General features: G+C 39.6%; 3 protein-coding genes across 8 annotated transcripts; 2 read left to right on the forward strand and 1 right to left on the reverse strand.

The window, feature by feature from the left end:
- Positions 1–30,395: 30,395 nt before the first annotated feature.
- Positions 30,396–32,318, forward strand: LOC118793324 (doublesex- and mab-3-related transcription factor A1-like). The gene is made up of 2 exons (XM_036551456.1): positions 30,396–31,011; positions 31,377–32,318. Exons 1-2 carry the CDS (start codon positions 30,507–30,509, stop codon positions 32,204–32,206), a joined length of 1,335 nt encoding a protein of 444 aa, XP_036407349.1. The 5' UTR covers positions 30,396–30,506; the 3' UTR covers positions 32,207–32,318.
- Positions 32,319–35,202: 2,884 nt separating this feature from the next.
- LOC118793673 (glucosidase 2 subunit beta-like) lies at positions 35,203–146,692 on the forward strand. 2 transcript variants are annotated; one of them, XM_036551903.1, is made up of 15 exons: positions 35,203–35,361; positions 37,926–38,042; positions 39,813–39,908; positions 41,225–41,282; positions 44,187–44,304; positions 46,491–46,608; positions 56,601–56,667; positions 61,216–61,294; positions 77,577–77,663; positions 88,277–88,346; positions 112,996–113,065; positions 115,598–115,687; positions 128,586–128,657; positions 144,121–144,220; positions 146,282–146,692. In XM_036551903.1, exons 1-15 carry the CDS (start codon positions 35,271–35,273, stop codon positions 146,417–146,419), a joined length of 1,371 nt encoding a protein of 456 aa, XP_036407796.1. In that variant the 5' UTR covers positions 35,203–35,270; the 3' UTR covers positions 146,420–146,692. The 2 variants fall into 2 exon arrangements, with proteins under 2 accessions (XP_036407796.1, XP_036407797.1); XM_036551904.1 differs by lacking the exon at positions 128,586–128,657.
- Positions 146,693–169,430: 22,738 nt separating this feature from the next.
- Positions 169,431–212,272, reverse strand: LOC118793080 (ELAV-like protein 2). Of its 5 annotated transcripts, none has more exons than XM_036551060.1 (8): positions 212,063–212,272; positions 186,521–186,611; positions 184,178–184,418; positions 177,518–177,621; positions 174,063–174,216; positions 172,854–173,079; positions 171,795–171,833; positions 169,431–169,868 (listed from the first exon to the last, which is right to left on the reverse strand). In XM_036551060.1, the coding sequence occupies exons 2-8, from the start codon at positions 186,590–186,592 to the stop codon at positions 169,541–169,543; spliced, it is 1,164 nt and encodes a 387-aa protein (XP_036406953.1). In that variant the 5' UTR covers positions 186,593–186,611; positions 212,063–212,272; the 3' UTR covers positions 169,431–169,540. The 5 variants fall into 5 exon arrangements, with proteins under 5 accessions (XP_036406953.1, XP_036406952.1, XP_036406951.1 ...); XM_036551059.1 differs by having other exon boundaries at positions 169,431–169,871; XM_036551058.1 differs by having other exon boundaries at positions 184,178–184,421.
- Between the last annotated feature and the right edge of the window lie 76,086 nt (positions 212,273–288,358).

The following is a 288,358-nucleotide window of genomic DNA, read 5'->3' on the forward strand; positions in this document are numbered from 1 at the left end:
CTCATGGGTTGTTCACGTTCAAAACGACATGTGGCCTCGCTAGATCCAGCTATTTTCCCTACACTCCATTACTAGTTAATTGAAGAAAGCTGCAAAGAAGAGCGTAGAGCTGTGCACATGGGGTACCTGTTCTCCATGATACCTGTATACTCTCCAGTACCTGTAACAGCACCCACATGCTTGTGCCTAACCCTCACTTAATCTGCAACATTGTTCATTACACCATCAACCTAATTCCTTCTCTGTTGCGTCGGAAGAAAAACAAAGCAAAACAAAAATATAATTTAAATTTCGCGTTTTTCCTCAAGATTTATTTACCATGTGCGTACAGCTGAATGTTGCAATTATTTAAACATGCGTCAATTCATTTAAAAATGTAGTTATTTTGGGTGTGTTTGGTAAGTGCTTAGAAATCCAAGTGCAAGGCGATGATTTCAAAGTCATTACCATTAACACCCTTATGAGAGTGTAAGCACTTCTTGAAATATACGTAATGGGCATGTGGTAAAATTTGCTGGGCAGGTGCGTCAAGCAATACAATTTCATTCACACTGCTGGTTTAATTTTGTCTGCATTCGGTAGTTGGAAAATAAACACTGCAGCTGACAGACCTGAAAAAGGAACTCATTTGTAATGTCTTCAGCGGCTTGAGCCGCCCCCAAGTACTCCAAATAGTCCTCCGAGTAATTGAAAGTCAATATTGTTGCAACTTCGCAGTGAAGAAATATTTAAATTTCAAATGAGCTCTCGATACCATTAGCAGTTTAAATGTAGGCATTCAGCGGGGCAGACACGCAAGTCTGTGCGCAAGAGCGAAGGCAGGCGGGTGACAGCTGCTGACAAATAGATGTAATTCCGCGTTGAATGTGCAACAGTGTTGTACCGAGGGGAAACAGGATAATTGATCAAAATTAGGAAAAAGTGACCCAGAGGAACGGTGACCGAAACGGCATAATGCGAGCAGTGTTGAGACTCTTACTCATTGCCGTTGCTGACATACGTAGTTGTTATCTTAGCTTGTTTTTGCACCAGAAGGGAAAGAACAATGTAGTTTGGATCTGCTAGAACCCATTAAAAAGACATTGCTCGTGGAGAGTGAGAGAAGGCAATGAGTCAGTCAGTCTAAGTGCCAGCCAGGAATGTCTAATGGATTGTGAAAGCTGTTAGTTTCTGTGTCAGGAGAGAAATATTTACATCAGTCTGTAGAAACAAATGATGGTTACAAAAGGTAAGAAGATACACACATAGATTGTACATTGATATTTTTAATTCACATACAATGCTGTGTGAGAAAGAAACATTGAAATATGAAATTATCCAAGATGTCAGGAATATCGTAGGCATCGATTATCCTAAACTATGGTGTGGGTGATGTTTTCTGTGCTCTCTTCCATGGCCGTACATGTGACCTTGGAGACATAAGCCTGATCCACATGGTGCCTGGGTGAAGTGGAGAAAAGATTCAGGTGAATTCACATACTTAACACAATGCCTTGTACCTTCTCTCAGAAATTATTTCTCAGATTTTATTTTTTGATTGTTTCCTTGTGAAGCAGGTTAACTTAATCTTTCTCCAAAAATTTTAAAATGCATACCTTCATTACACCAACAGTGAAGAACATAACGGTGCCATATTGAGTCTAGTAGTTGGTAGTTTGGGATTGTGTTTGGCCGCCTCTCCCCTCTCACGTGTCTTTAGTGCCATACCCTTCATTATTTACCCTGCAGAGCCGTCGATGCGTTAACATACTGAGAAGGATTACACGCCTGGCTTGCCGTACATCCTACAGGCCCACTTGTGCTGGCCCTGCCACCCACGGTATGCCTGTCAGCTATGGGCTACCTGCATGGCCCGTGTGTGGGGCGGAAATGAACCGGCACCAGGCGCCACGCAGCGCTCCCCTGCACCGGAGAGTTAAATCGCTTTCAGCACACTGCAGTTTCAAACCACACTTAGCAGTGTCATGTGTTAAGAGTTGAGGCAATGTGCAGAACAGTGATACTTCAGTTTTAATAGTGTTAAAGTGGCATATCATGGAGGGTTCCTACTATTACTTCAGTTCTGACATGACATGAAATATATTGTTTTGCCTGTGCAAGTTTCTGTCTTTCCAAAGAATGAATTCTTTATCTGGATGAGATGAAGTAGCAGTGAAGACTGTAAATGACTTTCTATTAGAACACTGGCATTATAAGAAATGTGTATTTTGTCCTAAAAAATGTAATTTGGTTTTCACAGGCACATCAAAGAGGCCTCATAAAAATGTTTGAACATACCTGGAAACATTTGCATACACACACACACGCACGCACGCACACACACGCACGCACGCACGCACGCAAGCACACACACACACACACACACACACACTTACATATAAGTTAACCTTGCAACAGTTGTTATTCATCCTCAGATGACTTTTACCATGTCTTCAGCTTCAGCCAACATTTGGGTCAAATCAAAAGAGTAAATTTTATTTCCATTTCAGAACACAAATAATGGCTTTCCAAGCACTCCTGACATGTTGCTGTAAACCCGTGCAAAAGTGAGCAGCAGTTTAGTGTCTGTCCATCTATGCCAAATGAAGCATGTCTCCTTTTACAGTGACACTCAGACGGGTATTTCACATCAGGCACCATCCTACCAATTTCACAGCAGTATTTCAAATATAGAAACATTTTATTTGAAATACTGTGTCATGTGTGACATGTACAAACAACTTGCACTTTATACAGAAGCTATATTGTAAACATCTGTTCTTGTGGCATGTAATTTTAGCCCGTTTGGAAAGCTTTGCATTCCACATCTGTGAATATGGAAGAAATCTCTGGTCTGGCGAGGGTATAGGTTAATGTCATCTTAATTGTAACTGGCAAACTGGGAGGGCTAAGAAGGCAACTTTGATTCAGGGTTTGGGAAAAGCGAACAGACATTAGTTGTGGAGCTGAGAGGAGGGTGACAAACTCCTTCTGCGTGCAGACGACAAATTGGAACGGCGGCTTCCATATTTCCTCACACGTATTATTTATAGACCCATAAATGTTGGATGTATATTGTTGTGTTTGTGCATGTCAAAAGCATTTAACCTTCATAAGAAAAATGTATTGCAAACTGCATGCACATGTTGCAAGCAACAATGAAAGCAGACATTTGCTTTCAATTATTTGTAAAATACATAGTAGATGCTATGACTGGTGGTATTAGTAACCCGCCTCACTATTGCCTTGTCTCCACTGGCCTTGCTAGGCTACACTATACCAGACCCTATATACAGGTATAATGTATGGGCAAAGCTGCTTATGTCAGAAAAACACATTGCTACAGCTTCTGCTCTGTCTCGCAGTTCCACGACATCACTGGATTATTAGCAAACTGTGCATTTCAAGAAGTCAGTCATTCTTTCTGTCTAAAATCTCCACAACCTTTTATTTCTACTTATGAGGGTTTCTGGTCATTTGTGTTAACAAGAATGTACTAATGTGAGAGATCACCGTCCCCCACCTGAATGTTAAATTGATCACGTAATCAGAATTACAATGATGCTGGTAGGAGTCTGGATAGTTATGTATTTCCATACTCTACATTCCAGAATTCAGTAGATATTAGTTTGCATTAAAACAAATGCATGATTTGGTTATAGCAAATACTTATATTTTGCCTTACAGGCTGACATAAGGATTGCACCCAGCCACAGGTCGAGGTTGTCGAACCCCATTTGGACAACAATAACAGGGCAAAGACAGAGGAGATGAGGCTGAGGAGGGATGCCATGAACAGCTGATGCAGAAAGGTAAGTGGGATTTTAATAGTCGTGGACAGGACCAGTTAGTCTAGCTTTGATTAATTGCTGAGAGATTGTCTGAAATTTCTCCTCCCGAATCTTTGTTTGGAACTTCAGTTAGTGACAAATGTTAGGTGACGTTTTTTGGCAGGTTTCATGCTTTTACAAGCTGCTCATCTTCTGCTTTTGCAATTTAATAGTTGCTGCTGCTATAGATTCAACTAAACATGCTAATACCTGCATTTTGCCCTGCATTTTCCTTGATACCTTCCTAACTACCTAGCTACCCACTGATAGTTAGCTATTATGTGAATGTGATACGTCCCTGTACCATAGGTAAGCATAATCAATAGCTAATATTTGTGTGTGTGTGTGTTATTGATGTCTATTAATGGCATATATTAGACACATTTGGGTTCAGCTCAAGTCATGGCATGCATTTTCCAAAACATTCAGAAGAGTGGAAACTTCATGTCTCCACAACCAATAGACCTACAGAGCTAGAAAATGATCTCTTCTTTGGCATACACTTTATGTGCAAAGAGGGAAAAGTGTTTATGTCAGTCGGTGTTTCTCTGATGGACCTTCACACTGCCAATGGGCTTTGACTTGTTACAGTTACTTACAGTGAGCGAGGAGAAGGTGTAATAAATGCCGGCATGATGACATAGTGACTGAAGGCCTTGTTGCAGCCAGCCGTACTCGATGTGTCAGATTACCCCTCTGTAGGGATGGCATTGCACGCCTGGCTTGCAGCAGTAAGCAGGGCACAGGGGGAAATGGGGAACAGACCTTGCTCTCACTGTCGCTGCCTCTAACTGCTGCCTGACAGTGTTCTGAGTTTACATTGGAGTCAATAAGCGGCTTACATCATTTCCTGCCCAATTCTGTCCAAGGCTCCCGGATTCTGTTGGAGGCATAAAACTTGATCTGAATGGATCGTGTCATGCTGTGAGTCCCTTAACTGTACTTGTGTATAGATTCCCCAAGGCAATTGTGTATTTCTTTTAATATTCCTAATTGGAACATTGAGCAAAATGCTGTTATATTTTGCAACCATTTGCTTTAATCTTAAGTAGAGCATTACCGGATAATTTTCCATGTTTTTTAATAAATTGTCCATTTCTAAAAAGTTTCACAAAGTACATTTTTGTTCACTATGGTCATTAATTTCAAATGTTTGCAGCGGTAATGTCTTGAGAGTGAGTACCAAAGTGCAATGAATAGTTTGTGCCATGAATGAAAAACAGAAACATTTTGGGCTCTTGTTTGTTCTAATGTATTATAGGTTTGATAATGCTGTTACCAAAGTGGAATATGTTCCTCAATGGATTTTAAATGTCCAAAACTAGAATTCTAACCTCTAGTTAAACTGTATACCCCTTTTCTTAGACATAAATGCTGATTCACTAGGACAAGAAATTCTAAAATGACTGAAATTTTAAGGGTATTTTTAGGGTACTTTAATTTTTTGGGTATATATTAGTGAAAAGGTGCAGCATAATATACCTGGGAAGCAGGTTTGCTAGGATCTTTGGCCCGCAGCCCAGTCCTTCAGGGAGGTGAGCACACTACCCTCCCACAGGTAGGATGAGGGTCAAAGCCAGGTAGAAGATCCTTGAACATTACCTGGGACAGAGACCTTAAGATGGAAGGAGTTAAGCAAAAGGTGAAGAGAGGAGAGAAAGTGGGATATGCAGGCAGCTGGTGCAGTGAGAAGGAAAAGTAAGTAGATAGTGTTTGCTGTTGCTGTTTGCTGGTTTAGGTTGGTTTGGGGAGAGTAGGCATGGATACAGGAATTTCCTGTAGTTGTTAAACTTTCATAAAATGTATTACAGTGTCTAATGTTCTGTTGTTACCCTGGAAAAGTGAAAGATTATTAATAAAAGAATGACAACTAAAACAGCAAAATCATTTTTATTGTCCAAACTGATTTACATAGAAAAACTTTGCAAACAGTTCTGTCAGAGAGTACATTTCTGTAATGAGTCCCTATCTAAGACAGAGATGTGTTATGTCTACTACATCCTCAGATATTCCACCCTCATCAGGTTAGCAGCAGATTTTTGCTGTTAATTACCTTTTTTAATGTCTGGGCAATTAATGAAGAGTTGGATAATTATGATGTGACTGTGGACAGTGTCGACCCCAAGGCCTTAAGCAGTTAATTGGCATTAATTATCGCTAATTAGGCCAGGTCTTTGAATAAATGTTCACTGAGGACTCCCTGGGGTGACTGCTATTCCATCATGTAAATAATATTCACAGTGACAAGTTTCAGCCTTTTCATGGCCTCTACAACTAATCTGAACATTTCCCCTTTCCACCACAAATAACAGGTTTGCACCAGAAAAAGGGCTGAGCTCTTAATTGCAGAGTTTGTACACTTTTTTCACACTCACAGGCTCTGTGGCTTTGTTTCTTTGGCCAGTGAAAGACAAAGGGGCCTCTCTCCACTGCTGGATTCCCAGGTATTGGATGTGCCAGATTAAGTAAACAGTTCTCATGACCTCCAGGCTCTTCAATTAGATGAGCCCCTTTAGCATACACAATGGGTCACTTAAAAAGACAAGGGACTGTTATTTTTTTTTTTTATTAACAAGCCCCCTTTACACTTTTTTCTTGTGTGTTTGCAACTTTTCAATCACATTATTTATTTATTTTACACATTTTACATATCCAAATTGATGATGGTACACAAGACCCCTCTAAACTTGTCGGAGATTACAATTCAACAAACAGATTTTTGGATAAAGTAGGTGTGAGTTCAGAGTATGTATGAGTATTTAGCAGCACGTTGCACCCAAAGTGTTAGGAGAAGTGTGACTGACAGGTCTAAAGTTGTCACCTAACATGAAGCCCGAGGCCTGGCCCAGCCTCAGGCTGGACAACATGTGCCCTTACTTCTGCTGGGTCTTTGTGGGTGCTGTTGCGAATGATACTGAGCTCAGTATTTGTTCATTATGAGTCTTCTATTTGTTTACCACATTGACTGCATTTTTTGTCAGCATTGAAAGCTGCTGAAATCTTGGTTGGCAGACAGTGGCGTTTCAGTGTAATGTTTTTTGCTGTTGTTTTCAAGCTGCTGCAACATTTCAGCAACATTCACAGAATATTGTTTAGTGACGGGATTCATAAATATGTATCGTTGTTCCAAAGGGGACACAAGATAGCAGTCTAAAGTAACTACATGTGTCTATTGACTTATATTTATTGCCAAAATGGCACATTCATCTATTGTTTGTCTGTGGACAATAGCTTCTGAGACTTGGTGCCATTTGAATATTGAATACATTACCTCTTGATCCTTCAGTAGAAAGGGAATGATTTGCATGGTCAGAACAGATTGCTACAGTTAAGTGTTTTTGTTTGTTTGTAATGTATTACAGACCCTTGATTTTCCTAATTAGTCACAACTGGTACTTCTCCCTCTGGCGTTGATGATACTTAATTAATGACTGCAGGCAAGATGGTGTGCCAGACCAGAAGGACCCTTTCACTTTTCCCAGGATAATTGAAGTTGTCTTCCATTATAAACAGGCAATTATTTTTCACAGTATTTGTGAGTGTTGTTTCTTTGAATGAGTATTTCACAGTCAGCAGGTAACATGAAATATTCATGCACAAGTTCCTGTTTATTGCAGTGTTCATTAAGATTTAGATTGCATTACTACTTCATATATCATATGATCTTTCGACTATGGTATGTTTCAGTTCCAGAGTCTATTACAGCATAGGTCCTGATAAAAATACATAGGATGCTGGAATAATACATTTTTAAAGGCATTAAGTGTGATGTAACATACAGTTCTTTAAAGAACTTAGAAGAGAAAGTACTTCCTGGATCCTCCGAAAATCCTCTGAAGACACCATTTTGTAGTAAACCACAACCGAGACAACTGGTAAAATGAGTAGATTACAGATTAGCTTTGGAACATGGAAAAACTGACCTTTAATAAATATAAACATATGTAAAATTAAAAAAAAATATGAATCGATAATTTTCAAGCTGCCTCCTTACTGAACACCTAGAGATAGTGATATTGCTACTCTGAAAAACTTGTATATGTAAGCCAGCCGATTAGATTGGATCTGAATTTCTCAGCCGCGCTCACCATACCAAACTATGCATGCGGCAGGGAGAAGATTGTGCGGAAGATGCGATGAACATTGTGAAAACTTGTTTTATCTGTGATGACTTGAAACCTACAGACAAAAAAAACGAAGATGATGTGATTAGAAAGATGGATGTGGCACGTACTGAGGCATCTGCCAGCAACTTGGGGTGAAACTGCTCCCAGAGCAGGGAGGGGAGGGGGAATTACAACACCGTCCCAGTGTCCAATCTCGTCTCATCTAATACAGACGGGCAAAGCTGAGCAGGGGACATCAAAGTGCTTCAAGGACAAGAGTTTTTTTCTGCCTGTCTGGGAGAATTTAAAATTAACACTAATGTCAAAATGAGAGATCCTTTTTTGTCTTAGTTCATAGTACAGACACATTGTGAATTACGTTTTCATTTATTTGCAGTCCATGATACTGATGTATTTTAATATAGATTTTTTTAAGCTATATAAGAATGAGGTTTATGTATGCACTTAACACCAAACAGCCAACAGATTTTCCCTTTTTTAGCCTTTCCTGTAGTGATAAAGTACACATTAAGTTTCCCTGTGCATTAAAAGTGAGATTAAAATCATGGAAGAGCTCTGTCAACACCTGCATGTTCTAGCTCTGGAATGCTCTGTAAATAAACAGAGCCACGTCTAACATCCACTGAGATTCCCTATTCATAACCAACTCTCCAGCTTCCAATTATCACCACAGCTGTTTTACTTAAACCATTAATGGACATGATGCGTTCGCTCGATAACAATGCCAGACCGATGGCTCTCTATTAGGTGAGACCGATGGCATTGCCGCGCTACAGGTGGCCCAGTGCCCAGCGTATGGCTTTATTTGTGCGCATAGCCATGCCGGAGCATAGGAGTGAACAGTCTGATGCGTTTCTGTCAATTTGTCAACTCCCCCCCCTGTTGTGCAATGAGTTGGGGAGCCCATATGCTCCCTGTTGAGGGATGAGGGCTGCAGGGATTTTGTGCTGAAGGCGCTGATGTTTATCGCGGGCCTCTCCGGAGTAAAGATCTCCGATAGCACTCTACCTTCAGCACCTGCTTCCACAAAACCAAATAATAATGCAGGCAATAAGGAGAGAAGCTTCGTCGAGGGAGAGGCGGGGCTTGAGCACCTGACTGCCATAGAGTTTGGAGTGGTCAAAGGTCACGATGGGGCATTTTGCAGAACAGAGGACGTAACCCAGCAAACAAGCAATGAAATTTCCTCAGCTCTGTAAGAAAAGTACATTTTAGTTTGTATTGAACTGCTTCTCATTAAATTGAGCAAATTAGGGATTTTTAAGGATTAATATAATAACTAATATATGAATTGTGAAGTCAAACTCTCAGTTGTGTACTTTAATGTGGTATTACACTGAGGCAAAATGGCTCATGTACATCGTTCAGCGCACATAACAAAAACAAAACAAAAAAAAAGCCTTGCCTGTAAAGCAAAGCTGAAGTAAATGTACCTCACCGAAAGGCCAAACTGAGATGATTGATTTGTTAACACATTCTGAGTTTCCTTTTGTTTTTTGCCTTTTAACCTCAGGCAAAATGTCATTAAGAGATTATAATATAATACAGTGTTTTATCCTGATAACTTCAGACACTGGCAGTCTCACAGAGCTGTGTTTGTTCTCCTACTCACTGCCTGCCTGCCCAGACAAGCCTGGGAGCCATCAATGTCACAACTGTTAGAGGACTTATTTAGCAAAACATAGACACAAACAAATTGATTCTATACCCTTGGGGGAATTTGAAACTCTCTACCTTACATTGACATGCTTTGGATGCTACAGACTATCTTACATCATAAAGAATATATGTTTAATAACAGAAGGATGTTCTGTTCTCAAACAAGGGATTCAAAGCCAGGGTACAGGAAAGGTTTATGCATAAAGAATTATTTTACTCAATTTTGGATATTAATTATGAGGACAAACAATGTACAGTACCTCTCTACTTGTTTCAATAATACATTCATAATCTTCACTGTTTAATTAAGAAAATCCACCGTTGATTTAAACATGGCTGCACAGAATAATCATAACTGTGGTTATTGTGTTATGGGCGTGATGGAATGAGAGCAGAATCTCGGGGCGCTGAATGTTTCTTGCACGCCCACCGTAGGCATCCCGCAGGGGAGAGGTGCCTGTTTTGTGACCGTTTAATCCAGGGGCTTTGAGGGCCCTTGTGCTCAGCATGAGATTATTGCAATGCATCACTTCTCCTCGGACCTTCCAGATTTCAAAGTTTATTCACACTGAGGGAAACATTTAGGATTATGCCGCAGGTTTTCAGAGTCAATCGTGTAGAAAATGGATCATTCAGCGTGTGCACAAATGATACTGGCCCCATAGTGACCCTGCCAAAGCGCACAGTGAGGTGGAAGAAACGTGGGCACACAGTGAGTTCAATCGAGAGGGGAATTAAACTCCACAAATACTAACATTGGACATTTATTTCTCACATTTCCAGGTCAGCCCTCACAATGGCTTTAGTGTTGTCAAGAGGGATCGCTCCTTTCTGAAATCGGCGTAATGCAAAGTGGCAGTTAGCAATTAGCCCCTCATTGTTCCCGGCGCACAGACGTGCAATTTCAGCACTTAGCAGTGTGGGAAAGGCCGTGCTCAAAAAGGAGGGACAAGGGTTTACTGTACATTGCATTGATTTCCTTCCTTCACTCAAAGTGCACAGCTGGTGAATAGACTACAAATAAAAGTCCTCAAGACCTCAAGAGAAAAATTCGCCTCAGCCATATATCTTTTACCTCCAAGAATTCATACGACAATCATCTTTCTGCTTACATACCTCACGATAGTTTATTAAATAAAAACATTTTTGCATGTCCTGATCAGATTATCAAGGCTAAAACAGCATGCAGATCCCATCATTTGAGAGTGACATCATGGGCAAAGTATGTTCCAATATGATATCCTAAGGTTATGCATGGTTTAGGAGTGCTGTCCTTAAGCAAACAGTGTTCTGATAACAAAGGTGACGAGAGAGGTCAGACTCAGAGCAGCTTACACCCTTTACAGGATGACCTTTCATGACGACTGCTGAACAAAGATGTTGAGCTCATACCTGTTAGCACATGGATATTAGCAAATGAAACATTTAGTACATTTAGTTCTACCGCTTTCAATATTACAACACTCCAAGAATGTTAGAAGGTTCTGTTGCTTCTTAAAGGTGCAGCTAGTATTGTCTGAAAGACAATTCCCCAAGAGTTTCACTTATACTTTCTTTTCATAATTGCCTCCCTGCACACATTTTACTCACTAGTCACAATACACACTAAGAGCATTAGTTATAGTAGGAATGTGTCCCATATACTGTGTATGAAGTGCTTTGTAAAATTTTTATCTGAGCTCTGGTGGAAAAAAAAATTTGCCCTTTAATTGACAGGATTTTGCACAGTGTTATTATTTGCAGTGTTCACAAATTATTAATAATTCAAATGATGCCTTTAGCCTGAAATCTCTCTGAAATTTTCTCCAAAGATAGACTTGCATTGTAAATAATTAAGGCTCAGCTTTGTATTATTGAGACTGAGTCACATTATTTATTGCAATCAGAGTAATCCACCGAGACCTTGGCCAGATATGCAGCACATTGATATTTTATTGCCAGATAAACTAGTGGGGATTAGCCTAACAACCCTGTCATATTTTGAAAAGACAAAATAGGTCACCTCATTTTTTCTTAAATTTAATTTTTTTAAGCAAGTAAGGCACTGAATGCAAAGTCATACCTGACACCTGTAGTGAAGTCTTACAAGTATCCCCTGACCCCATCTTGACATCTCAGAGGGGCATTACCATCAGAATAACCTCTCATTTGAAAGAAATGGTTTCACAGTTGTTTCGGAAATAGACATTTCAAGAACCATTGCGATATTTCACAGCTCATTACACTAAGCCAGTTCCAATTGGTCATACCTGTTCCATTCAAGTATCAGGTTCCAGAAAACCATGAAATCCTTGAGGGATCAGGTATAGCACCTCCACTGTTGTCAGTTTCTGTCAGTCACAGCCAGAATGCTGGCCGATGAGAATCAGTACACCTGAAAACAAAGGCCTAGTCATGCATTTTTGACAAAATTTTATAACTCTTTTAAAGCATGATACACATAACCTATTATTATGCTGAAAACACCATTGAATGTGAACATAGCATTAAAGCTGTGAACTTTCTCAATTCATGCTTGTGTGTTCAGAACAACAGCAACAATTTCCTCAATGGGCAGTGAATAAAAACAGAACCAGTCAAACTTGTAAGTCTGGCCCTATTTTCTTCCATTTGAATTGTGTCATTAAGCAGCCCAAAACTTTCACTGTCACCATCTAAAACAGTGGGAATTAAACAGCCTCTTGATTTTATACATAAAACCACATTTTCATAATAATTATTTTTCTTCAAATTATATCACTGTCAATTTGGTTTCGATTTAAATTATATTTAAGATTAGATTAGAAACTCATAGATGCTGTGGACTGTTTCTCCTATCCACCCTGAGAACGGTCACTCTCAGCTCTAAAATATCTTATCACTACCATTTGAGATTTAGTCCATGAGTTAAGATAACTCTAATGTGCAGAGGTATATTTTCACCAGTGTATTTCTGATGATTCTCTCTGCTGATACCCAATTAGGGAAAACCAGCTCATACACTACGGCAGAAAGCAACAGAAAGTGAGGTGTGCCCAGCAGTGTTAATGAGGATGAATGAGTTAATGCTCTTTCACATGCACAAATCTTCTTTCCCACTGCAGTTGTTATTGCAGCTTAGCGGACATGGATTTCCTCCACTATTAAACACCACAGACTTAGTGTAATCCAACTAACAGGATCAGATAAAGCACAACTGGAGAGGCACTGAGGGACAAGAGTCATGAGTGTGGATTAGCCCCCCACATGCTGTGGAGCAGGATCTTTTGGACTGCTGACTAACCGCCATTGTTTATGCATATTCATGAACTTTCAAAACACTTGAAAAGGGTCAATGATTACTATTAAATGGGAACACTTAGCTGCAAAAAAGTTATTTTAAAAATTATTTTTTACTTTTATTATTGCAAGATTTACTTAAAAGTGTATTAGATTAGTTTCCTTTTTTGCTTTGAGGTAATGCCCCTTGGATCTCATTTTTACTCATTGTATATTTATATAACAAAAATTGAAATATGCCTTTTTTGCAAACAATGAAAGAATAATGTGTGTTTTTTTTCTCCCATGGGTCATTTTATTCAGGAATTGAAGTTAAATAATTATTAATGTTAATCTAACTAATAAAGAAATACTCCTAGTTAATCCACTATGATGTTAATGATAAAAATGCCATTATATTGTATGGAAAAGTTTAACTTCACTCTGGCAATACACTGCTATGTCTACTTCCTTTCAAACAGAGATTAAGCCAAAAATGAGGCCTGACATGCATTTTTACTACCTTGTTCAGGGGTAACACAGAATATATATGCAGATAATATACAAACTCAAAATTCTGAATAATGGTTCTACCAAGCTGCATGGCTTATTCTTTCCACGTATCTTGCTTTGTTTGTCATGGTATTCCAGGTCTCTGATCAAATAAGCATTCTTTCTGTCACCGCAGATCAGTCAGCTCCTCCCCTCCCACTTCTTTGGAACTTGGGTTTTTTCTTTGGTGTTGGTGTTCTGTTGCTATTGTGATTTCTTTACCAATGCATTGGCTTTGGTTGTTTTTCATAGGCTGTGACCAGGCTTGTGAAGCCTTAAAAAAAAACGTAACATGAAACTGTCAAAAGCTCTTGATATTGCCAGATAGATTGCCCATAGATGGCTTGCGAGATGTTACTACACTGTAACTGTACTGTAGCATGTTTTTCATAAAAATGGAGTAAGAACTCAATACTATACAGTAAACAAAACTCACTGCAACACAGCACTGCCTGTGACGATGTTAATTAGATTAAGCAAATAGGCATGTTCCCTTCGTCTTAAACTCGATGTAATACAATGACTATTGCTGGGAATATGTGTGTTGATCTGGAGTCCTGCTACAGCATTTTATGCGGTTAAATGGACATTCTCCAAAGGCAGTTTCTGAGAAAAAGTGTGCTTCGAATCCAAAGGTACCTATGCTAACACTCAGTGTTCATTAAATCAACAAAAACTTGATCTGTTTGTCTTCTGTATTAGCTGAGGAGAAAATGCTAGAGGTCTTATTAAAGTAAAAGTCTCATGGATAGATGTCAGCTTCTTCTCAGAACTTCCAAAATGCTAAAGAAACGTTTTCAGCTAAGATAGAAGCAAAGGCATCTGCTGTCTTCACCTGAAAGCTGTGTATTTGCTTTGCTTGTTGAAGCCAGTCAGCACATTCATGATTTACTGAGTCACGAGTGAGAACCTGTGGAGAATAAGACAACAAAACTCATGTAGCCCTTGATCATTGATAAGTCTATATCCAGATGGAGGCTGGGAGTAGCTCTCTGCTGCTGCCCACATGGCAGGGGGAATTCTAACGTTTTCTACACTGTGTGTGTGAGATCTTGATTTTGCACAAGGTATGCTGATTGTTGTGACTGCATCTCTGTGGCACAAATGAGCTGTAAAACCAATCTGGGGGAGTCCAATAGGAATACCATGAAGAGAAGAAACAATGGTCCACTCTACCTGCTGGTAGTAGGGGACATTTCGTGCTGTCTGTCAACATTTTGGAAAATCCTGAGCGTTGAACTTTAGTATTTTATCCACATTCATTGTAAATCCTGTTACATTACGGCTCACGTTACAGGCTCTCTTTTCTCATTGCCACAACTGTCATTCACATTTCATCTGAGGAAACTGAAAAACTTTTGTAGTAGTTTGTATATAGTCTACTTTTTAATGTTTTTTTAATTATTGATAATATTTTAATTTTAACAATTGCAAGCTCACACACAGGAGGATATTAATAGAAATAGGCCCAGGTAGTTTATGTAGTCTGTTGTCTGATATAAGAAGATAGCATGTCTGCATTTGAGCTCTGAGTGCAAGTACTGTGCACCTGATTGCAGGTACCCTTGAAAAACAAGTGTTTCTTTTTCACTTTTACACAAACCACTGTAATGGTCTTCGAGTCATGCTGTGTAATTGTCTGTTGGATTTGTCTATGCGTTTAGCAGCGGATTATCCGAAATATTAGGTTCCCCGCTCTGTTACACTTTTATCTAGTAAAATCAATGCTTGTACTCTCTTCTGAGAACACATTTCCAGACCTGCTTTGTGAATGCGTCTTTCTCTTGCTGATGTTGAAAAGGAAGGTGTTTGAGGTTTTGAGAGAGCTCTTTTCATCTGGGTGCAGGCTTTCTCCTGATTTCCTGGATGCCTGTGCATCCTGCTGTTTGTGAGTGTTAGCGAGCTGTGTGAAAGCAAGCCTCTGTTACTCCTGTTTCACTGATGGGCTCAGGCTCCCCACTGACTCTAGGAAGAAGCGGTGTTTTCATTCTTGAAGGAAGCTGGCGGACGTTGCAGTCAGGACAGACAAACAGAAGAGGCAAAAATACCACAAGCTCTCCTTTAGGATCACTCCTTTCCACCTCCACTCTGTATGAGTCCATTGACAAAGGAATCATTACACAACACTCTCAGAAAGACTCTTTATCGTAATATAAAAATCACCCCATGTTTTTGGGATCTGAGATAACACATTGATTTGACTGTGAGAGATAAAAGCATCACTGGCCTTTTACAGTCCAGAAGAGAACCAATTAAAAGGCAAATGTTATATAAATTCATGAATATATACCACTGAAATGTATTTGCTTCAGACAAGAAACTTTCATTTGGCTGCATTTCCTTTTTCAGTTCTTTTCTTTTTATATGCTATTATTTCTGCAGTATGTTTCAGAAATATCATCTCAATATTATTTCTGTTATGTTGTGTCTTAATCGTTATTTTATCATCCTAGTTATCTTGAGCTATTTCATTTGTACAGATTTTAGCAGATATTCTGTTCTTGAGGTTTGGGGTTTTGCACAGGTTTCATCTGCTCAGGTGCAATAGAGACATTTTAAACTAATAAGCCATGCTTCAGCTGCGTGAGACCCGTTCATTAAAACAAACAGGAGCCGTTTAATGAGGTTAATCACTTGTGAAACACTTGAAGACTATCAAAGAGGAGAGTTAACAATAAACCCAGGGCAACAACACAATGAATGAGAGATTTGCAGCTCCGCAATCTGTTGCCTCACAAGTGAGACCAGCAAAACACAAGGAGGAAATGGGGACATCAGAGCTGCTGTAATCTGTCCTTTGTAGACATTGTCCTGCACTCCACTCTTTCTCACCAGCAGGCTTTCCTGCCATGTCATTAAATCGTGGCCTAGAATTAGTTGCATTATCACCAGAGGACCCACGCTCTGACCCCCGGTTCACCAAATGGCAGAGAACCAGAATCAATTGTGCCAACTCCTCAGTGGAAAAAAAGTCAGACAAGACACGTTTTGCTATTTGTAGACAGACTTCGCTGGGGATGGTGCTGGAGGTTATCCAGAGAAAGATATAGCTGAGGATCAAGCTGGTGGTTATCCAAAGCTCATTTTTGGCTCATTTCCTTCATTTTGGGACTCTTTGGTCTGATAAATTATTAAAATGATTGTTTGTTGTTTGTTGTATTGCTTGCTAAAGGAAAATAAATTCTAGTAACAGTGTGTAAAAATTTCCAGTGTGCTGTGAAATCCTCAAAATACTCTAAAAAAGCCATGTTGACCACACCACATGGATCACGTTGTGACCACAAAATGCCCATTGCATTTAAGCAGATTGAATACCACCCTGAAAATGATGCTTGTCATATAGATCCGTAGGAAGCTTTTTAATCATGATTTATTCACTTATAGGTAATAAAAGACCTCTATCTTGTGTGAATGTGAGTGTAATTTATGTTTAAAAGTGTTTGCATTGTTTTTCTTTCCCATGCACACCATTGATTCTTCATGTACTGTACATCTTTGCTATTATCAAGGGCCTTTTTGGGATTGTGGTGTAATTTTTTGAAAATGCACCAGTTAAAAGAATGCTGTCTGAAACGCAAAGATAACTCAGATTCATTTGGTTTGAAATGTACTGTAGATAAAGGTTGTTTTACAGCTAAATTATTCCAGGTATGCTTTCAGAACAGGTTTGATGCCACATGAGCAAACACTACTTTCTAATCTCTTCCCAATCATCTGACACCACTTATCATCTAGCAAAGAACATCTTGTTCCTAATGGTTACATTTAGTGTGAGGCCTGCTGCCAGGCCTGTGAACAGAATGACACAAGGATGTGTCAAGACTCTAAAATAAACATGTAGCTTGTTCAGTGTTAAGGAGTCAAGGGGTTTTATGCTGAAGCCTAATTGAAAGGAAACGTTAGAGAGAATGAAATGCTCTTGAGTTTAATCCCACCCTCAGGGTGAGATGAAGAGTTATTCATGTTCTTGCCCCTGCAGCTGCCTCAAGTCTCACCTTGCACCTATTCTTTTCCACTCAGTCACTCTCTGCTGCACAACTCAAGGGTGCATCGTTTATCTTAGGTTCATTAGAACGTCTTTATTGCGTTTAATTAATTTGCGAATTGTTAGCGGCTGTTGCTCCTAAAACCTGTCAGCCTCAGGATGGATGCAAACCTGCTCTGGTGTATTGTATATTTTGATCTCTCAAAATCTAGTGCAAAGCCTGCTAGCAACACAGGCATTGTAATTACTAATATCAGTATTCATATAATATACTACAATATCAACACCTACAGAGCCATGATGATTGCTAGTCAATGAAATTCCAGAGCAATGGAAAATCAAGGCTAAATACAGGAGACTCAGGTATTCACAGATTTGCTATGGATGGCTTTCAGTAGCCAGGTAGCACTCAACGTCAATGCCCCATGGTTACATAAGCATGCACAATCACACAGCAGTAATAATATAGCTACTGAATATTTTATGGTTGTGTTGTGTCTGGAGCAAACATACCTAATTCCCTTTTTGTTGGTCATTTCAAAAGCTTAGTTTGTTGGTGATGTGTTGTTTTTTTGTTGGTAATGAGTACCTTTTACTCATCACCAGGTGGTCTAGCTTCATTAATAGATTGCTGTGTACTGTCTGAGAGAATGTGACTCAGAGTTCCATGATGCCTCAGTGAAGCTGTGGTGTATGGAGTGTGTTGCATATTCAAGACACCAGTGTCATGTTTCTTCTCCCTCATAATATGACCAGTTACAAAAATTTCTAATTTCAGCTATCATAGTCAAAAGCTGATTTTATTATTATTATAGATATTTATTTTGACGGTTTGTTCATTCTATCCATTCTTTATGACTTACAGCCTTGTTGAAATGCATGAGTGTTCCACTGATTTCATTACTGGATCATGACATTAGTGGGTGATTTCCTTTTGTGAACACATCATGAATTACACATCTGTTAAGACAGTCCTATGCAGTCTCTCGCACTGGATACATTACTTCTTATCACAACATAATTACTTTTGCAATGGCACAGTAAGAAGTCAGTGTTTAATCTATTAACTTTATGGTGTGGTCATGCACTGTTGTATAGGTGTACTTTACAGAAACGATGTGTACTTTGCAGAAAACATTGTCATCCACTCTGAAAGAATACCTCACAGTGATGCAGGTGTGAATGTTATAGGCTGTTGAAAGTGCTCGTTACTCTGCATTAAATGGGTTGAATGAAAGATGGCAATGAGTTGGCTGCTCTCTCACTTTCAGCAAGTCAGATGTGTTTTACTTGTAATTCTTGTGCTTAAGATTGTTAGCAGACATGTTAGAAGGTGTACATGGGTCTGTACAGAGAGAAAATTGTATTTAAAAATGACATCAGCCTTGAGTCCGAAACTTCATTAAATTACTTGTTTCAAGGAAAAGAGACACTGAGTACGGTTCAAAGTCTTTTAGAAAAATAAAGGTGACTGGATTACTCCTTTGAAGGCCACAGTCTTAAATTTCCCATAATCCCCCTGTAAAATCAAGGAAGTTGCAGTATTTAACACCCACATCACCATTCTGTTTTGACCAGTGGGTCAACAAGTTTTGTTGCACAGTTACATAAACCAAAACTTTATAATGGGGACTTTTATCTGTTCTTGAAGAAGAGAATGTTTTGCCCCCAAACAGACATTAAATGCTCCCTCATGCCAGAGCGCTTTTATGACTGTGTTTTCTTGACACCTGTGGTCTGCTATCTGTTTGTGTTTTCCTTTATCAGGGAATGATCATCATAAGACCAGCATTATATACTCTATAGTTCTGAATAGACTACAGCCTCCATTGTTATCTTCCCCTCTGTCTCACTTTGCCTTTCCAGGCTTGCTCGTACGGTCTTGGACATAAACCAGCTTTGAACAGTCACCAGGTGTCGACCCTGTCTGGTAGTTGTCTCTCTGATATAGCTCCACTGTGCTCCTGTATACAGAATGGCCCATCAAACATTATTTTTCAAACCCCCAGATTGTTTACCTTTGCTGACATGGGCAAATAATCTGTGTTCAGTGTTTGTTGTGTTTAGGTCTAGAAGATTTCCAGAGAATGTGATGCTTTGAGTGTGCAGCAGCTCACAGAACAGATATTGTATTCCTGTGACACTGAGACATTTGATCATGTGCCAAAAAGGTCTGTATTTTTAGAATTTTATGAATATGTTTTGTAAGAAAGCACATCTTCATATTCATTCATGGTGAATTCAAATGTGCTGATTATTTTTCTCTAAAAAACCCACTGCCCCAACAATATTAAGCCAGGCTTAATTTCATATACATAAATGAAATTTCATCTTGATACATCACCATATAATGAGGGGCACATATAACTTGGAGAAATTGATAGAAAGTCTACTTTCTTCTTTGCTCTTCTATCTTTTTGATGTGAGCCTCTGGCTTAGGTAAGCCCCAGCCTGGCCCAGAACACTTTTCTCATTGTTTCATTCCTTTTTCATCTTTCTTTTTGAAATGTGTCTCAGCTTTTTATAATTTATTTTTATACAGGAAAATTATCTTAAAAGAAAAAGAAATGGATTGTTATCATAAAACTGATTTTAACTGCCTCTCTCTTGCTGGGCATCTGGACATAATCAAACAAGGAATCAAAAGAGGAAGAAAACAGAAATAATGATGTCTGTGTTTATTAACGATATTTGAAAAAAGATGATGGAAAATACAGTGTACAGTGCTCCAACTTACTTTGGGTGTGAAGCTTGGTACCACCTGTTGCACTGTCCCTGGTAGACCACACACAGTTCTTGTTGCAGAGGGCTCCATAGGCATATTTGTTTAAAAAATAAATAAAACATATATGATACACCTCTCCTTAGTATCTGCCTATAATACATTTCATTCAGGTTGGCTCTAGACATTATAATTTTACAGAACAATGAAAATGAATACAACAGAGTAGAAATCCACCCTCACTCAACCTCTCAAGCTTGCTAGACCTCACTTTTCTGTGCTCACGTGACAATAATGTACATATGTTCATAAGCATTGTACTTTTCTTGGTAATCGGTAGTGGTGATCAGTATGGATCAAAGCAAGTGAAAGTAAAACCTGTTTGATGAGAATTATGGCTTTTAGATAAATCAGTCTGTAAAACAGATTGATCTTGCTTTTGAGATTTTATCCAAAATTATATAACTACAATATAACCACAATGTGTTTTACTGAGGGAATGGAATGATTGAAGCTTGTGATGTGTGTCCAGTTTCTTCTTATTTTCAGACCAGAAACTCACAGTATTGCTCATCTAAAGCTCATGCATAACTCAGAACCTGTGGCAAAACTGCAGCTCAGTAGCTGAGCAAATTCACTTTCCAGCCAGACAAAAATGTGAAATAGCAGGAACAAACTCACTTTGACTGTGATAGCTATTAACAACCCATCTGAGATGCTTAGTAACTTTCATGTGTTCTTCTGACGAAAGTGGATTCATACAGAATGCTATTAACAGTGAATGTATTACTGTGAATTCAGGTGTATATACTGTACACACTGATGTGACAGAGATATGCTCAAATGTAAGCACCACAAAAATGAACATGCATTATACATTTATACACAGAATATGGAAGGAATGTTTACATTACAGCAAGTAAAGCGTGACTTGTATGGTGGCATTGAAACTTGTTTAACTGACAGCCACCACAGCCTTCAGACATTAGGGCTCCTTCTCTTAACCACAAGTTTTCCTAGCCTGGTTCAACCTGACAGCAGAAATGTTAAACAATGAAATGGTAGTCAATACAATTAGGGGGAAATGAAGAGATTATTGTTTCCTCTTGTTCATACTGTAACAGTTCTGTCATGGTTCAGTAGCTGACCTTGTGAGAAAATTTTCTCTGCTGATGTTACACACAAGACATTTATATGCATTTCCTGGTACATGTTCTGAGTGAGAGACAAAACTGCATTCCCCAGAGAGTGTTGATATCCACTTGCTGCTCAAACTACAAAGCAACGCCTCACTTCACATGTTTATATGTGCCTTGCGTTGAACAATCTTTCAGCGTGCCTCTTGAAATATTTGTGAAAGATACTTCAAGCACTACAACTAATTGTGTTTATAAAAGTATTGTAAGGAACCACAACAGCTTAGACAGCACGATTCAATGGATTCATTCATATTTCTATGTGTTTTTAGTGTGAAAATGAAATTTCAGAGGTATTAAGATGATGTGAGGAAACACTACATTGTCTACTGCTAACACTCTCGCCCATGGTTTCCCCCCTCGGTTTCATTCTTTTGGATCTTGCCTGTTGGAGATGTCTGAGAATATCACACAAAGGAAGAAAATCTGCAGGGCACTCACTCTTTTTGAGGCAGCAAAGCTTTAATAAGCCTGTCACTCAATGGGGTGGCCAACACTCTCAAAACTGACAGCAGGGAATATTTTAGGCAATTTACTCAAAGGATGAGAATTAGGGTTTATGTACCTTTGAAGAATGAAGCAGACCTGATACAATGGCCCTGAAACACGACCCTGTTTGTGGACAGATTGAAGCGAGGTCGTGTAGCTGTGTGCTTAGCTATGTTTCCAGTGACAACACATATAACCGAGCCTGGTACACCTGACTGCACTACAAATATGCAAAAACATAGATGGAGGTATTTGCAGTTTGAACAGGGTTCAACTTTCAGACATGAATACGTTGGCAGTCTTGTATACACAGCAAAGTTGCTGAATAAATACTGTTAATTGTATCATTTTAGAAGGCTTTATAACATGATGTTTAGTCTTTGAAGTCAAGTAGGATGTAAAAATACATTCATAATGACTCATGAAAGCACAAAATGCCTGTGCAAAGAAAACTTTCAATACAACACATGTATGACCTTTTCTTCAGTTTTGCAAGTGTGTTTGATGTTATCTCTTCTATTTCTGTCTGACTGTAACGTTACATCACATTATCTTAAATACCAATAGTTAACAATTTTGTAGGTGTATTGTCTCTGACTGAAAGAGTAAAGCTTTTTCCCATAACAGTGATGTAAAGATGAACTATAATGATGTCTCTCCCATTCCTTTAAGCCCATCTGATAGTGCTTTTTTTTTCCTTCACCCCCTCCGATTGGTAGTTCTGCCCTTAACGGTCTCCTACGCTTCTTACATGGCTGTTGCAATCTAGAAATGTTTCAGACCGTCTCAGTGTGATTTCCTAACAACAATGAGCTGGATTATCGTCCATCTCCTGAGCGGGCAGTCCGGTGAGCGTGTCGGGAATGGCTCCTCTCAGGACGGGCGGCGGAGAGCTGGGGGACTGGGTGCGTGTTGGGTTGGGGGGTGCAGTGTGTGTATGGATGAGATCAGGGTGTGAGGCCCCTTAAATGTCAGCACACCTCCCTCAACACAGCACACATCTGTGAGAGATAGCGGCCCAGAGTACACAGATAACCGTGCTGATCACAATCTCAACACCACGGCAACTCACAAGAGTTCAGTCGCTGAAAAAAAAAAAAAAAAACATTTGGCAGTAGTTTGACTATTGCCACATTCAAATTCACCATATTTTTGTTTTTAAAATGATTAACTGCCAAAGTAAAGTATACAGCGACTTTATTAAATATATCAGGATTTTCCACTGAAAAACCCACAAAACGGCATGCACAAATGCAGTGATCCTTATTGAACACAGACCCAAATGACAAATCAATCTTAGAAGAATGAAGAGGCGGTCTTTCACTTGGAGCTGAGCAAACAAGAGTGGCGCCTCTCCATTTGTGCTCATAAGAGTGGTGATGAAAGATCGCATTTCTGAGAAACAGAGAGGAGAGCTAAGCTTACAAAATGTTGCCTTATAATGGACACAGTCAGGAAACTTTTACTAATTAAATGGTATGTGTGGAAAGTTTACCCTCCATCCATGTATCAGTGTCTGCTCGAGCCTGATGTTAATGGATGTCTTGAGAGATCATTTGGCATGTGGGAAGAAAGGCTGGGTTAGAATTCTTTTGTGCCCTTACTGCAATCCCTGCTCATTTTGTTTCTTCCATGCAAAGCAAGAAGACAGTGGAAACGTATAACCGCAGCTCTGATCTTCTATCAACGAGTTTAATTTACACGTTTTGTTCTTGCTCATTTTGTATTTGTGAAAGAGGAGGGACCATAGACTGCTTTTTCATTTTGGAGAGCAAATGTGTTCTCTCGTTCTTCACTCCAGGGCTGGCACAACGAAACCATGTTTATCAGTAAATCCAATGGAGGAAAAAATTATCCATTTTCAATAGACATCTGCATACTGACTGAACATAATCACTATTTTACAGTGATGTTACAGTTATATTTTTCTTCAGTACTATATTTTCTGTTTACAACATCCTCTAAAAGGCACCTTTACTGATTTGATAAGGCCCTCACCTGACTGAGAATTATTTATTCATAGAGCACTTGAAAGACATAACAACAATGAGATATTGTGGCCAAGTTTCCAAAAAGATTTGTTTCAGCTTGTTGCTTATCTAACCTATGACTAACTTGGGGTTCTGGCAAGGCAATGAGCTATATGTTCATTATCTCAAAAATAACATTAAATGGGGGAAATTTAACTTTTTGCATTGTAGACATGAACAATGAACTTTGTACTCCATTAAAAGATATAAAGTTATAAAAGTTATAAAAACACTGGAGTTTTTTGTCATACTAAAATTTCTGATAAATTTCTGATCGTTTAAAATATCTCTGTTCATATAAATCATCTGATCTTCACAGGATGCTATGTTGAAAATGTTATAACCATTTCAGAGTCATAGCCCAAGAGGACTTCCTGAACTTCTTTGAAAGGGCAGGGCATAGAAACTTATAATAAAGGGGCCAGCAGTTGGATCAATGTTTTCTTTTCAACTGTATATGACCTGTTAGTGAATGCAATTTAGGGTACATTACATTTCTGAGTATTGAGATTAAGGGCCATAATCATCCATGTGTTAATTCTCTGTATCATTAATACCATTCATTTACCATGATGTCATTGTCAAGTATGTGTTTGACAACAGCTTTTGTTATGCTGACATTGGAGATGACCACCAACTAATGGTGGTAAGTGGTGCAGTGTCTCCCTTCTGTCTATAAAATGTTCTTTTATCTGCTTTCCTTGAAAGGAGAAAAACAACTTAAATGGAAACACTCTGCATGTGCTGTAGTATTGTCATGATTCAATTGCTCATGTGGTCCTCTGCACTGTCCACCAGTTTGGGCAACTAGGTCAAGCAACCATTTGTATCAGGAAAGAGCAAGTCCATTTGGCTTCTGTGATGATGACTGAGGTCTAACAGCTTTTCAGTTTCAGATTCCTCTCACAATGGCATTCCAGTGCATACTCACTTGCCGGTGGCAGTCAGTGTTGAAGCTTTGTTTCTGTAACTCTGAGTCCCGGCAGGTGACCCTGTGGCGGCCCATTGTGGAGCTGGAGCCTCGCTTCCACCTGCAGCAGGGGAAAGGCTGTCCGACTTCATTAGCTCAGTTTCCTAAAGTGCCTGTTGACACTCAGAAGAGGCATGACTGAAAGTACACACAGTCAGAAGCACACACACACACGTACGCACACACACATATACGCACAACTTTATTGGTGGTCCCATCCACCAGCCACCCAGAGACATCCATCAGGGTCCCTCACTCATCCCACTAATGCCTGAACGACGGCAAACAATGGGAGGCAAAGGAAAACAGGGCGAAGTCAAGCTTGTGGCAATGGGGGTGGGGGGTATTTGAGAAACACATGATCTTTACAGGGGTGCCCTAGGTCTGTGGCATGACAAGCATGAGAGCTCCCAAAATGTCGTGGTTATCTGAAAGTCAATGGGAACTGTGATGTTTAACAGAAAAGGTGGGGACTTTAATTGATGGCCTCCTATTTTACGCTGACCTATTTGTCCAAGGTGTGAGCAAGAAGCTTCTTTGTTGACTGATACACTTGCAAGCTAAGCTTTCTTACCTGCAGGAAAAGAGGAAATGGAGTGCCTTTTCAAAGTCTTTTGCTTAATCACGTGATGGTTGAAAGCAATAATTTATAATAGAATGCAGAGGGAAAGGTGTCAAATAACTCCGCTATTAACAGATAAAAGATAAATACACCATTTAAATCATAGCACTGAGACAAAAGTGGATAGGGGTACCAACCCTATACTCTAGTTGCGCTCCATACCAGTCAAAGTCTGAAGAAACACAACTATATTAATGGCAGTAAAAATCATGGTCATTTGTAGAAAATTACTTCTTCATTGACACTAAATAGCAACGAGCTAACTAAAACCAGGAGAATATGAGTTGCCTTGATGTGAATAAATACAAATTACAGAAAACCATATTCTGAAATACACTCCCCCCCCCTTCTCCACTTTAGATGTGAACTGTGATGAGGCCCTCTCTCTCACGGAGTTTCTCACCCAGGGGCAAGAGATAACCCACCCATGTGTCTGATAAAGCAGAATCCTGATTACAATCCAGCCTCAATGCCAGGATGAAACACGTTATCTAGCATGCACAGATCTGTAGAGAGACAAAGAGCCATTCAACACACAGCTGTAACTACTGTGCAGAACACTTTAGAAGGATGCACAACTTTTTGTACTAATATTCCTTTCCTAGCTGAAACCATTTGCATCAATTAATACAAATACTCCTTCCTGAAGTGGATGGGTATGACTTTGATTGAAACCTTTTGAAAAAGTGATTTGTTGGTTAACAGGCTAGACATTTGTTACAATCTGTTTTCAGCCCTTTGTTTTTCTTGTGATAAATTGTGGTATGGAAAACAATTTGTATCTTTATGATGTGTAATAGTAACATCATAATTTATATAATGATGTGGCTATTATATATATTTATTGGTTTAAATAATCATATTTAATTGGTTTAAATAAGGACTAATTTAAGTATGCTGCTCTTTACCTGGTGTAAGACATGTATATCTTTGCTTGGTTTTCCAGTCTACAAGTACAAGATACCAATCTTAAAAAATTGGTAAACAATTCTGAGAAAACAAATGGCTTGCCATACTGGTGCTTTGCCTCCCATCCATGAAAGGATTCACCTCTTGCAATCAGACAAAAGGATTGAGATAGGAACGAAACGTGCCTAGATAAGAGCAGCCTGTGCAGATGAAAACATGAATTCTCCTTCACAATGGATGAAATGATAAACCCTCCTTCCCCACACCTACACCTTTTTTTGGGTTTCCATCTTTGTTGAGCCCCAACTCTGCAAAGGAGTGGCACCCATTGCCTGCTCTGCCCATGACCAGTGTTGCCAGACCACTTCTGTTGTCTCAGTTTGTAACATTGCATGCGTTTGCTTTAATTTAATCAAGAACGGGTTCTCAAAGTTTAGGGCATTTACGTTACTGTCGTTTAGCAGACACTTCTATCCAGAGCGACTTACAAAGTACTACACATAACCCTGAAGTAACACTTTCACATACATAAATACACATGAGGGGAACGAAAGATCGCTCTTGGGTAGGGACACCAGAGACACGAGGACAGTACTCAGAGGATGAGGCTAATCGGAGAATTTGGAGGGAGTGATGGAGGGGGCACCCAAGCGAGACAGAAATGCTGATTAAGAGATGGGGTGAGCGTACATGCTGGCTTCAGTGGAGATACCACGCACCGGTGCTCAGTTCTGGTGGCTTAGGTCCAGCAGAGGGCAGGTTGTGACTAACAGCACATGCTGCGAGATAACCTTCTGTCCTAATCTTGACCAACATATCTCTACATTTAACCTCCCACATATCACTCATTCAATAATATGATATGTATGGGAACATAACTGTTAGTGTTTTACTTGTAACCATGGTGCAGTATAGAAAGAACAATTAAGATGAAGGAAGGCAGTGTCAATTGGAGAAGTCAAAAAGTAAATTTGGAAACTGATAGAGAACTAAATCAATCTGAAATAGGTTTACACAAGTCTGAGATATAGAATGAAAGAGATTTGTAAAAATAAAATAATTTGTAAAAATGAAAAATAAAATATTTTTCATAAATGTGAATATTAACCTGTTAGATTATGGTCAAATAAATATAAGCAAGTGGTATTGGCAAATAACATGGTTTATGTTTTTAATTCACGCTTTTGAGTAAAGGGCCCTTTCAGCGGAGAGAAAGTGCATTCCCTCTGGCCTTGTTACCTGCATAAGAACTCCTCCAATCATTAGGAACAAGCAGGAAAACATTCAAGGATCAGAAGGTAAAGAGTCATTATGCCTGTTTAAGGCTCATCAATTATTCAGTAGATTAATCTTTGTAGATTCCACAGAGAGCTTCTGCAACGAAGGAGTGTGTGTCTGTATTTCTTTCTGAGCAAATGTCGTGAGGCTGGCAAAATGAATGCATGCTATCAGGACAACATCATGTTCCAATTCTTGGTGCTGTGTCAGTAAAAACTGTAAATACATTTTGCCATCGTCAGGCCCCGCATCATATTTACAGTCCCCATGTGTAAATCAAAACCAGTAAATGCATTCCCAAACATTATGCTGCCTAGCTATCTAGCAAACCAAAGCTACCATAGAGCTGCGATAATTTGATATTCTCTATGTGTTTATGTATAATCCTATGTATGATTACTAGAGTAAGGGTTGTAATTATAGTTACAATTAGAGATGTTTTATACCTCTGAGATGTGTAATGATGAAGTTATTAATTATTTACAATACTGGCAATTACTGTGTGCCTCTCTCCTGAGACAGGATAGAGATTTGGGTATCGTGTGTACAGTCTATTTAACAACATCTAAATTCTCCTTATTCTTCTTCATTTTTAACAAAAATAATTAATTTTATGTAATGTATTATGAAAACACTCATACATACATTCTGTGAATCATGTAATGTATGTAACTGCTGATAACCAGTTTTTTTTTATTTTATGTTAATGGAAAAATGTGTTTGTCAGTTTGATGCACATAGATTTCATCAAATGGATAACTATGATGAAGTTTTATGTTTTTATCAATGGTCTGAAACGTCTTGTAGGACCCTGCATGGATGCATTTATTCTTTTCCATTTACCTTAGATATCAACATTAATGAAGCTGACAGCAGGATTATATCTGTATTTAAAAATGATGTGAAATTTCTGAGCTTCACTATTAGTGGTAATGTAAGACAAGTGTTAAACCCCTTTTTCTTTTGCAATGAATTCAGATGTCTTTGTTTAAAGGGATAGAGCCTGATAACCTGCACATATGTCACTTGTCTGTCTGGTTTGTGTGTGGTTGTGGTTGTTTTGTCTCTCAATGTTTGCATGAATTAACGGCAAAGCAATCTGCTGTATGCAACCTGATCTGCTTTGACCTGAATGACACTTGTGACAGAACTGTCATTATACATAAAGTGATACCATTTTGTGTGTTTGTTGACAGATGGACCATGTGTGGCCATTGTCCTCTTAATTGGAAAAGAACAACAGACCTGGGCAGTCATCCTTCCCTTTGTGAATGTGTTGTGGTTTTGGTGTGAACTGGATTGTCTGTGCAGGATAAGATTCTTGTTCACATGTATTTGGTGGGGTGGGGCTTGTAATTACTTTTTTTATATAAAGATAATTACTTTTTATAAAGACATGATAATGATAGCTGTCATCATGAGCTTGACAGAAGTTGAGATATCATTCAGGTCATTGAGTCCCTTTTCGTAAAACATTTCTGCAATGTTCTGCTACCTACAGGTAAATCATCCTTAGTTCTATCACCCTCAATCTGACGCCAATGTCATGAGCTTCTACAGTTATGATCAGAACATTACTGGTCTTTGACACAGTACATTATTCATGAGATGAAAATGGCTCACCAGTAATGAACATTACAAGTTCATGAACAGGACTAAGGTAGATCATTGCTCTGCCACTTAGGCTAGGAATTAAAAACTGGTGAAAATGTAAGTTTTCCTAAATGAAATGTTACAGTTTGAAGGCATCTCAGAGGGGAGGATATTGTGTCAAATAACTGATATGGCAAGTGTAACTGTTAAACAGTTTTTTTCCATATCTTGCCCATGTCACTTAATCAGGTGCTGATCTGCGTGTGGTTTAGAAATGAATTTCATGTGGCTGCTCTCAGAATGGAAGCAAAAGAAACCAGTTTATCAAGCAGTCCTAGCTGTGTCACTTCAAATTTAGAGGAACAAGAGGTGCAATAATACCTGTGCACAAGTATGCTTAGACCAATCAGATTGTAATGTTGTTAAACGTCTAATATATAGACAGAGAGACAGAAAGAAAGGATTGATATGCAAAATACAATCAATATTCTAATTTCACTTTGAAACTTTGCAGCCATAATAACTAAATTTATACATAAAGTGTACACGTTTTAATTTCTATATATATCTGTTTAAAAGTTTTATAACAACGTGGCCACGATTGTCTAACTCTTAACATTTGTGCGCTTGCTTTGGCTGTTTACAAATCTCAGTATAACCAAAGAGGTGTTTTCACGGGTCAGACTTACTGGGGGAGTATTAGATGTGCCCCCTAGTGGTCTCAGATAATCCTTGAGGAATGCCTCTTACGCTGAAGCTTTATTTCCAAAAGTTTATATATTAAACTAAATGACTTTATGTTCTACAAACCTAATGCGTAATACCAATATATTTTTACGGAAATGGCCTACAGTAAGTCAGCAGTGCTATAATTAGGCAATTTGTAAGTTTAAACTGACTTTTTAAAATATAGTTGACTAAAGGTGATACTTAATAAGTTACATAGCTGCACGGCAACGCTTTCCACCATGCATGTATTAGATCAACGCGTGTAGGGCAAATGTGTTTCCAGCATGTTATGAGCTTTTTCTGTTCTTTTATTCAGTTTCCAAACATTTTAAAGTGGAGGAGAAAGAACAGTTAGGAAAGCACTATTCATTTGGGGAGCGAACGGAAGGGGGTGTGTCCAATGTGTTCATACTCAACTGGGACAATAACAAAGAAATTGTGCATACCACCTTTGGGAAGGGAACTTAAAAGCCGAGAGAGAGAGAGCAGGTAACCTTAGTCCGTCTTAGCCAGAGAAGACCGACTAAGCTCACATCATTGCCGCCTGAACGTGCAAACTGCTCTTGTGGACAACTGTGTATCCGTACCCAGCGGACGAAATGGATAGCAGCAGCAGACCACTCGGTTTACCCGGGCATACCCCCTCACCTCTCCCGGTCGGTGGGTTGCAGGTAGCCTCTTCTCTGTTGCGACCCCCACCTCTGTTTCTCCGAGCAGCAGCCGCTGCCGCCTGCTGCCCTCCCCTGGAAAGAGGGTATCCCCGGACCCCGAAGTGTGCCAGATGCCGAAACCATGGCGTCGTGTCCGCTTTGAAAGGGCACAAGCGTTTCTGTCGCTGGCGGGACTGCGTGTGCGCAAAGTGCACTCTAATTGCCGAAAGGCAGAGGGTCATGGCTGCACAGGTAGCTCTACGGAGGCAACAGGCACAAGAGGAGAGCGAGGCCCGAGAACTGCAATTTATGTATCCTGGGACTGGATCGAGTGAGACAGGACTAACCATGGGAGCCCCTGTGGTTGGTACAGGACCAGGAGGGTCAGGGCTGGTTAATACCAGACCAAGAACACCGAGTTATGATGTATTCGGCATGGACGAACAGAAAGAGGGTAATTCGATTTTGTAACATAAAATGAGGTCGAAAAGTTTTAGCAGAGTTTTTGTATTGACGTTGGAACTTTACTGCAACTATCAATCGATAATTTAATTAGCGCAATATTTAGGTCAGTGGTTGGCACATTAGCCTCCAATGTAAAAAATGATTAGCCAGCTTCGAAGCGTTACAGATATAGATATACTTACGTGTGATATTCAACAATTTGGACAGGCAATGCATCATTTTGTTGATTCTGTTTAAATGATCATTCTTTATTTTTCTAATTTAATACAATCGCACATTGGGGTGTTGTGTTACTTATAGAACCTTCACAGTTGGATGGAATTAACAATTTGTTAACCCTCTGATCTTTTGTAGGCGACAAGATACCCAAATACAACCTGTTCAACGGATTTATGGGGCGTCCTATATTTGCACCCCACTCACTGCCCATGTCCTCTCCTTTGGAGAAGAGCGACTCCACGTCACCTCTAGAGAAAACCCGCACGGTTTTGGATAAAGAAAGTGGCATTCGTTCACCTGGCTCTGATCAGCTGTCCGATCAACTGGAAAGTCCAAGATCACTGTCTTCATCGGACTTAGAATCCGGCAGCGAATCGGAGCGGCAAAAGGACTATCCATCCCCTGAGCTGAACCCACCTGCTGCCTCATCCAGACATCGCGACCCCACTGATGTCATGACAAAAATCTTCCCTCACCATAAGCGGGACACTCTGGAGTCGGTGTTGAAGAATTGCAAGGGCGATATTGTTAAAGCAATCGAACTGGTCCTCACCTCCAAAGAGAACAAATGCAACTCGGAGAGCACCAGTACCGCGATATCCGAGCATTCAAGTCTACAGAGATCTACAGGTTTTGGACTTCCCGGAGGTTCGCTTGGTACACTCAGCGCCAAGTCAGCGTTTTCTCCACTGCAGACGACCACAACTTCAATAGGAGGCGACAGCATTTACGGGTTGAGTCCCCGGTTCGGAATCAGCCCTCTGCGCCTGGCTTACTCGACTTCTGGAGGGGGGATAACTAGTTTTATGTCACCTTATGTGACGTCTGGGTTAGTGCCGGCCTTTCCACTTCGCCCGCCGATGGACTATTCATTACCGGGAATGATGCGAGATTTCTCTTACCTCCAGAATAAGGATTCCTTGTGTAATACAGGCATTTATTCTCGTCTAAATCACGATAAATAATAACAATTCAAACGGTTTCCCCTGCGTTCAACAGTTTGAAACACTTAAATATTTTAGAAATAACATGTGCCTTACCCTGACAGTTTTTCACCAACATATTAATTGTTGGAAACAGCCCACTTCTCGCGAATGAATCGTTCACTTTTGGGTATGTTAATGAAGCAATTTTTTTTCTGGTCCATGTTACATACAGTGTCCTTATTCTAGTTTCAAAATATTTTTATTATGTATATTTTGTAAAACAAATAAAATACACATTTCATAAATAAAAAACAAACAATGAAAAACTATGTCATCATTTCTATAAATTTTGATCAACAAGACTTTAATGGTGTGTTCCTCAGTTCTAAAATGAATTGTGCTTTCTTGCTTGTTGAGGTGCATTTTCCTGGTGGATTGTGTTGCGGGTGTTCAGTTCATTGCTATTCATTTATTTGATTAACTGTTTTTAAACGGATTATCAAAATTCGTGTTAATTTATCAGAAGGTGCGGTGCTTTAAAGGCCCTCGTTTCTAGAGTAGGCCTATTTCATACACTTCTATAAACATAATTGAAGCGAAAGAAGTGGACATCTACTAGGTTTATAACATTTTCCCCACGTCCACGTCTCTTTGATATATAAAACTAAATTATGTTTACATTTCAGTGCGTAAAAGACAAATTTGTTATTAAAACAGGCCTAAATGCACCAGTGGTCCAGTGCTCTACATGTACCATTGCGCAATCGGTTGTGGAAAGGCAAAGAGTAGCTTCTTGTCATTTATGCCAAATCACAGGTAAAAGACTACAGTGCGGAGGTATTCGGAGTCCCAGAAAACGTTCTTGGAAATGCCGATAATGATACTTCAAGATCAAATTAAGTTGGCGTTTTTTGATAAATACAGGTATATGGTTGGAAATTATAAGGTGAAAGAAACATGTCCCGTCATATTTTAGCATAAACATTAAAATACAATGGCACTGTCGTTTTAGTAACAAGTTTACTTGTGGAAGCGATATTTCGCATCCCACAGGTAATCAAACGTCTACAGTGAATATTCTGAGCAGCATTGACCATGTTTGGCACACCGAATAAAAGTATTTTTATTTTTATTTTATTATTATTAATGATAATTTAAATATTACTAAAAGTATTAGGTAAAATATTCAAAATTGCTTAATTTAAATTCAGTCCATATTAAGCTTGAATACAAAGCATGTGGACTTGATTAAAATAACCACCAAAAATAATATTCAGCGAGAACTTTAAACATGTATTGTGACAAATTACAAGACTGTTGAATGACCAATGCATGGTAAAAATAATATTCAACACTGACTGATAGCCCTGAAGACATGTGCTCTGCAAAACTAATGCATTCTTCTGTTTGAGCAGGGAAATTTCAAAGCATTTTAACAGTTCGTGTAACATTTTTTGAGTCCATAGAAAGAAAATTATTTTGAAAAGCCCCATTATGAAATCAGAGCACTTCTTTGATGAATGGAAACGTATCAACCTCCTGATATGTCTTCACAGTTTAGTTAAGATATTTAACAGTTAGGTCTGAACTGGATGTTCATATATATATATATATAGGCCTACATACAGTATATACAAGTCTTTATTCAAAGTCACTTTTTAAGTTTTGCTTTCCTTCACATTCATTTCCAGCTGAAATAGCCTGAAGGGACCTGAGGTGATTTTAACACAGGAGTGAATAGAAACACAGGAATGACTTCATGTTTGCCAAGCTGTCCGCTGTTTCCATCAGAATCTTAAACGTGCAGAATAATCAAACCATTCTGTAGGGGTATAATCATAATAACTCCATATTTCAGCCTCTTTCAATGCGGTTCACATTTACACAGTGAAATGCCACTAATGGTTACACACAGATGAAGAAAATCAAATAATATGACCTAATGTTAAATGTTTCAGCATCACGATCAATCAAATAATTATAAAAATGAAGCTGAATTGTGTTATACTCTTGAGTGTCCTAGACTTAGATAATACGGGACAATAGAAATACTGCTCTTTTGCATTTATATTAAAAACAATTTTATACCGTACATGCATCATCATGCAATGTGTTTTGATTACAAAAAGATAGAGGAATGGAGGAATAAAGCACATTTTGAAAAAATGCACATTGTTACTGTATTTGAGTACATGACCTTGATCATGATAGTAATGCATGTGACAAACACAGCTGAGTTAGCTTAGCACCTCCTTTTTCTTTACTGCACCCCACAAGCACAAGGTCTGCCAGACTCTTTGGTGCAGTAAATCCAGGCTCACCACTTCTCCATGTTCTTGTCATTGGTCACTTCGCAGCAGGCTGGTATCTGAACAGTAACTACTTCTCTTTTTCAGGTTTGCCTGTCAAATTCCAAAGCCCACACTCAAAGTCACTCAATTATGATTACATTACATAAACTACAGAACTTGAAAACTGACATGCATGTAGATATAAAATTCAAAATTCACAATTTAGGACACACACACATATATATATATATGTCCTTCATGAAATAAATTTCTCACATTACTTACCAAAAGCAATAAATAAATAAATAAATAAATAAATAGAACATTTGGCAGGACTAATTACCTTTTTACAGTGAAACTATATAAATATAGTACAGCGAAAATAAGTAAACTTATAAAGAAGATAATGGGTATGAGATGAAGCGAAAGCTAATTAGGCAGGCCTATACATTGATTTGTTAAAAAAAAAAAAAAAATTGAATACTGGTTACTGTGCCAGTAGAAATGGGTTTATTTTAAAAATCGATTAAAGGCTATGTAGTTATAGGTCAAATACAAATTTGACAACCGTAGAAATAATTTTTAAAATAGCATTGAATGAGCTATGTTGGAGTAGTGGAAGGAACTATTGTGTCATATTCCTTTAAAGAACCAGAATGCGTCATTATGACCCACGAATCAGAAGCTGTGTAGATGACACGTGGTAATATTTCAGGAAGTATTGAAAGTTCAGACTAAAGAATGGGAGAGAACTGGAATATGTCATGAGCGGGAACAGTATAGCTGCCTTATTAGCTATTTGAAAGCTTCCAATGAAAATGCATTATCACATTGTTATTGTTGTAATAATCTGGGCCACAGCGTTTGTTGACTCAAGGAAAATAAGAGGAATTTCTCTGGCATGTAAGTGCAGTGCAATATCTCGCTAGGTAATTAACGTTAGCTACCTGTAGGGCTAGCTGTCTTAAATAACGTTAGTTGTTTAAGTTAGACATCGATGACATCCAAGTACCTGGCCAACATTTTGAGTGACGGATGTAAGGTATCTAGATAGCTAACCAGCTCTGCTAGATCTGCTGGTGCACGGAGAAAGGAATAGTAACCTAGGTAGACGTCGTTAGGTAACTCTGGCTAGCTAAGCAAACTATTTGATCCTTTGCCAGCTAGCCAGTTAACAGTAGCTAAGAAGGTGTTGCAACAGCCGTCAAAATGCTGGCTAGTAGGCTAACCGGCTCAGGTAAATGTTCCAGTTTCACAAAACCTGACAGCAGCTGTGAATACTAGCCAGCTAGACTAGTTCCTAGCTGAATAGTTTGTAACTATCTGTAAGAACGGATAGGAGATATCGGTTTCAGTTAGTCTGCCAGTGTAACGTTAATACACCGCAATGGAGTTCTGGCCTGATGTCCACGTTTAACTTTAACCCCTGCTGCGCTCGTTGCACACTGTTCAGTTGATTTTCGGACAGCAGTTTGTGGGAAAAACACAAATGGATTGGTGACATTGAGAAGCTGTCAACAGTGAAGATGACACTGTGATCATGACTTCAGAAACCGTGTACCGGTGTGTAATTCAAACTGCCGGTAGTTTAATGACGTTTTGATCTAGCTGTAATGTTTCGACACTTGGGCACCAAGATTACTTGCCATAACTTTTTGTTTGTTTCATATTGAATTTAGAATTTTATTGCAATCGGACAGTAGTCAATGCCCATAACAAACCTTATCCACTTTATTATATGTACTGTGTAAATCGCTCTCGTTAAGAGCGTCTGCTCAATGACAATAATGCAATGTAGTGTAACATTTCATTTGACAGGCACTCCGATTCAGGACAACTTAGAAAAAAATCCATTTGGTAGGCTAGAACGACTTGTGAAATACAGTGCCACGGTTGAAAACATTTCCAAAAGGCATCAAATGTTGTCATACCACTATCAACAGTTTCCAGCTAGATATTGCTACAAGCTGATGTCACTGAGTTGTTTACTGCTGAGCTTTTTCCTTCAGTTATTAATCTGCCATCAGTTTCTCCACTAAGTTTTTTGTACAGTAGTAGGAGGGGGAGAGATCAGAGTTCAGGGAACCAAAATGTAGTCTGAATAGGTGGGTTTGGAAAATGTATAGTGACCCAGCTGTTCTGACAGTTGTGGCTACCACTTAGGTCCAAGGTGGAGAAGGGAAGATGGGTGACCCTTCCAGGAAGGGTTGGCAAGGCGACTGGAGGTAGTGAAGTGGAGTGGTCTGGCAGGAGTGTAGGTTTGGATTATGGATGATAAGTATGGGGGTGCTTCTGTTATTACAGCTCGGTAGGCTAGTTTTGTATTTTTTCTGAGACATAACTGGTAGGCAGTATAGAGACATGAGGAGGGCTTGAAATGATAGTATTTTGTTTGGTTGTGCATCAGTTGAGTTTGTGGATTTTTAATCAGCTGGAGGCCCTCGTGGTGTTTGCAGGGAGGTTGAGGGTACAACACTGTAGTTGTTCGAGGTTGGAAGATGTGAGGGCCGGAACCAAGAGTTGTGAGTTGGTGGTGAGAAATCCATTCATATTCCAGATGTTATTGAGCAAACATCATTGTTAGTGTTATTATGTTGTCTGTGGAGGACAGTTTATTAGTCAGTACCATTTTCACACTCTTAGCAGGCAGGGATGCTGACACAGACATATTGTGTATAGCTTGCATGCAGCTCAGTTTTGCTTAGAGGGACTGAGCTTGAGGTGTTGATTATCTCATTTTATGTCTTTGCCTTGATGTGTGGGAATTTGAATACCTAATTTTAATAGCCAATTCTTGTGCAATTTTTTAAAACTCCTGAAATATAAAATATTTTGTGGAAAAAAAAAATCTTTCAGTGGTTTTAAGATCACAGTCACAGTGGTGCAGCACAGAAATCGGCCATTCCACTATCTTAGATTACAATAGGCTGGGAGGGCATTGTGAAGAACAAAGGAGACAGAAAAAGAATGAGAACAGGCAAGGCACCTACGACTGAGGCAGCACATTGTAACCTATGGTGCTAATTATTACAAGAACACTCGAAAAATAATTAAAGGGAGTCAAAACATCGTTTCATGTCTGAATTTAATTAAGGACATTGATTGTGCCTTGCTATTGTTCCCTGCACAGAGCCAGCTATTCACATTAACTTGAGTAATTTTTAACAAAGCGTTGTGCGAAATTACTGCACATTCAAATACATTTTGTTCCGTTTTGAAGAATCTAGATAAGGATCTTTCTCAATTTTATAAGAGAAAAAATGTTTGAAACATAAATTTGCATTTCATGCATCGATTTCCACTGTAAGTTTGCTTATAAGACTCACATTGCCCCGGATGGATGTGGTTGTGTCAGAGGAGTGCATTCATGACAGCTCTTTCCCCATTCTGTGCCTCTGTCAGAGGCAGTACACCCCTATTGGTTTAGGTATTCATTCTTCAATTTGTATCTTTTTTCATTTTTGTAGACAGAAGATTTTATAAAGAGAAGAAGTCATTCCTCTGCATTGATGGTTCAGAAATAATTCCTTTTGACCGGGTGAATGATGACTACTGTGATTGTCTGGATGGCTCTGATGAACCAGGTAATAAATAAACTTTTGTCACCTCTGTATATCTGTGTGATATAATTGAATTTTGATCCTACATATCTTACAAATATTTGCTGTTTTGACCAGAATGGAAAATGTGAAAATATGAAAATAATTTGAAAATATGAGTCAGAGTTCATTGAGTTTGGAATCTCAGTCCTGGGGCTACAAAAAAGCAGTTTCAATTTGGACATGGATCACCTGGGTGGTATAGTAAAAACACAGGGATGTGCCTTCCAAGAAACCCACCAGTTATGTATTTTTGAGTACAGATAAAGATGAGGAGCCCAGCTGAACTAACCACCCGATCACAATATCATTGCTGAGCGTTGCGTGTAGAGGAAACATTGACACTTTGGGCCAGAAGGCCTGTGATTGCATAGTCTGAATTTAAGTACAGAGATATGAGAATGTTTCAAGCAACATCCCTGCTGCGTCTCACTGTTTGGAGGGGCCCCAGTGGAGAATGAATTACATTCTGAATCTGTCCAAACTGAATACAAAATAGCTATATTTAGTTAAATTAAGCTGATTGTTTTAATACAAATGACTTCACTACAGAAAACAATAAAGGTGATGACCTCTAATTGTGTGCGTTTATATTGAACCAAAGAGGTCTGAATTAGCATAATTATTGATTAAAACAGTGTGTGCATGCAAACTATTTTATCAGGCACATAAGAACTTCATACACTTCAAGTATAGACATAATTTGACATCTGTGGACTGCTGAAAATGCATTGTATTTGGGTAAGCATTTTGATGCTAGTTATTCTGCCAGCTTCATTTTGTAGGTTTAAATGCACCATCACAAATGCACAGCAGTTTGAAGGCCTGCGTAATTTGAAAGATCTACAGGGGCATTACAGTGATGGGTAAAAAGCAATTACTCAATGGTGGTTTGCATGGCTGGACATTGACAAGTGACCAGGTGCCCAGAGCGAGCGTATATTCCTCTCTGAAAACGTAGAAATTCCACATGCCTTCAATGACTTTCAAAATGGGGTCCTCTCACTTAGAAAATGTTTATTATATGGACTATGTATATAGTAGATAGATACAACGATCTTTGTGTATTTGAGTGAGTATTTTTTTTTTTTTTTTTGTGAGGTGTTGTTGAAAGGACCTGGTTTTCTCTTTGCACCCCTATTTCCAGCTGGCTGAAACACACCCTGTAACCTCTCATTATCCGTGGCACATCTGTGGCACACTATGGGATATTTTACCCATAAATCTGAGGCATGATGTTTGTACGTTGTTTACAAAAATACAGCATGTATTGACCCTTAGAACAATGCTGCCACCTTGGGTTGCGTTGTGAAAACTGCATAGTTGATGTATTTGTAACGTAACACAGACAGAATACAGACAACAAAGCACATTTAGTAATATGTTTATGAATGACCATATCTAAAGGATATACATTATTAATATTGTTTTTTATATGGTGCATATTAATGTGATGGTCAAGATTAACATAAAATCTAGGAAAGCTGAGCCCCAAAGTTATTCATTCTAATACAAACAAAAGTTCAAACTACATCTAATTTGTGTTTGGCAGCTGACTTAAAGTATGTCGATAAATGAATAAATTATTGCTTTTAACTACTATCATAGTGCTACTCACAGACTGAATGGATCCAGTATTTATTGTCTATGCCTGTTTTATTTTGCTCTGTTAAGCGTAAAGGAGGCAGTAAGCTTGACCATGCCACCCATAGTCATGACAGGCTCCTCAGAGGTTTTATTGTCTTGTTTCCACAGGCACTGCTGCTTGTTCCAATGGGCGATTCTACTGCACTAACCTTGGATTCCGTCCTCACTACATCCCGTCCTCTCGCGTCAATGACGGAATCTGCGGTAAGGAGAATCCTCGCTGTTCTCTGTGTTCCCTGTGCATTGACAAGGCAGCGGGGAAATATACCTTCTGCTCTTTCAAATGCTGATTCCATTCAAGTCCAGAACAAAATGTAGTACTTAATATGTGTAATACTCACAGATTCCATTTTTAATCAATAAATGAACTCGGCTGAAAGACATTGAAAGACATCGAGTTCATTGGTGCTAAATTAAATGAGAAAAGCAGGAATTTAACAAAATATCTCATTTAAGAAAATATGTCATTTGAATCTCATCAGAGTGAGAGATTAGGGTCCGTTTTTTTTTACATGGCTTACAGGTACTGACAGAAGTTCTTTCAGGGAGAGAAAACAGTACTTTGTCAAGGTGAAAATAGAAAGGGTGCAAAAACAGGGTTTTCTGTGGCCATTACTGGAAAAAGAACGTTTAGAACTGATATGTTTACAGCACGTCAGAATCACCAAAAACAATGTGGACAGAGTCTCACTGGCTGCCTATTGTGTCAGAACACATTTCGTAATCCATCAAACATTGACAATAGATAACTAGTTGCACACACTCTGGATCATTTTAACGGAAACAGATGGAGAAAAAAGGTGTACTTCACAGCAAGCAAAGAGTCCTCTCTCGAAAAGTACGGCCTTTATTTCAGAAAACCGCGTGAAGCCCAGTGCCATGTATCCGGTAATGAGATCGTTTTTTTTTTTCCCCCTCTCCTTTTAAGAGGCGGCAGCTTTCAAACGGAATGCTTCCTGCTATTGACATCTTTCCCCATCATCAGCCGGTGAGGCAGACGGGCATCGTTTGATAACACCCCGCTGCAGATGCACGCCGGTTTCCGCGGCAGCCAGCGGGGGATGCTTTCTGACAGCTCTGTGCTGTTTCACCACCTTCCCCCGTCTGCCTGTCTCTAAATGGAGCCACTTAGAGCGACGGCAGGTTTCTCTTAGCACATCAGAGAAAGCCTGGGCGCTTTCACGGCTCCCAGCGCCATGCCCCGGCCACCGCGCGCCGCTGTCCCCGTGTCATTAAAGAGCCGCCGAATGATGCGCGCCTCGCTGCGAGGTCCCAAAACGATCCGCTTCGAGCGAGGAGGACCCACGCGCCCCCCCTTCACACGACGCCTGTCCGTGCGTCGTGAGGCTCTCCGCCTTTATTAGCGCACGGTCGGCTTTTGTGCTTCGGCCCCCCGGCTTGCCTTTGTTTTGCCGGTTTGTGATGGTGCGTCTGCGGTCTCGCAGATGCAGATTGCGCAGGGGGGGCCTGCGCTGTCCGCATGGGTGTGTGAGCTGCTCTTTTTTTTCCCCCTGTTGCAGATTGCTGTGACGCCTCTGACGAGTACAACAGCCGCATGCGGTGCCACAACACATGCAGGTCAGTGGTAATGACATGTTTCCTCTGAGAGGAGAGATGAGCTCTCAGCAAGGGCGTGAATTACCTTGTGGTTGATCTTTCTGGAAGCCGGCCGGCGACCGGCTGAAACAAATTGTACATAATTGTAATTACAGATAACATGTATGTTGATCTCTTAACCCTTATTAGAGAGCGAAAGCTTCTGTAAAGTGGAACAAAGCCCATTTTCAACCTGGCTTGAATAGATAGAGTAGGCTATTAAAAAAGCCATCACTACTGTTGTGATGTCTTAGGTAGGTTCATACCTTGAGAAACTGCAAACTATTCACTGGCTTTTTTTTTTTCCTGTGTCGCCATTTTCTTGTGGGGAACAAGACTGAAATCTGCCTTCTTGTTAGGCATGAGATACCTGGACCTGAAACACAACTGTAAAAAAAAAACAAAACAAAAAAACAGTTCTTATTCTGCAAAAGACATGGTTGAAATGCTCACACACTGAACCTGTTTTCTCAAGGTTATCACTGAAAAAAAGAACTAAATTGTTAATGAAACCATTCATGTAATCTGTTAGCAACTATCTAAATATGAGAGAGGGCAGCTCAGGTCCAAATGCCAGGCCCATGAGGAAACATCTGGTCACTTGAGTCATCCAGACATCATCAGTGTCTTCTGCAGAGCACTTATGATTGGCTGAAGGCAGTGCCCGCCCATCCATATTCGGTGCTCCCTTACGATTCTGTCTGTTGAGCAATTAGAGACATATCTCAAGGTAGGAGCCTTTATATGACATGAAACGGTGTCAATGGCTTGTCTTATATCCTATTCAGTCATTTTAAATCTGGTTGAAAATGGGTCTTGTTCCATTCAAGAGAGAATAGATATTTATGTTTCAGGCAACATGGGGTAATACATTTGGTCTTTATCAAGACACACTTGATGTCTTTGAAATTTGTCATATGTTTCTGTATGGAATTTTTTAGTTACTGTTCTATTAAATCTATGTGTAATTCCATATGTACCACTAGGGGTCAGTTTTTCATCATCACAGAGAAAAAATGTTTGGTGTGGGTTAACGGCTTCTCTAGCTCTCAGCTGTTTTATATAAATATATACCTGTCGCTCCATTACCCACTGCATTTGGAACATTTTTTTGTTTACTGAAAAAAATGCAGTTATGTGAAATTGCTTAAAAATGGACCATTAATTCTTATGGAGGTGTGGTATAAATGCACACAATGTCTTCTGTATGATGAAAATGTAAGTCCCTTTAAAAAAGCTTTTTGTTCGATTCAACACAGCACATTGCTGCATTTTTCACCTTAATAAATATCTTGCATTAATGTATGCTCAGAAATAACATGCTCCCAGCTGTGATGGATCTTGCTATTCATGTCTACATTCTTGAATGAGATAATGATTGTTTATTCTAGTATGCGATGCAGGGGTTTATTCTATTTGGTCTAAATCTTGTGCATCAAAAGGTGTTTGGAATGGTTTCCAGTTTGAAAAGAAAATGAACCCACATAGTAGCACAGTAATTGAGTATATAGGTAGTATATTTGTCATCATTTCAATTAAATTATCTTTAGTGAATGGATCATGAACAAAAGGAATGTACAAGTCCAAAGCAAGTCTCCCATAGCTTTGGCATTGATCATTTAAACAGGTGGAAGGTATATTTAGACACATCATTATAAAACACTGCTGTTGTTTGGCCATGATCATGTTATCCATATCTTATGCTACTGTGTTGTTGAGGTGCTTTCATTGAAAGTTGATACAGCATTTAACTTGTGATTTAGGTGAGTTTAAAATTCAGGTGGTCTGTTTTGTTTTCTTTAAAGAAGCCCATTACCATTTTCAAGCCATGCAGGACGGTGTGGGTTAGTCATGCCTTTGTGCCCATTGAGGACATTCAGTGACATATGGCTCAAAAGATGTCGCTCCAGAAATGTCCTTGGGATTTAAGGTGTGTTTTGGTCAGTAACAGTGAAAGTTCTTTTCTTCAGAAGAAGATTATAGCACCTGAATCACAAACTCGGTAGCCTCATCTGAACCTTACAGAGCAAATGTATCAGCCTGGGGCACAAGACAATGTCATAAGCATGGAAGAAAAGGTAAGACAACATGCCAGTGTTGTTTCACGGCCCGGGATTTGGGTTCAGATGAGGCGATGAAGCGTCAGATTTGGTCAAACAGGTAGTAGTGTTTTGAGAGTATTACAGTATTATCATCAATCCTTATCAATCCTTATTACTACCATTACTACTACTGCTTGTACAACTACCCCAATACTAACTGCGTTCTTCTACTTCTTTTTCTTTTTAATATTATTGATAACATTTCCATGATATAAGTGTATTTTAGCAGTAGATACAAAAAAGTATTTCATATCCTGTTAAACTCATGTTCCATTTTGTTTGTGTGTGTTTTTTTTTTTCATTTTTAAATGCTGTTAAATGTGTCAGTTTTAATATTTTTTTCCACAACAGTGCTCTTTTTTTTCTTTCTCCGTCAGCTGCGAGCAGCTGATTATTAATGATAACGCGAAAGCCTTTTCTCACCACAGGGGATTTTCATCTCTGGCGGGCTTTAAAGTCGTGGTAACCTTTTGTGGGGCTCTGTTCTTTAATTTGATAGCGCGCCGATGTACGCCCCGTGCCTTTCGCTTCAAAAACAATGCACCTGATTACTATCGTGCGCCTTCCTGAAGGCTGCGTTTCCCCCCTCGCTCGGCGGAGAAGAAAGCCGATCGCGCTCCGAATCCACTTCCCCTTTCTCTTAATTCATTTCTTTCTTTCTTTCTTTTTTTTTTTTCCCGGGCTGGCTCGGAGTCAGCCTCCGACTGAAAGGCAGCCTCCTGCAAAGAGAAAGATTGCCTGCAATTTCACGAGCGGAGCAGTAATGACAGATTGTATCTTTCAGAGATCTGGGTCAGAGGGAGCGAGCCGAGGTGGAGGATCAGATAAGGGCCGTGAACGAGGGCCTCCACTTGAAGCAGCAGCTAATCAAGGAAGGAATTAACATTTGGCAGGAGAAACAGGTAGACGCTGTCGTCAACGACTCTCCCTCTCGAAGCTCGCTCTCCCTAATGAACGGTTCTTTGAAAACTAGTTAGTGTCTCATTTGTGCCTTTCCACGTTTCCCTCTCTCTAATTCCTCCTCCACTTATCGTCCGCTTTGATTTTTTGACGCTATTTGAGAACTATTTCAGGAACACGAGAGCGGCGCTGGAGGGTACAGGTTCAGACTGGATTGCGTATGACCTTGACACTGTAACAGGGAGCCATGCGCTAAAGCTGTGGCCCCAGAAGCCTCTATACTCCGGCCAGCGGTTAATCCGCTGATCACCCCGCCAGTGTCACCACTATAACCATTCACACCCTCAGCAGATCTGTGCTGATTTATGATTCATCAACGATGTTGATACGGCACAAAACTGCGATAGCACTGATGGCTGCACACGTGTATACGTGCATGACACATATTCACGAATGCCGATAATGCTAATATACAGATGGTCCTGTGGCGTTAAAGTGAGCGTGATATGACAAGTGTGCGCCGGATCGTGGCGTAAAACCCCAAGGAGACCGAGTTAGACAAGAGGGTGAAAGCGCCGACGCGCGAGAAAGCACGTCACCTGATTTCCAGCTGGTATTCCACCGAAGTTCAGTGGCACTTGAGGCTTGTGTTGATATTTTTAGTTTATGCCTTTTGTTTCTGTGGAGGATGACTGGCAGATTGGGGCTGAGATTAAATCCAAACTTTGACCCCATCCCCATTTGCAGAGTGTAAGCATGGTCCTTCCTTAAATTGTCACAGGGCCTTTGGTTCTGTTCCATGGGGAAGGCTTAATCCTCAACATTGACTCTGAAATATCATATAGACTCGGTCCAAGTTTATATTTATTCCAGGCCTTTGTGATGAGACACAGCAGTGTGATGGGTAATTTAATGTTACAGTATGTCTTGAAGCTGTGCTAGAGGGTTGAGGTCTGATGGCGTTAAAAAAAGAAAAATAATGACTCCACCACACACACACACACACACACACACACACACACACACTTTCACATATTAGCCTGTGCTGCTAACACAAAATGGGCTCAATTAATCATTTCGGCTGCTAAATGCTCAATGGATAAACTCAGAATATATCAAGTGTCCTAGAAAGGTAGTCATGCTTAGCAGAACAGAGTTCACAGAATCAATCATTGCACTGGGGAAAGTGTTTGAACGGAAATAAATACAATGCACATACTCAAAAACGCATGCATGCGCACACACACACACACACACGCACGCACGCACACACACACGCAGACTTATTACTTTTGTCATTAGTGGTTGTAAGCTATTACAGAGAGAATTATTAGGCTCTGCTTCTTTATCAGTTTCCTGCTGGGACAACACAGCTTGACACACATAATTAGAATTGTGTTTGGCCGCTCTGCCCTGCAGTTATTTTACCTTTTTTCTCATATTTTCATAACTGTTGCTCTTCTTACAAGGGGTCTCACTATCAGGAGTAACTTTAAGGAAGGCCCAAGCCTTCAGTGGTCACCAAGTAACCACCAGCTGCTGTTTAAGATATTGTTGTGGGAGGACAGTATTTACTGCTCTGTCCTATTCATTGCTCTGTATGAAAGCTGTAGGAAATGTTTAATAATGTACTTTAATGTTATTTCGTATTTTCATATTGTTGCGATCACATGTCTTTGTTTTGCATAAAATATATATAGTTATGGCTAGTAGATGTTTAGTAGATCTGCAAGGATACAACAGCAGTTCCCCCTTTATAAATTTGAACCTGAAACCTTGTTACTACAAGGCTAGTTTGCTAGACATTTCTAGCCATTGTCATCCACTCTACCATAACTACAGTTCTTCATCCCCAGAATGGGTGGAACTGTCATGTGCTACCAATGATGAACTGATTTGAACCGATCAAGCCTTTTGATTGGTTCATACAAGTGAGTGTTTGACAGCACATGGTTCTGACCACATTATAACTTTAATAGAAATAAATGTTAATTATTTTTTACCATTTACAAATAATACAAATTTTAATTAGCATCAAACAAGAACTACCAAAATATTTTTATTTAAGATTTTGGTTAGTATAATAGTATCAGGGGTTTCATGTACTTTATAGCGGAAATGATTTTATTTTGAATTCACTGTGCGATAGATGCTCCTGGTCACAGCAACCCATTGTGTTGTTTCACAGAGTCAGCTCAGAGATCTGAGGAGAGTCGCTGAGGAGCTTCAGACCAAACTGGAGACCCACAGGAAGAGGAAGCTGGAAGCAGAGAGCAGGATGGGATTGCTGAAGTCAGCAGGCGATGGTGAGCCCTTTTTCCCCTTCAGTTGACTCCTCTGCGGTGAGGAAAGCATTTAGAGCCCAAGTCCATCAGCCACTGCAAAGCAGGCGGACAGCGCGGAAGATGGCCCTGTGACAGATACTATTGCTGGCATCACAATGTAATGCCATGATGGTAACACGTGAGAGGGCATGGGTGAGTCTTGGAGGACGTTCTGTGCAAATCGTGTGAATCCTTTAATCCGTGTCTTCATATCAGAGAAAGTGCCCTTCATGTTTAATAATTCTTTTTTAAATGTCAGTGCATCATTCTAAAGATCTTCAGAAGAAGCACAAAATGACCTGTGGTCAGTAACATTTGAAATAACAAAGGAATCATGTATCTGATTTTGGGCTTAATTGCATAAATCATGAAGACAGTTTGTCACTAAACCCAGCTGGAGAAAAACACTGCCTGACACTTGCTCCTTTTGTACAGTGTTTTCCTCGGTAATCTGGTGTATCATTCTAAGGGGTGATGAAAAGCAGGTTTGAAACATTGCAATCCTTTGCTGTATATAAAAAGCAGCCCCGTGCCTTAGACTCCATTGCAGTGGATGTGATGGATTTAAAGAGTCTTGTCCGCCGCAGTCTGTGTCTTGTAGAGGAATGGTAGGAATGGAGGCATACCTGGCCTTGAGGAAGGTCTTGTGTAAAGCGGGGTGCACACACTCTGATTGATGCCTACACTCTGGCGCTCCAGCCAACACCGAAAATCCATTTTCATGCTGTGGATAATAGCACTAAAAAATGCGGCCCATTTCATTTCCATAATTAATTTCGGTGAAACCGCCTCAAAGCGGAGAGGGGAAGTATACGTGAGAAACCCTAAAATTTAGGTGTCATTAGGCAAATGCTCCGCTCGGTAAATTCGCCACTCAGTCTCAATTAACAAATAATCGGATAGCCTTCCCGAGTAGAACCCTCAATTTGTTGAACTGTTAAAATAACATTGCACACCATGAAACAAGTTAACAAGTGCCCTTCTCATCACCTTAATGCACATAGATTGATTTGCTGTCCACACCGAAGTTGCCCTCTGGAAAACTTTTGATTATAAAAGGTCACTTGACTTTCTCCCCGCCGCAGAGCGGCCATTCATCATTATTCCCTGTGCGAGATGACCTTTCCTAGGCTCTTTTAATGACATATTAACGACATGTGAGTAGGAGGATTGGACCTTCTCCAGGGCGAAAGCGTTTCCATTAAACACATCTTTAGGGCATATTACATACATTGATTTTCATTTGAGTATTGGAAATTGTCACCGAGATAAGACACTAGGTGTTTCGCTATATCCACAATTCATACAGTGATTTGATCTATAATGAGAATTGTTGTATATAGGTTTGATGTTATTTATGGATGGTTATCTTGATTAGCTCCATAGAAATCAAAGCACAGTTAATTGCCATTTTGCCGAGTGAGCGGAGACACAGTAAACCAGTGCAAACGCATTACATTGTGAATTGATTAGTACAAGGCTCAAATCATATAAGTCTTATTAATCTGCAAACTGAATAAATCACAGCTATTTTATGTATTCTGCATGTGGCTTTATTGCCATTGTTTAGTGTTTAAAGTTGATAAGGGACTGTATGCATTTTAATTTGATTTTCATAATTGAAATGCACTCAACGAATGTCTTGGGGATATACAGTAAATTTTCTTTCCATTACTTTTACCTTGATTGAATATCAGATGTGATCAAGCTAATGCTTTCCCCGGCTCCATTTACTTCGCCTCCTTTCTTTCTCTGCGGGCATGCATTTGTCTAATGCAGTACGACCCACACTTTTTTTGGACAACTTATCCTTTCTGTTTTTCCTGCCTCAACAATTCCAGAGTGGATATGCGCTTGAGCATGACGATCATCTCAAACAGGCCATGTGCATGTTTGAGTAGTGTGGAGAAGGAGGCACCTCCCTTGCATGAAGCCGGACATGCAACTAGGCATCTCCGTGCATCTGGTCTTCCGTGCGCCTAGGGCGTCTAGGGCAAAGCTGCATTGTTAGCGTCACGGCAGTAGCTGTAGGCTGTGCACGGACAACGAGTCCCCACACCCGCTCGTGAAGGACAGAGCTCCGCTCGCGTCGATCCACACAGGTGTTAACTCCCACGCTGGGCTCAAGTCTGTGGGTCTTCCGGTCATCTTGGCACCGCTGATTCCCCACAAATTAACACCGGTTCAGAAACGAGAGCGGTGGGACAGTGAAAGGCAGGCATTCCAGAGGACAGAAGAGGGATCAATTTGATCAACCTGAAATGTCAGCAGGAACAGAGGCATCAGCACACTTCCAGGCATCATCTTGAGAATGTACCATGACAACCATCTGGTTTTATATTAGTCATTATTGAACTGACAGCAGTGAATGCCAAGACCTGCTGAAGTAGACATTAAAAAAAGGAAAAAAAAACAACCTACAGGGAATATGTGAGCTTTAAAACATGCTGTGATGAAACAGAATGGAGTCCTTTCTCATTATTGCAGTAGTTGATCAAGTCAGTCCCTTGAGTTGTCTGTGCTGTTACTGAAGATTTTAAAATGGCTGTTCTCTCCAAGGAAGTTAAATGACAACACCAAATCAGAAAAATATTCCTCCAGGTGCTGGTAATAAAAAGAGAACAGTTACTGAACACTGAGAGGGTAATGTACATATTGACTCTCATAGCTGAAGCGATTGCTATGTTTCCATTCAAATGTAATTTGTAGCTTCTGGTTCAACATTAGAAGCAAAACACATGGCACTCTGAATGGTGGAAATGAGCTAGAGTTGATTTGAAGGTCCTACAGTCATTTTGTAATGTATCTATTTCATACAGCTCATATAATCATACATAACAGAGTCAAGTCAACATTTTTTCATGTGTTTATGGGTGAAGGAAATTGAATTTCCTAAAATATTATAATGAACATTTCTGATAATAAGACATGTGTTGTGATGAAGGTAAGCTGAAGAAAACAGTAGGGATGATGTCCATATGTGGCAAATCAAGTTTAAATGTCATATTCAGTAGGCTAAATATTGGTGGGACTGCGATACATAAGTTCATAAATAGTAAGCTGGAATTCAACCTTGCGGTAAATGAGCCCTGAAATTTAAGTATTAGACATTAACCCTGATGTTTGTGTCAAGTTACTCTGTATCATGATTAACTCTCATGCATACCACCGTGAGTACATTTGTTATGAATTCATTGCGGAAGCACTGCTGTTTAAAGTGAATGCCAACTGGTTTATAAATGTAATGCTCTCATAAATGTGTACAATTCTTTCTGGTTTTCAAATGCCAACTAGTTAGGTATCCATAACAAGGAATTTGACATGTATTAAATGCTTGAAGCTTAACTGCCTAGCTGTATGTGAAATACTAATACTATCCAGCAAAGCAGTAAAATCCTTAGTTACAGCTATACTTAAGCTTTAGTACTTAATTAACTGTCTTCAACTAGATAATCTTTGTGGGTACATTGAGAACTATTCAGTCCCATGTAATCTGCTGTTTTAGGGTACAGTTGCTATAACTCTACCTGCTAGTTGTTATTTTTTATGAGCTGTATGTACATGCTAAAATACATTTAACAACTTCAAGCAATCAAACCAAATATGATTTGTACAATATGAGTATGAGGAAATCTTTGTTGTCATATCATCTCTTCTCAAGGTATGATTGATGAAATGAGAATTTATGATTTGTTTGTCCAACAAAATTTTTTGGCCTTCTCTGGGACCTGGTAGAGCAGACCTAATAAATATAATACTGTGCAAATGTGTCTGGTAACCTGATGGATGATCCTAAGGCACGCAAGGACTATGAAGGTTAATATAAGATACTTTTCAGCTGTATAATTCATCAGCTCTAACAGATTATTGTCATTGGTGAAGCTCTATCTTCTCCTCTGCTGGATTGTTAGAAGTTAGATATAGGCAATATTATGCAGTGTTTTGACAGACACATTAAGAAGCTGCCACATTTTTCTCCCTGAATTCATTAGCCTTCTGAGATGCTTTGTGAGACATATAAACAAAGAGAATTTCCAAGGCGAAGTGAAGATGCTCTTATTATTATAAAGTAGCATATAATTGTGTAATTGACGCAGGATTATGTGGTCTGTTTAGAGACCTTCTCTGTGCTTCTGTGCGGGGTCATGGCGAGGATTTTCCACAGTAATGATGTTTTGTCTGATGTTCTAATTCACATGCTAACCATTTTCCTACCTTTACCCATGCACATATTGCCTCATCTCCTCCTTTCAATGACCCATGTATCGAAATGGGTTTTCATGCCGTGGTTTGTCTTACGACTCATGTACGTTGCTTGGGTTCAAACAGAGTTCAGAGGGTTCCTCAAGTTCAGTGTTGGAATAATTGAGTAGCTGCCCTGATTTTAGCACAGATACAGCACCCATTAGTGCAAGAAAGCAGTTTAATCCCATTTTGTACTGTATTTTTTTAAATGTCATGTTTTTTCCTTGTTTTTCCTTTTTTATGGAAATAAGAATTAAACATTTAAATGTATAGAATTTATCTGAGAGAAAAAATGCCACTAATGCATACAGAGATATTGAAATAATTGAAGAAGAAAATGAAGATGATGAAAAGCTGATCAATATACTTAACAAAAATGATCCTTTGTGTTTAAAATAGCTCTACAGCCTATTTATTGAGGGTGCTGGTAGCATAAGGCCCAAATGGCAGCTAAATTTTCTAGAAGCCCAACAGCGGCTAATTTGGGAAAAAAAAAATATTGTGTCATTGAACTGTAGTATATTGCAATTTGAGGCAAAATCCCAGTTATTTGAAAGGGATTGATAGAACATTGTATCACCTTGGAGATAATGTCAGAATAGCCCACTAAAAAGATTTCAGATGGGAACAGGACCAAAATATATTGAACTGGTTAGCAAGGTCATGGTGTAACACAGTGTTACTGTTCAATTTACAGTTTATTTTGTCCTCTGTGTTTCAGAACAGGGTTTCCTTCATGTTACTCCCTTGTTAGTACATGTGGAGGAGGAATGAAAACAATGCATTTCATTTTACATCAGCAAGACTCTCTCTCCCTGAGATACTGCTCCCTCTGAGAAACATATATATATATATATATATATATATATATATATATATATATATATATATATATGTATATATATATATATATATATGTATATATATATATGTGTGTGTGTGTGTGTGTGTGTGTGTGTGTATGTGTACAGTTTACTGAGCTTGATTTGATGTTGGAGACTGATACAAGAGGCTGATAGGAGCCCAGGGATGGGGAAACGTTGTGTACAAAATCACATGGCTTCTTTGACCTTTGATATGTCTTTAATTGCATTTGTGCCATGACTGTGCTGCATAGAGACAGTTCCATGGTGAAAGCAAGGCGGGAACAGGTTGTTTCCTAACGGTAGGCACATTGCTGAGCATGACTGTAATTCAGAGTGCCATATGAACTGCATCCAAATGTTGAGTGTGGTCTTCATTACAGTATAATGATATTTGTATCTGTGAGTTGGCAGAGCGTTTGCATATCAAGGCAGCGGGGAAGATGAGACACAAGAGGCCTATATGCTATTCTACAAAGGCAGCGGTTAGCTCATCTGTTTTCGTCATGAATAGAATGGGACAACTATTTAGTGGCCCAGTTATAAAATTGCAAGTTGGGTAGAATCATACCCTCTTGAGGTTTTGGTCTCAGAAGGGAAGACCTCATATAGCTTTGGGATGGTTTGTTTCAGATGAATCCGGCAATTACACTGTCCAATTTGCAGAAGAAAGACTTGGGAATAAAAGCCAGGATAGGTTGCAAAAGATGAGATAATTTGCAGAGTAAACTTATTTTTATTGAATCAATATAGCCTGCAAGCAATGGCCTAAGTAGGGACTGATGTTTAAATTCATCATCTATGTGTGTAGTGTGGGGACAAAATTAAACTTGGAAAGATAATTATGTGTATTTGTTATGCAAACAGTAATATAAGGCAGAGTGCTTACACAATTTTAAGATACTGTATGTACTGGGAAGTTATGAGTGGTTGTGTTTATTGGATAGTGTTCATTATTATGTAAATTAACTTTACAGCCATTTTCACAGTTTTCTGTGGACTATAAATAGCAGTAGGGAAAGACTTAACAGCCAGAGAAGTGAAGAAACAAGTCAGCAAATATTGTTACTCTTATCTTCATCAAAATATGCTCCTCAGCCGCTGGAAACAATAAGGGAAGCTAGCTGGGCTCCATGACACTTGCTAACAATTTAGTAGAATTTAGGTAGCAGAGCACTTTGCTAGCACACACTGATGTGTGGTGTGACAGGTAACCATGGCTGAAGAAACCTCACCCTATCCGAGCTGAACAAAGCCCGTGAAATCCTGTTTCCGCGACCTCCTGGTCATAGTTTAGTAACGACAGCCCAGCCTCAATGGAGATGGCTTTGACTGTAGATTTCATCCTGCTGTCAGAGCGATTGTCTTTACCAGCTGAGCCACTCGGGAGCCCCTGGCCGATTGAGAATGAGTCAGATGCCATCTGCAAAACAAGTCATTTTTTTTTTAAAACAATGCAGATTGGCTGAACGTTTAGTCAGGTTGCAAAATACGCATCATTAATACAAACACGCGTTTGTTACGATTCTTTCCTTCGTAAGCACAATGGGATAATCCGTCCTCTGAGTAAGCCTTTAAGTTCTCCCAAAGGAAAGAGGCAGGGGCATCGGGGTGAGCATTAGTATTTTTAAAGCAAGGAAGTGCACTGAAGTGCTGTCTGAGAGCATGAGAGCAGGAAATTTTTAGGTGAGTGGGATTTAGATTCACAGTAGAATGATAATTCCTCGAGGAGGTGGTATAATTATGTTAGAGCAGTAAGAGGTATATGTATAAGAGTGGATACGTTGGAAGGAGCCTATTGTCAACTAAGCAGTAATCAGTCTGAGAACAAAAGTGATGAATAAGGGATAAAAAGGAACAACATTTGTCTCTATTAATACAGAAATGCCAGGATCAGAGTCTGTCTGTTTATTGAGGGAAGTCTGAATAATTTAGGCAGATTCTGATGCCATTGGAAATAAAGAAGAGGAATCTGCCAGGGTCAGTTTCAGATTCAGGGAATCAAATCTCCTATGGAACTGAGTATAATAGAGATGACAAAAATGTGTAGCATGATCTTTCTGTCATCCCATTTGAAAATATATACATTTGAAAATTGTACAACCCACTAAGAATAATGTGGAATCATGTAGTAGGTTAGAAACAATGACACATTAAAGGTATTAAATTAAAGATTAAAGGTAAATCATGTAAGTATTGCTGCAATTTCAGTTACTTTGATATAAACCCAAAAGTGGTAGAACTGGCACAACCAGGCTTTGTGTATTCTGAAGTGATCTGATACTCTAAAATGAGCCTCGGTGAAAAAAGTGTTGCAGATGAGAGAGGACTCTGCTACGCGTGATGAGGTGGCGAAATCCCCTCACATTACAACTAGGAAGTATTACAGGGCACCTGCTTGTGTAAGCTGGGTCATACGTAATTATAATAATAGATTATAATACAGAAGATACTGAAAATACAGTTGTATCTTGTCATTTAGCCTATTACAGTAAATTTCAGTTGCAGGTAGTTTACAAGTTATGAAAAGAAAAGGTTAACCCACCACCCCCACCTCCAATAAAAATAAATACTGTAAATAGAAATAAAAGATAGATAATAGAAGGAAACCCATACCACTTTCAAAGTGTAAATCCTCAGTGGGATCACACAGTGAAGGCTGACCTCCGTTAAGTAGCATTACTCTGAATTGCAGAGGGTCCCTGGCTGATACTTTTTATGTTTAAGTAGCTGGCTTTTGACATTTCCAAATGTTACGGGTTGGTTGGTGAGCGAAGCAGGGAAGTCAGTCACTTTTTTTCCTTTAGGACAAAGGGTGTCTCATCCCAGCCTGACAGAGAGTGAAGATGGTGAACTTTGATTTGAATGTGGACGTTTGCTTCGTCTGGCCTGATTGACTGTGCTCTGTGCTCTCTGTTAATCTGGAGGTGATGCTGCAGTAATTATGCAATGCAATCAGTGGGATGAGGGCCCTCAATCTCCCCTTCCAAACCTTGCAGATGAATGCTTGTCCTCTCTGTCCCTCCAAATCATCGTATTTAGATTGCAATGACACAGTGTCCTCTGAGATGGCTAACCATAGTTTCCAGCTCCAGTCCAGCTCCAGAGAAATTCAGAATGCACAATATAAGTTTTGCGTCAGTGATTGCAAAAGTTCTTACTTTCGCGTGCCCTTTTGTGCTTGTTCGTGAGCGTGTGCGTGTGCGCGTGTGTGCATGTGTGCATGTTTGCGTGTGCGTGTGCGTGTGCGTGTGCGTGTGCGCGTGTGTGTGTGCGTGTGCATGTGTGCATGTGTGCGTGCGTGCATGTGTGCGTGTGTGTGTGCCAGCAGTATGTTACCTTAAACTACTAACAACTAATAAAAGTAATGTAATTGGTCTTTGCTTTGTTATTACAGATTATATTAGACCTCCAACGTTTGTTGTAAAGAAAGTTTTTATCCCTTTGATTTGTGATTGAAGAGACCCACTTCACCTTTCATTGTCCCTGCTTGTTGCAGAAGGCAGCCATTTGGCCTGTCTTTTTCCCACAAAGCAGCAGCTCCTGGATGCGCTTGGCGCTGGTAGCGCCTCATCCTTCCTCCTCTTTGTGCTCCATCTTGACGGGCGCCTGGTGAAAGCCTTCCAGCGGCACTAATTTCAGTGTGTAGATGAGAGATGGAGTCTCAGGGGGGAGCGTAGCGGGCTTTGTGTCCGCTCTCTGCGTGGCCGGCGGATACGCCCTCTTCTCGCTCTGTGTGATGGCAGTGCAGATACTCAGGCTGAAACGTGGCAAATTGTATCACCCAGCAGCTCACGCCGCAGAGAGCCTTCTGCTTAAAGACATGCAGAAGGGAGAGCTTTCACATTATGACCATCGATAGGGAAGGGAGAGTACTGCAAAATGTCACAACAGGAGGCAAAAGCGAAAGCACTTTTCTGTTAGATATGACAGGGGTGTGCGCCTTGGTTAAATGTGCAGTCAGCTTTTGGAACGAGGGGCGAATCTCAAGATAAGCCATCCCAGAAATTGCCATAATTAGCTAACTCGTGTACAGAAAGGTAATTAGTGCAGATGTGTGATTAGCATCATGTAAAATGCATTTTTTTTCTTTTTCAAGGCAATCATTTTGTCCTCCAGAATCCTAGGGTGCTCGCTGATAAAAGGTGTTAAATGATCTGCGCATTAACTACGTAAATGCGGTGCCTTTCATTTTCTTTCAAAAAGATATCATGAAGGTAAAAATGTATGGCAAAATGCGAGGAGAAAATTAATTTGTGAATGTTCTGAAGGTAGCGTGTCTTTTTGGAGCTAAGAACACGGCATTTTCATGATCTTTGAATGCAGTACTGCATGATGAATACTAAAAGTAGCAGCTTCTATCATTTGCATAAAGTGCTCTGGTTATATTTTGGATTTTGCTATGTTTAACATTGAACAAAATGTTCTGTCTTAATCTGTGCTATCCCATCAGTCTGTGAACCTTATCTTTTTAGCCCCAAAACCAGGCATTTGTTTTCATGGCCGATACTGTTGTTTTTCACATCATTATAAGCAATAATTGTGTTGCTGAATCAGATGCTGTTGTGATAGATCAACATGTTTCTTCCAGCAACTCTCATTTGTATGCGATATATTGAAGTTCAATAGGTAAGCACCCTTTTTCCTGAAAACTAATCTGCATAGTCTGCTTTTTTGGCAAGGGCTTAAAAGGTTTTCCAAGAATGGTTTGATAATGGCTTTACATTTCTAAAACTCAGGGTGGTCGATTGAGCATGGCATATCAGAGTACGGTCCGTAAAGCAGATTTTTGATCTAATGTATGCCATTTTAAAAGCAGAAGTTGTGTCAGTTTGTGAAATTCTCCCATTTACTTTCTCTTCACAGTCCCCAGACACCCGAAAGAGTCTCCAGCTGACATTTTCCGGGAGCTGGACTGCAATAAGGATGACAGGTAAATGGAGCCACGCATTCAGCTTCAATTCAGAGGCAACTCTTACCATTTCTGTTTATGCTTTTTAAAACTCTGAGCAAACTGAACGGCTAGATGTGAATTTGATAATGATAACAAAATGCTCCTTGTGAGAAGGCAGCCTGTGCAGCTCCTTATGTGGCATCTTTTGTAACTGTTCATTTGATGAGCGTTTGAGAGTTCAGGAGCAAAAAATAATGATGTGATACTGTTGTTGATAGAATGCCTTATGAAGATTACTGGTTGCAATTGAGGAACCATCTTCGCCATGAAGTTCTGATTGGTTGGAGAATTGGATTTTAAGTGCATAGTAAAGCCAAACAGTTTTAATTCTGATATCATAGTGTTGTTGATATTTTTGAGGAATTTTAATTCATTGTATCCCACATCATTTTGAGTATTACGAAAAGCAGTGGGAGGTGTCTGCACAAATCAAACTGCATGAAATCAAACCATAATGACCAGTCATACCCTTTCTGTTTTTTTTCCCCTCACATGGTTTTGCTTTCCTGGCAATGAGGAATTGCTTTCATGTGAACTATTACAGGAATCGATGTCAAGTTTTCATTCGCAATGTTGAGTTTACAAAAGTGTACCGAGAACATGCAACGCCTACAAACCAACTATTCTGCCTCTGAAGGCTGTTACCTCCATTTGTTGTCATATGCACTAATGGGTGTAATACAAGCTCGAGATAACTGTAAAGTCTCTGGAAAAACAATCATTACAAAACTAGTAATTAAATTAAGCTTAGCGAAAGATTGGGTGCATACGGCTAACTCCTACAAGACTGAACGGTAAATTCTTCGTCTGATCAAACACTATTTTTTACATCATTGGAGAACACCTTAAACCAGCTAAGACCTAAACCTTGGCTGAGCAGGATAATGGTTACTTTTGAACTATTAAAATTTTTATAATTGATATTTATATCAATCAATAAATAGCTGTGTTGGCATCATCTATTGACTGAAAAATCTTCTTGTGTTCTCATTAACCACCAGAAACATTACTTTTTTTAGCAGTCTTTAACCTCTGTGCAGTTTATTCGGAATAACACAATTCTGCTTCTAAATAGTTATTTAAATTTTCTGAATGCTTGCAAAATAGCCCCTGCATTGGATCACCAATGAGGCTTTTCCTCCTGAAAGAAATCAATAATCTTCAAGCTAACCTGGCACATTCCGGGAGTGGACTGTAAAGCTAATGTGCTATAAAACATATGGGCATATTGAGAGGAAGTGCTTGTGCAGCATTTATTGCGGTGCAGCGTTAATGCATTTCAGAGCCTCAATCGACAGTATTATTCAGCCCGCACCAGCAGAGCTTGTCTCCCTTGTCTCCCAAGCTAAATAAATGTATTACTCAGATAAAATGTGTCTTTGCTAGAGCTGCTTATTTAGGTGCGTGTTTGTCTCAATCATCAGAACTCGGAAGTGTGTTGAAAAGTCTTTGTTTTACGTTTATTCGAATCAGTGTTATTCTGTGAATGAGAATATGCCCATTCTTTGCCCATTGCAAGGCATTAATGTTAATAGCATTGTAGCACAACAGAGGGTGGGGATGGTTGTGTTATGTGGAGTAGGGCAGCCAAAGAGAAGACCACTCAGTGTTAAAGCAAAAAAATCACATCATGGGTACAAAATAAGACAAAACACTCCAATAGTAAATAATTGTCTAACCGACTTTAAATGAAACTTCACCACTGCGGAAACTACTCACCCCAAATCCTACTCTTCAGCCTGGCTGCTCACCATCTTCTCAAGTTTTCTCTTGTTCACAACAAAACACCGCCCTCTGTTCTTCCCCCCTCTGAGTGCAGGCAGAGAGCTCCTTTTATACCTGGGCTGATTACACAGTTGGCTGTAGGTGGAAGCCATTTCCTTCACTCAGAGCAGGTAATTGACACAAGTGGCCAGTAGATGACAGCATTTCAGCCACACCCCACTAAGTCTGCCTGCCTGCCCACTACAGTATGTTTCATGGGAACATTTCACTGGTTGACTAAGGAAGTAAACGCTATTCTTCAGGTTTTTAGTTGTAACTGCTGCTAACACTCATTCTTCATTCCCCGTTAATGCAAATGTAGTGCTGCTGGAACATGTCATTGGTTTAAATGCGAGTGGGATATATATTAATATCTCAATATATCTAAATATGTTCGCTAATACTGACTTGAGACTCAACCAATGTACTGCTCTCCCATGAGGAAGTGTTATATTAGTATGCATTTTATTGTCCTTGGTGATAACCCAGGGAATGCAGGTTTTATGTAATTTCATTTGCTTAATGTAATTTGCTAATTACACACAACTTAGCATCATGTAATTCAGAAGTAATTGCGCTGCACATTTTATATGTATTTTATTTATGCTTTTTTTCAGATTTGCATCATTAGTGTCACAATCTGTTCACGTTTTCATTTGAATTTGTTAACTCAAATTTGTTTTTGAAGCAAAAGGAGCATAAATATTGTGTTGATTGCCATAGCAATTATGTTCATCTTGATAATGAGTGTTTTTTTTCCTCCCCCAATAAACACACTACATTATTATTTTTTTTTACAGCAAAGGAAAGTGAATGAGGGCCATTTTGTATTGTAGAGTGCCAAATATGTCAATGCTGCCAGGGCTAACAGAGGCACGTTCAAAGGCTGCTGAATGCTGCGATTAGTGACCGCAGAGGTCAGGAACATGTCCTGTGGCATTTGTGGTTTTATGGCTACAGCTGACTTTCAGAGAGCTAAAGGACCGCTTTCCTGTTCTGAATAGGCCGCCTGGCCTGCGTAGCTCCTCATTTGCACTCAATTTAAATGTTTATCCCATTCTAATGCTGTTCTTAGCAGATAAGACTGAATAAGAAGGAAGTTGATTTCCTCAAAGTTTACAGAAGTGCAAAAGGGTAATAGGATAACAAATATAAAGGCACACGCTTATAAGTTTAAATATTCATTTAAATGAGTTGGTTTTTCATAAAAATGTAGAATTGTTCTTCTGCTTAAAGATTTATGTTTGAATATTACATAATGCATTTATACTCAAATGTATTCTTAGGTCTTGCTCAGCATGTGTGCTGCTCATTGCCTTCTTATCGCTTGCATCTGCAATTTCAGTCTCATTGTGTGCAGCTGCCAGAATGGGGAAACATTGTGAATATAGTAACGTATGTGGTTTTATAGCCTGTACAGTATAGCTCATATTCCATTGTTGCCAGCGGGTGTTACGTTATCTTGCTTTGTCCCTCTATGCAATCAGACACCAGTTGGTTCTCCAGTACCAAGGCATTATGTAACACAGATTGACAGAAAGAGGAGGCACTTGTTAATACAAAATCACCACATGCTCTGTGAGAAGTGAACAGTGAATCAACGCGGGTTGCTAGCTGCACAGAGGGCCGTTAAATGATTAGCGGGTCTGTTCCTGGTGGACCAGGCTGAATTGTGCATCGTTCTGTTAAAGGTAATGACTGGTCTGGTCTTCCCTGTTTGTGACCTGCCCCGCTGTTCATCAGCAGATGACTGAGATCACTGTAGTGCGCACCCTTCTATCGCCAGCAGTGAGGAATGCCATGTTTCCCTCTGGCGGTCACATTCACATTGATCTTCTGTAGTGGAACGCCAGGCCTCCGTGCCCGGGTTGTTTACACTTTTTTCCTGTTCCGTTTTGAATTGCGGTCAGCATTGATCTGCCAGACCTGCAATTCCTTCATCCAGACTAACCACCTCGTCTGCTGACCTGACCGTGCGGAAACCTGAGCGGTAGCTTGAAGCATGACCCCGCTTTGGCTGCATCTTGCATGTTAGCGCACCTAAAAAAGGAAGTTCAGGCTGTAAAGTGGAGAGGAAGGCACTCTTTAAATCAAACCCTTATCCCTTACCCAACTCCATCCTCTCTTGCCACAAGTCTTGGCTCAGAAGGGTTGATCAAAGGTTCAGTTCTCAGAAGAGCAGAGTAATCAGGACCCCACTCCACTGTTATCAAAGAGTCTATTCAAGGCCTGAGATAGCCATGCTGTAGTGACACTGCACCTCCTTCTCCAAGCAGTGCAGTGTAGTGTAGTGGAGTGAGACTTGCTCAAACTGTCACATCTTTTCACTAATTCGTCTGTCCTATCTATCTGTTCTCTTGCCAGATCACAGAATAAGGAAGTGAGCTTCAATGGGAACCATCTTAGTTTTTACTGCAGTGGCCTAACTGGGGTCCCTTCACTACTGATTTCAGTGCATTTTACAGGCTTTAAAGTGTAGTCTTAGTCTGGTGTTATTTAATATATTTAATATTTTATTTATGGAAGAATGGAATGAAAGAATGGAAATCCTCACCCTCCTACTAATTTCAGACTACATTTAGAGTAATACAATTCCTGATTGTCAGATACATGCTCTTTGTCCCCCTGGCCTAAGAAAGTGCTATTCTTAAATGGGTTTTGGACAGTTCAGACAGTCGTACAACAGAAACAGAAACAGTCGTAAAAAAAATCAAGTTATTTGTCTCCAGATCATTTTCATTTGTTCGTGTCTGTTTTTTGCAGCATAACAGTGGATGAAGTCCAGGCCAAAATTGTACACCTACAGGGTGTCGAGCAAGGCTTAACTGAAGAGGAGGCTGTGGTGAGTACGTCTGTGTTCTTAAATAAGGCTGTGCGGCCTAAATCAAAGGATGCATTTTCAGGAGAAAATGCCCACAGATGGAAAGAAAGATCTCTTCACTAAACACTTGGAGATTGATTACTATGATGGTTCCTGTCCTAAGCTTGGGTGGTATCCCTTTACATTAATTAAGACAGATATGTTTTGCCATGTGCACTCTAGAACAGTGCTTTTCCCTCAAGTGGTGTAGGCTTTGAATGTTGATTTTGTTCTACTTTTAACTGTGACTTTAAACATTAGCTATATGTTGAACAGTTGTCAATGTATTTGTGCAAACAAAGTTACCTATTGTAGCTGAGTTATGTATTTTCTTTGAAACTATGAATACTCATAGATATGCTGGACAACTGTAAAGGTGAAGACAGAGAAGACTCATGATGCAATAATAGTTGTTATTTGGTTGCCAACAGTGTATGTTTTAGACATGGGAATATGAAGTGCCTTCACCATACAAATTGCATGTAAGGCAATTGTCTGCCACAAGAAACAGATGTGAATTATAAATGACTCAGAGTTCAAGAAAATAATACAAATACATGTCAAGTTTATACCCTTGCATTGTGATGCAATGTAGAGAAACCTGATTAAAATTCTTGTGAAGTATGTGCAAGGTTGGGAAGAATTTCTTCTTCACTGACAATATCTTTAATGTATAGCAGGCTAATGCCCTTGTGCACCCACTAAGTGTCCTTGTCCAGTCAGAGTTAACCTGCTAGCTCTCATTAGTGCTACCCTGTGCTGACTGTACACATATGCCTCATAAAAAATCTGGAATTCGCTACACAAATGGGGCCATTAATACATAAGAGCAATAACAATGCTGAAAACAATAAGCGCATCTCTGGGATTGTAATTATTAGCACATTTGTTGATGCGCTAATACATGTGTTTGATGTGTTCAACTCCGTGGACAGGGTGAAAGATGCTATTGTGAGAGCACCCAAAGTACATCCAGAAAGCTGAATTCCCATTGGCTATTAGTTGACCTTACATTTACAACTGTAATGTGGGGCTGGAAGACCTTTTTTACAGGAGATGTTTTGAGCACTGAAACAGATGAATTTGAAGAGATGCTGTTGAGTTATTCCTTGAAGATAACCCTTAATTGCAGTGTTCAAAGACTTTCATTATTTCTAGAAGGATGTTGGAAATTGAGGTTGTAGTGTTTGATTTCATATGCTTCCTGCTCTATGTCATTTTTGCACCTTTTTATTAGTTTTCCTTCACAAGAAGCTTTAGGCGCTACAGAGAATTTAGTTTCCACTTCAGCAGGCTGGATAATACAAGGACAGAGACTACCTCAATAAAGCAATTTGATGATCAAGGGAAACATTACTTTTTTTGCTAGCAAAGTCCAGCTGACGGCAAAAATATTTAGGGGATTCTTGCTTTTGCGACTCCTCCAAATCCTTTCTCCCCCCATTCTCTTGCAAATAATGGCAGATTATACGTCATTTACTGAGAGTGCATTAATGAGGTGTTTTTATCATAGTTCATAAAATCTGTCATGGATGAGTGTAAATGAATACATGTTTGTTTTGTTTAGGAAGCAATTAAAATAATGTACATCTGTTGTTTGATGTTATTACAGTTAAAAATGAATTAATTGTTAATATTAGAAAGAAAGCAGCACACTAAACTGAGAAGTATGTTCTGTCACCTTTTTCTTGTTTTGTTGCTACTTATTTGTGATGCAGTGTTGGACGCTAAGTGATCCTGAAAGTCTGAATATCTTTCCAGCCGGCCATTTGACAGAAGTTTTTTTTTTTTTTTTTTTTTTTTTCCCTTTCCCTTGAGACATGTTAAACTCTTGGTTCATTGTGAAAAATCAGAATGCATAATTTTACACTAAATTTTATTTTAATTTGCATACAGCACTGGTCCCAGCCGTACAGTAGGTGGACGGCCTGTCTAGGGCTTCTCAGTCTGCAGCGCGATGTGTGTTTGTATGCTGCCTACAACTCCTCAGTCAGAGATCAAACTTGTGTGCGGCAGATATGCTGAGTCCTGAATGCGGCTGATGTTGAAATCAGTCACACATGGCTGAGCTCATGTCAGATCGGTCTGAAGCAGAGATGAGCGCAACAATCAGGAGCGGCCCAGTGGGAAAGTCTGAGAGCGAAAGACAGTTTTACACCCCTCCCCCGTTCAGGGTACGGCTCTCCCAGGGGAAAAAATGTTCCCTAAAACCTCGCTCCGCTCTGCAAAGAGAAAAGCAAAACAGAAGAACAAAGAAACTGATGGCAACAGGCACCATGGAGGATTGGAGTGTGCAAAAGAGGAAAGAAAACAGCAGCCCCCCCCCCCCCCCCCCCCATACACCCACCCACCCAGCGCTCCTTCCTCCTGTCCCATAGCTGGGTGAAGTGTTGGAGCTGGGGACCCTGAAGCGGAGCTTTGTGATGGCCTGTTTCTCACCCAAGTGTGAAGAGCGCGATGCATGACAAACCCCGCTGTCTTGAAAGCGCAGGAGCACGGCCCCCCCCCCCCCCCCCCGCCTGTATCTCAGCCCAGACACCTCGACGCGTGGCCGCGGCCCCTCCGCCAACCAAGGCTCCGAGCCCCCGGTGTGCGGAACCGCCCCTCTCCGCATCTCCACGTCAGCCCATACTGAGCCGTTGCCTCCCATTTGGTATTCCTGACAACAGCAGGAAAAAAAAAAAACCTCTCCGCTGAGTTCTTCACACCATCTGTTTAATTCTAGTGACATTTATCGCAGTGTTATTCACTTCCACTGAGGAATATGTATATACAAATATCTTATTAGAAGAGTGTTTTTTTTTCCTCTCTTTTTTTTCCTTTTAGAGTTTGGACTGCTTTGTCTGACTGCTCAACTCTTCACATGCTGAATGGCATGTTTGGGATCTGGTTATCCTTGGCTTAAACCATGTATTCATGTTGTGCTCGTTAAGCACGTTTAAGTGACTGAGATCAGGGTTGTTGATCTGGCAGAAGTGCCAACAGCAGACTGCTCTTTTTAGAAGTTGGAAATGGACATGAAAAAGGCTGGACGCTACCATTCCATTATGCCAGATGACGCAGCCTTTCACAAGTAGCCAAATGAGTCCTCCTCTTTACTTCAATAACCACCAGTGGCTTGAACCCATTTCTGATGGCTGCACATTTTGCAGTATGGTTCATAGGATAGAATACCAATGTTTTTTTTTTTTCTCTTTGGTTCAGAGGCACTTCCGCTCTTAAACAGAGGGTGGCAGCAGGTACCTATCAGAAATATATTTATTTTTTTTAGACACACTCACAGCTCATTTGATCAGCATGTCATAATTGTGACCATGTTTACACTGAACTACTTCGGTGGACATACTGATCATTTAAAAACAAAAGGGTTTCACATTGTATTTATCACTAATGTGGATGTACCCACACATACACGCACGCACACACACACACACACGCACAGCAATTTTGTTTGGTTTGAGATGTTGTGCTGCAATGTTAGGAATGAGTATTGAGTGACTGGCTAGCTGAAAGCAGAGGCTGTCACACCCTCTCCTTTCATGACAAGCCCAGCGTTTTTCATGTCTGGGCAGAGCGCCTAAAAGGAAAAAAGTTATAAACTGTGAAATAAGTGGCTGTATAGACAGCATTGAAAATGTGGACCCTACATTGTGTGTCACAACCTGATTTTTTTTCCCCTCACTCAAAGCAGCATTTTAGGTAAATGGTCTGCAATTGAAAATGATCTGAACAGTGGTTGAAGAGGGTTATGCCCTACCAGAGCAAAAGAAAATGAAGGTTAGGGTAGATATGTCAGAAACCTGGAATTACTCCTTTTTCCTTTCTTCTTTTTCACCCCTCTTTCCTTCTGCCATCCCTGTTTCATAACAAGAAGGAGTAAAATCCTGTGAAGTTGCTGTGGTGTGGCGTAACAGGTCTGATGGTGGTCTGGGGGTCAGAGGTCAAAGGTAGATGAATGAGGTCAAAGGGCTGTCCTCTCATTTTCATCTTTGCCTCTAGCAGCTCCTTTAAGGATGCACTAGGGGTCCTGCCAGGTAATTGTACAGGGGAAAAAAATACTCCAAAGTTCCCACAATGCATCACATGCTTCAGCACTCTTAAAAATAAATAAATAAATAAATGCATAATCACTGAGATCCCAGAGCCCATCATCGGCAGGCTCCCTCCTCCTTCTGTTGCGTCCCAGCCATCATTTGGTGGTTATTTGTAAACAAGCGAGGCCTAATGTCTGCTCTTTATAATGTAAAGATGTAATCACTGTCAAAATGCCACAGCAATACCACACAGAGTGAGGACAGGCATCGACGGAGCCACTAATCAGAATTTAGAGTAGCGTCTGATTGAATATGCATGATGGCCCTGCTATCGCCTTCACCGCGGCATACAAAGGGATTCGTCTTAGCTCCCGTGTGTGTGTGCATGCGTGTGCCTGTGTGTGTGTGTTTCAGCGAAAACACTGCACGGAAAATGGCTGACTCTGGAGCGCTTTCTTAACCAGCGAGTTCAGTAATCCCTCGTATATCCCACTGTGCGGACCGAAGGACGGGCAGATAAGCAAAAACTCATAGGACTGAGTCACGCACTGCTTAGCAAAGGTGGTAGCGCTAGGAAATGCACAGGCGTGTATTTATTCATCATTTCGTATTCATTCTCTGCAATGCTTAATCCAACACTTAAATTCCTTCAAACAATCACACTCAGTACACTTTTACATTTTGGATTTAATCCTTGTTGAAAGCACTGTTTCTGTAAATCAGTATCATATATTGAGCTAGTAGCTGTATAGGCTAATAATTATACGACAAACATCGTAATAATTCAGGAGAAGGTGAATTCTGCAGTATACACTATACTGTATGAAATACTATTTCAACGGGCGCCACAACCAGAATCAGCCAATATAGAGCCTGTGCCGCTGTTATTATGAGGTTAGTAAAGTCGAATTAACCAAAACTGCGCCATACTCATTTTCATATTCAGAACCAGTTCCATACACTCCTCTGATCATTGAGTAGTGAGCTAGCTATACAGTTTTAAACTGCTCAAATGCTCTAATTATAATTGCTTAAAGACCAAAATATCTACCTAATAATCTTCTACCAATGTGTTGTCATTAACTGGCATTAGCCCCCATGTCAGGAAGTGAGAATTCACACCTTACTGCACACAAGTGATGTCACAATCCTTAAATATTACAGCAGTGCTATATAATGGTGCAGCTGCTCTCGGTCTTGCTACCCAGAGGTTTGATTCCTAGGTGGGGAACTGTATGCTTGAGCAGGGTGCTTACTGTACCCCAAAAATGATATAGTAAATGTCTACATGTATAAATAGATAGCATATAGGCAATGTACTTTCTTCTGTTTAAGACTCTCTGCAAAGCAACTAAATGTTAATGTTACATTTTAATATTCAGTTTACTCAAGAGAATGGGAAACTATTGCTATGTGTATTCTCAAACCATACTATACACTCAAGTAAGAAGTATATTTGTATTTTGAAAGTGGTCAGTTAAAATTCATTTGAAGTATTATGTTGATTCCAGTTGTTTTTCTGTGGTATCATACTGGGCAATCTTCCACATTTATTTCCATACTTTTTTATTTGTTGACTAGGTCATAAATTTCAGTGATTAACATCATATGCAAGTCATTAATATAATAACATTGCTAATTTAATTTTAATAACTGACAATTTTTTGAACCTTGAAAATCAATTATTTTAAATCTTAATAAATTAATGACTTGTAATTATGTATAAAAGCAGATTTTCCAGCAGCAACATTTTTGGACCAAGAAATATGTCTCTGATGCAAGTTAGATGTAATCGTATCTGCACCAGTGATGCCATACAATAAACAGGCAAGTATTTTTATCCCTGCTAGTAGGGTTGTCATTTGATCAGGCTTATAGAAGTGTGATGGATAAACCCTCACCTATTTCCCAAATAAACTATGCTGATGTGATAGCAGAAACATATTTTATGTGTGTGCTAATGTGTGTGGTGTATGTTTGGGCAGATGCCTTGAGGACGCTCTTTTTTTGTTTTATATTTTCAGTATTGACAATAAACCACTCTGATTTCACTGTGGATAAACCTCTGCATGTGGAAGAGTGTGTGCATGTGTGTGTGTGTGTGCGTGCGTGCGTGCGTGTGTGTGTGCGTGATGACAGGCCAGCCATTGGCTAAAGAGCTTTACCTGTTTAAGTATTTTGGATCAAAGCCAGGTGTTTGGTTGCTGAGAGCAGTTGTTGGCTTTCAGTTTCTTAAAGCTGTATCCTGCTTGGTTTGTGGTTTTTTTTTTTGTACAAATTTAACCTTCTGTTTTGTGTGGTACATCAGTAAGAGATGTAACTTAAGGAATGCAACAGTACTATGACCCCCCCCCCCCCCCCCCCCCAAACCTTTCTATTATGTAAGTGCTCTGTCTTTTGTCCTTACTCTGGACCCTATTTAGGCACAAAAGAGTCCAGGCAACAATCAATTGCCAATTGTTTTTGTCTGGTTTTGTCTGTAAGAGATCTGGCACATGAAGTGGTGAAGTCGGGGTATGTTTTGGAGCACATGTTCATTGGTACCAACAAGCGTGGCAGGGTTTGAATGGTGGTAAAAATCCTCTGGGTAAAAGGTCCTTTTCATGCAAACACAGAGTCTGGACATCTTCATGATGCAACATTTACGTGATAAAGACAGCACCTCACAGAGGAGAATGTGAGGGAGTGTAGCACCAGCAAGCAAACCAAAGCAACTATGCAGGGATTTGATTACTAAAGTTTATTCTAAGGGCTTGTGGGTTTTAAGCAGGTCTGTACCAAAATTATCTACAGGACTCCTGCCATAGTCTGTAAGTCTGTAACCTTGGAAGCAGATTGCTCCCACGTTATAGATATGTTGCATTGTGCTGTCAGGCTAGCAGCTTACAGGCAATGCTATGTGAAGCCAAATTCTGCTTTTTAAAGTGTGTTTTTATTGTGAGTCTTCATCTCTGCCAGGAGGCGGATTGGAGATTATGTCATTGTTTCTTTGTGTGTCTTTTTGTGATGAACAGGATAACTATAACTAAGAAAAAGTTAAACTCAAACTCGGATTAATATTGATTGAAATGATTGCCTAAGGGACAAGGAAGAAATGATTCGGTTTTAGGGTTGATGGGGCAGCTATTAAGGGTGGTGGAGGTATGCACTCCACTCTGGAGTGCCACTCAAGTTCAAAGCTGTTTTTGCTATGAAGGTAATTAAAATGTTCTTTGTAGATATCGCCGAAGTACTGCTAAGTGACTTCTTTCACCACACAATTGCTCTTTTCCAGCGTGCTGCGCTGCATTTACATTGTGAGCATTTTACATTTTCCAATCACTGTTTTCTGTTGATAATTTTAGACACAGTACCGGTGAGTCATTGGCAAAAGGAAAAGAAATGTGCATGAAAACCAATCTTCAGTTCAGTTGGAGTTTTTCCAAAACTATATGACAAATATAACAATGGATTTTTTTTTTTTTGGTGGTGTTGACTTATTTATTTCCCATTTTCTTTAGCATGTGACTGTACAGTTTTGAGTCTCTTGGGGGAGAACATGACATTAAACATTAATTTTCAGCTTTTGGACGGTAAATCTGTCTCATTTAATTAACACCAGGCATGTGAGAACAGCATCTCCCTCACTCACAGATGAGTCAAGAGAGCTTCATCTCCTGAATCACAGTGGGCTCCTAGAGGTCTGTAAGTGTCACATCTTTTAATTGTATCTTTTTTCAAACAATAATGTCGTTGTAGGCATTGTAATACAATATGCAAAGGTTTATGCATCCTTGAAAATGTAGTTGTCTTGTTTTATCAGTTAGGTAAAATGTTATCAGATCGTTCAGTTAAGATACACAACATTGTACGTAAGAATAGGTGCATATCTCACCTTAAATATTTGATCATTAGTTACTGTATTAACTGTTTGCTATAGCACTCAACATGATGATATTCTAAACAGACAACTATGTTTAATGAAGACTTGTTCTACTGACCTGCCAGGTGGTGAATGCATGCTGTTTGAAGTACAAAAGCAAATCAGTCAGTAGCAGTAAGGGTAGTCATAACATAGGTCAGTTAAGAGGGTATTACTTTTTCACACTAGCTGCAAAGTGTTTTTTATTTTCATTGTCTCTGTCTTAACTCATTTAATCTAGTATGGGGAGAGTGTGTAAAATGTGTTCACTTAAAACTAATTTTGATTAATCTTAGACATTAAAAGAGGCTTTGTACGTGTATACAGATGAATTAACTTAGAGGGAAATTTTACTTTCGCATTCAACAGATTTTAATGCTACATTTGCTCAAAATTCAAAATACATTCAGGATTTTTTCTACCAGAAAATGTGATTCATTATTTATGTCTCTGCACTATTGTTAAACCGATATTGGTTTTTCACAGGCATTGCAAACAGTGAAACATTAGTGGAGAATACTACAGATGCAACTTCCGGAATATCCTACGCCTATGCCACAGGCCAGAGCTGATGCATTTTCCTGTATGTGTTGCTGATAGCCACTGGAGCACTGGGTATGCAGATAGGGGAGAGAGAGAGATGAAAAAGAGTTGGAGCTATTCACAGTATCAGTAGCCTGACATACAGTACATGACTACCCTACCACTTCGTCCAATTGTGTATTTGAAACAAGCAGCTAGCAAGTGAACTGTCTGCAGAGTTATAGAATTACCACTGTGTTGGTGTTGTGAGTATTGGTTTATTTTGCCAGAGCAATAATATAAATTTTACAATGTTAAACAATAAAACATTTATATAAGGGGGCATTTATATAAGGGAAACATTTCATTCTTCATAGTATTTGAATGTCTTTTTTCTGTAAACCTGAAATTTTCATCAGATGTCTGGTTTCAGTTTCAGGTCCAAAGAGAAACTGTGAGTAGACTGTAATAATAATATTACCTGAGACGATGTGACTGAACATTTGAAAAATGTGAGCCTTCACTATACTGTATTCTTTGAGATATCACAGAAACATTTTACACGAAGACACAAAAAGCCAAAACATGTTAAGAAATAGGAAGTTGCATTATAACAAGATATCTTTTCTCACTAAAGTAATTCTACACGCTCAAAAAAACATTCGGATTTTTGTGTTAACGTCAGTGAAAAACACTCATGCTATTTCAAAATTATGATTAACTGCAACTATTTTTTTTTCCAACCTCTTTTTAAATCATAAGATTAATGGTGATCCAACTTTTGATACGGCGCAACTTTTCTATCCATCACTCTGACTTGCCTTTTATCCGTCTGACATTTACTGGATGAGGTGTGGCATGGTGAGGCATGAGGGAGTGAGGGAGAAAAGAAGGCCACAGATGGCGTGATCCCCAATTCAGCGCTCTCTCTTTGTCCCAGTGCACATCCAAACTGTGGAGTCATGGTGTGTGGCTATACACTCTTCCCATGCAGTAGCCTTCACAGGAGAGCTCGGTAAAGGGATGCATTCTGCTTGTCTGTATTCCGTAACAAAGCCTTTGCTTTCAAGACTTCAGCTGTGACCTTTACCTCACATTATTAGTCTTATATATCTTATAGCATTTCCATTTTTTCCATTAGCTTGTAAAGAATAGCATAGTGGTATTTCGATTGTGACCTTTCCATCGTGGTGTTTCTTAGTAAAGCAGAAAAAAACAACAACAAAGAATTCAGTGCGCAGCCTAAGATTGATTAATGACCATCCATGTGGACAGCATAGGTTGATTGGTGAGACTGGATCAGCTGTCATCAGACAGTTGTCTCTGAAACAGTGCAATTGTTTTAAAATGCAACAAAGTGTCCTATTTATAGCAACATCACCCTCTGAAGACTGAGCGAGAAACAATGTCCCCCTAAGTAGGTTGGAAAAAGGCCTTTCGTGAGTGTTTCTTAACAGTGATCCGAGATCTCATCTCTGTTATTTGTCATATCTGTTCAGGGCTACAGCACAAGCTCAGAGAGAAAGATCTGGAAATACAGATTCTGGAGGAGTGATATAAAGACTGAAACGGCACACCACACAACCTCCCATCCTACCAGCGCAGCCTAATGCACTGTTCGGAGTGGCAGGATGGGGAACAGTTCGCCCGTGGGGGTGGGGGGGGACTCCCTCCATGACAACCAGACTCCGTCAACTGCTGTTCGGGAGAGGGTGACGGAGATGAGTGACAGTATGGCAGCCTGGATGGAGATGTATGGTAGACGCTGGAGTGATCTCACCAAGGGGAAAGAGTGTCAGTTTACTGTGCCAACTGCTGTAGATCATTACGCAGGAAGTCCAAAGCCATAGATAATTTTTCTTAGGGATTGCATAAGCCTCTCTCTTTTCCTTAAGGACAACGAATGACATACAGTAAAGAGCATGAGTCTGATTTCAGAACCAGGACTATGCAGCGTGCTGTGGTAAGATTGATTAAAATTAAACCGTTGCTTGTCGCTATTTTAACATTTATGTGTGTATGTATTTTTTATTTTCTCCATGTTATTTTGGCTTTCATGATCAGAGTCATTTATAAAATAGTATATGTTTTACTCATGCATTTTCCCCCACCTTCTGCTTTTAAGGCCTTGCAATTTATCATTTCCTGGGCTTTGTGCAGTTTCACTCAGGGAACAGAATCAGCGGCACATTCGCACACAGTCTCCCTCGCAACCGGGTGACATTTATTAATTAAATATGGTATACTGCCTCAGGACGCCGTTTCCTTCCCACTGTCTCCAGACACTAATAATTACATTGGCATTTAGCTTGACGATAAACCATCCCTATGGCCTCAATAAAATATCTTCTGAGCTCTGAAACCGAGTAAATCCATACCAGTGCGCATTACATTGATCCTATGGAGTCGTCCCGCATTTATACATTAAGAAAGGTGATAGTTTATTCAATTTATTATGTTTGTGTCATTTTGTTTCTGTCGGGTTCGCTTTGGAAAAGAACATTCCGAAACCCTCCAGAAGAAAAAAAAAAAAAAACGATTCAACAAAACCAGTTATCACTCTCAGATGAAACAGTACAGTGCTTTTTGTTTAGATTTGTCTTTATGTCCTGTCCACCGGCTGTGGTGAAAAAACATGAAAACAACAGGGTCTGTGTGACACCCTCACCACGCTGTAATAAAGAGCCGCATCCCGTTCCACAGTAATAACCTGCTGATGAGCTTAGGTCTCCTTACAGTCTGGGGATGGGTGTTACTTTCGATAATATCATGGGATTCTCCCTCTCTCAGGCTTTGCTTTCCGCCTATGAAAATAAAAAAGATCGTTTCCCTGACCGCGTCCCGGTGGAGATCTCCTTTTTCTGTTTACCCTTGCAATGACACATGACAAAATGTTTACCAGAAGCAATCATTCTTTTTCGCTCCTTTAATGAGAATCATTCTGTACGTTGCTCTAATGTTACATGCAAAACGCATCCCCCTGTCCAGATGGTTATTAATCACACCATAAAACATACAAACATCCACCGAAAAGGCCTGTACTTCACCTTGCAACAGTTGTGTACGCAGCTGCTTGTGAGCACACCATCAACTGTGGCAGCACCCACACACTCATGTTTGCTTGGGTGACTACATGCTCTTTGCTACACTTGGAGCACGAGTTTGAATATTGAAATCTGTGTGCAATGTGGCAGTTGTTGGCAATCTGAATTGTGAGGTAAATGAAAAGGATCCTAAGGGCTTCAAACAGAGATCTAAAAACAGAGGAGGCATGTGATTCCTTCCGAATCAGGTGTAATCAGTCTTATAATGAGAGGTATTTAAGATTATGAGGCCTTTCACTGTGTGCTCCTAGTGGAAGTTTCTTAGAGGAAATGTGGATTTCTCATAATTATGTGGACTCTGCCTGTATGACATGACACTCGATGCAAGTGTCAGAAATAAATTATAATGGCTACTGTAAAACCATTACACAGTGGATTAAAAAATTCATTGTGATGTGTTTGGGAGCACATTAGCGTATTACTTCCTAAAGGTAAATTACAGTGCACTGTAATTTAAGGATTGAATCACTGTCAACTTCATGAGGCATTGTTACCTTTCTATCTAGCTTTGATTCAGTAAGTGCACTTTTGTCAGCCAATAGTAAAGAACTTTCTTATAGACCAGAATTCATTGTTAATGTATCAATGTGTATTTTCCTGTATAAAACACACACACATATAAGTGCTCACAGTATTTTTATAAAAAGGGAAAGCTGCATGGTTTGGATTGAAAGTACATCATTTGGAAGCACTGTTTATTTAAAGGTTAAGCCGACTATAACAACTTTTCTTTTAACAGTATCTTTGCCTTGCATCTGATGTGATTTGCAGTAAGCACTTCAGTTTCTGAATTATCCTCACAATTCGTTCTTTGGCAGAGATTATACTGCCATGTATGAATGTATAGTAGTTTTCCTTACAGCCTCTGACAGGACTCCCCAACAGGTTAATGACGTCTAAGACTGCCTCCCACTGGGTATCCTTCTGCCACCAGCCCATTAATTCCACCTGGCACCATGTGAACAGAGGCACTTTGAATCCCGACTGTACATTTAGAGTCATAACTGTGTTGACAGCCATTACAAGTCAAGAGCATGTTTCCTTTACTAAGTAATATTGATGAGAGTAGTAATGTTATTATTTTGGATTGCCTTATTACATTTTTTATTGAAGTTTTTCGCAGTCAAGTATAGTCTTCCTAGGGTTGACAAGACTGGATTTTTATAAAGTTGTTTTAGAGGAACCCAACTCTCCACTGCTGGAGAATAGTGATCCAGTTCATACTGCTTATACTGCAATACCAACGGGAAGTATAGTTTAGTCATAAAAGAGAATGGTTTACACTTACATTATACATAGCATCTTTGTATAATAGACATAAAATCTCTTTATATATATTAGTAACATTTTACATTAATTTCAGCCACCAGATTCAAATGTTGTTAAAAATGTTTATATGTGTAATTCATAGTGCTTAATTGAAGAGACATCACCATGTTAGTGAATTTTACATTTCCTGAAATTATGAATGTGTCCTTGCACTTCAATATATGTTTAATACTGGCAGTGTCCCTTAAAATATGTTCATATGTAGTTTGGAGTTTTAGTTAAAGAGTCAGTCAATAAATAAATCAAACAAGCTTTCCTTTATATGGTACAGTACATTTTTACAACTGAATTGTCAAAAAGTCCTGAACACTGTGCATTTATGCAGGGAATTGTAAAAACTGGAAAATGACTTCCTGATCCTGGGAGAGACCCCTGGAAAACAGTGTAATATTAACAATCAATTTGAATGGCATCAGGTCATTGCATCATTTCAACATTAAAGACTGGTGTGTGGCTGGAAGAATGACATGGTGGGGTCAGGCAGGCTGTGAGGAGGACCTTCCATCCAACAGTAGCCGGGGAAGGATCGTCATGAGGGTCACAATGTGACGATGATCCAGGCATCTTGTCCATTGTGAGGGGAAACGCTACTCATCAGGGGCTGGGCAGGAGCAGTGCTTGGATGGCAGGAGGGGGGAGAGAAGAAGGGAGAGGGAAAGAGGCTGGGAGGGAAGGAGAGGGGATTGGTAGCATGGGATGGCCAGGCAATTTGGGTGCAGTGTGCAATGGGGTAATGCAACACTTTGCAGCCTCGGCAGAGATACACTATGGCAGCTCACAAAAAGAGATGAGGGAAAGGTAAGGACTCATGGCCATGGCTGGGCCACTAGAGGCAACAACGGGGACAGTTCTAGCCCCTTCTCCTCAGCACCTAGAGTGATTATGTGGTGAGGTGGAGGAGGGTAGCTGTTTTGACAGTTTGGTACTACCTTTGAGCTCTGACATACGTAGCATGTACGTATGTTTTGATGCTGACCTTAAAATTTTTGGCCCAGTGTCCATGATTTATACGTAATTTATGTATTATATGCAGCACACTGAACCCTGTGCAGTATGGCCAAAATCCAGAGAGTAAATGGGAAGTCAAGGGCGAATAATGTCTATTCATCTGTTTCTCATTTATCTAATGCATGAGAAAATGTATCATGCAGCACAGCAGAATGCACTATAAGCTGAATTTGATTGCTTTGATATTTTACTGCTCTCCATGGTGGAAAGACGTAGATGGAACTGGAGTAATTCCTTCTTCCCAGTATAACACAAAGCTTTTTTTTAACATTTTGTACATGGTAGTAAATGCTTTGATGTGTATGCTTACAGGCTAAAATAGTGTGCCAGATTTGCAGCTGTTATAAATGTTTTATTTTGTAACAAATTTTCTCAAGTTTTCCTAAAAAGTCTGTTGTTTTGTTTGCTGCTCCTGGGGTGGGCTATCTGTGTCAGCTGGCATGGCGTGGTTGTTACAAACTGAGTGCTGCTTCCATAGCAATGGCCAATTAAAAATTCATATGAAGCTGAACAAAACATCAGTGCAGAAATCAGGTCTATGACTCCAGCAATGAAACAAACCTAATAAGCTCAGAGGAAGGTGGTGTAATGCAGTATTAATATTTTTTTCAATTACTGTCTTACTTTGCTTTCTGTTTTTTTTCCTCAGTGCTTTTTGTTTTAATGTTTAAATTTGTAAGTTAAATCGAAAGCATAGGGAACAGTTTAGTGTGGCTCATGTCTGTTATTGATTTCCAAGATGCATTGTATGTGCTAGGGATTAATTAGCATAACATGTAACCTGTGGTTGAATGCTCAAGGATTGGATAGGTTTCAGATATGGTGCGCAACGGTTTTTGTTGAATAAGATAAAGAAGATGCAGACAGAAACCTTGCGAAGCTCATAAAATTAGTGGTTACCTCATTCTTTATTGAATTTAATATTCCCAATGATCAGACAGCACACAGACACATTTATCTCAAGCTTGCAATAGTTGACTTTATTTTGAAGTGCAGTGTTCCCAAGTTTCAAGTTTATAAGGTTTTCGGAACGTTGGGTCTGCATGAATCTCGCATATTTCTTTTGAATTTGCATTTTGTGTTTCTCTATGTAAAAAGCAGCAATTTAAAACCATGAATATAGGTGTAAATGTGTTCTTGGCCCTTTATCAAGTTAAATTAGAGATAGAAAAGTAGGCTTGGTAATAGCATGTCACACCTGAGTCTCTGCTCTAGAGAATTCATTAACAGTTCCAGTCACAGACACCTCTACGAAAGTGCTTGATTAAAACCTGATTTTAAATATGGTGCTTTTAAATATTCAGTAAGTCAGCTGTTCGTATTGACCACTGGTAAAATGATTTATGAGGTCTTATTTGATTAATAAAATGACCTTATAGTGTAATTATTATCCCAGCTGAAAAGAATTGTACATACAGTGTAACCCACTTAATATTGCAGAACAAATATGTGATTTCAATGAGTTTCTATGCTTCTTACATATTTTGTAAGAAGCACAGAAACCCAAACTTACAAAAACTTTGTATTTTGTATATAGTAAGCAATGTAATATTTATTAGGTCCGTCTGAATTAATGAAATGTGTTAAATTGGACATGGTTTTGTTTTTGAGGATTTCATTACATTTCCTAAAGTGGTATCTGCAATGTGAGTGTGTATACTATCCTGTATATGAAGCCTGTGTATTATATTATCCTATCCTAACATTGCCATGTTCATACTGAATGTGCCACAGAAGGGTTTGCAGATTTTGTATTTGTGTAAATGACTCTGCTTACAATGATACTAAAAATCTGTGTAGACAGTATTATTCTGGCAAAGAGAGAGGACGTCCGTGCTGCAACTTAATTTTCCACAACACTCAAAGGTCACCTCACCTCTTTGCTCGGGATTATCTGGAGAGGCAACCCTACAGTGTGTTTGAGAGGCTCGCTGCCACAGTGCATTCTAATGCACAAGCGCACATTCTCCCTTCTACTGAAAAGCACAAGTCAGTGTAATATTCTGTGGTGGACATTGCTTCCTTGATATCTTGTTCTGTATATTGTTATGTCAGTAGGCATTACCTGGCCTGGAATGGTGTTTAAGATTGTACAGCGCCTTGGCCCTTTTGACTTTTTAGTTGATTGCTTTCTCTGACTCATTACTGCATGGGGTAAAAAAAAAAAAAAAAGACTTATTTGTATCCCCAGAAATAAGCATACTGTTATGTGATAGTGTTTTTTTTGGGACCAGATGTAGGATGGATGATTTGCTGTGTGGATTCATGGTTTGCTGCGGAATAATTTGGCCTAAGCAGTGCGCCACAGGTTAGCTTGTGCCACTTTTGTGCTGGTACCGGCCCTCATCAGTCTCTCCTCCCCACAGGCCCTGCTTGGAGGCTCCCACCGGGCTGACCTCTCCCTCTTCCAGGAGACGCTGTGGAAGAGCCTGAAGACTGATGGTGGGGTGAAGGTGAGCTCATCCATTTAGCTGCCCCCATACACCATAGCCCGGCTGCGCAAATCCCTGTCGTTCTCCCTTACGAATCCCAGCCGCGTCACCCCCCTGAGTTTTCCCGGAGGGTGCGTGCCATTGCCACGAAGCAGTGTGCCGAATGCGTCCATCGCTCACCTTGCCGGTCCGTCTGACTCGCTCTAGTCCGTTGTGGTTTTCCGAAAGGCCAGCCTGGCATCTCGGCACCAAGACAACTGGAAGAATCCCAGCAGCCACGGTGCCGCGCACATGCTTAATTGTGTGCTTGTATGGCTGCTGACAGACCTCTCTGTGTGTTAGATAATGAACACAACCCGCTTTACAGAGACAGAGGGCTGAGGAGAAGGCAGGGTAATGAGGAGGACACTGAATAAAGCACATCTCCTGGCATGAGAACGCAGAGCCGCTGATAATATCCTCTCATTTCCTCTCTGTTAGATAAAGCACAGCATGATAAAGAGTCGCCAGTCATTCTCTGTGTGCCTGCAGTTTATTGCTGAGTCTTTGAGAGCATAGAAAAAGGTGTTGCTGCTGAGCTCTGATGATATATTTGCGATTTCAGAGACAAATTAACAGGGTTACCATTGTTTTCATGGTGGAATGTCTTGAAATGTTTTATGCTGAGATATCCAGCATCACTGACTTAAAATATTTAAAAAGTTTTATCTAACATTGGATATTTTAGCATATTTTTGGACTTTGTTGATTGATTAGATCTCCTTTTGTATCATTGGCATGGTATGGAGCATGAGGCTATTCAGCATGGTTTTGTAAATAATCATAAAGGATTATATAAAAAATTGAAAGTTGTAAAGGAGGAGTGGCTGAATTCTTTTACGTTACATCATTGTCACTTAGCAGATGCTGCTATCCAGAGCAACTTACATAGCTTACATGTTACATTTTTACTTTATATCCATTTATACAGCTGGATATTTACTCAGGTGATTCTGAGTTATGTACCTTGCCCAAGGGTACAACAGCAGCACCCCAGCAGGGAATGAAACCTGCAAACTTTTGATTTCAAGCACTGTGCCTTACCACTATGCTATACTGCCACTTGTCTCATTTAAGTGTGCCTCAGTGCCTGTGATATTCTTAGCTGAATTGACTTGTCATCTGTGTGTGAAGCCTTTCGCCATCACAAATAATTGTGTGTGTGTGTGGGGGGGGGGGGGAAGGCTAGCTATTGGTTAATGAGCCTCATCGTATAATTAGCCTGGATTAAATACAAGTGGCTGGCTGCTGAGAGCTCTTGATTGACCTGAACAGTTGGTTATGTTTTGCTGTGGCTTTGCTAATGCTGGTTCATGTTTTGATTATGTTTAAAATAAATTATTTCTTTTTTTATAAACTTTTCTTCCCCTGTTTTAATGTGTGGTGCATAAAATGAGATCACCTTAACCACTGAGCTACTCAGGATCCCCTTCATCACAAATTTAACTGACTTTTAAATGTAGCCTGTAATATGTTGTATATTGAATGAGTGGTGAATGTGTTGGTTTAAATGCATATTTAGACGATTGTCTTCATTAACTTTCCATTATCAATCCTGCCAGTAATGGATTTGTATCAATAGGCATCATTTTCCATCCAGGTAATTATCTGTGCACTTGGTTATGTTATGCTCTGGGTTTTTTTTTTATTTTTAAAGTAAATTTTGATTTTGTAAATTTTACTCCTTCTGCACAATCTGCGTTGGATCGACCAACACCGCACCAGTGCAATTATGTATCTGTCCATGCTCGTACTTAAGCCTGCGATATTTGTCTTTTGATACAATTTAATTTAGTCGTCATTCCTTCCTTTAATCTTGTCTCTGTGTGTCATACCTACATGTTAGTCAGTACTTCTGTGTTTCCAAGCCATGTATGATGAGTCCCTTAACGCCGGGTTATATTTAGCCTGTAACATTTATTTATCACATTGTTCATGTCTTCACTGCCGTCTTTCTATCACCGGGCTCAGCTTGGAGACACACAGAGCCATGAATCAAATCTTGATAAGGAAAGAGATTATAATAGTAATGACAGGGATGACCTTTTCACTGAGATTCAAAGGCACTGTGTGGGCCAGTCTCTAATTGTGTTTCCTGCTACTGTCTGCGGCTGATAATGGCTCCTCCCCACTGTACAGTGGCTTATACAACACATTCTTTATGCACTTTTATTCCAGAAGTAAACACAAGTAATGACTCATGGGGCACGCCTGACCCCATTAAAGTGAAATTATTAGCCGTTTTTTTTTTTTTTTTCCTTCCTCTGCTGTAACTGTAAGCTGGCGTGGCTAAGATAATCATAACATGAAAGTGCGGTGCAGGACACAGGGTATGGGCCCGCTGAAGACTCCCTGGTTACGTAACTGAAAGGTGCACTTTGTGACCCTAAATTATCTCTGTTGTGCTTCAGGCCACTAGAGGATCCATGCGTATGTTAAACTGTCCTGCATTTAGTTGTCCATTATATTTAGCTGGTTTAATTGTGCATAAATACATTCACACACGGTTTGCTTTTTGTAGCATCCAAAAAGTCTGGAATAACACTTTAATTAGGCTGCATTCTGTGAAATTGCAATAATTTCCTTCGATTTGTTTCATCTGATGTTTTTTTCCTGGTTGTGGAACTCCTCACTGTATGAGTGGGTCAAAATTCATTATACTGTTCTGTTTGTGATTTGATAGCAGTAGATGAATGGTCATTTCGCTCTCCAGTAATGGGATTCTCTAAACAAGACAATCTACTCCTCAATTACAGCACAATACCTGCTGATAGGAAGCAACCCATGGATAATCTGTCTTATTACTTTAGGTACCCAAGGTACTTTATGGTAGCTAGCTGTCAAGATAGTTGTGAACTGCTCCTCTATTTAAGAAAGCGCCTGTGTTTAAACATAATTGATATTCTGCTGTGTGCAATTCTGCATAAATAGATGGTACTCCAAGTAACCTGTGCTTCTTTCCCTCATTTAGCAATACAAGCTGGGGAGGTCCACAGTTTTTTTCCTGTGTGTGCAATAAGTTTCAGTGTAATTTTGATACCATAGTGGAGTTTCTGTGCCTTTTCAGTTAAGTTCTGGACTAAGGAAGTGTGAGGACATACAGAAATGATGTAGAGGACACTAAAGTTAAAGGTTTAGAGGGACACTCTGGGTACCACCTCATTCCCCATCATTTTCACATGGTCCTTTAGATTGCTGATGTTCCATTACAATACTCCAAGAAAATAGTGTGGGTTATAAATGGAACCTCTTTGTAAAAGCTCTCTACATTTGTATTAATGGAATACTCCTCCTGCTCTATTCTAAAAAGCCTTTGGGAAAAAAAAAAAATTGATGTCAAGAACATTTGGATAACCCCCCCCGACCCGCTTAAGTTTTTAAAGGAAACTGTGCCTCAGACAACTTTGGTAAATAATGCATGCGGTACATTACCTCGGTTTCACTCAGGCGGCTCAGAGAGCCGGCACGCGATGCCTGCTGACAGACGGATCCAGACGGATACGGATACTGTGCGTCTGTCCACCCACACCTGCCTCCGCCGCCAGCTCAAAGGCTCCCGCACCGAGCCTTTGAAACCGCCGCAGCTGGCGAGAGGCTTCCTCCTCTACATCTGTGTGGGTTACTGCCGTGGAGAGATACACACTGCTTACACGGGCGCGTGTGCCACCAGGTTTTTGTAGCAAGGTAATGTACAGGCAAGCAACTACTCACAAGCTATTGCACAGCATGGGCCTTTATTTGATGTTCTGGCTCAATCCCCAAATTATTACTTAATGTTAGTCAACATTGAAGCAGGAGTACAGTAAGTGGGCTGTTATTGGTATCAGTTGAGGGCCTGCTTTCTAATGGTAGGATCTGACGTCACGTCGTCATCTGTAGCAGATGTTACCTGTTTTGATACCTCGGTTTTGCTCATATGTTTCTGAATAGCAATAACAAGGCGGTCATCTGTTGGCGTGTTTGAGTCACCGCCTCAGCTGCTGCTCAAGGTGTTTCCTCTCCAGACTGAAGAGGCAAGTGAGGAACACGGAGGGGGGGGAGGGGGGGGAGGGGGGTTGGGGACGGGCAGTGTGGAATACTTGCGGCTCCAGCTGTCCCAGGACGAATTTGAGCATGTTGTACATGAAATATGGAGGAGCACTCCATCCTCATTTCAGACACGGCACTGAGCACCAGACTGTGCTGAAAGATGGAAAATCCTCAGCAAAATTTACCTTGCGGCTGAGGGCGGAAGAATAATCCTCATGGATTTGTTTGTCATTCTAGACAAGAAATAAGTCCAGGTTAAATGATACCTATGTACGGTATTGATGCACTGAATGGAGTTAAAACCAAAATAGTATTCCTGTTGTATCGCACACCTGCAAAAAAAGTAGTTAAGAGCAGCAAGAACTATGAAACACCTCAGTGCTTTATTTTACACATTCTTAATTTCTGCAGCGGTTGCACAACTTGCCAAAACACGCTCTTGTTACACAGAGGGGAGCAGAATTAATTCAAATTCAAGATAATGAGAATGAGTAATCTGCAAATAGAAAGATTCATCATACCCCTCCTTGTCTGCAGCAACAGAATGAAAAGAGAGGGCCATTGTTCGACGTGGCAATCTTCCCCCGAGACATTGCGCACTATCTTCAGTTAAGCAGAATCTGAAGTCGCTCGGTGAGCGTTCCCTTCATCCAAATGAACAGCCTGAAGGCTTAACTTGCCCACTCCTCCACTGACACTTTCATGAACATGAAAGGTTCGAGTTGTCCTTCCTAAATAAAGCAAGGAACATTCAAGAACCGGGCGTTAAGTAAAAATACCCTTCAAAAATAACACTGCTGTCATCGCAGGGCTTTGGAGATCTCAGAGGAGTGTTGCTAACATAGGCTTTGACTTGCAACAGATACACTATCAGCACTACAGGGGTCAGTGGGTTGAATTAAACAGATTTTAATATTTTTAAAACTTTCTCATCCGTTTTACACAGTTGTCTTTGTGAAACCTCATTCTGCCTTTTGGTAAAATATATGGGGCATATGTTTTTCTGGATTCAATGCATTATTTTTAAATAGTACCGGTGTAAGGGTGCAGATATTGCGATGTCAAACATTTAAAAGGGAGAAAATATAAGACTATTTTCCCTTCTGCCATTTCCCTACAACCTATTAGATTTGCACATCAGTGTGTGTACTTTCAGCTGCGTATTTCCTGGAGAACATCGGCGAGTTTGAATGATGTCTTTGAGATTATTGGAAGATACACTTGATTTCCTCCCTGACATTCAATTTCATGGAGGAATAGGAAATGTTGGCTTGTGACTCTACTTTTGGAGTTGTTTATGCACAGTGTATTCACCAGCATCTCTTTACTGGAGGCCTGTCTTCTTGATGGCTTGTTTGCTTGACTTGTGATTCCACCATCCCTGCCTGTCTTCTGAGTATGAGAATTATATCAGCGTGGGGCTGTTTTTGTTATTGCGCCGCTGTGACAATCTGTTTGATGTTGAAGTGGCAGTCCTTATCTGGTGTGTTTTCAGTTTTAACCACGTACTGTCTACTGTCACACACTGAAATGCTGCGGGTGTGACAGTTGTCGTATCTGTTTTCTTTTTTTTTTGGTTACTGTTTTGTTTTACAGGTGATGTTTTGTTTTTTCGCCATTAACCATTGATTCATGTTCATGGTTTTCTTTTTGTTGACAATATTTGATAAATTTAATAAGCTGAGGAATTTAATACACTGTGGGAAACAGAGAGCGGCCTTTTAGTTTTCTCACTTATTTATTTTCGTTTTGTCAGCGTGTAAAAGACGTGTAGGTGCTAGAATGTGCAACACCAGGTCCAGTAACCCCACAGATTTAATCAGTTTTTGAATCATTAAACAAGCGACACACTGTATTAGTATATTTCTCATTTCATCTGAGGGAAGGGTCTTTTTTTTTTGTTTTTTTTTTTGGTAGATTTTGTGCCTGATGATGTGGATCAATGTTTGCCTTATCTTATTTCCTGCGCAATAACTCTCCTCCTGTGTGACCCGGTGATTTGTAATTTTCTCTCGGTAATTGCACATGATACATCCTCCTAATGAGGGCCGCAGCGGAGCCAATAAACGTCACGGCAGCCTCCGCCTCTCTGCTCGAGGTGGAAAATGAGCTTTAGATTTACAGCGTGCCGCGTTCAAGCAGCAGATGGTGCCAATGCTGTGTGTGCTCTGCTCAGCTATTCCGCAGGAGTCAGGGTTGCATTTCTTTTTTCCATTACGTTCCATAACTACAATATCAACAAAACAACATGTATACAATGTTATTGTACTATATATTATGTTTTATAGGACATCGGTGAACTAGAACTAGCGCCGCCAGTTTTTGTTAATGCTGAACGCCGAGCTAGTACCACATGCAGGTTTTGGTGGTGGGAACATATGGTGTGGATGTACTGAATTTAAGCACCATTCCACCATTCCGTCACCTCAGGATATACATATCTCTTAAGAGAAGTCACCGCTCAGCCACCGTGGATAACTGATTGTTTGAAATGATTTTGTTTGCAGTACATGACAGTAGCCTTAGCAGGAATACATGATCATACTACTATGAGAAACAGTACTGTGTAGCAATTTTGTGGAGTACTGTGAAATTGTAGTGGTTTGTGAGTGAGTGGCTTGTGTACTAGTAAACACATGTTCCTGAAACAATGCTCCCAGGTGGTTTCCTGGATCATGCTCAAGAGACCTGGCAGCCATCTTGTTGGTTGACCTGCTTTAGAGAGCATTTTAATTCAGAAAACCTTTGAAATACATAAATAGGATAAATGTCATTACTTATAACACAGAATAATTGTTATAAATACATTACATCTAATTACCATTATTGTATGTCAGCATAATTATATGGTAGTTATTTTGTTACCTCTTCTATTTTTCAAAATGTTCCTATGCTGCACTGCAATGTGTCAGGTCTTCACCTAATACACATGCATATTATGGAGTTGTAGGATACATCATAACGACTGAAAAACAAAAAAAAACAACTCAAATCAGAGATTGAAATGTTGCTTTTATTTCATGTATGTGTTAGCTGCATGCAGACTAAGCCGGTTAGTAAGGCGTTGTCTTTTTCTGGCTAACAGGGTAATCAGTTTAGGTTTTAGAGGTTCCCCCTCACGCATATTAAAACACGATCATAAAAATAGCTGAGGTAGAAGAGTGGTGTCCTCCAGCGTCCCACCAGGGTGCAGTGTAGAGTGATGATGGCAGTGCAGGGCTGCAGACTGTTCTCCATGTGCTGCGGGTACAGATCCAACAGTACTGTAGATTCCTGGGGCAAATGGACACGGATCACTCCAAACTTAGCAGCACACAGTTTGAAAAAGTCAAAATGTCATATTGCGAACACTTTAAGTTGCTACGGATCGAATCACGCGGCTGAGAACATTATCATTGAGATGGTACAATGCAAATGCCGTAATGGCAGTTCCAGGGACCGTAATAGCAGGTTCAAAGTCGCTGTATGTTATACTACGGTATTTACGGCTCCTATGATGCATGGCACTTTGCTTTCTTTAGTGCTGAACATTCATTATTGCAATCCCACCATGCACTGCTTCACAGATTCTATATTTAACTCATTTTCAGTAAAGGCGCTCAAGCTTCTTTTTTGCTCGCCATCGTTTCAGGGGGGAGACTGAAACTTTTACTTCGCGAAACAAGATTGCGAGGAGTTTGGATACGTGTCATTAGAAATAATCAAAAGATCCACTTGTTAAAGAGTGACTCACTGTGGCTCACAGCTCTAGAAAGTGGAGACTGTTTAGTATCTGAAGCCGTCTCTCAGGGTGAGTTTGTCCTTTGTTTGAAGAGTGAAAAAGAGTTTCTGTCAGCTGCAGAGCCCGAGGATGGAGATCCGTGGGATTTCTCTCGCACCGTTACCATCACTCTTCTGTCATCAAGCACCTGTTAGAAAACACACACGCCCATACGTCTCAATCAGTAAATGCTGTTGACAGAACCCAAGAACAGTCAGGATTTGCACCCCGGATTATTTATTTATTTTCTTTATGTATAAATAGGTTACAAAAAAGAGAAAAGCCTTTCACATTACGTTTGGCATTTAGCAGGCACTCTTATCCAAAGAAACTTACATAGATTACAGTGTTTTATAGATTTCATGTTACCCATACAGCTGGGTATTTACTGAGGCAGTTCTGGATTAAGCTTCTTGCCCAAGGGTACAACAGCCATGCCCCTGCAGGGAATTGAACTGGTAACTTTTTGGTTATGAGTCCAGCTCCTTACCCCTGTACTACACTGCCCCTGCAGCCCCTTTTATTACCAATATGAACAATCAAACAATTGTGAAGAAAACATTTGAGCACATATCTTGCATTTTGACAAGACCTTCTTTGGAACTGCGCTAGAAAGCACGTTATCCCACCATAGCTTTCAGAATGAGAGGTAAGTTCACTGCATCTAGGCCAGTCTCTCCAGCATAGGGTATTCTTGAGATTTTACTCGAAACAACAGGAAGCATTACTTGTAATTGGAACAAATACAGGTCCATCAAATGAAGGAAAAACAACATGAAAAAGCATAACTTGTTGTTTGCACTGTGCGGACTGCAGCCAGTGTGTTTAAATTGCATCCGTCTCTCAAATGTGAATGTGTAGCCTTAAAGTCCCAAAGAGCTTTTTGCCTTTTATTTTTATTAGGCCCCTATTTATAAGTCCCTCTAGTAACAGCTCTGGGTGGAAACAAAATGAAGTCTGTTTGATGATCATTATGAACTTGAAAATATCTGCTTGTCAATTAATTAATGCTTCTGAGTTTATGTTCACTTCTCATTTAGCATGCCTGCCTCTCAGTGGACAAATACCCTAGTGAACCACTGTGTATCTAAGTAGTAAAACATGCTGGCAGTGTGGGAAGAGGCCTTTCAAACGCAATGACTTTCCACTTCGGCTCTTGTAAATACTGATATGCAGAAGCCTGGGCATATCTGGTGGCTTAAAAGTTGCGGGGTGTTTTGTAACTTGTCTTGAAGCTTGACAGATGTATGGTAAAGGATGAAGAAAGAGGCTTACTTAACTCAGGGATATTTTGAATATTAATACGGACATGAGCTACATACTTAACTGTACCTTTCGATATTGGTGGAATATGAAGAAGCCCAATGGGGAAGAGCTGAGATGCCACATTCCCAGAATTCTCCAGTTCTGGATTGAAGTAAAAGAGTGTGAGTGCCACAGTTATCTCTATAGCGTCGGCTTATTTATGCGTGTCTACCTTGACACGTTAGACGAGAACGGAGTGGATCCATCTTTAGTGCTTTTGGTATGATTAAAGGCAATTTAGCACATTCCATCATAGTACATGTTATGAAGTGTGATATTATTAGGTTCACGACCCCCTCATGGCTGTCTTCTGTTGCTGCTTGTTTGAATCCAGTTTTTGACAGCATAAAATTATGCAATGAGACCTCTGGCTGTCAGGGAGCTGCTTAACAGGTGTTTAGTCTATTCTGAAGAAATGAGTCATGTTCCATTTGGCAACAAATTGCACTCTAAGTGGAAAGATTGGAGGCTGGCCTCAGGGTTGGAGAATTTAATATTGTGTTCTGTAAATAAAATTATCAAAAAGGCCAATTCTCTTTTGTTTTTTCCTTCTGTCTAAAGACAGCTATACAGTAGGCTATAACTATTTTGGGAAGATAACTGAAGACGTTAGATGATTTTTACCAGTTTACCATTATCAGCCTGTCATAGCCCATGCAAACTGCTGGACATCGGGGCGTGGGCAAGTGACAAGTGAGATTGGGAATTATTCAGAGAAAGTCATTTTTGTTTGGCTGTTTAGTTAATGCAGGGTGCCTCTGCCATTACAGAGGATTGTGTTTAATCCTTTCAGCACAAATTCAAGGTCCAGCACAAAATGTCATAATTGGGCCTGAATCAGTCTACACATTTTTAACAAGTTAGAATTAATGCAACTCTTAATAGGTGGAGCCTCTATGTACTGTCAATCATTGGCTCATATGAGCCAATCAAAGCATTTTAATATTCATAACAAAACACTAAGATTGGTTCATATTAATGAGTTGTTAATAGCTCCACCAATTTCAATCAGGGGGTATGAAATCTCAGTCTCCCATCTCTACACATTGCCAGGCTCATAAAATGAGATTCATAAATTTTTATTGTGCTACCCAGTATCTTCTGAGTTTGTAAAAGAACTATTTCTTGTCCTAAATCGGGAGAGTGAAGAGGCCTGGTCCACACCTGAGTTGTGAACAGGATAATAAATGCTCTTGGTTCTGTGTTTCCAGTCCTTTAATACCACCACCCTCCTCCAACACAAGGCTTAGCTTTATTTATTGTTTTTTTCATATTAAGTAGTGTCCACAGACCAGGCTCTGGGGAATCTGTATTGAAAGATATTTCAGTGTACTGTACCAAAATGTCTTTAGAGGTCAACACAAAGTCTTGAACAGTGTAATCCAGTGAACTCTCAGTGTCACATCAGACATATTGCATTGTGCAATGATGCAAGAGACACCCGAGGTCTTTCCAGTGCACTCGTTGTTGACCTTGTTTTTGTTCCATTATGCGGCTCTAGATCAAAGACTCTCCGCGGTCAGAGGTCAGCCCTTTGGATGAAGACCCCAACATCAAGGCCGCGGTGAACGGTAAGTCATTACAATCTAACCACCCACCCTCCACCGTAACCTTCCTTCCTTGCTGATGGCAAGGAAACATTATCATAGTGCATATAAAATGCATCAGCAACAGTGCGTTTCAGAAGAAAATTGTTTCTGTGTGTCAAATCTTTAAAACTTGTGTAATGTTGTTTGACTTGTTTGTGCACAGGTATATTTGCAGAGATTGTTGGATTTAAAGGTGGACATGAATGTTCAGTCCCTTGATACAGTGTCTTTCCATCCTGGAATTGTTCATTCTCATTCTGTCTTATTAAGAAGAGTTGGCAGCACTTTTGCTGTATTAGGGGCTGTCTTGCCTCATGAAATTCAGTGTTATGTTGTGGAACTACCCACAAACAGTCCTTCAGATTTTTCATTTTACCTTTATTAAGTAAACAGTCAATCAAAGAGTAGCTTTGCCTGTGATTTCTTGCAGAATGGGTTTATCAGCAATTCAGTCTGCATGCATTAGTAATAATTTTACCCTTTCACGTTAGTCAAACATTTGAGGCATCGCAAGAGATTTTGCAGGTGTCATGTGGATTGCCATGGTCTGCTCTTGATATGGACAGATGATTCAAATATGGTGGGTTTTCATTCTAGCCCTCTTTGTGCTCAGATCTTGGATTTTGCACATCAACGATTTTGCTGTCAGTGGAGAAGTCACTGGATGTATATTTTGTCAGGGTCTTCTCAGGTATTGAAAGAAGGAGTAAAGCTTTGATACTCTTCGCAGTCCCTTTCACTAGATTTTTCCCTTCTCGCAGTGTGTATGAACTAGTTGGAATATCCTCACTGTCCTTGATAACAATATCATGTTTTGCATTACGTTGAAAATTCCTTTCTGTATTTTAAGCTTTCTTTGTAAGGTTCTAAAGTCAGTAATTTAGCAATGTTGTTACCTTCCTCAGAATAGAATAATGCGCATCTATTTGTGTTCAGACAGAATGGTTTACTCTTTTTACTTATGAATTGTGAAATTGTGATGGATTAGATGTGATAGGTGTAATGGCTCACAGGAACATCTCTTCGACTTGAGTGACAGCGAAAAATTTCATGAAAACACTGTTTTTCAGCATACATACTGTAGCTGTTACTTATAATATGAACTTATTCAAATGGAGTGAATGTGCAATTAAAAGCACCTTAATTAATAATTGTAAAATGTCCTTTTTAATAGCATTGTGCCAACTGACATGTGACACCAGTGTTCTCTGTAGCATTTCGAGGCTTCAGCAGTAAGATGTCAGTGAATTATTTTCAAACTACTGCTGAAAGCTTTACTTTGAATGTGGATTCTATGATTATTTTCGACTCCCAACAGACTCCCAATTTTATTTTTATTTTATCAGATACAAAAGGAAAATAAGTAGCTGAAAATAAGCACGGACTCTAGGTTCGGTTTTTCATAAGGTGAAGAGTCTTGCTCTGCATATTTTATTTTATTTTATTTAACATACAATTCCCTGGCAATGCACTTTGTTAAAATCCTGACGCGTAGATTGATAGCGTAAAAATGTGCGGATTTGCTGTCAAATATGCACTTGATTTACAACAGTCTTGACAAACGGGCTGAATTAATAAGAAGCGTGCAATTTGTAGCAGAGTTTAGTGCCTGTCTGTAGTTCCTCATCTCACTGGGGTGCGCCTGCACTGTAACACCAGCAACAGATAACAGATGGTTCTCCTGCATTATAAGTGTTGTATTTCCCTATGGAAACTGGATATGTCAAAAATAAGCATGTGCAACATTACTCATGCGGAATATTCATACAGTACACTACTTTCCACTGGTTCCCTTTCCACAGCCAAAATATCACCAGCTGAATCCTCCAAAGGACGCAGAAAAGGCAGGATCTCTTCAGCCTAATTGATAAGGAAAGGGCTGCATGAGGCTCTAATGGCTTTTTTTTTTTTTTTGCACCCGCTTTATTTAGTATGCACGGCGCAAAATTAAAAGGAGTGGTCCTGCAGTGGATCTTCACCTCTGGCCCCCCGAAGCCCGACTCCGCACTCGAGCGCGCGAGGCAGTGGCGGCCCGACCCTCGCCGCCCGGGCCCTCGTTCTTGTCCTTGGCAGGCGTGAGCGTGCATCATTATCAGCCCCCGAATTAACCATGCACACAGTCGGCAGCCCCGGGGCCCCGGAGGGGCGTCAGGTTTTAGAAAACATGAATTCCGAATACCATCCCTCACTCGGCTGGTCCCTCATGATCAGGGTTAATGCATGGCAGAGCGGGTGAACGATAAGAATTGAGCATCAGCGGCGCTTATCTCGCAAATGCAATATAATTTATTCGGAGAAATGCAAATCCGAACGCGAAGCCGTGTTTACCGAGGGACCTGATGATTCAGAGTGTGGAGAGAGAGAGAGAGAGAAAAAAAACGGAACAATTGAACAAAAATAAATCTAGAGACATGCACATAGGGGCTTCTCTAATCTTACACAGTAATTTGATTGTTTTAGGCCTTTTTCATGCCCAGGAGAGGTGCTGATGTTGAAGGGAATTTCTTTGGGCTTAGGATCAGATTAAACAAGAATACCACCTTCTCGGTCGTTGTTTTTTTTTTTTTTTCTGCTTTGAGGTCACTTCGAGGAGGCAGGAGCCTTTGCCGTAAAATGGGACTTCGCTTCATATGATGGGGCTACTGTGCAGATGAAACTCATCGGTCCATTTTGTAAACCAGCAGCAGCTCTGAGCTCTGTCGTCTTAACCTTAAGGAGAGAAAGGAAATGTTATGCTTGAGTGTAGACTCGTAGTGTCATGGAGAGGTGAATGAGATAAGAGGCACGTGGCCTTGGAAATGGCGGAGCGCAGTGGCTGCAGCCAAGGCCTCTTCTGTCGCATGCAGCTGGTATAAGAGGAGGTGGAGGTCGAGGGTCAGGGACTGTGCAGATCAGGGAGCTACCCGGAGCGAGACTAGGCATAGACAAGCAGGCAGAAGCCAGAAAGTGCGTGGTCAGGGCACCGTTTTCTTTCCGAGACTGTCTGCAGTCCACTGAACTGCAGCAAACAGCTCCTTTCTCGAGGGTGGTAAGCGTTCTTAGGTCTTAGACCCCCCAGAGGCATTCTTTGACAGAGGCCCACTTGATCTGCTGGTCTTATTTTTATCTTGGTTTTTTATTTTTATGTTCCTCGCCTCAATACGACATCCTGTGAGTGCAAAATCAAACACTGGAACAATTTTCTGGTGCAAGTGGCTCATCTGTTTAAGGCATTTGTTCCACATAGGTTTAGTCCAACAGGACAGACCTGGGTTCGATTCTGAGGTGTGTCATTTTCCAACAATGACTCCATAATGAGTCCATAGCATAAAAACACAATTAGCCTCATTCTGCTGGGGTACAGTGGGTTTCATCAGGCACTTTGGTACTCTCAGGTGACTCATGAGGCACCTGGGAGCAGTTGAGATGAGTGGAAATGTTCCCATCCTCCAATCGGTGTTAACTCCGTTGTGGTGCACCTTGGGACATGTAGTGTGCAAAATTAGCCTTGCAAATGCAAGACTGGCTGCATGCAAACATAGTAGAGGATTGTATTTGTCTCGCTTCAATGCTCCCGCATGAGTGTAGAGGGTATTGCTGAGAGGCAAGCGTAGTATAGGGCAGTTGGTGATTCCAATATGGGTGAGATAGGGGAAAACAGCATAGAGAAGCTAAGAAGAAGAAGAAGGAATAACCTCAACAAAGGCAATTTAGCAAACCATCACGTAACTGTTCAGACCTATATTTTCTTAGGAAATCATGGAATCAGCAAGTACATTAGGCGTTAGTTCACAAGGGAAAAATACATACATAGGTAGTGTTCATTTCAAGATCACATGTGTGTACTGGTGGCTGCAGGGGCTCCAGATAATCCAGACGCTGTAGACAAAATATCACTGCTGCTAATTCTGGGAAAATGCTTTTTCTTTCTGAGCTGTTTAAATCAACAGTGGCCCCCCAAGGCATCTTGGGTATGGATTGGTCTGTCACTGCCGCCGTGGTGGTAGCTGATCAGAGTCCACTAATGCATCCCATAAACATCGAAGTGAAAGAACCCAGGTCTAAACTTGTGAATGTAATGGGTGTTTCTCCGCACTAGAACAGTGACTGTCAGTCACCCGACGAAGAGGAGGAGGAAGAGGGGGGAAAGGGGATGTCAATAGAGCGCACTTAAGTGCGAGTCCCCCGGCACAGCTCTGCCCCCCCCTGGTGTTTTTTCCCCCAGGTGGTTAATTGGCTGACGGCTCCCACAGCGAGGGAGAGAAATGTGCTGACGCTCCTCACACGCCAATTAGCCACCCAAAGGATAGCACCTTAGCTGCTTAATTAGAGCATTAGCCAGGGCAGGGCAGCTCCGGTGCCCTCTATGCACACACAATCAGCTTTTCACTTATCTGTTGTTTTTTTTTTTCCATTTTCACATTCCCCCAATCTTTCTGTAGTACACGTAAGTTTGTGTCTATTTATAAGAAGGTGACATAATTGTTATATAAGAGAGGAAAGTTGCTGCGACCCAATTTCTGGGATTTAGCAGGTCTGGCTGGGTCTGTGGAGAGAGGCTGTTAAGAAGCTCTAGCTCAGGATCAACAGCAGATCTGGTGGCTTCACGAGCAGAGTGAAATTAGGAATTTACTGACATGGCACCCACGGAAAATACATTGGTGATGGTGATGCATTGTTCAGTTTACATTGGGGATGTCCTGGACAGCAGGGATCCTCATATACTACTACTACTCACAAAGAGCAAAATCTCCTTCAGCCTTGTTTTGTCATGTAGTTAGCATTGGGCTGAACTGTTTTTTCCTGCACAACTTTCTTTAGTGAATCTAATAAAGTTCAGTTTGTTGTTTTTAATTCTGGTGAGTTTAATAGCTGGGGAGCGCCTGTGTAAGTTAGCAATTATCCCAACTGCAAGAGACTCCAACTCTAGACAATATAAGACAAAGCTCTGAAATCAATACCACTGAAAGCTGGGCACTGCATAAAGGAAATATATATGGCCTGCTGAAAATCAGAGAAAAGGTGGGGAGTACAAAGCTTTTTATGACTGAAGTTAGCTGAGAGAAAAAGGCCGTTGTAATTCTGCTCTTGTTTGGTGGCACATTGATGGCCACTATAAAGGCTGCTTTACCTTCAGATGAGAGAGAGCCAGATTGCACAGGTCAGGAAGATCTCATAACTTCTCCGCACACTGCAGTGTATTGATTGCCCAGACTCACAAAGTTAACAAGACTTACTTTGTAAGAACGTTGCTTTCACTTTGTAATACAAGTTTGTTTATTTAGTGTATGTGACAGTTATCTTTTTGTTCTCATAGAAAATCCTTAATCCCCTCTGTTTCTGTGGCATTATTGTTTAGATCAAATAAGTGATTGATGTATCTGTTTATTTTTCCATGCCATGTAGAGCTGCACTTTTGGTAAGGAGAACCATTTGCTAATATAGCCCTCTTGGGTGTGATAAGTTATTCCATTTTCATGAACCTTTTCCCTGTATGCTGACCCTCTGCCATACAAAAGCAATGTTTGTGGAGGCAGGATCTGTATAGTCATTTCAATTTTCAAAAACTAAAAGGTAAAAAGTGGTTTGAGCTTCCAGAACTTTCATAAATACAACTTAGCTTTAAATGATCGTATTTTCCTTTTAGTTTGAGGGAAAAAAATATATATTAGCAGGTTTTATGGTTTGATATGACTTTTTTCTGCTCAGGGGATATCTAATTAAAATAAAATGAAAGTCAAAATATTGGTGCCCATTCATAGACATAAATATTTTGTAAGTCGTGCATTTCACTGATGGGTGCTACCACTATCAGTAATGCTGCAGATGAATGCAATAACCCACAATTCCCATAATTGCTATAGCTGACTTTATTAGGACTGTATGACACGGAACTGACTACTCCTGATGCCATGGTCACTGTGATATGACCAGTCAATGTAATTGGGCAATTGGCAGTGGATGCTGGAAGGGACCTTCTGGTGATGATTAAAACCCTGTACACATAGTTAGCATCCCTTAGCCAGCAGGCTACTTACACTAAGGGCTTTCAGATTCTTATAAAATGGCACTAATACTTCTGGTGAGCACACGCGGTCAGTTTTTTTTTTTTTCACATTGCAAATAAGTGGAGTTGCTGAACTTTAACATGAACCTTGGCATTCAGTGTAATCTTAGTCTGCTATGCTAAGTGTATGATATTTTAGAATGAGCTGTACTTAGCAAAAGGTGTGGAAGACTGGTTGATTGCTAGCTAAATGTAATGTTGCTAGTAACTTGCCTGGCTTACTCGCTGCAAGAAAAGCTAAGCTAATTTGGTTGGCATGAAAATAGTCAGAAATATGCATAGTAAAAACACTGCGAAACATTCATTGGCTGCCTAACCACACCACAGTCCCTGTGCCAAGCTTGAGAGTCAGAGTAAGATGCTTCATTTGCAGATCTATGCAGGCAGACAGCAAGCACCCGACCGGCCAGCGGGTTTTTTGTAACGTCGTTGCAAGTAGCCCACTTAAGAGGTGAAGGGCACATTAGAAAACTATGATGTGTTTGTTTGGGGTTGTGGTGAAGCTGAGTTTCCCTCTTTCATCAAATACTCATACACGCACAGGCTGACATGCTCACTTGCCCTACACATGACTCTTAGGACAAATTGCGTAAGCAGGATGCACGGTTACCTGTGCAACAGTAATAATAGTAATAAAAATGAGTTCAAAATTATCTCTTGTTCTTTTGAAGTGCAGTGGTAAAATGCTTATGAATGACTGATCTGTTTAAGGACTGGGTTTTCTTACCTGTTCCAAGGACCAGATTTAAGGTGATTTGCAGTAAAAGGTGCAAATGTTGTTTTCATCTTTATGTAGATATGTTGAGATTAATGTCCGTGCGGAGCTTTACTTTTTCTTTATATGCAGTATGTTCTCTTTTTTCTAGTGTAAAGCATTCATGCATTATGTACGGTTATCCAATGCATTACATAATTGATAGTGGAGGAGGGTGACTGTAATGTGCATGTGTTATTCATCCTGTTCTTTAAGGTAGCAGAGTTTCAGTGGCCGAGACCAGGGTCGATGTTAGCTGGAACCTGTATATAACCTTTATATAAGTATACTTTTGGCCAATTTGGGGAAGCACTGAGCGGAGCTAGTTTTTATGTCTAATGTAATACTCAAACACAAGTCTCAGTTAGTGTGCTTCCTTCAGCTGCCTCTTACATCAGCTACCTTCTAACTCACATTCTTCTGCACCCCCAGCTGCTACCCTATGAGCAAGCACCTTCTAATGACTATCACTGCAGCTACTACAATCACTACATGCAAGACATCACATTAGTCTTGGCCTGAATTGATGCCAGTGTAAGAGTGAACGGGTATGCCTTGCAGCGACAGATTATTCTGCCCAGAAGGGGCCTACAGATTGCCCTAAGAACCCCTTGTTTTGTTTCCTTTGCAAATATACATAATAAATTGCATCACTTGCATGCTCTGCTTTTTGTCCTGGCTACCTGGTATGCCCAATGACCTCTAAGACCGATCTTACCTTGGCAAGGGTGAACTAAAAATGTGGAAAATTGAAAAATTTATACCATATTTTCAGATTTCAGAAAATTGAGATGGCAAGCATTTCATGTGCCCATTCTGGGTATTGTAAATGTGTTTATAATGAATGGGACTTCTCCACCATTTTGAGCGTTGTCTAAGATGTGATGCTTGTCGCTGATGTTTTTGAACGAAGGCTGCTTGGTATTTAATGCGCAGCGCGGTTTAGGAAGTGGGAATTTCGTGTATTCCGGGACGGTTTTGCATGTGAGAACCTGGATTTCTCCAAATGCGTGGAATTTTTTGGGCCGAGAAACGATCTACGCAGCGTTTCTCAGAAGATTTGCTTTTAATGGCTCCGTGTTTTCGGTGTCATCCCACTGAGGTTGCTCGCTACCTGTTTTGTTTGCTCAAACATTTAAACAGGTAGGTGTGCGTTTTGTGGCTCGTGTTTTCACTCGCTGCGCGAGGCTGGCTTACCTTCCACCCTTTCCCCTCCGAGGCCAGATGCTTCACGGGAGCGGCGTCGTGTTTGTTATGACAAAGATTTAATTGGCCGTAAAACCCGTGGCATTCTGTGGTTTATTGAGGGTTTAGAGGGCTGTAATTCACTCCAGTACATTTCATCCCCTGCATGCAATATAAATGAATTGATACGGCGCTTCTGGGAAATTCACAGCGAATGTAAATATCACAGTAAAAGGGGCATCTTCTCTGTCTTGTGGTCAAATAACGTTGCTCTGTAACGCTTGTGCGTTGCTCCGATCTGCTGATGTAAATACTGTAATACAGTGACACAGTATTGCTAATTATACCGTTGTGCTTCAGTGTGGTTCTGTGATAGGTCTGGCAGTATTGTGAATCCATAGGATTTTTTTCCCTTTCTTGATGCTGCCGTATTTCTGTTTAGCTGCTCTTCTCATGATATCTGTCATATCAACAATTCACTGTTAATCTGTCAAGGTTGCGTGCACTGCCGTGATGTTAATGTTTTCCACCCTCGTCTTGTCTTGGGGTCAAACACACATGCAGGCACTCACCAGGTTGATTGGCTTGAAGGCAGAAGTTAATTTCAGACACAATAGTCAGATGCCTTTGTGGTGACCTGTAAAGCCAGTTCAATTTACTTCTTTCAGCGAGACCAGAACAATGAATAGTTGTAATTTAGAAGCAATTGTTCGGTAGCTGCATAGTGAATAGATGTGATTTTTTAAGTATGCCTGCATTTGGCTGTTTCTATTTTTTTTTTTGTTTGTTTGTTTGTTTCATCAGCCTACTGACGTCTTGCTTAATTGAGTTTTATAATGAAAAATATGTAAATCTTTTCATACAATTAGGTCCAGGAAAATAATAGCAATATAGTGTTTCCTTCTTGTTTCCTAAATAGTTCTCATTGAATTCTTCCATTCGTACTGCAGTGCAGTGTTCTTGTCTTGTGGTCTTTACAGCCCATATAACCTCAAAGTATGGTACTGTAGCAAAACTGAATTGCCATATAGGCCAACTAACACTAACACATTAACATTCTAACAGGTGGCCTTCTTTAATCGATACAGAGCTAGTCAGATGTTATAAGAATATTCAGTACTGATCCTGCACTGGGACACTGTGAAACTTCATGGAAGAAATGGCATTGCATTGCACTGGCAGTCTGACTTTTTGTTCTTTTCCCCACCATATCATTTTCTGCTGACAGCAGAAAAGGTTCTGCATCACACCAGCGATTATACTAGGATGAATTTACATAGTGATATGCTGTTTAATTGATTTAAATGTGTTTTGAGTTCATTTAACCATTTTAAAAATACATAGCTGGGATCCAGTTTTTTGTATCCCGATATTTTCATTTTGTCATTTAAATAGAATAAATTTAAACTTTCTTCAGCCAACCACAGCATTACTGTCAGGTGAAAGGGTTGAGATGAAACATACAGACTCTTGTTGATTATCTAACTTCTAGTAGAAGTACTGTAGTTATAGATACACACATACTACACTTTGTAGTTATAGTTATAGCGATTTCTGAAAATCCATGGCCATGTTGTGGTTGTGCTACTGTCATTAATTATGCAGCCATACAGTCCTGTAGGGTAATCGTTATTTTGTTATATTTTTAATGGAAAGGTGGTGAGGTCATGTATTATGTAATGCACACAGTGGTTATTGTTGCAAGTCCTGGATGCATTTTCCCGGAAACAAAGTCCTGCTGTCAAACTTGCTGTAAAAGAATGATGGGTTGTTAATAAAGCCTGTTTTTGCACAATAATAGCAGTGCCTTTCCAAGCTCAGATGGGTTTTTAAGACAGAATACCTCATGTGGCACAGCGGAATGTGCCAAAGCCTGCTTTTGCACTGTAATTAAATAGCATGATACAGGATAACAGGAAACAGGATGCATTTAGTTTATTTCCTGTAGAAGCCTGTCATTGCACTGACAAGGCTTGTCATATAAATAGATGTGGGCTTTTGATTCGTGGATCTATGCAGTCCCCTTCGCTGAAAGCATTTGAAACAGTATGGCTCTTTTTAATTCTATTTAAACAGATAAATGGTGCTTCCTTGGAGTTTTTTTTTTTTTAACATTTCTGTAGTTGGACAGGCTGAATGCATAGAGGCAGAGATGTTCTGAAGCATGGTCTGTCCAAGACCATGACGTCGTGCGTCAGACCCATCCACAGTCATCTGATCATGCCGCTTTAGCATGTATTAAAATGGTCAGAGCCATGCATCCGCTCCATCCAATTTGTGCTCACACACAGGAGAAAGAGGCGACTGAATGGCAGTGCCCACTATAAGCTCTGCATTCACAACCAGCTCCAGTGGAGCCCTGCAGCATTCAGCTGCAGCAGTGACATGTGTGGGCTGATCTGAAAGCCAATAAGCATTATGTGTATTAAATGCAGCAATACATTCATAGTACCAGTCATTCACAGTATCGTAAATAAGCGGCTGAGTCAAGTGTGCACGTGTGTGTGTGTGTGTCCATCAGTATTTTGACAATATTTACATGTTATAACATATATAACATGTTATATGTTATAAAATTTGTTTCATATAATGTGTCTGTGTGTGTATGTGTCTATAGTCCATGTCTATGGTCATTATCTTCCATATGTATGCCCTTACGCTCTTATTTTGTGTCCATAATTGCAAAAGTAATGATGCTTAATGTGAATGTGCTAATGTTTAAAGATCTTTGAGTCTACCTCTTTAATTACATAATTGATTGATGGTTGGAAATAGCGTGGAACCTCCGAGAAAGGCAGCAGATTAAATTAGCTTGTGCTGTGTTGAATTTTGGAACTGGGCAGCACTGGATTCCAAATTGTGAAAGAGGTGAGATAAAGGTGCAAAACAAAGCAACCGTCTCCAGTCTCATTCAAAGGCAGGTTCTCAGCTAAAAAGGAACAGATTCACGGCTCCACTAACAACACGGGTAACACACATTGAAGTCTCCAAGTTTTAATTTAATTTCATACCGACATAAGCTTGCCGAAAACTATCTCTAGCGGTTGGACATTCTCCCGAAGAAACAGCAATACAAATCCCCGATGAAATTAAAAGCAGTAATTGGCAAAGACGTTACTCATTAGATGTGTTTATGTAAGCTTACCAGAATAAATTGCTTGCTTTTGGAGAAGGATACTGACATTCGGTGAATCAGGGCCAAACGGCACAGTTACTGGTGTAGTGGAGTGGAGCAGTTCACCCCTGGTGCACAGGTGTTTTACTGGTCAGATGGTTTTTATATTATGGCGAACTCCTTGCATAATCCATGGTTCTTTTCTGATAGCAGTCTTGTGGACCCACAATTTCATTGGGTGCTTGTTGGCAATTAATACTTTGAATTTATTGAAACTAAGATGTTCTTACCTTTATTTTGTAGGGCAGTTAGGGTGTTAGTAGAGGCACTGTGCACCAACTCAGTGGTCTTTACAGGGCTGGTTTGTGGCTGTCCAACCAGATGCTGGTTTATGTGTAGATAAATATTTGTGAATAATAATTATTATTTTTATAACAATTTTATGCATTTTATTTATTTGAATCCCCCACGGAGTGCACTCTGTGTGTAAGCAGATGGACAATCTACCACGAAGAGCAAATTTAAAACTCTGGTAACAAGTAGTGTATCAGGAGCCAGGTAGCAGGGCCATGATCACAGCACGGTGGAGGTCTTCCCAATGCTATCATCACCATATGCTTTACTGGTAAATGTCAATGTGTGTTGTTCCACATTCATCTGAAGAAAGCCACAGTTTTGTAGGCCTGTACTCATTAATTAGGGCTGCTCCACATCAGTTTTGCTAAGGCGCAACCATAAGTCTAAACAATGGTGTGCCTTTTCGAGAAAACAAGTCATTATATAAGCAGTGCCGATGCATAGTAATACAATACATGTTTATATTTCCACAGTTTGAGATTATAAAAGTTGCACCTGTTTTTACTGTGTAAAACAGGTGTATAAGTCTGTTTTGTAGGTCTCCTCTGGGGACTGCTAAAAAGAGCACTGCAGCTAGCGTGGCAGTAAGTTTTCTCTACACTTTTCCTGAATTTGTGGAGAGAGAGAGTTGCAGTGCAGGTGCAATTTATACACTGCTATACTTATTTTCCGGTGAATTGGGCCACAGGAAGACAGTGGGTGGAAATGAACAAGGCTATGTTTAAAACAAGACCTAGGGCGATTTTCAGTCTTCTTAATGCACATCACAATTGTCTCGTGGAATTGTTTGGTGCAAAATTACAATTTTTGACTCCTAAAATAATGGTACATTGTTCAAAAATTCTAGCAGCACAGTAATTTTTATGTCTAACATGGATCTCTCATCGCTTGCATGTAAGTTGGAGTGACTAGGAGCTGGTTCACATTTTGGGGTGTGGTGGGAAGTAAACCACAGTGCAATGCTCTTTTTGTCAAACAGTAGTTGTTCAAATCTGCCAATTTCTATCAATTAAAAAAAAATGAAGTATTACTTCTTCAGAAAAATGTCAGTACTCGCTTGGCCAGTCATCTTATCTTGATCGTACTTTTGCCAAATGCATTCATATCCAGCATGCTTGAATAGAATGACGAGTTCGATTTGATACTCAGCAAGTGCTATAAATACAAGAACATGAACATTAATACATCTTAAACCCTCATCTGCTGTAGAGGAATGTTTTGCCAGCTATTATGCTGACATGCGTGAGTGAGGACTTTGCAGGATTCCTGGGTCGCGTGACCAGATAGTCAGCCAGGATGGATACGGGTTCAGCGCTGTGTTGTAGGACATTTTGCAACATTACAACAGAATTATCCATTTCATGAATGCGGAAATTAAGTGTGTCTGTGGTTACTAATATAACTGCGGCCTCCAAGAGCGCACAGGGAAGTGTGCACTCTGTAAAGTGCCTCCGGGGCATGACAGTAGTGGGGGGGGGTGGGCGGGGGGGGCTTGAGCAGAGCCCAAAGTGGGATTGGTGTTGTGGTCTGAAACATGCCTAATGCACACCCTCCCAGGAGCCTCTGCTTCTGCACGCTCAGGCAGCCCCATGCTTTAGCGCTGCATATTCATTTTTCCCCCTCAATGTGGGAATTCAATTTGTTCTGTATGTTTCATTTCTTTTCAGATTTAGATTTATTTCATGTTCGCTGCTTTTAATTAACTCTCTGGCATTGCTACTGGAGAGGAGATAAAACTTGCCGTGCTCATCCAGCAATGAGTTACACCAGCAATCATTTACCACTTAGATGGTGGTGCAGGAGCTATCAGTTTCCATGGCAACCAGCGCCTTGGTGATTGATTCCTTGCCAGTGTGGCATCACCGCGGGGAATAAAGCTTGTGAGTTTTGTATGCTTGCTACATCTTTCTAATTAAAATGGGATTACAGAGTCATCGCGGTATATGTTCAAACAAATGCAGTCCTAAAAATCAATTTCTGTTAATGTCAACACTATTAAATGCATCACATAATAAATAAATATATACATTCAGATATACATGAAAGCACAGACACATACAGTGTATCCATTGACAATGTATATATACATTTTCATTTTTACATTTATTCAGAGGTTGTAATAGTTGTAGTTTAAATATGCATTTCAGACTCTCCTCTAGAACATGGCTTGAATAAAACTATGAAAAGTGGTGCTATGGAATCGCAATTTCAAGTGATTTCATGTAACTAGTTGTCTCCTTGCCTGTGCCTTTTTGTGGATTTATATAAAGTAATAGATGCATTCCACAATTGGAATGGCAGTATATAATAGTGTAACTGCAACAGAAGATGCACTGATGCCTGTTTCCAGTTTTGAGATTGCGGACACAAGTACTGTAGGTATCGCCATTGTTACCATTTCTGCTTGACTGTGTTTATACATAACGCGGGCCTAAGGCCTAAAACAGTATGAGCCAGTAACCGAAATTAGCGGTAACGTCTTTATTTACCTATAAAGAAAGCTGAAGACACGTGAGTGCAGTGTAAGGACCTGGTTTATGCACACATCTGAAAGAGTGGAAAAAACCATTATTAATATTCTGAGTCCTCCTGTCTTTGATTTTGCCCTCCCTCCTTTGTCCTTTCTCAGGAACGGTTAGGGTGTCCAGTGATAGATGTCATGTTTACCGCACACGGAAGTCTTTTTTTTAACTAAACCTTTATCATTCTCCTGTGTGAAACTCTGATGCATTTTCCTCTCTCTTTTGACAATGAGGGATCTGTGCGGCACTGCCAAAGTCATTGAATCCTATGACAGCGGGCCTCCGAGCTGCCCTAGAATTCCAAGGAGAGAAACCGCTTTGCACAAGGTTTTCAGATTTCAATCACAGCGCCGCATTTAGCAAGGTGTAACATTATGCCTGGGGCCAATTTTAAATCAGAGCTCTTAGACTGTTGTGTGGGATGTGTCTTTACAGCAAAGGTAATAATAGAGAGTCCTGGGGACTTGATAATTTAACGCTCAACACCAGAATGAGACTAGAATCTCAGCACTGCTAGAAATATGCATGTTTGATACTGAATGCCAAAAGCTTATTATTCCTTGGTATGTCGAGTGATTGAAATATATATATTAAATTCCACTTTTAAGACCTCTGAAATGGAACACTCCTCAATTTCATCCCATAGAAATATGAAAGTATTCATCCCAGAGTCATGCGGCCTGGATCTGTGTGCAGTAATAAGTCGCCTATGAAGGGGAGATCTTTGTGCAGTAACTGACTGCACTGAGAAATGAAGTGGAAAACCACCATAGCCTTACGAAGCCAAGTGGTCAGATCAGCTATAAATCATAAGACTTTTGCAGTTTCCTTCTAATAACGTTTTGAGCATTGTTGTGCTATAAACTAGTCAAATGAATAATGTGAAATGTTGAGCCAAAACCTGAGCCAAACCAAATCCACATATAAATCACATACGGTCCAACTTGATCTAATGATCTGATGTCGGTTTATTTTGACCGTGAAATCGTCTGCGGTCTGTTGACTTCAGACGGGCACATTTGCACTTTGTGGTTGGAAGAGAGAAGGAATGACACATTTTCATTTGGTTCCAATCCTGCAAAGAAAAATACTAAAAATAAAGAATAAAGAAAGGGGTATGTTTATGTTTACCCCACCACGAATGGGTAGACACTATTCTAAGTGATTCTCATGAGGTTGGGGTCAAATATGCCATTTCTGAAAATAGATACTGTATTCATGATATGCAGTTAAACAGCTGGACCACAAGGAAAAGGTCATATCGCTTTGATCCTCAAGACAAATTTTTGTGCTGTGGAATCCTGGCAGCTGTCAAAACCCATTTAAAAGATAAGAGATGATTGTAGGAATACAGTCTAGTATGAATCAACCTCCATTGACTAATTTTAAACTGACTCTTTATTTGTTTCAATTTAATGTCTTTCCTCAGCGTGATATTGTGATTTACTGGTGACATTGTCACAAAATTCGATGTGGTCAGTCATTGTAAAATCCTCAATAAATCCAGCTAGTTGGATGTCGGATATTAATCTTACAGGGATCTTGCAAGGCTTCAAATATGACTGCTAGAGGCTTTGGTTAGAAGCAAGTTAAACTGGCACGGAGAGGCAACACTGCACTGATTTGTCTCTGTTAAAATCACACATATGTCTGTAGAAATGCCACCATGCACACTTCCTTTCAGAAGAGCTATAAACCATCTGGGAATGTGTCTGTGTTAGGCAAAGTGAAATGTTTTTTTTTTTAGACCCATAGCACATAGGGAAGAAAAGATCATGTTCTTTGTTTCAACGCTAGTTTTTGAGAAAAGGCAGTTTGTGTTGGACTGCCTTGCAGGGGTTTTTAGGGTGGTTATGCTTAGAATGTCACATCTAATGGAGAATTTGATTCCGCAATGTCTTTATTTGTTCCACATTTTTCATTTTGACAAAACACTACGCTGAGATTGATCTAGCACACATGACGGTCCCTGTGTATACTCATACACCAAGACAATTCCACTGTCACCCCCACACACACACAAAACCATACAACCACTTGTGTGTGGTTGCACGTGTTCCACCTTCATATGCAAACATTCAAGCACACTCAAGCACACCCCCACATGCAACCACACACAGACACACACACACAAATCAACAGTAATTTGTTTTCCCCTCTCTCACCTTTCCACTCCCATGTCTCATCTCCCTTGTTTCAAGTTAATGGGAGATGTCAGGTATCACAGCCGCATTTACACAGACCCAAAAAGGAAATGTTGAAAGGCAACATTTTTTTTTTTTCTTTTCAGAAAAGGGAAAAGGAGATCCTCTCATGCCTGTGTAAACACACCCCACCCTGCAGAGCAAAGCTATAATTTACCATTTTCAGTGGGACTGTACTTGGGTGGGCAAGGCAATAGGTTAGTCAATATCAAAAGATAGCTCAATCCCAACGAGTAAATTATTTGTCAAAAATCATGATTGAATGTATCCCTATAGTTCTGTCTCCCTATAGAGAGGAGTGTGTGTGTGTGTTTGGATGTGTGCAAGTGCATGTATCCATGTGTGTGTACTTGTATGTGTGTGTGTTTGGGTGTGCGTGCATCCATGCATGTGTGTGCGTGTGTGTGTGTGTGTGTGTGTGTGTGTGTGTGTGTGTGTGTGTGTGCGTGCATGTGTGCCTCTGTCTGTGTGTGTGTGTGCGCGCGTGGTGTTTGATTGGAGGCACATGGTCAGCAGAAAGATGGAGAGGGGGTGAGTGGAGCATGCGTGTACCTGCAGAGAGTGTAATCTGAACCTGCTCTGTGGAGGATTCAAAGGTGCCAATCCTGAGGTAGGAGCGGGTGGGTGGAAAGTACAAAGCTCTAAGTCCATTAGATAGCTTTTTTTGTTCTGCCTCTGAAGAAGCAATATGATATGAAAGAACCTCCAGGCTCCCCGTAATGTGTTTCTGTTGATTGCGCTCCTATATATAGCAGAAGATGAAAGACTTACCTGTGTGGTAACCTGTGCATTTACAGTTTTCTGTTCCCATACACTGACAAACCTCCTTTCTGGTAACAATATTCCCCAAATCATGAGGCAATTACATCCTCCATATTGAAAAACGATATTCCACCAGACTATGACAGTTCTTTTCATTCTTATGTGTGGACATAAAACTTGCACTTTAAAGACTATCCAGCTAACATTTGCCAGTTTGGCCGTCAATACAGACGTGCCTGAAAATGTGAAATATATTGAGACTGTTCTAAGTAGGCTATCTTTATCCATAACCTCAAGCATGAAGTCACAAATGCTCTCCGGGCCACTGCAGTCAAATTGTTTTGGGCACCTGTCATCTACAATGATAATTAGTAGGCAGATGTCTAAATAATTGCCATCAGGCGGAGGTAGACATATCAGTGGTTCTGCTTTAACTGCGTTGGTTCTTTAGCCTCTGGAGTGGTATTGTTCAGCAGCTTTATAGCCTATAGATTGCACTTGCAGCTCTGCCCCATGTCTTGCACACACAAACAGCATCTGCCTGCTTTTTTGGTTTTAGAATAATTAGCTAATGCACAGGGTGGTTTTGGTCTGTTTTTCAGTGGTTGCGCATGTTTATTGTGATTTATATTCGGAACGAAGTAAGAAAAGTGTTCTTTAGGGGATTGTGGATACTTTGAAGCAGTCAAGCAGATGTGGCGTCCTTGAAATGCACGATAAACAAACTGCAAAGCCCGCGTTCCGGTGTTGTTTTTTGTCGAGTGCATCTTGCTTTAAAGTGTTTGTGAAATTAACTTGTTTCCCATGTTAATTTGCTTCCCAAATTGTAATTTAACTTCTGGCGGGCTTTAAAGTGAAATAGGAACACTTCCGCTGTGAGTATCCCAATATGGTGTCCTGCAGTACGCAGTTGCCTTGTTTCAGGAGAGCTTTGGTCGTGTGAATCCCCCCCCCCAACTTTCGAAAGAAACAGATGTGGTGGAACGACAGGGGTTGGATAAGGGCTTCTCCGGGAGGCACTTTTTTCCTGAGGGTGGACAGAGGGTTACTGTGCTGCCTACCATCACTTCACGAACAGGTAAACCACCAAGCCTTCGTTCTTATATGGGCCCATGAGTGGCCTTGTGGCTCAGACACCAGATGGAGGCGGTCAGGCCATTCCAGAGCAAGCGCGGTGACTCCAGGGCGCGATCCGATTCGCCGTCTTCCCCGTGCACTGACAGGACACTGGAGGCAACCGGGGATGGAAGGTTAGCCTGCTCTGCGTATTCTCCTCTCGATTTCTGTGGGAGTTTTGAAATCAAGGCTCCCTGCAGACACAGCTCCCTTGTCTGAGTCACGGTGAGCCGCTTCTGCGGCAGCGGCTCGGGAGAGAGCTCTGCTAGCATAATGCGCAGCCTTGTCTAATCCCACTGTGCTTCAAAGACACAAATAAAGTCATGGTTTAGGTGCCGAGGATAGAGAGAGCACTTCAGTCGGGAACAGGGGGCAAAGTAGTGCCGGTTTATAAAGTGCAGATGACTCACATAACCTGCCATTTTCCAACAGGATGCATTTTTTAGAGATCTCCCAAGAGACAGCTGCAATAACAGGATCACAGAGTTCATAGCCAAGGAGTCCCACAGACACTGAAGGCACAGGCCACAACACCACTTTAGAGGGGCGAGGGAGTTCATTCGGTTTCTCTGCTTCTGCTCGTCTTTGCGCGGTCGCTCCATTTAGCCGCAGATCCAAACACATTCAGAGAATCACGTGCGAAGTGAAAATAATGACTCTTTGAACATGTCATCACTTGAAGTTTTCCTTTGGTCGAGACAAATGAATCATTTCTCACAGTACAAGTAGTACCATTTGTATTGAACATGATTATGATGGTCTGTCACTGGCAGTCGGTGCAGCATTAGTTAATATATAAGGGAGGCCGTGTCTTTATTGCTATGTGAGTGGAAAATATTCTCCATTAGTCAGCCCTCTCGTTACTCATATCTCTGTAAGACCTCTCATTATTCCAAGGCCTTCTCATTTGTTGGTGTCTGCATTGTGCATTGATTTAACTGGGAGTGAAGCGGCATTCGGTCTGTGTGTGTAATTGGATGTCTGGGTGTGTTGGGCAGCTTTCATGCGTTCCCCTCTGAAACGCTGGGTAACAGGTGTTCCTTTCACAGGCCTCCGTCCGTAACCGGGGCCTTATCTCGAGAGGCACGCTGCCAGAGGGCCCGGAGCTCTCCGTGGGGCGCTGAGGAGGACGGGAGCCGGGCGGCTTTCGGCGGGGCGGCGCGGCGGTGTGGGACATGCTCCTCTTTTACATTCCATTAGCAGATGCTCTTATCCAGAGTGACTTACATTTATTACTTTTTTTTTCCAAACAATGTTACGCATTTATACAGCTGGATATTTACTGGATATTTAGTACCTTGCCCAAGGGTACAGAAGCTGCTCACCAGGAATCGAGCCTACATCCTTTTGGTTACAAGTCCTGCTCCTTAACCACTACGCTACATTGCAGCCCCACGTTGGTCTTCCCACTGCCAGCTAATTTAATCAGGAGTCGGTGTTCCCGAAAGAGGAGGAGCCGCCCTGGCGCTGAAACGGCAGTTCAATGCAGCGGGCAGACGAGGGTCGCTGTTTTTGCTCACAAGAGCACCTTGAAATGCTCTTGCAAAGCAGTACATTTAATTAGGACAAAGAAAACAAACAAATCTGAAGATTGCTCATGAAAAAAAAAAAAGTTGTGGTAAAAAAAAAACACAACAACAAAAAAACTGTTTACGGTATATTGTTCTTTTTTAATGATGTGTGTGGAGGGACTTGTTAGTTGTTTGCTTGCTTGTTTATTTGAAAATGTAGAAATGTGTAAAGCACGAACAGTTATTTCACTTGCCTTCCCTGTAAACCCAATGCAAATATCAAAATATGCCCTGGAGTGTGCCAAGAGCAAAGGCCTCCCTTATCCACAAGCTGCTTTTTTGCATAGTGTTTCAGGAGGGTATATACAACTTAACATGGTAAACCTGCGTGGGTAATAAAAAAAAAAAAAAAGTGAAGCAAATCTCTCACCTTGCTCTTTCAGGATGAAATCCTCAGCTGTGAGATGTTAATTAAGGGTTCTGTTCTGTGGTCTTCAAATTAGCTCGAAAATGTTAAGCACAAAGCACTTTATTACTGGCAGGGTGGCGGAATGAGCCTGCCGTGGCTGTCAGCTCTTTCCGTGCTCTCTGACCCTGCTGAAAGCACTGTGTCCTTGAGACATAATTGAGCCTCACCTGAAGCAGTGGTTCAACCGGGTCTGCCAGAGTCGGCTGGTGCCGCGCCAGAGTCAGCACTTTTGCGGCGTCTTACGCCTCTTAATCCGTGGAAGACGGACGGCCCGCTGGTGTGAGCAGGTAGCCATGGGCGGAATTTATTTGATGTATATTATTTATTTCATTATTTTTCCTGTATTGTAAAGTGCCCCTGCAAACTAAACCGGTGTTGTTTTTTTTTTTTTTTGCAGATCTGAATAGCAGACATCAGATGATGTGTGGATTCGGTGCTGCCAGTGTTTTTTCCTTTTATAGTATTATGTGATATAGATTTTTTTCGCTGCTTCTCCTCTCGGACCCTGAAGCTACTGGTATTTGGCACCAACTAACAGAAAGCTCCATTCATCAGAGATGATTGTACATTTACACAGGCGCACAGTGTAAGACCCACAAGCCCCGGCATTACAGCCTTTACTATGTCTATGTGCTCAGTACTTGTCCATTGATTTTTCTCTCCACCACCTAAAGATGGATTGATATCTGTCAGCTTGGTGGATTATTCTCTTGACTGAATTATAGTCTGCTGCTCATGTAAGTGTGTTTGAACTTATTTTGTGTAATACGGTATTTATCGTACTGAATCCTGGCTTTAGTCTTTTCTTCGTACTGCTAAAGGAAAATCGGCTCACAAAAAGGAGAAAATGAATATAATAATGGTTCTGTTTAATGCTGAAGAAGCCATGGACACATCTGGGTTTTGTCTGTTTGAGGTATAGTTTGTTTTGACAATTAATGGATTCTTATTTTAAATGTGCTGCAGCCTCTCGATTAAGGGCACCAATTAATAACCTCTCATGAAAGCAGAAGAGCTTAGTTGTGCTAAACTGCTGCTGCTCCCTGGAAAACTCCCTCTCCTTTTGTTGATTTGATCGAGATTCAGGTGTTCCTAAGGTTCACGAGGCAATCTACCCTCGTTGCTTTTCTGGTGTCCCAGGAGGGCCCAGCAGTGTTTGATTGACAGGCATATCTCCACCCATTATTGATCCGGTTGGTATTACATACATAAACGTTTTCACGTCGCTCCAAAGGGCAGAGTTAGTGGGGCGAGGGAGGATGTTTGAGATGGCTCTCCACAGCCTGCACACCAACTGCGCCAGCCTCTTTGTTGTAGATTGATGGCCAGTAGGTCCGGAATGTTCCCGGATGCGTTAATGGTCCCCCTTCACAGACACTGCCTGTGCTCTTTTACACCGGGTGAGAGAGAGAGAAGGAGCACATAAATCAGGCAAAGACTGGATTTCAATCCATCTTGATGAAGTCAATTATTTGCTAAAATAGCAAAAAATATCACTGGGTTCTGGGTACACACACGATATCAGCATTCTGATGCTTTTCTTAATGTACAAACATTGATTGAGTTTAGCGTGGCGGTGCCTGCATCACACTGACTCTGTGTTTATGGTAGTTTGCCGCATGCAGTGGTATCCTGGGGGACACGTTGTTGTCATTAGCTAAATACTATTGTTGTTGTTGTTGTTGTTGTTATTGATGTCTGTAAATGAAGGCAGGCCGCAAACCAGCACCGTAGCCCTTTTTTCTTCATGCACCAAACATCTTGCCATAAACATCTCATTATCATATCACTCACCCTATACTTTGCCTCCCTCCACTGTGAGGCAGAACAAGCCGTACCGGAGAGAGAGCGCGCACACAGTGTCAGCTCAGATTAAACACCGTACAGTAAAGAACTAGAACGTCTCTAAATAAAGAACTTCAGAACAATTGTGCCTTGCCATCAGCGTCAATAACACCTACGGGATCCAGGTGGTAGGCAGTCAAAGGTGCCTGCTGCTCAAGCAAGTGTGGGATATTGAGGGTTTTAAACGCTTTCCTCTTGTTTTATATTAAACCCCGTGATGTGCTCTTGCTTGCTTTTTTTTTCCCTTGAAAATTGCCCTGGTGCATAAGTGAGGCAATCGATTGCGGATCTTTGTGGAGAAGCTGAATGCTTTTTTCTTTCTCATGCTTGATTGCTACATATGAGTTAACAGAGAAAAATGAAAAAAACTTTTTCCATGGCCATTATGTTATGCGTATTAGAAATTGACTTGTAACAGACATGATCTATTGTCAATCTCTCATCTCTTTGGCAATATGCAGTTCTATTATATTGCTTAAAATGATTGATATTTCACAAACCATGCCATGCAAGCAGATGTTTCTCATTAAATATGAATATAAATACGGCGGAACATGATTGTTGAAAGTGAGGCAGACGTGCAATAAATGCAGTATTATTCACGAAGAAATTAGTGGCACATCGTGAAGGTGACATGCTGTGTATGTGTATGTTTACACCAACAGTTTATGATACGTTGTGGGGTTATTCAGTGTATATTCCTTCTGAAAAAAGAATGTACCCTAATGAGGTTTCAGACTCCTGTTATCAGCTGAAGTCGTGCAGAATCTGCAGCAGAGCAGGGCCGATGCACTCGCACTTTCCCCAGAACGGCCAGCCTGCCTGCTTCACTTGACTTCTCAAGGCTCTCTCTCTCTCTCGGCGAAGATAGGGGCCGGGACTCAGCGGAAGGTCAAAGGTCAGCCAGGCGCGAAGCCGCCCACTCGGTGTCCGCCTCTGCCTGGCGGGGAGGGAGAGGCGCGGCCTCGTAAATGACTGTTACTGTGAGAAAATGGCAGCCGCGGGCACCGCACGTCTTCCCCGCGCGTCTGCGAGAGGCTGTCTCTTTACGGCGGGTGGGCAACCAGCTGAGACCACATGCGAGGAACATGCTAATTGGTATGCAGCTGGGCCCGCGCACTCCCACACAGTCACGCTGGCAAACCCCGTCCCCGGCAAGTGTTTCTTCAACAGAACCTGCCATCGGTCCCCTCTGCAGAAACACTGTAATCCTCGAGATTGGAAGCGAAGACAATTAATTTGGAGTTCACTAAGCTTCTTCTCTGTGATTCCATTTCTTTGGTCTTTCTTTATTGTCTCATACAGTGTGTATACGGGGAGATGGGGACTACAGGTTTATCCCAGCCAATCCTACTCAGCTCAGGCATTTTCTGCGGGAAGCAGCGATCACCGTATTTGGGTTCTAAGATCATTACACCGGTTTTCTTAAAGAGAAGTTAGGTCTTTTTTAGGATAGAAATAACCACGGTGACCCTGAAATGTGGTTTATTATAAACGTTAACCTCATTTAAACATAAAAAATGTATATACAATCTCATATGGCCCCACAATAACGTTGTAATATACAAAACTTGGAATATTTTTGTCTTCTTCTTCTTCATTTCCCTTTGGTAATACATCATCAGTAATGATCTGGGCCCCCAATTTACACTTATCACCATTGATCTGTCCCCGTATTTAGCCGATTGCCACATCTGCTCATTTTCTGCCCTTGGCAGAAAACGTATGATAGCCATCTTGATTGTTCATGTAAACTAGCTAACTAGCAAACTACCCTAACTACGATCCTAACCAGCAATAGCAATGTAGCAAGTATAGCAAGTAACTACTGACCTATCACTGACTTTGCTACTTACCTAGATAATAAGCCTGAATATTCAGTTTGCTTTAAAATGGATTGCACTTGCTTACTAGCTAGCTACCTAGCTTATTCAATTTCAGCCAGTTATCGCTCCATAGTGACCGACTTGCTGGTTTTGTATGGTTTTTGTATTGATGAGATACAAACCCAGATACATACCCGGTCTTTCATGTGCTTAAGCTGGCCAGCATGAAAGGAGTTTTTGGTTGTTATTAAAACACACTTTGAAACAGATGTTTGTTGTTTTCCAAGAATACTACTACTTGTTTCACTAAATTCCACAATCAATTCGAAGGAGGAAATGAAGTGGGCAAAATCAGTCCATCAAAGAATGTGTGTAAATGGCATTTATGAACATTTGTGCAGAACTCCAGCCCCAGTGATGTGGCAGCAAGGTCAAACTTCAAAGTAAGATATTCAAAGGCAGCATTCTTAGGCTTTGAAAGGCATTGCTTAACACAGAGAATGATTGAGGGATCAGTGGAGTCTTTGCTTTCAGAGGTTGTAAAGATGCAACTTCACTAACTAGTTTTAAAACAACTTGTCTGGGAAAAAGCAGACTGCCATTCCCAACACGCTCTCCCTCCATCCTCTCCCTCTTGTTCTGTCTGTTTGCACAACAGTTTCCAGTTCTCTCTCACTGGAGAATTGAGAAACAAGTGTCTAATTAAGCCTTTAGGGGTCTGCTAATGCCACAAACACCTGGAACACAGAGTCCAGTTTTTACGTAAGAGAGAGAGAGAGAGTGTGTGTGTGTGTGTGTCTGTGTGTGTGTGTGTTGTTCGTGCGTGTGTGTCTGTATATTCACTGATTTCCAAATTTCCACACTTTTTGCGTACTGTAGCTTTGCAGGTGCTTGACCTACGTGTGTTCTGTTTTTCCAGCTGCAGAAAATGCTGGTGCTGATTTGAAGAAAGTAGAAGACGCATATGAAACTGTGAAAATGGAAATCAGGTGAGAGATTCCAAGTGCTTTCCGTGCATATTTCATGAAGTCAGACTTGAGTTTACTCACATTCTAAACCACCACCAAGAGGATCAAGTGTTGTTCTTTGTTTTTCAGCCCAGTAACTGGTACAATAGCATGCCACTGCAAGAATTGAAGCGTGACATATAACAAGACCTTAAAATAGCCCTTACCATCATGCAGGTATTGTGACAAGTTGCACACTAATGAGTTTGCACTGAGGTACCTAGGGTGAATTTTAATGAATAATAACAAATGCTACCACTTGCCTACTGTGCAGTGGAGGGTAGGCCAATTCTGATTCACACCTCAAAGTGTATTTTTATTATATTCCTGAATATCATTGCTACAAACAGTGAAATAAACTGAAGGTCTACTACTCGTATTAGTGTCTAGATCTGTGCAACACCATTATAAATAGTACTGTAGGTAAATTAATAATAAAAGTCATGATTTGTGTAAATAATATTTATACTCAAACACATTATTTATGGAAAGTTGTCAAAGAAGGTTGTCAATGAAAAATGAAAGTTTTTTTTAATTTATATTTTTACTTTATTGCCATCTCATGATGTCCTTTCATACTGAAATAATACAAATATTTAGTAAAAAGGCAAATGGTTCTTGCATAACATTGAAGAAAATATTAGTAGCTTACATTTACAGTTCTGCCAATAATGCAAATAATATTTCTGATATTGGTGGATACCCATGAACTTGTATACCTTACTGGCAAACTGTTTTCTCATCACACTCAGTACCTATCCTGTTCTGTGCCTGTACACTATATTTAGCATCGTGAAACAATATCTCCGCAATTATTTACAGTTGCAGGAAGTGAATGCCCTTCTGTTAGATTTGTTTCTGGAGTGATTGGTGCCCCAGCCTCTAGGCTAACAAAGTGCTCATTACGGAGTGAAGAGAGGAGAAGGCGGAGGGAGAGGTGGCGATCGCGGAAAGGTCACCGACTTTTGTAAAGGAATCCTGTGTGAAATAAAATGACTGGCCCGAATCCTGCCGTTCCAGCCCCTCGTTTGGCACCCTCCCCTGGATGCTTCTGTTGAAATGACTCATGTGTCATTGTCATATCATCCCCTGCCGGTGGGCTGGACTCCGCACTCGGGCCCCCCTTCCCCGTCATCTCCGTTCATCTGAGCACTCTCATTAGCCAGCGTGGGCACGAGTGCTTTTTTACATTTTGCCACCAAACAGGGCTATCCGTACATTCCTTTTTAAAAGTGGTTTCGTAAAGGCTGTGAAAAGTGTGAGGGCCCCAGCGAGGTTCACGTGAACCAATCGCTTGTTGTCCGTCTCAGGGACCCTTGAGGGTCCCCAGTCCCTCATCCACGACAACTGCCCACGCGTGAGATGGTCACCGATCACCTGCTCCAACCCATTCTCCCCCAGCCCTAAGACCGCGGCCAAGTCAACCGGGAGCCGTTCGCCTGACTCCCGTCTTCCCGAGCCTTCCTCTCATTAAGTTCATTAGCATTTCTGCATCATAAATATGTTAATGGCCAGCTTCACAAAGGAGATTTATTTCAGTTCTCTTATTTCTGATTAATGGGAACGGAGCTCTGGCTGGGCTAGATAATTGGTGACATGGCATACCAATAAGGTGTTGCCCGGTGCCTCATCACAGCATGGCAGCATCAGAGGAGGCAGAGCTCTTCAAGTCCTCGTAGTTTCCAACAAATATTAGTCACAGTTTTAATCAACCGCACAATGGAGTTCATAAGTTCTTACGTACCTTTGGTTTCTGTTTGAAATATAAAATGCAGTGATTGGCGAATTGTGCTTAAAGGCATGGTTTAGGCTTAAGGTGGCATGTCAGCAAAAATATAGAAGTTCAGAGACAGATTTTACCTGCCCAGGGTTTGTAAACACTGATAACATGCCTATATATAAAATGTGTAGTTTGGCGCACTATTTGAATATTATATACATAAATAAAATGTTGAAGAGTTTGTTGTGTTGTTTCACTGTGCTTTGTTTCTGTTTGAGTAGGTTGTGGTTATGCCATTTAAAATAGATGGAATCCAAAGGCACCTTTGGCCATGCTTAGTCTTGGTAGAATCTGCAGTGATAGAAGGAGCAAACTGATATCTTCCCAAATAGCTTTACTTAAAAGCCAGTGTGCGCCGGGGCCACTGGCTCTTTTTCCCAGAGCCCGTATTACCTGATTAGTAACTCCAGTGATACCTCTCGTCTTCTTACAGACTTGCCTCATGCTTATGTTTGTGTTTTAGACAACATGGATGTGTGATACAGGCACCTGAGCAGTAAATTACAATTATTTTAGTATTCCTGCCTTTATCATGTGTTGATTTTCCACATTAAAAAAAAAAAAAAAAAAAACGCAAGAATTATTTGTTAACCTCAAGCTGAATTTCATCATAGTGGGAACATAAACTGTCGAAATTTAAAGGAGATGGAGGGTAAAGGACTGACGGGTGAAGAGGTAACAGACTCTGAGCGATATCTTTCACCATCCTTCTGACACAGTCTTTTGCCTTTCAGGGACCTTGAAGAGATGCTGTCCGCGGATTACGGTGCCGATAAAGAATTCATGTACTTGCAGAGCCGGTGTTTGGAGCTGACAGCGTACGAGTGAGTGCGGCAGGGCTTTTTTGTTTTCCTCTCCGCGCTCCTCTTTCAATCAATACACGCGTTGTAAGCAGAGCAGCGGTCGGGCGAGCGGAGGTCAGGGCGCCTGGCGGTGTCAGAAACCCGTCACCGCGGAGCCTCCCCGCCTGTCAGTCCAGAGCTCAATTAGCGGGTCCCCGCGATTGTTAGGCAGAGGAGGCAGTCAGAGCCTGCCGAGAGAGAGCCTCACGTCAAGCCTAGAGCCACAACACTGTCTGGAGAAGAATTAGATAAGCCATGTCAAATAAAGAAATAAATGAGAGGTTGCCAATTTAATTTCATCAGAGGTTTTCGAAAATAGAGCTGATGAAAACTTCTGCCGTTGCTGTCCGTGCTCGAATGCGAAGAATGCGAAGATGAGATGGGCCGGTGTCTCCCAGTGTCGGGCCCCGGGGCCACGCTGTGTTTGCTGGTTTCTGTTCCAGCTGCTTCTAATTAATTAGTTTTGATTGAGATGTTGATTGAAAAAAACTGATCTGGGTTTGACAGCACTTGACACTTATCCATCGTAAGTCCTTGAAGAGAAAAATGCATTGTCAGAGGTGCACTTGTGCTGACAGAAAGAAATAATTAAAGGTGTTTGTTCAACTAACTTCTGTTCATAGCTGGCCTGTAGTCAGTTTGGTCAGCTGTCTCTATTTTAGCTTAACTGGTTGCTCAGTCAGTCAGTTTTCAGATCAAAAACAGTCAATGGACTATGTTATCTTAATTATTTTAAATTCTAATTGATATTACTCATTAGCTTAAAGGGCAAGAATGGCTAGAAATAAGTCATTCTTATAGTCTTTCACAAACACAATATCCACACAATTCATTTTTTTTCTCAGAGTACAAACAATCCATACCTGTGAGGTGATCAGTATTCAGTGTACAGTTCAAGCTGCCTAATTAGGAGCTTTGTTGGAATGAAAACCAGCATATACAGCATGCCCCCCCAGAAGCAAGGCTGGAAACTGAGATAGGCTGTTTTACTGCCCCTCCTCCTCCCCAGCATGCACTTCTTTCCCCAGGTAGTTTCTGTGGTCTTCAGGAAACTGCACACCAGTCGGTGTCATTCCCTGTCTTTACCTTCCTCTTCCTTCTCAGCGCACAGTTCTTTCCCCGGGTAGTTGCTATGGTCTGTGGGAAGCTGTACACCAGCAGGAGACCTCTCTGCCTCTGGTTATTTTAAATTTTGAAAAACAGGTTCCCTGTGATGATTTAAAATCAGTATCTCTTGTCTCAGCACACAAACACAGTTTCTATCATTTATTACATATCAGTCAAGTAAGTATCAAGGGTTACCACTCCTTAGTCCACCTTGTTGAACCTGAATGCGTGTTGTGACCAGGAAATCTACATTCACATTTACAGTTAGTCATTGTGCAGGTTGTCTTATCCAGAGTGAATTACAAAAATACATACAAAAAGGTTATTCTAAGAGCAGAGATGATACTAAATCAATAGTGTTACAATCCAATAGTAGTAGTCATAATATACTGAATTCTGTGCCATAACTGGTGCAAGAGGAAGTTTGAGGGTATAGCAAATGTATTTGTGGATATGGTATGAATGTTCAGACTTTGTGGTTGGCTGCATGAATATGCAGTTTGAAGAGAAATCTGAAATCCTTTGCACATGTCTTCCTGTCCTTTCTCTTGATGAGGTATGTTTCTGTATGTTTATGTGTGCATGTTCATTTTTTTCATACACTTGAGACAGTGTGAGTTTCACTTGGTGTTCCGCAGAGCTCCTGTCCCCTTGTCACTTTGTGTGAGCTGGGAGGCTGATCTCAGGTCACAATAACCGTGAAAAGCCAAATCTTACCTGGGTCTCTGCCTCCAATCTCAGTGCTCCCTGCAATAAGCCAATGGCTGGCCTAGATTCACAATCGCAGACCGTCTCTATACAACCTTCCTAAGAAGTGCCTGAGGCCACTGAGCCACTGACCCACAGTGCTGTGTAAAACTGCGGTGGGGCGCTGAGAAGTACACATCTAAGGAATGCCCAGCCTCTTCTGTTTGTCATGCCTTACAGTAAAAATAGGACCTGCTGCACAGAATACAGAAGGCAGGGGGCTGAAGCCGCAGAAGGGGAGTCATTCTCAAATAATAGGAAAGAATCCTTCTGTACCACTGACTTCTTAATCATCTGTAGAAATCTTATATAACATCCTCTTCCCCTGTGTGATTTCTTTTTTTGATTAAATTGCTCTCTCTTTGTGCAAGGCAGCCAATGAAGGAGAGATCAGCCTAAAGCTGAAAGAGAGTGCTGTGGGAGTTCTCTGCAGCCTATCTTTAATATTACTAATAGTGATATTAAACATTATTTAAATTGATGGATTTCATCTGCTCCTCTTATGTGAATAGAAGATCAGGAGGCTGAGTGCCTGTGCTAGGAGCAGATTCTGACAGAGCGATGTGCAAAGGGGGATTTCAGTGTGTGCGGGTGTATCAGGCAGCTATGATGAAGCATAGCGGATTTGCACATGTGTCAGCCTCTCAGGTTGCTCTTCATCAGCTCAGCCATCACACTGTGGAGGTAATACTCCCTGGGTAACACTATGGACCTCGTTACTTCATTAGCTATGTCCAAACAAATGGGTAATCAACACTATCTTGGAGCGGGGTGTCTGTTTCCACGTCTGACCTCAGTGTACTGTGTATGTGTTGAAGTGCAAACATTGTGAGTGCAGAGCCCTGTTGTTACTAGTGTTATATACCTTTGTGCACCTATTGCAGGGGTTATGCAGATTTCACTGCTTCAGTTCTTATTCGGTATAATGATTGTAATGACTGTCATCCGGAGCCAAGGTGTGGAAAGCACTGTAGAGTGGGCGCGTGTGGAGTAGAACATTGTCAAAGGAAACGTGGGCACTCTGAGTGCTCGGGAAATACTTCTTTGTACTGTCCGTCATACCTCCTGAATAGGACTTCCAAAACTGTGCATTTTGAATCCAATGTCACATTTTCTGTCAGGTAGATTACAGGAATGGAAAACTTGCATTCATAATCCCTTTTTTTTTTTACAATTGTTCATATTAGTTTCTTGCTCAAGGAGATGACATTTAGTACTCCAAACCATGGCTTGTTTGAATTTGTGTTAATAAGAACTGGACAGCATAAATTGAATAGGCTGTGGAAACTGGATTTCTGTGGTTTTTTTTTTTTTTCGTCTTGCTAATATCCAGTAACGTTATCTTTTTTAGTTTAGTACATAGATTGTAATCACTGGTTGGATGAATTAAGTGATTGTATTGTAGATCGAGTTTAGTGAGTAGTGATTGTAATGTTACTTAGGTTGAGACCAGACCTCCATTTGGTTAGGGTGAGGCCTTTGAATGTAATGTTGCATAGGTTGAGTAGTGATTTTAATGTCAGATAGATTGAGTGCACTTACAGTTTCGGTAGGTTGAATGGCATGATTTTAATGCTGCATAGGTTGATTATTGAGGTAATACTGCAAAGGGGCAGTTATTGGAATGTTTGGGTAAATTGACTACAAAGATTTGAATATTGGATAGGTTGAGTGTAGTGAATGTTATGTTGATAAGGTTAAGTGCAGCCATGGTAATTGTGGGTAGGTTGAGTGTAGTGAATCTAATGCTGTCTGAATATACTGATGGGTGAGTTTATGGCAGACCTCCATTTTGATTCAGCTTAGGGACAGTGACTGTAATGGTGGTTAGGCTGAGAACAGATCTCAGTTTTGAAGAAGGAAGAAATTATCATGACTGCACCAGTTTGCTTTATTCACTGCAGGAACTCACACACCTTGTGAGCTAACAGCATCCTTAGGCAAAGTAGTTAGATATCTCATCTCAAATGCAGGAGGTTTGTTTTTCAGTCAAATAGCAGGTTTGCACTAATTTCACAGAATGACTATTTTCTGGTTGTGGGGTGAAAATCAAACTCTAGTTGAAATTTAAAGAGAAGTATTCTCTTTCTTGACTCACTAGACTATTATTTTGACTAATCTTCCCACTATTTTTGCCTGCCATTTCTTACCATTTTGGCTGCAGTGAGAACTTTTGATTATCATAATTTTATGACGAATGAAAGTCCAATTAAAACTTCTGATTTTAGGTGAGCAACTAATTGAAACCTAGCTTATTAGGGGTCAGAGTCAAATTAGAATATGCATATAAAGACATGATTAGACACCTTGCAGATATAATTCCATCTGGCAAAGAGAGGGCATTACGTCTGAAATGGCAGAGGAGTTTAGAAGCAAGGCACCCTTTATAAGACACTGTAATGTAAGCCACCTCTGATGTACTGCAGTGAAATACTGTGATTTCAAAAGCAGCATTGCCAATTTTGATTTGTGCCATCACTTCAAACAATCATTTCAGGTAGTTTTCCATCTGCCAGTCAGGGGCTGATGGGAAGAACAGTGCTGTTCATAAAATAATTTGTTGTACTTTACTTGAATAGCATATAGTTGTATGATTAAAAGAGAATTGCCCTGCTTTGATGAGATTCACTGTTTTAAAAATCCTTACTTAGAAGTCTGCAGAATAAAATGTGACAAAACTGGCTGCACTGGTTGGATCTTTGAATTAATTTGATGTTATTTAGCATCACTGAGCAATTAAAGAAGTGTGAACACTGTGACACTGTTAAAAACAATTCCCCTAGCAATGCATTGAGAAAACAGGAGAATACTGTATAATGTACAAATTTCAAGAACATCAGTGAGAAAGAACCCAACAGATAATTCAAAATACTACTCATTTAATGTTTCCTTGCCAATTCCCCCAACACCCCTCCAAAAAGACTTTGATAAACAGGCAACATTCTGTGAAGTCAAATTTTAGCTTAACTCATGTTGTGTCATGGGCATCTGTTTCTATGAATGATGTATGTCGTCTAATGTAGCCTTTATGAAGGTTCTGACACTTTGCTGACAGTGGGAGCGAGTCGGTTCAGCTGATGTGTTGGGCACTCACCTCTGTATTATGTTCGGATGAAATCGGCAGGGAGCAATCTTGAATACGAGACGTCGTCTTGAGGAAAAGTTCTTAAAATCCAACTTTTATCAGGCTGAGCCATTTCTGAAAGATCAGCTGAAGCCAGTTTGAGCTGAGCTGTGTCAGCAAAGACACATTGGTCTTGATACTGAAAGAAGGAGAATGACTCACCAAGGGGGAGAGTTGTCATTTACAGAGGTGGGGTGAAGGCTGTAAAGGATTTATGATTTAGTTCGCTTGTGGAACAGATTCAGGAGAACAAACAAAATGTATTATCCCTGAAAAGGAGTATTTTACTGGCTTTCTTTCATGGACCTGATGACTTCCAGACCTCATGTATTAAGGGCACACTGATAACTGTGAGGCTGGGAGCATATCATATAGTTAATTTGTTTTCAGTTTCATAGTGTCAGTAATGTGGGATACATATGCAGGCTCATGCCTCTCCAGCCTTATTCTCTGTCACACTTGGTAGCTTTTCAAATTATGATAGATGTGGCAGGGACAATGTAGTAAAATTAATGCATGAAATTCAGCATTAGTCTTAATGAGTTACTCATGCAATTAATTAACTGCAAAGGTCGCATTCGGTTGATTGTCAAAATAATATTGCGTTACCTGCCTGTGAACTGCACTGTTCCCAGCTCATGCCTCTGGTGTTTGTATGTGTTATTTGGTGAGTTGCCATCATTTTAAAAAGATACATTGCCAAAAACAGCTGTGTGGTTTTTTTTAAGTTTGATGATTCTTTCATGGTAAAAAAAGAAGTAAATTGGTTCCTTCTGCTCCGTGTGTTCAATCACAGAGCATTTTCACAGCACTGCCGTGAGTTGAGATTGATTGCCATTGTGTCTCTACAGACCTAGCACAGAAGAGACAGGTCCATACAGGACAGCACTTAAATTCAGAATTAATACATTTTTTTAAATTGTGAATATAGTTCACTATGTTTGCTTATCTTTTTGAATGTATTATCCCTTTTACAATTGCATAGCTTTGTCTTCCGAGTGGGTCGCAGTTATGGCGCTTGTCCCAAGCATTGGCTGAGCCCTGTGGCTTGCTTTTGAACCTGGGCGTGTCATTGCCAACAATGACTGGGAGCCCACAGCAGAATTGGGTAGCAGTGGGTAGGTCAGCCAGGGACCCCTCATTGTACTGCTCTCAACACCTTGTGATTCATCCAGGCTCCTATCGGTTGCTCAGGTAATGTCAGGGAGATGAGGCTGCCCCATGTCCTATCTCTGCCTCCTGTTGCAGTGTGGAAACTGTAGTGTGGAAAACAGTCGTGGTAGGCATGCATGTGTATTGGAGGATTACACTGGCCTCACCCTGGATCCTTAACGAGTGCAGAAAAATGAGCAATTGTACAATAGGCAACTACAAGAAACAGATGTAAACACTGTGTATATGTGCTGATTAACAGAGAATCCATTTTTGTCAACTAAATAAAAAAAACAACTAAAGAAAACCCCTATGTCATTTATTTATGCTTCAATGTATATTTTTGCATTTTTTTCCTATTTTTCACTCGATTGCATGGAGTAATTGCCCTTTTTCAGTTGAATCTCATTTCATTGTAATTTCACATGGAATTGCTACACTTCAATATTGCGGGAAATCTAACCACGAATATACTTGTTTCTCATGCTGACTGACTGTCTTCTGCAGAACCAAAGAAGGTTCTGCAGAAGGCATTTGGTAAGCATGAGTGTGTCAGTGTTAAGGAGCATTTTCAGATTTTCAAGGGTGTAAAAAAGGCTCATTAACTTCTCTTCTGCTACAAATTTCCATGGCTGCCTTCCTTTTTCATCACATGTGAACCTTTTGTGGAGCCCATTCCTTAGGTTTCACTCTGTCTGTGTAAGACTCCATTGATTCTATTGAATGCTTCACTATATTCAGAGAGCGGTAATATATCCTGCATGATTTTATGAGGAAATCTAGAGTGTAACTTTTCCCCAAGGACATTTCCAAAGATTTACTGTAGTTTATAATTAATGTATAATGTATATAATTTAAATGTGTAATAGGTTATGAGTATTACAAGTAATTTGCCCTTAGTAGCACTGCATCAATATGTTAGCAAGCATGGATAAACATATAGGTTAGGTACCACAAATTTTATCTTTCTAGTCATATGTATTGCATCCCCCACCTTCTCTTTTCCACCCCTTTGAAACAATGAAAATAGTTGGAGATGGAATAACAGCAGGAAAATGGATTCTAGAGAGCACCGCTTTAAATGATCTGTCTGAAGCTATTTGCTTCTCTGCATTTTTATGATCGCTCAAAAAGCAAATTGGCAAAAAGTTTTTTTTTTTTTGTTTTCCTTTTTTATATGCAAATTGATATGTGTACATGCAGTAGTAGTGGTAGCTGACTGCTCTCTCATCGGGTTAATAGTAGGATATCTTCTGTAATTTGTGGGGTAAATGCCAGGAGTCTTCTCTGTCAATCTTTATGTTGTTAAGGGCGATAATGCAGTCAGAATTACAGAGTTCTCCCCCTCCCCCTAATTTTCAAATTAGACGTAGGATTTCAAGGCAGCAGTATGATATGCCATCATAAAAATGGGACTTGGACCATCAGACTAGAATTGAAATTCAATTTCATCATATCTAACATTTATGTTCTGTCATGTGGAAAATAAACATACACTGCGAGACTGAGAGTTGCCCTACTTTGAGTATGTTTCAGCTGAGATATCTTGAAAAGTATACCATTAGAGGCACTGGGTCTTGCTGGAGGAAGGCAGAAAGGCTGATTTGATAAAATGAATGATAATGAATAATAATTCCTATCTCAAATACAAATAAATAAAACACTGCACTGTTTCCAGTGGGATATTGGGCCATTCTTTGATATGGAAAGCCTTCAGCTCATTGAAAGATGAAGGAGGTGGAGATATGGAAGGTTTAATGGTTTTTAGATCTGGTGAATGGAGTGGCCACGGAAGTTGTCTCGACTTCATTCTGGTGTTCTTGAAACCATTTGTGAATCCATAGTACCGTGCATTGCCAGCGTCGTCTTGGAATAAGGAAACATCTTGAGGAACCAGTGTTTGCTCTATAGGGTGCACCTGGCCTCCAAAATGGCTTAATAATATTTGGAGTAATAGTAATATTTGGACCCAGTGCCTCCCACAGTATGGCTTCCCATATCATAACAGATCCACCACCATGTTTACCACCAGGCTGAGAACAAGCATGTGGCTACCTGTGGTTTTCTTCGAATATAAACCCATCCAGATGTGAGAAAGAGTAAAAGACGACTCATCGTATCATATTACTCTCTTCCAGTGCTCAGAAGTCCACATTTTGTGGTCATTACACCGAGTTATGCATTGTTGTGCACTGACTTGGTTGAAAACCGTTTCCGAATGGCAGTCCTACAATAAATACCAGCTTTGTTAGGCTGACAAAGTACAGTTTTTGTTGACACGTGGTCATAGAGGTGTAGATTCACGTCTGTGGTATTTTTTGAGGCCCGTGTTTTGTGATTTTTATCAAATATCCTGTTAAGTGTCCGTCCTTGTCATTGAGCTTTGATTTGCTTCCACTATTCCTCGTTGCTGTAGCAGTTTGTCCTATTGCCATCGTCCTATTGTTTGGCATATGCTATCATGATTTTTGACACTATTCTCCTTGATGCACTAAATAATTTTATTATTTCTGTGACTGAGGCACTGGCAATTTGGGCACCTACCATTTAACTTCTTTCAAAATCTGTTAGATCTCTCATGTTGTTTTAGATGAGTGAATGACTGGATGACTGGAAGACTGACTAAATGTATTACACATTTGTGATCCACTGAAGTTACCCTGAGTTTCAGTCTCAGGGTCACTGTTACACAGCAGATATCAGATCATAAAAAAACATGCTTTAATTTGTTCACAACTTACTTCTGTCACTAATGTGTTCCTTTAAAAAGTACACTACACTGAAAAAGCTCTCAAAATATCATGTCAGGCCAATTGTTCTACATTTGAAAGTATTATGCACTAATCCTGTTTGAGGATTGAGGCTGAGTATTTAATTACAGTAATTAATGGCAAAAAATACATTCAGTCAAAGCCATTAAAATTTGCATCTCAGTATTTTACTAGTCACAGAAGGTTAGCATTATGTTAATAAGCCTCGTTAATATGGTTCAAAACAATTGGAACACATTCCCACTCTGTTCTGTAATGAAAAACTGTGACTGATGATTATCAGAGAAGAACAATTACCGTCAGTATGTTGATATACATCTTTTTTTTATTTTAATAGTAATTGACTCATGAATGCTTTCAGCAAGGGGCCCATTTCATTCTTTTACAAAGGCAGGGTTGGCCTCATTATCTAGGAGAAGCCATACTCCACTGTAATTCACAGTTGTGGGTCATTTTTTTAGAGAAATCCCTGATTATATTTTATAAATAAAGTTTATGTTTATTGTTTTCCTGCTACTTAAATTGGTCAATATTTAAATTGCCCCCTACAGAGATGGTGTGCCTTTTACTGTATATCGGCAGTAAAATTCTACCCAGTCATGAAATTTTGTAGAGGGATATAGGAAGTTGTATCGGAAAACACCATGCCAAATGTCAAAAAGGATCCATGGTGTGTTGAATCTTGCGTTTGAAAACAGCATCTGTTTATAGACTCTTTAGTCTATGAGACTCCTACACACAAACACACACACACACACACACACACACACACAGCTGTTAGAAATACACAGTGGAATACCTGTAAACCTATTAGGCACGGTTGAATTTGCTGTGGAGTTTGCAGTGTCACCTTTGTGAAACTGCTCCACACAATCAGACAGCACACCATTGAGGAAAGTTCTCCTTGGATGGAACTTTTGAAACTGTCTGATCCCTGTTGTTGCAGCTACCAAAATAAATAGTGGCCTGTGTCACTAACTTTAAATTAGTTGCTAATCCATTTAACGTGGTTGTTTCCATGTTTGTGGTTAGTGACACAAATTAGTTTTCCTAATATAAGCTTGCCCCTTGCTCTTCCTCCTTCTATACAGTCATCTATGTATATGTGCATTAAATACAAACACGTGTGTACAGCAAGTGTGAATCGGGTCAGGTAAGAAAAGATCTGATGTTTTATTATGTAGCTGTAGTCTTTTATTTATAATGTAAACTCACACAGTCTGATATACACAGTGATTCACAATTGATTTCTGCACCACACAAACCGGTGTTGTCTCACCGAGAAAGTTTAAATCAACAGATTCGCTAATGTCAAAGTCATTTTTGGCAGGTTGAGAAAAGCAGACACAAGTGTGTGTTTCTGCTAAAGGATTCTGCAGTTCGTTGTCATGTTCAATCTGCACGGTTCTCTCACACTGCTCTAATTGTTGTCAGAGCTGCAATCAGAGTGTCTGCGTGGTGTTCTTCACTTTGGTTCCTCCTCCCATGCCTCATGGCCTGCTTTGCTGTTTGCCACTAGCAGTTGTGTTCACAGACCTTAGATGAATCACCACCGCCATGTCACCAGCATATCTTCCTGACTCCCTCCCACAATTTTATTTTTTTTTTTTTCATTTTTCGACTTTATGCAACCAGTTTTGGAATCATCAACTGCGCATTAGGCTCACCTCACCACAACAACCTCTACATTTGCACAGGAGTGCTGAAATAAGACAAATGCAATCCTCTGATACACTCAAATGCAGCCAGCCAGCTCTTTTTCACACTAAATCTCACAGTGTACTACAGTGAAGTAAATGCCGATTGGAGGAGGAGACCCTGGGAACCTATACACCCCTATCACTGGTGGAATGATAAAGTCGAGTTCACCACTGTGGGCTCCCAGTCAATGTCGTTGTCACTGTCGGCTGATGGCACAGCAGGGATTGACCTCAGGCTGTAACGTTCAGCCTGCACTCGAAAAGAGCGCCTCGCTGGCTGATCCGCCTGAGCATCCCCACTAAGAAGGGATGGAGAAAATGAAACCATCAGAGATGCAAGGTCATTCGACTGTTTGACAGCTTTATGCGCGGGTGCATTGTCTGTAATTCCATTAGGGCACGTCGTTTATGTTTCTTGGTGTCCCCTGTTAGGGACAAGCTCTCAAGGTCAATGTTATATCGCTCCGTATGGACTTACCATTTTTGTAATTCATCGATGTACATGCTGCCATAAGTGGGTATCAGTGGTCGTTTGCATTGAAACAGCATAGGGAAATCCCCAATTGATTTGATTACTCTCTCATGGCGATGTCTTCCCTGAGCACATTAGGTGCCATCTGTTCCTTTGTTCATACAAGGGTGTTTGTTGTTCTTGAAATACCCTCTGAAAACATTTTGAATACAATTGGCTCTCTGGAATTAGTAAAGAGAATGCGGATCCATATTTACAGTGTAGGATTAGGACTTCTGTTCCGTGTTCCTCCTCTGGATTCCAAGAATTGCAGACTGGGCGTAGGGTGCACATTGGCTGGAGCTTTCAGGTTGAATTTACCTCTCAGATGAAGTGCGAAGCCAACAATGCACATTGGCTTTACTCACATAGAAACCCTTTTCTGGGCACTTCACTATTGATGTACTCTCTCTGAAAACTTGTGATCAGAAACATAGTTTCACTTCCATTGTGTTTTGGTTATTTGTGCGTTCTCTGTAAAGAATCCATCATATTTATCAGCAGTTCACTTCAGACTGTTCTAAGTAATTACAAAACTAGTGGGTGGTCCGTATGGGGATTCACACAACTAAAATGTGAGGAAAAAAGGCTTGCCGTGTGAGGAAATATATGGTGAACATTAAAGGATAAATGTCTAAAACAGCACACACAGCGAGACGTGAAACACTTAATGTAGTCCACAAACAGCCTCCAGAGCAGAGAACTCGCGGCCAGTCACTTCCCCTTCTCTCTGATGTTCATCATTTTCTTTCTTTCATCTTGCTTTTCTCTCCTTCTGCTTTTGATGTTTTTCCCCCCACATCTGCCAGTTTCACTCCATCAGCTCCCCCTTCCTCGATCTCTCTCTCCTTTTTCCTCTCGCGCCCTCTCTCACACACTTTTTTTTTTTTTTTAAAGACGCAAGTTCACGTGTCCACTTCCTTTGGGTTATATTAATCAGTGTTTTGGTTCGGTTATCAAAATCCCACTGTCTCTCCCGCCCATGTCCTGCGCTAGTCTCTTTGATCAGTTGTATCTCCACTCCCCTCTGTCTCCTTCTGCGTCACTGCTAGCTCTAATCACTGACTCCCAACATCTGACGACCCTGTACAGATAAACTGTGGGTGGCATTGCTGGTTTGTTGTCAACCTTTCACCGGTAGACAGCTGAAGCAAGATGGAGGCTTAGGCCGTGTTCAATAATTCAGGTTGTGTAATGGCTACTTGTCATTCCAGATACTCTGGTGGGTTTGTGTTTGTGTTAGGCAGCTGCTGAGAGAATTGCCCAGCACGCAGTGCTCCATCCATAAGTATCCTGGTGTTTTTCATCTTCTTAGAGCCTCTTTCCTTTTCCTTTTTTTTTTCTTTTTTTATCCAGGGCTGTACTTTGTGTTGAAAGGAATTAAAGGAACTGACTGTTTCAATATAACAGTCTCCTCTCCAAAGGAATCAGTGTATACTGTACATGGCACTGCATATTTCTATATTCATGTTAGGGTGTGGACATTATTTGTAAATGCGTATAGTTTTAATGTCATTTAGTATGCCTTTTCATTATGAAAGAAATTATTGAAACATTGCATGTAACAAAAGGAACTAATTAAATGGAATTGAATAGAAAATATTTTCCATACATAGTACATTTTAAAATTTGCAGGTGTAGTACTGGTGAGCCATTTACAGTGCTTGAAATCCAGTCACATGCATTATTATGTCATTCTGTGATATCATAGTTATTGTTATTGTTATTCATTTTTAAATACTTACTTTCCACCTGTTCAACTTTACAGGTATACATACACACTGTGTCCTTTTAATCAAGTAACACAGAAGAGTACAACAGGAACAGAGGTCTTGTTAGGGTAAGTCGCTGTCATTTTTTTTCATATCAGTCATGATGCGGTATTTGATTTATGTAATCGATGTACATTCTGGATGGACAGATTTTGTCAAATTCAATCTTGCTACAAAGCATCTGCCGTACAGTGGGTAAATGACAAATTCCATGGTGTCAGTGAGTCAGTGAGCCAGACAAACATTGGAACGTTCCCATCATTTGATGAACATATACTGGACATAAATAAACATCAAAGTTACAAGAGCGCCCATTTTCTAAGCAAGGACTAAATGCATTCCTTCAGGCAAGAGCTATTCTATTCCAAAGAAGTAAGATGGTGGTTTAGATCAGCCTTTCTTGTACTAATGCAAATATATTCTTAGTACTAAGGGTCTGTGTCTGTTCTATGTCCCCTTATGGAAACATATCGGTCATATATTATAGTTTCAAAGTTTTTTACGTCAAATACTGCTGTCAGTGTTTTAGAAGGGTTTGTAATCGTTGTGTTACCAAACTGAGGTCTATGCTAGGACCAGTGTCAGCATTTCAGTTATTCATGATAAATCATTCCCTCTACCCTTTAATCAATTGTGAACATATTGAGTTCTGTGTTTGTATAATAACCTTGCTGTGTGTTCCAAGGGAGTTTCTACAGATTTATTGAGAATTAAATGTTGATTGAATTGTATTCATATGCCATGTACCTTATTTCCATTATATTATTTATGGAGCCTTTTTTATGAATAGGCCTATTCAATTTTGACTGAATAGTGAATGAAGGTTTTCATTATTTTGATTGGTAAAAATCATTGTTCATTCAAGACAATTCACAGATTTTTGACCATCTTCATAATGAGATGCATTATTTTTGAAGCAAGCGGTACAATAATCAGTTCACTTAACTTGCTTTTCTGTCAAACAAAATAAAGCAATACTGCATTGTAATAACGCAAGCTGTCACAGTTAAAGCTGTAGAAAAACAAGCACAGCTTTAACTGTCCCCATTACTTCAGCTGCAGTGAAAGATCTTCATTTATCACAATATCATGGAATTGCTGAATTTAACATACTGATGCTGTATGTTACTGCAGGCCTGTGTATTATTTTATTTAAACGGCCTGAAAACACACAATAAACACATTTAATTAAAATAACTGAAAGTGGCACAAACACATTACAAATAATATAGGACATTTGGGCACATACCTTAGTCATACAAATGGAAATGTAATTTTCAATTTATGTCTGACTAACCTTGACCCTGACCAGAAATGAAGCCATATTGGAATGGCAGCGGCTGATGAAAAATCAGCTTCCTCAACATGGACGGTTCACTTTAATAGCCATTTTACAAAATCCTGTATCACTGTATGTATGTTCCTCTGTCAGGTTGTGTAAAGGCCAGCAATGCATATACAATACAATGCAATACATATGGAAATTATTGCCATGCTGTCAGGCTATTTATTCATTGTTGCTTCCCTAACAACTAGATTTAGTAGGTAGCTAGGTGTGGTATGATACCTGTTCTTTATTCATTCTTGTTCATTTAGGTAGGTTTCCAGATAAGCTGGAACTAGTCACACTTTCTTGCAAACGTGAGCCACTTATCTTCAGCTGGCTTGATGATTGTACAGCTTGTAGCCATAATTTTGACTCGGAGACGCGATCGGAAAGAATTCTGAGGTGCTGAATTGCAGACTACCGGTGGTTTTACCTCTTGGTGTTTCCTTCCACGCATGAATTCAGTTGCATCCGCTGCTGTAATGCGGTAAGGCATGCGCCGCTGCTTCATCCATCACTCCACGCATGCGCCCGGGCCTTATGCTGCGAGCGCAGCTAATGCTGAAGCTCGCCGCTGCGGGTAAAGGCGGAGGGACAACAGTCCTTCACATCTCTCCACCTGGGAGGGCTCTGCCCGAGTGGAAAAAAAACGCATCCATCAATATGGAAAGCAGCGTGATGAACACTATTGACCAGTGCAGGGGTGAGGTACATTTCCAGTCGTATTTCAGCCTGAACAAGCCACATCAGCATCCACACACCCCTCACACCTAAGGTTGCTTAGCCTTAAAAAGCTGCTGTGCCGTGACTTTCGCTTGTGTTTCCGTGTTTCCTGTATGGGTGGATGAAGCTGTAGAAAGGTGAAACCCAAAGCCCCTTAAATGGGGCGTAAGAGATGCGTAAGAGCGTCGTAAATGCAAATGTAACACTGATCTGAAAGTATAACTCCAGAACTATTTGTGTTCTTTAAAAGCTGAGGTATGTTGTTTTTCTCATCCTCACTTCTGGCAGACGTTTTAATTCTTCTTCACAGTCCCTGAGATCCGAGTTCCTAAATTACAGGATTATTCCCCTGCTGTCATTTCAGAAAATCCTATCTCCCTCTGCAGTCAGTCAACAGACAGTTTGTAATGTATAGTTAAATAAGTAATATTTCATTGGCACTGCATTTCTTTAAAAATATTGTTTTATTGTTTATTGTCCCCAGTAACTCTGCCCTCCTATCGGCCATCAATCATGTCAGTGCTTCTCAGTGTTGAAACAGAGGTTTAGAACTCTGCCAAAGAGAAGAAAAGACCCACACCAAACAGGCTGAATTTCTGGAGCCTGTTTTAACAATGTTTCAAAACAAAGGTTCGATAGTTTCCCTCAGCGTTAATATTATTTCCATCCTTGTGGAAAAGCCATTAATATTAATAGTTTTTGCTCAAACCTACCCAGGTTTCATACAACTGTCTTTTTCGTTGCCTCAGAGAAAAGAGGATAGGAAAAGAAAGTTCATTGAGCCCTGAGTTGTATTTGTCAGGAAGAAAATACCATTAGCCAATTAGTATTTTTAAGGGAATGAATGTGGGTAGTTAAGTGTTGCAGGTCAGTTTATTACGGATAATGCACTTATTTTAATTTGAAAGGAACTAATTAGAATTTGAAATATAAGAGCATCACTTTGCTACATGTTCCCCTTGGCTGTCACCTCCTACACTACCCACACACATACAGAGCAGGGAAACATTTCGCATCCTTTATATAGATAGGCGAGGGACAAACAGAAAAAAAAAAACTCTGGGCAATAGATGCCCCATCTCTAACCCTGATTTTGGCACGTGTCACAAACCACAGAAGGGAATAAAAAGCCCGGACCTCTTCTGCGTCTGCCGCCCGCTTTCGAGCAGGAGACATCGGTTTCAGCTGTGCGGCTGCTACCGCATCGCAGAATGAAGTCCCGTCACCTGTAAAGGCATGTACATGCCTCTGTTTTCAGCCGATATCTAACAGTCTGTCTGCCGTGAGATGGCTTCTGTTCTGAGGCCGTTGCACTGAGCCGGAGTGCCTCTCATGTGGAGGTGTACTGCTGACAGCAGCGCCCGCTGGCACAGTGAGGGTTTTAAATGGAGAGGGCCCTGTCGAGGAGCAGTGCATTCTCATTGACTGCTCTTACATGCAACAGTAACAGTAAGGCAAAAGACTTCAGCCTGGCCCTTTGAAAAGCCAACACAGCTAAGAGGCTATTTAATATTTAATCTGCCTCAAGCTGGTTAATGGAAACTAAATGGTCACTTTGGATCCTATGGAATATAACTCACAAAAAGTAATATAATTTGTGAGCAGACAAGCGGTGGAACATTTTGTGGTGTAGCCCACACATTTTACACAGTGCACAGGGAAAGCATGAATCATAGCCCAGCAGTGGGAATAAGTTCATTTTTTATCCAGACAGACCATCATTCACCCAGCGCGCCAGCCTCTTTCAGGGTATTGGTGGGCACTGATATTAATCTGTGTGTGAGACGTGTTCCTCTCCCCTGTGTGGGTGCAAAGAACAGAGATCTTTGATTTAAACGCTAGCATTTATCATACACATGCTTCAGTGTTGTGTACAAAAAATCATTAGTATGTATTTAAAGAGTAAAAAAAAAATTAAGTTTTTTTGTTTTGCTTTAGTCAAGCTTTGCTATTATGTCAATGTGTACCCCTATTTCCATCCATCTTAAGCTTCATAAAAAAAAAAAAGACAAGTAAAAACTCCTCAGAAAAGCATTATGCAAACCATCTGAAGCCTTAAGATCACTTGCTCAATTTTAAGTCAAAATTATTGTTTAATCAACAAAAGCTGTGGAATAGGCTTAAGGAGCATGCTGAAGGTCCTAGCAAATGCACACATCTGTAATACATATATACATTGAAAACCAGAAAATGAGATTGATGACCATCTCACTAGCGTTATTTATCTTAATACGCTACTTGTCCCATGACAGGTAGCTAGTTATGTCATTCTAAAACATAAACGTATGTAGATAACACTGTTGTGTCTGATGGAGACCTCCTGATCTTTCGAATTTGTTGCTCATTTGCAGACATACAACATATTTCAAAACAAGCTGTCAATGTTAAAGCTCCTAGCTAGCATTATTTAGTGAACTATTTTCCCATGTTAGCTCACTTTTTATGTTATATAGCTAAAATGTAAATGGACAGGGATAATGCTATTGTTTCTGATGGAGAAGGTTGATAACACTATTGCTTCTGATGAAGAAGGTAGCTGGCATGGGCTGTTTACTAGCTAACTAGAGAGGAGACATTAGCTACAGGTGCAGACACTGTTACCCTGGTCTTTAGAGTTTGTTCTTTACTTGGTAACTCACAACATATTTGGCTCTTAGCTGTCTTTACACTGCTGCTTATCTTTTCATGGAGATGTTTGTCTTCATTTTTTTCACTTTTAAACATGAGCAAAGTCTATATATAACAGTCTGCAAGTCTTTACCAAAGATGATCGACCAGTGCTGACCGACTATACCATGGGGGCACATTGACCAGCAATCTGGTGTGTATGTGTCCAGCTTAAGTAAGTTTATAACAACATGAAGTATGATCATAAGGACATGGCAAACCCTCCAAAATGCCATCAACTTGGATGGCCAAAAATGGCTTTTTCCCATATGGTGCTTAAAGTTTGTCTACTTTTCTCCCAGTGTTAGCTCTAAATACACTCTGCAAGTGGATGGAAATAAGTGATGTGGGGAATGCCTGCGCATTGTTTGAGCCATTACATACACAGTGTGTATACACCATTAAAATCATATAAAAAAAAAATATATATATATATATATGTAAAGTGTATCTCCTAGGAAGTACACCTGTTGTAGTACTGGTTTCTTATTTCAGCACAGCACCTTTGCAACTCATTTTTAGTTATGGGTACATTCAAAATGAAAACCACATTGGGATTGTATTGGGCTTGTATTTTCTGTAGAAATGCATCTTGGATAGTGTGCAAGCAGTGCTGTATTTCCATTCCTCTATTTCTAGTCCCACATATTTTTTTTTTTTTTTTGCATTGCTCAGCAAGGCCATATCGAGGGATGAAATGTAATAGAAGCGGTGACAATAATGTAAACAGTAATAATGATAACAAAGTAGGTGAAGGGCGTACGCGGCGAGTGACTCGCCTTCACGTGACAGAGAGAGTCCATCTTAATAACGCGGAGGTGCGACGGGGCTCGTGGCTCGGGTCGGACGTAAGTAAATGCACCTTGTTTAGGAATGAAATCAACACGCGGCCCACCGAGAGGTGTCCCTCGCAGCGGCGGCAGCCTTCTCCGGAGACCGCGGCAAAAACCACGGAGTCAACGAAACTATCTGTCCTCCTGATAAAGTGAGCTTCACAAAAAGCCCCAGCTAAGCAGTCACAAAGGAATTTTTTTTTTTTTTTTTTTTTTTTTTTTTACTTCCAGCGCAAAAGACTGTGATTGCATGAGCGAGCCCCCTTTAATAATGGGCTTATTTGGCTGCTTGTAAATGAAAATCCTCGCTGTGCAGAAACACACTGTTCCCCGTGTCTCAGCTTTGCCGGTTATATAATTTCGTTGCAGGCGGCTGGAATGAATGTGGCTCTCGGTGGAGCCGAGATTGCGGCGGTGTCGCTCTTGGTGAAAGCCAGTGCTGTACGGGTGGGTCTTTGAGTTTGCCTTTGTAATTGAAGTCCCCGTAAGCGTTTACAAGCAGTTAACTGGTTTTCAGTCATCCCTCCACAGTTCTTCCATCTTTTAGCCGCTCACAATAGTGACGCTTGAGCTCAAAGTATTCCCTGAGAATGCTGCTCTGCAATAATAACCTTTTGCCTTCAGCTATCTACAGTTTAAATATTAATGCATGTTATAACTGTCTTTGCTTATATAAGGTTACAATGCCCAAAAAGCATTGGCATGGCATGGTAACAGTAAGACACAATGTAACTGAGCTTACAGCTGTCTTCAAATGTAGGGTTCCTAGTCAGACAGAGATGCTGTTATTTACATGCACCTTTAGATTAGTAAAGGTCAATGTGTCACGGTGTCACCTGGTCACCAGGACTCTTGGGAAATCAGCTGACCACCAGCGCTGCCTAGTCCATGTCAGAGGTCAGGCTGCTGTATCCCCCTGTCTACAGCACTGTAGCACCAGCCATAGAAGGCTGGCCTAATCGCGTTCTTTAGATGCAGTGACATTGCTTTATGTGAATCAGAGACTACACCAAAGGCACACAAATGACCCATTCTGAGTGTGTCGCTAGGTGACCATGTGCGCGTTGCCAGTTTACAGATGACAGACAAGAATGAGTCTGCCAATCCTTTAACCTTGGGGGAAAAAAACAAAAAAAAACCTGCTGTCCTTGCCTCGCAATGTCCTACACCTCGGCCCCGGCGCTGAGAGAACCCGCGTCAGGAACAAAAATAAAAAAAAGGCAAATGCGAGAGGAAGCTTTTATTACAGGGACAGTGTTTTCATAGGCTTTGACAGAAGAAGCCATTGTTGAGATATGGCTTTCCTCACCTCCAGTCAGCTCTGACCGCTGTGCATGGTGTGCGGTGGGAGATACTGTACTGCGTCGGGCTGATTATAATATGCCGGCTCCCTGCGTGCTTCCTCAGAATAGCGCTGGAATTTGCCATTTGTACTCACGGATTTGCTCTTGTAGTCTTACAGAAGAGACTGTAAAGGCCTGTGTGGTGTCAACGCAAAGGAGAAATATGAATAAGGAGAAATACTCGCTTGGCAATGAAACTTTGTTTCAGGTCTCTGCAGGGTAGATATGTACAACATCTAATAAAATCTCCCAGGTGGCCTAGATGTGTAAAAAAATATCTGCAATGGACTAGATAAGCATCCCGTCTCTAAATGCACTGGGCTCCAGAAATCAGATTCTTCATTTTCTGCTGCTTAAGAAATCAGCAATGCACACAGAAACAGTGATATATTGCCAACCACCCATCACCTTCAAAAAATTAAAAAGGACATTTATATGAGGGAAGATGCGTCCAGTAACTGCTGTTGTTAATAGGTAAGGAAAATAATAAAGGCCGTTATTATGAAAGCAAAAGGCTGTTGCCATTCATGATTGCTTTTATTTTCCTCTGTAAGTTTGCACCACTTAGTATTCAAAGCCACAGGTTTCCCTTGAACTGCTTTATTGAATAATATATTTCAAAGTGGTAAAGTTATGTAGCCTAGCAACATCTCCAATGTGGTGAGCCACGGTGGGAGAGCTGCAATGAGTTCTGTAGCTTGGAACAAGTGACTGGGGTTGCTGTGTGTGCGGTGCACCCCGTGTGTGAGGATCATGCTGTGTGTGGAGCGAGCTGTGTGTGGAGCACCCACTATGTGTGGAGCGTGTTGTGTGTGGAACATACCCTCTGTGTGTGGAGTACACGCCCTGTGTGTGGGGTGTGGTCACTGTGCGAGGAGCTCACTGTGTGAGGAGCACATTGTGTTTGGAGCGTGCTCACTGTCTGAGGAGCACACTGTGTGAGGAGTGTGCTGTGTGTGGAGTGTGAACACCAGGGACCCAGTGCCTGAGTAGGTGAATAAATTCCTACACTGTTGAGTCCCAGTATTCAGAATGCCTGACAATCCATGCAGTCCTATTCACTTCCTTTAAGATAATTACCAGCTGATAGTGCATATTTGAGAAATATGGGGCTGCAGTTGCTATGAAATATTAATTGCCTGAAGCTATTATGGCCCTGTGAGTATGTGAACTTTGCTGATCCCATGATGAAAATTCATGAAAATAGGCATGAAACCTTATTGGTGCCCACAGTTATATGGAAATGTGCTTATTTGATCAATAATAGTTTATTCCACTCAAGACCCACAAAAAACCTGTGTGCCATTTTTAAATATTAATAGGATGAAAGTTCTGACAATAATTTGCTTTTCTTTTCCTTAAAGATTAATTACTGTTAATTTGCATAGTTACTCTTCAGCAATTGTGCGTGCACAGCCAGAGAGTAAATAGGCACTTATCACAGTGGTGCTGTGTATTGTGTATTGAGCATTGTGCTGGCACTCTATCACCACTGACCATCAACAAACAGTCTATTCATTCAAGTTATATGTTTACCATTCTTTAAACAGCAGGCTGTAGGGGCTTAAACATTTGTCTGCCTACTCAGAATGCTATAAAATGATGTGTGCTGGCCACAAAGAGCTCTGTCCTTTTGTTACAGTGAACAGGGTGATATCTAGGTTTAAACCGTCTTAAGAGAACATGAGTGTTTCCTTTTTGCATTTATGTAATTTGTGTGAATATGTACATCAGCATAGGAAAGCAGCACAGAATGGAATGCACATATAGTGGAGGGTGATGTCAGGATGCCAGTGTGAGATTAAATATTTCAAACTGTGGTGCATGAGTCTTCTTTACTACTTTTGAAAGGAGAATATTGGTTTCATTCCAAAGTGTAAAAGCAAGGCTACGTGACTGATGTGATAGTTGTGTGATTTTAAAAAGTTTAAGTAATGTGCAATTCTTATAATTGAGATAACTTTAAAAGGTGAAAACTGCACTAAATGTAATTAAGGGACTGTTATTGGCTTTCAAGGAAACATCCAGTTATAATGATTTGTGACAGTAGCTTAATATTAAAAGGTTTAGTGAAGTATTTCACCACCATTTTTCTATATATTTTCTGCTCTCATGCATTATCCAGCAATACCTGATTTTAGATTTCGTAGGAAACCTACTGCAAAAGGCTAAGAGCTAGAGGAATAAAGCCAGTAAATTTGATGTTGTACGTGACTGGCATATACAGCTTACTTGATGTTATCTAGTAAACCCTCTAGTAAGCTCATCCAGTAAACTGTCATTATATGAAGAAATATTTTTATCAATGTTGTGCATAACTGCCAGTGTCGTTATTTGCAGTGCTTTGAAGATAAATACAGTACCCTCCATATTTATTCATACCCCTGACTAAATGGTGTATGAAAAAAAAGATTATAAAAATACAATATCAAATATGGTCTAAAGTATTCATCCAAAACTATGAGTAACAGAGCACAAAATAAATATTCTGAGCTGATCATTTCAATCACCACACCTCATTCAAATGAAACATCCATATTTTGAACTCAAGAATCACCCACAGCAATTCTGCCTGGAGGAACAGACAGAGATCCCCTCAGAGGTGCCAGAACAGCATAAAACTCTGCAGGAAGCAGCTTGTAAGTGCCGCGCACGACAGAGAATGATTTACAGGGGTGTGCATAAGAGTTTTAGGAATAAAATCAAATGGGAATAATATTGCTTCGCTCTGTGCAATGACATTAACTAACAAAAAATGAAGCAAAAAAAAAAAAAAAAACTCGTTTGCACATTTGTTCTTTTATAGCATTTTTTGTTCCGTTTTAGTCAGGGATATGAATAAATATGTGGGGCACTGTATGATTTACATCACCAACCCCCACAATGGAGTCTATTTTTGTTCCATCTCTGGTTTTATTTCTTGTATCGACACATAAATATCAACTTTGCATTTTGGTTAAAGGTATTTTCTGTTTGATAGAGATTATTAGAATTGAATGATTAGTTGAGTGAAATATCCATAGAGTATCTATACAGTGTATGTAGTACACAGGATCAGTAAATAAGGCGCTTAGTAGCTTGACCAAGGAGGCTCCACAATTGTGTTGTTGGGCACTAATTAGGCCTAGTGCAACCTAAAATACTATGCAGCGGAGGTAAATATCACATAACCAGTGTAAATGCCTTGCAGAGAAAGCTTTGAGCAATGTTCTCATATTGTTAGCAATTTTGTTGTGTCCTTCCAATGACACCGACGCTAACCTACAACATACTGTATCTGACAGTTGCGTCCCACATCTATCGACCCATCTGCGCAAGAGGGTATACGCACTGTCTGGATATTTTTACACTAGAAGTGGTTAAACACTAAAATAGACTGCTGACTTGAATTGACCTTCAAAGTAACAGCACAGCATACAAAGAATATTTCTGCCAATGTATACTGAAGCCCGACAAGACAATGACTGTTGTGTGGGTGCAGTTCCAAGTGGCTCTTTTGTGCGGCGCTTCACGTTTTACTTGTTTACATTTAAAGTTTCTTAGATGGCATTTCCATAATGCATGAACATTGTTTTAATGTGTTTATATCAAAGCCAATCAGATTCATTATTGCTTTCCAATGTTTTTGAAAGGGTTTTATTTTTTCATTGAGCGGTAATGATTTAACCCACAGAGAGGCAACGCTGCACTGAAACAAGTGCATAATTATATATAAAGTGTCATACTTAATGGGCTCATTTTCAACTAGCCAAGGGCATTTTCTGAAGTACCATTAGAGAGGGCCTCTTACCTGAGAACACCGTGCTCAGTTAATGTTAAACACTGAAAAGTGCATTGCCCAGGTAGCGGAAGTAAGTGGGAGTTACAAATGGAATAATTCTGGTTTGGATGCAGTAAATGTACATTTTCAGATTGTGTTTTATGTTATATTACATACTGTGTAATTTTTAGAGCCCTCATGTGTGCCTGTCAAGGTACAGGATAATTGAGCTTGTATGTCTGAGCTGTCAAAGTGAATAGGGAATAGGAGATAGTAAAACCCCACCCCCTTCTCCAAAGAGTAACCATAGAAACATCTCGTCTCCGGAGCACCAAGTCTTGGTGAATCTGTAGACGAAATGGCACGCAAGTCGAGGAATATATCCTTTCTGACTCTAAGCTCCGGTGTGATACTACAGCAATACTATGCCCATAGTGCACTATTTAATGGAAACTATTGGACTTTACATTTGGACTTAACATTTCAGTCATTCAGTCTTTGCTTGTTCAAATATGTTGAAAAAGTCAACAATTTCCATGGGTTGTACTTTTTTTTCACATGACTGTGCATTCACACATACACAGATAGCAACCATTTGCAGTGGAATGAGCAGTAACCCAATGAAATATTAATTATGTTGCCATGCGTGGGAATCGGGGGCCAGTAATGATGTTGCACAGCTCACCTGAGAGTGCAGGCCTTTAATTGGTAACCTAACGGGAGTCATCCAAGCAGCTGGAGCTTGAACAAGCTGTTGAGTTGAACCTGATCTCACTGCATCAAATCAAGGTTAACCATGTGGGCCTTTCTGAACCTCAAAACCTGTGTCGTTGAACCTTTTGTTTGTACACTTATGCAAGATTGTAGGCTTTACTGCAATCATGCTCTCAAAGCACACCATATAACAACCCCACCAAGAGCAGGGAACAACAGTGTGTTGTCTCTGTGTCTAATGAATTATTTCTTCTCATAATTGTTCAGTGGACTTACATGAGCTTAAGTTATCTACTGTGCATATAATTTATAGTATATTTTCTGTTGCCATATCACAAATAGTTATTGTACTGTGCAAACTGAAGGAGAGCTTAATTTGACTAAATGAGTCCCTCTTTTTCATACAGCTTAAAAACTGTCGTATGCTGTCATCGAGTAGCAAATAATTCTGAGTGGAACACCATTTTTAAGTGCAGTAAACTGTTAGTAAAATGACTTATGCATAATTAAATGTTGCATATTTAAAAGAAGAGAAGTGATGTTAGCACTGTGTGGTACACTGCTTTTGCCATCTTTGGTGTGATACATCACAAAAATGTAGTATGGATATTACAGCAAGCAGATATGCCCCTGACCTTTATAAATTATTCATTATACAGTCTATGCCATTTTAACATTATGTATAGAATGTGAAAGCAGATGGCAACAAAGAATGGCTTTTATTGTGTATTGAAATCCCATTTAGTAAACATTTTTAGAAAGAAGATATTAGGTATTAACTTGAATATATGAGTAAAATGAGAGATAGTGTATAAAATATACCATATATATTTACATTATATTTTATATATAATTATATTTTTACATGTGTGTGCTTTAATTATTGAATTTTGAATAGAATGTGTAAAATTGCAAGAACATAATTGTTAGATTATTTTTCTTGTGGTTTTAAGTTTGCAGGTAAAGTCTTCAGTTTTTACAGTGTGTCTTTGCATTTTAATTCACCTTTTAACTACAGTGTGTTTCTAATCCAAGTAGAGTTGTCTGAATGATAATTGCTTTTGACAGCTTGATATGTGGCTATATCTGGGGCTAACTCATTCTCAGTGCTATATGGGATTAGCGTGGATTTTCTGGGTTTATCGCCAGAAGCACACGGATTAGCAGCGTGATGAAGTAAAACTGAATTACTGGCTACCACATATTTTAAAAATAAGAAGTGCTTATATCAGCTCAAGCCATTATCATCATAACATAATGCTAATCAGCTTTTTAGAAAGCTAATTATTCTTAATATGGATTAGATTTAAACATTAATTAAACAATGTGGATATTCGGAGCTCAGTTCTTGAAAATATTAGCAAAATCATTTCTTCTGACTACACAATGTGCCTCTTGAGCAAGATAATTGAAAGTTAGTGAAAACTATGGAAAACCTCTCTCTCTTTCTAATCGATCATAGATCTACACATTAAAGATTCAGCTCATGCAAGCGATGTAGACACTTGGACTGATAAAACAAATAAGGTTTCTCATGCTAGATAAATGTAATGAGGTCGTGAATTGAAACGCTCTTTAGGAGTTGGTAAGGTTTTAAGAGGACAGGAAGAACTGGGTCTCAGCTTGGCTTGATTTTTTGCACACTAACACATTTATTTTAGTGGCCACTTAAAGTGCAAAAGTACGTCTCGTTGTAAGTATGAAGAATAAGAAAAATAATGAAATAATAATTACAGGTTTACAGATACATATTAAGCATGACAAATGTAGATTTTTTGTGGACTTTTAAGATAATTTCTCCTGCTTCTCTGTCATACTTGATGAAATGAAAGCATAATATTACATAATCTATTATTATTATTATTATTATTATTATTAATACTAGTATTAGTAGTATTGGTGTTATTATTACTCAGACACTGTGTTCTCAAGGATAGGAGGCTCTGTTCTACTAATAGATAGAATGCCAAATAATGCAAGCCTTTGCTGTACGATATGCTGCTGACCTCAGAACTCCTAGATGAGAGTCACTGTTCTGCACCATAAACAAACATGGAAGCTATGCCCAACATACCATAATGTTTGGTTTAAAAAAATACCCTTTGAAATGCAAGCACATCCATTTAGGCATTTAGGTGACATAGGTAATGGATTCCCCCTAGCTGTGCATTGCAGGGTTTGCCTCTTAATTCTGTATCTGCAGTTCTTGTTGTAGTTTATGGAACTATAAGCAACACATGTAGAGGTTGTGGCATCTGGCTGATGGGCACAGTATAGACAGTATAAGAATGTGTCAGTGTGTACTCCCAGAGTGTTCTAGAACTTGCAACCTTTTTGTCCTTGTGGAAGAAGAACAATTTCAAAATCCAGGAAAACAATTTTTGTTCTCCATCAAATGAAAATCTATTTACACACTGCTGTAATTAAATTTTGCCATTATCCATTTGATTTTTTTTTTTTTTCAGCAGAATGGGATGTTTTGGAAATTAGCTGCATGCAATTGCCTTTTTGAAATGCCAGTCTTAACAATAAGTGATCTGCATGCAAATGTTTTCACCTTCCTTTCCATTAAACTTGCATTAGAATGTGACAACATGCTGTGAATGAGAGAATCAGCAGAGATCACTCAGCCATGTACAGCAGCACGTTTTTTAAACACCCCTGCATGCTTCTGGCAATGAGTGAGAGCTGAGTGGCTCTACATAACAGCACATCTCAGAGGCGTGATTTGTGGTGTCCCAGCACTCTAAAAAAATATTTGCTACATATACTTTGGAAAATCATGAAATGGACCAGTGGTTTTACATTTTAATATTTATCCAAGGAACAAAGTGATTTACAGTTAACAGAACACTTCTGTTACTAACAGACACAAATGCATTCTTGACTGCTTTACTCTAAATGTTTTTGTTCATTTTTTTTACTGCCCAAATAAGAGTTCAAATATGAGTTCCCCTTTGCAATTTGTCTGCTAATATATCACTTGGATATACATAATACTGAATCATGAATGTGAAAGGCAGTCATAAATCAAACAGGGAACACAGAGTAACACAGTCTCTACACAAGTGTTACGTATTTACAGGGAAAAGTGAACGACTAATGAAACGATGAACACAATCTGTCGATACAGTTTTAGCGTGTGGCTCTAAGTTCAGATCTCTGGAGCTCAGTGGCCGTCTCGGTGCTAGCGGTGGCCTAATTGAGAGTAGCTGCTGGCGCCTCATGGGGCACAGGCAGCACAGAGGTGAGAATGCCAGTCTGACAGGGGAGAGGCGAGCTGGTAGCAGGAGCCATCTCTCTCACTTCCTCTGCCGTGCGTTAAGCCTTGACAGCAATCCATTTGAAGGTTCCCGGCACTAACAGAGTGCTAAAAGCTAATCAAACAGAGTGGAAAAAAAGATGAGCAGCTCTTTCTTCCACTTGTATAAGCAATTCACCTCCCAATGACCCGCTCAACCCGACTTAAATAAGCAACGTGCGGCACGGGTCTCTTAAAGATGACCTGTTCGCCGTCTATAAGACAGGACCTTTCTGCGGAGGGGCTATTGCATTGAATGGTGGAATATCACATTTTAGAAGTGGCTTTTTCACACGAGATGACGTAACGAAGTGATGAATGACATTGAATCAGCTGTACTCTTTTAGGCTTAAATGTGCATGTTGTAGGTCACATTTTTTTGTATTGTGATTCTTAGCTTAGTCTGTATCTCATGTATTTAGATCACATGTAAATTAACTTACCAACATTCAGGTTCAGACCCTCATTTATGAGAAGATGTGAAAGTGATAATTAAAGTAGTTGTGCATCAGCTTGACTGGCTTACATTAACTAATGTCCATAATATAAGTTTTGAACAAGCATTTTTAAAGAATCTGCAGTGTTTCTGTTCGGTTTTAAGATTTAATTAGTTTTTTTTTGTTTGAGGTACTATATCAGTATAGTCATACTCATGCCATGCCTCTGCATTTGCCAGAATTAGTCCTCCATGACTTTCTGTGTGCTTTCTAAGTTAACTGGAATTGTCCTGCAACTGTATACTGATACTATCCAAGAAAAAAAATGTTTCACTTCTGTCTCTAAGAAGTTTTTCTTTTTTTTCCCCAACAAAACATCAGTTGCTGAGGAAGGAACCACTGAGCTAGTTTTTGCTTGTCTTTCAGAAAGTGGCAGTCATGGGCAGGTCCAACAGACAACCACTACAGCAAAATGAAGTTTGACAGAGGAGAACCCTGTTGGCAGGGCCCAACCAGGTCAACTATGGTGAGCAAAATTACCCATCAGCCAGTGTCCGCTTGGACAGATGGATAATTCATAGGGGACCAGTATTTTTGCAGTAGTTTTGAAATCGAGTACAGTAATGTAAGGGGTTGAGATACATCAGTGGTGACTGAATTATGCACGTGTAACACATAGCCGTCAAATGCAGGAGGGAAGTGTACCTCCTCTCCCTTTTCTCACTCCTCATTGAGTTTATGGTAATGTCTGCCTCTGCTTCATTCAGTCAGTCGGGGATTCACACTTCTCTTCTCACAAGGTTCTGTTTAAGTCATGAGGTTCATTTTTGTGTGGAATTTGTTCAATTAAATAATGTAACACATTTAATCATCTCATTTTTAGCAACCCCTTCAAATGGATTACAGTAAACGCAATCTAAAAATCTACATACTCTTCCATCTCGACGCTTTGAAAAAACCTAAATTGAATTCCTTTGATTCTTTTCTCTTTTTTTTCCAGTAAAGTACTGACGGCATAAATGAAGTCTGTATGGAAGTCATCCCTCATTATATTTGAAATAGCTAACCCAGCTCTCTCTTTTAATGGGGAAAGGGACTCCTCTTCTCTTTAATGAGAAAGTGGTAATGAAAGGAGACTAAAATATCAGCAGCATTGTTTCAGAGCCGGATATTAATCTGATTTTGAAGGAAGAACCACAAAGTCATACCAATACAGGCATCCTGGAACATCCTGTGAATTTGATTTCCATGCTGCTAAAAATATATTTGACTATTGTTAAGTCCATGGATATAGTAATGATGATAATGTGCATTTACTGTACATTAGTCTCCCAAAACAGTCCCATGCAAATGATTTCATTTTATTTTTTTCTGTTGAATGCTGGCGGGTTAAAACATTAAAATTTGTCTTTTGTTACTTGTCAGAAGTAACAGATTTTAAAAGACAAGACTACTGCATTTTGTAGCAACAGACTCAAAATTGATGGCATGTTCAGTAGTTTGGCTGTTGTCTGGCAAAACTCAGATAATAACACTCAATAATTAGTAGTCTGTGAAAAGGAGTTACCAGCAGGTGCCGTACAACAGACTGACCACCAGTGGGGTTAAATTGGATAAAATTCACAGGGGTTCTCAAAAGACTACAGATACCTTACAGTGTAGCCCGTGAATGTGTTGTTTATGATATTTCTCAGCTCCAAAAAGAATGCTTCCCTTGTCTTTTTTGACACTGTAAATCCGTGCAGTAAAATTTGTAGTTGGCATGAAGTTATCACAGTAATACCACAGCAAATCTCATGGACTCTAAAGTTCTCACCAGGTAGCTTTGTTCCTAGGATGAACTGTCAGCAGAGGAGAGCCTGATGAGAGGGTTACTATGGAAACTGCAGGAGAAGTAAAAGTGAACTTTTTTTTTTTTTTAAGCAGGGGGCATCAAAAAGTCACCCATTAAAGCACTATGGCAGTAATCATATCCTATACTCCCCTTGAACAAACCATCAGCCAAATGGTTATGACAGGATGTGAATGGTGTCCCTGTGTCAGCATATCAAACAGAAATGGTCATATAAAACTGTGACAGAATGATTATCATTTTTTAAAAAATCACATTTAATAGTATTGCAATTGCGCTGGAAACATTAGAAACAAAGATTTTGACTGTTGTTTAAGGAAAAACGCTATGTGACGTTATATTTTGAGACCATGACGATAGAGTTGATCAATGGATGACAAATATTTACAAAATTTTAGCAATTAATCTTTAGATAGTGGAATTTTCTTTCTTTGTTTTTTGGGTTAATCTACTGCTTCACTTAGTAAAATAAGGGGGAAAAATTTCAGCCTTATTAGCACCAAACAAGCATTTTAACATCTTTTTTAAATAACCACAAAGTGTCAAAGAATGTGTTCATTCAGAGTGTCTAACAATGTAAGATTCTGCGGTGAGTGCCGAAAATGGGAATCATATTCATAAGTTCTTTCCCAAAGGGTTTTAAAAGGACAGTCTGAGAAGCAGGGCATCACAAGTGACCTACACTGACCAAGTTTTTTTTTTTTTTTTTTCCCTGGCCATCTTCCATTTTTCTAGGTCACATTGATGTGCGGGACAGAGACAGCTCTGAGATCAGTTAAAGAACCAAGTAAATGCCAGTATATTATGGAGCTTCAGACTCCCGTCGCTTGTCAACAACTACAAAGGAAGTGGAGAGTGCACAGTGAACTGTGACTGTAGGCAAGCTTCATCCACTATCGCCGGTGACAGTTACAGCTTGGGACACGTCAGCCCAGCCTCACAAGCATTTTGAATTCGTCAAGCAATAACCTTCCAACCACCCACCCCCATTATTATGTCATCCTAATTGTCTGTCCAATTTCCAGAATTCTGTTACTGTTATTTTTTTTTCTATGGTATTCAATTCAAGACATAAAGGATTAGCAGCTGTCTCACATTACGTATTGGCCTTTTATTGTGTAGTATTTCATAAGAAGATATAAACTGGACACTTTCCCTTGGACGGCTTAGTTATATTTAGTTTATTTCTCCTGTTGTGCTAGGGAATAAACCTATTGCATAAAATATAGCAATATTTGATACAGTGAGACAGCTTATTTTGACAGTGTAGTGTTGTTTGGAATACAGTGTGTCAGGTGGAGGTGCTATACTTTAACCTCTGCTGAAAGCCAGTACCCTTACACTTTTCAGAATGTTGAGATATGAGTTTTCTGCTTTCTATTGCTGTAGAAGAATGGGAAGGTATTGCTAATGCTATTTTAAGAAGCACCAAAGAAAATGCCATATGACTAACCTGTAATCCCACCCTCCAAACGATAACCAAACCCCAGAAAATGCACAGACACATGCGCCAGGTCTTTTGATTGCATACTACTTCTAACAGGGCATCTAATGTGCTGTGAAATATTTTATGAACTTTTTTTATATAGGGTGTTAGCTGAATCATTTCACCTCTTCTGTGTATCTCCTGGAGACCAAAGTGTTGAATTATTTTTTTTTTCTGTCAAAGAGACACAATTTGATATTTTTAATATGCTGAAATAGGTTTCTGTATGTAATGGAAATATATTCAGAGATATAACACCGGTGACATTCAGTGCAAGGATTTGATGTATCCAGTTTTCGAATGTGATAGTATTGTCATATGGCCAAATTGGTGTCTGTTCATTGATTGCGATTTAACCCCTTTTCATGTTTCCCTGGCAAGTTAAAAATTCTGGCTTGGTGTGAGACTTTTGTGAGATGGGGGTCATAGTATTTCTGTCCTAGTCTGAGTGGAGATACATGGCTGTGGTCAAACAGTATTCAACTAAAATTCAATATGCACTACTATTTGTGTATTAATACAGACCACTGAGTATAAATGTGTAAATTGTTACGGATCAAGTCAAAGGAATAAGAATAAAGATTAATTTTTGAATCAGTCTTTCAACTTTTAAAATACGAAAAAGCAGTGTTTTGCCCGTGAACAATTTTTGTATTGCAGATCCAAACATCCTCTACAACATACTATACAGCAGCCTATGGGACTCTGGGTTGCTGGTGCTGTTGCTCCATTCTTCAGCTGGAGAGGTTTTGTTAGTGAAGCTCATTAGAATTCTTCACCGCTCTGAAAGGCCTATAAGTGAAGCAGGGTACCCTGAAATTTCTGTTATACATTTTCACTTGGATAAGCAGCACATAGGATCACAATCCGCACAGAGCCTTTTACACTGTTACTGAGAGATCCACAGTGTGGTATCCAGTGGAGAGAGCGCAGCGAGGGAGCAGGGATTTCATAAGGTCACTCGTCCAGGTCAAAGGGACTTGAGAATGAGTCACTATGAAGTCAAAGCTGCTGACCTGAAGATCTGCCCAACTGAGTGCATTCTAGCACACTTGTTTTCTTGGAAGGAAAAAGAGATGTGTGTGTCATGTGTGGAGGGAGGCACGTAAAAATATGTAAAATATGTCTTTGCTATACACAGTAAATTACAGTATTACAGGGTATTTTTGGGCTTTCACATATAAGTCCATATTGAAGGAGCTCCCTTTAATTATGTTGTTTGATATAGGCATATTGAAAGGTATATTACTGTAAGCTGTTTTCCTGAAATGAATTTAATGCTTTCACTGTCTGTCTGTGTAGGATACCCAGCTCATGAAAGGGATGAAATCCCCTGACATTCCAAATCGGGTTCTTCTTTTTTTTAGGTTATTATTAGGTTAACATGAGATGTGTTTGAAATGTTTTTTTTTTTTTCCAGTGGTTGCAGTACATGCCTCTCGGTCTAATCTTCAGCAAGGAGCAGCTAGAAGGTTCTAGTGAAAAGGAACACACTCCCAGTCAGCACATTTGCACATGAAGGGCCTGGGTGGAAGTCTGGGAATGTTCTTCCACCAGAGCTACAGTCTTGCGTAGGCGACAGCGTGTTTGTGTGTTGATTCTAAATTGCTGAAAGGGCCCAAAGGCTTTACATTAAATTCCATACTCAGCATGGATGAAACTGTTTCATGGTGCATTCTTTTAAAATAAAGACAGCGGGCCTCCCACTTACTTCACTGCGCTCCTATATTAACTATGATTTAGTCCTTTTGAAAAGACCAGTATTGCCTGTAGGGTCCACAGAAAAAGGGGGGTTTATTTCTACATACATTTCGCAAGCCGTTCAAATAACCCTAAACGCTGGATGCAGAATTTTGAAAAACGAATTCTGGTTATTTAGGTAGCGCTGATGTCCGACATGAAAAAAAGCCAGTTATTGCATCTCCTGTTGGGAGGGTAAGATAAAGTTCCAGATTATGAAATGTCTGAATGGGCTGCACGCATATTACCTTGAAGCTCATCCCAAACAGAAAAAAAAAAAAAAACAATTTTCTATGCTGTGTATTTGGAGAAATATTCTGAAACACCACACTGTAGTGCAGATGCGCTTAAAATGTATAACCTACTGTCTGAGCTCCTCGGTGTGTGATTGCTTATTGATTTTTAATTGGCTTTGGATAATGCAGCCCCAAGCAAAGCAACACGGTAATAAAAACAGCATCTGGCTGCTGTGGATGGAATATTTTCCTTACGAAAGGGAGGGGTAGTATTGCAGCCCATGATCAGACATTGGGTGCAGGCTGTGAGTATTGTGACGGCGCTGTTTGTGCGTGCGCTTTGTGCTGGGAAACGGCCGATCCTCACAGAAGAGGAGCAGTGACTCAGTGACAGCGTGTGGGCACGGAGGCCGCGTACGTGAGACATCTCCTGCGTGCCACTGCCCCTCCTCTCACGTCGCTCGATTTTGTGCCGTCAGCGCAGCCTGCGCGGTTCACACTCCCCTGCTTCTGAAGGAGCAGCTGTCTGTTGGAGAGGGGCAGCGATGAGATTGCATCTAGAGGAGGGGTCCTTTACCGATGCTTCTTTTCTCCCTCTTTCAGCCTCCTCGTTGTATCCATGTCTGTGACCCTTCTCCACCCCTGTGTAACGTTGCAAAAAAAAGACGACTCCATCTCGGACCTGTCTGGCTATTAACTTGCGATACCATAACGACACCTTCACCCCCCCCCCCCCCCCCAACGCCATATGATCCTGTGAATGCAAAGACGACGGGATATCACGCGTTCCTTACATCTACCGTCAAGAGGTTTACCTTGAAACTGAAAGCATTTAAAACGTGAAGAAATATGCTTGAACCTCAAACACTGCTCAGTTGCCAGTCAATCTACATCAGGTATACAAGCAGGAACTGCACAAACGAGACCAAATTTAAAGTTTGTACCAGGTGAGGCTTTGTGTTAAGAATCAGTAAGATGACCAAAATTACTTTTGAGCCCAAAGCAATAAAAAATGGAGAAATTTATGGAGCAAGTGTGTTGTCATAAAATGTGCAAACCGCATCTGTACATGCTATGTATAAGTAAAAGGACTGTTCCCAGATCTCATGATATCAGGTAGCAGAAACTATGAGCGCTGAAACTATGAGCACTCAGCTATGAGCATGAAAAATATGTTTTATTTCCAAAAAAAAAAGGGAACTGAATGTTGTAGGCACAAAAAATCCCTGACCCAGTGCAAGTGCATGATGCTAGCATGTGATGCATAGATGCTGTTTGCCTGTGTTCCTCAGATACTGTGATGATCTTGTATTCTCTGGCAGAATGTGGTGCTTGAAAGTGAATTTGTTATAGGGGACCTTTAAATGCGATAAACAACTTGCAGTAAAAAAAGCAACGCACTTAACTGAAAACCAGTAAGCATTTTCCAGATATTGTTTTGTCTCTGAATATTGATATACACACTATAAATCTGACAACAGCCAACATATTTTGCCACTGCCATCTGTTCCCTAATATAAGCAGATTGTTTCACATTGTAGTTTGCACACACTTGGCTTCCTCTACGGGATTTGTTTCCTTGCTCAATGTAATGCTTTGTGAACTGGAGCAACACCGCCTTTCTCTTTGATTTTAGTATTTGGCTCCTTTTTCCACAAATACATTACCTGTTACATATCACGAGTCGTGCCATGATCAAATGCCTGTCAGAGTTGACATAAATGTATTTTTCTGAATGGTCTCTTTAAAAGCCCATTCTCACAACATAGAATGTGAGGGTTGCAGCCAGTCCAAACCATTCCAAATTCTCATACCACAGGCTCAGTGTTAAACCTCAAATCAATTAGCATCTGAAGTGATTTAAATCTGGTCAAGACCAGACCTCCCGAATAAGTGGTTCAGAGTATGCTAAAGTGGATCTGACAAAAACATCATATGTTTGAACACTAATAAAGGTTCTGCCTCCTAATTCAATATAGCTTTATTATAGATAATATTCATATAATTAAGTGTATTTCAGATGCAACAGATGTCAGAACAAGGTATTCAAAGGACTTGACAACAGTTTAAAATGAATGAAACAGCTACACAGTGACTTCTGAAAAGCTGCTGAGCTAACAAGAAGCTAGCTAACTTGGCTGAATGCAGAGAAATGGTGAGGAGCATAAGTCATTTATGTTAGCTAGCTAAACTTGCTGCGTGGGTCTGTTAACGACCATTGTTGCTAGTAGAAGCTAGCTTGCTAGCTTCTGTAGCTGTTTAACTAGGAGCTGCCTTTTTGTGTCCAACTAGCTCTGGTTCTAAATGTACTGTCACAAAAAGGGTCTAGCTGGCTAGCAGAATTTATCTTTAATAGCAGCTAAATAGTTAAATTTAGCTGTATTTTGCTTGTTTTTATTTTAGGCTACCGTATTAAGCCAATAATTGGTAATTTTGTTAGTCCTTTTTTGTTTTGTCTCTTTCAGTTCAGAGCTTTTAATTTATTTATTGACAGTTACAGGCAGGCTTCACTGGAGTCAGCTGGCAACTATTTCAAGTGGCTGTTGTGTGAAGAGATTATTTGTGTGAAACAGTAATGTTTATTTTAATAGCAGGCTAACAAAATTCAATGAGCCTATACAGTACAACCAGGGCATATTTCACTGTTAATGGGTATATTTTATGAAAGCAAGAAATAACATTTTATAAAGTGTTCTAGAGCAGAGGCCATATTGTAAAGCACAGATGATACACCCCTCATGTATGATTTTGAAAGTTGTTACTTTTTCATCCATAGTCTTAATGGATTTTCCATGTGTCACATAATGTGGACCTTGGGCCCCACAGAGACGTGAAGATCACTTTTGTGATCAGCATAGTATATGGCTGAAACCGATTAAAATTCTGTCAGCAACGAACATCAATTCTGGGCGTCCTTGCGGTATGACAGGAGAGTGGCCTTGCGGATGACAGTTTCAGCATTTCTGGGGTCCATGCTGCATTGACTCAGTGTAAATAACACTGGTGTTGCAGCTGGTACAGGATGATGCCTTGGTTCAAACGTTTCTCATGCCCTTTCAGAGTGGCCCCACCACTGTAAATTGTTGATTTTTTTTTCTCCAGGAGCCATTAAGATGATAGATGAGGAGAGATGCAGAGAGGATGGTTAATCTTTCAACTGAGGAAGAGAGAGAGAGAGAGGGAGAGACGGAGAGAGGGAGAGAGATGGAATATGTGAAACCGACCGCTCTGTCAGAGACATTCCAGAGGGCTATATCAAGCCTCACTGCACCGCAGGGTCTTCACTAATGAGCTCAGACTTAGTAAGTAATTATTGGTTATCAACCTGATAATAGACATTGCTTAATTTTACATTGTGGTTTCCACATAGTTATACAATTATGGTTGATTTATTTCTTTGTTACAACACTTCAGTAGCGTATTCCATGGTTCTATAACTTTTTTGCATGTAATTACATGCATATAACAGGTATTTTTTAGATACAGTGTTATAGTAGGCATGGGATTTGTTTCCTTGCTAAGTGTTATGCTTTGTGAGCTGAAAAAACACAGCCTTTCTCTTTGATTTTAGTATTTGGCTCCTTTTTCCACAAATCTGTTACCTGTTACATAGCTCATAAGTTTCTCCATGATCAAATGCCTGTCGGAGTTGACATAATTGTATTATTTTGGATGGTCTCTTTAATAGGCCATTCTCACAACAGAGAATTTAAGAATGTATTGTTCACAGCAGCTAAATAATTAATATTAGCTCGGTTTATCAGTTAAATTGTGTGTGTGTGTATGTGTATACACACACACACACACATACACAGACATTCACACATAGTATTTCTATTTGATAACATTCTATGAGTCAACTTGGAAAAGGGTGTCTGACAAAGAAACAAACAAAAAACAAGCTAGTAATTATCACTGTGTGGAAATATATCCACGGAAAGCATTAATTGTTAGGTAATTCCCACTAACGGATATACAGTAGCCATTACTGAAGTATCACCATTCAGGTGGTACATTAATTATATGGTCTTATAATAATAATACATTAATAGATGCAGCATATAATTACAACAGCATCAACAATGAGCTTTACACTATGAACAAATAAGGCATTTCTTCAGAGTAGTTAGACTTTAGACTAGCCAATGAGATTAATGACCATTTAATCCTTGCAAAATGGAGATGGCTTTGACTTCACTGATGCACGTATGGTACATTTAAGGTCCTGGGGCAGCACTGCAAAGACATCTCTCCAAGATAGCTTTGTCTTAGGGGAGGAAAAATGGCTGGCGGCAGAAGACCCTTAAGTTCTGGTGTGTGTTGGAACTGAAGGTGGGAGGAAATAACATCTTCCAAATGTTGAGCTATCAAGGGGGATATACAGTGTGCATCCAAGTGAGATAAAGGAACATGTGTGTGGTGGGGGGGTTTGGGCGAGAATGGGCATGACCAAACTGGTCACATCAAGTGGAGCTGCTGTGGGAGGGAACGCTTGAGTTAAAGCAAGCGATTTTCTTCCATAAGAAAGATGAAAATGCCTCGCAATGTGTCTGGCACAGTGAGAAATTGCACTGCTGGACAAAAGCGTATCGCTAACGGTGGAGCAAAAAGAATTCTGAGGTTGACACGTCCACCTTCAATGATGTTAGGACAGTGCAATGATCCAGATGATATCAGATCATCCCCACAGGACAGCATGTGGCCTTGATTATGCCTGTGTACGGACCATGAGACCTGCCTCACTACCCGACTGCTTGCGGCAAAGCTCTCTTGTTTCTAAAGCACGCTGTTCAGTACTGTAGTCGGAGAAGGAGGAGTCTGAAATCAGTAATGGCTAGTGTCTTATTGTAGTTAGGTAACTGACAGTTCAAATGAGAAGGACTGAGAATGTTTCGATATGTCTGCGCTGTGCAGCCATCATCATAAAAGGCCCTGAAGCATATGTTTATATCACTGCGTGATGTGACTGTCAGAATACAAGACTAGGCCGTTCTAGGAAAATCTGTCTTCAAATGACACCGAAATAGTTTGTGACAAAGGAGACATAAGGCTCCTAGCCTCACAGAGCAGACAATGAAAGCAGTCTGAAGCGCTCTGAATAAACCGAACTGTCCAAAAGAGTTTTTCCCATGTCCTGACACACAATGTGGAGAAAATGTAGCACACAAATCTACACATTTGATGGAAGGGTGTAGTTTCATTTCAGAAATCTCTTTTCGCTCACATTGCAAACAAAGATCAAATAAAAACTTTGGATCTATGATCTCCCTGTTTTAGTCAAATGTTTAAATAATCATCTCCTGCTTTTTACAGCTAATAGCTCGTTCTCCATCTGTGCTTACATGCTTGCTCAAAAGTTGCATTGATCTAGCTTAAAATGATAGTATTAACAATGAGTTTGGCAGGGTTTGCTAAGAAAATCAACTACAGCAGCAAACCATGATAAATAAGTAGATTCCTTTAAATTAACCAATAATTGAATCAACCAGTTAATTTAATGAAGCCTATAGCCCCTAACACCAGCACTGGTTTGTGCAAATACCTTGCAACAGTGATCAAGGGAGATTTGTAGTCAGCCAAAAAACAGCTATATTTTATATACAATGAGGTGCAGCATAACATTTCTAGTTGTAAATTCTAGTTACCCTATCAGAAAATGATGGCATTTAATAAGGCAGGCAAAATCTGCTGTCTTTAATAAATACACATGTGTTTTGTTTTGTTTTTATATTAACTTTATTTGAAGGCCAGCTGAGGTATTCCTCTGAAATATTTTTTCAGGTAAGCTAATTGGACCTTGAAATAGATTTTCAGTTTTCCTAGAAGAAGTAATTTGAACATTTAACTCAGGGAAAGTGTACAAACCTAAATGTGAAAAATGAACACCAATTACATCTTTACACCTTTTCCGGATTTTTTTCAGAGAAAGGAAATAAAGTAGCCCTTTAAGGTCTTTATTATGTCATAAATAACGTATAATTTCAATCCAAATGCACTGTTTAATATGGTGCCAGTAAAATACTTTAAATACTTTTAATATTTCTGCATTGAGTGCAGTTGCAGACTTGTATATGTCAATACCTGAAGTGCTTTGAAACATTTAGCATGTATAAAAGTGTATGAATAGAGTCCATGGTTTTGAGAGTAACACATGACTCATACAGAAAAATGTTAAAAAGAGAATATATTCTATCCGTATATTTGCTCATGGAGAGACAAAAAGGCTTGCATTATTTTTACAGGAAATTATGTCTCTGCATCTCTATAATTACAGGGCCAATGGAAGCTGACTGATAGGATTCAAACCTCGCTTTTAAAGAGTCTTATCTTACTTCCACAACCGCACAGACTCCTACATGCATTTTAATATGGTAATTATAGAATGAATTCTAAACACTATCCCAGGAACACTTGTTACTCCATTTAATGGAAACTGCTATCTGTCCTCAATATCAGCAGAATTCATACAGTAATTACATACTTTTTCTGCGGATGTCTTCTTTATGCCAGTGTTAAATGTGTTTATACAGTACATTTTCCCCTATAATCATTTCTTTACTGAATGAATCCCAAACGTATTATTAATGTGTGCATGTATGGCTATTTATTACCTCTATTCATTTGACAGATTTGTTCTAGATTACCTCAATCTGAATAATGTTTTACATTTGCCATGATTTCAGGATGCCAACCAGTCACTATTTATCACTAAAGAACACTAAAATGACAACTGGTCATTTTACAAACTGAACACTCTTCCTGTGCAAACTTTAAAATTCAGCTCACTGTTTTTCCGATTTATATAACTGCAATACATTTGTATCAAAATAAAGTGTCTTTTTTCTTCCCAGAAAAGCTAAGTCGACAGAATTTTGTTTTCTTTTTTTCTCAGAAGAATGTGCAAACCTCAGTTGTAATGTGTTGTTTGACATCCCCATCTCCAGAGCTATCTTTCACCCGCTAAAATAAACGGATACATAGGAAACTCAGGCCTCCCCATAGACTCCACAGTCTCCAGGCAAGTTTTCTGTAGTTTGATAGAGTTCAATAGACAGAGCTTTCCACAGAGGCAGAGGGAAAAAAAACAACCTTCCACCACTGTTGAAAATGGTGCAACTCAGTTTAATAAAATATAGATAATGAAATTAAACAGTTGCCATGACAAACCTTTGGCATTTGGGGTTCACTTGAATTTCATGTTAACTTGTCATAATCTCAATCTGAAAGGGACAGGCTGGCAGCAATGTGGCCCAATACACAAGAGATAGCAACAAACTGAACACAAAATGACCTGCACTAGGCATCTGTCTTGTAGCAAATGGTCTTCATCCCCAGTGCATCTTCCAGGTGTGAATACATCAGTCACAGCAGCTCAGAGGAGGCAAGAGAAGCCAAGCATCCTGTAAAAAGTTTTTTTTTATTCTTTTAATGTTCTACCTCTCTTGTTATTTAATTCAAATGCATAAAGTAACATTTCATTTACTTAGTGCTGTTGATTTTACTTCAAATTGGCCAAATAATGCCAAATATCAAATCACACATAAAAATACCATATTAATATCCACTCTTTTGCCGGTCCAAGTTGGCCCATAAAAGCCAGGCCAGCCATTAAAATCCTATTGGAATGTATACACTTTGTCAGGTTTGCTGATTACCACTTTAGGATAGCCTAAGAAATGGAACGTCAGCTTGTGGTTTCCTGTCACTTATCAGTCATACTGTGCTCCATTTTGTGCCTTCAATACATTAAAATCTCGTTCTCTCGCTGTCACTCCGCCCACAGACACACACACACAATAGGATGTGTGCAGATAAGTCTCCATAACATAAAAAGTTGTGTATTGCTCCATAGCTCCATACCGCCTCAGGATTCTCCAGTACAGTGGAATATGAGGATTGTTTCATGGTGCAGCCTTGATCTTTGAAAGACAGAGTAATAATAAAACCAAAAATGACAAAAACAACTCTTGTGATCATCTTGCCATGATCATATTGACATGTCTAGCTCTACCTTTGCAATTGTGAGGAATTTGATTGTTAATGTCAGATTAGAAAAAAAAGTGGCCTATTGGCCACCTTCGTCAAATAGCTATTATGAAGTTAAATTGTGATGGGACTGTAACATTGTCAGGACATTGGTCTGAGTACTGTAATATGTCACTAAACTAATGATGCTGGTTTGTATGGATTTGTTATAAAACTGTAAAACTCAGTGATACCAACTGATATTCATATGAGACTAAGGCATGTGCCACATTTATCTGATGTAAGTTCAATTGTCATGATTTAATTGGAAGTTATCTTTTTCATGCAGATGTTTTGCACTGGCAGACTTTGGTGCTTTGCTGGAATCAACTTGCAGTAACACGGCCTAGAAGGCACAGTTTGTGGCTGCTGCCCTTGCAGCATATTAATATATGCAGAATGTGTTTTTCTTCAAGGCCAGCCACAAATTAATCTTTATGTCAAATCAGTGGTTTCAATTTGAATTCTAGACAGGATAATATCAAAAAATCAATACAGTGATGGACCCAGGCCTGAATAAACTCAATAAACACACATTTTCAGCATTTTCTTTCATTTCTACTATCTTGCATTTTCAGCCTCTCTTACAATTACACTTGTTTCATTTGCTTTTGTTTTACAGACAATTCGACATATCGGCAACAATTTCACGTCACAGAAGATGCCCTTTTTAAGGATACAATCCGAATTGAATTTCTGAAAACAGCTTCTAGGCATTCTCTTCGAGAGACAGTCTCGTATGTTACCCTGCCACCATTTTAGCTCCCTTTTGCCGAGTGACTCGAACGCTGATGGATTCCAGCTTTCTTTTTTTTTTAACCTCAGGATCTCCTGTTAGCCTGTCTCCCAGCTGGCTGACGTATTTCACACTTTTGGTTTTCAGCGTAGCCCCGAGGCTTAGGATGTTGTATTAATTAGCTCGCTTCAGTGCACTTTCATCAAGCTCCCGGTGTATGGCTGCCCTCCAAGTTTCCCCAAAGTGAAAGTACACTGAGACAAGCAGCCTCTCGCTCTGTAAACAGCCCAGGATTTACGGCGCTGCAGTCGGAATGCACCCAGGACACAGAGAGCAAAACCTGGATGGCAGGCTACACTCTCCGCTAATGAGCGTTCCGTTTAAAAGGTTTGTACACAGAGCATTTAATTTGTAAAATGCATCTCACTACAGAGAAGGTGTTCCCACTACAGCATTCTCTTCCCTTGACTAATCACTGATTCAATGTTATTCTGGTGCACCGCACACTACCCGTTCTTTAATACATACAGAGAGAGAGAGAGGTGGCAGTAACTCCGCATACGTCAGTGTCACTTGAGTCATAAATCATTTCCTTACCTTTTTTTATAACAGTTTATGTGATTAAAAATTCCAACGTCAAGCACTTTGTCAATATTTACGTGGGTGATATGTTACCGCACAGCTTCCAGCAGGAAAAGGAGGAGAAAAAAAAAACCTTGATGAAAAAATAGAGGCAGCATGTTCTTGTTGGATGTCAAAAGAATTTCAGGGAGGTGGCTGAAAAAAATATTTTTAGAAGTAGGTAAATACAGTGAGTCTCCCGAGGCCAGTCTGGAGTTAAACTTTGATTAGCCCCAATAAACCATAGAGAGGTTAGCGATTTTAATAAAGTGTATTGTCAGCAAACGCAGACTAATTAATATGAGGGAAACAAATGGCTTTTTTGGGCTCCCATGAGAGCCACTAGCCGGTGGGGGCAATCAGTTCTGATTGTTCAATAAAGTCTTGACAGCAGCCGCTAAATATGCCAGACTTTCCTAACCTTCAAAACAGCCGCAGACACCTGCCGGGGTGAAGCTGAAGGAAAGCAAAAGTTTACGCTGTTTTGTTTTCCGTGGGAGCGTGGTCTGTCTCAAGTGACAGAGACGTCACAGTTCTGAAGGCCCCGGGGTCGTTTTAAAAGAAACAGTTCAGCTCCATTCCATTACAAGCTGGCATTATTTGATGCATCACTAAACCTCCATCCAAGCAATTTCACCATGAGGTCAGGCAGTAAAAAGTATTTTAAGAATATTGGTAGCGTGCAGCGGACATGCCTTAAATATATGGCAAATTTGTGAGCCTACAAAATATGCACCAAGCCTATTTACTGTTTACATAGCCTGGCTGTAAATTATCAGCACAGTTATGTATGAATTTGCACAATTCTTTATTTTTTTTCCTACCAGCTGTGTTACAACCCTTGTAATGCACACAGTGTTCCATGGGTATAGTTACCCTGGTTCAGATATTACTGTTTTTATTTCTGATCAAGCTTCATTTTACAAAACCATAATCATTGATCAGTTAGTATACTAAATAGTAGATTAGTAGATTGCTTTTTTGGCTGTAAAACACAACAAGTCTGTAAACAACCAGGGAACCTTCAGTCGCAGTTTTAAGAGCTATTTGATATTAGCACACTAGCAAATATTCAGCCCTTTGGTAATAAGGACAATATTAGTGGCCCTATGCATATATTGAGTTTATTTCCTGACCATTTTTTAAGTGCAATCAAAGCCATCCTTGTTTCAAAATGTAAAATAAATAAGACCGGAAGCTGTGCTTGTGTTGTTCGGCTGCTCCTAAATAAAGCCTTATTAAAGATGAAAGGAGACACAGCTACCACAGCCACCAGCAGCGGCAAGCCTGCTGAGCTGCAGTACCAGTGCCTCCACACTCCACTACACGCTCCCTCTCAAAGGTACATATCAATAGAAACAGTGGGAGGGCCAGGCCCGGCTCCTGCAATCTATAAAGACCGACCTGTCTGCGCTTGGAAATGCATGAATCTGCCTTGCCTTGGGCCTCAATTATGTTTACAGGGAAGCCTGAGTGTCTGTGGACTGTAGAATGTAATCAGAATTGGAGTGGGGGAAAGGGGAGGAGGGGGGTGGGTGGGCGCAACTGACTGGTCACACTACCCTGGGCGTGCTGGTCTGCCTCTCGCAGAGAAAAGGCTATGAAACGGTGAATGATGTGAAACGCGTTGTTTGGCTCTATGGCCACGCCATAATTAGGTTAAGCCTGCACACGAGGCGTCTCAACATATGCGGCTGGCAAAACCGCAGTGAAACGATGTGCTATTCACAGATTTATGGGGCCTGGTGCCAATTGTTGTGCGATGTTTGAGGAGACGTGTTTGCTTTCTCTACATGCGTTTCAGCTGCCTTCTTTACCTGTGAGTGATATTTACTGTGTGTTTGTTGACTTGGAGCGTAATTAAATGTATGAAAATTTAATTAGTAGAATACAAAATCCAGCACATATTTTTTTTTACAAACCTGTCTTGCATTGCCAGATGCTATAGGCCTCCTTGGCATTCAATAATAGTGCAATCATGGAAGGAAAAAAAAAAAAAAACATTCCTTGCTGTAGATATGTCCCAATCACACAGAAACAGTTCCGTTCCTTCATATTGATCCCTTCCCTGTTGATGACATGCAGTTAAGGTGACATTAACCCTGATGCAGTCAGTCCGGGACACTTTATTCCCAGCGGGAGAGTCAGTCAGATGGTGACTGCAGACCACGCAGCACCATGCTGGAGCACCTGAGGGCAGAGCCAGCTGGACCGATATCAGACATTAATCACAATTATTTATTCTTCCTCCCAATCTAGACCCTCAGAGCACTGCAAAAACAATAGACAAAACATTCATGCTGAAAATTTTTAAATATTACAGAAATGCTTTGTACTCTACTCCTCAAAACAGAATTTTACTACCTCCATTGTTTCATTCCATTGGGCCTTTCAAAGCTGTGAGCTCAGTATGGTGGTCATCTCTGTGCGTGGGTCATAGGTAGAGGTCAAAGAGATAATGCTTGACTTGTGATATTCAGGTCACTTTCTCCTGCAGCTTGTGAAAGCTGTAATTGGCACTGAACTGCAGTGTGATGTTGTGGTGCTCCTTCGCCAGTTCCTTTTTTTTCCCCCCTCCGTAATCCCTGTAATCACCCAGGCTCCGACCAAGGAAAGTTTTAAAGACAAGTGAATGGAAGCTGCCCGCTGTGCCACCTCCGCCCCCTTGTCAAAGCCTGTTAGAAGAGACCAGGGCCTGACTGAGCTGCAGATCTGCCTATCTGTGATGTTTCAGAGCACTAACGGTGCCGGCTCAGATGGCAAGGGAACGCTGTCGATAACGATTGCCGCGCAAACCTCCTTGTCCTGAGAGGGGGGTGTGGGGGAGGCAGGGGGAGGCAGGGGGAGGAGGGGGGAGGGGGGGGGGGGGGGAGGCCGGCTTCCAGAGCCGTGTTTCAGCTCGCTTGAAACTCATCCTTTTTGATTTGCGAGACTACCAGCGGAGGCATGGATTTTTACAAATGATCCTGGAGCGCGAGGGAAGCCAGTGTTGATTTCTGTCCTTCTGCCGCTGTTTTGATGGTGCCATTATTCTGCAGGCTTGTTTGTGTGGGGATTTATGTTGCTGTGCGAAATGTAAAATGACACACTCCAAAACGGGCCGCCTCATCAGTGCGATATGGATTAGTTAAGGCTGTTATTCTAATCTGTTCTTTCTTACGCACATAATGAAGCAGAAGAAAAGCAACTGGATGCTGCGGCATCACATGGGGGGGGTGGGGGGGGGCGGACACTGCACACTGCAAGCATTGCACTTGGCTGGTAAATGGAGCACTGAACTGTCCATAGAGAGTCGTGCAGGAGATTGAGGCCAAATCAGACAGAGGCCAGAGAGTTGGTCAGACCCTCTGATGAAGACAATAAAGATGCCTTTTCATGATGCATCTTTGCTGTTTTCCTGTCTCGCAATAGATGTGAGAAATTCACCATAACCATAGCATGTACCCACAAAGCACTTATACTTTAATTGTATCATGTGAAATGTCTAAACCTCAATGTCAGTAATTATTTTAAAAAAAGGACATTTCAGAAGGTACTTGTTAAAATTTTACTGAAAAGTGGGCACTCGTGGATTTATCAGTGAAGTATCTGTGACACTTTGGCATAAAAAGCACCACTCCTGCACTACTTAACATCCATTGACTGAAGCCCTTTTCATTTAATATTTTCAAGAGTATTCTACTGGTGGCTGGAATATAGAGCTGTGTTAAATTCTATTTTCATTTTACTTACGATCTATGGTTCATACATGGCCAGAACTGAATTAAGTATCTATCCATCTATCTATCTATCTTTCAATAAAGCAGAGAAAAAAAACAGATGATTTCATAAAGCATAAAAAGGCCTAAAGCCATTCTGGCATTCTCTGAATGTTGAAAAATAAACGAGAAAATCACATTACTGCAGTCTTTTCTATGTAGCACTATGTATCAGTTACCCAGAAAATATACATAGTTAATCATTAATTGTTACTTAACTTTGTAATAATCTTGTATGCATATATTCCATACATTTTCTGTAGCACAGGCTAGGCTTAAAAGTCTAATTACACTCAGCCAAAACTCTCCTCCGAGACTCGTACTCTTGTTATAAGAGTAATGCGTGGCATCAGATCATCCATTTGCCTTGAAGAAAAAGATCATTCCATTTGGGAGATGGAAGAAGACCGAGTAGGTGTTGCTCTCTTTGCATGGTTATGTTCTGCAGTATAACTGCGAGCTGCAAACAGTAGAACACCGTTTAACAAAGGGGTTTTATGGAGGAAAAAAAAATCTCAGCAGGGGACTGCTTTCTGCAGCACATGCTGTGGCTTTTGTATGTTAAATTCACTCCTGTTCCTTGACATGTGCGGTGTGTTCTGCCAAGGTCTCAAGTGAAAGGCAACGGGAGCAAATCATTGCGTTTAATTTACTTGACATAGTTCATAAAATATTGAACAAATAGGATGTTACCTAGCAGACATGAGGGAAATTAAGTGTAGTGAGAGTGCAGCTCTGTCAGTTCAGATATGAATGCACTTTCTACATGACTAATGATGCCATTCTCAAGGATGTTGACACGCAAGGCATCGTTTTCCAAAAAGGCCCTCTACATGTCTTACAATAACTAAGTGACAGCTGTGAGATCAGACAGGGAAAAGGAATCTGCAAGCAGTTTGATAGCTGTATTTGCCCCCCCCTTTGCTTGATTATGTATATACCAGAAATATACTGTATTTGTACATAAAAAGATGTATAGATTAAAATGTCTGAAGTGTGGGTTAGGCGCGATGAGCTAATGCCAGGTTACTGATGGTAGATGTCATGCACTCTCATTTAAAGCCTTATTTTCAATCCACACTGCACTACATAGTCATGGACTGAACATGGGTGGAATATCAAAGCTAATGTATGTGCCATCTTAATTTTCTTCTCTTTGTAGAAATTTAAAACATGAAATAAAAAGTATTAATTGTTCTTACTGCATTAATACTAACTAGCATGTTTTTCTAAGTCTGACTAGCCAGTTATTTTAAAATTAGTGAGGTTAGCTAGTCAGACAGATGTTAGAAAAAGCAGCTTTCGGCACAGGTAGGTGGCTAGCTAGTTAACCAATGAAATTGTTACTTCCGAGTCTGACTTCAATGTGTCAAGACTGACATTGTTTGGATACCTATAGCAAAATGGCTATGAAGTGCCCTGAGCCATATAGCTAGCCAGCTGTTTTGAAAATAAGCATCATTTACCAAACAAAATGTTTTATTGTTGTTGTTTTTAACCTCTAAACATTTTTTTGCACCAACAGATACAGTGAAGAACCACTCTTATCAACAACTCTGGATGGCAAATGACACATTATATCATAAAAATTATCACTAGATAAACAGACGTGCCTAGAAGTGGCACCCATTTCTGGTAAGGAAATGCTCATTTATTAACTACAGAGTTTTAAAAATAATATTCTGCCCACCCTACCCACTTGCCTCCAGTGTGTGTGAAAGTCTTAATGCAATTTAGTCACATCTCAGATAAGAATGCATTGCAGGTGAAACATTTAGCATTTCCTGATTATGCTTCTACATACTGTTAAGAAAGAGCATTGGAACAGCATAACAAAGCTGAAGAATTAAACACCAGTGACAGAGGTTGAACTTTCCTGTTTTGTTAACTTTTAAAAACACATTAAGACCACACAAACCTTTAAACATTATTTTTCATTTTCTACTGCATTATTTTTAATGATCTTAAATAGAAAATTTTATGACACGGACAGTATGCAGTATTGTATATGTAGTATTACATGTTCAATAAAAAAATACCATTGGGTTGAAACATGCTGTGCTGTTGAATGATGCTTCCCAGAGCATTGAATTGAACATACAGCTAAAATCGCGACTCATTCTTTCAGAAACTGTCAATGTTCATCAATACATCCTTTGAGTGTGACCTCCTCTGATTTAGAGAGAGAGATCCCTGACAGGGAGACGGGCACGGCACTCAAAATGAACGCAACGGAAAATTCAGTGCTCCATAAATTAAACTGACAGATAAATGCATGCAAATGTGTTTACGGACATCTGCTGATCTCAGCACTTCCTGTTTAAATTTAAAGACATGTTTTATTTATTGCCCTGCCATCACCGGCTCAGTGATTTGGAGGGGGGGGGGGGGGGGGGGACAGCAGTGAAAACATCTGTCTTTCTGTAGCACTTCTCCATGTTAAAGCTGTCTGACTGGGACCAGTAACACTCTGAATTCCAATTTGAATACAGTGGTGTAAATAAAACATTCACACAGGGGTTAGGATGAGATCAAGATCTCCAATAATTTCAAATTACCACAAAGATTTCCCTGTTAGCCAACTGGATCTACTGGATCTACTTCAGAGGGCATCGTTTCTAATTCCATGTTAAACATTTAAGGATAATTTGTGCATAGCATTATTATTGTGATGGTATTTATTAAATTGTGGCCTTTTTTATTGTAAGATTAAAAAAAGAAAAAAAAATCCTAGCAGAGAATACAGTTGTTTGTTATCCTCACACAGCAATATCCTCTGCACAAGGTTTGAGTTTCAGCATAGCTTATCTGCATGACGCACAGCTGTCCTGAGACCCGCTCTTATTGCACTCAGCTAAATGCTGCTGCCATCTCTTGCGGAAACAAGTAAAGCTGTCAGCATTTGCATTGGCAGCAGCGTACCAGTGAATCAAATGCAAAACAGCAAAAAAAACATTCATTGTTTTCACATCAGCTCACTTGCCCATCCACCACCAACACTAACACATCACCTTTATTGTGTTCACTGACTTGTCACGGTATAAAGTGTAAATTGTATGAAGGGGGCTGTGTGAAAAAGGTAGCGTTCCTTATTTGCCACACAGGCTAAGATAATGAAAAATGCAAACATAGTACAAAAAAAAAAAAGGAGGCTACAGGCTTGTGCTGAAGCCATGTGTTGTGTTATGTAAGGCCTGTGACAATGATGGATGTTCCTTGGCAGAAACAAGAGGTGCAGGGCTACCTACCTGAAAGAACCCTCTGCTGGCCAAACAGAGCATTCTCAGGGTCTAACTTTTTCCCCCTCGCCAAATCATCCTTCACACCAGTCGGTCACTCACGGTGTACAGCAGAGTGCCATTCACAAGTTGTACGTGTGTGACTCAGCTGTGACACACAACGCACAATAAAACAGTCACATGCTATGCCTCAGTACACATTGGTACAATCTCTATGACCTGCATGTGTAAAATACTTTGTGATGTGCTGCGTTTGCAGTCTGTCACCGATAGGCGCTGTTAGCATGCACTGCCTACTTCTCATGTTTAGTAGTTTTTAGACGTATTGTGATAAAAGGCTGTCACTCAGCAAGTATATTTTTATAGTATGAAGTGTTGGTCACACAGTGAATGTCCTGGGTTGGGATATTAATGGTTTCTTTCTGCAGCATCATTTGAAAAGCTGCATGGAGCTGCAAAATACTAAAAGGTATTTTTACCAGCGGACAGACAGTCCATCTCACCTTACATTTCTGAACTGATTTAATGTTAACACTTCACTGTTTAGAGGAAAAACATTCCTTCTGCAAGTGAACTTGAGCTCACTTGCTGAAAGAACTTTTTTCCCTTTTTCAGTGGACAGTAAAAATAGCAAAATTGTGTGCTGAGTAATACCGAACAAATGAAAAGCACTTATTTCAGCAGTAGTTCTGTTGCCTACATCATTAACTGTCTACATGGCTGAAAAGCAATTCTCTTCCCTTTATCCATAACCATTCAAACAATTTCTGCAGTTAATTAAATTTAGATCAACATACTTTAGCTAGTAAACTACAGTAGCCTGCAGTATAAGCAGTTATTCAAAGTCAAAATATAGTGAACCAAATGTCCTTATTTTGGCATAGAGGTATCAGAAAAACAAGCAAACAATTGCTGCAAAATGCATTTCATGTTTTAGCAAATATAGTGAGTTGCTCCCACCTGGTATCCGTGTATTGCTACATGCTATTGCTAATGTCTTATCAGCAGATACAAGATGGCAGATATGGCTTTACAACTTTAATATCAAATCAGAATTACTGGCAAAATTTGCCATTGTTCATATCAATGTTGGAGTTCAAAATGTAATAAGCAGAGTTCTGAAAATAAAGAGACCTACGGGGTATGGAAATGGCTCTCAAAATATTAAGCTATGTAAAAGATTGTGATGAGTGGGGCAATAAGCAGGATCAGCGGTATATGACCATGAACAAGCAGGATATATGTTCCACCAAATGGTTGTATTTACACGCAACTCTAATATCTATATTTATGTCAGTCAAGTTAGAAGGCTGATTAGCTGCTTTTGATGCCATGCATTACACATTTCAATGTGAAAAAGTGTGTGCGTGCGTGCGTGTGTGTGTTTGTGTGTAAAAACCTACCATACTGTTTATGTTAGGATAAACCTTAACTGCAGTTTTCATGCAGTGATGAAGTTCCTGCATCATATACCACGGAAAGATAATTGTGTCCTTAGCAAAATGCATGAAGCTGCCCACTTAAGAATAACGTAAGTTATTGAAAGGCAATAACACTGACACAATTGAAAGCCCTGTTTAACTGGCCTGGCTTTCAAAATCTGGAAGAGGACATCTTATTTCAGGCAGAATATAATGTTAGACTGTTATGGAAGAGGAAATACATTGCCTGAACAGTCAAATGCAATTCTGTAACAGTTTCGAGTTGTTTTCTCAGAACTGAAGTGGTCATATCAAAAGATGGGGCGAAAAAAAAGCTGCATTTCCCTTCAACTTGTTTATTGATGTACTGAACATGAAAAAATACAAAGTATCCAAACACAAAGAAAAGAACATGTACATCCTTTTAAATACTCAAAAGATATATTCTATCCCAACAGCTGTGAACTGAGTCATACTGTACAACTTCAAATAAATATTCAACCTTACATTTACAATTCTGAGATACAGAGTGGAGTGGAGCCTCATTTTTATGCCATGCCATCAATGCTTTCAGGACTGTCCAGGTTTGAACTCTTGTCCCTCCCTTCATCCCCCCCGTCTTTTTTTTTTTTTGCAAACTCTCTCACAGAATTTGCGTCTGAGACTGTGTACCATTGCTTTAAGCAACATGTTGATGGAGAGCATTGAGGCAAGCCTGGAAAATGTGCTTCCCCACAGCAGCACATGTATCACAGCTTGTCTAAATACTGAAATTGTAACTTCTACAAGTTTAAAGTAAAAATAAAGAAAAGAGCAGTTGCAAAGATAAATATATAATGCATAGCACACTGCTTGTTATTAGGGGAAGCATGAGTATTAATTTGTTTATACAAAGCAGGACGTAAGTACAGTAATCAGTGCATCTAGGCAACCCAGCCTTCATTTGTTCAATAATAAGATAAGCAAGATGTTATTCAGGAATTATTTCAAACCCATTTTGATTTACGGTCATGAAACTGCTTCATTATTTCCCCATTGTGAATAAAGCAATACACACCTTTTACATTTTTAAGACAGGTTATATGCATTACGTTTCGTATGAAAAATGTAAGCAAATTGTTCAGAACTGTGGTTTATATCCATTCTTTACCACATAAGTATATATTTGTATAATATTTATATAAAACAAAACAAAACCAAAAAGTCTATAGTTTCTTCAATAGCAGAAGCAAGACTATCTACAGACCAAACAATCAACAAATCCAATACACTGTAATGCCAGTCCATGGGACAACAAATCAAGTATTAACTTAATGTAAACAACTTTCAGAATAAAACAAAAGAAAATAAGGCATTATATATAGATATCTCCAAAATGATATTATACATACTCTTAAAAAAATCACTTTGCAATTAAATCCAAAAAGCCAAAATAAAAGCATATACTCAACATAAAAAAACAAGGACTTATTTACATAGCTCTAAGCTCAAGAGTAATCCTTCCAATACATCATTCACCCTACATTGTTTTCTTAATCTTTTTTTCAGCTGCTGCTTTGGTAAGCTTGTTCTCTTTTCTTTTATACAAAGCAGGTAAGACCCTTTTTTATTTGTTTAATATAAGGACAAAACAAGGTAATATAGCAAGTACATCACAAAACACCATGAGCTCCATCTGAAGGGAATCCATAAGGAAGAACTGATTTATTTCCCCCCTTTTACCTTTGTTTTTTTCCGCTTTATAATTTGCATGCATGTTTGCAGAATTAACCTTTGTATATACTTGTATTTCAAAAATCATAGCTGAATGTGAGCTGCTTGCCACATAATAACCAGGGTGATTGGACAACCCATTGATGATTATACAAATGAAACCAACACTGCCATTGATTCTATCTTAAGGTAATACAAAGATCTCAAAAGGTATCTTCTACATCATAAATCTCTCCAGAAATTTCAACCACTGCAAACTTCCTGGTAAAGTTCAAAAGCTCACAAGGTGTCATATGAAGATATTTTCCAAAGTATCCAAGTCAAAATATTTGTTCCAGGTCCTGTAAAAAGTTTCTCCAAATTTTTTTCTTTTATAAAAATAGATGCTTTTTTAAACCCACATCAAAGAGGTTCTTAGCTCTTTGGCAAGGTACTGCTTTAAGAAAAGTTATTTTTTTCCCCAGTAATTGTACAATAAGCAACATTATGCAGCCAACCAAGAACCCAACTCATAATACAACAAACACGAAAAATAGTTATACAAAAATAACCAAAATGTAAACAAGTTTCAATACAAAATAAATACTGTGGTAATCACTTAAGCAAATGCACCCAAGGCAAATCAAGACACTGAGATAAATACAAAGTAAATCACCACACAAAGCCGTACAAGACTTACTCTTTTCAAAGCAGATAAGCAACCAAACGACAACATAAGAAAACCTTATCTGTAACATTTTAAAAGGTCCTCCTCTAAAGATGGCGTTAGAATGCAACATTGCAGGTTAAAAGAAAACAAACAAACCAAAAACCCTGCAGTATTTTCCTCTATTTAAACATAAAATATATTAAGAAGTTTTTTCAAAGACTAGCAATAAGAAAAAAAAAGTCACATTGTTGGACGCTAAATATTAATTCTTGTTTCCCTTCATAACACTGATTTACAAAGACTGCTTTACTAATGTATAAAGTTTACGTGTTTTTTTAGTAGAATTCTGTATAAACAATCTGAAGAGACATTAGGCTTTGTGCGTTTTGTTGGTTTTGAATGAGACTTGCAAAACTCTGTCCCCAAGGCGATATCCATTCAGGCTAGCGATAGCCACGGCTGCCTCGTCATAGTTTGTCATGGTGACAAATCCGAACCCTTTGCACTTGTTTGTGTTGAAGTCGCGGATGACCTTGACGTTGGTGACGGCGCCGAACGGGCCGAACATCTGCCACAGGATGCTCTCGTCGGCGTCCGGGGCCAGGTTGTACACGAAGATGCACCAGCCGGTCCCCGCGTGCCCGGGGATGTTGATGCCGGCCAAACTGGTGACGCCGTCAATGGCCATAGGAGAAAACCTGCTAAAATACACAACAGCCTGGGTTTAGGGAAATTCCTGACAATCCATGCACACAAATACACGTTAGATACACACACATTTACATACACCATTTTACTCACAATTGCGCAATGTGAAATATAACTTCTAAGGTAACCTGATTTGGGAGAAAATATGGATATGGATATCATGGAAAAACTGATGGTTGGTAGGAAATGGGTTAATTTGTATATTTTTTAACAACAACAAAGCAAGAGGGACTAATTTCTCCACTCTAGTGCAGCCAGCTTACACACAGAATGCAACACAATATATGGATGTTAAGGAAAAACATGTAGTTCATTTTCAGATCTCAGCTACACTGTCCAGCAGTTAGTAACTACAAAGTCCAAATCAGTAAGCTAAGGATGTAAATGGCATTCTCTTGCATTATTTTTCTGCAAGCCCAAACTAGATAAAAATACTCCTTTAAATATTAGCAATAAGCCATTCGATTCTAATTCTGTGCAGTTGGTCCCCTTAATTTCTGCTTCGTGCAACACTTCATTGCACAGCTGAAAGTAATAACAATGAGCCTCAGGGGGGAGATCACACACTGTCATCACATTTTGCATGCAAGGACTGTACACGCAGGTGTAGTGTTGCTCAGGTTTATTTTCCATTTGGCTTTCTTATTTAACACATACATTGACAGAGATAAGCTGGAATAGCAGAACAAATTGACAAAGGTCAAGATTTCTGAATAATTCATCTGCATTCACATTATATATGGATAAACGGTAATAACCGAGCACTACACAGAAACCTGCATGCGGAAAGGTGCACAAATAAGAATATTTTTGCTCCACTATAAATTTTTCTGCAAATATTATTTGCAAGTGTCAAATGATATTACTATTTTGCATTTACCTACATAAATATGTGCCACTGGTGCCATTTAATGGTGGCATTTACTGTACTGGCTAACACAGCAGAGAAATGGGTTCTAAATATTGTGGCTAGATATTTTTACTTCAATAGCAAACATTAACACTCAAGACAAAAACAGACCACAAACACTGTAACAATATTTAAAGCAGATACGATACCAATATGTATTTTTAATCATAATTAAGGACAGTGTGATGGGATGTCATTTTGTGCTGTTGATCACCAACTCAAGAAATAATTAAAATATGAGTTCCAGTCAAGAGACTATTTATGGAACGGTCATCGGCGCAATGCAGAAATAAAATATCACAAAAGCATCACTGTGTACATGGAAACAAATTTACAACCAAATATAGCATGTTGTCAAAACACAGATGCTGCCTAAGCTATTTTATTACTGTGACTGTACAGACATCACTGTATGTGGTCACATATAGTACTTGCTATAGTATGCAGTATTTAAAATTACAGTGCATTTGCTTAGTTACATTAATGAAATGGACATTATTGCAATTCTACATGTCGTAAGTGTTGCCACTGCAAATTTCCTGGATATGCCTGATATTATTTTTCATAAAGTCATGTATGCTGAAAGTATACATCATTCATCATGTATTAGCTTCACCAGCACTACATTTCTTTGGAAATACACCTCATCTAGGGAGAAAATCTCTGTGCCTCCATGGCTTGGACTGTAGGTAACAATTTGACCTACAACTTGACCTACTGGGTGCCTATGTTCCACGAGTGTGCACAGTTAGTAACGTATATGTTGCGTGTGCACTACAGCATGCGCCCGGTCATGGCACTTTCCTTAAGCAGCATGGATCAAGGTCTTTGACAATGGAGGCACTCCAGTGTACAGTGCTCCCTCAGATGAACCCCCCATCCCACCTCTACCCCCTAAATTCCATGAAATGGATTTGGAATTCATGCCGAAACTGCTTCACACAGACAAAAAATGCACTGCTGAGTCTCACAAATCCTCACATTTGCAATATAAATGAATAATTACCTCTTTACTCCATAAGCCATGTTTAGGAGATTATCCAACCTAAAAATGACATGAAAATGGATTCAATTCAGTAGCTGCTGAAGACACATTAACGTCACACATTTAGATGCAATCTGAAAAGCCTAATGTTGCACTCAAAATTAAGTTTAAAAACTACTGGACTTTCAGAAGGAATTCCTCACATTTCTCACTTAACCGGCTTTAAGATTACACGATTTTATTACATTTCACCAGCAGCAAATATTAAAAGCTGCCAAGAAAATAAAACCCTTTCAATTAATGTAATGAAATGCATGGAATTTGCTTTGATCAAATTCTGCAAAAATAGCCATGAGAAATTTAAACCTAGTTTAATAATTCAATACTTTGTATATTGGACCCAGTTCATAATACACAAGGGACACAAACACTTCTTAGCAGTTTTTAAAAGCCAAAATCACATTGATCTAAGTTTTGTATACCACAATGCATTGTAATATATGCACCCCACCCCTTTCTCCCAAGTTCCATAAGTTTCATGATTATGATTTTCTAGGAAAGAATTCTGGTACAAGCCTGAGGAGGCCCAAGGCACAGCTAAAAGGCTATGCACATCAAGGGATGCTTCAACAGCATGTGAGCGACCTGATCTACCAATCACTGGCCAAACGCTCTGCTCCCCGAACCCATGACTAGCTGTTATCCTTAAACTTTCAAGAATCATTTCATTTTCTGCAGGAAAATAAACGTGAGAAACCCAAAACACCCCAACCCAAAACACTGCAAGTTGACAGTCTTAACAAAACATAATTAGAAAGAAATTATTCCACCAGTACCATAGGTGTTATTTTTCACACTAGGCCCTGACTCAGATTTAAAATTCCATTAATTCTATTCTACCGTTTTGTGCTACAGGAGGAACACAACAAAAGTTCCGTGAACCACACTTAGTCTTGTCTCTTCCTTAGCGTACGGAGGAAGGCTTATAACATAATGGACAGAAACCAATAGTGCGTGTATTGTTTTTTTTTTTTTTTTCCCTCAAACCAAGACCAAGTATTTTTGGTGTGCCCCTTTTACCTGAAACGCTGTGCCTGCTGTGCGAGGGGTCCTGGGTACCTTCGATTGGGAGACTGGTATAGCTGTGACAGCAGGGCCTGGCTCGTCTTCTGACTGGGGTTGTTGGCAAACTTCACTGTGATAGGCTCTGTTGCTCCTGGAGGCTTCTGGCCATTAAGACCCTTGATGGCTTCTTCTGCTTCAATTCTTCGGTCAAATCGGATGAACCCGACTCCCCTAGAGACGCCTGGGAGAGAAATTTTCTATTAATCTCGGCCCTTCGCAAAGCTTATCTTGTTAACGCACAATGGCAGTATTCATGAATTCCTGTCCAACAGCCGGTCACATCACTTTCGCTCACACAATCGCATGTGTTGTATACAGTTGGGGCTCAATAAAAAGCTAACGCTTGCTCAGGGAAGACTACATGCACATTCACTATGCCCTACAGGGCATCTTTTCAAAGAATGGATACAACTGGTGCCCTTCAAAGCAGACCTCAGTCAGTGCATCTGCACTATTCAGTGAAGTCAGGGGAAGCTTCCCGTTTTCAAAAAAGAACCACAAGCAAGAGGTTGTTTCCACAGAGCCGGTCTTCAAGGACTCAACCAGATGGGTTCACAGATGCTACACACCGCAACCCTGAGAAAACCTTAAATTCAGAGGGAGTCCAACTTTGAGTCAGCACCCTGTGAGGAAACGCTCTCCAGGCATGAATGTCTTCTGTAAAAAACCTGAAAAATTGCCTTAGTAGCAATTACCAGTCAGAGCCTTGTCCATAATCCTTCCCTGGGAGAATGTTGTACATTTCTGCACCAGTTTTGGGAAAGGGAAAAGGTGGGGGGTGGACTGTAAGAGAGATTCTGTTTATTAGTATTTTATAAGGAGCTGAGGGATTCCATTTCCACATGGCAGCTTGGAAATGGAGATTATAAAAGCTGTAAATGTAGTGTATTACGTGCCGTGAAACAGGCATTAAACCTGCACCTTCAGGGCGGGGATGTGGGGGGAGAGGGTGTATTACCGAGTCTGCCCCTTTTCCACTCGGCAATCTATTCGTCTGTGCATATGTATGAGCAGCTCCAGTGGAAAATTGCATTTTCAGACCCACGTATCGGCCACCTCTGATACATCCCACAGACGCGCCCGCCACATTTCTGAGACTAAATATTTTGCCTGGCAGCCAACTTTTGCAGACCACAAGAGCAGGCGCTGGTCCCACCTACTCACCGGTCACCTGGTCCACCAGAATGCGAGAGGTAATGATGCGTCCATACTGAGAAAAGAGCTGCTCCAGTTCTTTCTGAGTCATGGTTTTTGGCAGTCCACTGACGTACAAATTTGCATCTCTAATGGAAGCGGAGCTCGGACGAGCATAGGAAACCTGGAGAAAGAGCAATTAAAGCAAGAAAGGTTAACTTCCATGCCTGCACTGGGCATAGATAAATGTCATTTGTTACCCTGCTGGGAAAGAGCAAAGAAATGTTTTGCATTAGAAAGACCACACTAAAAGACATTAAAAACAAGTCTCAGATTTCAAAGGTCCTATTTGTTATCTCCGATGAGTACATTCAAATTAAAAGCTGCGAATCCCATGACAGTCTCCCTTGCGCCTGCCCTCAAAAAAGCAAGCTAATTTGGACATGAGGATGTACTAATAATTACAATTAAATACTGCTGCCAAAATGATGCCGCAGTATATTCATGAGCTGCTTGAGTTCTCTGTTGACTTCAAGAATGGCACTGAAACATAAGCCCAAGATGAAAAAAAAGCTGGATAGAGAAGAGGGAAAAGTGACACTCAGCATGTGCAGTGATGAAAATAGCTAACTATTTAGGTTACTAGCTCACAGGCTCTTTTCCCCCCGTAACCTTTCCATGCTTGATTGGAGTATAATATCAATTTTTTAATCTGCAGGGAAACTCGGCAGGTTGGATATCCAAAAAGCTGTCATCACGGTTATTTCATCCGGCGAGTATTTACGGTACACATTCACACCTAAGAGCTGGGAGGACGGGGTCCGTGTAAAGGCTATGACACCAAACAGCTCAGATCCACAAGGTTGCTTAAAGAATGGTTATATATGCATGTATAAAATATAATAATGTAGCCATGTTCATTAAGATTAATCCAACCAATGCTTTTTAAGCATTTTCTTCACTGAGAAGTTAATTGTAATAGAAGTAAGTTTTTTTCCCATATACAGATTTGAAACCTGTCAACCAACCCATGAAAGTTTAAAATTCCCAGCAGTCAGACAGGTGGTTAACCAGGAGATAGTCGCTGGATTTATCACGAAAATTTGTACAAGTTGTTAGTGCAATTAAAGTTAGCTCAAGAAATGATTACTGGCATTTTTACATGTTTTTAAAGACATCATAATGATTCTGATCTGACTTTCAAAACACTGCCCTTTTCCCCTGCAGGCTTGTCTTTCTACATCAAATGGATTTAGTATTTGATGGACCAGCATTACAAAATCAACTTCAGCTGCACCTCACATTACACATCCTCTAAACCACCAAGTACAAAAGTAATGTAAAATGTAGTTCAAATAATAAAAGGATTGACTGAAGAAGACTGACGAACTTCAAAGCTAATGACTGCTGACCGCCAAATAATCCCATAAGACTGAGAAATCTAAGCGCTCTGTGACAACTCCATTGTAAAAGTTGTTGTACTAAATACCATTCACTTGACTGAACAGGAATGTCTTAATTTCATAACATTTCTTGATCAGTAAGGTAGCACGCGGGAACAAAAGATGCTCAGACAGCTTCCCCTCCCGCTGAATAGCAATGGTGGGGCTGCAGTTGCACAAGCAGCCTGACAATCCATTTGAATTCTGATTTCAATGGAATTACACCGGCAACTGCATCAGAAGGCAAGCAGTGGCTGGCTTCAGTGCAGTTCACATATGCAGCATACGGCAGCACGCTGCTTCCAAGCCCTTCCCATAAGTTCGCTCCCTGTTGATACACTCATGCATCTCCATTTGTCAAGAGAGACACATGAAGTAACAAGTGTACAAAATCCCAGGGGATCTCCATCCATCACAGAGAGTCCCCAAAATACTCCCCACCCCACACAGTAAATTAAAGCCACGAGTGGAACCTATACCGAGCTGAAGCTGAATAAAAAGACTTCTGTAAGCAGGGGGGCAGCCTGTGAGAGAAACGGCAGGGTAGGGGGAATGTTGCTGCTCAGTTTCAGGAGCTCAGGAGGCCAGGATACTGATCCTCCTCTTCCTGCTGTCACGAGGCTCCAGGTCTCCGACAGAGCCTTATATTATCGGGAAGATGCAGTGCAGAGGCATTTAATTACGGTGTCAGCACTGCTAAATGGTTCTCCGCCATGGCCTTCTCAAGAATCTCACCCGATGGATAGTATCAATAAAATTCACTTGCTTTAATTAAATCTCCAAATAGGTTCCCTTTTGGTGCTCCCAGATCAATAGACGCCAACCCCCCCCCAACCCACCCCCTCCCCCTCACATCTCAGTTCTACAGGGAAGACAGCCAAGGTGAAAGATTTTTTTCCCCATCTCACCTTCACACTTCATTTGATGCTAATACTTGCAAAGTGTATTCCAGCAGCTCGCAGAGGTTATTTACGCTTCTGACAGTGCAGCTAGGGAATATCTCGCTAGTGTGATGTAAAATTGCCCCTTTGTTCTAGTTTTTTTTTCTAAGCTTTGCATGAAAAGCCCCGTTTTTGCATTTAGTACATGAAAGCCAAGCCTCCTATCCCCAATACCAATTTAAAAGGGACAACTTTGGAAAACAACCACAATAAGCTTAAAATCAATTAAGAATTTCTGAGTAAAACAAGTTGCATAAATCAAGCTATTTCTGCATTGCATTTATGAAGTGAGAGATTAAAAAGCCAACGTTTTTCTTTTACCTAGAAAATCACAATCAAAACATAACGAAACTGTCAGAATCTAACATACGTTGTGTGACCGAGATTTAAAATAGGCTGGGTGTTTTTATCTTCAGCAAACACAGCATATTGACATATTGACACAGCAAGATGACATGGCAGAAGACAGCCATGCACTCTGCCTCTACTCCAGCAGCATGCTTGACGTGAGTTCGGAAAAAGCGCACCCCAGACCACAGCACCTCCAAACGATACTGATTGGGTCAGAGGATTAAAGCATCTTTTCTGAGTAGAGTAAAATGAGTACAAACCACCACAGTGTAGGCCTACCAGGTGTAGGACACTACAGCCCCCCTTCACAACACAGAGTTCAGTCTGCAATAAATGGAAGATACGGAAAACCCTCATGCAAGATAAACGCAAGTGCAATCTGAATGCTATGAAGACAGCACCTGTTAGAAGACGGACTGCTGCACAGCATATGCTGGGATGTAAAGTAAGAACAAGAACATTTACCAACAAATATACAAATGTAAAACACATACATGTTTAAGACTTGTTGCAAATATCATCTGATTATGTGGAAAAAAAACAACATGCTCTGTACAGCTGGTGTTGTGGTAAGAGAACAGTAAAAAATCTGCGACAAAAGGTACTTAACATAGTTAAATACAAATTACAGCAGGAGCTGGCGTGGATTGGAGAAAGCCCATTCTTCTTAAAGAGGAGTGAGGGGTATATATTTTCTGGCTAGTTCGCGGGAGTCGTAGGCAACATAGCATACCTATCATTAAGTGCTTACCTTAATGGTTTTGGTCTGAAGTCTCAGGCCATTTAATGTATTGATGGCTTTTTCTGCATCTTTCGGATCCACGTAGTTCACAAATCCATACCCTAGGCTCTGGCCTGCAAACACAACAATTTAGAGTACCAGTTTAAATTTTATTCGGTGTCATTATCTGCCCCAAACCTTCAAAAGCCCACATACTGGGGGCCATAGCTTGCAGAAATAAAACAAAAATGTACACAAAAATCCACAGCTAAAAAAGCACCACTATTCCCAAGCATTGTGAGACCAGTCATTGGGCCAGTATTCAATGCCTCCAGAAGAAAAGGTGCTATGATCATGTGCATGCACAAAAGAAATATGAATAAAACAGCTAGTCTCTCAACAGACCAGTTTAACTGACAAAACGTGAAGTTGTTTTATGCTAAAGCATTTCATTGGCAGATTGCTGCCTGCCTTGTCCTCATGTCTGTTATGTTGCCGGAAAAACTGCAGGACCAGTCCTGAAAAGGGCTGAGGTTCATTCCCGCTACGTTACAGTAACTGGACTCATCTTCGAATAATCAATAACGTGGAGACTCAACAAATCAGCCATTACTCCAACACACATCCTACAACCAAAAAACTAAAGCAGACAGAACATGATGTGCCACAAAAGTACCCATTAATGAATTCCCATTGAACTATCCAACCAATGACTTCCTCCAAAACTCACCATTTCATTTCTGCCTGTTCAGAAAAGCAAACATTACCAAATCATCATTTTGATCTCAAAAACGTGGTGTGTTGTATGCTCTCCAGTTATATGATGGGCTTAAACACTGCTGCACACATGAACAGAACTCCTACTGAAACTGACAAACCAAAATGCACCAACAAAAGCCATGCAGTACGTGTGTGTTCAATGACAAGCCCAACATTTGCACGACTAGTTAAATGACAGAAAAATGACAGAAGTTCATTCTTCCTTTGAAGGGAGGGAATTCAATAACTGCTCTTTTGACACGGGTAGCCCCCATTTGGGCCCTACTCGTACGTACAGAGATGTACAGATACCTGCAATATCGACCAAGAATGAACCACACAATTTGAGTTATTGCTAAAATAATTACACACAGCACTGCAACGTTGCTGCCAGCTATTGGAAGGTACTATGCTTTATTCCCTTTTTGACAGTATTTACACAAACAATGCTTCACAATTGTAGGGTGAGAAGAGGGTTGTTTTGCTGGAAATGGCAGCGACATCTTTCCCAGCCTCTCATTATTGTGACTGAAGCTGGCAAGACGGCATGCAGACGTTTTTCCTTTACTGCTCACTTTGCAATAACAAATATTGTTGATTTGAAGTTGATAGGAAGGATTATTTGTGACTGTGCAGCAGATGGCATAAATTAATTTGACTGACAGTTCCAATTTACAGGAGGAGGATTCATTTACGGTTGTGCCCAGGGGTAAGACGCTTTGGTATACTTTTAATCACGCTCTGCAACACTAATTTTACAGAGGAAAAAAAAAAACCTGCAGGTGATATAGCATTCACACTGTGTCTTAATTCCCAACTTGGATCAGTCTTGAAGCTGTGCTTTATTTGGGGGAAAAAAAAAAACTCTTTCCAGACATACTTTTTTAAAGAGATTAGTGGTTGGTCTGGATGCATTTTTTGGCCGAAGGGCATCTGAGTTAATAAGTCAGCTACTAAAAATTGAGTTCTGATTTGTTGTACTTTAATTATAAACAGTATTTAAATTGTTCTTTGTCTGTTGTACTGCACCGGTATCTACAAACGTGCTCTGAATAGCAGCATACAAGTAGCTAACATCTTTGATATTGGTTTTCCCTTCTTCCATTACACAACCATCACCCACTCCTTTGTCTCCTAAATGAAATCTGGCAAATGAGCAGGGAGCCAATTCAATTTCCTACTCCCACTTCCTCCCATCTCAGAACAGTGGCCTGACTGCTGCTGGTCCATTGCACAGTTCATGTTGAAGTAAATTTGCTTCATTTAGTACAACAGAGGATTACCATTTTGTTTGGCAAACCAATTTACTTTACAAAAAAAAGTTTCAGCAATTGTAGCCATTATAAATTAGTTAATGCCATTTCCCCATTGTGTAAATATCTACACCCCACACACACACACACACACACATAAAATAAATGGACAATATGCTTTCATGGCATTTGATGCAAGTAAGTGCTACCAGATCTAACAGAGAAATTGACCTGGAGGTCAACAGCACTTTACGTGTCATATCATGTCTACATTTCAAGTTCTAGCAATGTAACTATAGGCATTTACTCACTCTTCAGGTTGGTATGTAGCTACAAGAGAGATGGATACAGCAGTTTGCTAGTCACATCAATTGTCAATCTTAAAATGAATGCGATTCACTGCTTTCACAGACTGAGCTAAATGATTCTTGTCCATTTCCTTCAAACTGTCAAGGAAAATACTCTGTCTCTGTTGGAGTGGGCTAGTTTAAGATCTTCATCATCAGTGTCCAACTGGACGTTTAAGCCTCCAAATATCATTAGCAAGCTGATTTGAGGGCCTGGGGACGGGGGTGACGTTGTGCCAATGCAAGCACTGTAGGATTAAGACCATTTCAAACCCCACAATGCACCATGTGGCCATGAATCTGCACATACACAGAAGTAAACAGAATGCAGCTGAGAACATGGCACCCTTTGAAGGCCCGGCACGAGCAAGTGACAACGTGCAAACGCTCTCGCAGTAATATTCACGATACTGTGCTATGCATTTCTTTCAGAGTATCTCTCTTGCAACCAGAGCGTGGACAGAACAAGGCTTTCTCCCTAGGACTATCAAAGCCTGGTACAAACGCAGTCAAGGGCAATGACTGCTTCCACAGAGAAAAACAGAGTGGGGCGTCACACTAACAATGTGGCGTGGCTTTAAAACTCACCACCTCCACCATTACTGGCTCTTTCAGGGTTAATACCATGACTCACTGCTTACATAGGTTCCTTAGCTGGTATGAAAAGCAGTTCATAAACTTAAATTCACCTTGCATCTCAATGACTATTACTGCCAGGAGAAAAAAAAAAAAAACAGCCTTTGAAAAGAGATTGTGAGATGACACTCCTATTTAAACCTGGAGGGCAACTAGCTTTCTCAGTGGGGGGGGGTGCCATTTATAGAAAGTACCACTGAAGCAGCAATTAGTCTTCCTATGGATGCCTCTCTCTTCTGTTTGGATATGGCTCCCTAAACATCTGCCCATGCAATAATTGGTTCCCAAGTTAGTGCAGGCAGAGGGAGACGTGTAATCAGAGGTGCTTGCTGCGAAAGTGCCTACACAAAGCGCTGAGTCCACGGTGCTGGAAGTGGAGCGTCAGGGAGCTGGGAGAGAGGAAGCCTGGTGTAAGCAATAATGGAGCGGGCAAAACCAGTGGGGGGGGGAGAGAAAAAAAAAACGCGTCTCTGAGGATTTCTGCTGTTCCATCAACACTGTGCCTCTGACGTCGGCTGAATACACTGAGGTAGGCTAGTTTACACACAAAAAAAAACACTGCCTGCAGGGCACAGGAGAGGCTGCAGCGTCCGTAATGGCTTCGACTGGAATGACAGAAACAAAAGATTCGGGAAGGGGAGATGAATCACAGGCAAGATCTGGGTGTGTACCGAAAGGCTCGGTGTTCGAAGTTAATTGTGCCGGCGTCTCCACCTGCCCTTTAATTCAACAGCATGGCCCCTCAAGTCTTATTTACCTTCCTGTCATTACAATTGCTACCGTGCACAAATTCATTCTCAAGAACATTCAATGTCAAGTTACTTTTAACAAGGAATATTCACATCTCAAAGAAACTTGAGTAAAACTCAGTCATCATTAGAGATTTACTTAAGAGGGCTTTAGCAAAACAGCAGGAAAAAAAAATAAATTAAACAAGCAGAGGGAAAAGGGGGAAATACTGTATCAAGAAGTGTCCTTTCTGGAATGTTCATGAAAAAATGCACAGCTCTTCCACTCACATTCACACCCACATAGCTATTCCATCTTCCCATCCTAATTCAATGACTGACAAATGTGAATTACGTTGCTGAAGTGGTTTGTCACAGCTACATTAAATATGATAAATGACTCTACTGCTCAGATTGTGCAAGGCCAAAACTGGATACACTGCAGGAAAGCCTTTCAGTTTCAGGAAAATTTGATACCCGGCTTCCCCCTCCCAAACCCCCAATATTATAAAATGCTATTACAGAGAGGGTTCAAGCCGATACTTTAAAATGGTTCTCCTTGGTGGTGTTCATGGGGTTCATCTCATATAACACAAGTTGCCAAGGATATAAAAACATCTTGTAGGACTTTATGCAGTTTATTACAAGAAACAATTTATTAAATATTTATGATTATTTTATATATTCATATTTGACATAGCCATTATATATGACTATATTTAAAAAAAGAAATGCCAAATGGAGCAAAAAAAAAAAAAAAAATTCCGCTATGAAAGATGTTTTAAAATTGAAACTTTAATATATCAAAGTCTCTAAAGTAAGATGAGGTGGCTCTCTTCTCTGCATGGTAGAATTATGGCAAAGCAATACAAAGCCATTTTAAGCAATCAGGTGCACCCTATGGTGCAAAGTCATTCCTCAACACGTTCCCATATTCCACGAGAAGAAAATCCCATACGCACTGCTAAACGGATTCAAGAGTCGCTTCATAAAACAAGGATGAAGTAAAACGCCATGGCCTCCCCAAGCACCAAATCTAAATATCACTGAACCTTAATGGGAAATTCTGTAATGCAGAGTTCAGAGTTGATTTCCAGCTCCTTCATCTCTCAAAGAACCAGAGGCTTTCCTTTTTGAGGAATGATCCAGTATCCCACTAGAAAGAGTTCAAAATGGCATTTCAAGGAGGACTGGAGTGGTTCTGAAAGGGTGGCCCAATTCCTTATTAGTTAAAAAAAATTCTCATATTGTTTAGTGTTTCCATTACTTTGTGTGCGTGTATATGTATCAAAGGGATAGAGGGAGAGAGACTCGCATACATTCACACACTTAATATATATAACTTAAATGAAACCTGAAAACTCATTTCTTTGAACTCATTTGGCACAGTTAATGGAAACAAGCATCTGTACACAGTACAACCAATTCTAATTTTTGTACTACATTTTACTAAAATATACTGCACACATGTATTAATGTGTAGGAAACCAATTAACTGGGGAGAGTACAGCATTAGCCCACATTCTGTGATCAAAACAAAATGTTGCAGAGAAAACCTTGCACTGCATCAAATCAGGGCAAAGAATTGTTTGGAAAAAAAAAACCTAGTTTTTGCACATTTTCACCTCAGTAAGTGCTGAAGCAAAGGTTGTCCACGTGGTCGTTTCACTTCAGTGCAAAACTGTGTAGGCAAACATGTAAATTGAATGGATACGTAAATCAGTAACTCATATGATGGCTCATACCCATTATGCCCAAGAGTCGTGGCGATTAAGAAAAGATTAAGGCAGCACAAGATATAAAACCTTATTTTCACACAGGGCTGCAATAATCTCTGACTATCACCAAATTTCTACCCAGATCACGTTTGCGTGAGGCCATGTACATATACTTGTCTTGCCCTTACTTTCTAAAGGCTGAGGAATATGCAGATTAGGCTGACAGGATTGCACGGATTTAAATTAAGGTGATACTGAAAGCTTTGAGCACCGACTCCACAATCGCCAAACGCAAGAGACTGCAGTTACAGTGCGCACACAGTCACAGTCAAACCCTAAAATGAATTTAGTTCCCACAACAACTATAGCAAAATGCAAGTCATTGTATAGCAAGTACGCTAACAAAGCGCGCGTCTCCACTGAGAGCGGAAAGCGAGCGCACCCGCTCTGCACATTCCCTCGGGGGTCACCATTCCTTTATAACGCAATTTTGCTTGTGGCGTGGTAAAGGATTAGAACAAGCAGTTTTAAAAATACAAATTAAAGCAGTGATATTTAACAATTAAATGAGTCTTTAATGAAGTAAGTCAAATCTGGCTTGCTGCTGGGTAAGTCATAATGGCTCTCACTTAGAAATGGCATATAATTAGTGCATTTTGTTCCGTTAAAGCTCCTTTTGCCTCACTAACTATAATCTTAAAATGTAAGACCCATGCTTTAATTGGGGGTAAAGCAAAGAGTTCCATAATTCATGACAGTGGAGATCAAAGACATCAAGGCATAGAATATCTATAATATATAACAAACAAATACCCGGGCTAAGCTTTCTGACATCAATCCCACTACAGAAACCGTATCATGCCTAATGCGAGGATGGGGGTTGGGAAGGAAGTGGATCAAGCATTCAATCTTCATTAATGGGCAAACTGTGATTAAAAAACTACCACTGAGAGACTAATCCACTGAAATAATGTTCTTGTACAGAAGGTCATTAAACCAGCAAGTCAGCAACAAGACATGACAATATTGCCTCTGTTGTTATAATAAGTAACCTTAAGATGTTCGGAGACAATGGTGCAGTACATCTTACAATGGTATGGTACTTCCCAATACACATCCAGAGGTCTTAACCTGCACTCTAAACACCTTCAAAATGGGCATGTCTGATAATTACAAATTCAAGTTCATGATCACCTCTGAACTTGGTAAAATGAATGAATTAGTTGCATAAGGTATTTATATACATTACCTGTTATTTTGTCTCTTACTAATTTACAGGATTCGATTTCACCAATGCTCCCAAACAAACTCTTCAGCTCCTCCTGGGTCATATTCTGAGGCAGATAGTTGACTATCAAGTTAGTTTTACTGTCCTCTATGCTTCCCGATTCTACAGGAGAGGAGCAGTTGTTTGAGATTGTGGCGGGACCGTTGGTTGTGTTGTTACAAGTGGGTCCATTGGACAGCTGTGTTTCCATGGCAGCAATTACCTGCTAAAAAGACAAAAAAAAAAGCAAGTCAGGATGGAAGCCCCACTGTAAGTTCCCAACTGAATGGTTAAAAAAGGATGCTCTTCAACAGCGCAAATGAGTCTGAACTGAAGAAGAAAAAAAAAAGGCATTCATTTTATTCATCTCCGGTATTATCAGTTTCGGTGAATGAACAGAAACCCATTTCCTGCAGGGGTACTGGTTGTCTATCACTGAAAGGGAAAATGAAGGTGAACGAACTTAAGTGGTAGAATTCGCTGAACGTGCCAATTTCCAATATGAGTGCAAAGGAAAATATTTCAGGCTGCAAAGTCTGCGCTCAAAGCACATTTAAAGAGAAAGAGGTCACCTCAGTCTGTTATTCTGACCAACCTCAACCGTTTTCAGTTTCAAAGCAACTTTAACAGCTTCTGCTTACATATTGCACAGAGCATAATAGTTACTGGGTTAAGACTCCCATTGTTGAGATAAGGTCAATGTTTGTGTATGATATGCTTAGAGAGCTTTACCACACTAAATGCATAGATTAAACAAAGCATCAGTCAACATCATTATACATGCTGGATGAGCGGGGACTGTTAGCCTGACAGAGCTCCAATAGTGACAAATCAGGAAATGAGTATCACTGACACACACTGTGTGCAGGCGTGTAAAGACTCATTACGGTCTCTAAGCAAGGGCATGACCCAGTGCTTTTCTCACAGGCATTCCACTCCCATGAAGGTACATTTTCATTTTGCTACCATCCACACATGGGAGTTCTACACATCAGGATCGTGCCCTATCTGGGAATAAATCACTGACGAATAGAGAGATTTCATCTTCAATCAAGGAGAATCGGTTCTGGCGCGAAACCTCCCTTCCACACCTAAAAGCGAACCCAAGACAAGGAAATGGTTATTACTGACTAATTTAAACAAAGCTAGTCATAATAAAGCAAACGTCCTTTGGCATTTGGGAACCAGCTGACAAAGTCTGCCGCTGAGACAGTGGTCAGCAACTACTGCTGCTGCAATGGTGGCAGTTTAACAGAAGCCACCAGAATGGAGCTGACAAAGCAAGCAGCTGAGATGAGCTGCGTTTGAGCTGTGTCAAGCCTGCCTTGTCACGTGTGATCTTTATCCACACAGGAATCCACAGAAGCCATGAACAATAGATGTTCAGAAGGTGGTTTAGGTACTGCAGCAAAGCTGAAAGTGAAACCTGTCCTTTTCTATATTAACAAGATCAGGGGAAAAAAAAAAAAAAAACTATTCGACTTATCTGTCCGCTTACTTTCAAGTCCAGGTGGCAGAAAATCGTATTCTCAGCCAAAACTCAAGTGAGCAGCTGCACTGGTATGTGTGCTGATAAATGACAACATTTCCCATCCATAGAACCATCTGCTCTGAATACATTCATAATGCTAATATAAAGGCTGGTAAATTAATCTGTGAATTGGTACCAATGCTACGGGGTGGCAAAACGGCAAAATGTGAAAATAATTGTAAGGAAAATATGCTGCAAGATCTCCAGACGGAGAGCAAACATTGATTCTGAGAGGTAAGAGCAAGCAGTAAGCTGCATTCTATTGGGGAATTTCAAAGATTAAGGCCTAATCCATAGCTATATCGATATAAAATATCTTAAAACTCCAATCAGAAGTCAGACATGCCGATAGGGCTGAATGAAGAGGCATCCTTCTTTAACGTGACATTGCAAAGTGCCAACAGTTATTTCTATTTAAAAAAAACCATTGAAGGTCACATAGGAAAATAATAATAAAAAAAAATCCTTTAGCAAAGGCTTTGATTTATGCAATACACCATATAATCATGGGCCATATTTTCAGGAGCTGCGCTAAAAATCAAATAGCAGCACATTAAAAACCTATAACACAAAACAATCACACAGTGTGCAGGTTTAGACCATACCAATACAGACGAATGGTAAACAAGTTTGGCTGCGTGTACCAAATCGAAGTGCGTCAACACTATTGACTAAATACTAAATTACATCCGACAAATTTGAGAGAGCCTCCAATTCAACGAGAGCCAGTGTATTTGGTATGGCCTGAGCGCTGATCAGTGTTAGCCTATTAATTGAAGAAAATTCCCACAGACCCCAGTCCAAGGCTCTGCTGCCCACGAACCACTTCTAAGCAGAGAAGCCACATCGCACAGTCTGACTGCCATGTTAGTTTGGAGTTGCCGTCTGCAATATGGACACAAAAAGTACTGTATGTTAGATTGACAAGAACAAAAGCAACAGTCAGGGTTGAGCATTTCATCATTTTTTATATTTTTATTCCTGTGCACTGGCTGTCCATGCAGATTGGCTAACCCAGAATGGGCCAAAGTCTACCTTGCACTACCACATTATGAATTTTTGAACCACAGTCAATGCAATTGTAGACGCCATGAAAAAGCAGGAAAGATATCTGTGGGGGTAAGTGTCACATGCGATAAATCTCTCCAGGACAATTAAAAAAAAAAAAACATCAGCGTGAACAATGACGAATGGTAAACAGATGAGCTACTTCACAACACAAAAGAAATTCGCTGCAATCACACAAGGCATGCTAGATTCAAAGCACTGCACGCTACTGTTTAACATCTCTCTGTGTACAACGACAAAGAGTATTTTTTTTTTGTTTTTGGACAGCGGCCAAAACACCTTCCCCAACAGTCATGGTTCATTTGCTCAAATTCCCTTGTGCACGGCAGAACCAGCTTGAAATTGGAGGAAAAAAATCTCAATCTAAGAATCACTGGGTTGCACTGCTTCCCTGATTTATGACCCATATTTGTTATAATAAAACCTCTCTAGCTTACAGCACCACAACTGAATCAAAATGGCTAGTCTGGCTTTCATACAAGAAAGATTTGAAGGTCATCGCCAACCTACCCTTGAGAAGCATAGGAAATATGGAAATCGTACAAAGTAATTCCTCAGATGAAACTCCTGCCTTTTTGGACATTTAAGGAGACTTGGCAGAAATAGCTGATTTTACCAGACTCCTTACACTTCTTTTCAAAAGACATGCAGTTTTGGCATTTTGCAGCTGAAATGCTGAAACGGAGCTATCCAGCCCCCATGTCAACAAAGCCCTTTTGGATCTTTACTTTGGCTGTGAACACTATTTAATTAGTTATCTGGCAAAAATAGAAACTAGTGTTTTCACAGAATTAGCAAGCTATCAGCTCAACATCTATTTATATTTAGGAAATGGTTTAATAACTAATACATGGTCATACGATATGGTTACCTTCATCATATGACCAGTACTGGTAGTGCCCATTATGGAAATCTCAACATTCTCAATCAAGACTGCTAAGCATTTTTGACAGTACTGTCAATTGATTAAAATTTCTCCTTAAAATGTCTTCAAAGACAATGGACGTGGAGCTCTTAAACTTTGACACGAGCAGACTGCGTAATGCACTTACTGCAGTTAATTTCACCAAATATAGTATTGCTGAAATAGGGTGAACCAGAGGTTATGTACTGACATAGATCTGCTATGTCACTTCTAAATCGATTGATTAGACTCCTCTCAGTATTTCTACTAAACCTAACCTAATGGCTCTGTCTCTCACAGAGAACACAATGCTCAATAGAATAATTAAAGACAAAGCACAATTTATGAAATGCATGTTTTGCCACATTCAATTCAGCACAAATGGGAACAGCAGGAAAGTCAACAAATGCATTTAACCTAACGCCCCATTCCGGTGCTCCCAGGGACCCCGCGGCATCCACATTTAGAAGGCACCCTTTAAAACTGAAGCATGAGGCGGCAGTAAGATCAGCAAGTCACACAAAGCCTGTGATTACACAGTGAAAGGGCTTGTAATTCCTGCTGTGGCCACAAAACAGGGAGAAAAAGAAACGCTGAAAAGAACTGCAAGGAATGTGCAGTTGGACCCTTTCTTATCCGTGCTCCTCTGACAAATTAAACGTTACCTCCTGTTCCTCCTTGTGAAGCACGGCGACTTTTAAACAACCGCACAATTCCAAATACAGGCACAACAGAGAATAATTACCATGGCGAAATGACAAATTTTACAATGATCATAATTCAAATCATAATTTAAATGCAAACCCCTATAAAAAAAAAAAAAAAAGACGTGAAGTTAGAAAAATGTGGGTGTTTTGTCATATTTTGCAACCTGAAATGTTCATCTTCTTCTGAACACAACAACAATGCATTATTTCCAAACTAGACAAAACTGAATTTTTAAAGTTATATGAACATTTTTATGTCCATACAGTTAACATAAAAGGTAAACATTAGTTATGCTAACTTAGGAGCAATTGAAAATAAGATGAAGGGAAAGCATACAGTTGTTTACTATTAAGACACACATCAAGTTCATTTAGATCTGGACTGATTCAACACTTATTTGAAATTATACGCAAATGTGCAAAACCTACAAATTCATTGGTTTACAACAGCCACTTCTCTTCATGCAGCAACTTTCCTTTGGTTTTCTGAGAGAGGTCAAAGTATTCCATTTTAAAATCCCTGTCATTTATTCTTTCCAGACTACAATTATTTAAAATGTTGTGTCTTTCTAATTTTAATAAATCATACAGTGGCCATATCAGGTGGTCTATCAATGCCATTTTTCTGATGATGCTAATACGCCTTTTCTTGTCTGCATGATGCATGGCAAAATGTACATTTAGCTTTGGAGCACTTTCATGTTGTGACACTTAAAATTTGGCAACGAAGGCATGCTCTTAGAACAGCCCGTTTGTTGTGCATTTTATGCTGTCATTTGCAGGCACCAGCTGTCGCATGTACACATGTATGTTTACACATTTACTGTTGAAATAAATCCTGTTTGATATTATAGCACAATACAGCTTGCATACACAGAGCATTTTCAATGGGAACTCACCAAAAAAAAAAAAAAAAAAAAAAAAAAGACTAAACATGCAATTAAGAAGAATTGTATGTAGGTATATCCAATGGTATGGATATAGGTATGTTGCTCAGGAATTCACGTTACACAACAAATTCCCTGTTACCACTGAAAGTCTGGACCTTTTGTTTCCAGGACATAGAAAAAAATCACCAGATCTCAATTAGGGAATCATTTCAATCATTTCATTTAGAGGAAAATCAGCACTGTCCTCTCAAATACTTACAAAAGTGCCAAAATATAAACAACTGCTTGGTATACACTGTATTTGATATACAAACACACTACAATTTGTGATTTAAAATCCATGAACAGAAAAATGCCTGGATGTGAAATGCAAGTGTTACATTTAATGTTGAGTGCCAACAAGAGCCGAATGGGGACTGATAGTCTGTAATGACTCAGCTGAGAACCAATACCACAGTATCACAGCAGGCATTAACTGCCATTTTATCACTTAGGCTACACTTTATCCTTCGCTGCATTCCAGTACCTTTCAATACATTTAAACTTGCTATAAATACAATTTGTTTTAGTACAAAACAAATCTCCACAAAATCTAACTTTCAGAAAATATCCTGATTACAATGAGGAAACCATTTTCTTAAATGAGCTCTACTTCTATTCGTTAGGGGAGGTGACATTTGGAAAGGAGACAGCAACAAGATAAACACAAAAAGGACATCACAAAACAGTTCTACATATTTTACAAATGCAAAATTTTGAAAAGAAAAAAAATGAACTCAGACAAACAGCAGGGTAGCCAGTTTTTTTCCATTTTATAAGAAACAGTCTACTTCTAGAGACCTTTTCTGGGCGGAACAGTGGAAAACGGTCTAAAATATCACCCTCAAAAGCCAATCAGAACTCAAGTTGGGCAGGACTGTGCTACTATGCCGATGCTCTTCAAAGTTTTCCTACTTGCTGGTGCATCTCAGGCCCTGTATGTTGTGCAGAAATAACTGCAACAGGCCCATCTGTTTGTTCAGCTGTGTCTGCTACCCAGTCCACCAATCTGACGCTTCTGTGCTGCACATCAAAGAGATACATATCCCACTTTCACTTAACCAAATGCTTCTCTCCACCGCTAACATTTGCAGGCCTTTGCAGAGTTTTTTTTTTTTTCCCTCCCATTTTCATGCTAAGAGAAAGTTCAAGGTACCGGAGGCGATTGCATATGATCATTCTATTGATATATAAGTCATTGGAGCTTAAAGTCGGCAAAAAGAATGTTTAACATTTAAAAGGAATCTGAAGCGCAAATGATTTCACACATCTACTGGGTTTAGCATTCAGCAGCGCTGCTGCAAGATGTTACATCTGTATTTCTTTTACTGCTCTACACCGCATGGCCTCAAAAGAAGTTTGATTAAAATTCCTCACGCCTCAGTTTCAGAGGGTACTTTTTTCCACAACACCTAAAAATGGTTCAGAGTAAAAGTATCAGGCAGGCTTTGAGTAATACAGCTTACATAAACAGATGACTGTACAAGATTTTCACTTTAACACCCTACCTACTACAACAACAAAAGAGGACTTCTTTGTAACAGTGCCACATTTGAAGGCACTGTCAGTGCACCGAGTTACCTCAGACTGGTCATTTGCATTTTTTTTTCCTGCACTTTAACTTGTTCACACTAAAATCAGTGATTTATTAGCAATATATAGCACACACCTCCTTCCCTCAATATCACTCTATACTTTTTAATATCCTTTAAAATCTTCTTTTGTATGAGCATACAAACATTGCTATGGAATTAGTTGTACATCATACCACAAACTCTCTGCAACTTCCTAGGAACTGTGCTGAACACTTATTTTTAATGTATTTCTTTGAATCTGCTGCTGCTACATTTCCCTGTTCTTAAGGCGAACAGGTCTGTTGACACATGGAGTAGAACACACAATTCCTGCCCGCTGGAGTGAAAAGCGCATTTTATTTATAACTGGTTCTGCTGCATCACCTACAGTAGATCACCTTGTGAAAACTAAAAGGATGGAATACAGAATGGAAAACTGTCGTACGGTTTTTATTGCATAAATATCGGAACAATGTCATCTGTAAATTGTGATGGAACACTGTCTGCTGCCACCCCTGTATTCATTAACTGTCACGAACACTTAGACAACTGAAGAAAAAAGCTTGACCTGAATACAAAAAGGTCAGCCACAACACACCTAGATATGAGAAGGAAAAAAAAGCTAACATTGCAACTACAACTGGACTGTGACAATCCAAGGGCAAAATAATCATTGTGGAAAACAATTTATGGTACAGTCAGCAGTTATCTTTTACAGTTTCATATTTCTGCCACCTTCCAATTTAACACATTTAACCGATTACTCTCTAAAGCAGGTGATCACACCTAATCAAATATCTAGCCGAATATGGATAGCCTGCTTTAGAAAATCGCTGGGTTACCACTGAGAAACTTGCCCTGCTTTAGATAGTAGTTGGGATATTGCAGGATGTGCTTACTACACAGAGCTATACTGCTACACCACAGACACCCACTGTCTAAAATATCATCACTTACTTTACACCAACATGTGCAGAGCTTGCCGATTCCCAACAGTAGCTGGCAAATACAGCTGGCCGAAGAGTACTGCAGGACATGGCCTGGAGTTCAGCGACTCGCAAACACTCATCACAATTTCACATTTTAAATCACCTTTGCACGTTAACTACTCACACCTTATTATTATTTGAATGCATTTATGACTCTCAAAATGTATAAATGGGATGGTATGAAATGGACTCTTAGGATTATTCTAGGTTAGGTTAATCTTAGTGCTTACTGTCTGCTCTCTACCCAGTGTACCTGATCCACTTTAATAAACTGCTTCATATCTGTTTACTATCCTTACAACTGGAGCTATAAACACAGGCACTGAAATAATTAAATTCACAGTGCTTGCATGACAATCTAATTCTGCTCAAGGATCTTACTATATTATCTAGAACCAGATAAGGTTTGGCGAACACCAAATTGGTGTCGGCCCCAAAAATCTGTGCAACCACAATGTAGACATCCACAAACATCACTACTATCTTAAGCCAGCCCCACCAAATGAGAAGTTGAGCTGAAACATAAGATGCCACGGAGCTCTCCCAAGCAAAGCACAGGCTAACTTAGCAATTGTCATACAAACTAATCTCAATGTCTCAGCATTTTCGGGCACTGGTGGAGTGCTTATTGTTCAGAAGCCCCAACTGCCACGGGCAGACTTTCCAGGGATGGCTGCAAATGCATACATATGAAGACCATAGGAGTACGGAAGCAGCAAATGCCACGGAACTTAATCTACTACAGCAGCCGCAGTTCCCCAGGGAGTGAAGGAAAAAAAATGGGTAATGCCGAGCCCTGTAACTAGGATATGGCTTTAACAATGAAAAAACATATTGCAGAGAGTAATATGAGAACTAGGCCTTGTACTTCATTTCACAGATTCTTCTGTAGGCATGCAACTGCAAGATACGTTGTAATTCACATTCTGAAATGGTGGGTGATTTTAAAGCCTATCAACACCTTTAACAGAACAAAAGCTCTGCTTCCATTTTCCTGGGCTCAGGAAAAGAACATTACTTTCTGAACGTAGCAAACATTCCAAGAATGGCCTGGTTTATTCATATGACTGCATCTAATATCATGAATTATTAAAGCCAAATATTACCTTCACAGTCAAGTACAAAGGCATAATTTCCTAAAAGTAGAAAACATGTGGCAAATAAGACCTTTCTCTTTCAGTCTCTTGGTTCAAGGGACTACTAATATGCAGCTCTTGCAAATACGCTTGGTTAAAAATTCTCATCCAATTTGTTAATTTAATTGAACTGTACCTTGTTAAAAAAAAAGTAAGTCCAATGGCCACATTTGGAAAAGGGTGTTCCAATTAGTCAAACACATGCAGATGTGGGTAAAAGTGCAACAGGTCAATGTAAACACTTATTTTCTCACCATGTTATCAATTGTTAAATGAACTGGAAACTGCAGGAAATAAATGGTATGCAGTGAAAACTGGAACCGGTGGAGTAACAAAGTTTAACGTGGTGGACCGAGGCCTTCAATCCCAGAGGGCTGGAGAGCAGCTCTGCCCCCTTGTGGACGAACATGCCTCGTGTGTCACAGGTCACCTTCTCCACCTCACTCCTATGCATGCCCTGCAGGGCATGCGGGGCAGCTCTCTATGAACACACTTGAGTGGCAAATGACAGGTTCTGTCATTTCATCGCGCACAAGGTAAGCCCATGTTTAATTTTAAGTGGAGGCAACAGTGATGTTGAATGAGATTTCATCTGACCTTGGGGGGGGGACCCGACACATTACTTGCAATACTAAAGGTCACATCCCACAGATAGCACAGGAAGAAAAACGTCACTAAGTGAGCCCACATCCCTCACAGGTCTCTGCACTGGCCGAGTTGTGCCTCAGCAGAGAAACACCACGAGCCGTGCATGCACCTGTGCGGCTCAGTGCTGCTGACATCAGAGGAGAATGCTGGGAGCCAGGGCATCCCAAGCAGACTTCAGTATCTCAACATGCAATGGCACGGTACCACTGCAAAACAACTTTTCTGAGCGCAACAGAATGAGCAAAATGGTTTCCCTACAAGCTGTGCTTTTAACTACCTTATTTTTATATTAATAGATTTGACAGGTCAATCATATTTTCTTTTAAAGTATTTCAGAGGTTGTCAGCCTACAAATTTCTAATTTATAACAGTATGGTAATGGTACAATGGTACAGTACCTAGCCAGGACTCAAGAGAGATCACCCACTGCTCTAAACTTTTAAAAACTTTAAAAAAAAAAAATTTTCAGATTTATAAGTTTTACCTCTGGTAGTCATGAACAGCTGGAAGGCCATGGTGCCCCAATAATGTTGTTAATGTAGGGGTTTCACCTGCTTGTGTATGGAGGAATATTGCCATACAACAGAATCAGGTGTTGTGGTGTAAATCGGTTGAACTGTAGAGAATATGGTACAGAACTGCATCATGTATTTATCGGTTTTGTGTTTCACATTTGGTTGCAATTCAAGTACCATTTAAGCTGCAGCTAGCTACAGCACACAGGACACGCATCTGAACTGACTTTAATGGGGCACACTGGAGCTGCTGAATTTTAATGGTGATATTATGGTAATTTAAGGAAAATGGCATGTTTCTCCCTCTCTGCTGCCCTAACAAACAAATAAATGACAACTTCGCGTCACAAGGTAACAGTACATTTAGATGTCAGCAGTAACTGAAACCACCAGAGAATCAGCGATACCGAATCTAGTGGGTGGCTACCAAGCACGCAGTTTTCAATACCCCTCCCCCTCAGCTGCGGCTATGATCACAACATTTCTACACAAAATGGACACGATATTTCCTTTTAATTCTACATTGTTGCAATACGTAGGTGGAGAGAAATTTTTCAAAGCCGTCTCACACTACCTGCACAACAGGAAAGCACACTAGTGCTCAATACAGCATTTCTTTGTGATCTAACCTTTCCATCAACAGAATCATGTACTTCAAGATTTTTATCCTCATTCAATCAAAAAATTAATGAAAATGGCAGCCTGTTGTTGCTGAAATTCTTGAGTGTTCAGGCTATGTACACTGGCTAAACACATTGTCAGGTTTGTTGCATTGCCTGTTCTTAATGTTTTCACAACACAGAATGTAAGCCCATACTTTCCATACAAACCTTGAGCCTCGACAATGTTGAAAAAAGAGACAACAGGTATTGTGGCCTTTAAATATCGCAATAGCATGGTGGTAATGGCACCATCGGGCAAGCCTGCTTTCAGAACATTTTATATCAGTGTGGCAGCAGTGACACACAGCAGTGTGTTAATGGTTTCTACACACAGCAAACTCATCGTGATTCAACCACTGCAGCCTTGCGCAGGAATCCTCCCCTGTCATCCATTTTATACATTTTGCAGTCTACAGAGGAACTGCCATTTAGGCATACAATAAACTGCTGTTTTCCCCATAAGCTGCTTTTCTTTATCTTTTTGAATAATGCAAGTCGTACCCACACAACTAGTAAAATAGGAGTTCTACAGCCTCCCAAATACATTCCGTATCAAAATCTTTGCTTGTTAAAACATAGTGCACGTCAGCCCTGCCCGATTTCTCAGTGCAGGCATTTATGTAACTGCATTACAATGCTCACTTCTGCCTGTGCCTTAACATAACTTTACGCAAAAAGGCACTGTTATGCAAGAAACAAGCATTTCTAAACACAGCTCTCATTATGCAAATGTAGAAGAATGACTGTTTGCCTACAAAGGTTCATGTTTATTTTAGAGAGGAAAAATGAAAGAACTACCCCACATCCTTAAAGCATATTTTAAGTAACAATTTGTAGCCTAATTTATAAAGTAGCCTAATGCTACAGAGAAGAGTCTGCTATACCAGTGAAAACCTACTCGACTCATTGCATTAAACTCCTGGGCTGGGTTGGTAATGGTGAGGACCAAAAATGGCATTCATGTGACCTTAAGTCAGGCCTTTTTCTACAGAGTAATTCAGCACCGGACATCCAATACTTTTCAGGATTCTAAATGTTCTTTGATGCTGCACATCTGAAGGGAAGCGCCCGTCTGTCAGCGTGATGGATGCCCCCCTCCCCATCTGTCAAAAGTTCAATTTTTGGTAAAAAGATGGGAAGTTGTCAGTTGATAACTCCCCTGACATGTTCCAACATATTCCAGCGGAAATGTGTCTTTGGTACATCTGGCCAAAGCTGAATCAAAATTTCAACCAGGGTACGTACAGTCTGTGTGGTTCGAAAAAATACCATTTCTGATCTCTACCTATGAAACCAGTACAAACTGTAGTTCAAAGCAATGTCTGTAAACGCAAAGCATGTAAGAGGGTGGGTGGTAATCATGTCAGACAGCCACACTACAAAAAAAGTTTAACTGTACATTGTTCATCGTGACAGTTAAAGTCAACTACAACGGTTTCGTTTTTAATATGGCTATTGAAAAGATGAGCTTGGTCACAAACTCGAAGAGGGCATCCAGTTAGTCACTGGACCAAGGCAAGAAGATGCACATAAACCTAATAACACATCTAAACAGATCTTCTGAAGATGGCGTTTTCAAAAATAATGCCATCTGCATAGCTTAGCTTCACATCTGTTTCAGTGAAGAATGCTAGCTAGTCACAATAACCTGAGAAGGTGGGCTTAACTGGGCTACTTTTATACTATTTTTTTTTTTTTTACTACTAACTATTCAGCACTGGCCCACTGACCTGCTGAGCCGTTTTAATGCTTTCTGGGCAAACGAGAGCAAATAAAGTCCATTTTAATGGCCCAATCGTGCCAATACAAAAGGATGCCAGTCTGGCCTTTTTAAAATTGTCTCAGCAAATCAAAAAAAAAAAAAAAAAAGGATATTCATCAAAATGTTTGCATTCTTAGTGCTCGATATCCATACTGTTTTATTGGAACGCCAATAAAGTTCACAAGGACAGGGCTTTCCCCTTTGCTACTTTACCACTTTGCCTTTGCCTTGTTAATGGCCCTCTCTGGCTGCAAGATAGAAGGCTACACTAGGCTGAAGATATTAAATGCCAGCGGTTGCAGTCCACATGTCAGTTCAGGTATGAAATGTGTGTATTAAGTCACTGATTCTCAATCCTGCTCCTGGGGCCCCCCTGCTCCGCACTTTTTCCATCTTTCCCTGCTCTACCTACCTGACCGCACTCATCAGTGGCACTTTTGATTAGCCGAACACACCTGATTTAATAAAGAGCATGTTAATTATTTCAATCAGGTGTGTTTGGTGCAAGGATAGGCTGAAGATATGCAGGACAGGGGGGCTCCAGGAGTAGGATTGAGAAACACTGTATTGAGTCAAATTACATAAAGTCTCGTTCTCTAGCCAGCAAGCCTATACCTGGCAAGCTAGCCAGCTAACTGCAAAATAGTTAGATACAATTAGCTGCTGCAACAGCAATGCTCACACTATTAAAGGAAAATTTTAACTGTAAATACAGAAGGGAAGGGAAATACTTCAAAGTCAGTGTAAAAATAAATAGAAAAAGAAATAAAACATGCTTGAAATTCTTGTGTCAGCCCAACATTAAAGCATACCGTTGGCTTCTTGGCTGAAATCAGAAAACACTCACTTGTAAACATATTCCGCTAAGAATAAACACACCACTGTTCAAACACAGGGTATTCCTTAAAATGCACAATGACCATTTTAGAATGTAACACGGCAGTGGGCTGTAGAAACTGGTTGTTAACATGTTTAACAGTATGGTTACTTATATGAGTTGAAAGATAATTATGGTCAGTAATATTACTTCAACATCAACTTACAGTGCTGGACAGTTTCAAAACTACCACAGTACCACAGTATGCACAATTGCACAATATTTCCAGATTAAGTCTAAGGAAGCAACCATACAAAATGTATCAAAGGAAAAAAAAAAAAACAGTATTCTTTCAAGAAAAGAATGCTCTCCGATACTCAGGTTTATATTTCACAATTCACAATTTTACCTTTTTTTTTTTTAGGAGAAAATAAAAACATTAGGCATTGCCCTACTTTCAACACTGCTCCAAGGCGCTAATATTTTATTAGATAAACACTTGGAAAAGAGAGCTTGGCAAGCGTTGCTAAAACTCTAGCCTGGTAAATGATTTGGGTATCTAGAGCCAGGAGCCACCATCTCCTTCTGTTGCTGACATTTCAGTGCAGCTTTTTTCCCCTAGAGCAAATGGCAATCTTCACACACACTCTCTCTCTCTCGCTCTCTCTCTCTCTCACACACACACACACACACACACACACACACACACACACACACACACACACACACACACACACACACATAAAAATGATCAAAAATCTTTAGATTTTCAACACCTGCTTGATGCATGTACATACACTACAGTGTTTCACCAAACTGAGCAGGTTCTTTTTTAAAATTAATTTAAAGTGCATCAGCTCTTTGGAACCCCTAAGTTACTGGCACATCTGAGTCCCAAGATACCTTCAAAGAGAAGATCCTTTGCACAGAATGGCGCTATGAATCGTGAGAGAGAGGCAATTTTGGGAGGAGATAAAGATGTGCAGGTTTACCTGAGGTAAACTACTCTATGACATTTTCCCCTTTTATTACATGCTTTATAACTCTTGTGGGTGCACTAGAATAACCTCAGACAGAATATTCATCCCCAGTGAAGTGAACCACTAAGGAACCTTACTCTTTACAAAAAATCCTCTAATATAAAAACAAGTGGTGAGGTCAATGCACCCCACTGCTGCAAAGCTCTGAAATATTAGTTCAAAAACCAAGCTCTGATGTACTCTTGGCCGCCATCACATTTCCACTGATTGAGGGAGACAGTTAAAAGCACAGACCTTACTACTTGCATCCTACATTTAAAATTTCTCAAAGTTCACCGGAATTCCACTTTGAAAAGGCTAAGCTCAATGATCCGTATCAGACAACAGATCATTTTTTACGTGATGTCCAAAATTCCAACTCGCTTCCAAGTGTCATTAAACCTCGGGTTTCCATTACTGCACTCTGCTCTGCTCAGCCTTTTTCCAGCTAAGGGCAATGTACTGATGAAGAGCACCAAGTATAAACCGCATCACCCCTCCCCCTTCAACAAAGCGTAAGGAATGACCTCTGGTTATGACTGGCCTGCAGAAACTCAGTGACCAACAGCAGTGCCTCTTGCTGGGCTTTGCTCTGGCGTTGAAGGCATTTGTCATGTTTCTACCCCTCTCCACTCCAGCTGGCAGAAAAATCAGGACTTATGGGCAAAAAAAAATAAATAAATAAATAAGGGCACGACATGTCAAGTTCATCAACAGCCTTTAACATTACCTCATCAGCATGTTTAATGCAATAACTCCAAAGGCTTCATATGATATCCCTAGGGTTTGTTGCATAATTTCTAACATGTAAACTGCTTACTCCAAAGGGGCTGTGAAGGATACAGGGAACGTACCAATGCATCATTATGCTACTTAAAAATAACCTCATGCCTAAAGCATTATTCCTACAGCACACAGTTGTTTCCTTGAAGCACCTTTCCTTAATTTAAAGCTATGTTTATAAACCTAGGGCCACACTTTCCTTCACTGATGAATATCTGAGCCCATCTACTCTACAAATGCAAGGTAACAATAAAAGCAACATTAGAGGAGGTGAATCAACTGTTAAATATGCTAAATGCTGGGATATAATTAAATCCATTTTAAGTGACAGAACATTTTAATTACAGAACACTCTGCTAAACAATGTAGAGAAACCAATCACTGAAAATAAGAGGGAAATTGTAATCAATGTAAAATGGCAATTAAAAGCCACATATGACATAACACTTGGATTGCTCTGCGTTGCTTGACACTGAAGCTCAGCCTACAGAAGTGCTCGTGTTTCCCAAAAAAAAAAAAAAAGATTCCAATCTATTACGGTGCTCCTAGTGCATTATTGCGTACTGTGAATATCTGCTAGAAAAAGCCAACCCTTTTCAAAAGAACTATTTCGAGTGATGAGGCCTTGATCTTCGCCTTGACTTCAAGTGAGAACATACCTGTATGCAGCCGCTCTGCTGTACAGTCACAGTGCTGCTTTACTGGAGAAGGTCAGGTTATACCTCCTGTGAAGGGTAGTGGACCCCATGGGGAGGCCTCATTGGTACCACTGACCCATTAATTGCATGTGCCGAGGAGCAGAAAGGAGAGGGGAGTGAAAGAATAAAGATGCTGAGAGATGAAGCATGTGCTCCGTTCACTAGCTCTGCTGTAAAGGAGGTGTGCTGCAATTGAGTGTTTCGTGAATTTCCCTACCCATTTCCCCTTTGGAATAAGACATATTTTCTAAGAGCTGCTCCAAGCCATGCAAAATGAGTAAACTAAGTCTGATCTATACAACTCGACAAGCATGTCCATTTTGCAGAAGCGTTTTCGAGCTGACCACCCATAACTCTTTGTGCCAAAGGCTATGTCCAGGGCCATCACCATGCACTCCAACAGTGGAAAAGAGAGGAAGGAGTTCCCCATTTTGACAGAGCATTTTAGAGCTGCACCATCAAATAAACCAAATCCAAATAGTTAGTGCCTGAACTGCAGCCTTGTAAATCACAACAACAGTAAAGTTATTTGACGTGTCAATGGGAACGGTGTCGAAAATCATGACGGCACTCGCCAAACAAGGAAAAGCTGCATCAGGAAAGAGGAACGGGGGTAGTGAGTCGGTAGCTCATCAGATCACATTAACCCCACATCTAGATGGGTTTCTGTTTGGAGAAACCCAAAGGGAGGCTTCAAAACACACAGCCTACTCTCTGATAAACATGGTTGTGCATCTGCTATGGTATGGGTAGCCATCCCGTGGACAAAGGTAAAATTAGAGCCAAGTAATAAGTAATTCTAGGCGACCAGGTGCACCCTATGCTGCAAACACTGTTCCCTCAAAATGCTCCCGCGTTCAAAGATAACACCCTAATACAAACTGCTAAAAAGATTCAGCAGTGATTTCATGAACACCAGGATGGAGTCAAACACCTTTGATGGCCTCCCCAATCCCCATCATCACTGAACCTTTAAGGGACATTCTGGGATGTACTGTGCAGAGTAGAACTCCACCTCCTTCATCTCTCAAAGAGCTTGAGGCTTCTTGAGGAACGGCCCAATACCCCACAAAAAACAGCTAAAAACTTGCATAACAGCATTCCAAGGAGGACTAAAGTGTTCTGAGGGCAAAGGGCAGTACACCTTATTAGTTAATAAATATTTATGTACTGCTTTGTGCTTCCATTATTTTGTGTACCCTTTGTATATAAATGTCAAACCCACCCAAAGTTTCCTCAAAGAAAACCAACATTTCGGCTTTTTATCGAAAGTGCTAGCACTTTTTCCATTCCCATTTCGTATCACTGCTTACACCCTGATGTTTATAAGAACGTACACCATCAACATCCACTCCCTCTGCCCTCTTCTAAAAGTCTGATATGTTCTTTGACCCTTACCACTACAAGCTCCAATAAACTGCTCTCCACAAGTCAACACTTACATGTGATCTCAGGTAACGTTACACAAGCAAACTTGTAGCACTCAAAGCACCACCACTTTATCATTCGTGATTGAAAATGTTTGCCACCCCTTAAAACCCACATACAAATAACAGTCATTCACAACTGTTCAACTTATGATATAGGCCGAGACCTAACTGATCATGTCTCACCAGTGATCACGCTTTTAAAAAGGCTTAGGTAGCTAGCCAGGTAATCAGAATAATGGTAAGTCTGAGACGGCTGACCACCATCTTCCCTAGTAGCTAAAAAGCCAACACACAAGATGACTGCCAAACTGAAATAAATTAACTTCTGAAAAAACAATTTCATATTTTGTCCAAAATGCACAAAGATTACAACTGAAGATTTTATACAAGTAAGCAAGTAGTGGTCAATTACTTAATACGCCTATTCAAACATTCATGACTACCAAAAAGCTTTGTCTTTTTAGATGTCGGAAGAGTTACCTTTTGCTATCCTAACTTGGTGCGTGGTTCAACGCAGTTGAAGGATCCCAGTGCTGCAGTTCCGAATACAACTGGTGAGCTGTGATGGACAACTGCTCAAATACGCTTAATTTTTTAGAATTTTGAGCAATTAGTGTTTTGCAGTTTTAAAAAAAGTGAATACAACTGGATGAAGGCAACGGTGCCTAGTACAAATGGAAGACCTTGGCTGTTCAAGTGATTATAACTGTAGCTACAATTACCACACAAAATAAGATCAGTACCAGCACAGGACTACTGCAACAGACATGTTTGTATTCCATCCTAATCAAGTGGGCAGGCTCTCAAAGCAGCAATATTTCCAAGCTGACTGTCAAAACAACTTCGTAATAGAAAGGCAGAGCCAGAACTTGCAGAATCAGATGGAATTGACCTTTAGAAATAGAAATTTTCACTTTCAGACCAAATCAGGCCTTTAAAAAATGAATTGTGCATTTCAAAACTGAACCCAATAAGCTGTATATCCCCATAACACATGGTAACTATTTCAACAACTGCAATTCGAGTTAAACAGTGAGTGCTGTTAGGAGTGGAGTTACACAGACTGAAACTTATTCTTCATGTAACATACACAAATTAGTTGCAACAAGGCCATTAAAGGCTGTTTGGTATGTGCAAGTTCATTAAGTTAAATGCATTTCAGCATCATACAGAAATGTATTGGTATGAACAACGTTCAATATACTTTAATTTTGCATTTATTACAGCACTGCTCGATGAATATTGCTTCGTAGATAAATGATACATTCGTAGATACATAAGATCTCAATGTCAGTGGTTAAACAGAAAGAAATGTAAATGCAGTTAAAACATTTAAAAAGGAAAAGTAGTCCAAAAATACAAAAAAGGAAAATAGTCAAAACAGGCTACCCATCATGACATGTAAAATAAAAAAAGTCAGTTTTCCCATTTTCTTATCCTTCGGGGGGTGCTGAGCAAAATGAGATTAATGATCTCAGTGGACATCAGTCCACATTGGAACAGCACTCTGTCAGCATGATTAGAAGCAGTTTGGGAAGGAGAGACCACAGGGTGATGGGTGAAGTGTCCAAACAGGCCTTTTCTCCCATCTGTGTTCTGTCCCTGACCACCGCTGACAAGCCACAGCAAGGCAGAGGAGCTCTCTCCTGCTCTAACCGCCACCGCTGAGAGGACGGCCATTTACTGTGCAATAAACCACCTTCCAACGACAAGCCCAGTACCCAGCCCATTAAACATCAAGGGTATCCACACTACAGTACCGATCTGCAACTATCAACAGCATGTGTTTATGCGGGTTCAGGGTCTTGACACACGTTCGAAACATTAGTCTCGACAGTTCTGCTAGCATTTCATTCAAATGACTACATTTAATTCAGCTCGTCAATGCTATCAAAACATTCTGAACAAGTGTAATTTAAAATGAAATTTACTGTAAGGCAATCAATTACAATAATCATTCCAAATTCTAATATATCAAATTGCTTACTGAGTGTGAACGTAATATACACATTTCATATTATAAACATCATCTTTGCAAACCACCTCGTCCAGGATTACACGTTACACATTAAAGTGTTTGGACCAAATAGATTTAATGTCAATATTACCATCAGTAATCAATTACTTGGATCAATATACAAAACTTAATAGAAAAAGGGAATTTTATTCTTTATCAACATTCATGAAGTAGAGCTTAGTAGGCCTGCATAAATTCGCTATTAATCTTCCTTTATAAAACTGAGTGAAGTGTAGATTTCTTTGCAGCAACTCATTAATAAACAAATGACTGGAGAATTGTGCAGTGCTTGGAGGAACAAAAATACGTGGAGTCTGATTATTTGAATAATGCATCTTGAAAGTCAAAGAATATTTGAATATCACAGAGGTTAAAAGCAGAGAAAATCCCATGAGTGAAACATATGTAGAAAGGGTTAGGGGTCTGGGGGCACTGGTGCCTCCATGGGGGGTTTGAAGGGGGGAAACCAAACGAGGCCAGAGCAATCAGCAACTTTCAAAATAAATTCCAAATGTGAGCATATTTTGATGAGATTAAAGGAAAAAAAATCTTTGTTGAATGTTAATTTTATGATTATGAGATTTCTGAACAGATGCCAAATTCCAAATGTTAATGAGTAGATATTATATGTGTACATGCACACACAATGTTTTAATATGTGCAAACATACACACACACACAATCACATGCACCTGCCCTGCCATATAAGCAAAAGCCCTAGCAAGTTTTGACGTAACTGAGGCTTTGTGGCCATTCTTGCTAAGATGTGGCAAAAGGACTGTCTTGACATTGCCTCCATTAATTGCCCCCCCGGTGTACCAATCCACACCCAATATACATATATTTCCAGTTCTTCAATTTTAAATAACGTCACCCAAACTTTCACTGATATTAGTTATTTTACAGAGGGGGATATGATAACATTAACTATACTATATGGCTCAGCAAGGGAAATTAATTAAATCAATACATGCACATGATGGTTATAGCTAACTAGCACCCAGTTAACCAGCTAACTAACATTAGATTGCTGGAGCTCAACATTTTAAAGTCAATGATTAGATGGTTTAATCTATTTTGCAGACTGATCCCAAGCCCAGTTCTTTAAGCACTATTCTTTACTTAACCACAATATTTTGTATTACCAACCCACCTACAGAAGGGCATTCTGGTACTATACCACTTGCTATTATAATTTTTGTTCAAATTAACTTTTGCTACACGCCAATTATTTTTTTCCCCCCCCAAGAAACAGGCATACAACACAACTGAGCAAAACAAAGAAAAAAATCACAATACAACTCAGGTGTGAACTATGTCACTTGACCTGTTTGACAGTCATGGGTGTCCATCTCCAATCATAACTGGATAATTTCCAAACCAAATATGCAATATGCATATTATTAAAAACACAGCATTTGATCATAACCCAAAATAGTCAAACTCAATACAACAGTTCCATTAAAAACACAAATGTCTAATCGGCCTCGACTGGGCAATAAAGAGAAGACATTCACATGTGGACACTAGGGCAGCACAACTCCATCCCATTATTCACACAAAGAATTTATTCATCAGTGCATTTCTGAAAGAGGAACAGTGCCGCCACTCTGTCACTTACTACAAGGGAGATTTTCACCAAGACAGATGGCCAAACTAAGTGTGGCAAAACAGCAGAGATTGCAGTTATACCAGTGCAGATCCTTCCACAGTGCTGTAATTGTGAACTAAGACGAACCAGCATGACTGTGAAGTTCAATATCAAACCAATCAGCACCTCCAACATGAGCATATTGTCACAGCAAAAGCATTCACAAAACAGCCCTATCCCTATCTAATGGCATCAAATGATCGATAAGAGACAAATGCATACCTATGTGGGGAAAAAAAGAGGTAAATATTAGCTTTAAATCTGCATTGACCTTCAGATGTTTTGACATTTTAGTTTGGTAACAGGAAATGTTCTGTTATACTCTGAAGAAAACCTCCCTCCAAGAGTCATCAGACTTCATTCATTTTGAATTTTTTTCCCTTATGAAGTATTTTGTTTCATATTTTTCAACAGGGCGCCACTTCTGCATTGGGCTTACCTCACTGTAACAATCTGAAGCAGTGCAGGAGCGCAGGAGGTTGTGAATACCATCCTCTGATACATATGCATGCCTACGGCGACTATTTTCCCTCAGTACACATCTCACAGTGCACCAGAAAACATGTTGAACAGAGCACAGGCGCTTTTCCCTGACATCAACCGAGTAACTCACAGGCGCCTGCACAAGTCACAGGGTGCCAAGAATGGGACCGTGGCTGACATGTCTACCCCTACCCCAGCACAATGAAGCCAATTTGTTCCACTACCGTGGGCTCCGGGTTTGCAGCTGACATGCCCAGAACAAGCACCTTAGCTGTCCAAGCCACTCGGGAGGCTCTAGAAAATAACTAGGTTTCAAGAGTTTGCTGCGTTCAGTCTCACAAGTATCCTGCAAAACTTTACTGCAGAGGCTGTTATGGACATGATTCGCACTGTGGCGGAAATGAACTTTATCTAGCCTACGCCGTTTCTCCCTTATGCAATCCCCTTCTGGAAACAGAAACTGCATATGAAGCTAATCTCACCGTGACAACTTCCGTACTCACGCAGGAGCTCCGAGAGACGAACACAATCCCCCGATACACCAGAACGCATCTGATCGCATCCAGAACGCAGCTACTTTTCACAATACAAGTCACACAGCACACTACAGTGGAGTGGGCGCTCATAGGAGTGTGGGTGCTACTCTGCTGACACCATCCAAGCAATCTGCAGGCGCCTAACGAATAGCAAGAAGCCCGAGTAGTGAGACAAGGAACCCCTGACCAGCCTACCAACCCCCATGTCCAGAGGAATGTAGCCAGTTTGTTCCACCATTGTGGGCTCCTAGGCGTTATCTGCAATTGACAGAGCCAGTTTTGAGCCACAGCCATCGGGCCCAGCCTGCACTCGAAGCATCTTGCTGACTGAGCCATTCGGGACCCCAGACTGAACATCTGACAGAGACAAACATCCAGCACCAACCCGTACTGGGGCTTGGGAGCCATTTCTGCCACACCCATCTTTTCCTTTTGTCTGATTTAAGAGAATTCAAAATCAAATGAGTCTAAACAAATATCCTGGAGGTTTAGCTGTGGCTGTGCAGGTCTAGCAGGCTTTTTCAGGGCCCACTGCGGAGAGGAGTGTAGATGGGGCCTGGGTGTGTACTGCCGATGCAATTCTGTGTGCCAGACACAAAGCAAGGCCACGGTCTAAACCAGCAGTGTCAGCCTGAGAGAGCTTATCAAACAGGACACTCAACCTCAACACAGACTAAGAAGGTAACAGGATGGGAGGCGGGGAGGGGGGGGGGAATATTTTGACTGAGCAGCCTCAACTAACCCAATTTCCTAACAGGCCCGTCCAGCTTGCACCGACATGGCCTTCGGAGTTTCGCTCATTCTCTGCGTTTTACACGTTTTGTCAGTGTTCTTTATTTAGAAAGCAAATGTCTCAGCTTAATAATACATAAAGACAACCGTTCTTATTCCCTGTCACTCTTGATCTCGGACTCTTTGAAATTGTGTGTTCATCTTTTCCTCCTCCTACCCCTTCCACAAAAAGCAACAAAAAGTGCGTTTGCTTGGTGGAGTAAGGTTAACTATTTTGCCTGAAAAAGGTACAAACAAGGAAACTGCAATAAAATTGCTGGACCAGTAAGGTTCTAATATAAACCTCATTTTCCGACCATACAAAAGAGCTCCTTTATATATTTTAATGACATATCAGACAACACACCATACAGAATTCCAGAAGGTAACAATTACAACTGGTAAAATGATTCATGGCTATGTATGCTATCTATTCTTTTAAACTGTGGAAAAAACAGTCTTAAAAAATGCCCAAGACAGTAGCTTCCACGCAGTTCAGGTGTAGTGATGTGATGTAAAATAAGGAAAATGTTTATTTTTAAAGCTGAAGACTGTAGAGGAACTTGAAATCAAATTGTTTATATGCGCAAAACAGAAAAACCTTCAGTATGACATTTATCTACCAGGTTATTCAGTAACAATATGTGGGCAGGTGGAAGCTATGGATTTAGGGCTTATAGTCTAAGGAAAAAACATTTTAAGGAAACATTCTTACAAAGACTAGGAGCATTTACTAAAGCACTGCCACGTGGCTGTAATGCGGTAGGGCATAGCTTCTTGACTATCCTTGAGGGTTTAAATCCCCCAGGTTTTTCATTTCTCTTTAAACCACCAGACACTCCTCACAGCTGGGGAGGGGAGCAAAACCGATTCTGTTAAGACCATCGGTTCAACCAGGTGCTTGAATGTCAGGTTGGAACAAAAGCCTAACAAGTAGGTTGTCGTACACAGTAGATGTAGCACAATACCCTTGTTTAGAAGGGGAACTGGACCCCAGACCTTAAGCATGAAAAGCAAGGCACTGCTGCATCAAGTTCCTAAGCCTTTAGGGCCCCTCTTTACATGACTACACTTGACTGAGTTGAGTCAGCAGCCTCCTATTAAATGAACTGGCAGCATTTTCAGCTGCTAAACTGCCTTGACAACTCACATGTGATCCATTCATGACCTTTAAATGGATGACATGATTCTTTAAGACGCTCTCTTAACTGGCATGGACAAAATCATTTGAACTTTTTTTGGGGGGTTATTATAATATGAACCTTATTCATTATGGCTAAATGGAAAATGACAATATGATACAAAAGGATAATGGAAGATGTATTGACTGGAAAAGTGGGAAAATAAGCGGCCTTTCCACACAGAAAAGTGCAAATTTATTTCGTGTAACAGTATGTGGAGCTTAATGTTACATACCCAGGCATGACAGAAGTGGAATAGAGAACCAACACAGCTGTACCTGCACTCAGGTGTATACCAATGCCTTGCCTGTCTGACGAAGACATTTCAACAATATTCAAGCACCTCAGTGCAGGCAGACCTAATGAACACTTGACCGCAGCTTCAACTGAACGGTATGAGTGTAACACATCTGAATCAAAAGCTGTGTAGGCAAGTGGCCTCCTTAAGCTCCACATGTTATAATTCTAAAGCTGTGCACTTACGCACACAGAAAGTTTGTTTTTTTTTGTCACTACATTACATACAAATACTATCAGCAAGTGGGCTTTGATAACTATAATAGTATGGGCATTTCATAGCAAATTTGACAATTCTAAACTGACTCAATAGACAAGTCTTTAGACCACAAAATAAGAAAACATCTCAGGCTTCCCTTTGTTACAACGCAAAGACCCTTGCGTTTAAAAAGGGCACATACCCTAGACATCTTTAAGGGCGTGGTCCAAAAGCAAATTACACAAACTACAAAATTTCATTATTTAACAGCTCATACCTACAAAACTGTTAATGTGGGATTAAGAGAAAATCTAAATATTATTCATTTAGCCAAAAAGGTTAAGACATTTAGTGGAAAAGTTCAGCTTTCACGAGTCCTGCCCCAATAACTGCCTAATTAAACCAGCCCCACCAAGGATTGCAATTACTCCCAACACGAAGCGTAATGTCATTAAAGATGACCGGCGATGCAAAATTGCACCTGCCCTGCGTGAACCCTATTCGTGCATGTGCTAAACAGTCTGACCTGTCCTGCGCCGCAAAGCAACGCACGAATCCTATTAGAACTGGCTACCTTCAGTTTAGCGCAAAAAACCCAAACAAGGCCTGGTCTGCACAAATTCTCTTTTCTTCCTAGCGGTGCACCTTTAACCACCTGAACGCCACACAGCTACACTTAAACTTTTCTTTTATACGGACAATTTTGTCAAGGGCGCTTTAACTGCAGCTTTGACTTTAATTTATTGCGTAAATGTGCAAAAGGTTCGGATACGAGTAATTATTGTGAGATCACTGCTAATTTGTCCTGCCGGACTTGAACTGACGGTGTAGGAACCGCCGCGCTCAATCAGCGGGTCCACCAGCTGCAGCTGCGGGTGTGTAGCTACTACTGCTCACTAGCCACGCCAGTAACAACTACTAACAAATTGCGGAATCTTAAGTCCAGCAAACCAATTTGGGCCGCCATTCTCACCTCGTTGTCGTAACTGAAATAAAGAAATTTGAAAGAAACTTCGCTCTCTTTCCTCACGACCTGTCTAGTTAGCCATCATTTTCGTCTTCCTACGCAACATTTCCCAGCCAGTCACCTTACAGCCGGCTCGGACGCCAGGCGTGGGGGTGCACTGCTCAGACACTGATCGGGTGAATGTTTAATCACATCGCACAAGGTGAAGTAGTGCCACACAACTGCGGCTGTAGCTACAGGGAAAGGACGCAAGACTTAGCGAGTCAGCGGTAGGGGGAGGGCTACATCTAGTGGAAGTCCTCGGACGCTAAACTTGTTAGCTGACCAGGAATAACGTGCAACTGAGTTTTTATCGCAAACTAGTCTACGAGTTAGCTAACCAGCTGGCTTCAGGGAAACAACCGAAGAAACCGTTCAAATCTGCTTTATAACTGGCCAGCTAAATAAATGCTAAAAAGACTTCAGTAACTAGGTAGCTAGTCAGAATCGCTTATCTGGGAAAAGCACGTTTAGAATACTGCCTCGTCACGTCCTTTGCCTGGTAGCTACCTTGTTAGCAAATTAATTAATGTACCTAAAATATGTTTAAGAGCAGATGGTTAACTAACGGCTGCTGGCTAACCGTGCAGGGTCTAGCTGGTTAGCTAAATGTAACAGGTACTTAATCTTGCTCACACAAGGTAGATAGCTGGCTAGCTAAGAACCTGGACTTTGTCATCCCCCAGGAAGTACGCCAATTAGCTAGCTAGCTAGCTATCGTGTCAAATTCAACATAAACCTATGATGCATACAAAGTTTAATATCCATACCTTAGTTGAAATATACAGCTCACAACAATCTTTAAATAACTGTAGGTCCATAAAACACCAGAAGAACCTCGGTCGTCGTCCAGGTCTAGCGCGACACTGAGTGGCTGGGGGTTTGGGGGGGGGACGGACAATGGCGGGAAATCTACCAATGTAAACTGACAACCGAAAGAGCCAATCACAGAGATCGCTTCTTTGACTTTTTAATTGAAATATGGACGTTCTCCATACACCAATTAGCGCATTATGCGGGGATACAGAATGAGGTAAATGTTTTAATTTGTTTCAGGTGAACCAGGAATTTTGTCACTTCAAACAAATGAACATTTTATGTAGTAATCAAATTAGGTTATGGAAATAGCATAATAAAACAGACCTTTGTAAAAAAAAAAAAAAAAAAAAAAAGACAATTGCTTTTAACTTCAATTTTAGCTTACTCTGTGTATCGAAAATGGTAGCCTATGTCCTAGCTGCATTTGAATCAAGGTGCATTTAATCAAACAAATCCTATTTTATATGAAATGTTCCTTAATTAGTTGCATATTATCTGACTGGTAAAAGCTTTTTTACCCAAAGATATTGTTCCATAGTCTCTGGACGGTTACACAACTGTGGACTAGTGCACACCACCATATGGTATTGAAAAAGTACATCACTAGCTATATGCATAATATTAATTTGATTTTTTTAAAAAATGTTAATGGGCCTACTGTTGTAGGACACAAATATTCACAGCGAGGGAAATGATTCTTTTAAATGCAGCATCTCTAACTAAGCATTATGTGGCTACCTGTTAGCGAGTCCACACGCATTACTTCTCTTATTTTAGAGAAAAAGAAAATCAGTACTGTGAACAGCACCCGGTCCTGCAGACCGAGGAAACAGCTCGGTGCTGGGAATTAGGTTTTGCGTATGCTTGTGTCTGTGTATAAACACAGCGGTGACTGACAAAGGAGCAGGTGGAATTAATGGCATTCTAATTGCTAGTATGTGGTGTAGTGGAGATAAGACAACTCGTTTTCTGGTCGCGATTAATATTAGTCATAAGTGTCACTACATCGCCAGTCCACATGAGAGGTTATCGATTGTGCGGAGCAAAATACTTTGATACAGTGTTAATTATGGGTGTATGGAAATGTTCAACTTTAGAATGTAATGCTGGTCCAAAAGTTACCTTTCAAGAGGAGACATAATTACAAATAACGTGCATTGTCCCATCGTTATAGCAGTGGCCATCTTTTGAAAATCATCCTCAAACCACGAAATATTTGAGGATATTACTTATTTACCATTGCGATTCCAAGTTCTAAACGGCAGTAAATGAAACAGAACCTCATTTGCTTGCGTTCCCGTAGCTGTAGTATGATGATGTAGCTACATGCTCGCATCCTGACACGCACACATGTAGCTAGCTAGTAGCTATAAACGTGCTTATGCTACACACGAAAGCAGTCATTGGACAAACTGAATATACCTGTTTTAAAACGAATAGTTACCGTCCAAGGGCTAAAATAAATAAATAAAATAAAAAACCAAGCAGCGCCGAGATTGCCTCATTGTCAGACCCTAACCAGTATGATTCTATTGAATCCAACAAAACAGACTAAATCAGTACGAGCACAAATTATTACCACTGACAGAAAACACTCCATATTATAACGGTACCACAGTGTTAGGGGAAAATATCAGCAATAATATTGCAACCAAGATCACGAGCTTTCCTAGTCTACTTAACTGTTACCATCACAATGGATTTCTTATATTAAAAGAACTTAAAAATGTCTTACCGTTTCTATAAATGAAAGTTAAGGATGTCCTTAGTATTAGCCAAATAGTATTTCTTTAAAAAAGGTGCGAAACAAGAAAGCACTAAGCACGACTTTAGAGGATGAATTCCGCCTTAGCTTAAACTTACGAACACAAAATAAATAAACAAGACTGATGAAATGAAATATTTATTTAAATGAAAGAAAGCACATAAATGGAATCCCTTTCGGCTAATGAATTACGTAAACAAAATGAAAATTAACTGAAGAAATAAAAGAAGGAATCAAATAATTAAAAAAGAGCCGGCTTCTGCCTCTCTCTTCACAGGTTCGCCGCAAAAAAGAGCGACATCACTAAGTGAGAACCGATCAACGGAGGAGGTTGTCTTTAAATGGAAGGTAGTTCTGCCGGTGGATATATAGAGCCGTATCACAGCAGTGCCATACCTCTCCGCCCTTACTGCGCTACAGGCATTTAATCCATACACATGGATACACACGCACGCGGAAGTATACGCTCAGGAACAGCTCCATCTACCGTGATGTTGTCGAGATGCTATACGCAATTGGCTGCGTGAAGTCTTCTTGAGTCGTCCCTTCCCGCAAATTCAAAAGACTATTGCTCAGTTCTTTTGTCAATCAGAGAGATCTTCAATGTCCCGTAGAAAGCAAGTTGAAGTATCAAACAAAGCCTATAAATTTGAGAGGAAGGTGTGTGAGGCAAGGAATACTGATACCTTGCCACTTGTTCTGTCATTTTTTCCCCGGTAAAACAGGAACACAAGGAACCAATTTTGTTTTGTGCATCCACGTCTCAATTAAAAAGGAACAACCATTAAACAGCTCTACCCCAGCGTCATTTTGATAACACGCATGCGAATGTTTAAACCATTATTTTGTTTCCGATTTTCTTACTGTTCGTCGTACTATTTTTTCTTAAGTCACGTGGAGTAAATATTCTGTCATTTAGAGGACAAAACGTGGAACTGTATTTCTGTTTTTTTTCCCTCATATTCAGTGTCTACCTTTTGATATCTTGCAAATGTATATAGTTCATGTCAAGAATTTCGTGTATTTGTTTTCCGTTTGGCTACCCTTTCATCAGTAGTGTATTCAATTTAGAACACTGAGATTAGCCTACACACTAAGTTTCAAATTGAAACGGTCTGTTAATAACTTGAAGCCTTTAACGGCCACTTGGACATATGATGCACTGCACTGCATGCTGTTAATTGTCTACCGAGACGAAGAACGCAGAAATGTAAGTAGTTCAAAGTTTTTGAATTGTAACTGGCGATTCGTGGGTGACATTTTACATTGTATTATTTCAATCAGCACCGTGCACATATGTCGTTTACGTCCGCCTCTGAAAGCCAAAATTTTTGACAGAAATTAAAATTCCGTGAACCATAGAAATAGCCGTGGCTTTAGTATTGTAGTAAGGATGAACACAATTGTCTATCAATTTGACGAAAAAGAAACTGAGTTGGCCTTGATGTTATTGCAAAGGCCGTTTATGAAAGCTATGCTCATGTTTGCATTGAAATCTCCGCCTGAATCTTTTGCGAGGAGATTAATATTAATCGTTTCGCGCGTGTGAAACAGCAGGCTGGATTGTTATGACTGAAATATGTGCGCATATAATATGGATGAACTGCGTTGTTACCCTCTTTTCGCTAACCTACCCGTCCTTAAGGAATTCAAAACGTTTCCGGAGGCAATCTGAATTCAGGGTGCAGGGTTCCATTTATTTATTATGTATCAAAGTACCCCCGCCCACACACATTTTCGCCAAAACCCGACCCCAAGAGCAGAGCTTTCGTTTCATTCAAAGCGGATCTATGCCGTGTTACACAGCAGCCATAAAGTTCGATATCAGCATTCAGAACCAAGGACAGCGACTGTAACCGGCAGGATTTGGCGCACAGGGTTTTCTTCCTTTCTCGGTCGGATTATATTGTTTGATTCAATCCGACCAAGATGTCCAACATGTCTTCGAATATCTTTCAAAGAATTGAGAAGTGTGTGCACTTCTCCAAACGTATTTGGCACTTTATGTTGACTGCGTTTGCTTAGCCTTTGGTTTCTCTGGACGATCATATGAGATCATGCTGACCATTTGCATTTTTCTACCATCAATATCCACCAGAAATACTGACTAAAATACGTTTGGACGATCTGTTCTAAACCACAGGAAATACAGTCGTTGAAAGATAGTATATGGTTTTGTAATGAACGAATTTTCTTCGGGACAGTCTTACGTGTTTCGTATAATGAGTGTGTTACAACATAACGATTTAGCCAACAAGCAATTTATTGTACTAGTCATATTTTTTCACGTAAATAAATCCAACCCCTGAGCAACGACCCAGAGTCAGGTGAATAATGCTTATTTTCTCAAAACCTGTTGACGTTCAGACACTGGCATTTAGGAAACACGCAACTGTTACACATAGTATGTGTTTTGCCTACACTGCGTGATTGTCCATCGCATCTACTTCTGTATTTGTTAGTTTACTTATTTAGTTTATGAACAAGAGTATTTGAAAATACAAGAAAGTCGACACTGCTATGACACATAAACAAAGCTTTAGTTTGTATTATAAACGGCATGAGGTCCGTGGAGAGAGAGCAATAGGAACAGCGGTCTTATCAGCAGACTGCAGAGATGGTGATGGCTCAAGAAGTCCTCTGCTGATAATGCCTTGAATAGGTTTGCAATGCACCAAACTTCACGCTTGATAAAAAGCAACCCATTGGCGTGAACAGAACAGATCCATCTCCAGAGTATTTTTATCGCTGTTGTAAATTCAAAAATTTAAACTCTGGTGGTGAAGAACAAATAGTTCGGGAAAGGGAAACAATATTATTACAATGAACACGCCACAACTGGATTTTCATATTTTAAAATGAAATACTGCGTCACGTTCTCCAAATGTCCTAATGTCAGCAGAAAAGAAAAACAGTCATTTATGATTCCAATAAATCAAAATAACAAAACCAAAAATATACGAGTGTGTGTATCTGAGTATGTGTACACACACACACACACACACACACACGCACACACACACACACACACACACACACAGATTTAAAATATTTTTGAATATTCTGTATTAACAGATAATCTTCAGACTATGTTGTTGATGCATCTTATCAAATGTCCACACACGACTGTGATGCACTGTATTGTTTTATATCATTCTTATTTCCCAAAGGTCTCCAATAACAGTTAATGTGTTTACATACTGCTGAAGCCCATAAGTTGTTCAATCTACAAAATATCTTGTTTTGTGATGCTATTGGAAATATGGCTGCATTACAGAAATGATTGTGCAGACTTGACTTGTTCAAACGTGGATGTTTTTAAGTAACTTAAAATAGGAAGTCTTAGAAATCAACACAGCAATATTTATTGATGTGTTCACTGTTATGTATTCACATAACTGATCTCTTGAGCATGATGTGGTGTGACCATTACTAGGTTGTTGGCATGTCTGATGTTGGTACTCATATAAATACATTTACTGGGACTTTAAATTGCCTATACATGTAGCGTTGTAGCCTCCTGCTGTTACTCAATGCTGAAAGTAAGTGATTAAAATATAATCAGTCAGATTTAGCCTTGAACCTTTGCTGCATTTGTGCTAATGTTAAATGAATGCACAAAATGACCCCACACTCTCACAGAAACCACTGATTAAACTGTGAGTGGACAAATTGATGTTGACTACAAGGATAACAATGAAAGATGAGGCACAGGTCTGTGTGAGAAATAATCTAAAATGAAAGCACGCAAATGCAATTAAAACTGGATATTTCAGCAGGTGAGACAAACACTATATATTGTACCATATTGTACCATGCTGCCATTCCATATTTTAACTTCAAACAATGTCATAAAAATATAATCATCAACATGGTTGAAAGCTGTAGATATTTTTTTCCTATTGCCTTGATCAGCTTCTGTGGTATTGTAAATATAATAAAAGCATTTGCAATAAGAATGCACCTTATTCAATGAAGTTATTTTTTCCAGACTCCTGTAAATAGTAATTAGATGAGGAGAGCAGCTCTCATTAAAGCAGGTCTCGTTCTGATACATGAAGTGAATTAAAATTACAAACTACTTGGATTTTGAAGAGCAACAATTATAATCACTCCTGTACATTTGGGGGCAAGAATATACACATTCAGGACATATTTACATGTGCTTGAGATAAAAATAAAAGATTTTGAACATGTAAAATATAAGCGCATACTTCATCTTTCACAAGTGCATCTGGTGAAGATTTCTCACTCTGTTTCTTCTATCAGAATCAATCATTATGGCATCTAGTTAGATTTTGTAGATAGATAGACCATAGACCTGATTGTAATTATGTGCTTGCAATGTAAACAATGAAATTATTTCCTTTGCATGCTAGTTTTGTAGGATTTAACTGTTACAAAGGTTAAGAACCACACAAAATCACTTTTGGAAGATTTCTGAGTTTGGCTTGCACATACAGTCAGAGCATCTCTGATTTTCCAAAGCACACAAGTGTATATCTATGCAACCGAAAACAAAACAAGTTGAATGTAAGTTCATGTCTCAGTCCATTCCATGGAGTCCCACAAATAGCAATGTGAAATATAACCTCAGCAAGGTATTTTATGGAGGGAAAAAAAAAAACTTTCTTTGGATTCTTTGGAGCAGGTGCAGGTATCCAAAACTACTGCAGCCCATGATACATGTGCACATACAGAGATAAAGCAGAGCAGTTTAAGTTTAAGCAAAGTGTGAAATGAGACTCCTTCGGGACTCACTCAACCCTCCCCCAGTCTCATTGTCATCTCTTTGTTCCAGACAGAGCTGGGCCTTTGATTTGATTTATGTTTACCATCACGATACCGTGCCGTCTTAGCTCTGCCTGTGCATTTATTCATTAGAGGAAGCTAACTCATTTTACTATGTGCAACTAATTTACATAAATCTCAACAGATGAGGTAGGTACTGGAGGTACATGGCCAGGACAAAAGGTCAGTTCTGGTGTCCTCACCCATATTAAATTCAATCCTCTTAACGTAGAAGTTTTACTTTAGAGTACTTTGTCTTCTTGTCTGCATGCGTAAGAAATCTTAAGTTAGAATTTTGGCCCTTAATTAACCCCTTCAGCTCTGAACCTACTGCCCTCTGATATCAGTAAGGACATACAAACCGCTGGGATATGGACTCCTCAGGTCTTCAAAACAACACAATTTCTTGCTTGATTTTTCAGAGATAAGGTTCAAATGTCAACAACTGCGATTTGAAGGCATCAGCATGCTCTGTGCTCTTCTGTGCTCTTCTACAGTCTTCCGGCATCAGTCGTCTCTGGATTGCATTCAGGTGATTAGAATGCTACCCAGAAGCAATGAAGAGAACTGCATTGCCATACCCTACTTGTAGGCAAGGGAAGAAAGAGATAATAAGGATAATTATTCCGAAATACAGGGTTTTTTCAGTCTATACACTTGTGGTGCTTGTTTCCTAATGATGAACATGGAAAATGAGTGGTGAGTTTCCAGATGAATAGTACTTTGATAAAACCTTTTTTTTCTACACAATAGTTTACATAACTATTGTGCCTGTGCCTGTAGATAGCTTTAAATGAGAGATCATAGATAATTTTAAATGAGGTCCACAAACACGCACGCATGCATGAACGCATGCATGCACACACAGACCTTAATGCTAAGTATTACACTATACAGTATGCTATCTTATAAATGATAATGTCATTATTATTTATTTTATATGCCTGTTTTCATTGATCAGCAAAACTGTACTGAATTATGAAGGAGCGAAGTGATATCCCTTTAATGGTCTTCTTAGAGCTTATCTCATAGCATCCAGGGAGATTTTACATGATGTCACTGAAACAAGCAACATATGGAGCATGACTGGGTGGTAGACATCCCACAAAACCAATAAGAGAATAGCATGCTAGAATTTCTCAGAACAACTATTGCCATGCAGTTATGTTATGGCAACCCCCAAAGGACACAGTATTAAGTGCTTCAGATCAACTGCATATAATGTGAGCAATATCTTAACATGGATGTCACGCATTTCAGATGATCCTTGCTAAGGTTTGATTCAATCAACAGAGAAAAATGTCAGAAACCCTACACTAAATTGCAAACATCTGAGAATTTTCTTGAACTGCCATATTACCTGGTAGGTCTAAAAATAGAAAAAAGAGAGAAGACTCCTCACACACACGCGCACACACACACACACACACACACACACACACACACACACACACACGCACATACACACAGGCTTGCAGCCTGTATCCTATCCAGTTTATGCTCGCTTTTTGTATCTCTGCAATACCCATGGCTGCCCCCGGAAGACAGCTGACACAGGAATGTTCAGCACCTTGGAGAGTTTCTGCATCGATCGGTGATCAGTATTGCTGAAGGGAGTAGGGAGCCAGGGACCAGCCTGGAATGCCACCGTAATGTGAGTAATGACTCCTGTTTTGGGCATTGTAGATGGCATATTGAAGTTTCCTCTGGTTGTAACAATGGATTTGTACAATGTATGCAAGGATCAAAATCAATGCCCTAAATGTGCTGATCATTTTTCATTAATGAAATTAATATTCTTTCATTTTAGTGAAGAGAAATTCAATTTGATCTGTCTCTACTTTGTGTGCCTACCAACCTGAACATAACTTTATAACAAAACTGTTTTCTGTATACTGAGAAGCTGAAGGAGACATGTTGTCATTCCCACAAACAACCAATATGATATTATCTACACTGCAACAGGTTTTAAATATTACTTTGCTGAACTATTTATAATGGAATTCCTCTCCCCTCTAATGTGAAGTTACACCCACTCTCGAGTTCTCATTTTTGGTAGGAGTGACTCAACCACTATCATAATTTCAGCACTTCTCTAAAAGTGAATGGCAGTTTGTGCTTGAAATGGAAGCATTTTTTCTCTGAAATGCTGTACCAGTGGGATAAACCAGAAAAAAATACAAAACCAAATAAACCAAAAAACAATTCTTTCATCTCATTCCTCTGGGAAATATAAGTTGTGGAAAGAAGGCTGTTGGATCTGGTGGAAATAGGGCATGAAATCTCAATTAAACGTGTCATGTTTGTGAAATGTGTAAAGCCTTTTCTTTTGCCTCCACTCCTTCAGCTAAGACATTGAGTACCAGTTGTCTGAGGCGCCTTCATTTTCCTTTGAAATAGCCTGGCTTAAATGGCCTGATTAGAGAAGGGCCGGAGAGCAGCATTGCTTCTGTTGGAGCCAGGGAGCAGGTGCAGGGGCACCGAGGATCGATTTAGCTGTGCACAGATAAAATAAGAAATCAGGGATTTACACATCCTCCTTGGCAAGTCTTCAGAGCTCCAGAAGATTAGAAAGAGAATTTCCTGACAACAAACAAAGGGCATCATTAAACTGCAGGCTAGCTTACTTGCCATTTTGCATCTTTTTAAGTGCAATCACATCTGATACAAGCTTTTCTTTCCTTGGGGTGGGAGGAGGGGGAAAGGGAGGTGGGGCACAAAGAGAGTTGTGGGTCATGGACAGTAAAAAAGATACCTGCAATTATTTCAGTATATTTATATAGTGTGCTTCACTGTATTTTCACACTTCTAATAGTAAAGTGTAAATAAATTATAGAATTTATTCATTCAGATTATAATAAAGTATTGTTTATGTGCTCTGTAAAAAGGATGCACAAATGTTCCCATATACAAGGCCTTTTATTGGTCTGTGTTTGAGCCTCTCCCAAACAAGATGTCTCATTTTTTTACAGATGTCTTGGATGCTCAAGCAAAAGAATCTCCATTCTATTTACAAAAGTAGGGATCTTCCCTCTGAAGTTTTCAACTTTGTACCTTAAGTTTGTTCAGAAACATATTTCACTGTATATTATATGTGGAGTGGATATAATCAGTGGATTTATTAAGATGTATCTAGGAATGTGTGCAAGGCAATTACCCTCTTTTTAGTAATTGGTTTAATTAATATTTAACAAATTGCATTGGGAAATGCATTACCAGTTTAATTCTGCATATCATTAATTAATACATGATTTGATGGAAGAGAACATCAGGCAGACATCATTTGCTCCTCAGGGATTTTTTTTTCTGTAAGAACAGAGAAAATAAATATACAGCATAGGAGCTCATGGTCACAGCAAGGTATAGCTCATGGACACAGAAAAGAATAGTCATGCTACATACATTGCATCTCTGTATTATTTAATTGCTTGAAGAGAGTAAATTAAAAATACAAAAAACCAGGAGGAAGAAAAGGAGGCATACATACATGCTAAGCACAAACAGCAAAGGACCAAGCTATATGGGGACAAGAGGTAAGACAAGAGGTGATGAGCTCTGTCTTGCTCTCAAATAGAAACTGCTCACATACACAGAATACTACAGATGAACCAATTTGTTGCATGAGTGCGTCAGAGACCATTGACTTCTGGAATATTCATGTTATTTGAGGACACTACCAATCAAACCACTGTTCCATGGTGCTGAGACATCAATCTAAAACAAAGGGCATGATCAAGCTAATAGCAAGAAAGGTGAGTAGAAATTGTAAGCTCACAATACAAGGAGGATATTACTTTAATGGTGGATTAGTTATTCCCAGCCGTTTTACAAAGATAACATTGCTAATTATGTACAGGGGGTTAACCAAATAATAGAGACACCTAACAGTATATGAATATTTAGCTAATAGGAACCTGGTCTGCCCTTTACCTTCGGAACAGCTTCAACCCTTCTTGGAATGCTGTTATACAAGTTTTGAGCTGTTTCTAGTGGGGTATTGGAACATTCTTCACAGAGGAAAGCCTCCATCTGTTTGAGAGATGAAGGAGGCAGAAACTCCACACTCCACCTCTACGAACATCCCATAAAGGTCCAATGATGTTTACATCTGGTGATTGGGGACATGGTGGAAGGTATTTTACTTCATCCTGGTGTTCATGAAACCTTTCTTAAATCTGTCTAGCTGTGTGTATGGGGATATTACCTTCTTGGAATATGGAAACATCTTGAGAAATGTGGGTTCTGAAACAAAACTATGAGCAGCAATAGGACTGAAAACAATCAATAAAGCAGCAAATGCTCAAAAGCATTACTCTCTGTGATAGTGTTTAGAAACACTTGATGAAATATGTGTACAGTTATCTGCTAGCGAGTAGCATCGTTGTAAGGAGTGTAGTTATGCAGGCATATTGGTTTTAGTGTTTAGTGTTTCAGCCACATTGCAGAGCAATTTACAAACCATCATGGTTTATTTGTAAAAGTTATGCATTTTGTGCAAGTTGTGATGCAGGAACAAACAATTGCTTTTATATTTTTCTCATATTGTTTCACAGTGGTTTGACCACTGAACGTGTCCTTGGGAGGCATATCTCCTGTGCACATTTCCAATATCATCTGATTTCTTTATGCACATTATCTATGTTTTCTCCTGTAGGTCAAACATAGTCTTGCTTGGGTGATCACAGCCATCTCACTGCCTTAGTCAGTGGCTCTTGTCCAGAGGCATCACCATGAAGATGCCCTTTTCTGAAAGCTGGTTATTCTCTTTTCCTTGTCTTCCATTTTCTCACTGCTGCAGCCACAGGAGAAAGAGGGTGAATTTTGCCAGCACTTATTACCAAACACAGACACAGATGAAGAAGAATAAATGACCATTGAGGTTGTTCCACTTGATTGTCCTGTTCATTATGGTCTGAACTACATTACATCAAACCGCCTATATGATTGAAATAAGAACCTGAAGGAAAATTTGTGTTTTTTCATCATTTCGCGTTTTGCTGAAATGACGGAGCCGCAAATTTTGTATTCACTTTCAGGGACTGGGAAAATATATACATAGAGCACAGGGATGCAGTCTAATGAAGATGTTACAACATATCTGTGTTCTGGGCCGCATATTTTTTGATAATGTTTCGCAAAGTAAAGAGTTTTTTTTTTGCTCATGCATTTTTTTCCCACAGACAATAGGAATGCCTCACTACAAACACATTTCACACGAAACAGAGAAGTGAACACATTCCTGCAGACCACATGTGCTGTAGGTCTCGTGAATTACAATTTTCCATTTCAAAGCCTTCAATTTCACATTCACTTAGTCGATATCTAACTTAAAAGGAATCTATAATCGAATTGGGGTTGATATGCACACGCAAACTGTGCCTTGTTCCCATGACAAAACTACATCTAATCGGTGGTTCTTCAAAGATACTATCATGAGATTCCTTCAGAAGATCACTAATGTACTATGGTTAAGAATATCACAATAGACTAATTTGCATTTAGAGCCACACTTCACAGTAGAAGTCTGTCTTTTAACGGAGATCAGACCGATTCAGACACAATCATATACTATTCCTCTTTATTTATTTTTAATGTTTTTTCTTTACTCTTTATTCATGGTGGCTATATCACTGAATTGTACATCCAAGTGACCTGTCAGGTGTGTGATGATGTACCTTTGGAGAACAGTTGTTTTAAACAGAATCATTAGGGGACAGAGAGGAAATGTTTCCTTTTCTTCTCATGATCAGATAATATATGCTGATGACTTTTTATGCTTTTTTTTCATTCTCTCCAGAGCAAAACTGGCATATAAATGTATATTAATATTTATTTATGTGGTAGTGTTAGTTATTTATGTTGTGTTGTGTGAATGCATGTCTTTGTTCAAAAATGTGTGTAGTTAGCACATTATATCAGTCATAACTTGTATTCTAAGGATCACACTTTGATAAAGCCTTTTCAAGTTTATTGATGGATGGATTGACAGATGGATGGATTGACAAGCTGATAAGTATCAAGTATGAAATATTAACCAGGATTGATTTCTAGATGTTTTTCATACCACATCAAGCCCTTTTCTGTCATAAATCTGCTTTAGTTATTGTTCTTAACACATTACTTTTCTTTCTTGATTATTTTCAACACAGCGTGTTTCTTTTTCCTCAGAGTGTTCTGACACCTGTTTAAAGAGCATTTGTGCACTCCCAAACTGATCACAGAAGTGCCTACTGTGCACAAAATATTTTTTCATGACATATTTAAATCAATAATAATTTGATGATAAATTTTCAGAATCCGTCTTTATTGCCCAAAGAAATTAATCATTGCAAAAAAGTGTGGGGAAATTGGCAATTATTATTTGATTCAATTGGGCCAAATTTTTGTAACATTTGAGCTCACAATCCCCTACAGGAGAATAATTTACCCCTTTTAAAATAAGTACTATATGATATATACTGTGCATGTACTACATTATTATGTTCAAGAAATCACTGCATTTATTTTCTCCAATATTGCATTCAGATTCCCAGTATAGTTCCTGCAGCATGTAATATTATATGGCCAGGGCAGCTAAAACTCATTCACTCAGCTTCATTCTAATGGCCGTATGCTTCAGTGGCACACATATGTCTGATGTAATCAAACCCTTCACTGTGGCTAGGTAAAATGCCTGAATGCAGACAAAGCATACAAGAGTGATTGCAGTGACCCACCTGACAGTTCTGTTTCGCAAACAGTTAGTACCCCAGAACAATGTATCATTTTCTCCATCTATCTCTTGCTCCAGGGTCCAAACCTAAGGAAATGCAAGTGAGAAGTACAGTTTAAGGATACTGAAAACTCTTTACACTTACTTGCTTTGTATGAATGGGACCTGTGAACAGAGACTGAACTTGTACTTTGACAAATTACTTTGTGTGATGGGACATCACAATATTGTTTCCATCACACAAAGTGTGTTTGTGTAATATGTGTTAATATTGTTCATACTAATATGCATGCAATAGTAATAAAACATTTTTATGTATTTTTTTCATTTTATATAGGAAAAATAAAGCAACATAAAAAGATTTTTTGCTAATGTTTTGTCAATACTTTTGACTTGCCAGTCTGTTTGAATGTTATCAGTGATTTCTACTCTGAAAACAAATGACTAGGCCTTGAAAGGACAGGCCCAAATGTCCCCTTTTTCATACTATTGAAATAACTAAACTATGCAGCCCACCACTATGACTGTTTCCTTTTTTGAGTAATGGGACTCAGTGAATGAATGATCATCACTACTGTGAGTCAGCTTGTGTTTCAGGGGCACACCACTGCCCATACTTGGTGTCAGTAAGTGGTGGTGATGCTTCCAGTGTCTGCAGGGTAGTGTCACAGTGGAAAGAACTACAGCACAGCCTGCTTCCATTGGGCACTTGCTCTAGCTCTCTTGGCGGCTGAGGCATGGCCTTGATTTCACACTCCATCTGGAATATAACGCATCACCTCTGACAGCCTAGGGTCCCTCTCTGAGACACACTTATTAATTTGTTTGTCTGCTTGTTGGTTTCCCACCTGTATCATTTGTGAACTGTTCCAGACCTTTCCAGAGCATTACATAGTGTGGGCAGTGGAAGAATACAAACCGTGCAGTCATTGTTTTGGGGAAAACCTTATCCTTTTTTTTTAGCTTAGGCACACTGGAGTTTACTGGTAGCTCAAGTTATGATCATTCATTTTTTTTATTAATTCACTTGACTTCAAATGATCCTAACCATATTGCACCTGTCACTGAGTTACAGCAGCTTGTTCTTGCATGTTTCAAATAGACAAGTGTAATTGAATTAGAAACAGACCTCATTTATGAAGTCTTTTAAGACAAGAAAATTTCACAAAGGGGGGCTGTGAAATGAAACTGCCAGAGCTGGATGGGTAGCTTTGTCAAAACTCCACAGTGTGGTGTTCCATCCCTGCTTCTCATTAGAAGTCAGTGCTGACACACAGATGCGGGAGAGAGCTCCCTCTCCTCCAGATCTCCTGCTGACAGGGCCAGTGTAATGGAGTTCAGTTCCACCGAGTGATAAAACTAAAACAAAGCTTTGGGAAAAAAAAAAGTAATTGGAAACTGTGCTATGACAGCCCAATGTGGATCTGGTCGAGTGGAGCTGAGACCGGCGAATATATCGGTGCGGAAAAGTTACAACTGAATTTCTCCAATGTCTCCCTGCACTGAATGTTTCTGCAGCAAAATAAATAGCTTTAGTTGACACGGATGCCAACCAGCTTGCCAATCCAGGGACAGAAGTAGAAACGTTAACCCACTGATATTTCACACAGTGGAAAATTTCCCAGAAACGAGAAACACCTTTTCATTTCTCAGAAAGGCTTCTCACATTATGAAGAAACAGCATCAGAGATGATGTGTGGTGAGTTTGTTAAGCTCAGCAATTTTCCACATTAATGACACACAGATTTTTGGTTGACAGCATGTGTTACCTTTCTGGCGAGTACCGTGATTTTAAAAAAATCAAGTAAGCACCAATTTATGCATTTTAGTTTTGATATTTTTTGCACGAAAACAAATTTCCAATGCTGTGTGTCTGGATATGTTAAAAATGTATGCATTCCATCACAACAACATGTTGTCTTGACTGTGATGAAGAAGATTATTGTTTTATGATTTTCAAAATAAAAATGAATACCCTGTAGAGAAAATGAGTAGATATTTATGGATCAGGCAGATCATTACTCTAATACAGCTAGCCAGGAGTAATTTTTCATGTTTACAACAATATTCACTGTAAAGTTAGTTAAGGAAACATTAGCTGAAAAAAAATTAGCTAATGTCACTGTCATTTTGTTGGGAAACAGCACCACCTTCACATAACATGACTAAAAACACAAATATATGTGGCACATTTTCAGTGAATGACCTAGGAAAACGCTTGAGGTATTTAAGAGCTAGCTGTACAAATAGAACAGTGGGTCAAATATGAGGCTGGTGCAACAATCAGCATCAAACCACATTACATTAACTGACATATCTCATATGTAGGCTGTACACAAGGCAAATCCAAAGACAGGGGGCAAGTGTGTCATTCAACATGTGATTCTGTGTAATTAGTGTTGCATAAAACTTATTCCATATAAATTAATTCTTATCTAACATTCACCAAGCACTTCCTAAACAGACTTAGAGTCTACAGAGTTAATAAAAAATCATGCTCCTTTTCCACAGAGTCACCACTGAGGCAATCTCATGCTATGGCATCTCAAACTGGTTTGACAAACTTAATGTGCAGTTCAAAGCACAGGTCCAACGACTAATCAAGACAAAAGGGAAGATTGTATGTTTGCCATATCTATCTTTGCCCCAGGAAATATATGTCAATATTTTTTAATGTTTATCTGAAAATAATATCTGACCCCTCCCATATCCTGAATCTAGAGTACCAGGTTATGCCATCAGGGAGCTGCTACAAGCTGGCTAAATTCTGATTTATTAGATTTAATTTTTTCTTTGTTCCCGTGTCAATCGAACTAATAAATAGCAAGCATCAAGGAAAAATGTTTGATTGAATGCCCTGTGGGCTGTGTGACTGAATGTGTGTGTGTGTGTGTGTGTGTGTGTGTGTGTGTGTGTGCGTGCTGCTGAAAGGTGTGAAATTACTTCCTATTGTATTCTTTTTAACACATCTTCTGTTGGTATTATGTGACCTGTTGACTATTATGTACGTGGCTAATTACCTCGCTGATTGTATGTTGTATTTCTTCTTTTTTTTTACCTTATTGGATGTGAGCATTTGTGGAATCAGTGGTGCTTGACATGAAAACAGGACTGGTAAGAGGCTTCCAAGCTTCCTGTTCAAATGATATAAATCAAAAATATCTCAGAATCATTCAGTATATGTTAAATTCACTGCACAATCTATTCTTATCCCACATTATGGATCAGCATTATTCCACAAACATTCATGTCTCTGTAGTGCTTCTGTTTACAATATGATCCAGTCGTCCTAATGCTAACACTGGCATAAAAGAATGTGCCTGACAGTTACCTCTAGGTTCCATAAAGACAAAAAGTCAAAATCTGTATGCAGTGTGAAATACACAGTAGCTGGTGTGAAAGCCCTGTCATAAACTATGAAGAAGGCATAGGATGTTGTCAGGCTGCAGGTACAGGGCCCTGCTGTCGGTAACTATGGAATTTTACGCGCTGCTGAACATGCAAGGACCACCATGTCACGCCACGTGCAAATAGTCACTCAAAGAAAGGGAAACTTTGACAGCCACAAAAAGAGACAAAATGGCCTCCTGGCAGGGCTTGCAGTAGGTCAGGAGGGAGGGTACGCAGCAAAGATTCCTCTCAAACGCATCCAGACACAATGTGGCTCATGAAGGACAAATCAATAGTTTTGAGGTTAAAAACTATTACATTTCACAGAAAACAATCCTGCTTGTTGTCATTACACATTCCAAAAAGGCCGTGCAAGTCTTTAAAAAAGAATAAAAGTAGAAAAGGAACAAAGTACCCTTGCTTGAGGCTGATAACATCTGTGACATTGAGCTCAGTGTTATCTGGAATTTCACCTTAATGACTGGTCTAATTAAAAAAAGAATAAACAGATTTTCAGGAGGAAATGCAATCTAATCCATTGCAAATTGCAAATGATGAAAGCGATTAAATCTCATAGCATGGTTGCTCTTCAGCAGAAGTCCACAAAAAATCCAATACACTAACACCATCTGTAAAACTATAGGAATAGATTATTTATGTAAAGATGTGAATCACAAATATACCTTACATGACAGAGGGATAACTAACAGTTTACCATACCACCATACCAATTGCTGTAGAGAATTTGTAAGTCACTTCAATGGTGAATGAAGAGACAGCCTGCAATTTCTGTGCCTTAGTGTGCATCTGATGGTGATTGTGTTAGGTGCCAGGAACCTTCCGGTTACACGATAAAGAAAGAAAATTAACTCAAGGCATTATACAGGTCTGGTTTACATTTACATTTAGTCATTTGGAGGACACTCATATCCAGAGTGACTTACAAAAGGGCATCAATAGGTTTAGCAATTTGCTGTACAGAAACTAAAACATCAGTGCCATCCTTGAAATGAAGTGACATTGTGGGAAACATTACCACAATGGGATTAAGTGTAGTCAAAGGACATACGACCTTAAACTATTACCATACAACATTAAGAGTAGACCATGGAAATCTTAAACCCCACAGGTTTGGATTATCACAAAATGTTTGCAGCTGAGCTAATGCCACTGCAAAAGCTTGAGGTGCCACCAGGCATTTATCTTTTACATTTAAATCACAATCAGTTTTACAGCTACTGTGTCATACTAGTGTTAGGAGGGGGAGTTGTCAGAGAGCAGAGAGCCCAAGTGTGTTCTGAATGGGTGGGTTTTTAGTCTCCTGGATGTCCTGGGGGTAGCGAAACAAAGTGGTCTGGCAGGGGAGTAGGGTGTGATGAGAGATGGTATGTATGGGCGTGGATCTTTGGTTACAACTCCATAGGCTTGGACCAGAGCTTTGAATTTTGTTCAAGCCATAACAGGTAACCAGTGTAAAGAGATTAAGAGAGGTATGACATGCAAGTATGTGGTAAGTTATACATTAAATGAGCTGCTGTGTTCTGGATCATCTTAAGAGGTCTGATAGCACTTTTGAGGAGAGTAGCCAAAAGAGAGTTAGAGTAGTCCTCTCTAAAAAGTAATAGTTGTGCTGAGTTAGTTGTAAGAAATGGATAGGTTTTATGGGTTTGTGGCACTCTAGGATGCTGAATAAGTCAGGGAGAAGGAGAGGTGACAAGGTGGTGATGACTTTGCAAGAAAATAAAAAAGTTTGGTTTCAGTAAGACTGAGTTTGAGATCATCAGTCATTGAGTTTGCTGATCATCCAGTTAGATACATCATTGAGGTAAGCCTTGATGAGTGAGTAGTCTTGTCAGTGGGTGGAAATGACATTGAAGAATTGAAGTACTGTCCACACAGAAGTGTTGTGAGAAGTGATGGGATGAGACAACTGCTCCCAGAGAATTAGTGTAGAGGGGGAAGAAAGGAGGATGAACAACAGAACCCTGAAGGATGTGAAGGAGTGAGGCTTAGAGGCAGAATCATGCCATGTGATTTTCTGGAACAGTTATAAAAGGTAGGTAAAAAAGTACCCTGCAATGCCTAGTTTGACCAAAGTTGCCAGGAGGACCTGATTGTCAACTGCATCAAAGGCAGCAGATAGACAAACCCATTCCAGAGTCTCTAGAGAAGTGGAAGAAAGGAGACAGGTCTGTAGCTTTGGGCCAGCATGGGGTTCAAGTTTGGTTTCTTGATAAGTGGTTTGACTAGCGCCTGTTTGAAGGCTGTAGGAACACAGACAGAAGGAGGGAGGTTGGTGCCTGTTTTAGAGGACAGGGGTCCAGTGGACAGGTGGTTAGCCTGTCAGCTGAGATAGGAGTTGTAGAAGGTCAGAATTAGATATAGCTGAGGATGCTGAGAAAGCAGGAGAGCCAGTAATGGGACTGTGTAGCTGGTGGGATGAGTTGGCTGATGTAAGGAGCTGCTGATGTCTGCTACTTTTTACCGAAGTAAAATGCCAAGTCATAAGCAGTGAGGTTAGAAGAAGGTGGTGGGGTGGCAGGTGAGGGGTGAGTAAGAAGGTAGAAGATAACTTCTGAGGGTTATTAAGTTATTGGACACCACATGAATTTTACTTCAGAAACAAAGCAATAGCAGATGAAACTGTAGAAGAAAGGGATGAGACAAGGTGCTACTACTCAACCAGGGCAGACGGTATAGGTTAGATTTTTTCCATCTCTGCCCAGCTAAGGGCAACTTGTTGTCCTGCAGTGGTCCAGTCAAAGGCTAGAAGAGGAAGCCTCCAAAGAGCAGAAGACAACATTGATAGATGATATTGCAATGTCTACTGGTAAATCTGAGAGCACCACCACAGTTGGAAGGGAGGGAATCACTCTTTCAGAGTAGGTTGTGGGTGATAGGTTGCACATATGTCTTTGGAATGTGACCACTGGTGTGGGTGCTGAAGTGGCAGGCCCTCTTCAAAGGGGGAGAGAAACAGACAAATTAGTGGTCAGAAGGTTGAAATGGAGCCACTTTTGAAGCAGCTTCTGTTTCTGGTGAGTACAAGGTCAAGACTGAGTGTAGCGGAAGACTGAAGGCTATATAAATGAATACTAAATTCCCCAAGAAGGATCATAGGGGAATCATCTTCTAGGATACAGCTGAGGAGAAAGACTAGCTCATCAAGAAAGCCTCCAAGGGGACCTGGTGGGCAATAAACAACCACGAAGTGCAATTTGAAAAGGTTTGTGATCGTGATACCGTGAGACTGCTGAGAGCAGAGGAAGGCAGGACTGAATATTGCCACATGTTTGAGATGAGTATTCCAGTGCCTCCACCCCTCTGAGAGTGTCGCAGTGTACTGGAGAAGGAGTACCCAGCAGACAGAGCAGCCACTGCGGCAGTGTTATCAAGCGGTATCCAGGTCGTCGTGAGGGCAAGAAATTGCAGGAATAAAAGGGACACGTATGACATGATGAAATCAGTTTTTTTTTTTTAGTAGCAGATTGACAGTTGCATAGGACTCTATTTACTACCAGGACAGGGCTGGGGGAGCGTGATGGGTATGTCAAGTTGGCAGGAGAGTCATGCTGAGTGTAGCTATGTTGATGGAAGTATTTGGCTGTCTGATGAGAGGTGAGGACTGGGATAGGACATTGGCATATTGCACTGCAATGCCATTTTTGCTTTCAAGCGTAACTGTTCCTCTCTGTCCTTCCACTATCTGGACTACCACAGATAGACTCCCTTGTCTTTGTACAATGGAGTCTTCGTATGGGAAGGCCAGGCAAGAGAGGCTCCCACTCTGAGCTGCTGCATAGAGGAACACAGCTAAGACCTCTATCAGCTAAGAGGCTACCAGTTTGCTAATTGGGCAGCACTGTAGTGGACAAGTGTAGACAACAGACAGAAAGCTAATTGACACCATTTTCAGGAACTGCCCATCAGATGTACACACAAGAAAGGCTGAATACACAACACGTGATTGTCAACACGCAAAACAAATTAGATAGAATTGAACATGCTGCTATTGCAATCTTATTGTGACATGTGAAACACCATAGAGCTACAAGCAAGAAAATGATACTAACAGAATCTCGTATTTGATACTGTTTCTGATGCTAACCAGAAAAGACGCATGCTCTGGTAAATCCTAAAATATTTTAAAATGTAAAAATGTTCTTATTTGAAGAAACATAGCCCTAAGCATATTTAATTTTGCCATTTACACATGTAATGTACCTGTTTTTACAATGATATGGGTCAGTGAGGATTATGATTCCACATGTGTAATACAGCTCAGTCATTTTCAGAGAAAGACACACCCACAGCATGGCTGGAGCATGGGTTTCTCAGTTGGAATTTTGTATCCTGGGCCTTTATCTGACAGAGCTGGCAGGTGGTCATGTAGGGTGTGGAGCCACATTAAAAAGACAAAGGCTATAAAAATTTTACCACAATCTCTGCATGTAGCGCTCAATTATTTATGCTTTTACAGTATGACTGGCTTAAAATGTTTTTTGAACAAAGTGAGGAGCAGACAGGGGGGTTTCCTGAGACCAGGGACAGTGACCATCTGCACCCTTGCCTCAGTCCCCCAACCCCGAAAACCAAAAAGAGAAAGACAAAAATGACTTGATTTTGTTCAAAGCAATAACATTTAAATGTCAAAAAATAATTCTTGCTTTAATATCTTCTAATATTAGAGTATGAAGTCTCCACAGCAGCAAAGGGCAGGAATGCCCACAAGGGAAAAGAAAATGACTTATCACTTTCTCTGACAGTTCATAATTCCATTTCTTATATATTTCCTTTAAAAAAGTTTAAGGTCAGTTTTCATAGCTCCATGTGAAATATATGACTTTAAAATCATTATTCATTGAAAAATCAGACACGGATGACATCTCATGAGAGCAAAAGCGAAACCTTTATTATTTTGCCTCAGCATAATTTATTCAGAACAATTTAGTAGTGCTTTATCAAAATACTCAATAATTGCAATGGTGCATGGTCATGTATATATCCACTGGTGTGGAGCAGCAAGAGGTAGTTTGTTGTCAGACGCTATCAGCAGAATATATGTAATGAAATAAAAATGCTGCTTTACTGTGCTATTTCACACTCACTTGAATATTTCACTATTAATAACACTTTTCCTTTCCTTCTCTTAAAACAAATTGTTGAATTGAATTTACAGTGATGTGCGGTTTGCCTAAATAGCACCATTGTTCAGCGAGTTATGAACAAAATAGTAAAAGGTTACTTTATTTACCACTCAGTCAATCATCATGTAATATCATGTCAGAACCACATCAGACTGGTGATTTGGGGAAATAACAGCTGTGATAGCTGAGTCATAGCACATTCCTTAATTATAGTATAATTTCACCAGGCCACCTAATCCTTTAGACTCCCCATGTCCATTAGAAGAGCCATCATTACAGCCTTGAAGAAACCAGTCAGAACAAAATGGTAGCAGAGATCTTTGAAACTCAGTTGGTGAGTGTCATAATGGCTCGTGCTTAGACTGCACTCAGCCAGGGCAATGAGTAATTGATAAATTCTCTTAGTTCTCTTTTACATTTCAGCATGGTGCTCTGGAGAGAAAAAATTTGCTTATGTAATTTTTGAGATTGATAATGAAAGCTGTTGTGAAGTGTCAAACATTTTGGAGTGCTACACAATTATCTTGTACCATGGTATCTTGGTAGCTGACCTGACAGCAGAAGAAATTGCGAGCGAATAAAATAAGATGCAAGGAACAAATAATTCCCCCTCTTTTTGCAGCATTTCAAGCTTTGGCAGATATAAGGCATTTCCCTTTTGTCTGGAAGAGAAATACCATGTGAGATGGCTTCTGTTTACAATGCTGAGAGGTCCAGTGTAATCAATTCAGAGGGGAACACCAGAAAACACAAAGGAACAAGAACCTAAAAAGGAACATGAAATTGGGGTGGACTACAAATGGGAGGCACCAGGACGCATTATGTTTGAAATAAGATGCCCACTGCCTGGAACAAACTGCTCACTCATGTCATTGAAGTGAATTCCCTGGGATACCACTGTAAAAGGCTTTAAGTCATGCTCTGATCAATAAACCTCAAGCAACCAAATGGAAAATGCTCATGTGACTTCTTCCCTGAAGCAAGTTTTTAGTATGCTTGCAAGGGATGGTACATGTGACGTGGTGGAATAGTTACTTGACAAAGGTACTAAGGACATCACTCAGCCTCATGTTGTCTTGGGTCAAGATTTCTTTTGATCATATTCAAAATTGATGTATATTAAAAATATAAAGCAGTTTTTTTCTCAACAATACATTTGGGGGAAAAAATCTCCAGAAGGTGGTAACAATCTGACTTTAAATATTTTCAGACAACTCAACAATATTCAAAGCATAAGGCAAAGACAAGTACTTACAGCCTTATTGAGTCATTTTAGTATGTGAACATTTTTTGATCACTTCTTTGCTCTCAATATCCTCTTTACAGTTGAATTGCCACATTACCAGATGTTGATATGTCTTTTGATTTTTACCTCCCAAAAAAAAAGAACCCTTGGCATGCTCTAAGGATTCTGCCTACAAAACCTAGGTAAATGTAAATTAGGCAAAGAATGATTACTTGTCCCAAGAGGAATGGAGTCACGCAGAGTGAGTGACTCAGTAGAAAGCTGCTGCAGATAAGGTGTTTCCATAGCTCTGCTGTCTCTTTGGAAAAGAAAATAGAGGGAAGCAGGCATTGAGTGGCCCTCATGAGATAAGAACAGCTGGGCCCATCTTATTCAGGAAGTGATGCTGACTTGCTCCTCTACAGCAGGATTATGGGAGAGTAATGAAATAATGGACTCGGTGCATGCTTATCGTGACTGCTTGGCTTGACCTGAAAACTGACATGGCTGAGTACTGGCAGCCTGCTGGCCAAACACTCTGGGGCCATTTTCTGCGGACATATTGGCAATTAAGGACCGACTGCAGCCCATTTGTTAATCAACTTAACCTCTGGGATTTGTTTGGCCTTATTTTTGCCTTTTCATTTCCTCTACACAGTGCTGCAGTATTTCAGCCTAATATCTGGAGTGTTTCGGGCAGAGATTTAGTTTGGCTGGAAGGGGTTTTATTTGATGGCGCAAAGCCAGAAAGGAATGTTCTTAGAGAGCTGTGGTTAAGGCCGGTTGAGAACATTCTAAGAGTTTCTTTCTGTTCATGCATAACGACTGTGGAAAAGGGCTACTGTTGCCATTTTTGGCAAATATCAAATGATATTATCATTTAATTTTCAGATGTTGCTAATGAGGAGGAGTGAAAATGAATCACACAGCACCCCAGCACATTTTAAACTTATTGATAGGTTGAGTATAAAAAGCCTTTGATGTCTTACCATTGGCTTGAAAGGCATCCGGTGATTGGAAGTGACTGGAAGCTGAAGGTAGGACTCCAGGCTAAGATTTTTTGCTCACAAAACAAAGATATGAAACACTGGGAAATACGTACAAGAAGCAGACATATTCACCAATGAAATAGAGAAACATTTGCAAAACTAGCTGGCCACAGAAAACCAAACACAACATAATAGTTTAAGAGCATGTAACTGGTTGAGGCATATAAGTAGTTTAAGCAGAAATACCCATTACACTGTAAGGAAACAGTATGTTGCACATAAAAGAAAATATGAAGGCACTGACCCTACTGTCACCCACAACCCCTTCCCTTTGTCTCCCTTCTTCATCAGATGGTATATCCATATGAAATATTTACTGAGTATAAACAGCATAATCTTAATTGTATCACACTAGTAGCAGCAGAACTGAAGGTAAAATATGATTTTAATCATATTGCAGAGAAAAAAACATCTCCTCTGTTTCCTGCTAAACAAACTGACACCACGTTGAGACTGAGCTGAATTCAGCTCTTTGAATTGTGTGTGGAACAAAAGGTACTATCCCTTTTGGCACCTTGAAGAACTGTCAAGGAGGCCATTTAGTGCCTGTTCCAGTCCTTCCACTTCTTGAGGGAAAGGCTGCAGTTCAAGGTTGAGATCCTCTTGGCAGGCTGGCATTGTACAGTAGCTACAGCTAGTCAAAATAACTGAACTGTGGTCTACTGTCACATCTCAGCCAAGTATGAAGAAGCAGCACAGTCTATGCCACAGTCAAAGCTGCCTCACCTAAAATTTTATTATGTTTTTGAGAGTGATGCAAATGCACACACACACACACACACACACACACACACACACACACACACACACACACACACACACACACACACAGACAGTTCTCTAGTACTTCACCCATAGTCAATGTGAATACATAATACAGACATATTTCATTGCATGAATTATGCAAATTGCATGAATTATTTATTATATGTGCTCTGAAGGATACAACCTTACTGTCTTGCACTGCTGAGTGCTAACTTGGTTTTCCTCCTCAGCTGTACATAGATCGTGTCATCTAACCTGTAGGACCCATGGTAACGTTCACTGCAGCTGTGTCCACTCCTGGGCATGAAGATTAACAAACCTGAGGGTTTGACAACTGTCAATCAGCTAACCAGCAGCTCCCAATGGAGCCTAATCAACATGGTTCATTTTACCTCCTGTTGTGGTCACTAATTACCCACCAAGGGGAGGGGCTACTGACACGTATGCAAAATACTTAATTCATTACATGCATGGTGTTAATGATCAATCACATCCTTCTTATTGCCTCTGAAGAATGGGTGTCATTATAGCTATGTCTGAAGTGTACAAAACTGTGAAGTGAGCAATTGCAGTAACAAATGTCTGAGAATACATTTTTTGTTGTAAAACATTTGCTATAAAAAGTGCTCTCCCAAATTTTTGCTTCTTTATTATAATTATTTTATTAATTAACATAATTTGACAGTAAGTCATAGGCATTTTATAATTCTAACACAATTAAATAAACAAAGTGCAACATGTATCAATGCTCCAGTCATTAACTCATAATTAAGATACTTTTAATCATCACTGAGCTTCACGGTATACATTTATTAATGATCAAACATTTAATGTTAATGGCCTCTTCCTGTCAAACAAAGTGTTTAAAAGGATCATGTAAATGCAGATTTAACCTCTACTTCATAAGTCCCAGCAGAATCTGCAGGGATCCATCAGCCGCTCAACTTTTCGACACTTTGGCTTCCGATGAAAGGTGCGGGAAACATTCATCACCCAGTTGCTGCTGTAAGGGGCGTGTTGCTATAAATACTCACATCAAGAGATTGATGTTTTTCTTTTAAAACATGGAGGCAAAAAGGAAAAAAAAAGAAACCTCATCCTCAATCTTGGCCCACCTCTAGAAGTGATAATAATAAATATAACAATAATAACAATATCTGCCCAGCTTGCCACTGACTCGCTGTCTGAGTGTGATAAATACCTGGCCCTGGTCATGGACGTCGGGAGGCGGTGTGATTCTGTATTCAGGGCAGCTACTGCCCTCGCTCTCTATTCCACTTGGCGCGGGTGCCTACTCTCCACGCGTCCCTGTTGACCCCTGATCCAACACATTTACTGCCGGTAAACACACCAGATGGTGGAGGAAGAGAATAGGTCAAAAAAACACCCCAGGGGTCAAAAGCCATGAAATTGTTCTCACCCGTATAAATCCTGAAGGAGTCATTTGAATCTGTGCCTGTGGGCTGAGGCAGGATATGACATAAAAGGAGTGAGGATGCAGGAGTGCGACTTTATTTTATTTTTCTATCCCAGTAGCCATTTTTTTTCACTTCATTAATTTCCTTCTCCAGCTAGCAGTGGAATTGATATGCAAACTTAAGAAGTGGCCATCGAGGATGCTATGAATTTTGGGTTATGAGAAAATTCATATTGCCCTAAAGAACCTACACCTTACAACAACTGTTGTTTAACCCTTACAACCCAACAGCCACAGATTGCGGCCATATGAGCTTACCTCATTTTGTGATGGATAACCCTGTCATTTTTCCATGTAAAAATTTCCAGTTTACTACTATACAAGAGGCTTGTCACTTTAGAATAATACATTTTCAGTAAACATGTAAATGTTTTGCATCTATTTTATATCAGTATTTTTGTAAATAGTCATTTTTTACTTGCAGGGTATTAAAAAGAAAAGGCAATACTTGTATCTAACTTTTGAATATCTCTGCTTATTTTCCCCCGTCAATCAGGGCCAGGGCTCCTGGTGGCATTTTCCATTAGACAAATTAGTTCTGAACAAAATTATGTATAGCATGTGCGGATAGCTATTAGAGATCCTGAGTAATCAGCCTAAAGCTGAGGGGAGTCCAAAATGTCCAGAAAAGGGGCAGGGTGCATAGAGTTGTCAGGGAAATATCTGTGGCCAACATTGTAACTAGATGAGAAGGAAAATGATCTCTTGTTTAAAACAATAAATCACTTTTTTTCTAATGCAGTGTATACGGCTGAGGTGCTCGGATAACAGCTTAAACTCATATTGATTAGGCTGATTTAAGAGAGCTGAATATTTACAACCCTATATTTTCATGCAATAATTGGATATTTCCTGCTATTTGCCACATTAACACATGGTACAGACAGCTGAGTCACATGCGCTGAGTAATTATGTAAGGAAAGCCAGAGATGTAAGGATGTGCATACATGCTGACTTGGAACTTCCTCTTGAGCAGGTGCATGCCCAATTTGCAAGCGGAAAGTGTGGGGGCCGGGGCAATCAATACAAATTAAGACGCCGGACAGAGTACAGCGCTTTCAGCTGTTGTCCAGAATGAGAAAAGATGAGTTTAGCCTACATGCACTCCTCCTTTTCTGCAATATTATATTCCACTCATTCTGAAGATTTGTGAAAATAATGATTTCATTTTTCATTTGAGTTTGGGGGTGCCACATTATTTGCAATACTGATTTTCTTAACAAGTGTTGAAAAAGTGACAAAAATGTTGCTACAGTTCTTTAAGAGATTCACAAAGTGTATGCTGGGAAGTTTACTGTGTGATTATAGACTTTCAAGATGATTAGCAATTTGAGATAGCATATGAAAATAAATATGAATGATAATGGAAAACATTATGACTGCCAATGAGCATAAAGCATGATTATATCACTTCTTCATTGGCCACCGCCACTACAGTTCTTTGTGGTAGAATTTCCACATTGACATTCTCATTCACTCGGGTGCTGTTTGCAGGCGATTATTATTATTATTATTATTATTATTATTATTATTAATGATTACATCATTTTGGATTTACCATGTCATTGCCATACGTAGTCTCATTGACTAGATTATTGAGCTCATCATAGATGTCACCTTTCAATCTAAGGCAAGACCAGAGATTTTTTTTCCAGTGATAAGGTGATGGAAAATAATGATTTATCTTGATGGGGTACCTGAGCAACTCTTTGCATGCACCCTAAGATCTCCCACCCCAGCGATCACAATATGGAAAGTCTATAAAGTGAACCTTATGGGACACATCATTTGATGCATGTAATTTATTTACCTCAGAATTTATACAAGCTAAAAGGGAAAATTGTTGTTTTAATGTAAAAATATGTTGTTTTACGTAAGGATATTTTGCCGTGGACTGGTGCGTAATACTGTGTGCACCGAGAATGTGGTGTTGAACTGTGTTCTGATGTTAAACTGGGAGTATCGGCTGAGATGTTTACACCCAGACTCATGGCACTGTTGAGCTCGTGTCAGCAACGCCAAAGACAGCACTCTCTTCTCATGTTTTTAGGAGCAGCATTTCTCTCCTCCTGCTTCATCAAAGCGGCAGGCCCCCTGGGAGTCTCTGATCTCAAGAGCACTTCCTGAAGAATTAATGACTTCTAATGTACCAGTTAATGCAAAGGAGGAGGAACATCCATCATAGCTGACAATTTAATGGCACCTTCATACATGGGACACTTGCATTTTTGCATTTTTCCTCAATATTCTGTCTTTTTTATCAACGTATCATTGGGGCTTTTCTCTTTGAAAAAAAAAAATGGAATCAAGATTTATTAAATGGACATATTAAAATATTAAATGAAATTAGAAATGTCTGCAACCCAGCGTAAGCACATAAACTATATATGAGTATGGGTGTGGTGCCTGGATATTAAATTTGCTTATATACATGCTGATACTTTGAAACATGACTCATTTGCTCAATTTTAAAGAAAAAATGTATATTAATGTTGATACTCTCTGCAGCATATTGATTTAGCAAGGTAAGTGTACATGTAATGTCATTATTTTGTACAGTTACATTACATCTATGTAAGAACACTGTAGTGTCCTGTGTCAAATATTCCCAGGGTTAAGATATCAGAGGAAGTTATTTCTAGTTACAGAGAGGAATGATAACATGATCAACTGAAATTGATAAAAAAAAAATTAACAAAGACCACTGAGTTTTTTTTTTTTTTACTTGAAAGGCGAGGAGAAATGTAACTGCAGATTAATGTCAAATGTAAAAGAGACTCATAGTTTTTTAAGCAGTGTTCTCAGATAAATACCCTTTGAGTTGCCTGCCAGAATATGCTCTTTATTTCATCCATCAGAAACACTGAACCAATAAATACAACACACATAATACAAATGCCACAGGCTTCAATTACAAACCTTATTCCAATGTGAGTACATCTATGGGGCAGTTGCAAGGAAAAGAGCTGACAGTTTTTACAGGATCAACATGGGGTTGATCTTATGATGATACCCTTCTCAGCGGTCTTTTCAGCCTTTTTCTGGTTATGGTTTAGGCATATCTGTGACGATTTGGTACTTATTTTTGAACACGTGATGGTCCTTGCACAGTTAGAAGAATGTCTGGAACAAGTAGACCTTAAATGATCTTAACTGATTCACCTACAACCTGCAAAGTAAACTGAAAATACATGCATTGCAAAATAGAAAAGACACACCCATTTAAAGTATCACAAGGACAAGAACATTTTTGGACCCATTAAAAAAGTAAAAAGGAAATGTCACAGCTAATATTTCAATGAAAAATGAAATTTTATCACAAAATCCATTAAAATGGAAGGTCCAGTGCCACAGGGTGCCAGATTTGGCCACAGGGCTGAGAGATGATTGAAGGAAACAAAGGATATGCCCACAAAAAAGATACCAAAATACCCGTAGCCTCTACAATTTTGTTGATGGGCTGAGACAAATATAAATCAAATTAGATCAAAACAGCAGAAAATATTCAAGCTTAAATTCAGGCTTACAAGAACAGTGAGTCTTCCCACAGTGGCTTGGAGGACAGGTTCTTGTTGCCAGGAGGGTTTGGGCAGCCATGCCACACAGAAGCTGTATCTAATAATACCCTGGTTGCATCCAAATACTCATACTTCCATACTATACAGTACGCAAAAAGCAGTACGTCACAATCCGTAGGGTGTCTGAATACTTACTTACCGGCATACTCAATAGTACGTACTACAGTAACGGTCGGGTAGTACGTTCTTAACCGATGTTAGTGCATACTGAGTATTCAGATGCAGCCCCTGTTTCCAATGGCACAACAGGCTATGCCTTTGTAGCTGGCCTGATGAAGGCAACACGCAACACCTGGGCTGATTATCAACAACCCTGTTGTGTGTGCTGTACGTGAGGCTGCCACTGATCCTGAAAGCCTCCCAAACTACAGGGAAACAGCAGGGCCACCTGACAGCAGCCAAAATGTGGAAGCAGCTGCTCCAACACCACCCTTCCTAGTGTCACACCCAGCTACACGCTACATTTTTATAGTCATTTGTGACAGCTATAGCAACTTGCGTACAGCAAAATACAGCCATCTCATTAACTTACACTGTTTTTTTTACATTTGTCATGAACATTCATGACTAGCATGTTATGCCAAGTTTAATTATACTAAAATGTCAATGAAAATTATGAGTCTGTCATGCCTAAAACAATGAAAAATCATGGGTAGTCCAAGCTAAACCTTTAAATGTTAACTTTTAACAGAGCGTATAGTTAACTGTGTGCTATTCAGCAGGATACAGCATAGGAGAAAACATTTATTCCTCACGCTTTGTTACAACACAGAAATTTGGCTTTTGACATTGCATAAAACCATCAAAGACTGTACACCTCACCTCATTATGCATTTACAGTGTATATTAATCATTTTACAGCCTTTCAATGTTGTAGTCCAGAGGCCCCATAAAAGGGTATGTATATTTTAATGGTTAAAGGCTGACACCCAACCATTTTGTTAATTTCACGTGTCTATATTAGAGTCATTGGCGAGCAAAATTAATGGAATTCATTAGGGAATGTCCAGGTATGAGTGTAATGAGGACTGTCAAACAGTTTAACGTGCTGAGCAGTATCATTTTAATTTAAATTAATTTTGGCTACTGTATGTATACATATGCAATCATGTGGTTTAGAATTGCAATGGCTTGTTATTGCCTTCCTTCCCATTTTTGGGCTGTATATATACAATGTCAAAATATATTTACTCATTATGTATAATGAATAAATATATTACAGTAAGCAATAATTATGCACTATATTATGCACTTTCCAAATGCTTGGTGTGCTTTCAAATTTCACTTCTCAATGCTAGTGTGAAGCAGTTGTGATGCTGTTGAATCATGGAAATGATAATTGATCCCTCTCTCCCAGCACAATATTTTCTCTTAAAACCGTACACCAGCAGGTGACAAAGAAGATCCTGTACTCCTGACATAATCCTGTAGAATTATAATTTCCTTTAGAGGGGAACAAGAAGTTTAAAGGTCATTGCAACTGGGAATAACAGATGGAATAGAAGTTACTGCAGGCTTTTCAGTTGGATCTCACACAGCCCAAACAAGTCACAATTATGATTAGCCTTGAAAACATAAACAGAGCCTAAGCTCTGGATGATCCTGTGCTAAACCACAAGAAACTGACCAAAGTATCACTGCAGTTGCCCTCATGAGCATTTAACCATACTGTCAACAACTATTATATACTTAGGATTACTTAGTTTTTTTTTTGATACGTGAAAAAAACAAAACTGTTGATCCAAATGTGAACTGACACGAAGAGGCATTTTACCATCACGGACTCAATCAGTAGTTAATCTCTAAGCTGACAGACCACTGCCTCTGTTAAAGGCAGCGCACTTCGTAAGAATATTTTGCAGAAGTTGCTTCACCTCTATGGAACAAAGACACAGGAGTAATAATGTCTGGAAACACTCATGGGAGATAATCTACTATTAAACAGATTTCATGTTCCCGTCCACAGGACAGCGAATCAATACGTGATTACTTTTGGGAACAGTTTGTGCGTTCTTCTGTTTTTAACACTTTACCGGGGTAATCTCCAGATCACACTGGAGCTCAGCGGTGGGACTCGCCGGAGTGCCCGTGAGGATGGCTTGTGACAGGGCCCGGGAGCCGCGGCGTTACGCGGGCACGTTTGCCGTGCTACATGGGGAGCAGGGCATTTGAATGGATTTTCTGTCAGAGCCTCTCCTGGCTTTCTTGTGTATCAGGCCAGGGGATTAGACAGCTTGTGCTACGAGAGGCACTTTCTCTCTGTAGCAAAAGTAAACATCTGAGGCAACTGTCAAGTCAACGGTTCAGAAACACAGCACTGGAAGGGATGCCATTCCATGATTTTATATAAAAAAAAAAAAAAAACAGGCATCTCAATCAAAGACAGCCTCCCCCACTGGAAAATATGGTTTATGATGTACAATCATCACACTATGCATGATTAAAATGTAAAATGCCAAAAAATCATATTTTTTGTAATCAATCGTGATAGGAACAGAGAGAGGAGGTAAGTGGGTAGCAGACAGACAGGGAGACATTAAAGGACTGAAAGATTTCTCACACCTAGGGAATTTGGTTTGATTTATTTGCTTATGTAGTTGGTGCAACTAGTATTGCTTGACAGATCTTTTTTTGTGTGTGCATGCAGGGGCAGGAATTGGAGAACTGTTCAAAGCTGACACACTGATAAGAAATAAAACCTACTTTCACCACTGTGTGCGTCTGTTATTAATTGTTAGTCAGTAGTATGACTGAACAGTAGTCATAATATTCTTTTTTGTTCAAAGTGTTTAACTGGTATCATAGTTGTTACCACATTTCTAAAACATAACTCAGATGAAATTCAGGATTCTAATAATTCTACAATAAACATGCAGATGATGAGAGACTACCTACAAGATACAGTGTCACACATGTGGCCCAATGCATTCATCTTACGAACATCACTGTATTTGATTCCTTGAAAAAATGCCAGTCCTCTTGCACACATTCAGTAGCATTAGCGTCAGGTTCCAGCAGAGAAGCATATTTTCAGCACATTTTCATTCAATGAATCATTCATTCATCACAAGACCAAATGGACCCTAAATGAACATCTCCATGAAAATCAACAGATTATTATTTTACTTGTGAGATTTATGTAATCTTGAGGTTCAACAACATCTAGTAATTTAAATCTAATCCTGCCAAGGATTATGTACCACTTATGACTGCATGAATATGTAGGTTGTACACCCTGTTGAAAATGTGAACGCCATGGCTGGTTATGTAATTCTTTCTACAGAGAGATTTCACTCCCATGGCCAGTGCACATTATTATATTAACAGAAATTAGAATTTCTGGAATTTTGTATTCAGTGTTTCCCTGATCATAATTGATAATGATTTCTGCACAACCCACGGCCACAGTGTGGCACATCATTTCTTTGTCAGATAAGTTTTTCATTGTTATCAGTACAAAAATTCTTCCTCCAGGCCTGTTTGGATAATGCAGTGGTGTCTGTGCTATTTCAGGCCATTACCAGCCTAAGATGAATTGCAATGATACCGGCCCTAAGTGCATGGAAACTGAGTTACCATTGAGCCAAGAGATGAAAACATTTCTGTCTCGCCGAGAAGCAAAATGCACCATCAGATTCTGAAGCAACGCGTGCAAGCTTAAACAAATATGAGCCATTTTGAATTTGTTTATTTATTTAATGTTGGATGGCTTTATCACTGCCATGAAATTAATTTGAACTGTTCCCTTTTCGGTTTCGGTTGGAGTTAGCATAGCCCGTTGTGGCCTCTGACAAACGGAGGCCTGTCTTGCTGAGGAACTGCTGCAGTCTCAGGCCAGCTCTGTCCGAAAGAGTCAGTGGGGAGCAGTGGAGCTGGGTTCGGGTCGCATAATGAGTAGAGACAGCAGGTAAGTGCAGTGGCTCCATCCGAGCATGGAGACCGCGCTGAGTGGCTTTTTCCTCTAGGAGTTTCACGTTGAATCGACAATGACGGGTCAGAAGGACAGTATATTTATTACTCTACAGGACTGGAAAAAAAAGACTAAAAATGACTGCCAGAGTTTAATTGTAACAAAGAGATTGGAGATTCTTTTCTTTTTTTTTTACCTTAAAACCCATTATTTTTTATGACTAAAATGATTTTATGTGAAGTGCACAATTGCAGAGTGACCACTTTACATGCAATCAAGTGAAAAAAGATTGCCCACTAATGGGCAAAACTTATTTCAATTGCCGTGCTTGTTAATCCTGCAAAGCAATCAGAAAACAGGTCCATGATTATTATCGAATAAAGGCAAAGTCTCTGCTGCTCCCATTTTTAGCCCATTGGTCACAACTGCCACAGGATGACTCAACAAGCACAAAGGCTACATCAGTTGAAAATGCTTTGTAATAGGTTTAAAGTCAGCCAGTCACTACCAATCCGATTGAATGTATGTCACGCCCTCATAAGGATCAATTTGCACCCAAATGCCCTGTTTGTTTCCTGCATACCACGCAAGCCTGTATGGTTCTGCTGTCCAATAGAGCAGATATCTTACAGCACTCTCACATCATGACATCATCTCAGGCCTTGAGTCTGCCCCTACTGCCCTGACTGACAACACCCCCCCTCTCCCCACCCCCCACCCCTTGGCTCCCTGTGAGACCTCTTAAAAACCAGTCCTTTCTGCCTCCTGCAATATTCCCTCAGTGTAAATAAATAAAGCAGATAGAGTCTGCCTCCAGGTCGTTGTTTGGAAGCCATGTCTCGCCATAGGCCTCATTATCCTTACCACGAGCAGTAAAAAAAGAAAGCCTCCAAGGCTCCCAGATAAATTCTACAGTGATCTCTCAGCATGTAGCGGCAAACCAGTTTTAAACAAAGGATCATATTACTCGCGAAAGAGATAGATGCTTTATGATGTCACACCCTGTAATGATTGTGTTTTGGGTCTCAGCGGAGACCCAAAAAAAAAAAAAAGAAAGAGGAATGTGACTCAAACGGCAAAGATGTTTTAAAGGAGTGGAATCCACCTCTCAGTGCTTCCTTTTGGATGAGCAGTGAAACATCCAGCCGCGCAGGATGAGAGATATTCCGGAATGGCTCGGTCATTTAGTTTCTTTTTTCTTCCTTTGTTTGCTTCCCCTGCTTCGGAATTCACAGGAAATTGACTCCATTATCTGAACCCCATTCACTGCAAGGCACCTGCATATAAAATGTCTCTCACCTGCCATTTCAACATCATTACCGTTGAGGTGACATTACTATCGCCATGGCAACAATCTCTTGAATACAAGCAAAGGGTGTAATGTCTCTTTGGGCCGTCTTTTAGTACAGGAAGTATCCAGCAGATTCCGATTTTAATCATCTCTGCAGCTATGGCTCCTGGAAAAGCTCTGAATCTAACACAACTTGAGTTTCTTTTCATCTCACTGATGGTTGCAGGGGAAAGAATTTATTTCAAAACTAACTTTACAATAAGGGAATATTTAACCAGTCATATGATAGAGAAATTATGAACATTTTCTGTTGTGGTTACCCTACAAATCAACTACATGAAATTATATTAAGGTATCTTAATAAAAGCAAAGGTAATATTTTTATATTGTTACATTATATATTTTCTCCATCAGTTGTGGACAGTTGTTATTGCTATTGTTATTATTATTGACAGAAACAACCCACTGTTGCAAAAATGTAGAATCTGAGAAATGTTTGAGCAAAAATTCTCATGTTAAAGTGTGACATCAAGAAAATGTACATTCTCACTTAAACAAACAAAGACGGTTGTCAACAGACCTGCAACCAGTGTAAAAAAAATGAATGCATTGTCTTTTTCCCTTGTTTAATTACTTGCCTTGTTTAGTTGCAATTAAAATAGGACATACAATTATTTACATTATTCTGATTGTTTTTTTTTTCAACTTACAACTGCTATTTCTATAGATTGTACATTTATAACACAATATTTACACATATCAAACATTTCCTGAATATAGGCCATTCTGTGAATGTACATTAGGTGTTCCAAATATGTTGTGAAAAAAATATCTGTATACACATTCTATACATTAATCTACTGAATTTCTGACTTTCTATTCATGTATAGACAATAAGTTCTTAGTATGTGTGAGTAACTTGATATTTTTGTACTTAGGAGAGGATTACATTTTTATGATATTGTCGTAAAAAATGTAATCCATGAAACATGATAATCCTTTATCTAGCTATCTGAAAAGATAGTAGGATACAATGGTGACAATAACATGGTACAATAGCATGTAATCCTCTGTCAAACACAGTTACTAGTAAGCTTTTAGCAAGTAGTCATTTTCAGGATTATTAGCTAGCTAGCTAGAAAACTCAGAATTCAGTCTATTGTGACTGTTTTAAGATGGTAGCTAGAAAGCTTGTTTATTACAGAGCAAGCTAACTGCTGCAGAACAAGCTAGTTGACTGACAAGAGTAATCAAGAATAATCAACCTTAGTTCTAGCCAGCTAAAATGGTCAATTTTAACCTTTGCTCAAGGTTAGTCAACAATCTCAGATTTTGGTCAATTTTCAAGTTTTTAATATTGCTGGCTAGCACTGGCGATTTAATATTACGGGTCTGTGGGGCTGGGTCCCAGCAGATGGCGCTGCTTGGCAAAAACATGAACACTAGCCCAACTGTAGTGTTGCCTGCCTGGTATTAGAATGTTAGAATGTTACCATTGGGCTTAGAAAATATTTTTTGTGTTGCCTGGATCACATAGGTTTGGTGAGTCTGTTTCACTCCTCTATTTGTGCCCTGGCTACCATTTAGGGGACATGGCCCTGAAATAGAAACTTGAAATAAAACAGACCACACAGGCCAGATTTGAATAGACCTCATCATTAGGCCATATGTGGTCCCAGAAAAAACAAAGATGGCCAATTGTTACCACATCAAAAAAGGCTGTCTTCTGCTTTCTCTTTGGCTAATGTATCTAGGTTCTGTGTATTAAAATATGCCTTTGTCTAATTCACATCATACTAGAATGGCCCCACCAAATTGTCATGCTGTCACTGCTAGCTAGCCATTTAATAGCAAGTAGTTAGCAATGTAGCTAACTGTCATATTGGCAATGTAGCTAACTGCTACATTGGCCTTTTAAGACAATGCATGGTACCTGGACCTATGATATCAACACAAGTCCTAATTATGCTCCTGGGGAAGGGCTATAATACAGTAGCTTTTGAGTGAGGATGCCCTGCTGAATAGCCAATTAATAGTTACATCACAATTATACACACCATACTCAAACATCACAGTAATCTGGTTTTATCAGCTATAATGGGAACTTTCCCTTAGGGCCCTGTGTTCCATTAGCATTGTGAAGCAAGATGAGATTGTATGCAAATTCTGTATGTTGAAATGAGATGGCACAGGAGTTAATGTCTTTAATGAGTCAGACTCAGAGTCATTGTGGTTATTTCGGCAGGAAACTCCAAAATTCCCAGTTCCCAAATTTCCCCACCTGGGGATCAATAAAGTGTTATCTTATCTTATCTTATCTTAAAAATGGCCTAACTCTTGGTGCTGTATACTCTAGATATAGGGTACACCCAATCGACTGAATAATTTGGCAGATAGCACACTGGTTACCTCAACATGTCTACAAAAAAAGAAATTAACTAAGAAACCATTGGTTTTCCCTCTGAAAGAACCATGGTCATTCCTTTCGTGAATCTTGTCCCTTTCCCCAAACACGTTCACTGCAAGCATGTTGTGTATTAATCTGGAGATCATTATTGTGCTTTCTTTCAATTCCTCCTTCACGAAGCTCCAAAATGGTCCAAGGATAGAATCTCAGTCCTACTGTCAGTGTCAACTTCCTTCCTCTTGTGTGTGAGTCATATTCCCCAGGCTCTGTAGATGTACCTGTAGAGAGTGAACTGAACCATTCCCCTTAAACCTCCAACAAAAAAAAAAAAAAAAAAAAAAAAACAGCTAATGGCTTCCAGTGGGACATGAAAAATATCCCACTCCCCTGAAAGATGAGAGAGATTGGATGTATAAAACATACATCCAGCTTGCCTCTCTCCCACCACTGGAGTTTACAATCCCCCTACAGAATCCCCAGTCACTGCATTCATTTGGAGCTGGGTTCATTCACTCATTCACAGGGTTGGAGTCACCAACGAAGCTATGTCATATTTTCATTTTTTTAACTTGTTCTGAAAAGCAAACAATTTAAACTATTTTCAGCAGAAACAGAATACATGGAGGCTGACCTGATTGTTATTTTTGTTTTTCACTGTAAAGAGATTGTGTATTGATGCCATCCACCAAGTTAGGTAACTTCAGTTGAGTCACTTATGATGAAGTCAACTTATTACAGCTTCTGCATTACATAAGGAGCAGGTCAGACATTCCTGTGAAATAGCTGTTGAAATTGAGTGAATGCAATACATAATAGTTAGTTACCCCTGCATGGTCATTTTTATTGAATAAAGTCCTTTACCAAAAGTGCATATTTGTCTGACAGGGCGCAGTGATGTGAAACCTTTAAAAACATTAAGTATATGCATATCCCTCCCTTTCTCTGTATAAGGCATATTTCAGTTAGGAACATGAGATATATAACACATTAACTGTACACTTCTCCGCAGTACCTGTATCATATTTCTGCACACTCATTGTTATGCTGACAGCCAGTACATGTGAAGACAAAAAAAGAGAAAATCTTACATTACGAAATCTGCCAGTGAATAAAACCTGCTCAGAGGAATTTGCCATTCAACACAAAAATGTTGTCCTGCAGTTTAAAAAAAGAAATCCCCGGCATTCAAGGTCACTGACTCTGTACAACCTTGCACAATCTCATTTCAAAAGTGTGAAATTCCCCCATTCATCCCTTTGATGACTTCACAGCAAACGGCAAGCTAATTACATGCGGCATAATTCCTCTCAGCAGTCATGTCATTACTTACTCTTATGCAGAGCAGTAGAAAAACAAAATCGAATACCATACCCAGACAAAAAGGTCCCATTGTCTTACACCATGCCCACGGTGTTGGAGAGCTTTACCACTAAACAAACATTGCACCCGTGTGGTTCTTTCCTTCTTTGCCACTGCAGATATGCCTTCAACGTTGCGTTTTCTTTTGCTTCTTGTATTCTGTTTGTTGCCTCTAAGGGTGACAAGAGAAAAAGCTGAAGCACCACAGCTGGTTCCATACTGATTTAAATGCATAGCACCCTGCTAAAGCAGAACGAAAGTAATAAAAAAAAACTTTTTAAATACAAATGTGCTTGCCCATACTGGGAACACATTACATTTCAAAAATGGTATTCTGGGCCTATTTAGGCAGTGGCAATGCAAATATCTCACAGATGACTGTCTCTGTGGTCAAAGAGCCACTGTTCGTATTTGAATGCTGCTGGTGCTACCACATATTGTTTTAGTGAGTGGAAGGTGTGATGTAGGTACTGTATGACTATATGCTAGACAATCAGGACATCAGTCTTATTGTCTTTGAATGAACATTTGTGCAAGTTGAATGGTACATAATTATCCAAAATACATGGAAAAATTGCCCACACGTTGTTGTATAGCTCCCAAAATAGGTGATTTATTGAGCGAGACAGGACAACTTTTCCAGAGCTGTGCCTGACGAAGACCAGACTCTGGTCAAAACATTGTCCTGTCTTATTTAATAAATCACTTATTTTGGGAGCTACATATCAGCATGTGGGTATTTGTTTCATTTATTGTTGTTTTCCACTTTTACCTTCCACCTTAGGAAAGTCAGATTTAAGCACGATTTTGTAAAATCCATAAAACTATGTGAAAAAACAATGGGAAAAACTGCAGAGCTAACATAAATGCATATATCATGTGTGGATGAGTTATTGGTCTTATAGATCAAATGAATTAAATTAATTAACGATTGAGATTATTTGTTCAAAAAAATCCTTGACGTAGATAGCTAGTCAAGCATTAATAAAACTCAAATGCAGAACTCCTGGCAGTTTAACACATAGCATTTGAAAAGAATGTTTTACGTTATGATGAGTCATGAATAGCAAGTCAAAAATCAAATGGAAGATTAAATACAAGACTAAACTGTAGCATCTCACTCATTTGATTCATTTTCTGACATATTTCAAATATGAAACTATTGCAACTTAGGTTAAAAGTAACCATAATTAAAATATACCCAAACCATGCCACAGCCAGGAAATTCACATCAGAAATGTTAAAACTAACATAAAAATAAATACAGCAAGTTTATTATTGTAACTTGTATCATTATTAATTATTAATCATAATCATAATGTATTTCAAATGAAATAATATTGAATTTGTTTACATGGTAAATATTTCGGGTTCATGAAAGCTTTCTTCCTTAACTAAATGTATTGATTTTGACCCATCTCTCATCCGAAGCAGATTATGCCTGTAGTATCTGTACATTTATGTTAACTTTCTATATTCTATATTCCTTTGGCATAAAATTATTACTCATTTGAGGTGACAAATTGTTCCACCATGATGCTCAGTATAGCCTGGATATACAGTCCCATATAGTTAAGTGGTTTGCTATACTTTCTACTTTAGTCAGTATCTTTTAGCTCTATGCAACACATGCCAAATGTTCGGTGTAAATGCTAAGGATACAGTTGGCAAATAGCTAAAGAAATTTGCAAATATCACCATTAAATGTGGCACAGTTTACTAAACAAAGGGGACTCGCACAGCAGAGAGGGAATTTGAGGTATAAGAAACATGCAAGTAGAGGTGGAGAAAAAAAATGCCATCTTCAGTGGTTTATGAGACAGAATATCCTTCTCTGGACCTGTTCATGTTTTGTGGTTTTTTATTTTCATCTTGAATGTCTTCAAATTATTAAATATAGCATGTTTGATCCATCATTGCAAATATATCATTGAAACATTATTTAGCTTACTTTAGCAAATTCATATGTAATTTTGTTGTAATAGCTGTATTTGTGTGTGAATGTCTCTCTTATACATTCAAGAAATCTTTACCTTTACCAAAATCACCCCCTGTCAAATGATCTATTATTACGAATGTTTGCATTTGCCTTAAAAGCACATTTTACCTGCTGGATTTTTAGGAAAATTTAAATTCTGTTGTGCTCTGGGTTAATGTCAATCCACACTCCAAAAGAAATGGTCATACCCCTGTCACACCCACTTACTGCAAATCCTGAGAAACGCTAGTATCGGTCTTTGAACAAGGTTTATTTTTTGCTATCTGTGCCTCTCTGAATACCGATATTGCAGTATCCACATGCGATTGATGATTTGAACTGTTTATTTTTTGTTTTTTTTTTTGCACCAGCTAAATAGGGCCCTATATGTCAGCCTCACACAGTAAAGTGATTTGACGATGATTTAGTTTGTCTAAGATCAACACTTATGACTTGGATAGTGGCATTACCTTCAAAAAAATAAAGTCTCTTAATCTGCTTGTTACATATTTTTCACCCAAATAGGAGATGCATAGATTCCATAACATAACATGAAGGCAAAAAAAACTCTCATGCTTTTCCTGTTTCAGAAACAGAAAACATCATTGCATTTGTATAGATAACAGACACATTGCTTACTGTATGTCCGCTGGTTTATGAGGGACTGTAAAACTGACAAAACAGATTTAAGCAATGGCTAATCGGAATTTTTCCCTAAACACTTGCAAACCCAGTAAAGCAGGCCTAATGGACCCAAATACAGCAAAATCAATTCAACATTAAAAATGGCACTATCAATGAAATAAAACTGTCACATAACACGACACAAAAAATTTATCTGTAGGGTTAATGAGAGGCAATCACAACACCCAATAAACCAAAGCCGCCACAAAAGCCAGTGAGGGAAAAAAGGAAAACCTTTCTGGAGAGTTGGACAGGAAAGCTGAAATCACTTTCATCCCACTACCTTACTTCTGTCTTCAACAATGTCCTCCTTGTGAATGTTTTTCCATTGAAATTCCAGTTACGGAGCCTGTCTCTGGAAAGAGGGAAAGGGAGAATTAAATTTTCATAAGTTAAGAAGCAGAGCAAACAGTTGGCATCACCTCTCCTGACATTGTCTTTTCCAGGGCCCAGCCACAGATTAAAGATTCACTCAGGCTGCAATCTGCATTCTAAGGCCTATCAATTTTTCATGGCCCCCCACACTATGAGCACTCACAGCCAGAAGGAGGTAATGCAAAATTGATTTGTGTATTAAAACTGCTTAGCCAAGCAGGCGCCACCGGGAAATTTAGTGATTACACCCCTGAGAATTCTAAGAGGCCCTGGGCATCATATGTGGCCAAACTGGAGGAGAAAATGTAGATTTTATCAAGTGATAACAAAGTGACCACCCCCCTTCCTCCCCCAAAATGAAAGGAAATAGAAGAAGACCTTGGAGGAGCGAACCGTAGCCTCGCCCGGCTTATTAAATTTTTGTCACCCAGAACGATATAATGGAAAACAAGTTGCCAGAGGTTATTTCTCAGTGTTGAGAATGTGTTGCATTACTGAGGGTACATTATGCTGGCTGTTTACCATATGTGTATGCCTCTCTGATCTGAGCACTTCAGAACCCTCAAGGGCTGAGGCCTAATTGTATGAGAAAAGGGAGAGGAACCTTGTCCACCTGCCGCCACATAATAGAATATATGTATATAACAATAGATCTTGCCAGTCTGGCTTGAAATGTCACCAATACAAAACCATCTGAAAAGAAATAAAAGTGTATCCATTTCACACTGAAACAGGATGTTGACAGAACAGTGATCCTCACTCAGTCTGATGTCATAATGGGGAATGTTCACCACATTGTGACTCATATAGCTTGATGGCATAGCATACAGTAGCACATGCAATTTTCTGGTGATTTAATGTAGGTTTGTTCTACAAACATTACGAAATAATTCCCTGGAAACACAATGGATGTTTTAGGTAAACGTGGATTTGTGTATTCTATGTGTTGATTGCAAACTGAATATCTTACCTGTAATTTTCTCATGGAAACCAGAGCACAAGTGGCCCTACGGTTACCCAGATCATGAAGAATTATGAATCATCTTCAGGACTGAAACATTTCACTAAGGTATAGATTCGGATTCATGCTCAACAGACCAGAGAAACAGACTGTGTATTTATAGCCATTTATGTGTAGCATTTCTATATGCTATGGTTCCTGTTCAGATGGATGCTATATGTCTCCATTGCCTGACTTGAAGGAATTACATTACATTTTGACTAGTACGGTTGTTCAAGGAGAATTATGTCTCACTGAAGAAAATGGGGTAAAAATTAGCCACCTGCCAGATTCCCAGTAAAATAATTTCAAGCCAGTCCTGCATATTTTCTGTGAGGCTCTGAATGCTGAAAGAATACTTTCATATATTTCAACTAATTCTGAAAATCAAGGCATTTATATTAAAAATACCTTAAAATATGTTTTAGAGTTTGACTTTTATACCAGCAGGCTATTTTTACATTTCAGTACATTTTACCTTCTAATAATACACTATAAGTAGCCTGTACCTTGAACATAACTACTTAGCTACTTAGCTTATAACTGTTTAGCACAAGAACGTTTTGTTTTTAGCACAAGAACAAATGTTTGAATCATCAAACAAAATGACAATCTTTGAATCAACAATTTCTCTGTTGTCTTAATGATATGCATACATTAGAACAGGTTTTTTTTTGCACTGTGTCCATATTGTGGTCTCATGGTGAGTGTTTACTGAGCAAGCAATGTCATGTAAATAATGCAGTAAATTTGTAATTGTAAAGTAATTTTGACCCTGCAGTCATCTGCATAGCACACCCACTTGTTGAAAGATTGCCAGGTGCCTAGAATAAATTATCATAGCAAACTAAAAAGTGGTAAAGAACCAATTTAATTTTCAATCAAATACAGCCACAACATTTGTAAACACAACTCAAAGATCAGATCAATGGTACAACCTGACTCTCATTCCATGTGGTAAAGACAGCAATCTAGGCTGTAATTTTTTAATTATGGTTTGACCACCACCTGAAGTCAACAGTGTGTGGTGTAGTTCATTTCTTCCATGCTTTCAGTGTGTTTACGTAGTCATAATATCGGCTGATATCACAATGCCATGAACACACTAATTATACGCTGGTGTTTTTTTTTTTTCTCAGAAGAAAATCCACTGCTGTCCCAAATCAAGCTCTGCCATGACCCTCAACAGCCCTTCAATTCATTGAGCACTTTGTGGCCATGTTTCCCCACTCTGTACTTTTACCTGAGCCATTAAAGCCCATGAACATGAAATCTGCTTAATCAGAGTCACATTAATCACTAGAAGACCGGCTCTTGAAAATGAAATGTTCCTCATGCAAGGTAAGTGGGTGATAAGCACCAGAATAAAAGAATTGGTGAATCATGATTTCAGAAGGTTGGAATTGATGTTGAAAACAAATGAAATGTCATTTTTTTATTAATGTGAATTGCTCTGAAGCTAATTTGCATTCGACTTTGTCAGAATAATTGCATGTTTGAGGATCTCTAAAGAGATACAGGTCATAGTAACATAATTTAACTGACTTATTATAATGCTCTTACCCAAATCCAGTGAACAGTTAGATATAGTTTGGTTTACAAAAAAAGTTAGAGGTCAAAGAAGGTGAACTTGACTGGAATATAAATAGTACAGCCATCAATGGTATTCATGACAATGACAATAGCTTCAGAAGGATACTCATTACCACCCTTGTCTCAATGTGTGGGTACTCCACGAGATCTTTAATGTGTGTTTTACTTTATGTTGCACCTCAGAACTGGATAGGTATATTACATGTATCAATACGATATCAATACACACATAAGATCCATTAGTCAAGATATCCGACTATGTATGCAATGCTAGATTTGTATGCTTATCTGCTGTGCGTGATACATTATTTTCATTTACAGTTCATGATATAAACATATTGTTTTTGCTCTCTTCTTTTTATTTTATGAATAGCTTTTGAAATTCTAAATTCATTTCCACTTCAAGGCACGTCAGCAGGTTACCAGATGAGGTATTGGTAATGTCCATTTTAAAAAGGAGACTAACTAATAGATCTAAATCTGCATATGTTTTTCAAATACCAGTGTTGTTATTGAAAAGAATAATAACAATTATTGTCTTGCACAACTGTTATGATTTTTGTATGAGTGCTAATGGAAAATATGTGAAATTGAAATAGTATGTCTCTGTTCAATGAACTCCTATAACACTATTTGGTAAATAATTTCTCTGTGACCTTCTCTGTTTCCATGACAGAATAGCCACATGCTGTGTGCATATATCTGCAATATGCAAGCATTATTCCATCATCAAGAAAAATATTGAAAATAAACTCTCAGGTTGCCATGGCAGTGTGCACTCTCATTAAACCCAAAAAAATGAGAGAAAACGTCTGGGATGACAAACTGTCACTGAAAATTATGAATAAACTGAAATTCTCTATGTTAGAATTATTTCCCTTCAATCTTTCTGTTAATATTAGTGATCATTTTTCTATTATCTGTGACTTTCAAATGTAATAATTAAATAAAAAGCACATGTTTTTAAGGTATGTTTAGTATAGCAGCATGTCCTCTAACTTTTACTCATAGGGTTTCTATCCTGGCAAGGGGAGTAAAAGGGTGATGATGGCTTCGTGATAACTGGAGATGTCTTGGGGGAACTTTATCAGTTACCCTCACTATACAGACAGGAGAGCCCTCTCTATCTGTGTTTCCTGTGATAACATTGAGACTGTCCTAACCAGCTATGGAGAGAGGTGACTTGTGGGGCGACTAACCGAGTGTTCAGTCCTGGAACACAAACACACAGTGGCCGAATTGCTCTCTGTTCCAATTGTGAGCCAATTTGATAACATTACAAAGTAATCCAGACATTTGCACAGTCTGCCTGGACTGATGCAATACATAATAGTACTTTCATGGTCAGACAAACTTTATCAGACTAAGTTAGAAATTTATGGAAGCAGAAGAAAAGTGGTGGCTGGCAACAGCCAGTGAAAAAAATACATGTTTGTTTTTTGGCATGATATGTCAAAAAAAAACATTGTGGTTGTGTTTGTTGAGGTCATATTAATTAGACAGTTCTAATCTCTTTCCCTCATCAGTATCCAGTATCATTACAAAGTAGGGATGGAACCCTTCCCTAGGGTTGCCTCTGCACAAAAAAGCCACTGCTTCTGGGATTCATATTTTGGGTAGAAGTCACTACATATTAAGCCCATCTTTCATTAAACCATACAAATAGAGAGAAGCATGCAACAGATCAACTTGTGATCAGACATTTTAAATAAAGCCTTAAATGCTAATCTTGGTTATTGTTACATTGTACTCATTTATTCCTATTTTTTTTTTCAAAATAAATTACAGTACAATAACAGGCTATGTCTGAAGTGCTACCTTATCAGAGTAAATGAGCAAAGCCCAGGACACATTTCAGATTCAGAGAGTTGAGATTTTAGAGGAAATGTACCAAAGATCATTGGGCAGACTGAACACAGGGTGTCGTGCATGGACCATTATCACCATGCTCCCCCAGTCTGCTTTTACACATGACAGCCAAAATACAGTCAAAATGCTACAATTTGTTCAGCAGTCTGCTCGCTAACTTTTTGTTCCTACCATCAGATGATGAAATGTAACATTTGTGCTCTGTCAAAACAGTGTAGCCTTTAGTCGCAAATTAAAACTAAAATGGCAATGGGATTATTGTGACTTTTGGAAGAGCACACCCTGACCTTTACTGCCAAGTTCTCAAACATTTAGCCTGTAATGTCTGGGCTTTGCTCTAAAGCCATCTCTTTGTTACAATTATGGTAATGTTTGTGGATTGCTCACGCAGGAACATCCTCTGGGACCTTGACTCCACCCCTGACTGGGCCTCTGGGAAGTAATCCTCCGCATATCCATTTATATTTCATTCAGTGTCACCACCAATATCCAAGTCTGAAATGTCTGTACTGTAATGGCTGCTTCAATAAATAGGCTGATTTGTAATTAAAGCAGGCCCCTCAGAATGGTGCTTCTCTTGACAGGAGGTTATTTTGCTTACATACAAAATAAGACCCCACAATGTAACAGTCACCTGCCTAACCTTTGTACGTAATGACAGCAAACATCTGGAAGACCTAGTTGGATCCAATATATTTAATCTCTGCTGCAGGAAAATGATAGCATTGTTCAGGATTTCTGATGTGAAGTCACTTTAAAAGCAGATGCCTTATGAAACAAAGCTACATTAAACATAGTTCCAAGAAAGACAGCAAGCTTTACATTTTTGGTTTTAAGATATCAATTAAGGGTCAAATTGAAGGAAATATTCAATAACTGTTGTTATGCGCATATCATGAAATAAACAAATCTTATACAACAAAGTTTGCGTTTTTCCCATAACAAAACAACTACTGTTGTTCTGCGCTGTTGTATTTATAGGGCACATTTTTAGAATGCCATTAGGTCTGACTGCATTCACTGAACCCTGCATTTCATCTGTATCTCATGTCAATTTCCTCTCTGACAGTTTGCACTACAATATCTAAGGACAGGTTCCTCTTTTTTTTCTCGGGAAGTGACATTTAAGAAGCGGGGTAATACTGTAAGTATTTACCAGTGGTTACTTCACCAGGAATTCAACTACTCCCACAAAAAAATTCCCCAACCATTGTGCTGGCTCTAACAACAGAACAGTTGATTAACTGTGATATCTCAGTATTAATCAATAGGAACACTAAATGTAACATTTATGATTTCTTTGAACATGTACAGAAAATATCAATCACATGTCTACATTGCAACAATAAATTGCCCTAGAACTGACCAAATCAGTCATTTTGAATTATTGTAAAATGATCAATCAATCAATCAATCCTCAGACAGCAAACTCAAATTCTCAAAACAGTGTGTATCCAGATCCAGAGAGAGAGAGAGAGAAGAAGACAGAGAACGAGAGAGAGACCTAATTACTAAATTGTATTGAAATTTACATGATTTGAGGTAGTTGAGGTATAGGCTTTTGCTTGAGACTTAAGGTTGTGGAAAGCACTGCTGACTACTAGCTTGGGTACTAAAGACACAGTTTTAAGTCATATTGTGACAGGTCTGAACCTTGGAGTGGCTGAGAGGTGGAGATGCCAAGACGAAGTTTTCCACTGCAAGTACCAACATCTCCATTTTACTGGCTTAATGGAGAGATGCCTGCATAAGGGAACAACTCACTGCAAGTCAGCACTCTAGGGCTGGGTGAACACTTCACATTTCTGCAGTTCTCTGCTGCAGTGTCATTACACGGACACCATTCCACCAGGCCGTCATTCCCTGAAAGCCTTCAGAAAATTAGGAAGGATCTTTACATACTCCATAGCACTGAATGGGTAGGTGGCTTTCCAAGATGGCTGACATCACTCAAACTCTAAAGTAACAGGATGAGATACGCTATTTTATAGGGGAATGATAAAAATGGAGAAAACTTTCCGAAACTGTTCTTCAGCAGATAATTTCTTGACTTGTGAAACAAAATCTTGATTTGAGACATACAACTGGAAAATGTCTTTGAAAAAGCCTAGAGTTTTACTTGACTTGTTTCTTCTTACTCCATTTTAAATAAATAAATATATAAATATATATATAAATAAATTACTTTGAAAACAAAACTGAATGGAATATTACTTTACTGGACACTGATTTTGGTTTCCCCTTGAACCCATGCAAAGCGGCTGCAGCCAGGATAGGCACCCCCTCCGGACACCAGGCCCTTTACCCTCCAGCCATTCTTGCTTTGTGATGAGCTAAGAGCGTCTGTCTCCTTATTCTTTGCTTGAGTGAATAAAAAAACAGAACGCTGATCATTTCCCTTCTCTGGCTGCTGCGGCGCAGCACAGTGGGGGGGGCACTCTTGTTTTATCACCTCCTTGGTTAGTAGGACACCCCCAACAGGGGCTCCTAATGGAGGCCTCCTCTGAGCCGTGCGTCAGGGAGCAGCTGTGCATCAACGCTCCCTCCTCGCACCCCCCCAACCCCAGCCGCCAGCTGTCAGCCTGCCATTTGGACCCCCCCCCCCCACCACACACACACACACACACACACACACACGCACACACACACACAAACCACAATGACTCAACTCACACCCGGGGGGGGGGGGTTGGTGTTATAGTGGTGCACTGTCCACATTGTCCAAAAATCAGAAGTCACAGGACTAATGGTTCCAAACCACTGCTAAGCAGAATGAAAATGTAAGCGGCAGAATGAGCATAATGATTTATTAGCATAAGAGATGTGAATCTGGACCATGAGAGACAGGTTATTTGAATTACTTTGCATTATGTTTACTTCCATCGCACACATCCATTGTCCATACATTGGAAAGGACAGGTGAGGGTATAAAGCAGGCACTTTCCCTCACCACCCTTTGCATCTGATTATGCTTTACTATGGGGATTTTTTTTTTTATTTATAAAATTCATACAACAACATTTAACACTGCAAATGATATTTACAATAACATTTGATGTTTGAATATTCATTATATAATATAATATTTGATAACATTCGAATAATCCTGTAGCTTGTTTCAGTTAATACATTGACTGTCTGCAAAATATACGTACAAAAAAATCCAGCGATTCTTAAAATGCAAAAAAGTTGTTAAATGCAAAAAACTGTCAAATATGACACTCTTGAACTGTCAGATATTACCTATTCAGATCTTTGCAACATACTGTAATTTGATTAAAGTTCATAATGCTTCATTAATCTTAAGTTAGCAAACTGAGTTTTCTGGCTGCCAAGTCAACTAACTAAGCCACTACTGCACACCAGCTCAAGTATGGCACAGTCTGCTTAGCCAATCAAACTGATTTGGATGCTGATGGACACGATCAGATCTTCTCTGAAATGGATAATGACATTTCTGTATAGCAAACTCATTTAAACTAACCCAACAAGGTAGCAAAATTTAACTTGAATTTAGCCAATAGGATTGACATCTTTCTGTAAGTTATTGTCCCTCACCCCCTCTCTACACCCATGTGTACAACATTGCAAGCACATCACAATTTGAAAGAAGCTTGAAGTAATTCAACCACAGTTTCATAAATGTATGTACTTCTCTTTATATTTACCAAAGTGGTATTTGATACTACAGAGCCCCCTTTTGTTGAACAGTATAAAAGCTCATTCAAAATTATGTTATGGTTCTTCTACTAATTCCTTAGTGATCAACATCAAAATTGTCCAGCAATCAATGTCAGAATGTATTTCTCCATCTCTTGCTCTCTTCCTCGATAGAAAAACAACCCATGAGAGGGAGAGGGGAATAATCTTGAAGGGCTCACTGTCTGTTTCAAGTGAAATTTTACAAAATTATAATATCCAAACAAGAACATAAATGGCTTAATTTGTCTGGAACAGCCGCCCCAAACATGGTTTGAAGGCTATCTGACTTATTGCCTAGTCTGAAAACAAATGTCCATTCAAGCCAAATTCATTTAAGAGGGGGGAAATTAATGAATTAAACACTGAATTTCCAACTTACATGTTGTATCGATACCATTTCAAGAAAACCAGTGATCGTTTGAAAATTTTGGCAGTGTACAAGTGAGATAAATTATCTCAATGAGATGAAGGTAATGGCTTTGGTTTACTCAATATCCTGATATTAATTACCCTGTGGACAGCAGATAAAAGAGTGGTATTATTGAGATCCCAAGATAAATTAACTTCTGGTCAAGACATAATTAAGACTTAAAGGGCTGCTGGTGTCTATTTCGTGAAAACCAAAATATCAATTCTTGAAGAATTTACTTCTTTTGTTTTTTTCTCTCTGTCACCCTGCAATATTTCACCCTGATAGCCATGCCAAGCATATAATTTATAAAATAGAGACTAGAGCAGCAACACAAAATTATGGTGTCTGTGGTCAGTAATGCAATACAATATGCAATGATAAAAAGGTTAATCCAGCAATGACAACTGCCCTCGCCGCATTTCTCGGAATTGTGCATGCATCAACATTTCCTCCAGCATTTAGTTTTGACTTGTTCCAAACTAAGAATGATTGGTGTTTTGGAAGAGAAATCCATGGCCATGTTCCAAATGTTTAACCTCTTGCTGTAGATGAGTTCAGCTGCCCAGGAGACCTAGGTTTCCCCTGGAGCATGACTGAGGTGGAAAGAGCAATCTTCCAGACGCTGCCGTCAGAGAGGAAAGCACCCCTTGTGGGTGATTTCCAGGGCACGTATTAACCACAGATGGCTTCCTCAAAGTTACATAGTCTTGGCAGTCCATTTTCTATTTGGACGCTCAAGGCTATTATGCTATATTCACAAAGGAGTCTGCCAGCCTTGATATTTTATCTTGTGTGCTCCTCTGAGTTAACGTCTTTGTCTATAGGGCTGTAACCGAACACAAATCCTCTGAATTATTGTTTGCACAAACTAACATGAAGATTTTGGTTAGTGTCAACATTTTCAACAATGGAGCTTTATGTCAGGGGCTTGTTTGTAAAATGAGACAGGTGGGACCCCAACAGACAAGCTGTTGAGGCGTATGTAGATTTTCACCAGCGGCATTTCAAAAACTGAGGGCTCCAACGTCAGGTAGAACATGTACAGGACATTGTGCATAAACCTGTGCAAGTCAAGTTCAGTAAGACAGTTCATTTGAGTCATTTGACTGTTAATTCATGTGAGTTCATTCACATGTATTACGAACAGTCTATGGAATAGAGTTTGTCAGTAGATGACAAATTACCAGATACCCTCTTAATTTTGTTTTTAATTATGCAAATGCTACAGTTCAAAAGTAAATATTTCACCAAAAAATAAACAGGATTTATTAGTGAATTATTCTAATTACTAGTTGGTATTTGGAAAAATACTGTACTTATTCACCTTGTATTGTAGGTACCTACTATATTATCCTGTGCAAGATGTGACAAAGAGAATTCTTCAGGTGAACTACTGCTTGTATTTTTTTTTTTGTCAGATATTTTTCCATTGGCACTCATCTACACATCCTGACAATTCTATATGTTTAGATGTACTTTAAAGTTCAGAGAATTGATTTTATTTGTGATTGGATTTTGAGTTCCTCCTCTCATATTTCACATTTTGTTGTTTCAGCATGGCCCAATTACACTTCAGAAACTGTAACTGTGTAATTACTGTCTTTATCCTAAGACTATCTAGAGCCCACATTTTTGCATTGCATCCTCTCACCCAGGCAATTCTCACTCTGTCCTTTTTATCTGTTTATGTTACTGAACCATTGCTATTGCCTTCCCTTGAAGCAATCAATGAAAAATGTTTTGGTAGAATGGTATGTATTGCCTAATAGTGCCTTGGAGTCACAAATTTATTTAATGCCTTATTTTGTCCAACAAATCTATCAAATGTGACCAAGGTTACTTCTGAAGTCTTTTAAAAGAAACAGTCTTTTAAAGACAGTCTTTTAGGACAATTATGATCAGAATATCAGAAAAGTAAGTTGTTGTACATTCTTTGTGTGATGTCATATTTGCAACCATTGAGGAGTTCTGAAATCTTATTAAAGTTGTAGAGGAATCCAACTGATTTGTCAGCTTTAAAAAGAGTATGGAGACATTTTCAGAATATTTGTTAATAAAAATCATTGAAAATGATGAAATATGGTCAAACTACTCCTTTGTTTTCTTAATTCTTTTTAATATTGTTTGCACTTTTGTGATTCTGCATTGATATTCCTGAGATGGTTTAAGATAATATTAGCAATGTAACTTTCCACATACTAAGCAATTATCCATACAATGGCACCCACATTTACAGACAACAGCATTATCATATTGATCAGAAGATTCAAATATTCTATGTAAGGGTCCCATCAAGTCAGAGAATCAGGGTGATATGAAATCATCTTAAACTGCCTTAACTGAAAATTCACCCTTCTATGGAAAGGGTATTTTGGTTTACAGTCCATTATAACAGAACCAGATGACGTTTTTAATTACAATGGTGATACAGCATTTTGAGGTTTACAACATGTTATGATACAACCAGACAATACTACTAATTACATAAAATAGCACATTTCTATTGTGAGTTTACTCTGTACCGGATAGCATTTAAGACAATTAGCCTCCCGCTCATTTGTGACTCATACATTACTGGCAGTTGTAACCTTGGTGCGGCTGTCCTACTGACAAGTCTGAAATTGAAACAGAGCTCCTAATTAAGTTCTAAATATCACACTAGTCAACTAAAATATGCACAGAGGAATTGATAAACACTTTTCAGAGAAACATGAAAAAATGACTGCGTGGACAATACAGAACTAATTAATTTGACATTGGAATAACAACAAGAAAGCGCTGCTGGGATTTGTGTTGGCGGACCATGCCACGTAGGGCGGGGGGGGGGGGGGGCGGGGGGGGGGTTGGCATTGGCCAGGTCGCCACAGCGCCACCCGAAAGGCAAGCCCCTAATCACATTCCAAACTGTCACCCTGGTAATAGGAGTAATTGATCTGAGCCTCATTCAGATTCAAAGGATTAAAGCGTGTAAATTGTCCTTGCCAGCCCGTAATAAGGCCCCTTTAATGACACAATCACAAATTTCATCGCTAATTTCCTCCGCAGAACTTTTAAGTCGGCAATGGAATTGGGGGATTTACTTCTGAGGCCTGATTTTGAGGATGAAGAAATCAGCCATCTTTGTTTTCTGATTTGACTAAAAATAATCTTTGCAATAGTCAAGGACACTCGAGGAAAGTATGGAAAATGTTTCCCTTTCACAGACAGCGCAGGGTATGAATAGGGCTTTTCAGGGTTTTGAATTGAACAAAAAATAATCCATATTTGTCTCGATTCTGTGACTTAAAATAAAGCACAAATGGTGACGAACATTGATTTTCTCCCCCTTGATGTGAGTCATCCTGAAGGACAGCGCCTCTTTACTGAATGGTTCAGTCTAATTCAGACCACAACCAGCAGTTTGCATGCTGTACTCATTCAGTTTCAAGAGTTTTTTTAATATGATGAGAAAGAACCAAATATTGTCTCATGAGGTGTTCAGAAAATGCATAGAGGTTGTCTGTGTAATGAAAGGATTGTGGAAGGGACACATCAGACAAACACAGATTTTAAGTTTCTGAACCATGTAATAAAACATAGCAAATGACTGAAACAATGTGAAAAGGTTTCCTGCACATAATGAAGAGATAAAGCATCAGCACTGTAAAACAAGCATGGCTAGTCCAGGAAATCAGATATTAGAACAATGAATTCAATTTCCATTTGAGTCAATGATCTTTTGTGATAAATCTGCAACTATTATAAAAAATGAGCAGCACCTGCCATTCATCCAATCACTCATCTTTAATCAGACTCATAAATTGAATACTACTACTACTACTACTTCTAATAATAATAATAATAATAATAAACCATTAAATCTGTGACTGCTTTCTTCAAAGAAGGCATAACCTTCTGTTATCATGCAAACTTAATCTAAATAGATGACTCTCAGAAGACCAGTGGGAAACATCGCACAGACACGTCCGCGGAATGACCGCTTGGCCTCATAATCCTTCAGGATCTTGTAGTCAATACCTTGAGATTGATTCACCTCCCCAGTCAAAACAACAATTAAATCCATTAGTAGAGCAGCTCAAGCTTACTTTACATTTTGATTACAATCAATTACATTCTGGTCATTGGTTTGGTCTGGGAGCAAGCTTCAAAATGACCCATGCGGACAATGTTTTGTTGAACAATATTGCTGCAGAAAGTCAAAAAATGAAGAGTATAACATCACATTGTACACGTTTGTATTTCAAAATTACCATCATTTATGATGCTGTATTTTATCACTCTCCAAAACCAGATCATAATCACACTCAAATGAGAAGCTATAAATTTAAAACAACTGGCTTGTTTAATGACATAGATTTATTAGTAGATGCTGTGCCGTATTTATCATGGATTATTTATGATGAGATGCTGAATGATAGCATAGATGATGTGTGGGGAGTGGTGACACAGCACATGAATCAATCCAACTAGCGACCACTGCCCACGATCAAGGGCAAAGAGAACACATGGCCAGTGAAATAGGAAATGATTTCCCATAGTAATAATTTAAAGTTGAGTCACCAATGGAAGATGATAAGTGGAAACTCTGTGTAGTGAGTGTTATATGTTATATGCTTATTACATACAATTATAGCTGTAAGCATGTTCTGTTGTTAGCATAGTAATTTACAGATTATTCCCCACAAACAAGACCGTGTCAAGATTATATACTTCAAATAAACATGAAGTTAGAAATGTATCTCTGGCCTACAATTCAAATGCAGGAATAAATATTTAGCTGCAAAGTGGTAAATATGAAAACCAAAACCAAGAGCAGTTTTGAAATGAACAGGGCAGATTAGTTATCTTTGTTGAAACTACTCATTCTTACTTTGTTGCCATTTGATTGAAGCAGCCTGAGAAAATGTAGTGGAATTACTTAACAGCGTGACACAGAAGCCCTATGTGGGAACTATTTGTGTGAGTAAGGTAGAAAGAGAAATTGCGTCAGGAATGATTAAGTTACCAGTAAGAGTCTGCCAGGAAGTAATTCACTTAGATATCCATTCTGGTGCCTGACATCATAACAGATGATTCATATATGAATATTTGAGAATGAGAGAAATATCCAAGCAGAATGACATCACTGTGTTTTAAAAGTATATAGAATATACTGATTAAAACCTTACTGCCAACATGTCTTTCACTCAGACATAAATTTAGCAAATAAAATACTCAGTGTGACAGAAGTGTTAGTACTCATTTGTAAAAGGAAGGAAGGAAAAGACATTTTTGTGTTCTCATCATCATTATCAAATGTTTAAAAAAATACTAATAGTTTCAAGAACTCATGATCTGAGGTCACGAAAACCGTAGAACCTTAGAACTTCCTGTCATAGAAACATGTCAAAGAGTTTCAAGTGAACTGGAATGATACACCAATGATGCTGTTGTGATAGTCATTTACAAACTCAACCTTGAAATCACACCGTGAAATCTGGTGTAATTGTCACATAATGAAGGGTCTGTTCTCAAAGAGTGGAAAGACACATTTGCGGTGAATAATTGCACCCTTCAACGTTACCTACATATTCCAATAAATGCATGTTAATTACAAGTTAAAATGCTTTCTGGTCAACTTAAATTATTTTAAAAATTACATTAAAAGGGAGATATATTAAGACTTTCCTATTGCTGTTCCATCGCACCCAGAAGTACAGTAGCTTGGACCATGGCAAGATAGGTGCAACCCCTATACATCATAGGCATGTGCACGTATATACAGTGCATGTATGTGAGAGTGTGCATGTTCATTCCATTTAAAATGATAGGAGAAACAACAACAAAAAATCCTTTCTAAAATATGTGCCCTACAGTGATGACAAGTGACACCAGCACTTTTTCATCTAACATATTGTCATCCAAACATTTTGAAGTAAATCTTTTGCTTTTGAATCATAAAGGAATTACAACCTTACAGTCAAAAAAGCATCTCTTGCCATGCACACATGTTGAAGTACCAGCAGTGCAGATCTATGGTTATGTAGAGTCACAGAAGTCCATAATTCACACCAGACTTTTTTCCCCTCAAGTCTACTTTTTAAGGCTGTATTTACAAAGCTCATGAATCAGCAGTTAATGGATCTTGTAGTAGACTTCAAAAACAAATATACAAAAACAGTACAAACAGAAACTATGATGCAAATTTATAACACATTCAATAATCATTGAAAGGAGAAAAAATATCTGTAATAATAAAAATAAGATTTTTCACTTGTTAAAATGTATTGTGTAGTCTGAACCACCATGTTGTCATAAAATTTAACCCATTGTTTTTAATCAACACTTATAAATCCCCACTGAACTATTTTTCTCACACAAAATACTGATGTTACCTTGCAGAGAGTATTTATTTCAAAAGTGAAAGGAATTTTTATCTGTCATACAGAAAGAAAAAAAAAGTAAAATTTAGCATTACAATCACACCGAACATAAGCTTGGCATATAATGTGAAAAGCAAAGTGGATAGGTGTTAAAAATAACTGAAAAGGTTAGAATTAGACCATAAGCTTCTCCCAGCCTTACAAATATGCTGCGTGTTTTTTTTATCTCATGACAGGGTGAATTCCAAGTAATCCCTGCGGATTAGAGTGACTTCCCTCACACGCAGAAATGCTTGTGGCTTCCTTTACTGAAAGCATGTAAACCTGCAGAGTCCCCCACGCTGAATGTAGGTTTAAAGCAGAAGTTCCTTTCAGACATGCTTTTAATTCCACTGCTGGAGTATCAGCAATATTAAACTGAAAATGTCACAGAATGTCAAGTCTGAAAATGTCACAAGGAAAAAACAGTGACCCTGAACCTTCCCCAGATGAAATAAATACGCCTCTGTGGTACTGTACAGATATTTCTTTGTGGGTATAATTTTTTCCATTTTGCATGCATTCATTCTTCATAGCGCATATATATATATATATATATATATGTATAAAACACACAATAGCAGACAGAGACAAATGAACTCATCAACTGAAGAGTGTGCCACAGAGGAGTATGCATTTACCCTTCATCCCAAGCACAAATTTGGTAATTGTTGACTGTGCAATCATAGAGGTTGGCTTTATTTCCTGAATGAAATGCTTTACCGTTGAGAATACTAATCATTTTGCCACTACACCAAATAAAAGAGCTCATGATAATTCATGAGCTGCAAGTTTCACTTAAAAGCTCACATCACTGTGTAAACAAGCTATGCAGTTTATGTTTCACTTTCAATACCATTTATGATTTATTACAAATGTACCTTGCTTTATACTCGACAGAAGCTATACAACACCCCTATATAGCTCAACATGTATCATGCAAAAATACTGAAAACAATTAGAGCTACTGCAACACTGCCTATTGCTGGATTGGTTGCATTTCAGCACTATTTTAGCAGTCTAACACATCTGTGTTTACCTTACCAGAAAGTTCCTTTGTCATTCTGGCCTGGCATAAGGCTAAGCCAGGCTGAACCAGCTGTCAATCAAAATAAAGTTTGTCACCGAAGTTAGGATCTCTGGCTCCTTAAGTAGTAGAAAATTGAAATGTGGAATAGGGAGTCGTTCCATTCCCTGCATTGCATAACCCATATTATGCAGCCAAGTGGGTCCCCCCAAAACAACTTTTTTTTTTCATTTTCAGCCCACACAGTTTTTTTTTAACCAAAGAAGTGACTTGAAATCTGACATACTAGAGTCTGAGGCCTTACAATAAATTATATCAGAAACATTTATCTACCAGAAAACAAGATGGAATAGCATCTGAAAATCAAACCATAGCATTCTTTTCCAAGTCTTCTTTTTTCATGTCACTTGTTTTGATTTTGCACTGCTATAGGCAGGTATTTGCACACCCTGAACATTTTTAAAATGGTCATTTAGTGCCATGCAGTTAACGCCTACAGTACTTAGCAGGGAGACAACAGTGGGAAGATAAATGTTTAAAGTTGGTAAAATACTATTAAAAGACATGCTAATGTACAATCAATATGGAAGGAAGCAGTAGAATAATATGAACCACAAAGCATATAATAAGTCTGCTTCACAGAAAACTGAGGTTTTCATGCCTGTATCTGGTACATTGTCTACTGAAAGCAGGAATGATCCACTTAGAATTATCTGAAACATTAGTCTGGCCCAGTAGGTGTCAGATTAAATACACATTCTGCGTGCTTCTCTGCATGAGGAGATCTCTCACCAGACACACAGAATCCGAGCAGATACGTCATTGGTATTTCTGCTTAGATATTTTCCTAGTGCTTTTAACATTAAAGAAATCGATATTAACGAGATTGAATCCATTCTCTGCTGAGTTTTATGGTTTCCAATAATGGACCTAATGCAGATCATTACCAGCGCAATCAAGTTATGCCCTGCCCCAGCAAAGACTTGGCCAGAAACACACAATTTGTAAGAATTTATTAGACTGACCCAAACAAGAAAAACAAAAGCCACCCTCAGCAGCAACCGATGCTATTGCAGTTTACGGAGTTTTCAGCTGTGTACAATGCTAAACTGATCTGTACCAATTAAAATGTCACTTATTAAGTGTCATCACTCATCTTATTGTTTGGTAGAGTCCAATAACCACCTGTTGTACCTTGTAATAAATTGTTGTACCACCAGCTATGGTATTAAAGTTAAAAAATACAATGCACTTCCCGTTTTCAACTTCTTGAGATTATGAATATGCTTGAGAACCACTTTTATGACCTCTGTGCTCGCTGTGGCTTCACCTGCTGGGTTTTTTTTTCACAGAAGCTATGCATATTGGGAGAACAGTAAACTGCAGAGCTGGATATCATTATAGTTGTTTCCAATTATTTTATGATAAACATTATACAGAAACACATGTATTGGTACATATTGGTCTTCTAGTCTATAGGGGTGTAGGGTTGCATTCAGAAACATATTCAGACCTGCCAAGGTTTGTTTTCAGAAGGGTACAGGAGACTGGTGTCTCCTGTGTGACTCTACATCCAAATATCATATAGGCAATTACAGAAAATTCATTTGACCAGATGTTGAACAAGTCTTCAGCTAGTAATAAAACATTGACAACTCTTTACTATACAATGTAGTTATAAATGTGTAATAAACCATTACTAACTATATTATACAGTATTGAAAATACATTTTTAGTTAGATTTCTGTTACTCATAATCTCTTAAAGTATACTATGGAATTATCAATCTGTGCTGCCCTGTTTTTGTTTTTGAATATATTTTACAGGATGTAAAATATTTCTTCCTTTAAAAAGGGAGAACTATGTATGTAATATACAATATCCCCCCCCCCCCCCCCCCCCCCCACACACACACACACACAATTATCTCTTTGGGTAACAGATCCATTTACTTCACAAGGATGAAATTATTGGGTTACTGATATTGAAAAGTCTAAGGGGTACATTTGATTTAGTCTCCACTGAGGAAAACCGCCACTTCAGAATATTATTTCAGAGCAACAGCAAATCCCCTTGGACCACAGGGAACACCTGTCCATGATTACAGCTAAAATGCCATAAAAGTGCTTAATGGCTTTCTCCCTTGGTGCTCTCTTGTATATTCATCTTAAATATGAAGCTGTGACCATTACCTCGAGGATACAGTTTAATCAAATGGACCCTTTGCCTTGACTGCAGATACAAATCAATGCTTGATTTCTCACTCCTCTGTTGAAACTTGAAATTTGGATGGGGAAAATTTGTATGGGTTCTTTTCCGTCTACAATCTATTCCAATTAAAATAGTCTTTGTAAATCACATTTGAACATATTATCAAACATGAATCTTGTGAATTGAATTACTTGTAATCCAATATGTCCCTGTTTATCTATAAATCAAATAAATCCCTTTACTCTGTGACTGTCAGGCCCTGAAAGTCATCATGTAACTGAGGGAAGAGAATTAAATAACAACATTAAACCCAACACATTGTAATGTAGCTAGCAGTCTCTCCCAATTTACACACCACAAACGCTGACACATCAAAAATAGCTTGCCAGCAACATTAGATTCATCAACAGCCACATGTGTAAGAATTTTAACGCCAAATAGCTAGCTGCTACTTATTTATTGGTCATGTTTCCTTAGATAGCTCAGTAATGTGGAAAAACGTACTCATCGACAGCAGTAGGGAAACAGAAACTTGAGACTACTAGCATCCTTGTAAGCCATCTAGTCGGCTTACTAATTAGCATGGACATTAGTTGAGAAAAAGAACATAAAAGACAGAAAAGATAACTATATTCAGCTCTGTTGCATTGAATCAATAAACACAAAGTGCAAGGTTTGATCAGCATCCAAAACATGAGGAATCCATATTATATGCAGCTGATAGTTAAGGAAGTGAAACAACTGGCTGGCCACTTGCTGAGAAAGTAGTAGGAAGAGCATTTTAGCCTACAGTGAATGGCATGTTAACAATTTCCTATGGGATGTCAAGTGTAAAGTAAGGCAGGGAAAAGGTTGCATGTTGTTTTCTAGATTTAAGTCTAAATCTGACATGATTTCAACATTGAGTCTCATTTTTTTTCCCTCAGATTTAAGTGACAACCTAAATCTTTTTTGCATAGATTCATATTTAACTTAAATTTTAAAACCTCAAATGATGTATGCTTCTATCATTTAAATCTAGAACAGATAAAAATAAGTATTTATTTCTAAATAATTATGTATCTTAAATGGGAGTTTCAACTACAAAACACTAAATATTGAGACTAAGTCTTACATAAGAACACAGATTAGGCTGCACAGTCTTTATAATGTCAGAAGATAAAGATACAGACCATTAAGCAGCTTTTGGTTTGGTCACTACTCAAGGACACCCCCCTGCATCATACAAGATTTGACAGAGGGCAACCTACAGGCAGTGAGCTGTGCAAGCCACTGGAAGGACATATGACCCTGGTGAATGGATATAATTTTAAGAACACACAAACCAACATTGTCCATTGAATTGTGAACTCACTGTAGTTTCAACAGTACAGTGTGATAACTCAGTGTGGTTTTAATACCACAACTTCATGAGGGAGAAAATAATGCAAACTGGCTCTTTTTTAAGCTTGTGTGATGTTTTGGATAGCTGCAAGACTTACCAAGTGTTTTTAGCAAAGTAAACATTTATGAGCTCTGTCACAGTGATCAAGTACAATAATCCTAATAGATGTTAACATGTTGACACAGTAAACAGAATTGATTTACAGTGCACAAGTAATGCTGTGACACTTCATAACTGAACTAAAATTTCTATAGTATTTGCCTCTAGTAAAGATGCATAGAATCTGAATCTGAATAGAATGTAATTATTTTGAGTTCAATCACCATTTACAAAAAGCCTAATGTGATGTGTAATTAAATATCTCCAGTATTTTAAGCATGAAAATGATTGTCCTAAAAAATAAACAAAAACCAAAAACATGATGGATGTTTTTTTGTATGCTTACATACAAATTTATTTTAGTCACTTTTCACAGATTATGAATATGTGTTCTTGATATTGTCCTTCTTTCAGTTCTGTTAGTAGCATCCCATCCAAAATTAAATTATAACTTTCATGTAAACTTGTTATCTGCCAACACATTAGCCAAATTGATAGCTTCAATTGCACATTGGTCCCATAATATGTCCCCATTCTAACCAAGTTTTTCATTTCATGGGTCTGTACCGTCATTTAATTACAATACACCCCATCCCTTATAGCCAAAGAAGGGGGAAGACATTTAAAAGAGAATTTTCTTTAACATAGAATTTCCAATTTAATAATGTTTTTTTTTTTTAAGTCACTGTTTTTTAAAACATTTTGCGTACCCCCTTCAGTAACTTTTCATAATCATTGCTGTGGATTAAGTTACTATTTTTCCACACTACAATTCCACAGTGTACCCCATGGCAGGTGGAAGACAGTAGTATTTTTCTGATATTATCATAGCATATCATAATTTCCGCATGAGCTGAAGGGTTCTGAATGCACTGTGATGAGAAAATCCTGGATGACCTACCCACAGACCTAGCCCTATCCTTTGTAGAAGATGAAACTGTTTTGCTGTTCTGTGTGCACATGGTCATTCTTGACACTGGGGAGCCCCTTTCTCTGAATGTTAATCAAACGGTTATATAGAATAACTCAATCTAGCAATTAAGATACCACACATGTTAAACACAAACAGTTCAGTTTATGGGACAAAGCTCAGTTTAACCTAAACTCAAAATCGATTTTCTGAACTTTTATATCTCCACCGAATAGAACTTCATAGGAGAAAGCATTTACTTAAAAACTAAGACCTAGCAGTAGTGGAAAGATACAGGGTAACACAAAGATCCGCTTTTGTGAGGCAAACTGTGGTACCTTTTTATTGGCAGGTAATTGTGTTAAAGCTGAATTATTTCAAGTTCCCAGTCCTTTAAACATGATAAAGAAAAATCTGCTGTCTACAGGAAGCATAGTCTTGCCCTTGAGAGGTCACTCAGTCCTCTAGTCATTCTATACATTTCAGTCTCACTAGCGGGAACAGACTGCAGATAATTTACACTGTGAATCTGATCCATCCTCAAGAGGTGTAAGATCATTACTCACCCTCTTCAACTCAATGGGAAAGGGACGACCACTATTTGATATTGGTTTCTGTATTCACATGCTATGAAATGTAAAACAACACATAGGTGGTCCTCAATTGCAGTTGCAGAGTTGAGTATATTACTTGGATCTCAAGTCAGACTCTGCATTTTTACCCTCATATGGTGCTTAACCTGAATTGTTTCAGTAAATGCAGGCATATAGAGTTAAAAATACATAATGTATAAACATGTTGGCTTTGTAAACCTTTCCAGATAAAGGAAATTGCTAAGCAAATGATAATAATAATCATAGTAAAAATAACCTACAATCAAACTTGCATTCAAACGTATACCAGGATGACTGCTAATGTGTATTCTTACTTGAAACCACAACAGAGTCCTGTGGTGAACATGGACTGTTTAACTGCTGGAAGAGTGTGAAGGAGACAGAGGTCTGGGTGATACCCTCCACATGTTCTATAATTCCAGTATTCCATACATCTCCCTCAGAGACCGGGGTTCAGAGCTGTCCCTGACCATACACACTCCATCACTGTATACAAATAGCACAAAGTCCCCCGACTCTGGTGGTACATGGTCAAAGTGAATGGGCAACCTTATTCTCCTCGGAGCTTTTGTCAGTGGGGGAAAATAAACAACATCTGGTGCAGCGTGATTCTTCACTGTCTGCAGTGAACCGAAACGTTCAGAGGCCAGGAGCAGTCTCACAGCTTCTGCAACCTGTTTGATGACAGCCCATAGCTACAGTGGAAAGCTTGTCCATAATAACCTCTACTGACTACCTAAACCACATGGCTGAACAACACAGGTGGATCGGGCGCACATGGAAGAAGCTCTTTTTTTAATGGAAGACAGAGCAGAAAATGATATTTTTTCAATCCAACAGCAAAATGTTGAGATCTTTACTCCAAATCATTTTTAGATGGTGATTTTTTTTTCATGAATAACAAAATAGTTTTGAAAATCATTTGCTTAAAGTTCTTTTTAATAATCAAATCAGTAATACGAATTTTGTTTAAATTTGGAAACCAAAGTTAAAATTCTTTGAATAGATTCAAACTCAGCTTGGTTACCCTGACATTACAAGACAAAAATCAGACTGCAAGTTAACGGCACCTTCAATCAGTTTTTGTCATTCCTTTCTAAATTACTTGAATAAGTTGCTCTGGAACCATGTAACAGCTACACAGTGTGTAAGGCAGCTCTAGTTAGTCACACAAAGACAGCACAGCACAGAGACAGCTCCAGTTTGAATGACAAATGACATGCTCACGTCTTCAGATGCTGGCTTCACCAACACGACACTGGTGTGAAAATCTCAGTGCAGCTTTTGATTGTGCTACACATGAAGTTCTGCTTAAAAAAAAAAAAGAGAGACTGCTTGGGGATTTTGTCATGCTGCCCTCAGCTCTTTTATACCTTACCAGTGAACAGGCGAATGCTTTTGTCATCCTGGACAATTCTGAGATGGATATGTCTGATTGTCAGTGTTCCCTGGAAGTTCTGTCTTCGCTACTACCATTTTGTGTGTGTATGTGTGTGTGTACATGCGCTTATCTAGCCATCCTGTGAGAGGTGATGCTTCGCCATGGCCTGGGTTACCATTTTGTGTTATACTCTGTGTTAGGATAATTTTAGGTCAGTAACTTGAAGCACAATTGGCTGTTGCTCTTTGGCAGAAATGGGTCATTTCAAACTTTTAGACTTGATTACCAATATCGATATACAGTGATGCGACACCTGCAGGATTTCAGGTGATGCAGCTTAACTGTTGGAAGTGCGATATTGTCCTTTCGACAGAAATGTTGAAATCATTTTAGTTTTCAACATAAGGTTCATTTCAAATAAACTGTTCAATTAATTTGACGAGATTGCCACCTTTCCATTTCAGCTTGAATGTTTAATGATTTACATTAAACAATCCATTCATGGACATTGATTTCAGAAAGACAATTGTCTTTCTACTTGCCCATTTAGGTGCTGAGCTGATATTGTTTCAAATTTCTCATGCTGACAAAGTATACAAGGTAAAGAAGTCAAAGTAAGGTAGATAAAGTAAGGAAAGCATGTATTTATTGCAGACACAAGTAGAGTTGGCAAGTGAAAAGGGTGAGGTAGAAGTAGTACATCCTGAGATCAGTGTTAAGAACACCTCTGGAAAGGGTCACACTATTAACATGTGACCTGTAACATTCCTCCTTTTACATTTTTTATGAGGCACCATGACATTGGTTATTGTCCTGTAAGTCAGACATACCTCTGGGCAAGGGTGAGGAAAGGGAAGTGACCGTGGACACCATACTTAACTGAGAATGAGACTGTAAGGGGCATCAACAGAAGTCGCTAGCAGCCACTGCAGTTACAGTTTTGTATATTTTGTTCTTCTGTATAGCTGATTTGTTGGCTAACCAGGGAGCTTGTTAGAAACCCTGTGTCTTCGATGGTGATCTTAAAAACGTACCGTCATTGTTACATTGTTACAGTATCTAGCCAATACTTTGTATCTATAACCAGTACATCTTTGTTCAGTTCCAAAAATCAATAATCAACCTATGAATTTTCTTGTTGTCCTTGTGTGACTTGTGTTTTTTTGGGCTGGGGTTTCAAAACAACACCTGGTAGCTAATTCTGACTTGCTAACTACCTAGCATGGGTAACAAGTTTATGATAATGTTCATTTCATTTTATTATTTTAATTTCTATGGCCTGTTGCATCAGAGATTAATTTAAGGAGAAAGCAGTCTCAGGTAGGCACTGCAAAGCAACACCCCAAAACTGAATCGTGAATATGTAATGTATGGTATGTATTACCACAATAAACTTAAACAGGAGATAACCAACTGTTCTGTATCTAGGCAACAATACCTGAAACACAGATGTAAGCTCACAATGCTCTGTTCAGACTGACTGCTACCACAATACTTAAGTCAGACTTCTATTACAACAAAGAGAAATTTAGTATTACAGAGTTATATAACACTAGTGTATGCTTTATTGAGTTATTTTCACTGTGACTAAACTCCAGGGGATTCACCTGTGTATTTGGTTATTATATTTATATTGATCCTTTAAAGGATACAGTCCTGAATTCCTTTTTTAAGTCTTACCTAAATGTAAAATTCATTACACTTCAACCAATGTTATTCTCTATGAGAACCATTCTGTGTAATATTGCCATTCTAAGACGTTTAACATTGTAAACAATTTTTGTTCTTTCTTTTAATCCTCTGTAAAGAAATCAGTATTGATTTTGTCCTCACATTTGAGACTAGTATTCCTTTTCTTTTACAGTGAATCCAGATCTCTTTTTCATGGGCAATAACTTTTATTACATATAATGTCTTTGGGCTTTGATGCTACACTAACTTTTACTTAATGATTGTTCACAAACAGTGGATGCAGTTACACATTATAGCTCACATTTCTGATGTCCAAAAAACTTAATGTTGCAAATCCTTAATGGAAAACCTCAATTTTATGGGTGGGTGAGTGAAGATGAGTTGCAAAAAGGGAAGCTCAATCAAACCTAAATGTGTATAGGAATTTTCAATGGCGTTATAATGCATTTATTGCTAAATGACCATTGCACATGACCCTCTCTGCTGATCTTCACAGAAATTATCAGTCAGTCTTTAATGTATGTGCATTATGCATTACTTCAAACAATTTTCTTACATCTCATTTACTATAAAGTAGTGCATTCATGTAACACTTCCAAATGATGTAAAACTCTCATGGTTTCATTTGTGTGTGTGGAACGTGTGTAAGGGGGGTTGCAGATATTTTATTTATCTGTGTCTTTAGGACTTGCTTCTATTAGCAGCTGTATGGAATTATTCCCTTTCCTCGTCGCTGGAAATTTTGCTTGGCCTTAATGTCAAGAAAGCAAAGGCTTTCACACACACACACACACACACACACACAAACCTTGCAGGGGCCTAGCTTCAATCCAGACAATGCAATGGTTACAAGCACCAGTGCAAGCCGTACAGTCGTGTTGAATAACAAAGTGATTCTGGGACTCAAAGCGACAAGAAAGTGCAGTCCAAGAACTGGATTACCCAAACTGGAATACTGAGCTGTTCATGGAAACCACAAGAGTGCACAGTCATCACATGTATTCTAACACTCACATCATTTTGATATTCTATGACTTCCACCACTACAAATCACCAGCACTCTGAAAAATTCCAATAAAAATCAATCACATCTTCACTATCATTCATTGCATTCAATTGACTAGGAATTGCAAATAATGTAAGTATGCTCAAGTCAACGTCAAGTCAAATAAAAACTTTGTGGACTGATTTTTGTTTTTCTCTATATATGTTGTATTATACTGCCAGCAGTTGTGGCAACTGTAGAATTACAATGATGTAACTGTCAGATCTAAGGATATGGCATTTATCCCTCAGTGAGCTGCCTATAACTCTGGTAGGCCAGAAGTGCGTACAGAAATAAAAGACTAAAAATACCAATAAAAGGCTTATAGGTAATATTTGAAATTAAAATAATATATCTTACTGCTTATTCTTGATTAACAACCTAAAATGCTACTTGACTTGAGTTTGGACAAAGTGTTGTCCTCACTATGACAACATTTTATGGTAGTTCATGTTTAATTTTGCTCAAAATCTGGTGTGTAGCTAAGATATTTGACTTTGCATATGAAGTGGAAGAGACTGATGCAGATTCTTGCTTTTGATGTTGCTGATTTGCCTGCCTTACATTCCAAACAAATGGATCTCCCAAGTGAGAGTATTTATTGTAGGAATTGGGGTGTATAGGGGATTTAGTGGGTAATCAAGCGTACATGATTAATAGTTCACTCCAAATTTGTTTTTTTTTTGTTTTTTTTTTAAGAAATGAAGGTCATTTCAGTCTAATAAGAGTTTACACTATTGCACAGTAAGCAAAGACAATTTTGAAACCTGATTACAATCATAATATGTTGCAATCAGGTGTTATAATCAACTTGACTGTTGCTATATTGGCCACCTGTTATGGCTTGGACAAAATTCAAAACTCTAGGCTACCAATTGGTAATAAGAACAGCACCCCCATACTTACAGTACATTACCAAATCCTAAAGTCACTCAGACCACTCTGCTCCATTAACTCTTTTTGCCTAGTCGTCCCTTTCACCCATCTCTATCACATTCCTTCTCTACCCTGACCCCAAAGTGCTTCTAATGCAGACTCAAAGCGCATGTTTTTAGTCTACATCTCTGACCCCTACCCATTCTAACATTGTATTAAAAGCTTAATGCTAAATCTAACAGCAGTTATAGAATAAAAAGGCAAGAGTAGCAAAAGGCAGTATGTAGTTTTCCAATGGCAAAAGCTCATTGGTAAACACTTGGTAATACAAGCTTGTGCCACTGTCAAGCCGGAAACTGGTGCTTGTATTACAGGGTTGGGCAAGTTACGACAGTACTTACTCCACTGGTGGCAATGCTTCCCATAATGGCACTATATTTCAGGGATGGCTCTAATGATTCACCATCTACACCACTACTTGCCTAGCCTTACCGATCGTACGTTTTCTAGGTTGCTCTCAGTAACAGCATCTGCCAAAAGAATAAATATAACTTTCAAGTATTATTCCAGATTAGTCAATTCAATGACATTTTTAATGACCTAATTTTTTACATTTATTTTCTGGAAAGCTTCTTAATGTTCTGAAAATACAGTCTAATTGAAGTAGGGAAAAAAAATCTGGCAGCCCTGTTTTAGACTTGGCAATTACTATTATTTCTTTATTCATGACACCATAATCAGTTCTTGCAATTAAATTATCACTGAAATTTGCTTGTTCGTTAGAGCTCACTTTCCAAATTTTACTTGTCTTTGTACTCAAATTTAGTTTTGTTCCCTTGTACATTTCACATTTGTACCATAGCTTCTTGTTCACTGCACTGTTTTATTTTATACTGCTGCCAATTGCTGTCATTCCATGTGTATGCTTACAGTTTTTTAAATCTGTTTTGCACATCTGTTAGAATCATGTGTGGAGAAAACAGGTATACAATGCAGGCCCTCAAGTTAGTTCCCTTTTGAGTGTGAAAAGACAAAATGTGGGACTTTACTAAGGATTTGCCAGATTTGCCAGAGCTGTTTAGAACAAGTTAGTGAATTTTTATGTAAAATTATTTGGCAGGGTGCTTGCACTGGATCTAACTTGGATTATAAAGGAAAGTTTAGTTCATAAATATACCTCAAATGAAACAGAGGTTACTCTTATAGACCATGCAGGTAGATTGATGCATTTGATAATATGGTTTATAACATGTTGTTGTATACCGTGTATTTATACTATTGCACAGCATAAATGATAATATACATATATTATTACATAACATAAATACATACATAATAAATACATAATTGCATATGTATGTATTTATGCTATTGACCTACTAAGAAAATTCACAAAGTCAATTGAAATTGCACACTAATGAAACAGACTGCATTTTACTGTAACTTTTAGCACTGGCTGTGCAGAGTTGTGGCCAACACAAGAGAAGGCATGCAAAAAGCTTGATTTGGCTGAGTTTCCTGTATTTTTAGTTTTGGCACTTCCATTTTTCCAAAGAGTAAGGGATTTGCATTTGGTGAGCTGACTTCTCATCATGTGGTTTTCAGCCGCAAATTTGGATGTTGGGAACTATGTGGAACACGGACATTACTGTATGCCACATATCTCAAAGGCAGGAAACGCACATAGCCAATGTGCAGCCAAACAAATTTTGATACATCAGAAGGTCACAGGCTAAGATCCAAATACCACATCTGAAAGGCCTTTTGGCTGAGTGTGGAGTCCAGCTGGGAGATCATGTAGCAGGGAGAAAGTCATGTGACAACAGCAGGGGCAGTGAGGATGACACAACTGAAATCGCCCAGGCGTGTAAGCCTGCCTGCGTAAGCCTGTCGGGTATATAAGTGGGCAGTTGTATCAACTGCAGTGCAGCAGAAGGATTTGGAGATTCATCAATCTGAGCTGTGAGCAGCTGTGCATGGAACTACCAAGTGCTGAAATCTCATGAAATCAGATCATAGATGCACTAAGAATCTCTGAACACCGAGTTCAGAGAAAGCTATAAAAATCGATGCCTCACACTGTACTTTGTTCTCTTTATGAAAGGACCATTTACAAGGGCTTTTCTGAACAAACAAAGCTCACCATGGTCTTTGCTGAGCCTTTGTTTTGTTACACACAAAGATGGCATCCCCAAACATGTTGGCTATTTCCTGTGAAGTCTGCCAAAATTCAAATTCCTAAACCTCTCTACACATCCTATCTGCAATTCAAATTCTAAGAATATGCAGAACAGGACAGATGGTGAAACCTTGCTGACTATTCCCCAGCACATAAGAGAACCATTTCTTGCCTTTTCCTTGATAGCCCCCTTTTACAAATAATTTCAAAATATTTACAAATCACAAGCTGTCTCCAATACAAACTTACACGTTTATTAAAATCAAAGCATAATTAAACCGTCAAGCCATCAAGGTAAGACTCTCAATATTGCGAGTGACTATGAAATCACACTGAGTACTACATATAAATGGACTTGCAATGACGACTACATGATGCAATAAAGCAATAGCACTTATGCCAGCAATAGTTTTTTAAGGGTAACATAACTATGCCACATTCAGCAATTTAGAGCTTACCTTGGACAAACCCACAAACCGGAGGTACATGACATTGGATCCTGGATGAAAAATGCTATGGGTTCAATACACAACCATTTTCTCTTACGTCCCTCATTTTGTTAATGAATTATATCCAGCACACCTGGTCTTGAGCCGGCGTTGCCACAGAAGATGACAATGAAGATGCTATGAATGTATCGAGACAAACTGAGGTCTCCACTTCATCGCCCTGCTCATCCTACCCTTGGGAGGGCAGAAATAATGGCCGCGCTTAATCACCAGCCGCGATTGCGCTTTGACACTTCGATGCATGGAAAATAAATGAATAAGTGCAGAAACATAAAACGGCAGCGCTGCCTCGCAGGCCGAAGACCATAATCTTTTCTGTTCTTTGTTTTGCAACACTCTGGTGAGTCAGCCGTGAAGTGGTGCCCGTCTGAGAGGGCCTCATGCCATGAGACAGGCCTCGCAACTCAACCTGCGCACCATGGGAGTCCACTGTCAGAGGCTGTAAATGCATGGGCTTTAATTAAGCAAGGGAGAAAGGTGATCATTTGCATTTATTCCAATCTGTCATCCCGCACTTTATTCGGCAAATGAATCCTGTCAGGCTCCGGACTGACGGCTCTTCATCTGAGGAATCTGGTGTCAGAAACCTGTCTTTCCACCTGTCTAAAATGTTGTTGAAGGATGCTCTGTGACTATTTATTTAAGGGTGGGAAGACGACTAATGCCTGTTCCTCTCTCATCTTAAAATAGAACAGGCGACCCTGTTGGCAGGTATGAGTGCTGTGTAATGACACATTGTCAAAAAGCTATGCAAAGTAGCAATTTACCCAGGTATCTCAATTTCAATTTTAAATACCCTGCTCCATAACCGAGACATGATCCCCCTAAATATAGATCAAATCCTATTAAGCTTGAAAACATCACTGACACCGGAGACGATATGTTGTCTGCCACTGGATACTCATTTACATAGAGACACTTTAGGTGCCGCTGCATCTGCCATGCAAAGTCAGTCTCAGTATTGCATTGGATTTGTTCAGCCCTGTCTATGCGACTTCATAGTAAATATTGTAAAACTGTAATATTGCACATTTGGATGTACTTGATACAAAATACAAAAACAAGCACACATACTAGCTGACATGGAACATTCATGAAAAATAGTATGTATTTGCATACGTCTATGCTGGTACAGGCCCCAGAGCATAAAGGTACTATATACATGTAATACCCATAACAGATTGTACATAAAGGTTGTATATACGTGCACATTGATTGGAATATGTACTGTATGTTGAGTGAATGATTGCTGTGCTGTTTTATAATGGGTCTTGTTAAATGTGTGTTGAGATTGAAAAGCCAATTGTACAATTGTATAATTGACAATTGTAAATGTCAATATTAATTCTTTTATACCCTTAGAAATAATAGATCAGTGTAAGGTGCTCATCTCAAGTGCAGGCTATGGCAGCTGTGGTAATGTTTTTATTTTTTTATCTTGTTCAGCAATGAGAATCTATTACAATGTCATTGGTTAAAAACGGTAAGAATGTAGTACAACATTAAATTGGGTCTTGAATGGTTCCTCATATTCAAAAGCTGTGCAGATTCTCATCATTACCTAACAGTATTGGGCTCAATATCTGAACCCATTAGAATCTGAAGATACCTACAAAATATGTATTTTCTCAAACCCATTTCAAGCTCATATTCATAATCTCAATCAGCAATTTTAATTTGTTACATTATATTTTATTAAGGTACACATTCCTTTCATTTGTATTCTAAATTTAGTGTAGTGTGTAGTGTACTGTAGTGTATATTATGTATTAAATGAATATGCATGACTCAGCCTTACTCCATTGCAAAACATTTGCTCTGGTCAGATTTGTGCAAGTACCATTACCAAAGTTTTTTATAGCTTGGGCAATTGCTGAATTTCCATTCTCCTCAAACTGACTGTTTAATGTGCTATCCATGGGAGATGAATTGAGATAGAAATATAATTCATAGTTGTCAAGCGGTTTAAAGTATGAAAATGAAACCGCACTCCCAAACAACAGTCATTTTCTCATTGTTTACATCCCAAATGAATATGACGAACGTGATCATGATATGATGTGAAAACCTTGGTGCATAAAGATATCTTTGATGACCATCCCATGTGCATTGTATAATTTATATATTTTTTTTTACATACATGAAATTTAAGTGTAAAGATCAGATATGCCGAAATCCTGAAACGTAACATTTGCTATATACAGTATGTTGAAGAGCAACATGGGTAGCTTCCTCACTGATGTCTGTCATGCTTTCATTCCAAAGAAAAGGCAGTGGATCAGTCTTTACTGCCATGCACTGCACCTCCAATGGCCTTGCCACGTAACGAAAACGTTCCTTTGTTCGGTGCCCATGCCACTAGCTGAAAGTGTGCATGATACAAATCATACAGTGTTTTCTGGCTATATGTAAAGCGGTTCATGGTGTGACTAGGGAACTTAAATGCTAAGATAACACTACACTGATTACTGTCAGGCTCCGTCTGATAAATCCTATATTTGAGGAATTTTACATGTAATGATTTGGTGCGCCTGGAAGAGAAGTGTGTGTTATGTCTGCATGCAGTTTTAAACCAAAGCGTTTTTGATGCATGGAGGACTAAGCTATTGTTAACACCCGACTAAAACAGATAACCAGAGGTGTGTCAATGCGAAAATGAAAACAATAATAAAAAAAATGTGTTCATGCCGTGTCGTTTTACAACACTGCACAGGAAGGAGCTTAGGTGTAGCCTCCAGGGGAGCACTGGAATGCATGTAGTGTAAATGAGGCCACAGGCTGTATGTATCAGGGCCCAGAGTGAAACAGTATCGATTTGGATGTATTCCACAATGCTGATGAGACACTGAAAAAGCAGGGGCGCTTGGCTGATGCTTGCACAATGTGAATATGGTAATAAAGTGGCACTGTGTTCCCTCCCTGCAACGCATTGTGCTGTCGAAAGCCCTTGTGCATGTCACTGCTGCCCTCTGCAGTTTGCCCCTGCTTACTCTTTAATGAGCACAGCAGGATACTTAGAAACATTTTGACAGCATATGACTGACTGTTTGACTGATTCAGACTTGAAACACCTTCCTGTATGTTTCCATTTTATATACATTGTTGTATTTCATAAGCAGGTACAGCAACAATGTTTTATGGGGACATGAACATATTATGACTAACTTACAGACATAAACTATTAAGATGAAATGTGAGCCCTCTTAAATACATTTACTGCAATAAACAGCAACATCTTTGATGCGACCTACTTTTGTGTGTGTGGGTGGCAGAAGAAAGTAATTGGACCATAGAATATTTTTATTTCATTTATGTGACTATTTATTCTTTATCGTTTAAAATAACTGTTCTTCAGAAATGATGGGTAGTGAGGTGTCTGTTTGTGCTGCCTTCTGTCTTTGTGGCTGTTGGAGAACTTTTTTCCCCTCTTGCTTGCTGCATAAAGGACAATGCAATTAATAACAGATGGTGCAAGATGACCATGTCCTTGAGAGAATGCCTTATTGGCACCTCCTGCTAATTGTATCACATATAACACAACTAAAAGCATAATAAATCTGAACTGGGGGACATTTTATGCAAGAGCTCTCCTCCTTTTCCAGACGGTAAAGTGCTCAGCTCTTGAAATATCTACAACCTTATGACACCCTACTTGCATTAGCTTAATTGCCTTTCCTTCACCAGGTTCTTGCCTTTCAGAAAAAAAGAATATTTAAGAAATTGTTCGATTCTTAGCTTGATTCCTAAGTCTCAGCGCAGATCTTCTTTGTTATCCCTTTGATAAGTGCATCGAAAACTGAAGGGATAAAATGAGATTGCTTCGATATATAAAAGAGCACACCAATCATTCACTCAACACACAGTACATATTCCAATCAATGTGCATGTATGTACAACCTTTAAGTAGTGAGTTCTACGATTTTCCCCATTTTGAGCAATGAAAATTTTTGCGTACTGATAAATTCTTAAAAATCAAGCATTTAATTTTGTGTTGCTTGACAGAAAACACCCCTTTACAGCATTATTAAAATATGTAATGTATTTTATAGTCTAATGTTGCTGCATGTCCATTTTTTGTTTTCTTGTTTTCTATCAATATGTGGGCAGCCTAAACCTCTACAGTAAATGGAAAAAAGTTGAGAGAACACAAATGAAAACAAAACAAAACAAAAAAGCCTGGAAGTATGTCACAGGGCGATAACACCAGGCAGGCATGCACTGACATTCTAAGTACCTGGTTTGATTTTACAGACAATGCTTTTTTTCCACGCAAACGCATCCCATCTTTTCCAAGAATATCTACCACCGTGTGTCCATCCCAACAGCTGCGGACACTGCAGGGTCTGCTCTTTCCTCCGAGAGGCGCTCTCCATTCCCCCTGTAACACCTTCGGCTAATTATGGAAAGAGTGATGACGGTGTCCAGCAGCAGATGCTGCCGGGCGGTCACAGCCAAGGAAACACCACAGAGGTCCTGCGCCGTGCTGTGACATTTTCGCTCACGCTGCAGCAAGGGCTCAAGGATTTCTGCATGCTGGGAAACACTATGCTACGGGCAGATGAGACCATTCGCCTGAAACCTGAAGGCTGATTCCCTTTTTTCATCATCTTCTTCTTACCAATCTGCATAATTAACTGTCATTTCTTTTATGTTCTAACAGTGTTCCCCAACAAGCAGAACACAAGGCCGCACCATAATCTATCATAACTCCATCGTCTAAAAGGATTAATCCAATTTGCTGTCTGAAGGTTCTCCAAGATAAATAAAATGGCACTCATAGAATTCTTGTTCTTTATGCAGAGAATCAGCAAAAATAATAAGCTCCTTGTTAAAACCAAAATATTTAACTGAAACAGTTGCATAGCGCGTGGTTGATTCACTCTAAGGAATGATACTGGACCAAGTGAGCTGCATGTCAGCATGAGATGTTACAGGCGCAAAACTGTGCAAGATAATTTGTTATTCAGAGCTGGTTTTAAATTCTTATGAAAAATATTCCATAGCATATTAATTTTTGTGAAAATCAATTCTACAAACATCAGTACACATGGTGGACTTGTGGCAGTATTTATTTGATTTCTTAGTCTGTGCCTTTGTCCACAGCAGCTTACATAGGTTGCATTTACTCTGCATGTTACTCCTTTTGACCTCTAGATATTACACTGCTTTATATGCCTAGCAGATGCTCCTGTCTAGGGCTGCTTGTATAGCTTTCATATCATCCATTTATACAGCTGGATATTCTGTAGAAGCTCTTCGGTATTTTGCTCAAGGGTGCAACTGCAGTGCCCTCCCTGTGATTAAAGCCTAAATCTGCTGGTTACAAAGCATGTTGCCTAAGTACTTTTGCCCCACAAGCCTGCTGGAAATCACCACTTTACTGATCTTAGTGGGTCAGTGGTTTCAGTTAGCCCAGCCTCCTAACTGTAGCTGACATAATAATGAGAGACTGTTGACGGTGTCTTTTTAAGCTTTACTATCAAATGATATCATAGTTACTTACACTCGTTCATCTGAAAGTAAACCTGAACATTGTCACAGCTACTAATTCAGTGCATATTGCTCATTGCACATTGTCACGTACAGAACTGACGTTTTCCTATAATATTGCACCAAACACATGAAATAACACAAAACCACAATCGTTTCTCAGCATTTTGAGTTTCTGTTATAAACAACACATTATAATTGCACAAAAATCATTATTTTATAAGAATTATTGCATTCAGTTGTTGAATTATCTCAATGATTTTCACACTGCCATGTAAGAGTTCATATTTATTGGTAATCTTCGGGATTAATAAAGTATTTCTTCTTATTCTTAATCAAATTTACCTATAACATTATAATATCAGTGTCAACTACCAATGGTATAACTCTGTTCAGACAAAAGTGTCAATATTTCTCCCCCCACTGCACATGAAAATATCTATTGTTTGTTCCCCTTTCCTTTGGAAACAGGTCTTGTGTTGAAGTAAACAAGGAGAGACATAAAATCCTAAACACTGTGTGCAAGGCTCATCTGCTATGTCTCCTTGTCCCTCAATTACTTTATCCTCCACCTAATAGCAGAGCAAATTAGTCATAGTCCTGATTTCATTCTAGATTATGCCAGGACATGACCATGGTAATATGCTTTCTGCCAAAGTAAATGCTTCCTGTGTCTGAACACAAATCTTATTTGGTCTGCACAGAAGTCCACTGAGAGAGCTGAGTCTGCAGCAGGAGTGCTTACTCCAGTAGAATCCAAGATTTATTAACATATTTCATTAAATATATCGAGCACCAAGGGATTCAAGGTTATAAAATTTGGATGCAGAACCTAACTGGTAAATTCAAGGGAAATTTGATAAAAATGACAGACCAGTGATGCTCCCTGAACCGGACTTGCATTTCTCCAGAATACTAAGTGCTGCCTCCGTGGGTGTGCACAGACAGTGGAAAATGGGAGTTAAACACAGCACACTGAGATCACTGCTAAACAAAATCATTTACCATATTGGCTCAAATATAAGCCCGTCGAGATAAGAAGGTGACCCCAATTTTCAAAGACGAGATTTTTTTCAAATTTACAAAATGCATTTGGTAAAACCAATTACAAAATAAATAAATCAATACATAAGACACACAGGGCCAAGACAGCAGGTCCTAATGCCTGCCACTAAACTCCATAGTCACTAGCAATACCCAAGAAACAATCAATTTTTTCCAGTTTAACTGAGAGGAAAACACAAAAATTTAGGGGAAATTGACCCCATTCTGTTCTCCTACCGCTTCTCCTGCCACTAAAAATATTGTATATCATATTGTATAAATATAGTTGAAATCTGACTCTTCTTCCACTTCAGCTTTACATTGAAATAGTGATATCGTACCTTCAGTCAGAATAAGCCAGTGCTAGAATTCCAGACAGGCTTAGTTCTTTGAAATTCTACACTTTCCCACTATATTTAAATAAATGACATGCTCTTTTTCTCTGTGCTGTGTGTTTTATGACTCCCTTATGGTATTCAGCAGCATGTGTAAAGATGCTCTGATCTGCACAAGAATGGCTCCTGGAAGTAACGCAAATTCTTTCCTCCACAGCCCATCAAGAAACGGTTGAATCTGATTATCTTATATGAAGATTACATAAAGGAACCCGATGACTCACGTCAGGAAAACCAGGAAATCTGCTGTGAAAACTCTGAAACATGGTTCTAGCCAACCACAAAGAATACAGGA

Source organism: Megalops cyprinoides, chromosome 18 (assembly GCF_013368585.1).
Source record: "Megalops cyprinoides isolate fMegCyp1 chromosome 18, fMegCyp1.pri, whole genome shotgun sequence".
In the NCBI taxonomy this organism is placed as follows: Eukaryota; Metazoa; Chordata; class Actinopteri; order Elopiformes; family Megalopidae; genus Megalops; species Megalops cyprinoides.

Bases quoted from the DNA above. Each gene is read 5' to 3' on its own strand.
- LOC118793324 (XM_036551456.1), top strand. From the start codon at position 30,507: ATGGATAGCAGCAGCAGACCACTCGGTTTACCCGGGCATACCCCCTCA. The intron at 31,012-31,376 runs GTAATTCGATTT...GATCTTTTGTAG, and splicing joins CATGGACGAACAGAAAGAGG to GCGACAAGATACCCAAATAC.
- LOC118793673 (XM_036551903.1), top strand. From the start codon at position 35,271: ATGAAAATGCATTATCACATTGTTATTGTTGTAATAATCTGGGCCACA. The intron at 41,283-44,186 runs GTCAGTGGTAAT...TGTATCTTTCAG, and splicing joins CGGTGCCACAACACATGCAG to AGATCTGGGTCAGAGGGAGC. The intron at 88,347-112,995 runs GTAAGTCATTAC...CTGTTTTTCCAG, and splicing joins CATCAAGGCCGCGGTGAACG to CTGCAGAAAATGCTGGTGCT.
- LOC118793080 (XM_036551057.1), bottom strand. From the start codon at position 186,592: ATGGCAGTCAGACTGTGCGATGTGGCTTCTCTGCTTAGAAGTGGTTCG. The intron at 171,834-172,853 runs GTAAAAGGGGCA...TGTCATTTTTAG, and splicing joins CAGCAGGCACAGCGTTTCAG to GTTGGATAATCTCCTAAACA. The intron at 169,872-171,794 runs GTAATTATTCAT...TGTGTATTTTAG, and splicing joins ATGGCTTATGGAGTAAAGAG to CAGGTTTTCTCCTATGGCCA.